Genomic DNA, 264466 nt, shown 5'->3' with positions numbered 1-264466 from the left:
ATAAAGGGCTAATGCCATATGTTGCCATATATAATTTTATTTATTCATTTATGAGAGACACAGAGATATCAGCAGAGGAAGATTGTTTAAAAACAATCCTTACCCACTACCTCCTTGCTAAGAGCCTCTGCTTTGCTGTCCTGCCCGCTGCTCCCTTGCAGGTGTATTCAGAAAGCTTATATAGGCTTTGTCCTGACCCAGGTGAATTCTTTCACAGCCTGTGCCATCAGGTCCCACCTGATCATCACCTCACATCAGGAGCTCCCATCTGATTGGGAGAGATGCCCCAATTAGACATCACACCCCACTAGAACAGAGTTTGGGAATAACAGGCCCCCAATAAACCATTGTCAACTAAATGGCTGATTACATGAGATGATCCATGTTAGTGTCCAATGCAGGGGAGCAATTCAGGAACTGTAACTACTGGGAGTCCCACCATTCCCAGGTGTTCCAGGTTTGAGGAGCATTTAGTTGGAAACCCCTGAGTGTGGGCCCCAGGCAACCAAGGTGGGGAGTCAGTTCCAATACCTCATTGCTCTTACAGGTGTAGCTTCCAGGTTTGGGGAACACTTCCCCACAGCATTTTCAGTGGCTCCTGCTCTGACAGTGATCTCTGTTACCTCTCACCCCCTCCAGGTCATCTAGATATGGGGTCTGGAGGAAAGTGTTTTCCTAATATAAATGACAATGACCACTGTTACCACACCAGTGCTTATCACTCACACTTTCCATGTGGGACCTTATTGGAAATGTCACTGAATCCTGGTGGGTAAACTCTATTATTACCTCATCTTGCAGAAGAGAATACAGGTCCGCGTGAGTAGCAAAATTAGGATTGGAGCCAACATTGTCTCTACTCCAGAACCAGAGGCTTGCGAGAAACAGAGCCTCCAGTTCCACCTCCGTAGGTATATTGCAGGGAGCAGAACCTCTGAGAACCAGAAGGCTGCAGCGAGGGGTGAATGGAGCCCGCTGAAGGTGGTCAAGGCAGGGAGAGGCCCTTGGATGAAGCCCATCAGGCGTGGGAAAGCCTCCTCACCTGCCCCAGGGAGCTTTCCTGTGCCAAAGTCCTCACCTTTGAGAGGTCCCACCAGAAGCTCGTCCTGATGCAGCCAGAATAACCTTTTATTTTATTTTAAAATATTTTATTTATTTGAGAAAGAAGGAGAGAGAGCGAGCTTGAGTGGGGGTGGGGGGAGTAGAGAGAGAAGCAGACTCTCTGCTGAGCACAGAGCCCAATGTGGGGCTCCACGCAGGGCTTGATCCCAGGACTCCAAGATCATGACCTGAGCCAAAGTCAGATGCTTAACCAACTGAGCCACTCAGAAACCCCCAGACTGACCTTTTAAAACTGTGCATGTAGAGGGGAAAAGTTACTTTCACAGAGGAAACCAGCACACAGATGTTTATTGCAGCTTTATTCATAATTTCCTTTTTTTTATAAATTTTTTTTATTTGTTTATGATAGTCATACAGAGAGAGAGAGAGAGAGAGGCAGAGACACAGGCAGAGGGAGAAGCAGGCTCCACGCACCAGGAGCCCGATGTGGGATTCGATCCCGGGTCTCCAGGATCGCGCCCTGGGCCAAAGGCAGGCGCCAAACCGCTGCGCCACCCAGGGATCCCTATTCATAATTTCCAAAACTTAGAAGCAACCGAGATAACCTCTGGTAAGTGACAGAGAAATTATAGTCCATTCAGGCACTGGAATATTTTTTCTTATTTATTTATTTTTTATTTTTTTATGAGAGACACACAGAGAGAGGCAGAGACACAGGAGAAGGAGAAGCAGGCTCCATGCAGGGAGCCTGACATGGGACTCGATCCTGAGACCCCAGGATCACGTCCTGGGCTGAAGGCAGCGCTAAACCACTGAGCCATCTGGGCTGCCCCTTCTTAGGTTTTTGTTGTTGTTGTTGTTGTTTTAAGATTTTACTCATTTATTCATGAGAGACTCAGAGAGAAAGAGGGGGGCAGAGACACAGGCAGAGGGAGAAGCAGGCTCCATGCAGGGACCTCGATATGGAACTCGATCCCAGGACTCCTGGATCACGCCCTGAGCTGAAGGCACATGCTAAACTGCTGAGTTACCCAGGCGTCCCTAGATTTTTTTTTTAAGTAATCTCTATACCCAACATGGGGCTTGAACCCATGAATGTGGGGTTCAAGAGTCACACAGTCTACCGACTGAGCCGGCCAGGTGCCCTGAGACAGTGGAAAATTATTCAGCACTAAAAATAAATGCTCTATCGAGCCATGAAAAGACATGGAGGAACCTTAAGCGCAATTTTACTAAGTGAAAGAAGCCACTCTGGAAAGGCTGCATATGGTATGATTTCAACCATGTGACATTTTGGAAAAGGCAAAACTTTGGTAACTTGAAAATAATCAGCAATCTCCAGGGGTCAGGGGAAGGGAAAGATAATAGCTGGAGCACAGAGGATTTTTAGGCAGTGAAACTCAGCTGAGGTCTTGATCTCAAGCTCGGGTCATGAGTTCAAGCCCTGAATTGAGCTCCAGCCTGGAGCCTACTTAATAAAATAAAATAATAAATAAATAAATTAATAAATAATAAATTAATAAATAAATAAATAAATAAAATAAAAAGATGCCTGGGTGGCTCGGCAGTTTAGCACCTGCCTTCCACCCAGGGTGTGATCCTGGGGTCTCAGGATCGAGTCCCTTTTCGAGCTCCCTGCATGGAGCCTGCTTCTCTGTCTGCCTGGGTCTCCGCCTCTGTGTGTGTGTGTCTCATGAATAAATAAATAATATCTTTAAAAAAATAATAAAATAACCAAAAAACACCAAACCCATACAGTGTAGGCACCAAGAGTGACCCCTAACATAAACTATGGATTCTGGGTGACAATGACGTGTTGGTATAGGTTCATCAGTGGTAACAAATGCATCACTCTGGTGGGGGATGTTGATGTTGGGGGCAGCTGTGCCCGTGTGGGGGCAGGGGATATATAGGAAATCTCTGTACTTTCAATTTTTATGTGAACCTAAAACTGCTCTAAAAAGTCAAGACTAATAAATAAATAAATAAATAAATAAATAAATAAATAAATAAATAAAAAGTCAAGACTAGGGGCACCTGGATGGCTCAGTGGTTGAGCATCTGCTTTCGGCTCAGGGCGTGATCCTGGTTCTCGGGATCAAATTCCGCATCAGACTCCCTGAAAGGAACCTGCTTCTCCCTCTGCACGTGTCTCTGCCTCTGTGTGTCTCTAATGAATAAATAAAATCTTTTTATTTTTATTTATTTATGATAGTGAGAGAGAGAGAGAGAGAGAGAGAGAGAGAGAGAGAGAGAGAGGCAGAGAGAGAAGCAGCCTCCATGCACCAGGAGCCCGACGTGGGATTCGATCCCGGGTCTTCAGGATTGTGCCCTGGGCCAAAGGCAGGCACCAAACCGCTGCGCCACCCAGGGATCCCCAAATAAAATCTTTTTTAAAAAAGTAAAGACTATTAATATTTTTGTATTGAGTATCGCTGACACAGTTACATTAGTCTCAGGTGTAAAAAATCTCTTCATTTAAAAAAAAATATTTTGAGTTCAAGAGTCACATACTCTACCCACGGAGCCAGCCAGAACAGTCCTGAATTCTTAGTTTTAATTAATTTAAATTAAATTTAAATGGTCATATATGGTCATATATGGCTAGTGGCCCCTATGGGACAGGACTATGAGCTCTATGAGGGAAGAGGTGATGTCCCCTAGCATTGTATGGCTGCTCAAATAGAAGTTGAGGGGCACCTAGGTCGATGAAGTGTCTGCCTTCAGCCCAAGTCATTATCCCTGAGTCCCAGGATCGAGCCCTACATCAGGCTCCCTGCTCAGTGGGGAGTCTGTTTCTCCCTCTCCCTCTCTCAATGCCTGTGCTTGTGCTCTCTCTCTCTCTTTAAAGATTTATTTATTTATTCATGAGAGACACAGAAAGAGAGAGAGAGAGAGACATAGGCAGAGGGAGAAGCAGTCTCCCCGCAGAGAGCCCAATGTGGGACCCGATCCCGGATTCCGATCCCGGATTCCTGGATCACGCCCTGAGCTGAAGGCAGATGCTCAACTGCTGAGCCACCCAGGCGTCTCTCTCTCTCTCTAAATAAAATCTCTTTAAAAAAAAAATTGAATAATGAATGACTGCATGAGCAAGACATGAACCACTTGGCAGGGGTCTCCGGATGGTTCCAGCCTCTATGTCCCTTGGGTGATTCCAGGCCAGAGCAGGTGTTCAAATCCTGCCACTGCCACCTCAGAGCTGTGTTACCCTCCAAGCCTGTGTCCCCACAAGGAAGGTGACTGCCCTGGGACCTGAACCTCTGTGTGTCCACACAGGATCCAGGAAGAAATGTCAGGATGAAAGGGAGGAACTGAGCCCCCATGCCTACCAGGATTCCCCAGGGGGGGACCTAGTTCTATCTGAGGAGGGCTGCTTTGCAGAAGAGGGCCATTCTTGAGAGATGGATCTGGGCGTATTAGAAAGGTGAGCCTGAGTGTCAGGGCCGCCTCATGGGGGAGCCAGCCACCTGAGAAAGCTGGGAGCTTCCCGTCCCAGGGTAGAGCAAGCCAAGAGGAAGGGGGAGGTGTCAGAGTAGAGAAGGATCAGGTGGGGGCGAGCCTTGAGGTGTCTGGCCGCTGATCCACCAGGCTTCACAGGTGTTAGGGTCCAGCTTTCTCACATGAGGCAGTGACCTGGGGCCAGCCATCACTGTCCTCTTGGCTGTGGCTTCGTATCCGGTGCACAGTAGACAAGAAGTAGTAGCATCCTCTCACTTGGCCTTTTCTGGGGTCAGGCTTCCTGGTGTTGGGCCTTTGCTCCAAGCCAGGCAGCAAATGGCCAGCTTTGAGAGAAGGGCCCAAAGGACTCTCAAGGTCAAGCATGTGTGATTCAGCTGTACTTCCAGAGCCTTACAAGCAAAGAGATTGGTGGGGCAGCTGCTCACAACCCACTCTAGGTGGATGTTCCCATTTCCCAGACAGGTACATAGATGGTGATATGACTCCTCAAGACCACTTAGATAAGACATAGGGCCCCAGCCACCGTGCTGTTCTGTTTCAGTGTTGTCTCCATTCCCCTGGCCTCTGTTCCTGATGATTCTACGCCTCTGACTGCTACATGCAAGCCAACACCTCCACCTGCCCAAAAAGCCCACACCTCCACCTGCTCAGCTGACTCTGCCTCCGGCAGCTCAGGAACCCTCTTCCCAAAAAGCCTTTTGGGGAAGCCTCTTACCCCAGAGTGACACTCCCCACTCTCCAGTCAGCTGTCTTTATGGTCCTTTGTTTTTCTTTTCTTTTTTTAAATATATTTTTTAAGATCTTTATTTATTTATTCATGAGAGACACGGAGAGAGAGAGAGGCAGAGACACAGGCAGAGGGAGAAGCAGGCTCCATGCAGGGAGCCCAATGCAGGATTTGATACCAGGACTCCAGGATCACGCCCTGAGCTAAAGGCAGTTGCTCAACCACTGAGGCACCCAGGTGCCCCTGTTTTTCTTTTCGCTCAAAAGAGACAAAATGATGAGTGCTTTTTTTCCTCCTTTTTATTTTTTTTTTAATTTTTATTTATTTATGATAGTCACACAGAGAGAGAGAGAGAGAGAGAGAGAGAGAGGCAGAGACATAGGCAGAGGGAGAAGCAGGCTCCATGCACCGGGAGCTTGACGTGGGATTCGATCCCAGGTCTCCAGGATCGCGCCCTGGGCCAAAGGCAGGTGCTAAACCACTGCGCCACCCAGGGATCCCTTTTTCCTCCTTTTTAAATCTGCATTTTTTAGTGGTTGTTGGTTTTTTTTTTTTTTTTCCAGTTTTATGGAGATGCAATTTGCTAGGTTTTGACAGGTGTGTGCACCTGTGACACCTGTCTCCTAACCCCCACCCTGGACCAGCATCGTGAGCACCTAAATCACCCTGTGGTCCTGCATCCTTACTCACATGCAGCCTCTGCTCTCCCTCCTCATCACAACTAGGCACTGTACCTTCATCTGTTGGCCTAATATTATATTTCCCCTTTACGCTGTGTGCCTCATGTGGGCAGGGAGCACATCTGGTTTCTTCTCCACTGCACCCCCAGTCCCTGGCACGATGCCTGGTACAAATAGTGGTTGGAGAGAGGAAGGAAGGAGGAAGGGTAGAAAGGAACGAGGAAGGAAAGGCAGGCCCAGCATACACTGGGCCTTTAAAAATGCTTGTCGAGTGAATATGTGGCCCCTGGTGGAAACTTGCAGCACAGAGCCCAGGGCTTTCATCACCTCTGAGTAGGATCACAAGAGCTGGAACTGGCGGGGGTGGGGTGGGGGGGCACGACACACGACTCCTGGCATCTTGGGCATGCTGCTGTATCACTTCCTCTGGGCCAGCTGTGTGCAGATCAGAGAGGTAGCCTAGGATCAAAGGAATGGGACTGCTTCTGGAGCCCACTCCACACACCCACTGTGGTGTTTTATGTACTGAACTAGGAAAACCTGCCAAGGTGAGCTCAGGGGATCAGTCACAAGTCTTGTTGGGTTTTGGAAGCCATCAGGTCTTAGATTTTGTGCCCACTGACCCAAGTCACCTTGCTGAGTAGAATTACTTGGGTCCCTCCAAACTTGCTACAACAAGAGATTCCAAGGCACGTCCTGCCCTTAGGAGGGTCTCTGCTCTTCTATAAGGTAGGAGGCAGTGGGCCACCATATTCCCAGGGTCCACAGTGCTCCAAAGGTGCAGCCCAGGGCTGGAGGGAGCCCCAGGCCCATGGAGGGAGGGGCAGGGCCCCTCAAGACCTCAAATCTAGATTGGCTTAAGGCTGGATTCTGGGCTTCCCACTCCCTCTGGAGAAAGGAGGGCAAGGGGCACCCTGCATGGAGGTCGTCCACTTTGCCACAGCTTCTAGCTGTCGTTAAGGCAGGCCAGTCTTGGAGCACTGCATTAAAAAGTCAGAAACACTTCCAGCGCCAGGCAGACCCTGCCCCCCAGGAGCGGCCTGCACTTGAAACCCAGGCTGAATGCACAATAAGGGACGCATCCCAAGGCAGAATCCAAACCACGGGGCAGGACTTGCCCAGAGCCAATTAGAGCACTCTGCAACCTGACATGCCTCCACACCGGGGCCCTGGATGCCACCAGGGAGCTGCCCTGCAGAATCCCAGCTCAAGTGCTTTCTTTGGCTACTAGGGAAGGATCATCCCAGGAGAGCTGGCAGAAAAGGTGGAAACCCACCCAGAATCTTGTGGCCAATCAGGAAGGACAACAGCTAAGACAAGGTACATGGTCTAGGAGCCCCCACCCCAAAGGACACCAAACTCAGACGCCCCAATACCAGGAGGTATGGCACCTGGAATACCGACCATCCCCCTTTAGTATAGGCTGCCCACTTTCCTGAAGCATCTGGGTCCCAGAACTTTGAGAAATAGGGGTATACGGTTGACAAGTCTAGGCCAGTACCCGTAATTCCCCTCAATCCATCTCTCACCCTAGGACTTAAAATGTCAAGGTTAGATGCCCCTGATCCCCCTTCCAAGATAGGGACAGCTCAGTCCCCCCGCTGCCCCACCCTTCTCCCCAATACCCAAGAAGCCACATCTCCTTTCTTTAAGGTGTGCACTTTATTGAACTGGTCTCAAGTCAGTGTACAGGTAAGCCCTGGATGCCTCCATGCCTCAGCCCCACTCCCAGGGAGACCAAAAGCCTTCATAAATCTTCAATTGGGGGAACAAAAAACAAGGGCCGTGATGGCAGACCATTTAAAATAAAACAAAAAGAACAAGTATTAAGGCGAAGATTAAAAAAAATTTGGACTACATAATTTACACAAAAGCAATTCTCTTTCCCTCCCCTGTGTGGACTCGGGCGAGGACAGGCCCTTCTCTGCAGGGAGAAACGGGGTGGCTTTTGGGAAGGCAAAGGACTTCCTGTAACAATGCATCTCACGATATTTGGAATGACTATTAAAAAAAAAAAAAAAAAGAACAATGTACAATCAAAGTCCTCGGCCACATTGTAGAACTTTGGGGATGCTCGCTCCAACCCACTGCTGTCACCTTCACCGTTCCAGTTTTTAAATCCTGAGTCAAGCGCCAAAAAAACAAAAAACCGAAAAAAAAAAAACAAAAAAATTAAAAAAATTAAAAATCCAAAAACAAAATTAAAAAAAAAAAAAAAAACAAATAAAGCCATGCCAATCTCATCTCGGTTTCTGCGCAAGTTAGGTTTTGTCAAGAAAGGGTGTAACGCAACTAAAGTAACAGTCCGCCTAGAAGCATTTGCGGTGGACGATGGAGGGGCCGGACTCGTCGTACTCCTGCTTGCTGATCCACATCTGCTGGAAGGTGGACAGTGAGGCCAGGATGGAGCCCCCAATCCACACAGAGTACTTGCGCTCAGGGGGTGCGATGATCTGGGGGAAGAAGATTAGAGTGAGCATGAGGTCCAGCCCTGGAAGGCAGAGGAGCAGGCCCACGGGAGCCACCCCCACGTGCCCAGGCCAGCTAAGTCCCCACCTTGATCTTCATTGTGCTGGGTGCCAGGGCAGTGATCTCCTTCTGCATCCTGTCAGCAATGCCAGGGTACATGGTGGTTCCACCAGACAGCACTGTGTTGGCATAGAGGTCCTTGCGGATGTCAACGTCACACTTCATGATGGAGTTGAAGGTAGTTTCATGGATGCCGCAGGATTCCATGCCTGGGAGGAAACAGAAGCTGGACTTAGCTTCAGGGGGTGGCCACGAGGGTGACTCTGCAGGGGTGGGGGGAGGGAGGCTGGTCACTTACCCAGGAAGGAAGGCTGGAAGAGAGCCTCTGGGCAGCGGAACCGCTCGTTGCCAATAGTGATGACCTGCCCGTCGGGCAGCTCATAGCTCTTCTCCAGGGAGGAGCTGGAGGCCGCGGTGGCCATCTCCTGCTCGAAGTCCAGGGCCACATAACACAGCTTCTCCTTGATGTCACGCACGATTTCCCGCTCGGCGGTGGTGGTGAAGCTGTAGCCACGCTCCGTGAGGATCTTCATGAGGTAGTCGGTCAGGTCCCGGCCAGCCAGGTCCAGACGCAAGATGGCATGGGGGAGGGCATACCCCTCATAGATGGGCACCGTGTGGGTGACCCCGTCACCGGAGTCCATCACGATGCCAGTGGTGCGGCCAGAGGCGTACAGGGACAGCACAGCCTGGATGGCCACGTACATGGCTGGGGTGTTGAAAGTCTCGAACATGATCTGTAGGAGGAGAGGGGCAAGTCACGCTCCGGAAACCAGAAGTGGCCAGGCCAGACCGGGGACATGCAGAGAAAAGTGCAAGGAACACAGCTACATGTGCTGGGAATCCTGGGATGGGGATTCACTTCAGACCTACTGTGCACCTACTGAATACACACTCCAAGGCCACCTGACACCAGCCTCATTGGCTTTGTCACACGAGCCAGTGTTAGTACCTACACTCACAGCATCTTATAACCTCAAACACCTAATCAGAAAGGCAAACACCAGAAAAGATGCCATCTGGGAATAACCAAATAGAACCTGCAGAGTTCCAAAGAAGACTCAGTTCAGAGAAGAAAATCCTAGGAGAATGGCAGAAGAAAGAACAAGTGAGAAAGGGCATGGCACGGAAAAGCAAGAAAGGATGGGGTGGCCGCCCACAAAAGGCCAGCGGGCCACTGACCTGGGTCATCTTCTCACGGTTGGCCTTGGGGTTCAGGGGGGCCTCGGTCAGCAGCACCGGGTGCTCCTCGGGGGCCACGCGCAGCTCGTTGTAGAAGGTGTGGTGCCAGATCTTCTCCATGTCGTCCCAGTTGGTGACGATGCCGTGCTCAATGGGGTACTTCAGGGTCAGGATGCCCCTCTTGCTCTGGGCCTCATCGCCCACGTAGGAGTCCTTCTGGCCCATGCCCACCATCACGCCCTGCGGAAGGAGGGGCGAGGCGCCCTGAGCGCGGGCCCGGGGCCCCAGAGAGCCACCCCGAAAGCCGAAGGCCAGGCCCTCCCCCTCCCCCCAGGTCACACCCCAGGCCGGCGCCCTACCTGGTGCCGGGGGCGCCCCACGATGGAAGGAAAGACGGCCCGGGGGGCGTCGTCGCCTGCGAAGCCGGCCTTGCACATGCCGGAGCCGTTGTCGACCACAAGCGCAGCGATATCGTCATCCATGGCGAACTGCGGGGACCGCGGGGCCTGAGCCGGGGGTCGGGTGGGGCCGCCCCCGCCCAGCCCACTTCCGGCGCGCCGCAGCCTCGAGCCGCCAGGGGGCGCCGGCGCGCGCCCACATTGGGGACAAAGGCGGCCGGGCCGGCAGCGTTATTACCATAAAAGGCAAACGCTGGTTAGAGGCGGCCCCGCGGCGCGCGGCAGGAAGCCAGGCCCCCGCCCCCTCCCCACCCGGGGCTGGCTCCGCCCCCGCCCCGTTCAAAAACGCGCCGGCCGGGATGGCGCGAGGCGGACACTCCTGCGGGAGCCGGCGGCGCGGGGAGGAAGTGCGCGCAGGCGCCCTCGCGCCGCGGCGACCCCACCCCTTCCGGCCGGCCGCGGCCTGGGGCCCAAGCGCGCACGCGCATGCGCAGCCGTGCGCCCAGCCCCCACCCGCCTGGCGGGGCAGCCGCCGCGCCCTCCCACCCACCCGCCCGCCCGCCCGCCCGCCGCTGCACCGGGCCGCCCGAGCGAGCGAACAAACCGGGCGGCCCGCTCGGATAGAGACCCGCGGCCGCCTAGGCCGGGGTAGCAGCACACCGGGGGCGCGCGGTGCGAGCGCAGTCCCGGCCCGAGCGAGGGGCGCGCGGCCCCTCTGTCCGCCCGGCGGCTCTGTCCGTGCGCGGGGCCGGAGGCGGAGGGGCCCGCCCGGAGGCGGCGGAGGCGGCGCGGGGCCGCAGCGCCGGGCCGGCCCGGGGCCTTACCTGGGGGTGGTGTAAACCGGCGGCGGCGGCGGAGCGGCGAGGGCGAGGGGCCTGTGCTCGCGGGGTGGACGCGGTCTCGGCGGTGGCTGCGCGTCGCGCCGCCGGGTTTTATAGGGCGCCGCTGCGGCCGCTCGAGCCATAAAAGGCAACTTTCGGAACGGCGCGCGCTGATTGGCCCCACGCCGCTCACTCACCGGCCTCGCAGCACAGTGCAGCATTTTTTTACCCCCTCTCCCCTCCTTTTGCAAAAAAAAAAAAAAAGAGAGAAAGAGAGAACGAGCCGGGCTGGGAGAGAGCGAGAGCGAGATTGAGGAAGAGGAGGAGGGAGAGAGTTTTGGCGTCGGCCGCCCTTGGGTGCTGGGCCCCTGCACCGCCGCCCTGCCGGGCAGTCACCGCTCCGGCCGCCAGTGTTCTCCACCCTGGGACCCTCCGGGTGGAGACATCACAGAAGCAGGGAGCACCCCACTGGGCAAGGGTCAGCATGGGTGCCGGGGTCCCTGGTTGCTGTGGGTGCTTAAGGAACAGTTGCAGGGGGAGGATTGTTCAACATTTACTCAACTGCCTGGAAAGCCTGGATTGGGGCGAGGGGGCTCTGCCTGGAGGTGCTCAGCTTGTTAAGTGAGGGGCACTACTACTCAGGGACCTGGCGCAGAATGGTATGGTGTGTGGGGAGTCAGGGAGCTTGTGGCCACTTAACAGGGGCCTCAGGCCCCAGAGACAGGACAGGCATCAGGAGCAAGTGGCTGGAAGTTCCCTGTGAAGAGAGCTCCAAGCTTCCCCTGCAGCAGGCCTGGAGGTGGGCTCTGTAGAGCAGAGAAACTGTTCCCATGGAGCCAGACTGCTTCCAAGAGCTGCCTGGTCACACCCAGCCAAGCCAGACCTGGGCCGTTAGCCCATGACCCAGGCAGCTGCTGGGCAAAGGCAGGCAGGGCTGCTCAGCAGCCTGGGGCCCACCATCCATCCTCTATCATGTGTAGCCACAGCGGAACTGCTGTCCTGAACCATCTGGAGCCTGCCAAGGATCCTTAATGCCCCAGAGATGGGTTAAGCTGAGGGGGGGGCAGGATGGCAGGGACAGGAGCTGAAGACCAGCTGCCCTCAGCGAAGACCCTCTCCTTGTCACCCTTTCCTGCCTGGGTTCCTCCACCAAACATTGGGCAAGATCTGGGTGCCCAGGAGTGTTCTGGGTGGCTCCCTGCTCTGAGAGCTGCCAGTCTGGCAGGCAGAGCCTGTACCCAGATGGTGGTCAACAATGATCCTTGAGTGGCAGACAGAAGCCCAGGGGCTGTGGGACCACAGAGGGCCATCAGCCTAGAGGACTGCTCTACAGAGACTTCTTGGAGGTGGTGACAGGAAGTTGAATTTTCACACAGCAGGAAGGGTGGTCTAGGTAGGGACAGTGGCCTGTAGCCACTCGTCTGTCTAGGCACCCCAAGCCTGCCCAGGGCTTTGCTGCACATAGTAGGTGCTTCTGCGTTGGGCATTGAAACCAGTGAACCATTAGTCTATATATGGATGTGCAGTCTGTGGCCAGAGAAGCAGTGGCCTGGTCCTGCCTACCACAGGTGGCTGGCGGCAGGGCACTTTGCAGTTACAGGGGCCACATCTAGTGGGAAGGGTAACCATCACCCAGCGCACAGCAGAATCCTCAGGCTCAGAGCCACATGCCAGCATCCCCAGAGAACTGCCAGGAGCCTTGCTGCAGCTCTCCAATCACTGCTCCGGGCTTGGGGGAATGTTCCCAGCCTGTCCACTCCCTGCCTCCCAGGGACTGCCCTGTCCCTGGCCTTATATCTCTCAGTCATGGGCATCAGGCCAGCCAGCTGCCCTGGGGCCTGTCAACCCTGCGATTCAGGGGTTGGGGAGCAACTCTCTTTTTTGCCTGTCTGTAAGAGCTGCTCGTGGCCTTTGGCTGATCCTGCAGGGACGCTGAGCAGGCTGGGACTAGGGCTGCAGGGCCACGGACAGACCGAAGGCTCTAGGGCAGTTCTAGGCAGCTGTGTGGGGTGGAGAGCAGGCCTGCTCCCCAAGCAGGAAGCAGGACCTGTGTAGCCACCTCGCCTGTTCTCCACCGGGGTGGGCCAAGGGTCCGCACCACCCCAACCTGACCTCAGACTGCAACACTCCTGGCACTAACTGCAGCCATGAACTCCTGCTCCTGGTGCTCTCCTGGCTTCCTTCACAGCCCATCACTAAAGGCCCCTTTGGTGGGGTGAGCCCTTTGGCATCTGCAGCCCATACTGCCCTTGCACTCAAGACACTGCACGGGGCTGGCATTTGCAGCTCGTCCTCCCCCACCAGACCTTGAGCCCTGGCTTCCACCTCTCCCACTGCACCCTCCCCAGGGCTCAGTGCTGGTGAATGAACAAGTGACTTGGTCACCAAGTGATCTTGGGTATTCTCACCCCTCCAAAAGGACTTTGGGAAGAAGGAGGGCTTGGGGGGGGAGCAGTGAGGGGGAGGGGGCTGGGCCACAAGCCTAGGGGGAGGGGAGGAGAAAAAGAGGAAGTGGAGCCTGCCAGAGGAAGGGGGAGGAGACATGCGGGAGAGGAAGTGAACAGGTTCTTTGCTTGGGAACTTTGCCCTTGCAGGGAGTTTTCAGAACTGTCACTGGGGCAGGCTCAGGCCCCAGACCCTTAGCCTGGCTCAGCCAATGGGGACTTTACCTACTCTCGGGTGCTTTTTTTTTTCTCTTGTGGTCCCCCCTAACCCGCAAGGCGTTCTAAGCAGGGGACATTTACAGCCCTCCCAAAGGACCACTCCCTGCCCCTCTCTAGAGACATAGCTGCCCAGCTACCTGGCGCTGGGTGCTTGAGCCCCACTGCTGCCCTACCAGGTGAGGAACCTGAGCTCCACTTCTTAGAGGAAGGAACGGATGGAGGAGGGATGTGTGGCTTATGGACTGTTGGCTGGGGGAGGGGGTGGAGATGCTGCACTTAGGAGGTGCTCAGTGAGGGCTAACTGACGAAAGAGGGTGTGGAACACTCTAGGTGATACACATCCTCTTTACAGATGAGGAAACTGAGGCACGACTGGGAGTCCAATGTGAAAGACACTAGGTGCAGAGCCCCGGGGAGCCTCACATTGCCCCTTCGTAATAGTGTCCCCTGGAGTCTTCCCAGGGACTGGGTCCAAAGGCCATTCCAAAGTCTAAATTCTTGGGTCCCACTTCCCTCCTCAGTGTTTATCTCCTGGGTTCCAGAGAGAAGAGCCACTAGCTTTTGGTCACATAGCAATAGGTCCTGAGGCCCCCAGCCTGCAGTCTCCAGTGACCTCTTTCCCCTGCCCTCCTTCCTTGCTCCTAGGATAGTCTCAAAAGGAGATTCTGGACCTCACAACTCCTGAGGGACTGGGCTTGCGTCTCTTATGCCCCCTGCCCAACTTTTCCTATGCCTCAGGGCCAGATCTTTGGGATGCCCCCTCCAGGAAGCCTGCCATGATTTCCTCCTTCCACTACCATAACAACAGTAGCCTTCCTGCTTAGGGGAAACAACCCAGCTAGGATCACACAGCCAGGGCAACAGCCAGGAGCCAAACCTCCAGGATCACATGGCTCTTACATTCGACATGCCAGCACCAACCAGCCAGGCATGCTTCCAGAGTGGAACAGCACCAGACACTGTTTTGAGCAACACTCTGCACAAAGCAGGTGTGATCCCAGAGACAGATGAGAGAGCAAAAGAGAACTGGCTCTGCCACCAGGTTTCCTCAGGAAGGAGAGAGCTTCTTAAAGGGCAGTCAGGGAACACCCCCCTCACCCCCCCCCCACGCCCCCCCCCACCCCCCAGAAGATGAGCAACCAGCTGAAGGGAGCCCCCTAGGGCAGGAAGGCTGGGCTGGGCCCTCTGTGCTCTCCTGGGCTGGAGCCAGGGCCTCAGTCCCCACCCAGATCTGGCCTTTAGCCATAGTCTCCAAGGGCCTCCGATGTCCCCGGGCTACCATGCTCCCTGAAAGTCATCCCCCCAAGGGGGATCCCCACCCTGGAGAAACTGGGAACTTCTGATATGTCTTGGGAGAGTTTTTAAAAATCCTTAAAAACCACCATGTCTCTTCCTGTGCCCCAGGGCACTCCGAGAAAGGCCTGGCCCTCCTGGGAAGTTCCCAGCCTTGCTTACTTGATTGAATTTTCAGAAATAGCAAACAAGCTTCCCTGGGCTCCCCACCTTCTACACGCACCAGCTGAGCCCATTGTTCGGGCCCTAGACTGGCTGCTGGGAGGGCTTGCAGTCCCCACTCCACAGACGAGAAACCTAGGCAATCCACACAGTGGACAGGGAGCCAGATCCTGGGACCTGAAGACCCTCCCAGGCAAACTAGGGGGCGTGGGGAGTCTAGGGTGTCCTGACCTCCCCCGCAGTTGTCCTGGGAGGGCCTCCAAGCCCACTCATCACAACTCGCCTGGTGCAGGTGGTGACCTGTCCAAAGCCACCTAGAGGCCAAGGTAGTTCTCGGACACCTGGCTCCTTTCATTTTCCAGACGAGGGCCTGCAAAGCCAGGCAACAGATAGGCCAACAGATGGGCGGTCAGATCAAGTGGGGTGGGGTCAGCACCAAGTTCAAGGCCAGGTGAGGTTCTGGAGGCCACTTGCCTGGACACCCTGGGGTGTGGGCAAACACACCCAGCCCAGCGGGAATCACAGGGACAAGAGGCAGCACACAGACCTTGCACCTGAGGCCTCTGTCCCTGGGCAGAGGGCATATGGCCCCCAGGGTATAGGAGCAGTCAGTGACACAGGATCTGAAGTCCCCAGATTCTGTGGCTGAGCCCCCAGAGATCCGGTCAGTGGTCAGTGTCCAGGCTCAACTGCTATCTGGCTGGATGGACTTCTTCCTGCTTCTCTCCTGCCTGGCTCAGGCGCCCTAGTGCTTGAGGAGGGGAGTGGAGGGGGAATGGAGGGAGAGAGGGAGGGAGGGAGGGGCGCCCCTCCTGGAGGGCCCGAGGAAGTGAAAGGGGAACGGAGAAGGGGGAAGGAGGTGGAAAGAGCAAGCGGGCGGGGCCCTGCTGACTCAGAGGCCAGGCTCACTCACCTCAGGGCTAAGCCTGGCCTCCCCGGTTCCTGAGAGTCCCTGAGGGCCTGCTCTGACCAGAGGGGCCTGCGTCACCGCACAGAAATCTCACCTCACCCCTGCCAGCTCAACTGGAATCTCCCCATTTCTCAGACTAACAAACTGAGACCAGTGATCGAGACTTGGTCCTGCAGTTGACAGCACACTTTGACCCCACCACCTCACCCTTTAACAGGACCACCAGTGGGCAGTGGCAGAGCCAGGCTCAGGGCTCGGCGTTGGCTCCGCCACCCTGCCTGGCCTTGGGGCACGCACACCGGGCCCCACGCGCGCCACTCCTCCACAGGCGCCGCTCCTCCAGCCGTGGGCCCTGGGGCTCGTCCAAGTGGAAACCTGATCAGTCATGGCCACGTAGCTGCGTAACCAGGGCCTGCCCGGCCAGAAATCTCAGCTGCTGCTGGGCTTGCCAGCAACCTGAGCCGGCTCTGTGGCTGGGCTTCCTGATGTCGCCCCATGCCTGGCCCTGTGCCAGCTGCTGGGGACATCAGGGGACCCGCCCCCCACCGCCCTGGCCTGCCCTGTCCACTGGGGACACAGTCCTGTCTGGATGAGATTGGCCCTGTGCTAGCCCAGAGAAGAGGCCTAAGTCGTGGGCTTGGGTTTGATGCATCAGGCAGAGAAGGGGCTTCCCAGCCCAGGCTTCTGATGGGGGCGAGTGGTAGAAGCCAGGGCCCCCCTTCCCCTCATTTCTGGGGCCACTAGGGAATCATTCTGGCTGTCTAATTAAGTCACCTGGGCTGCTGAAATCCCTAGCATTGGGGATGATGGGGGTGGGGTGGGCACACAGGTATGCTCACAGCTGTGACCCAAAACATGTAGTGACAAACTTGTGGGGTTGGTCCGGGACCAGGTGAGATTTAGCAATAAGCCCTCCATGCGCAGGGCTGGAAGGCCACACGCTGCACAGCAAAGGTGTGGGTGGGGTGAAGAGAGCCCCAGAGCAGATGGGGTAGCCCAGAAAGGAATGTAGCATCCTCCCTGCTCCATGAGACCCCTCAGAATAGTCAGGTCAGCACAATGTGTCTCAGGGACCCCAGTCTTTCCTTCTTCGAATCATGTTGGGGCTCTGCGCTGATTCTGTTCTGTCATTCACGCATTGGATGTCCTTGGAAAGTAACTCAGCATCTCTGAGCCCACCAGGGTCAGTAAGACCATGTGTGGGTGCACTGTCTGGGTGGGCTTTCTGGGCCTTTCAGCAGCTTGTCACAGACACCCTCAAAGCTGGCCACCACCCACATCCTTAACAAAAGAGAAACCAAGGCTCAGAGATGGGCAGAGGCTTGCCCAGTGTCACATAGCACATGTGGCAAGCCAGAGCTCAGGCCCGGGAGGCTGGAGGTTTGCATTTTGTGTGCCACTGGGAGGGCCAGGTGGGTCTGTCTGAAAGGATGCAGGACTGTGCTTTCCATGGCCAAAGGGGTGACAGCTCTAAGGCAACCTGAGCAGGCCCTAGCTTCATGGACAGCTCCCTTGTCCACTTGGGGCCAGTCTCTCCAGGATGGACGCTGCGTGCTTTGGCCTGGCATTCCCCACCTAGCCAAACCTAGTCCTGCCAACTTGCACAACTTCATTCCTTGTCCCTCTAGAACACATGGACTTTAGGTCTCTCAAAGGGTCAGACTAAGGACGAGGTAGGGCCCCTCCTTGCCCCCCCCCCCGAAACACTTACTCTGGGGTCCCCTCTCTGCAGGCTGGCTCATTATGGTATTCAGTAGGCAGCAGGACTCCAAGGAGCAGATGTAAAGTTATAAGCGTCCAGCTCTGTCATCTTCCCTACTGGGGACATGGCTAAGCTGGTTGTGTATTGGTGACCTTGGCCAGGCACACTGTGTCTCTGTGGCATGGTCATATACCTCTTCATCCCAGGCTTGCTGATGCGGCCAGAAGGGGAGGGGCTCACTGGCCTTGCAGCCAGCTCTTGGTGGATGCCCTCCCTCCTGGGCCAGCTCCAGGGCGTCCTAGGAGGTGGAGGAGGAAAGCGCTGGAAAAGCCCCTTCTTCCCTCCCTTCCCCCCGCTGAGTGTGTGTAACATGTGTGAGCTCACAAGACAAATTAATGCCTCTCCCTGGACCCCATGCTTGTCACACACAAAGCGGGGCCCTTGAGGGGTAGGTGTGGGGAGGAGAGAGCCAGTGACTACTGCCTTCTTCTTCATGTCCTTCTGGATTTTTTTTTTTAAGATTTTATTTATTTATTCATAGAGACAGAGAGAGGCAGAGACACAGGCAGAGGGAGAAGCAGGCATCATACAGAGAGCCTGACGTGGGACTCATCCAGGGTCTCCAGGATCACGCCCTGGGCTGCAGGCAGTGCTAAACTGCTGTGCCACCGGGGCTGCTGGATTTTTTTTTTTTTCACAAGATAAGACTGGCATGACATTTGGGCAAGGCAAGGCAAGGGGAGTGGGGGATGGTGAGCAAAAGACTTGAATGGAACAAGAGGCCACCCAAATCTCCAAATCACCAATAAAGATAAAAAGATGCTCTGGGCGCCTGGGTGGCTCAGTGGGTTAAGCATCTGACTCTTGGTTTCAGCTCAGGTCTTGATCTTGGGGTCATGAGTATGAAACTCCACACCCAGTGTGGAGCCTACGTATTTTTTTTTTGGGGGGGGGGAGCCTACTTAAAAAAAAAAAAAAGATGCTCAACATCATGGGTCAAAGTGAAATGCAAATTAAAACCACACTGAGGGCCGCCTGGGTGGCTCAGTGGTTGAGCGTCTGCCTTTGGCTGGGCTTATGATCCTCGGGTCCTTGGGTGGAGTCCGAGGAGGGAGCCTGCTTCTCCGTCTGCCTGTGTCTCTGCCTCTCTCTGTGTCTCTCATGAATAAATAAATAAAAATCTTTTAAAAAATTTTAATTTATTTATTCATGAGAGACACAGAGAGAGAGAGCGAGAGAGCGAGTGCAGAAGAGACATAGGCAGACGGAGAAGCAGGCTCCATGCAGGGAGCCCGACATGGGACTCAATCCTGGTTCTCCAGAATCAGGCCCTAGGCTGAAGGCAGCGCTAAACCGCTGAGCCACCTGGGCTGCCCAAATTTTTTAAATTTAGTAAATAAAACCACACTAAGACACAGACTTATCCCTCCAGTGGCTGAGATGAGGAGGACTGGCATACTAAGTGTTACTGGGGATGAGCAGATACTAGCAACTCTCAGGGCTGGGATTTCCACAACCACCTTGGAAACTGTTCATAATACCCTGAAAATATGACCCAGCAATTCTACTCCTAGGCATTTATCCAAGAAAAATGAGTCCACGTGTCCACCAAAAGACATGCAGAAATGGTCGTGCATATTCACATATAATATACAGCCACATAATGGATATTTATCAAAGCCCCAAATGCACATGAGCAACAGAACAGATAAATAAGGTGTAGTGCATTCGCACACTGGAATACACAACTGGTATGCTCAACCTGTGAGCCTCCAGAGCACCACGTTGAACAAAAGAAGCCAGACACAGCCTTACCCTTCGGCATTCACAGGGTTCACAGACAGGGGTGAGAATCTGTGCTGAAGTCAGGATGGTGGTTGCCCTTTGGGGAGTAGTGACTGAAGAGCGCACTGGGAGAGCTTCTGGAAGTTGAAAATGTCTCTTGTTCTGGGTGCTGGGCATAAGTATTAGGTCTGTGGCAATTCGTGCAGCTGCGCACTAAGGATATATGCACTTTCCCAAGAAGATAGCTAGTTCGGGAATGTGGCCCACCCCTGCCAGCCTCATCTCACGGGCCAGACAAAGTGGCCTCTTGTCCATAGAGCACCAAACTGCTGCCTGCCTCAGGGCCTTTGCACATGCTGTTCTCGATGTCTATATTGGACCTTTCTTCCGATACACATCCTTTTTGCTTCTTTAAATTCTGCTTATCCTTTAAGGCTCAGTGTAAATGTCACCTCTTCCAGAAAGTCCTCCTGGATGCCTAGACAAGGGCAGGGCTCTTATGCCTCCTGCGTTTCTTTGTCATGCTTATCACAGCTGATAATGAAGTGTATCTGTGTGATTACAGGTTTGCTTTTCTCCCTCCATGATCCATAGGCAAGGACCATATCTATTTTGGTCACTGCGGGATGCCCAGCTCATAGCTTATGGTTATGAAGTTTTCAGCTTCCATCTGCAGATGGAAGGAGGGAAGGAAGGAAGGAAGGAAGGAAGGAAGGAAGGAAGGAAGGAAGGAAGGAAGGAAGGAAGGAAGGAAGGAAGGAAGGAAGGAAGGAAGGAAGGAAGAGAGGGAAGGAGGGAGGGAGGAAAGGAGGGGGGAGGGGGAGGAGGAGGGAGGGGAGGGGAGGGAGGGAGGGGAGGAGGAAGAGAGGAAGAATCCAGTACTCTACAGAAGGGACAGAGTTGGCAGGAATGGATACGTTGTTGTCTCTTAAGGGTGTGAGCATCCTGTGCCAGGAGGGTGTGGTGTCCCGGGACTGCCAAAGCTGATGAGGAACAGGCCTAGGGAGGAAGGGGCTGGCCACCTGAGGGCTCACACCTTCCAGAGGGTGTTGGCAGGAGGGGAGTAGGGGTCATAGGAAGTCCTTAGGTCTCTAGGCTGTAGCTGACTCACCCAGCCTCTGAGAACAGTCACAGGTCAGACTCCAGCCTTGTTCTCCAGAGGTCCTCAGGGGAAGCCACTGTCTGATATCCTGACTGTGTGTGGGGCTGACCTGGAAAAAAGTCAAACCCCCATCCCAAAAAAAAAAAAAAAAAGTCAACCCAACCTGAGGGTTTGACAAGGCATTCCAGGGGAGGGGTCTTTTTGACTGGGCTTTGAAGTTTGGATAGGAGACAAATTAGGGAGGTCTTGACAGAAGAGTATGTTGGGAGAGCTGAAAACACCTTGTGTGGCTGGGTGCTTTGGAAAGTGAGTCTGTAGAAGCCTCATTTGAGATCAGGGCTCAGCAGCATTTCCATTCTGGCCAACACCCAGTAGAGTACATGGAGGCCTCTGACTGAGAAAGAGTCCAACTAAGTGAATCAGGTTAGGGTGGGCATGGGGTGGGGGGGAGCCCACATAGCATGGCCTGCCTCTCTATGCCCTATTCCTCCCAGGACACAGCTTGGGAGAAAGGAAGTCAGATGGGGTGTCAGCCCCTACCCCTTGTGAGGAATCTCTTGGGCTTTGAAATCAAGTCCATTGCACAGATGGAGAGACTGAGGTGGGCATGGACAGACCCCAGACTCACATACCTAGGTTACACTTGGGGTCGGGAGCCCACAAGGACAAGAGACAGGTTCCCCTGGGGGTTGGGCAATCCGCAGATACTGGGTCAGCCTCGAGGACCCAGCCCTGGGAGTACCGTGAGACTCCATGGAACCTATAAACTAGACCCTGAACCAGGCCTCCCTCACCCCCCACCCGTGACAGCTGGAGGGCCGTGCTTACTCCCCCTATAGCTGGTGAGATGACCTTTCCTCACCTCATCAGCCTCAGCATTGGCCCAGAGAAGGAAAGCCAGCTGTAGGTCCACACAGCAGGAATGTAGCCTTGGGACTCACCCAGGGGGCAGGAAAGAACTTCCTAAGTCTGGAGAGAGCTGACACCCAGAATGCCTGGGGCAGGTGTATTCTCAGAGAACTAGCCTAAACTCTGGAGCTGGGACTTTGTCCTGCAGGGGTGAATGGGAGCTATAGAGGGTGTAGGAGCAGGAGAGGGGCAGGGCCAATTCTGATGTTTCAGCAGAAAGTTCCACATTAATAAAGAGCCCAGGATGACTCCAACACAAACTCTGAAGCCTCAGATTTCAGATTTCTCTCTGCGTCCAGCTGAGTAGACGTTAGGACTAGAAATACTAGGATTGTAAGAACAATTATAATAATAGTAATGACAATGATAACCTGTGTGTCTGTGATGCTTTTTCTGCTTTCTGACGCTTCGCATTTTGCTTTTGTCCCCATTGCAACCCTAAGAGGTGGGCAGGGTAGCTTTCATTATACTGTTGGTTTGGATTTTCTTTTTTAATTTATTTGAGGTGGGGAGAGGCAGAGGGAGAGAGAGAGAGAGAGAGAGAGAATCTCGAGCAGATTCTGTGCTGAGCATGCAGCAGGACTCAGGGCTCAGGGCCACTTAGCTGACTGCACCACCCAGGCACCCCTCATTATACTGTTTTATAGTTGTTGGTAATCAAAGTCCACAGTTGAGGCTGGGAACCTGCGTGCAGTACGCACAGCTCTCTCACTTTTGCACGGAGTCTTGCTCACCTGGATGAGGTGGTCACCTGGATGGGACTGACTGTCCCTTTACCACCAGATGCTCTTCATGAGTCCTTGGGTCTCCTTGCTCAGCAAGGAGTCTGCTTCTCCTTCTCCCTGTGTCCCTCCCACCCCTCATGCTCTCTCTCTTTCTCCCTTTCTCTCTCAAATAGATGAATAAAATCTTGAAAATACAATAAAATAAAGTTGATCTGCTCTTTTTTTTTTAAGATTTTTATTTATTCATTCATGAGAGACACAGTGAGAGAGAGAGAGAGAGAGAGGCAGAGACACAGGCAGAGGGAGAAGCAGGCTCCCTGCAGGTAGCCTGACGTGGGACTCAATCCCAAGTCTTCAGGATCAGGCCCTGGGTTGAAGGCAGCGCTAAACTGCTGAGCCACCTGGGCTGTCCAAATTGATCTGCTCTTAAAGAAAAATTTAAAAATAAAATAAAATAGGGATGAAAATTTCATGGGTGTGCCAGAGGATAGAACCAGAGTGTGTTGAGGGATCAGAGTGCCACATGGGGTGGCACCATGGGTGCTACATGGGGTGCCTGGCTGGCTCAATCTGTAGGGGATGAGACTCTCAATCTCGGGGTTATGAGTTCAAGCCCCCCATTGGTTGCAAAGATTACTTTCATGACTTGAAAAAAAAAAAAAAAACTTAAAAGAGAAGAATAGGGACACCTGGGTGGCTCAGGGCATGATCCTGGATTCCTGGGATCGAGGATTCCTGGGATTCCTGGGATCAAGTCCTGCATCAGACTTCCCTCAGGGAGCCTGTTTCTTCTCCTTCTGCCTTGTCTCTGCCTCTCTCTGTGTGTCTCTCATGAATAAATAAATAAAATCTAAAAAGAGAGAGAGAGAGAGAGAGAGAGAGAGAGAGAGAATAGTGCCCACGGGGGTGCTGGGCTAGGAAATATTCATCTATTTTCCCAGGGAAGAACTGGGAGCTTGTGGCCTCTCTATGGCCTCTGCCTGCCCATGTTCGTCTTTGGGGAGGGACCAGGGCGGGTGTAGGAGGAGGACAGGGTGTTCATGGATCAGCTGATGAATTGAGCTTCTTGCCTCTTGCCCACTCCCAGGGGCTGCCTAAGCAGAGGCCAAAGAGCAAAGGGCATAGGCTGGAGTCTGGCGTCTCTCTGTCCCCCTGGGGCCACTTGTAGACATTATCTAGGCTTAATCATGACAGCCGCCTTTCCCTGAGGGTGAGCTGGGTGTGGTGCCAGCCTTCCAACTCAGCATCTGTAAGTACCCCCCCCCCCCTCTGATTGAACCATCACTGTAGGCCTAGGGGTGGGGGTGGGGGGGTGGCGGGGGGGGGGGGGTGGTGGCGGTGAGAGGGTAGGGGGTAGAGGGCAGGTATCTGTTCTAGTCAGAAAACTAAGGCCTAGGGAATTTTGGCAGCACCCCTGCCTTAGAAAGGCCAGGATGCATGGCCAGGTCTGGCAGGTCCCCTCAGAGGAGGAAGTGACTGTGTAGGTGTCACGCTTTGCACAGGAGCTGGACCAGAGTCCTTGGGCCCTGCTGCAGCCCCACTGTCTGCCGCTCACCTCCTCAGGCCTTGGCAACTCTTTGAGGCCTAAGCATTTCTGGAGGTCTCAGGAGAATCCCAGCCCACAACAAGCCACTCTTGGAGACCCCTTTGGGTATACCAGGGACAGCATTCCCAGTGTTCAGTGTCCTGTGGTCAGGGTTCACATGGCCCAGAGCTGAAAAGCAGAACCTTTGCACCACGCTGGGCCATGCCCTGCTATCTCTGGGCCTCTGTGTGCTCATTCCCATTATTGGAGCCCCCGTGGCCTCAGACCAGCATTCCAGGGCCCCAGGTGGACTTGACCACCCGGATGGAGTGGAATACTGGGTTCTCAGCATCCCGCAGCACATCAGTGCTGTCCTGCCAAGTGGCCAGGGCTGTTGGAGGTAGCAGTCGAGGGTGGAGGAGGATTTTAATCTGCTCAGAATCTGGGTCCAGACAGTGGGCTACAAGACAGACACACTCCCAGGTTGTCTAGGTCTAAGCAAATCAGAGGGGAGAGGGCCCATCTGGACACACCAGGTAGGTAGGTAACTGCCTGACCCCCACCCCCAGGTGAGCATGGTCAGACCCATCCCCCAGACAAGCCTTCCAGCTTGGTTTGGTGGAGCCCCGTCCAGGGGCTCCGGCTCAGCCTCGGGGGTCTGGGCTCGGCCTTCAGCCCAGGGCTCAGGCCCAGGGGTGGCTCAGGGTGGGGTGGGGTGCTATTATCTGGCGCTGCCAGGCCCGCGCGTTTCAGGCTCACGTGGCCGCGGCTCCGAGCCTCCCACGTCCCAGGACTGCGTACCCGGCGGGCAGATAAGCCGGGCGCTCCCAGAGCGTGTCCGGCACGGGCCGGGCCAGGCCGGGCCGGAGCTCCCCGCGGGCCCCCTCCCCGCCCGCTCCCCGGCGGCCCGGCCCACTTGGCCCCGCTTCCTCTCCATAAAAGGCGAGGTTTGGGAGCACCCGGGGAGGGGGCGTTGGGCTCACAGGCCCGGCCTCGGAGCTCGGCCTGGGCCGCCCCCCACGTCCTCCGGCCTCCCGGGAGCCGTCGGCGGCCCCGCGCGGGGGGAGGGGGGCTCCCGGGGGGGGCTCCCGGGGGGGGGGGCAGATTCCCTGAATCCCCGCCTCGCCCCCGCCCTGGCGCCCCCCACCCCCTTGCCCCGACCGCCGTCCCCACCGCGGTCCCCTCCTCCGCACCCCCCAGCGCCGCGCACTTTGTCCCCACTTTGCGTTTGCACAGCCTGAGGCCCTCAGCCCGGCGGGCGCGGGGACTTGGGGAACCACCGGCGTGCCCCGGGGTCACACCGACACTGCGCTCTGGGGAGATGCGTCCGCACCAGACCTCGAGGGGCGTGCGCAGCGCATTTTAATACCTCCAGAGGTTAGAGATTAGGTGCTCCCTCCCGGCCGCATTTGTCACTGGCTCGCCGGTGACCTCGGGCTCACGTTGCTTTGGCGCACGGCCTCAGTTTCCCGGTCTGCTACCCCGGGGAGAGGCTTTCCGCCCCGAGTCGGTGCGACTGCAAGGCAGAGCTCCCAGCCGCTGCGGCGCGGGCTTAGGCACCGCACCGCGCCGCACCCGCTCCCACCCCACCCGGGGCGCCCGCGAGGCTGCGCTGGGGCAGAGGCGGGCCGCGGCCGCCGAGACCAACAGTGGGTGCTGCGTGAAGGCGGCGCTGCCCACCGCCCGCCCCCGCCCCCGCCCCCGCCCCCGGGTGAGTCATCGGCCGGCAGCGAGGCCCTCGGTGCACGGGCTCCACCTCGCCGCGCTAGGTGACCTCGGGAGCGCTCCGCCCCGGCCCCGGCCCCGGCCCCGGCCTCGGTTTCTCGCCGCCCAAGTCCGGGGAGGCCGGGCGCCCCCCCCCAGCGCGGCCCGCGCGGTCCCCGCGGCCCGGCCACGTCCGCTGCCCAGAGGCCGCCATAAAAGGCAAAGCGGCCGCGGGTCGCGCCGCCGAACTTAGTCATCCGGCCCGCGGGCCGCCGGGCGCGCGGCGCGCAGCTTCCTCCCCGAACTTCCCGTTTTCCGAGGGGCCCGGGGAGGGGCCGAGGTGCGGCGGGGCCTTTCGAAACGCCCCGGCTCCGGGGGCGTCCCCCGCTGGCGCTCCCCTCCCGGAGCCGCCCCGGGGGAGGCCAGGCTGCTGCCCGGGAATCTCAGCCGCAGCCCGGAGCCAGCTGCGCCGCGAGAGCGCCGAGCAGGGGCGGGGCGGGGATGCGGGGCGGGGATGCGGGGCGCAGTGCACGACCCCGGCGGCACCCCTGCCCGGTGCGCTGCCTGGCTGTCCGAGGGGGGGGCAGGTCCTGGTCCTGACAGGCAGGGAGGCCCGTGCAGGGGACTTCCTGGAATGGAAGTGTACTAGGTAGGGTGGTGGCCCCATGGCTGTGCACTCAAGGTCGGTGGCCTCCACTCTATGGAAATTATACCCCAATACAGAACTGTAAAAGAAAGGAATGCACATGCGGGACACTGCCATAGTCGGAGAGGGGTGTCTGCGAAGGCACAGGGGCCATAGGAAGGTGGGAGGGAGCTGCTGTCACAGCCCCAGGTAGAGGTGGGAGGGGGCACGGGGAGAAGCAGAGAAGGGTGCGGGTCCACTGATTCTGATATCCTATAAATCTTTCAGAAAACAAAACTGAAGGAAACACGGTAAAATGATGACTAGGGCTGGGAGTACATTACCTTCCTCTCTGTCCTTTTCTGTGTATTTGAAATATTTCACTTTCACAATGAAAGGGGAAGGAAAGCATAATGGCTTGGAATTGGACAAGGTCAACCCTCAGTTTCTTCTGTACAATGGGGCAATCCATAATCCCCTTGGGGAAAGTTTATTGAGAATTACATGAGGGGATTCGTGCAAAGTGCTGAGTATGAGCCCTAGGCTCAACAAAAGGGTCTATGGGGCTCCCCTCTTCCTAAGCCACCCTGGGAGAAGGGAGGACTTGCTAGGATAGGGGGGCCAGGGTGGGAAGGTCCTCAGCCCACAGCTCCATTAGGCCAATGGCCTAGGCTGGCCTGGGTGGGAAGGCTTGTGTTTCTGACAAATGGGGCCAGCCAACCACTTGCCCTGCCTGTCCCGTCCTGTCCTGCCTGTCCTGTCCCCGGGGCCAGGGTCACTCCAGGTGAGGCTCAGGGCCAGCGTACCAGCTGGATACAGGCCGGCAAGTCACCTGGCTTCGGATTCCAGGTGGCTAGATCCTCAGGAAGCCTCTGTGGGTGACGAGGACACACAGGGATGGTGAGTGCCAGCCAATCAACACTGTTGGGGACACAGAGCCCAGAGATCCCCAGAGGGCTGTGGGCAACCCAGGCCTGCCTGCTGGAAGGAAGGGAGGAGAGTGCAGGGAGGAAGAAAGGAGGGGTTAAGAAAGGGCATCCGGGAAAGGAGAGGGAAGAGAAAAGAGAAAGCAAAAGGACAGTAGCCTGCTTTTCCTCCCACTAATTTTGAACACCCAGATGGGCGCCTGAGTGGCTCCGTGGTTGAGCGTCTGCTTTCAGCTCAGGTCCTGATCCTGGGGTCCTGCCGGAAGCCTGCTTTTCCCTCTGCCCATGTCTCTGCCTCTCTGTGTGTCTATCATGAATAAATAAATGAAATCTTAAAAAACAAACAGGGGATCCCTGGGTGGCTCAGCGGTTCAGCGCCTGCCTTCCGCCCAGGATGTGATCCTGGAGTCCCGGGATCGGGTCCCACGTCGGGCTCCCTGCGTGGAGCCTGCTTCTCCCTCTGCCTGTGCCTCTGCCTCTCTCTCTCTATGTCTATCATGAATAAATAAATAAAATCTTAAAAAATACAAACAAACAAAAAACAAACAAACCCAACCATGGCACTGTGCCCTGACTGTCTGGTGAAAGCCTTCTGCGCCCCACATGGGGAATGGAGGGAGACCCCCTAAAGCAGAAAGTTTACATGACTAGGCCAAGATGACAGCTGAGAAGGGCAGGGTCTGGGGGAGTGTGAGCAAGAGAGAGATGGACAGAGAGATTGTGTAGCCAGGGAGCCCTTGGGGGGAGGCCTGGGGGTGCTGACAGCTGGTTCGGGCAGGATTGAAGGCGGTACTGGCTGGAAGACACACCTCTCGGGTGCCCTCTAGCGGGGACACTCCCTCGCTAGGCGGCTCCGTGCATCTACATTCCATGCCTTAGGGAGTGACTGGATTCTCCCCGTGCCACCCAGCCACCTTAGGCACTCTCCTCCATAGCACCTCATTTTCTTTCTTTTCTTTTATTAAATATTGTATTTACTTATTTTACACAAGAGAGAGAGAGCACAAGTGGGGGGAATGGCAGACTCCCGCTGAGCAGGGAGCCAGATTGGATTCAGGGCTTAATCAACCAGGACCCTGAGACCACAACCTGAGCTGAAGGCAGACGCTTCACCAATTGAGCCACCCAGGTGCCCCAGCACCTCATTTTCAACCCTCCTTCACTCCTCAGGTTTTGCCTCACCTCTTGCCGGATAAGAGGAGGCTGTGGGAAAGCACCAAGCAAGAGGAGCCTCCTCAGCCACCCCAGGACCCAGTCATCACCCACCCACCAAGAGGTCTGGCTGCATCTCCCAGCAGCCCTACTGGGGGAGACATTTCTCTCCTTTTTTATTTTTTTAAAGATTTTATTGATTTATTCATGAGAGACACAGAGAGAGGAGGGGGGGCAGAGAGAGAAGCAGGCTCCATGCAGCGAGCCCCCAACGTGGGCCTCAATTCTGGATCTCCAGGATCACACCCTGGGCTGAAGGCGGCACTAAACCACTGAGCCACCTGGGGTTGCCCATCTCTCCTTTATTAGATGAGAAGTCTGAGGTCCAAAGGGTACACGGGCACCCCGTCTTTCATGCACACGATTACACCGTGGGGCTGGGCACCCTGAGTCTGGACATCTGGGTGAATGCACTTGAAGCTCAGCTTCTGGGTGCAGCAGCCTCCTGGGCGGGCAGAAGCAGCCCCTCCTCCCATACCTGAGGAATCTAACCTTTCCTGCTGAAGATTCCTAACACCCTTGCCTGAAGCGACTCTCATGTAGGCTCCCCCCCCCAGCACCACCCTGGAATGAAGGTCAGATTTCAGCATGCCCCAGGTGCTCAGAAGTCAAGGTTGACCCTGGAGAAAATAGCTTATCCTCCAAATGAAAGACAAATGTTGCTAATTTCTATCAATAAAAAACGAACCCAGGGGCTCTGGGTGGAGAAGAGGTCTGGGGTGTTAGGCTCAACGGGGTGGACTGTGATCCTGTATGGGGGCGGGGGGGGGGCTAGATTTATGGGTATGAGCAACAGAGGGATAAGAGGAAGGGTCCAAAGAGAGTGACTTATGTGTAACCTGCACGGCTTTGAGAAATATATTGGTAGGGCAGCAGCCTCATCCATGTGAGGCTACCTTCTTTGGGCTGGCATCAGGGGGTGATATTCCCCTGAGGTGGGCTCCTGATCTCAGGGGGCTGATGGCACCTCTAGTGGCAGAGGCTGAGCTGGGACTCTTAAGCATTAGAGGCCAAGTGGGCAAATTACACAGAGATGGAAGTGTTTCCACAAAGTACTGACCTGCAGGAGTTTTTGATGGAAGCTAACCAGATCGTGGTGTTCTTAGGAATGAAGAGCTGGGCGCCACTACCTTTTCACTTGAACGATATAATGGGAAAACTTGAGGTCTGCAGGACGGAAACCCGAATGGAACCCCCATAGTGTAGAATCTCTAGGCTTGAGGCGTTATTTAAGGCAGTAATAAAGTTAATGCATATATTGGTTACTGTATCAACACATTTATACTTTCACCTTGTTAACAACTGTAATCACAAAAGTTTCCTTTGTAATACATGCATTTTACTTCACGAATTTAAAAGCATCATTCAGGGACACCTGGGTGGCTCAGTGGTTGATTGTCTGCCTTCAGCTCAGGGTGTGATTCCAGGATCTGGTATCTAGTCCCACATCCCGCTACCTGTGAGGAGCCTGCTTCTCCCTCTGCCTATGTCTCTCCCTCTGTGTGTGTGTGTGTGTGTGTGTGTGTTTCTCATGATAAATAAATCTTTAAAAATAAATAAATAAAAGCATCATTCAGGGGCGCCTGGGTGGCTTAGTTGGTTAAGTGTCTGCCTTTGGCTCAGGTCATGATCCCAGAGTCCTGGGATCAAGCCCCCCATCAGGCTCGCCACTCAGCAGGAAGTCTGCTTCTCCCTCTCCTCCTCTCCCCTGCTTTGATCCAATTCTTTCTTTCTCGAATAAATAAACAAAATCTTTATTTTTTTTAAGATTTTATTTATTTATTCTTGTGAGATAGAAGGAGAGACAGAGCCAGAGACACAGGCAGAGACAGAGCCAGAGAGAGAAGCAGGCTCCATTCACCGGGAGCCTGACGTGGGATTCGATCCCGGGTCTCCAGGATTGCGCCCTGGGCCAAAGGCAGGCGCCAAACCGCTGCGCCACCCAGGGATCCCTAAACAAAATCTTTAAAAAATAAAAATAAAAGCATCATTCCAGGGATGCCTGGGTAATACAATGGGTTAAGCATCTGACTCTTGGTTTTAGCTTGGGTTGTGATTGGGTTGTCAAGACCCCAGTCAGCCTCCGAGTTCAGTGGGGAGTCTGCTTGAGACTATCTTTCCCTCTCCCTCTGCCCCTCCCGCTTGTGTTCTCACTCTCTCTAAAATAAATAAATAAATAATTTTAAAAAGCACACATCATTCTGACCAAGTGTCTGTCCATGGTGAATGGATAAATGAGTACATGCAATGAGATATAATTCCACTTTCCAAAGAAAGGGAATTTTGACACATGCCAGGACACGGATGAACCTTGAGGACATTATGCTGAGTGAATAAGCCGGACACAAAAGGACAAATACTGTGTGACTGCACTCGAATGACATACCTAACGTCATTAAACTCAGAAACAGAAAGTACAAGGGTGATTACCAGGGGGTTTGGGGGAAAGGAGAATTTAAAGGGTACAGAGTTTCAGATTTGCCGAGTGAGAGAGTTCTGGAGTGCTGTTTCACAACAGAGTGAATACTTACTAAACTCCAGAGTTTACAATGTTTACAATGGGAAATTTCATGTTGCGCTTTTTACAATTTTAAAAAGGCAGGATGCAATAAAAACGCAACTTAAAGGCTTCAACATTTTTTTAAAAAAGCATTATTCTGAGAAGTGGTCCCTGTTACCCTCGGATGCTAAAAGCGACCGCAAGGTCCCCGGCATCCGAAAGGTTAAGAGTCCCGGCGGCTCTAACTGGCCGACCGTAGCAGGAATTCCGGGGGCGACCAGGGATTGTGGGAAGCGTAGTTTGCAGCCCCCCTGCCCGAGCCTCGCGGTGAAGGGTGGGCTTGGAGCCCGGAGACAATGGCGGGCTGGCCGGGAATTCGCGGGGAGCCCGCTCGGCGCGCCTGTGCCCACGCTGCGCACGGGCAGCCTAGCACGCAGCCCCGCGATCACGCACACACCTGCCCACTTGCACCACGCAGCACGTGGCGCTCCCGGTTTGCAGTCTGCATCGTTTCCAATCTAACTGCCCATCCGAGCACCTGCGGGCGAGGCTGGCAGCTGCCCCGTGGCTCTTCTCTGACGCATCCCCGCAGGAGCAGATGCCTCGACAGTGGCCGTGGGAAGGCTGTGCAGGCTACAGGTGCCCGGGGAGGAGTGTGCCAGTCAGAGGGCACAAGCTAGTGCAAAGGCCCTGAGGCAGGAGTTTACGGGGCCACCAGGGTGGCTGGGAGAGAGCCGCAGGGGATAAGGTGGGCTTGGCCTCGTTGGCCACGATGCGACCTTTAGACAAGACCCGGGCGGGTCTTCAGGTGAGCGCTGGGCGGCTGCCTAGGGAATAAAATGATTCTCATTGTTCCCTCTGGGGCTGCCGCTGCAGCCTCGGAAGTGACTCAGCGGAATTCCCGGGAGCTGGGGGCGGGTGGGAGGATGCTCCAAAGGGGCTGGGGAGGGGCGTTGCCTGCGCGGAGGCCCCACCCCCAAGCTCTCAAGGGCCGCGGAGCACCCCCGCGCCCAAGTGCTCCACCCACCCGCCCCAGGCTGCGGGGGGCCTCAGCCCCGGCGGGGGCGGCGGTGGTAACGCAGCCTGAGGACTTAGGGAACTAGTAGGGGAGCTGGAAACCTGACCTGGGGAGGGGTCGGGGGCCGGGCTTTCCGCCCACCCTCCGGGCCCCTCCATCCCTGGCCTTGGCAGTCGGTGAGGCCGACTGGAAGGAACTGGCGGGGTGGGGGCCGGCTGTTTTTAGTTCGGGGACCCAGGCCTTTGGAAGGGGGCTGGGTGGACAGAGTTGGCCGGGTCTGGACTCCCTGCGTGACTCAGCCGGGTCAGGTTCTCTCGGGGACTAACCCCCTTCCTCTAAATAAAGGGAATTGTACAAAAAACAGGGCTTCAGTGGTGATCACAGATTCCCTGGTGGCACACGGGGCATTTCGGTGTGTGTGTGCAAAGCCCCCACACTCACCCAGGCTGGGGCAGGCTTGAGAGGACTAGGGCAGCGGCACTAATATTCTAAGAACTGAGGCTCAGTTTTCTTTTTCTTAAATTTATTATTTATTTTTTTGAGCTTCAGTTTTCCAATGGATAAAATGGTATAAAGACCCCAAGAATGAGGCATGCTGGAGTTGGCGGCCCCTGCGGGCTGTCCACCCAATGCACCTCAATCAGGGCAAGACCACACTCTGGCTCTTGCAACCCAGGAGCGGCTGGACTGAGAAGGCGAATTAACAATTGTTTTGCACGGTCCAGCTCCCACGTGCCTCTTTAGGGAAGCTGTCCACGACTACCAAGACAAAAGATACAGCGGGCTTACTCTGAGGCGCCGGAGAGGAGAGGACCCCACCCAAGACTCGGCAGCCCGCAGGGACCCTGCGCCATCTCCGGATGGGGCTGCGGGGCTCCTGGCCTCCGCCAGGTGGCGCTGGAGATGCGCCTGCGTAGCCAAGCTGGGCGGGGTTGGACGGTCCTGGACTAGGGGCCTTCTGCCTCAAACCTGTTTATTTTTATTTATTTTTTAAAATTTTTATTTATTTATGATAGTCACACAGGGAGAGAGAGAGAGAGGCAGAGACACAGGCAGAGGGAGAAGCAGGCTCCATGCACCGGGAGCCCGACGTGGGACTTGCTTGATCCCAGGTCTCCAGGATCGCGTCCTGGGCCAAAGGCAGGCGCCAAACCACTGCGCCACCCAGGGATTCCTCAAACCTGTTTAGAAGCCCTTTATACCACCCACCCCACCCCCCCAAAAAAAAAAGAAGAAGGAGAAGAAAGAAAAAAAAAGAAAAAGAAAAAATATTGCCTTTAAAAAAGGCATAATAAAAAAATGCATAATAAGAATCAATACAGGGGTGCCTGGGTAGCTCAGTCGGTAAAGCATCTGCCTTCAGCTCAGGTCCTGATCCCAGGGCCCTGGGGTGGAGCCTCAAGTCAGGCTGCTTCTCTCTCTCCCTCTGCCCCTCTCTACCTCAATTAGTAAAATCATAATAAAAAATTTAAAAAGTAGGGGCGCCTGGGTTGCTCAGCAGTTGAGTATCTGCCTTAGGCCCAGGGAGTGATCCTGTGATTCTAGAGTCCTGGGATCGAGTCCTACATCAGGCTTTCTGTAGGGAGCCTGCCTCTCCCTCTGCCTATGTCTCTGCCTCTCTCTGTGTCTCATGAATGAATAAACAAAATCTTTAAAAATTATTTTATTTTATTTATTTATTTATGATTTTTTTTTTCAAAGATTTATTTATTTATCCATGAGAGACACACAGAGAGAGAGGCAGAGACACAGGCAGAGGGAGAAGCAGGCTCCATGCAGGGAGCCTGCCCTGGGACTCCATCCCTTGTCTCCAGGATCACTCCCTGGGCTGAAGGCGGAGCTAAACCGCTGAGCCACCTGGGCTGCCCTAAAAATTACTATTATTTTTTTCTAAAAATTATTTTAAATTTAAAAGTCAATATAGGTTTAATAACTGTCAGTTATTATATATTTATGTGGTCAAATTACAACTGAACTAGCCTTATCTGTGTTAGACTGACGGCCAGGGGCTCCAGCCTCCCTCCAAATCAGGGGTCCTGGGGTGCCTGAGTAGCTCAGTTGCTTAAGCATCTGCCTTCAGCTCAGGTCATGATCTCAGGATCCTGGGATGGAGCCCAGCATGAGGCTCCCAGTTCAGTAGGGAGTCTGCTTCTCCCTCTCCCTCTCCCCTACCTCCCCTTGCTCTTGCGCTCGTTCGCTCTCTCTCTCTCTCTCTCAAATAAATAAAATAAAAAGAAAAGCAAATTGGGGGTCCAGAGCAGGAGACTGTGGACCATGTTCTGGCTGGGTTAGAGGAAAGGAGACTGGAAGTGGTGGTTCTCAGAGCAGGGAGGATTAAGCCAGGCTTTAAAAGTAGGTAGAATTTGGAGGGGAGAGGAGAGGGAATTCTAGGCTGTGAGGTGGAACTGGTCCCAACAAGCAGAGTTGGCCACTCAGATGGGTAAGAGGGTGGCATTGGGCAAGTGTGTTGGGGAGTGATGCCCTGGTATTGCCCAGCTTGGGACTGGCCACACTTGGTCTTAGAGTGGTTTCAGGGACATTGAAAGAGGTGTTCCAACAAGGTGGTGGTCTCCTGGCTCCGTGGCCATCACACACTGGCACTGACAGACACGGGGAGGGCCACTGTAGGCTGTGCTGGGCCCTGGGGATACAATAGGCATGCCTGTTTTCTCTCAACCTAACACCATCCATAGCTCCCCAGGGCCCCTGAGACAAAATTGCTGGGGGTGGGGGTTCAGCCTGAACCTGCCTCCTAATGGCAGCTGGACATCCCCTGGTAGATGTAGGTCAGGGAGCTGTCTATGGGGTACTGGACCGGGAGTGATCTCCAAGCTCCATGGATCAGAGTGGGCTGGGCAGTGACTCTGCCCTGGGAGCAGTGGTGGGGGAGTCAATATCCAGGGAGACCTAGGTCTTGACCCCTTTTAGCCCAGACCTGATGGTCAAGTTGGGGGAGGAGGCACCCTGAGCTGGGAGATAGGTGTCAAAGTGTTGTTTCCAAAATGCTAAAGCTGGGCAGCCCCAGTGGCTCAGTGGTTTAGGACTGCCTTCAGCCCAGAGCGTGATCCTGGAGACCTGGGATCGAGTTCCAGGCTCCCTGCATGGAGCCTGCTTCTCCCTCTGCCTGTCTCTCTCTCGTTCTCTCTCTCTCTCTCTCTCTCTCTGTGTGTGTGTGTCTCTCTCATGAATAAATAGACACAAATTTTTAAAACATGCTAAAGCTGTCAGGATACCTGGCTGGCTCAGTCAGTTTAACATGGGACTCCCCCCCACTTTTTTTAAAGATTTTATTAATTTATTCAGGAGAGACACAGAAGAGAAAGGCAGAGAGATAGGCAGAAGGAGAAGCAGCCTCCATCCAGGGCGCTGGATGTGGGACTCAAATCACTTGAGCCATCCAGGTGTCCCGAGCATGGGACTCTTGATCTTAGGGTTGTAAGTCTGAACCCCATGTTGCCGTGGAGATTACAGAGAAAAATAAAATCTTAAAAAAAAAAAAAAGAAAGAAAGCTAAAAACATCACTCTCATACAATTGGATAAGGAGCATTTGTCAAAGATGTAATGATGGTAAAATTACCAAGATGGTAAAATTGATGCAAAGGGCATTTGAGGAATGTATTTTCCCCCCTCCCAGACCCTCTTGAGAAACTGGCATTTATGTAATCCATTTAAAAGTGCTGGGAGGGCAGCCCTGGTGGCCCAGCGGTTTAGCTCTGCCTTCGGCTCAGGGTATGATCCTGGAGATCCAGGATCGAGTCCCATGTTGGGCTCCATGCAGGGAGCCTGCTTCTCCCTCTGCCTGTGTCTCTGCCTCTCTCTCTCTCTCTGTGACTATCATAAATAAATAAAAATAAAAAAAAAAAGATTTTTATTTACTTATTCATGAGTGACACAGAGAGAGACAGAGATAGGAGAGGCATGCAAGTAGCCCGATATGGGACTCAATCCGAGGACTCCGGGATCACGCCCTGAGCAGAAAGCAGATGCTCAACTGCTGAGCCACCCAGGCATCCCTTGTGTTATCTTTTCTATCAAACACAAATCCACAGGTTAACCTGTAACTTCATCAAGGCTGAGCCCTTAAAAGAAAGCAAATAGCAAGGCAAACAGAAATTTCCTAGAGTGTTAAATCATCTGTAGATGCACTCCTTATACAAGGCAGTCCTGCTCTGGGCCTTATTTCCAGGTTTTGGATGCCTTTTCCTGACACAGGAGATGTGGGTGCTTGGCCAGGCCCGGACACATGCTAACACCAAGAATACTTCTCACCCTTTCTGGCCTCAGCCTCCGTAGCCGAGGGGCTTGGACCACATCTTGCACCTTTGACAGTCTCCACCTGATTTTACCTCCGAGATTGACCCAAGATCCCCACTTCATTTCATCCCCACCCTACCATTGCCCTGTTCTGGTCCAACTGTCTTCGGTACCTCAGGAAGGTAGTAACACTGATTTCAGAAGGACTTGGAACAGCCGCAATCCCCAGCACTACCCTCAGGTACTGTATGATTCCATTAAAACCTGGCTCCTCTCTGGGCCTCTATGTTTCTAGTTGGGCAAAGGGTAAGGTAGAGAGGGGACTGTGGCTGCCCCTGCCTGCTGTTGTGCAGCAGCCCCCAGATTTGAGAATTTGAGAATCCTCCTTGCCCTTGATTCCACTGAATGGCATTCTATTCAAATGGACTGAGCCAATGGAAGAGATCTGATAAGCTCCTAGTGGTAGGAGGTGGCAAACAAGTTCTGGTCTCTTAAGATAATAGGAGAGTTAGAGACTTTTTTTTTTTTTTTATTCAGAAGGAAATAGCTTGGCTGTTGATTGATAATGTCTGCCACGAGTGCAAAAAGTAAATCAGACTGTATGTTGTGTATTTGCCCACCTTAATCTAGTCAACACAGCATCCAACAGAGTCAGGAAAGCTCAGATTTTGATCCCAGTTTTGCCACTGCCTTACTGAGTAACCTGAGGAAATTGGCTCCTCTAACCTTTATTTTCCCTAGTTATAAAATGAGAGTTAGGGGGGATCCCTGGGTGGCGCAGTGGTTTGGCGCCTGCCTTTGGCCCAGGGCGCAATCCTGGAGACCCGGGATTGAATCCCACATCAGGCTCCCGGTGCATGGAGCCTGCTTCTCTCTCTGCCTCTCTCTCTCTCTCTCTCTCTCGCTCTCTCTCTCTGTGTGACTATCATAAATAAATAAAAATTAAAAAAAAAATTTTTTTAATAAAATGAGAGTTAGAATCTGTCCAGGGTTGATGTGAGGATGGAATAAACATATTGTCAGCGAGGGATGCCTGGGTGGCTCAGCACTTGAATGTCTGCCTTTGGCTCAGGGCATGATCCTGGAGTCTGGGTTCCTGTCCCTCATCAGGCTCCTTGCAGGGAGCCTGCTTATCCCTCTACCTGTGTCTCTGCCTCTCTCTGTGTCTCTCGTGAATAAATAAAATAAAATAAAATAAAATAAAATAAAATAAAATAAAATAAAATAAAATAAAAGCCATATTGTCAGCGAGTATCTTCACATGGTAAGAAATGGAGAATATGGGGCACCTGGGCAGCTCAGTGTTTGAGCGTCTACCTTTGGCTGAGGTTGTGACCCCAGGGTCCTGGGATCCAGTCCCTCATCAGGCTCCCCACAGGGAGCCTTCTTCTCCCTCAACCTATATCTCTGCCTCTCTCTGTGTCTCTCATGAATAAATAAAATCTCAAAAAAAAAAAAAAAAAAAGGAAAATACCACAGAGTCTTCCCCAGAATAATGAATACTGGCTTCTATAACAGTGTAGAGATAATGAGACTTCAGGTATGGTATGATCAGGCTTCCGGCTCAATTTCTCCGTGACTCTTCTCGCGTTGTCTTTTCCATAGGTTCGCTCTGTCTACAAGGTGGCTAAATGCCTGCTAGAAGTCCAGGTGGCACACCCACAGGCCACGTGGACTGGCCGGCAGGCTAAGCAACAGCCCTGAGGTTGCTCCTGATTGGGCAATTTCGGTCACATGGCCATCCCTGGATCCCCGATCGTTGTCTGGCTTGGGGGTGGGGGGAGCGGGGAGGTGGGATAGGATTGTCCCCCAGGCTCAGGAGCTGAGAGGAAGAGTGAAGAGTGGAAAGAAAACCAGCCACAAGGAGGGAACGGATGGATGCTGGGGAGGAGCCCCTGGGGAGCACGGTGGAAGGGGAAGGGAGTGCCCGACAAGAACCTCCACGCAGTGGGAGGACGTTGCCTTGGGGCCGGCCTGCCGGGGAGGCGGGGAAGGGGCGCAGCAGCAGAGGTGTGGAGCTGGAGGGACGACTTTGGGGAAGGTGCCTCCGCTGGGAGGTTCAGAAGCCACGCCCTGCAGGAAGCCAGGCGGGATCCCAGCCAGGAGCTTCCACCGCCCCCAGCCGCGCTGCTCTCGGCGGTCTCCGCCTGCAGGAAGCGGGGGTGGGGGCGGCGGCTCGCGGCAGGGGGTCGGGAGGGCGCAGGTCCGGGACGCGGAGCCGGAGTCCAAAGGGAGGAAGGGCCCCGGAGGCGCCCCCGTCCGAGGCGAGCCCATAGTTGGGGGCGTCCCCCTAGCGGGCGGGGCCCGGGCTCACTCGGATCCCCACCCTGCTGGATCCCAGGCTCCCCCCGCCCAGTGGCCCCGTGCCCGCACGCACCCTCTCCCCGCCTACAACCCCCCCATTGGCTTCCCGGAGCTGGGGCCTCCTCCGATTGGTCCGTCTCCGAGAGGCCACGCCCCCTGCCGGACACCGAGCCTGGGGGGGCGGGAACCCACCCCGCCTCCAAGCGCTCAGGCCCGCGGAACCCGGGGGCGGGCTCCCTCCCGGGCGGGCTCCCTCCCCGCGAGCCCCCGCCCAGACCCCGCGGCACGGCTGAGTCACGGTCCGCAGCTGCGATCGTGAATTAACAAATGCAGGGACGTAGGCCTTGGGGTCTCCGCCCCCGGAGCTCTATTACCTCCCTGGGACTGACCCCCAAATCCCCCCCCCCCACTCCTCCATATCCCCTTCCTGCCCTTCGTGCTGGGGAGAGGGGGTGGGTGGGCTCATTCGATTATTACTTACTTGATGAGCAAACTGAGGCCCAGAGAGGGTAGGTGATCTGACCCAAGTCACTCAACAGTCAAGGGAAGCGGATTCCTAATAATGAGGGGTGGGATAAAGAGGAAAAGCTCGGGGGTGGTGGTGGTGTAATCATCCGTGCCCCCCCCCCACCTCCCCAAACACACCTGAAACCATCAGCTAAACCAGAGAGGGGTCTTTAGGCTGTGAAAAAGGTGTCCCCAGGCAAGCACCCAGTCTGCAGGCTGGAGGGGGGAATTTCTTTTTTTTTTTTTTTTCTTTTTTTAATTTTTATTTATTTATGATAGTCACAGAGAGAGAGAGAGAGAGAGAGGCAGAGACGCAGGCAGAGGGAGAAGCAGGCTCCATGCACCGGGAGCCTGACGTGGGATTCGATCCCAGGTCTCCAGGATCGCGCCCTGGGCCAAAGGCAAGCGCCAAACCACTGCGCCACCCAGGGATCCCTGGAGGGGGGAATTTCAATAAAACTTGGCAGTGGTATTTAGAGAGTCTGGACAGACATTTTTCCCACCTCTCCCTCCCAGGCAAGTTTATAGCCTCCTTGAACTTTATTTTCCTTGTCTGTGAAATGGGATGGTAACAGCTATGAGGATTAAGTGAGATCTGCCCAGTGCCAGGTACACAGTAGAGGCTAGACCTGGAGCATATTTGGGTACCATGAAGAACATCCTTAGAGCAGGGTGGACCTGTTCAGTGGGGGTCCTGGAGGGGATATGTACATTAGGTTTCCCAGGGGAACTGATGGGCCTGTGGTTCTTAGGTTGTGGGAAGGCCCCAAGCCAGGAGAGCAGGATAGGCTGAGTGTACAGGCTGCTCAGGCAGGGTGGGAATGGGGGTGCCCTTTAGGGCTTGCTGGACAGAGGTGGTGTGAAGGGGAGGATGGAAACAGAGCCTCTCAGTGCCCAGCAAAGATGAGGCTGGGGGTTTGTGAGCAGGTTTGAAGCCTTTAGAATTCCCAGAAGCACCCAAAACTGTTTCAAAGTGGATGGTACTTTTGTTATGTATATATGTTGTATTTTAGAGAGGGAGCGCACATGTGAGCTGGGCAAAGGGCAGAGGGAGAGGGAGCGAGAGAACCCACAAGTAGATTCCCTGCTGAAGACCAGGGGCTCCACCCCAAGATTATGACCTGAGCTGAAACCAAGAGTTGGCTGCTCAACCAACTGTGTCACCCCGGTGCCCTGTCGATGGCACTTCTGAAGCTCTGGGAGAGGGTGGGTAGGTGTGGGGACACTGGCTGGGACTCCTGGGGGCAAGCTTCATGCATGGGGTATATCTCCAGCTGTGAGTCTTGTGTCCCAAGTGGCTAGGACTTCTCTTTGCCTGTTCCCCAACCAGTCAGTGGCCTTGTCCTGGCAGAGGCCTCCTCCTCTGTCTGCACCTCCCTGACTAGTTTCTGGGGCCTTTTTATTCTCCCACCAAAACCAAACCCTCCGGCCACCTCCAGGATCAATGCTTGGCTTCATGCCCAGCCTCCTACAGCAAGGACCAGCATCCTTTCTAAGGAGCACCTGACCCCTTCACCCCACATCTCTAGCACCTGCAGGGCTCCCCCATCACCTGCTACCCACCTCCAAGGTTTCCCAAAGAGCCTCTGCAATCCAAAGTGTCTTTTAAATTTCTTTTAAAAATTTTTTAAAAAGATTTTATTTATTCATGAGAGACACAGAGAGAGGCAGAGACATAGGCAGAGGGAGAAGCTGGCTCCTTTGTGGGGAGCTCAATGCAGGACTCAATCCCAGGACCCCAGGATCACTGCCTGAGCCAAAGGCAGGCATTCAAACACTGAACCACCAAAGTGCCCCCTCTTTTTAAATTTTGAAACAAGCACATGCTCCAAGATGCAAGTACAATAGAAAATAATTTTTTCTTGAGAAAACTGGACAGTAAGTTGCCAACCTGATGCCCCCTCTCCCCTTATATTTCAAGGTTTGTTCTTTTTTTTTTTTTTTTAAGATTTTATTTATTCATGAGAGACACAGAGAGAGACAGAGGCAGAGACACAGGCAGAGGGAGAAGCAGGCTCCATGCAGGGAACCTGACGTGGGACTAGATCCCGGGACTCCAGGATCACACCATGGGCCGAAGGCAGGCGCTAAACCGCCAAGCCACCCAGGAATCCCCTAGGTTTGTTCTTCTATATAAATAGTCACATTAAGGTCACCCAAACCAGGAAGTTAAATACATTACTATGTAACAATACATGACTACCAGCTAATCCTCAGATCCCATTAAAATTTGTCCCAACATACTTTTTTTTTCCCTCCAAAATGTCCTTTATAGCAAAAAAATCTAAACCATGTGTTGCTTTTAGCTGTCAGTCTCTACTTGGCTTGCCTCTGGACCCCTTTTAGTCATCCTTGGCTTTCATGACCTTGACAATTTAAAAGGTTACAGAGAAGTTAAAGTCCAAGAGTGCTTTTTTTTTTGTTTTTTAAGATTTTATTTATTTATGACAGACACAGAGAGAGGCAGAGACACAGGCAGAGGGAGAAGCAGGCTCCATGCAGGGAGCCTGATGTGGGACTTGATCCTGGGTCTCAGGATCAGGAGGCCCTGAGCCAAAGGCAGAAGCTCAACCGCTGAGCCACCCAGGCATCCCTGTCTAGGAGTGCTTTGGGTTTATCTGACTTTCTCCACAATTTCTGTCTGATTTTGCCTCTTTGGCAGGAATATCCCAGAGGTGATGCTGTGATCTGTTTGTCCCATTTCTGATAGATACTGCTGGCTCTGATGATGCGATTAAAGGAGTATCTGCCAGGATTTCTCCATAGAAAGCTTCTCTTTTTTTCTTGGTGAATAATCAATCTTTGGGGGGGGGGGGTGTTATTTTAGAAACTATTACATTCCTTATCAAACTTTCAATTTATTTGTCTATATCTCTAGAGAACCACATTTTCCTATTTTATTCAATGGGTTGTAATCTGTTATATAATAATTTTCTTTTTGGCTGCTAAAATTGTCTCACATTTGGCCTGTGTGAGTGCCTTCTATGTGGCTCCTGTGTGTTTTAGACATGTCACACTTTTGTATTTTTTAGAGCTTTTATTGAGGTCTGATTGATAGGCAGTCAACTGCACGTATTTGAAGTGTAGGATTTGATACGTTTTGACATGTATACTCCTAGGAGCCATCAACACAATTCAGGGAAGGAACATATTCATCACTCCTAAAGTTTCTCTGTGTGCCTTTGTAATCAATCCCTCCCCACTCCACCCCACCCACGTCCTCAGGCAACTGCTGATCTCTCTGTCATCACGGATTAGGTCACATTTTCTAGAATTTTATATACATATTTTTAAAGATTTTATTTATTTATTCATGAGAGACACAGAGACAGAGGCAGAGGGAGAAGCAGGCTCCATGGAGGGAGCCCGATGCGGGACTTGATCCCGGAATCCTGGGATCATGCCTTGAGCCAAAGGCAGATGCTCAACCGCTGAGCTACCCAGGCATCTCACATTTTCTAGAATTTTATTTTATTATTATTTTTTTTCATTTTCTAGAATTTTAAAGCAATTTTATTTTATTTTTAAAATTTTAAGTGGGGGGGATCCCTGGGTGGCGCAGTGGTTTGGCGCTTGCCTTTGGCCCAGGGCGCGATCCTGGAGACCTGGGATCGAATCCCACATCAGGCTCCCGGTGCATGGAGCCTGCTTCTCCCTCTGCCTATGTCTCTGCCTCTCTCTCTCTCTGTCTCTCTGTGACTATCATAAATAAATAAAAATTTAAAAAAAAAATAAAAAAAAAAATAAAATTTTAAGTGGGCTCCATGCCCAACGTGGGGCTTGAACTCACGACCTGGAGATCAAGAGTCACATGCTCTACCAACGGAGCCAGGTAGGCGCCTCAACATTTTCTAGAATTTTATTTTATTTATTTAAAGATTTTATTTTTTCATGAGAGACACACACAGAGAGAGGCAGAGACATAGGCAGAGGGAGAAGCAGGCTCTCTGCGGGGAGCCCAGAACCTCGGGATCACGCCCTGAGCCAAAGGCAGATGCTCAACCGCTGAGACACCCAGGTGCCTAAAGAATTTTGTATGTGTGAAACCATACACACTTTTTTGGTCTGACTTCCTTCTTCATTATAATTCCATTGAGACTCTCCCCCACCCCCCATGATGTCGTGTATATTCATAGTTTGTTCCATGTTTATTGCAGTGTTCTATCCCTGCATCCTTTATTTTAATTGAGAGAAATTCACATTGCATAAAATTAACCACTCAGTACTTAGCGCATTCACAGTGTTGTGCAGACACCACTTCGGGTTCTAGAACATTCTCATCACCCCAAAAAAGAACCCCCATGCCTATTATGCAGTCACTCCCCATTCCCTACTAACCTTCTATCCTTGGAAACCACCAAGCTGTTTTCTATCTCTGTGGATTTTTTTATTCTGGAGATTTCATTCAAATGGAATCCTTACAATATATGGCCTTTGGTGGCTGGCTTCTCTCACGGAGCATCCTGTTCCCCAAGTTCCTCCCCATCGCAGCCCCCATCAGCACGTCATCCCTTCTTGTGGCTGAATGCTATTCCATTGCATGCATACAGCATGTTTTGTTTGTCCTTTTTTCCTGTGATCCACCCTTGGTTTCTTTCCACCTCTTGGTTGTTGTGGGTATCAGTGCTGCTATGACCACCTGTGGGAGAGTTTTGTTTGCACACCCATTTTCAGTTCTTCCAGGTTTTATACCTAGGAGGGTCATTGCTGGGTCATGTGGTCATCCGACCTCCAAGCTCCTCTGTGTCTGCGGTGTTGTACATTCCCACCTGCAGCCTAGGAGGGTTCCAATTTACCCGTGGCGTCCTTGGCAACACTTATTTGCCTTTTTGTTTTATTAATATGTTCACTCTAGTGGGTGTGAGGTGGTGACTCATGGTGGTTTTGATTTGCATTCTTCTCCCGACCCCATGGCTGAGGATAGAGAGCATCTTTCCATGTGCCTGCCAGTCACTTGTACATCTTTGGGGAATCTTGCATCCTTCTGACAAGTCCTCATTGTTTTACCATAAGATGTCCCAGTAGCTACCAGTTATTTCTCCCAGGGGCCTGGGTCTCTTTTTCAGAGAATAGGGGTGTAGGCACGAGGGGGGCTACGAAATGTGTGCATGTTCACACATACTGCACATTCGCACACATATAAATCAATTCCTCTGTTGATTGATATTGAAGTTCCTGAGTTTACCGTTGCATCTTGGGGTTCACTCCAGTTTCCTCCACTTCCGTATTTACAGCCCACCTTCGCTGCAGTGAGAACCTGGCTGCTATTATCCTAATGTTCCTGTTTATGTTCTCTGCCCCCAGATGCAGTCCCATCTCCATGGCCACTGTTGTGCTCCCTCCCCACTTGCAGAGGTCCCCCTCCCCTGCTCAGCCACCCTGCCTCCACTGCCTCCTCAACCCACAAGGGCTTGGACACCCCTCCCCTGCCTGGAGATGTGTTCCCCCTCCACTGAGCTCTCTGCCTCTGCTTCTGCAGGGTGCTGCACGGGCGCCCTCTCCACCTGCTGGCCTCTAGGCCCTGACACCCTGCTCAGAGCCACAGTGCCCCTGCTGTGTCTCGGGGTCCACCTTGCTCTGCCCCAGCTGATGGCCTCAGGGAATGATTGTAGGACTCAGTTGTTCCAGAAGGGAAAGGAAAGGAGCAGAAGGCAAAGAGAAGGGGAAGGGGGGGCAGCTCAGGTGGCTCAGTGGTTTAGCACCACCTTCAGCCCAGGGCCTGATCCTGGAGACCTGGGATCCAGTCCCACATTGGGCTCCCTGCATGGAGCCTGCTTCTCCCTCTGCCTTGTGTCTCTGCCTCTCTCTCTCTCTCATTAATAAATAAATAAAATCTTTAAAAGAGAGAGAGAGAGAACGGGAAGGGGTTTCCTCTGTTTCATGCTTCATCTTGAGAACTCACACCAAGTGTGCAATTTATAACCCCCCCGTACTTCCTTTCGCTTTAGCGAAATACCCTATCCCCACCCCACACACCTGCAGGTAGACTTGATGGGGGAGGAGGAGTGCAGTACTTGGGCAGAACTTAGGTCTCCATGGGGGAGGGCTGGAAAGAGCAGGGTGGGGATGGGGCACCCTGGGGGAGGGCTGGACCAGGCAAGCGGCCTCTCATCCTCTTAGCTTCCTCTCCAGACAATGGGCTGCCTTCTGCAGCAGGAGATAAGAGTCAAATCCCAGCCTCCGGTCTGCTGCCCAGGAGAGGGCTGTTTCCCCGGGGCTGCCCACGCCCCCACCAGCCTGCAGGGCTTCTGGTCCCCATCACCCTGCGCCTTGGAGACAGGGAGGTTGCTGAGCCCCTGCCCTGGCTCTGGGACTCAATCACTCAAGGAGAATGTTTTCTTTTAGTTTTAGTTTATCTATTCACTATTTATTTTTTTACCTGAGGCTTACAGTACCTGGAGTACACAGACCTTCTTTACAACTCCGTGTGTGTTGAGAGGTGTGTCTGGGCCAGGATTTCAGCCAGTGAAGCCCAGGACGGGGCTGAGAGGAGGGGGGCTGATGGTTCAGTTCAGGGGGATAATCTAAAATTTCTCAATAGTTTTCATATTGGTTATATGTTGAAATGATCATATTTGAGGCACCTTCATAGGTTAAATAAAATATATCATTAAAAATTGAGAGCACCTGGGCGGCTCAGTTGGTTAACCATCTGCTTTCTGCTCAGGTGGTGATCTCAGGGCCCTGGGATCCAGTCCCATGTCAGGCTCCCTGCTCAGCGAGGAGTCTGCTCAGCGGTTTGTTTATCCTGGAAGCACCAGGGAGCCATGGAAGGCTTGAGCAGGAGTGTGCCATGCTTCAGTTGTCACTGGCAGGAAAATGGTTGGGAGGAGCCAGCCTGGGGGTGAGGCCAGAGAGGATATGCTGCCCACAAGAAGGGACTCAGCACAGCAGGGATGGAGGCCCTCTGCCCCCCCATTCTGAGAGCTGCAAGAGCCAGCCAAGCAGAACCCAGAGGATGTACTGGAAAGCAGTTTCCGTTTTGTAGACAGAACTGGCACCACGGGGACCCCTGGGTGGCTACCTTTGGCTCAGGGCGTGATCCCAGGATCTTGGGATGGAGTCCCACATATGGCCCCCTGCAGGGAGCCTACTTCCCCCTCTGCCTGTGTCTCTGCCTCTCTCTGTGTGTCTCATGAATAAATAGATTTTAAAAATCTTAAAAAAAAAAAAAAAATTGGCACCACGAGAAGGGCTGGGAGTGGGGAGCATGAGCAGGGCCAGATACCACCCCACCCCCCACCCCTGCCCTCGAGGGCCACAAGCCTGCCCTGGTCAAGACCAATGGTGACCTTGAGGTGCTTCCCTCCTCCAGACCCAGCCTCCTGAACAGGGCTGGACCCCTCTGCCCTCAGTCCCTTCCTCTCCTGCAGCCAGGCTTCCCACCTCTCCGCCCGCCCCCCCAGGCTATGAGGGAAGAAAGTAGCTGGCTAGCTGACAGCTAGAAGACAGGACAGGCATGCAAAGTGCCTGTCTCTGTTCCAGTTGTGGGTAAAACCAGCTGAAAGAAAAAAAAAACAAAAAACAAAAAACAAAAAACAGCTCAAAGCACAATCCTGACAGAGGCGCTGCAGGGCCTGACCACACAGTCATGGGGGCCGTGGTGGAGATTCACAGCATATCTGCACCATTCAGAGCCGTGCCCCCAGGGGAGGAGGAGTACCTCTGGGGTTCAGAGGATTAGATACTCCTCCTGCCAGGCCATGCCATCCAGCCCTGGGTGGTAGGCTCTCCATCCACCCTCAGCAGCTCCTCTTTTTGGACAGTGGTGTTAAGAGAGGTACACTGACTTGCCTAGGGAGGCCCAGCAAGTCGGGGTGGGGCCGGGGCCCCCAACCTGAACTCCGTAAGGAGCTCTCATGCTCTCACTCCCAGTGCCTTGGTTTTCCCTCTGTTTCCTGGGTGAGTGAGGCTGCAGAGGATCCCCTCCTGCTCCATATATGAGTTTCCTGGCACTACCAGAACAAAGCACTCCATGCCGCTGAAAACAACAAGAATTTTCCTTCTGGTTCTGGAGGCCAGAAGCCAGAAGTTGGACAATGCTCCCTCCGGAGGCTCTAGATGAGGATCTTTCCTGTCTCTTCCAGCCTCTGGTGGCCAGGCCATCCTGGGTTTGTTGGCCTCCTGACTCCATTTCTCCCCTGTCCTCACATGGTCTTGTCCCCCATGTCCCTCTCTGCCCAAGTCCAATTCTACTTTTCCCTGCAAAGACACTGCCATCCACTGGAGTGAGGGTTGCCCACAATCCAGGATCATTCGAGATCCTTAGCTAGTGACACCTACAAAGACCTGATTTCCAAATAAGGCCACGTTCTGAGATTCCAGGTGGACACAAATTTTGGGAGCAACCACAGTCCAACACAGTACAGTCCAGATGTGGACCTTGCATGCTCTGGTTCTCCTTCCTCTTGGCAGCCTCTAGGACCTCCGGCATCAGTTCTATGATCTGTGAGCTTCCCAGGCAAGGACCAGCTGTTGTGGTGGCCGCCGCATCCCCTCGTTCCATCGAGTCTGGATTAGTAAATTCCCTATAAGTGTGCCGCGACACAGACATCACGGATGACTCTTGCAAACAGGAAAGAGCCCTCGCAGTGTGACCCCATTTACTGAAGTCCAAGAACAAAGTCTAGAGTCTGTGAACCTGTATGGGAAATCACGTGCTGATTGTCACTAACTGAATTTAGCATTCCCCTCCTTTATTTATTTATTTTAAAATATTTTATTTATTTATTCATGAGAGACAGAGAGAGAGGCAGAGACACAGGCAGAGGGAGAAGCAGGCTCCATGCAGGGAGCCGACACAGATTTCGATCCTAGGTCTCCAGGATCATTCCTTGGATTGAAGGTGGTGCTAAACTGCTGAACCACCCAGGCAAAAACCCTAGTTTAGATATTGTTAGGAAGATGATGTGATGTCAAAACCCTAGTTTAGGATCCCTGGGTGGCGCAGCGGTTTAGCGCCTGCCTTTGGCCCAGGGCGCGATCCTGGAGACCCGGGATCGAATCCCACGTCGGGCTCCCGGTGCATGGGGCCTGTTTCTCCCTCTCCCTGTGTCTCTGCCTCTCTCTCTCTCTCTCTCTCTCTCTCTCTCTCTGTGACTATCATAAATGAATAATAAAAAAAAAAAAAGAAAAAAAGAAAAAAAAAACCCTAGTTTAGATATTGTTAGGAAGATGATGTGATGTCTGGAGACTTGGCAGCCATCTTTCTACTCTGAGGGGCTCAGCCTGAGGGCAAAGCTGACTCTGTAAGAATGGGAGAGTTGAGAAGTGGGGGAAGTTCCAGGGTCCTTTCCCAGCTGTTATCAGAATTAACCAAACCTGGAAATTCCCCTCTTCAGGGCTTCCTATTTCTTGTCATTAATTAATAGCTTCCCTTTTTTTTTTCTTGCCAACTGAGTCAGAGTTTTCTTTCTTTTGCATTGATGGTACCATGACTGAAAGAGAGTGTTTCCAAAGGCATCCAGGAATGGCCTAGAGAAAGATGGGTGAGGACAGAATCCTGCTGGCCTGTTCGGAACCTTTGCATGAATCAAAGGAAGGTGCTCCTCTGGTTGGATGAAAAAGTGCCCTTGCTGGGGGCTGTGACTTTGGGCAAAAATAAAAGTCCATTTTCTTTCAGGCTGACACAGCCCCCAGGTAAAGGTGAGGAGTTTGTGTAGGGGCCTTAAGCTGGCTTCCACCTTCATGGAGCTTCTGTGTAGGGGACAACCTATGCAACTGTACATGGAAGTCCTAGAAGAAGACCCCCAGGCTGAGGAGAGGAGGTGGGCTTTCTGAAGAGGCCTGTGGCCATGTGGCAAGGGCGGGGCCTGCAAAGGTCAGTTCTCATACACAGGCACTTGGGCTGCCTTTGAGGGAGACCCACAAATGGCCTGCACCCATGGTCCCCAACTCCTGTTTCCAGCCCAGTGAGGACCTTGTTTTGTCCACCAGGGACCACCCTGCAAATGTACCTCTTGTTCATGCCCCAAAGCTGCCCTCATTCTCATCTGAATCTGAGGACCCCCACCAATGCCCAGATCCTTGTAAAGTGTCCTGGAGGGGCAGCCCCGGTGGCTCAGTGGTTTAGCGCTGCCTTCGGCTCAGGACGTGATCCTGGAGACCTGGGATCGAGTCCCACATTCGGGCTCCTTGCATGGAGCCTGCTTCTCCCTCTGCCTGTGTCTCTGCCTCTCTCTCTCTCTCTCCCTCTCTCCGTGTCTCTCATGAATAAATAAATAAAATCTTAAAAAAACAGTGTCCTGGACATGCACTGGGGGGTGGGGTGGGGGGGTGGGACATAGAGGGGCTGACTGTGCCAGCTTAGGACCCTTGAGCCAGGCAGGTAGTAAAAGATTGCCTCTCCCCCATATGATCATTTCAAATATCCAGGGCTGTTGTGCCCAGACAACTGGCATACCCTGAAATGCCATGCTTTGTGGGCAGACCTCACCCCCAGGCTTTCTCTGGGAAGCAGCCAGAGCGCCGGTCTGGGGGTCACATGCCAGATGATGAAAGTATTGGGGTCTGCAGTCCAAAGTCTGGAAGGTCTGCAGGCCAGGGAGGATTGAGCCAAGAGAGGCCTGGGCAGCAGGGAAGGCTAGGGAGGGTCTGGCCTCCTTTACTGGCCTCTCCTTTCTGCCCTTCTTTTTGTTGTCTATCTCTCCTGGAGCTGCCAGGCTTCTGGATGGGCCTAATGGATGCATAGGCAGGGCCTCTTATCAATGCTTCCAACTAGGATGACATGGGTGCCACAGTGGTGGCAGGGAACACAGACCCAGCTCTGCCCCATAGAGCGGCAAGAGGGCAGAAGTCACCAACAGTTTCCGGGGGTCCCAAAGCCTATGGGCTCATCTGTTGATCCCTGGGTTGTCCCTCCAGTTCCTGGACTGTGCTCCAGCCTCCTGGGGGCTGCCCAGGCTATGGCGGGGGCCCCAGGGATGCCCAGACCTGCCCCGCCCTCTATGGTAGGCTCAGCTCACACATGGTTTGTTTGTTTGTTTGTTTACATATAAATTAATTTCAGGGAAGTAAAATGAAGAGTTTAGTTCCTTAGTCCACATTTAAAAAAAATATTTTATTTATTTATTCATGAGAGACACGGAGAGAGGGAGAAGAGAGAGGCAGAGACACAGGCAGAGGGAGAAGCAGGCTCCATGCAGGGAGCCTGATACAGGACTCAATCCTGGGACTCTGGGATCATGCCCTGGGCCAAAGGCAGGCACTAAACCACTGAGCCACCCAGATATCCCACTTTAGTCCACATTTTGAATACTCAATAGCCACATGGGCGACTGGTGGCTTCGATAGCTGACAGAGCAGATTCTAGAACATTCCATCACCACTGAAAGTTCTATTGCTTGGTGTGGGGCCTGTCTTGACCCCTGGGACACTTAGACCTGGGAGGAATGTGCCATACCCACTCCAAGGCTGCTGAGGGAAGGAGGCAGGGGATGTTTGAACTGGGTCTCTCTCTCATTTTTCGGGGGGGGGGTATTTATTTATTTACTTATTTATTTATTAAGCATGAGTGGGGAGAGGGGCAGAGGGAGAGGGAGACAGAATCTCAAGCAGACTCCATGGCTAGATCTCACGACCCTGAGATCACTACCTGAGCTGAAGGCAAGAGGCAGATGCTTAAATGACTGAGCCACCCAGGTGCCCTATTTTTTTTATTTTTGAGCTGGGTCTTTAGGATGAGTGAGGGCTTTTGGCAGGAGGAGAGTACAGTTGGCGGCACCCACCACCATGTAGTCGAAAGTCTGCATATAACTTCTGACTCTCCAGAAACGTAACTACCAACAGCCTATAGTTGACTGGAAGCCCAACAACATAAACAGTTTATTAACATATTTTGTCCGCTCGTGCCTGGCTGGCTCGGTCGGAAGAGTCTGTGGCTCTTGATCTTGGGGAGTTGTGAGTTTGAACCCCACGTTGGGTGTAGAGATTACTTAAATAAATAAACCTTTAAAAAAACCAAAGCACATATTTTAGCTGTTATTTATACACTGTATTCTCACACTAAAGTAAATCAGAGAAAAGAAAATATTATTAAGAAAACCATTAGTTAAAATAAACTTTAAAAACATTTAAATAACTGGGGGGTGCTTGGTTGGCCCGGTTGGTAGAGTACATGCCTCTTGATCCCGGGGTCATGAGTTCAAGCCCCACTTCAGTTGTGGAGATTAGTTAAACTTTTTTTAAATTTTTTTAAATTTTTATTTATTTATGATAGTCACAGAGAGAGAGAGAGAGAGAGAGAGAGAGAGAGAGAGGCAGAGACACAGGCAGAGGGAGAAGCAGGCTCCATGCACCGGGAGCCCGATGTGGGATTCGATACCAGGTCTCCAGGATCGTGCCCTCGGCCAAAGGCAGGCGCTAAACCGCTGTGCCACCCAGGGATCCCTAGTTAAAATAAACTTAAAGAAAGAAAGTCATGAGGAAGAGAAAATGTATTTACCAAAATCCACATATAAGTGGACCCACACAGTTCAAACCCATGTTGTTCAAAGGCCAGCTGCCCAGGGCAGGCTGTGAGCACTGCCACCAGGGCTGAGTGGCCACAGCCCCATGTGGGTGTGAGTGAGTGGAGGGGGAACAGGAGGGGAGGCAGGAGAGGTGGATGGAGGCCAGACCCTGACGCTCTGGGCACTGAGCACTGGGGAGCCACGGGAGACTCTGAAAGCTGAAAGGGGCACAACGGCAGCCACCCTGGTTGCCCCAGTGGATGCACTGCGGGCAGCTGTACCAGGGAGACGTGCTTGTTACCATTCTGCACCCACCCACTCCAGCATCAGCAGTTGATCAGAACAGCACTCAGACCTCACCGAACCAGGGAAGAGCAGACCCTTTGCTCCTCGCAGCCCACTGAGGTGGCTCCGTGCGGGCTCCGGCAGAGTGGGTGGCCACTGCATTTGGTAGATGGAGCTGAGGCCAGAGACAGGCCTGTTCTGCTGAGGTTTCACAGCACGGGTGTGGGGTGGCGGGAACCCTGAAGGATGCAGGCCGTTTGGAGCAGGAGTGGGGTGGTGGCCCGTGTGGGGAGGCTGAGACTTGCCATGAGCCAGCGGCCTCTCCATGGCCAAGGAATCTGGTCCTGCTCCTGGCAAGGACATCTTGGCAGGAGCGGGGCTCTGCCCGGGGTGCTAATGCCCTCTTAATTAGCCAGGCTCTTGCCAGGCACCTGCCACCACAGCCTCACTTAGCAAAACATGCTTGGGTCTCAGAGCCGGACCAGCGTCTGCCCTGCTGCCAGGTTCGGCATCCTGGGATGGTCTCTGAGCAGCCGCTGAGGCCAATCCAGACCTCCCTCTCAGGGGATCAACATCCAGGAGGATGAGAGAAATTGAAATGATTTCTAGGGACATGTTTTCAGTAACAGAAATGGGGACAGGCCAGCCTCCAGACTTCTGCTCCTGACTCTGTGCTCCTGAACTCCTGTTCACTCAGAGTAGGCATCGCCTCCTCCTGGAGGCCCTCCTGGACCTCAGGGTTAACTCTGGAAGGCCCCTGCCCCAATAGTTCACCACTTGGGCCACGTCCTGGGCACCAACAGATTGGGTTCCTGCCTTCCAGGGGCTATAGTTATGGCCGGTGGTCACAAATCTTCTGGCAAATCTGAGAGCCACAAGACTGGGACCCTGAAGATGGTACTGCCTTCCTTAAAGCTGGACTAGAGCTTTCTGTTCTGTCCAGGCCTCAGTTGTCCTATTTGTAACCTGAAGGCACTGCAACCAGAGATCAGCAGGGGTGTTTGTAGAGGTGGGGTGATGGGGCGATGGCCTCGTTGTACTCTCCTCAGCCATGTCCTGACAGTGCTAGGGTGCAGCCTGTGGCCCTGGATGGCACAGCTGTCCTGGAGACCCGCCCTAGAATCACTCCCTCCCACTTACAGGACACCCTGGAGGGACACAGGCCGTACCAGGCTGCCTATCGAGGGGGCCCCAGTGACAGCAGAACAACAGATGCCATTCATAGGCTCCCGCTCCAGGCAGGTCCTTTATGGTGGGCTGAGCTGTGGACATCTGCGCGTCTATAGCATGGACAGCACTTCTGGCCTTTATGCATTTCTGGGTCCCATTCCCCTGCTTCTGAGGGAAGGGAAGCCCAGCCCCCACCACACAGCTCTCAGGGCTGCTGGTATGGGGCTCCCAGGACGTCTTCATGGCCCTGTCCTTTCGCAGAAGAGGAACCAAAGCTTCATAAGAGCTGTAATCAGCCCAAGAATACCCCGGTGGGTGGAGGGTGGGGTATAAAGGGGGGCAAGCCCTGGACTTTCCGTGACAGTCAAGAGAAGTAGAGCCCTGGGCAGGTAGAGTGTGAGGTCTCCAGCATCTCACTGGGAGGGTGTGAGGCTGCCAAGCTGGATGTGAAGGGGGAGCCCTGGGGTGGGGGGAGTTGTGAGGAGGCTGGAGGCTGGGAGGCTGAGGCTGTAGCTGCCTGGGAGGGAGGGGCCAGGAGGAGCCCCGTGCCAGCTGGCCTGGGCTGTGAGCTGGAAGTCAACAGTCTAGGGCTTGGGTTCACGTCCTGATACTATCACACTTAGCTGTGTGATTTGCTTGTGTTTTTTTATCTTTCCCTTAAGGTTAATGTTTTTTTTTCTTAATTGAGGTAAAATTCCTATAACATCCAGCTTACTACTTTAAAGTATAAACTTTGGGCAGCCCCGGTGGCTCAGCGATTTGGCGCCGCCTTCAGCCCAGGGCGTGATCCTGGAGACCCAGGATCGAATCCTACATCAGGCTCCCTGTGTAGGGCCTGCTTCTCCCTCTGCCTGTGTCTCTGCCTCTCTCTCTGTGTCTCTCATGAATAAATAAATAAAATAAAATAAAAGTATAAACTTCTGTAACATTTACTGCATTCGCCAGCACCTGTATTTACCTCCACAGGTACAGGTACATTTCTCTGCAGGTAGGAATTTCTCGCACCCCAAAAAGAACACTGTACCCATCAAGCAGTTCTTCCCCATTCGCCTGCAGCCACCAATCTGCCTTCTCTCCGGTGTGTTCCTTCAGTTCATCTGTGAAATGGGGAGGACATGCAGCTTGTTGGAGGGTTAAAGCAGATAAAACTCTCAGCACAACGCCTGGAGCTCCTGTGAGAATTAATGCCTGCCTTTCCCACCAGACGGACTCTGTGCCCCTTAAGGGCAGAGCCCAGTGGGAGGGTCCCCAAGGGCTGGTCAAGCTGGTGCCCAACTCTTGGGCTGGGAAGATTCCTGCCAGGAGGACTCATGGGGAGCCCGAGGTGTAGGAGGCCCTGGCTAGGGATGCCTGGGTGGCTCAGTGGTTGAGCGTCTGCCTTTGGTTCAGGGCATGATCCTGGAGTTCTGGGATCGGGCTCCCTGCAGGAAGCCTGCTTCTCCCTCTGCTTATGTCTTGCTTCTCTCATGAATAAATAAATAAAATATTAAAAAAAAAATATATATATATATAAAGAAACAATTAAAAAAAAAAAAGACGCCCTAGCTAGTGTGGCTCAGCTCAGGGAGCGGTAGAGATGAGCCTGCTGCTGGTCTAGGTCATCATTCCCCAAATTGAACTGGAAGTGTCAGCTGGGTAGGAATTTCATGACTTACTATCTGCCCTGGTGCAGGGAGCGGTACAGGCAGCCCTGGTGACTGGGAGGGCTCACTGGGAAGAGCCACCAAGGGATAGAAGCAAGATGCAGAGAAAGAAGCCAAAGTCAAGCCAAATATATAAACAAACCCCTCAGAAATAAAGCTGTGCATTCTTGTATCTAAATACCTACAATATCTATCTATCTATCTATCTATCTATCTATCTATCTATCTATCTATCTACTTATCTATCATCTATTAACTTACTATTTATCTACCTATCCATCCACCCATCATCGATCTATCCATCTATTTATCTACCTACTATCCATCTATCATCTAACAACCTATCATCTACTCCATCTTTCTATCATCTATCAATCTATCCACCCATCCACCATCCATCCATCAATCCATCCATTCACTATCATCTATCTATCCATCCACCATCTATCCACATATTTATCTACCTATCTATTCATCTACCTTTTTCAAACTCTCATCTATCATCCATTTTTCTTTCTATCATCTATCAATCTATCCATCCATCCATCCGCCCACTATCCATCCATCATTTATCAACCTATCATCTATCTATCCATCTTTCTGCCTACCTATCATCTATCCATCCACTCATTATCTATCTATCTATCTATCTATCTATCTATCTATCTATCTATCTATATCTATCATCTATCATCTCTCCACCTCTATCTACTTAATACATTTCCAAATCATCATAGAGAGAGAGGTATGGTGGGAAGAGGTTGGAACACCATGGGCAGCACACTCACACAGAACTCGGCACAGGTGAACAGAGGGCTGTACAATGTCTCCCAGGTTTTATTATTGTCATGAAAAACTTCACACATACATAAAAAAACATTCAAGTATAGTGCACCTGTCTGTGCTGTCCCCTGCTGGCACAGAAATCACATTCCATCTACACACCCCTCCCCTACCAATTTTTTGGAGGGGGGTTGGGTATTTTATATTTTATTTTTATTCTTGGTATGTTTTTCTAAAACCTTTTTCTATGGATATGTCCAAATATTTATTAAAGTAGAGATGATCATGTAGGGAACCCCGCATATCCATCACCCTGTCTGGAATATTTTAAGGCAAATCCCAGGCATTTCTGCCATTTCATGGGCAGAATTTCTGGGAGTGCTTCCGACAGGTAAAGATATTTTATTGAGGGGATCCCTGGGTGGTGCAGCGGTTTGGCGCCTGCCTTTGGCCCAGGGCGCAATCCTCGAGACCGGGGATCGAATCCCACATCGGGCTCGCGGTGCATGGAGCCTGCTTGTGTCTCTGCCTCTCTCTCTCTCTCTCTCTGTATGTGACTATCATAAATAAGTAAAAATTAAAAAAAAATATAGACACATTATGTGGACATAATTTGTCTATAAAAAAATTTATTTTTTTTATTTTTTTTTTATAAAAAAATTTAAAAAAAAGATATTTTATTGAAAAAAAAGATATTTTATTGTTGTTTTTTTTTTAAAACAGCAATCCTGCAGCATTTTATTTATTTATTTATTTATTTATTTTTAATTTTCTTTTTTTTTTAATTTATTTATGATAGTCATACAGAGAGAGAGAGAGACAGAGAGAGAGAGAGAGAGAGGCAGAGACACAGGCAGAGGGAGGAGCAGGCTCCATGCACCGGAAGCCCGACGTGGGATTCGATCCCGGGTCTCCAGGATCGCGCCCTGGGCCAAAGGCAGGCGCCAAACCACTGCGCCACCCAGGGATCCCTTTATTGTTGTTTTTACAGGACACTGTGCCAGTATTATACCTATTGTTGCATTTTCCTGAGAAATTCTGCAGATACTATTATTCCCATCTGATAGGCAAGGAAACTGAGGCATCAGAGTGAAGTAATTCACTGAAGGTTCCATGGCAAGTGTGTGTCAGAGCCAGGACCTAAGGGACTCCACCATCCACTCCTTGACTTCTCTGCTGGGTGCACGTTGGGATTTTGTCTCAGGAAGCCCCTGCTCATTGGTGGTGGGTGCTGCTTTGCTGGGAAGAGGTCTGGGTCTCTGTGGCTCAGGATCCTCACCTGGGGAACTGGGTTTGGGGTCAGCTGGGCAGCCCTTCTCAGTGGCCTCATTTCCCTTCCCAGATCAGGCACATGGCACAGGTGACCAGCCCAAGAGCAGCTCAGGTCTAGTTCCCGCCAAGCACCTCCGTTCTCCCCATGCCATGCCCTCCTTCCAGGGCAGCTCAGGTGGCGCCTGGGCTCCCGTGGGGCCTGCGGACACAGCGACCGTGTTCCTGTCCTTCCCCAGAGGGACTTGAGGCGGGGTCTGCAGACAGCACCGTGTGACCGTGCTGGACATAGAGGTGCCCAGTGTAACTGAGACATGGGGAAGGCCAGCACAGGGAACACAGCATGGATACAGAGCAGCGGGCGACTTTTGAAAATGCTCTTTTGCTAAACCTGCCTGAGATTTTGCTCCAATATGGGCTTCACAACCATAATTAGCTATAATAATATATGTATTTTAAGCCAAGAAGCTTCCAGGGCACTGGCTGGCTGAGTCAGAAAGGCATGTGACTCTTGATCTCAAGGTCATGAGTTCAAGCCCCACACTGGGTGTTGAGATTCATTATTTTATTTTATTTTATTTTATTTTATTTTATTTTATTATTTATTTTATTTTATTTTATTTTATTTTATTTTATTTTATTTTATTTTATTTTATTTATTTGACAGAGAGAAAAAGAGAGCACAACCAGGGGAAGTAGCCAGCAGAGGGAGAGGGAGAAGCAGGCTCCCTACTCTGTAGGGACAGAGTGGGACTCTGTGGGACTTGATCCCAGGACCCTGAGATCATGACCTGAGCTGATGACAGCTACTAACCTTCTTAACCAGGCACCCAGATTTCATAATTATAAATAAATAAGTTATTATTTAATTTAATTTATTTATTTATTCATGAGAGACACACAGAGAGAGGCAGAGACATAGGCAGAGAGAGAAGTAGGTTTCCTGCGAGGAGCCCAATGTGGGACTTGATCCCAGGACCCTGGGATCATGCCCCAAGCCAAAGGCAGACGCCTAACCACTGAGCCACCCAGGTGTCCCAAAACAGCCATTGTTTGTTGAGCACTGACCACATGCCAGGTATTGTTTTCTAGGTGCTTGATCTATAGTCATCAACTTTAGTTTCTGCTGTCCTCTCAGCAACTCTTCTAGGGCAGGTACTACCACCATGTCCCTTCTAGAGATGGAAAGCCGAGAGCCAGATTATGTGCATTTGAACCCAGGCCGCCACCAAACCCATCTAGACCTGCTGGTCTTTCTATCCCTCAAAAGCATCCCCTGGGAAGGTCCAGACCCACTCCCACCCCTGGCGGGATAGAGAGGCAGGAGCCCTCAACCCCAGCCCCTTTTCTGGCCTCCTGGGGCCAGAGTGGGGAGCTCCAGGCTGGAGGGAGCACGAGGCCCGGCCCTGATCCCAGTAGGCGGGTCTCAGCATGCTCCTGCCAGAGTAAGCACCCCACAGCCTTCTGGAAATGCCTACAGCTATTCATCCGCCTCTTCTCTGAGCCTTGGAAGTTGGCCGGAGGTTTGGGGTCTTTCTAATTAGTTGCAAGGCTTCCGGGGACTGGAGTGGGTCCTCAGGGTAGATAGTCAATGCCTGAGCTCCATGTCCCCAGGGACTCTCAGACTCTCCTGAGATGGGGGATTTGTAGCTCTTCTACAAAACAGAAACTGAGGCTCAGAGAGGTTAACTTGCTTAAGGTCACACAGCTGGTGAGATCCTGGGTTTCAAGCCTAATAGGTAACATCAAAATGAGAAACTCTTGATGTTCTGGCTCTTGAGGGATGGGTTTTGTGGGAGGAAAGACTATGGCCACTGCCTGCCTCAGGTTCCAGGCCCTGCCAGTAAACCCATTTGAACCACGATGGTGAGGTGACACCATCTTCCACTGGAAGATAAAGAAATCCCTGGAGGGGTTTGCCTGGAGGAAGACAAGGCCCAGACCAACCAGCTGGGGAGCTAGTTCAGTGCTCTTTGCCTCTGGCCCCAAGACCTTGTGGGCAGCTTGTGGTCATGCTGGCATTCCAGGGGCTTGCTTGGCATGTGGGGAATGTCCCAGCAAAAGTCCTGGCCTTAGGAAAAGGAAGTGTTCCTAGAAGGGGGAGGAGAAGGCAGGGGGTGGGTGTCTGCAGGGAATGCCCCCTTTGAGGGAGGAGTGTAAACAGTTGGGGTCCTGAAGGAGGGCTTCTACCTTCCAAACCTTTTCCAGTGTGCCCAGCTCAGCGACCTATGAAGTAGGAACCTGAGGGTATAAAGTAAGGGGCGCCCTAGTCCTGGAGCTGTGACCTGGACCCTGCCCTTCGGGCTGTCAGGCCGGGGCTGGTCCCACCTCTGATTAGCCCAGTAAAAGGGTATGCTAACCCTGCCCTGCCAGAGCGCCTGGGGGGCTCAGTCCTTCAGCGACTGCCTTAGCTCAAGTCATGATCTGGGGTCCTGGGATGGGTCCACTGAGTGTGGAGGCTGTTTCTCCTCTCTGCTCCCCTCTCCCTGATTGTGCGTGTTCTCTCTCTCTCAAATAAATAAAATAAATAAATAAAATCTTACAAAAACAACAACATAAAAACCCTGCACTGCCTACCCCACTGCCTGGAAGACCAGAACCTTGAGGCTTCTGCATCCCCAGAATGGGAACAGTAGTCACTCATCTCTGCCGACCTCCTAGAACTATTTTGGGCCAGCAAGGGCTGGGTACTTGGGCCACAGGGAGGTGTCTGGGTGGCCTTCAGGGAAATGTTTTGCAAGACCTGAGTTGGGTGAGTTGGGGTCTGCAGGCCCCTCCCCCAGCTCTTCTGGCCTGCCTGGACCCCTCTGGCCCACAGGCCCCTTGGGGTGCGGGTGGGGGGGTCTCCCTCCTTCAAAGCTCTGCTTTAAGGCCACCTCCTCCAAGGAGCCTCCGGACCGCCTCCACCCGGTACTGATGTGTTCTGTGGTCTTTGCGGTCTCTGTCACAACCTCAAACCCGACTCGCCCTTCTTCCCCCCTAGGCTCAGGATGAGAGGTGCCCCGAGGGGTCCCGGGCTGCGGTGGGGCCCTGGCACCCGGGGGCGCGGGCGGCGGCGCGAGCTGAGGGCGCCGCGGAAGCGGGGGGACGCCGAGGGCGGAACCGCCCCCCGCGCCCCTCGGTGCCCGCGCCGCGAGCTTCCCGCGCCCCCTCCCCCGCCGAGCCCCGGGGCGGGGCGGGGGCGGGGCCTCGCGGCGCTGACGTCACCCCGCCTAGAAAGGGGCTCGCGCGCCGCGGGCCGGCTTTGTGGAGCGCTGCGGAGGGTGCGCGCCGGGCTGCGGTCGCGAACAAAGGAGCCGGGCGCCGCCGCGGGGACCCGCCACCGACCTCCCGGGCCGCGCCGGGGCCCTCCCGCCCGCCGCCACCATGACCGCCAACGGCACCGCCGAGGCCGTGCAGATCCAGTTCGGCCTCATCAACTGCGGCAACAAGTACCTGACGGCCGAGGCGTTCGGGTTCAAGGTGAACGCGTCGGCCAGCAGCCTGAAAAAGAAGCAGATCTGGACGCTGGAGCAGCCTCCCGACGAGGCGGGCAGCGCGGCCGTGTGCCTGCGCAGCCACCTGGGCCGCTACCTGGCGGCGGACAAGGACGGCAACGTGACCTGCGAGCGCGAGGTGCCCGGCCCAGACTGCCGCTTTCTCATCGTGGCGCACGACGACGGCCGCTGGTCGCTGCAGTCCGAGGCGCACCGGCGCTACTTCGGCGGCACAGAGGACCGCCTGTCGTGCTTCGCGCAGACCGTGTCGCCGGCTGAGAAGTGGAGCGTGCACATCGCCATGCACCCGCAGGTCAACATCTACAGCCTGACCCGCAAGCGCTACGCGCACCTGAGCGCGCGGCCGGCGGACGAGATCGCCGTGGACCGCGACGTGCCCTGGGGCGTCGACTCGCTCATCACGCTGGCCTTCCAGGACCAGCGCTACAGCGTGCAGACCGCCGACCACCGCTTCCTGCGCCACGACGGGCGCCTGGTGGCGCGCCCCGAGCCCGCCACCGGCTACACCCTCGAGTTCCGCTCGGGCAAGGTGGCCTTCCGCGACTGCGAAGGCCGCTACCTGGCGCCGTCGGGGCCCAGCGGCACGCTCAAGGCGGGCAAGGCCACCAAGGTGGGCAAGGACGAGCTCTTCGCGCTGGAGCAGAGCTGCGCCCAGGTCGTGCTGCAGGCGGCCAACGAGAGGAACGTGTCCACGCGCCAGGGTGAGTGGGGACGCCGCCCCCCTCCTCTCCCGGGCCTTGCACAAAGCGCACCCCACCCCCGTACCTCCAGCCTCCCGCCCTTTCTCGCCCGCGGCGCCGCTACAATCCCTAGCGACGCCCGGTGCGCCCCCGCTGGGCGCGCCGGCCACCCCGCCTCGTCGCGGGACGTGCGCTCGGGCTGGGAGGAGGGGTCGAGGGGTGGGGCCTTGCCCATCCTTGGGCGCCGCTGCACACCCCCACCCAGCGCTGGGGTTGCGGCTCCCTGGGCCTCGCGTAGGTGCCGCCCTATGTGCTACCCCCACAGCACCCCCCCTCGGAACTCCCCAAGAGCGCTGATCCAGCTGATTCCCCGGCCCAGCCCTGGGGAAGGGGGGAACGCCCCTCCCCCCTTTCCTCGTACCCCTCCCCTAGTCAGCGGGTCTTTAGCTCACCGGCAGAGGAGACGGTCGCTACGCGCGCTGGGAGAACCCCCACCCCCAGGGTCCTCCCGGCGCCGGCGGGATGGGGGGAACCTTTGATCCCCGCGGGGTGCGCTTCCACCTTCCTGCCCTCCGGGCCTTTCTCCACCCCCACATGTAGCCCCGAGGGGTCGGCCTCTGCTAGGGGGTGCGCCCCGAGTGTCTGCCCTTCCCCCCAGCCCCTCCTCCCGCGTCTGCCCCGCGCTCGAGGCCGCGGCCTTTGTGAGCAGGGGGGCGGGCTTCTCCAGAGGGCCCTCCCTCGCCCCCTTTGTCCTGCTCGGTCTCTGCAGATGGGAAAACCAGATGCGGGCGGGCGGGGGAGGGGGATCGGTTTTCTGCGGGTGCCCCTGCTGAGGACCCCCCGCGCAGTTCCCGGACCAGTGCCCCGGTCCCGAGCTTCTCCTGGAGGCGGCCTCCCTCCTCGCGCCCCGGTCCCGGGACGGCGTGGCGCGGATGGCACCCTGCCAGGCACCCCGCCCTGCGCCTGCCGCACGGCTCGGGTCTGGTGCGCTCAGCTCTGCGGCCATCGGGAGGGCGGACTTAGGGTGAGCCCAGAGACCCCAGCCCGGGTCCTTCGGGAAGCCCCTACCCTCGGATGAACCCATCCCAAAGTGTCCCGCCTGGAACAATTGGCTGAAACTCGATTCGTCCTTTCCCGGGCCTCCCGCTGGCCTGGCCATTTCCTACCGGCCTGCGCGCCAGAAGTGAGCCCCCCCTCTTTTCCTTCTTAGATTCTCCCCCTGGGTAGTTTCCCTTCCTTCTGGCGCCCTCGTCCCTCCTTTGGCAAGGAAGACGGTTGATTCTTTGCAGCCAGAGGTCTCACTGGAGCGACCTGTGTGGGGGTCTTGCTCTGCTGAGTGGCAAGTTGGACTCCAGCCTCTGGAGATGGCTGGATGGTCGCTCGCTCAGTGCCCTCCTTCTGGTTTTGTGGACTTCTTGTCCTTATCCTGATGGCCACCCTCCTGACTCTGGGCTGGGACCAAGTAGAGGAGCTTGCAGCCTGAAGGGGGTGGAGGCTGGGTGGGGTAATGGCCATGTCTTGTGCCTGAGCTTCCTGATTGATTTGGGCAGTATTATTTCAGTTGTACAGATGAGCCGGTTTGGCCCAGAGAGGGTGAAGCCTTTGCCCAAGGTCACACAGCAAGTAAGCAACGGGCAGAACTGCGTCTGTTTGACTACAGAATAGGCTCTTTTCTGAACCATTCCCGCCATACCTCCCAACCTCCAGGGCACAGTGGGTGGGCCTCTCCTTTCTGGTCTCACACAGTGTTGGTGGGGCAGGATTCCTCACCTGTTCAGCAAACATTGAGCCCCTACCAGGTAAGACATGTTCATTGGTGAACAAATGAGTATTTGTGCCTGGACCCTTCCCTGTTGTAGCTGATGATCTTGACATGATCAGCATTCCAGAGGTGTCAAGCAGAGGCCTGGGGGGGTCTGGAAAGTACATTAGGATTCCAGATTAGACTGGGGCGGGGGAAGCAGCAGGTGTGGGGGGCGATTTCTGAAGAGGACCTGCAAGCTGACCTGGAAGATGAATGCAAGGCAGCATGTATCAGGCCTGTGGAACAGTGTTGCAGGCAAAAGGCGCAGCTTATGCAAAGGCCCTGAGGCAGGAAGGAGCAGAGAGCCCAGTATGGATAAGAAAAAGCTTGTAAGGTTGGTAGGTGGGACTGGAACAGCCAGTGGGGCCACCAGATCCGTGATGGGTACTCACCAAGGCAGGCCTGCTGGCGGCATCCAGTGCCTTCCTTGGGGAAGATGTGGAGGAGCAGGTGACCCTGGCCCTAGCCCTTGGGGCCAGGAGGAGCAGAGCGAGTCTGGGCAGATGCCCTCTCCTCTTTATTAAAGCTTGCTGGGAGAGTCATGGTGTGATTCAGGCTGATGGGGCGGGGGCAGCTGGAAATGGGTCAGAAATGTTGGCTCATCTTTGAGTTTAAAGGTGTAAAGAACAGGGGGAGGGGTCTTTGGGGGCTGAGAGGGGGGCTCTTTTGGCTTCAAATCTTGGGGTCCTCATCTTGTTTTCATCTTAGCTGACCCCAAGGCTTCCTGGTGGGATGGAAGGAAACCAGAAGACCTGGAGCCGCTTTGGGGTGGGGGGCGTGTCTCAGAGGCCATTTTGGACAGGCCTGCGTGGCAAAGGAGGCGGTGTCTGTGCTTCTGACACATGTTGGGAAAAGCCAGCCAGGAAGGAGGAGGATCCTGGGCTTAGCTGGCTGGGGGGATGTGAATCATGCCCACAGGCTTACACAGGCCTGGCCTGGTGAGGGTGGGGTGCTCCCTGCTGAAGCTGCAACCTGCTCCTTGGCCTCAGTTTCCCCATCTGTAAAGGGCTGGCCCAGGGCTGCCCTGGCTAGTTTCTTTAAGCCAGGGTTTGTTTCTGGGAGGAGGCATCTCAGCCACCAGGGAGTGGGGTCCTGGCACCTGAGGACTGATGTGACAGGCAGGTCATATACATTCATCCCAGGTCCTCAGAAATGCTGTAGCTGTGACCACTTCACAAGTGAGGACCTGGCTTGGGCAGGGATGAAGGTTGGCAGGGTTGCTGGGTGGGTAGCACTTCACACCCAGGTTGGGTGTCCTGCTATGCTCCTTGGAAGTCTCACCTGCTCGGGCTCTAGCCATGCTGGACCGCACCTCACCACATTTTCCACTTGGCTTCACAGCCTCCTTACATCTGTCCAGCTGTGTCCTAGGGCTCCAGGCTCAGGAAATGCCCTTTCCCAGCCACTCAGAGGGGGACTCAAAGGCGAGGCTGGCTGGCTGGCTGAGAAAGAGCTGGTCAGGCTGGACTTAGCAGGATGTGTAAGAGCTCTCCCGAAGAGGCAGGGCATATGAGGTAATTCAGTCCCTAATTCTTAGGCAAGGAGGAGAAGGGATCTGAAGTGGTCTGGTAGTAGAAAGAGGGGAAGGGAAGTGGGGCCACAGAAGCTTCCAGGCCCCTTCTCCTAAACTGAAGGGGTGGTGGGGAACACATCCTTTGGACAATCAAGGGGAATTTGGGAACTGCTAAGGCTGAGGGGGATGGAGTGCCCTCTTTGAGCCACCATAGGGAATGACTCAGTCTGGTGACAGGAAAAGCCATGAGGCAGAGGGACAGGCAGGGCGGTGGAGGGGGGGAGGCAGGAGATGTGCTGAGCCCCCGCATCTGCCTCCCCAGTGCTTCTACCACCAGCCCGTGACTCAGTGCTGCTGCTGCTGCTGCTGTTGATGAAAAGAAAAATCCCAAAGAAAACCCTGTTCCCATAGTAACCAAGCTCTAATTAGAGATTCCAAGGCCAAGTGGGGCCTTTCCCTGTCTGGGCAGGGCCTTGGAGCCAGGAGGGGCCCCTCTGGATGTTGGGGAAACACTCCCCCCTGCACCCCTTCCTGTTGAGAATGGAAGACCTGGTGTCAGCTTGGCACCACACCCCTGAGTCCTCCCAACCTCCTGGCAGAAAGCAGACCCTTTTGACGAGGGTGCCTGGTGTCCACTTTGGGTGGCTCCCTAGCTGGCCAAGGCCTCTCCATCAGACTTCCAGGTCTGACGGGGGCAGCTGATGGGGTCTGAGCGGCTGAGCAGATGGTGGCGGCTGTGTGGCCCTGGGCGTGGCCTCCTGTTCCTCTGGGGGAAGAGGAAGAGGAGGTCAGTACGGATTCCATGCTCCTAGCATGGGGCTGCCCCATCTCAGTCTCCCTGAGAAGGAGCCTCCCGACCGCCTGCTTTACCCCGAGCTGGGGAGGGGCTGTATTCAGACCAGCCCTTTGAACCAGCAGAGTGAGTGAGGCTGGAGATGGGACCTGTAATCCAGGTCCCTTCCCCCGCCTTTGGCCCCTCTCTCTGGCGATCCCCAACCTGTCTGCTGCTGGAGTGTACCCTGAAGGGCCCTTCCTCTTGGTCGATGCACGGGCGCACCGCACGTTGGTCAGGTGGTGCCTGCGACTGGGGTGGGCTGGCTCACGGTGTGGGTCCCTGTAGCAGTGAGGATGGGGCATGTGCACCAGCTTTTGGTGACTCCGGCCCCAAGTTGTGCTCCCCAGAGTGGCCTCAGGATGGTCCCATTCTTGGTGGCTTGGCTGCCCAGGGGCCCAGTCCCCGTTGACCCTCATGCTCGCCTAGTGCTGCGCTGTGGGTGTGTGGGTGTGTGTGGCTCACTACCCGACTCACCCCCCAGTAAGTCGGTGGACATCAGGTGGAAGGGCCCCCAGGGGGCCTGGAGGCCTGAGCCCGAGGGCTTCCAGGAGAATCTGGCTCAGGGCCCTGGGTCTGCCAGTCCATAAAGAGGGCATGGCGGGAGGCCTGGGTTTGCCCACTTCCCCTCCTGAGGCTCACCAGGGGACCTCTCTGGGTGACCTTGGACAAGGACACACCATCTCTGTGCCTCAGTCTCCCTTTTGGTGGAGGTGAAGGTCCCCATCCCCTGGTGCTGAAGGGGGTTAAGACAGGCTCGCGCCCTCAGGTCCTCCGCTGGGTGGTGGGTGGGTTCCGGGTGGGGAACTGATGATCCCCCATCCCCCATCCTCCATCTGCTCATCCAAAAGGACACCTGTCACCCCCCCCCCCCCATGGTGGTCCCATCTTCCTAAAGGTGTCCAGATCCAAACGGTGAACACACTTTTGAGCTTGGAGTCTAGGTAGCCTGCAGAGTGGGTGGATGTCCCTGCTGTCGCAGTGCTTAAAACCCAGGTGCTTGGGGCATGTGAATTTGTTCTGTGGAACCATATCCTACTTCCAGGTTTTAGCTGGAAGAGGCAACTCAGATAGCAAGACAATGGCCACGGAGATCAGCCCTGCTGGGCAGCAGCGCATGGGAGCATGGAGGACGGAGGCCCCCTCTGGTCTCATCAGATGATTTAGGGATAGGGATAGAGTGTGAGCATGTTGCCTAGATCCTCTGCAAATCGACATCTGTGGCGTGCGTCTGCGCCTGGGAGAAGGCGAGGAGGGTGTGTTCGCCACTGTTTGCAGTGTGTTCTGGGTGTGGTGGGCATGGGGGTGTGTGTGACCTTTTTTTGTTTTTTTTGAGAGAGGGAGAAGGAGAGAGGGAGAGAGAATGCCCACGGGAGGGGAGGGGCAGAGGGAGAGCGAGAGAGTGAATCTCAAGCAGGTTTTGTGGAGACCTGGGGCTTGATCTCATGACCCTGAGACCATGACCTGAGCTGAAATCAAGTCAGAGGCTTTACCGACTGAGCCACCCATGTGCCCGAGCCACCCATGCGCCCGTGTGACTTCATTTTTATGCATTTATGAGTTTTGTAAATTTCCTGAAAGGAAGGCGTGCTATTACATTTTACTCTTAACTTAGACACAGGAACAGGAAGGATATGATATGTTAGTTTCCCCCGGATGCGATATTCCTCCATCTAGCTCCATCTATCCCTTTATTCATTGTTTTTGGTTGTATTTAAAGCAAATCCCGGGCAGCCCACGTGGCTCAGTGGTTTAGCACCGCCTTCAGCCCAGGGTGTGATCCTGGAGTCCTGGGATCGAGTCCCCCGTTGGGCTCCCTGCATGGAGCCTGCTTCTCCCTCTGCCTGTGTCTCTGTCTCTCTCCGTGTCTCCCATGAATAAATAAATAAAATCTTTAAAAAAATAAGTAAAGCAAATCCCTGACATTGGGGCATTTCATCTCGAGGTATTTGTCTATATCTGAAAAATGAGGCCATTTTCTTACATAACCACGATATGATTAACAATAATTAATCCTTAATATTTAATCCTGGGCCACATTAAGATTCTTCCAATTGGTTCTAGAACATCTTTGTGCGGATGGTTTGTTGGAAGAAACATTTAGCATCGGAGAAATGATGTGAGGCAGACATAGCCGGCCTTAGTCCTTGCCTGGCCCTCTGCCTGGGTCCTGGGTCCTGCCCCCTAATGTGGAGGCTGGGGGGTCTGGGCAGCTGCTGCCCCCGCCCCCCACCTGTGGCAGCCCTGCTGTGTTGGTGTGAGGGCAGGGCCATGGGCCCACCAGGTCTGGGGCTGCAGGGGTCCCTGTGCCAATGGGAAGCTCTCCCTGCAGGTATGGACCTGTCAGCCAATCAAGACGAGGAGACCGACCAGGAGACTTTCCAGCTCGAGATTGACCGCGACACCAAAAAGTGCGCCTTCCGCACCCACACGGGGAAGTACTGGACGCTGACGGCCACAGGGGGCGTGCAGTCCACTGCCTCTACCAAGTGAGTGCCCCACCCGCCCAGGCCAGCCCTTCCTGGGGGATGGGGCCCGGGGACCCGGGGCAGCCCCACCTGACCCTGTCCTGCCACCTCCAGGAATGCCAGCTGCTATTTTGACATCGAGTGGCGTGATCGGCGGATCACACTGCGTGCGTCCAATGGCAAATTTGTGACAGCCAAGAAGAACGGGCAGCTGGCTGCCTCAGTGGAGACAGCAGGTAGCCACCTGTGGGCATAGCCCAGTCCTGGGTTCTCTGGAGGGTCTGCCCACCTCGTAGGCACTCACCAGCACCTACCCCTGCCTCCCATGGCTGACATGCCCCGTGACCCCAGGCTCCCTGCTTTCCCTCTGTGGGCCACGCCCTGATCATCTCAGTCCCATCCCGTGAGGCTCACTGCCCTTCCCCTTTCCTGGGACAGGGGATTCGGAGCTTTTCCTCATGAAGCTCATCAACCGTCCCATCATTGTGTTCCGTGGGGAGCATGGCTTCATTGGTTGCCGAAAGGTCACGGGCACCCTGGATGCCAACCGCTCCAGCTACGATGTCTTCCAGCTGGAGTTCAATGATGGTGCCTACAACATCAAAGGTGAGTTCTGAGGCGGGTGGCTTCAGTGGGGTGCAGGGGCCAGCGTGATGGCACAGGACTCAGACCCTTTGTCTCACTTTGGGGCTCAGTCTGGCTGCCTTGTGACTTGGCTCTGGGGACAGATATCCTGTGGCCACTGGTCCCCTTCCCCTCTTCTCCATGTAGGAGCGAGGACTCCCTGCTCCCCGACCCCCGAGCTAGAGAAAGGGGAGGAGAGCAGAAGGAGACAGGATTCTGGAAAGGGTCGGCAGGGAAGGTCACACACCTGAATTAAGGGACTTCAACCCTGGGTCAGGGGAAGAGGTGCAGACCCCTGTCCGGCATGGGTGGGAGGCTTGAGTGGGCTGCACAGAACTCACCCCACTCTGGAGCCATGATTGTGGGGTGGGGAACTGGCCCAGGCTGGGGCCTGATGGGTCTCGCCACCCCCAGACTCCACAGGCAAGTACTGGACAGTGGGCAGTGACTCATCGGTCACCAGCAGCAGTGACACCCCCGTGGACTTCTTCTTCGAATTCTGTGACTACAACAAAGTGGCCATCAAGGTGGGCGGGCGCTACCTGAAGGGGGACCATGCAGGGGTCCTGAAGGCCTGCGCTGAGACCATCGAGCCAGCCACGCTCTGGGAGTACTAGCCCGCTGCCCAGCGCCCCATCCCTGCCCTGCCCACACCCTTCTGCTAATAACTCTCTTCTCCAGGCGGGCTCCGGCGTGGTGACGAGCCCCTTGCCTTTCAAACTGGAAACCCAGCAAGAATGGTGCCCCTACCTGTTGCCCCGGGCCTGGCCCTCGGAGGGATCTCAGACCCTTCTGTCCTCTCTTCTCTGCTGTGGGCGAGGCTGGCACCCCTTTCTTGTGACCTCAGACGACTCTGAGCCTTATTTTCCCAAAGTGGCCAAGAAGAGTGGGGGGCTGGGAGCCTGGCGGGTGTGTAACTGGAATCTCCTGCCCCCTCCCGAGAGCCTCTGCCCCCCACTTCCCAGGAACTGGGCCATCGGGGCCCCCCTGGTACACCTTCCCTGTGTCTGGGGAAGGCCGCGGGAAGGAGGGGGTGCAACCAGCGAGCGCCTGCTGCTTGCTCCTCTGCACCAAGCAGGCTCACCCTCCGCACATCCTGCTCTGGCCTGGGGCCCTGCTCTCTCTCCTTTCATCCTGGCCTGACTGGAAGCAGAAAATGACCAAATCAGTATTTTTTTTTTTTTTTTTTTTTTAATGAAGAATAATTGCTGGAAGCACCCAGGCAAGCCTCGTGGTAGCCGCGAGCGATCTTCAAGGGGTCTTGTGGAGGAGTCTTGAAACAGCATCTCCAGGAGTTGGTGCTCTATTGTTTGCTAGTTGTGGGGGGGCAGGGTGCTCCCCTGAGTCCAGAACCTGCCCCTACCTCCCCAGGAGGCTCTCGCTGGCCCCCTCCTTCCTGCCTGCCTAGGCCTGTGTCCCCATCTGGTGGTGCTGAGCCCCCTCGCCGCCTCAGCCAGAACCCCCGGTGTGATCGGTGCTCCCCGTCCGACCGGACTCCTCGGGTCTCGGGGTGGGATGAAGCTGGGCGTCGCCCTCCACCGGGAGCCCCATGGGGAACCCCCAGGCCCCTGGCTCCCAGCCCTGCCCCTGCCAGCCCCCCCTACCAGTTCATCTCTGCCATGCATCTCACTCTGGGTGTCTTGGTCTTTTATTTTTTGTAAGTGTCATTTGTATAACTAAACGCCCATAATAGTAGCTTCAGACTGGAAAAGCAAAATAAAATAATGCGAGTGTGCAGCCCAGAGCTGGCCTGCGTGTCTTGGGGATGAAGGTGGTGGGACGGTGTGTGTGTGTGTGTCCAGGGTCCCATGGGTGCTCCGAGCAACCTGGACATCTCTAGGAGTGGAGGAGGGCCCTGCAAGGGGTGGGCTTTTACACCAGTGTCCCAAGCACATAGTGGGAGCTCCTGGGGTGGGGTTGGGGCAGGGAGGTGGCTGGATCTGGTTCCACAATTTCCCACCTGCAGTATTGGGAGTCCTGGAATAGGTGTGCACTCGGACTGGGCCCTTGCACTGCACACCTGCGTGCACAGGAGGCAGAGATCAAGGTAACATGAACCCATAGATCCAACTTCTTCCTCCTGCCTCCACGGATGCACCTTCGACCAGAACTTGGAAGTATGGGGCCCTTGGCTGCCCTCATACATTGCAAGAAGTCTTGTGTGGATCCACCCACACCCCCAAGCACTAGGCTCAGGTGCCCCAGGGGCCCTCAGGACGGACACAGATGGGTGCAGATCTTGGAAGGAGTGTGCTGGATGCTATGGTTGGGGGCCAGGATGGGCCCCTGCATCAAAGCAGGACCCCCAGGCTTAGCCCCCAGGAGCTGGGGGGCCTCTCCATCTGGCAGACAGGAACCTGAGGCCTTCCTGAGCCCATCCCGTGTCCCGGGCCCTTGGCCACCTCCACGTGGCCAGCCCTGCACCAGGTCACGGAGGTCGAGCTTCCCAAGCGGCAGCGCTGTTCCTACAGAGGAGGAGACGGGGGTTCAGAGAGCAAGACACAGCCTTGAGGGTGGAGGGGGCGCCCCACGGGTGTCCAAGAAGTAGCCGGTGGCCTGGAATGGATGGGGACGTGGCGGGGGGGGGGGGGGGGGGGTGGTTGCTGGAACGGCCTGGCTCTCACCTTGCTGCCAGAGCGGTCAGCGGGAGCGCTGATTGGCTGCCGGTGACGCAACCGGGATCCCTGCGCCGTGATTGGTGCTCCCTGGAGGCGGGAGTCTCGAGATTGACAAGGGCAGATGGTGCCACCACGAGCTGTTGGGGCCCCGGCGGGGTCCTGGCGGCCAATCCCCCACCCCTGTTAAAGCCAGGCTGGAAGCCAGAAAAGTCTCAATGACGTGGAAGGAACATATGAATCCTCCGGAGCCAAACTCTTCCAGGCCTTGGGGGGAGGTGAGCTCGCTGAACTGGGTTGGGAAGGGGGGCGCCCAGTTGGGCAGTTGTACATCCTGCGGGGGAGGTAGTCCCCTGCGCTGCCCAGGAGAGCCCCGCCCACGGAGCAGGAATGAATTGCCCTGGAATGACCCCCAGGGTCCCCTCCGGGAGTCCGAGCCTAATCTGAATCCCATTCTTTCCCAAAAATGGGCACCTGCCACATGGTTGCTTCTTTCCCAAAAATGGGCACCTGCCACATGGTTGCGCCCTCTGGGAGTCGCGGTGACCGAGGTGCACGGGGTAGTTGGGGAGATGATCACACCTAGGGAAAGAGGACTGGACAAGGGACGGGACGGACAGTCTGGGCAGAGGGAACAGCATAAGCTGTTCCCATAGGCCGAAGCCAGGCAGGCGATGAAGTGGAGCCTCCTTGGGTCCCAGCTGGGACCGGGTCTGAGCAAGTGATGCTGATGTCTCCAAACCCACCTGGAGGCAACTGGTATCCTCAGAAGCGGGTAAGACTCTCCTGTGGGCGCATGAGGAGCATCTTGGGGACCAGCCTCACTCCCACACACCCCAGCTCCCAATTCCCGGCTCCGGCCATCAGAACTGGCTCTGAGGCCTGGGCTTGGATTCCAGAGCAGGAGATGCCCTTCTCACTCCTGCCAGAAGAACCCTCCTCAGTTTCCACGTTCACAAGGGCCTGCCCAGCACATCACATGTGACCCCGCGTTCGCCGGGGTTTCTGCACATGCGTGGGCGTGTGCATCTGTGAACACAAAATCCGGGATCCACACAGAGAGACCTGTGCGGGTGCAGGCACAGACATGCAGATGGACACCCAGACAGGAGTGCACACAGTTCCCCCCCACCTCGCGGGAACTGAGTAGTGATTGCTGGCCAGCGGCTGGGCCTCTGCACCTCAGGGTGCCTACTCCCCTCCAGGCCCTGACTGGCAGGTCTTCCTCATCTCCAGCTGGGTCAACACTTAGCAGGGACTCCCCCAGTTGTGAAGGTGGGTCCCTTCCACGCCTGCCTTGGAGGGTGAGCAAGAGTCCAGGTGAGCAAGAGTCCAGCCTCCCATTGCTTTGATGGGGAAACTAAGCCCTAGCAGATGCCTAGTAGCCCTGGGCGAGCGCAGTGGTGCTCTGGGTTACTCATCACGGTTAATTAGGAGCCCTAAAGATCACAGGAAAAATATTCAATGAAATTAAAGGAAGGAAAAACAAAGAGACAAGCGTTTTTCCCTCCCATGTGTCCGGCCCTGTCAGGGCAGAGGCTGCGGGTGGGCTGGAAACAGAGCAGTATGGCCAGAGTACACAGGCCATCCCAGGGCCTAACCCCAGTCCTGGGCCTCCTCATTCCTGTCTGCCAGGGTCCCCACACGTGTGGTCCTTTAAAGGACCCATGTTGGGATGGGACCCGAAGCCCTGCGGGAGGGCCCTGGAGCCATCCTTCTGGTGGAGGAGGCCTCCACCCACCAGAGGGTAAGGGGGAGGGGTGGGGTGTGTACAGAGCATTTGGCCTGGGGCCTAAGCCCCTTAGTGTACACCCCCCCCCGAGGGGTCACCAGGAGGAGGCTGGTCCTCCAGGAGGTGTGAATAATCTAGACAAAAACTACACAGACAGGGATCCCTGGGTGGCGCAGCGGTTTGGCGCCTGCCTTTGGCCCAGGGCGCGATCCTGGAGACCCGGGATCGAATCCCACGTCGGGCTCCTGGTGCATGGAGCCTGCTTCTCCCTCTGCCTATGTCTCTGCCTCTCTCTCTCTCTCTCTGTAACTATCATAAAAAAAAAAAAAAAAAAAAAAAACTACACAGACAGTGGAGACAGTGGGGAGGGATCTGTACTCCCCTCCACCTCCCTGGGACTCAGGTCTGACCTCTAGGACAGGAGGAAGAGACCCACCTCCCAGGCACCTCCTGTTGGTGCCAGGCACTGGCAGGTGTTCTAAGAGGGTTATGACTTTATTATTATTGTTATTTTAAGAATTAAGGTAATGAAAGCATAGACGATGACATCAGATGGTGTCCAGCTCCAGTCCTCTGCCCCCAGGGGTAATGCTGTTGGTGGTGTCTTTGACTCTCCAGAAAATATTATTATTATTTTAGATTTTATTTATTTATTCATGAGAGACACACACAGAGAGGCAGAGACACAGGCAGAGGGAGAAGCAGGCTCCCTGCAGGGAGCCCGATGCGGGATTTGATCCCAGGATCCTGGGATCATGACCTGAGCCAAAGGCAGACGCTCAACCACTGAGCCACCCGGGTGCCCCAGGAAAATCTTATTTTCATGTATTCATAGATAGCCCTTGCCATGTGCCAAGTCCTAACCCCTTAATAACTCAGTCTCTGTGATGGGCTGAACTGTGTCCCCCTTAAATTCGTGTGCTGAGGCCGGAATTCCCAGTACCTTCCCACGGAATGTGATTGTGCGAGGAGACAGGGTATTTCAGGAGGTGATTAAGATTTCAAAAGGTCGCTGAGGTGAGCCCCACTCCAGTCTGACCATGTCCTTGTAAGAAGAGGCGATTAGGAGACAAATGTGCACAGAGGGAAGGCAGCGTGAGGCCGGGGAGAGAGGCCCGGATCTGGGCCGGTGGACTCCGGGTGGGAAGAAAACGTGCCCTTTGCCCTGGTGCCCTTGTCCTAGCCCCGCAGGGGAGCGAGTCTTGTGACTCCTACTTATTGGCACAGACACTGAGCCTCAGAGTGGCTCAGTCGGTGAAGGTGAAGCATCTGCCTTCGGCTCAGGTTGTGATCCCAGGGTCCTGGGTTCGAGCCCCACGTCAGGCTTCCTGATCAGCCTGGAGTCTGCTTCTTCCTCTGCTTCGGCCACTCCCCCTCCTGCTCATGATCTCTCTCTCTCTCTCTCTCTCTCATAAATAAATAAAATCTTAAAGTAAAAAAGAAATTGAGGCTCAGGGAGGTTAAGTAAGTTGCTCTGAGGTTGGGGTACAGTGGGGATTTATGTATAAAAACGCAACCCATGGGATCCCTGGGTGGCGCAGCGGTTTAGCGCCTGCCTTTGGCCCAGGGCGCGATCCTGGAGATCCGGGATCGAATCCCACGTCGGGCTCCCGGTGCATGGAGCCTGCTTCTCCCTCTGCCTGTGTCTCTGCCTCTCTCTCTCTCTCTCTGTGTGACTATCATAAATAAATAAAAATTAAAAAAAAATTCAGAGAAGTTAAAAAAAAAACAAAACGCAACCCATCTGTGCACACAGGCAGACACTCATCTGCATGTGAGGCTCCCCCAGAATCAGACAGACAAGCACATTCAAGGCCAAGTGGCTTATTTGGGAGGTGACCCCAGGAAACAGGGAGGGGGAATGTGAGCCTGTCACACAATATTGGTCCCTCTGTCACTGACTTGTCGACCCGGTGTGGTGTACACGACATTGACCTGTGTTGCTCCCCCGATGGACACTGGCTTCCGCCTTTTGGCTCTGTGAACGCTGGCGATGCGAACATGGGGGTACACATCTTTCTCTGAGTGCCTGCTTTCTGTTCTTTGGGATTTAGATCCCACAGTGGCCTTCTGTTTCATATGGCCATTCCAATTTTGCCTTTTTTTAAAAGATTTATTTATTTATTTATTTATTTATTTATTTATTTATTTATTTATGATAGACACAGAGAGAGAGAGAGAGAGAGAGAGGCAGAGACACAGGCAGAGGGAGAAGCAGGCTCCATGCAGGGAGCCCAACGTGGGACTCAATCCTGGGACTCCAGGATCACACCCTGGGCTGAAGGTGGCGCTAAACCGCTGAGCCACCCAGGGATCCCCCTCACTTGACATTTTGATAGATGTGGCCAGATCGCTTCCCCAAAGACACTCCCCACCCTGCCCCACTGTGGATGAGTGTTTCTTCATGTTCTCCCTCTCCTGGATGGAATTGTTCTGGAAGCTTCTTGACAGGCTAAGGTGAAAGCGAGGGTCCTGCATAGATCAGTGGTGTAAGGGTCACCTCATGTGGGTTAATTCGTGCTAATGGGGGCGCTAATCGAAGGGGGCACTCAGGCTGGGTGGGGCCTCTTCATCTCTTCCTCTTGCCACCTGGCTTCCTTCTTCTCTGGAGCACTGATGGCTGATTTGGGGGACGTAAATAAAAGCCTCCATATCTCCCAGGGCTGTGTCCAGATAAAGTGTCCCGCAAGAGCTGACCCCTGTCCCCCAAGAGCTGATCCCGCTGCAGGTGGGCCTGGAGGGGCTCTGTAGGGGCCCGTGCTGTAGCCCTGCTGCCCCCCACCCGGCCCCAGGTCCTCCCCACAAAGACCCCATCTGCAGACGCTGAGCAGCCTGTCCTGGCCGCCTCCTCCTCCTTGGCTTCTGTGCCCTGCGATCCTCAGCCTCCCCAAGTTCTTAGTCTGTCCCCTCCACTCAGGGAGGCCACCAGCTTCTGCCAGGCTGGGACCTGGAGGTTGCCACTCTGCTTCCCCTTCCTCTGTAGCTGTCCTCATGGACCAGGTACTGGGTCGTACTCTCGGCATCCACCCTCCTGTACTATGGAGCCAAGTCCTTGCGGGGCACAGACAGAAACCACGCAAGTCCCACGAAAGGACTCTCCAGGCTGGGACTTCACGTAGTGTGACCTGGGGGTAATGGGCGTGGGGAGGAAAACAGAGGAGGTGGTGGGAGTAGGAAGGAGCCCTGCCGGGCCCAGCTCAGCTTCTTTGGGGAGTGGAGGACGTGGGCCTCCTGGTTACGCGGCTGTTCTTCCCCAGGATAAATCCACACCCGGCAAAAAGGTCTCCGGTGTGGGCTGGATGGTGCAGCTGCCTGATGACCCTGAGAAGGGGTCCGGGAAGTCATTCGGGAAATCACGGAGTCCCCTTCTCCCAGGGACCACTGCCTGCTTTTGTTGTCCAGCATCTGAATGCTACTGTCCAAGGAGAGGTAAGGCCTGTGATCCTTGTTACTCCGTTACAGCCAGAGTGTTCTCTCTCTTTCTTTCTTTCTTTCTTTCTTTCTTTCTTTCTTTCTTTCTTTCTTTCTTTCTTCCTTCCTTCCTTTCTTCCTTTCTTTCTTTTTCTTTTTCTTTCTTTCTTCTTCTTCTTCTTTTCTTTCTTCTTTCTTTCTTTCTTTCTTTCTTTCTTTCTTTCTTCTTTCTTCTTTCTTTCTTTCTTTCTTTCTTCTTTTCTTTCTTTTTCTTTCTTTCTCTTTCTTTCTTTCTTCTTCTTCTTTCTTTCTCTCTTTCTTTCTCTTTCTTTTTCTTTCTTTCTTTCTTTCTTTCTTTCTTTCTTTCTTTCTTTCTTTCTTTCTTTCTTTCTTTCTTTCTTTCTTCTTCTTTCTTTCTTCTTCTTCTTTCTTTCTTCTTTCTTTCTTTTCTTCTTTCTTTCTTTCTTTTTCTTTCTTTCTCTTTCATTTCTTTCTTTCTTTCTTTCTTTCTCTTCTTTCTTTCTTCTTTCTTTCTTCTCTTTCTTTTCTTTCTTTCTCTTCTTTTTCTTCTTTCTAAAAAGATTTTCTTTATTTATTCATGAGAGACAGAGAGAGAGGCAGAGACACAAGCAGAAGGAGAAGCAGGTTCCCTGCAGGGAGCTTGATCCTGAGCCAAATGCAGACGCTCAACCGCTGAGCCACTCAGGTGCCGCGTTTTCTCCCCTTTCTTAAAACAGCATTATGGACAGATGATTTGCTCACCGTATCTTGGGCCCATTTGGAGGGTGCTGCTCAGTGCTTTTGTATCCTCGAGCACTGTGCAGCCATCACTGTGGCCAAACATCCAATCATCTCAGAAAGAAAGACGGTCGTCTTCAGCTACCGCCCCTACCCCTCCATGGCCCCTCCCGCCCTAAGCCACCACTACTCTACTTTTTGTATCTTTGGGTTTGCTGATTCTGGGCATCTCCTGTAAGTGGAATCCTACAATCTGTGACATCTTGTCTCTGCTGCTTTCACCAAGCATCATGTTTTCATCCATGTTGTAGCACGGGTCAGCACTTTTTTTTTTTTTTTTTTTTTAATGACCAAATAGTTTTCCATTGCATGGATAGACCACCTTGTATTTGTTCAGCAGTTGATGGACATTAGGATTATTTCCAGTTGGGGGGCGATTATGAATAATAGCTAAATTATCATTGTATTAATACACATCCCAGGGAGCATCTCTGCACCCTGGAAAGCCCAACTCTTGACATCTATGCCTTCAGGACTCCCGTAAAAATCAGCCCATCGTAGCTGGGAGGGCCACTCAGGCTACCCAGTCTGACCCTTCCATTTTACAGATGGGGAAACAGGCCCCAGCGAGCAGGTGACTTGCCCACCATGACACAGGTGCAAGAAACACTCGCTCACATTTTCTGATTCCAAAACACAACTTGGCTGATATTTCTGTGGCTCCTGTATGTCACACCGTGTCTTGGCCTACAATAGTAGCTCACTTCGTGTCCTGTGGAGCCCCTGCTGAGGTGGGTATTTGGAGCCTCATTTTGCAGATTTATTCTTCCAACAATGATTTCTGAGCATCTTGGGCCCTGAGCTGGTGCCAGAGACGCAGAGCCAAGCAGAACGGCACTCCTGGTCCTGCGGGAAGGCCGGCATGGTGGAGAATATTCCATGGCAGGGAATGGGCCCGAGATGGCCAGGGTTTCAGGAGGAGAGGCACACAGAGGACTGGGTCGTGGTTCAGAGTGGGGCAATGGCAGAGCTGGGCAGGAACCGTGTGTCCCCACATCCTTCGGTGACACCCGGCCTCCAGTACGTTCCAGGTTTCCTTTTTGGCCTTGTTCCCCATCAGAGGTGAGAAAGGAGATGTCTGTGGGGGAGGCGTCAGAGTCCCCAGGAGACTGAGGCTGAGCAGGCGAGGAGGACGGCCATGTGGGCAGGGGCACCGTGTAGGCCACGCACTCCATCCCCAGGCCCAGGCCTCCCCAGAGCCCCCAGTGGGTGGCACTGAAGCCTATTGGGGCTGGGGGACCTTGCATGGTGACTGTGCCAGGCTGGATCTGTTTGTTCCTTGGGGTGGATCTCTGGGGGCCCTGGGACGGAGGGCCACCTGGGGGTCTCCATCAGGCCGCAGAGATGCATGTCATCTGCGGAGCACCCTTCCTTTGAGCTGTGGGCAACAATGTTTACCTTATGGACAGAGTGACTCTTATAACTTATGTGCTCGTCCATGTGAGCTGCTGGGAAGGGTGAAGCTGCCTTTAGAGACTGGGCCAGGCTGCCTGGCGGAGGCGGGCTTCAAAGCCCCACTTCTGCACTGTGTTCATTTTAATACTGTAACTTTACTTTGTGTTCCAGTTTGGTTTTTCTGCTTGTTTTATGTCATGTATTTTTTTGGTAAGTGGCCTCAATCTTGACAGAAATGAGAGACTCTGAGAGAGACTGAGAAAGAGAGAACCAGACTTGGAGCAGAGAAAAGAGAGAATGAAGGCCCTCCCCCAGAAGGCTGTGGCCTTGATCTCCGTGTGGTGACATCCTGGGCACAGGGGGACAGCCCACCTTTCCCAGGCCACGAATGCTTGCCCAGGGCTTGGTTCAGGGTAAGCCTGAGTGGCGGTTTATGGTCCAGTCTCTGCTTGGGAGGCGAGGGCTTCTGGCATAGGGGTCTCATCGATGGGCTTGGCCGGGAGGAGCCAGGTGGGTGGCTTCTGCTCAGGGCTGGCCTCTTGGAGGTCAGCGTCGTGCTGGACGGAGCCTCTGGCCACGACTGACGAGCGGCCAGGGCAGAGCAGCCCTCGGGGAGGCCATCTGGAGGTTGCAGTCTCAGCCGAACCCCAGAGGAGAGCAGAGCTGCCTGGTTGAGCCCATCAACCTGCAGCACTGTCAGAATCAGCTCCTCTGGGCTTTCCAGGTTGCCACTGTGGGCTGTGTTTATTTGTTTGTTTTAAAGATATTTATTTATTAGAGAAAGAGAGAGAGAGAAAGTAGGGCAGAGGCAGAGGGAGAAGCAGACTCTCTGCTGAGCCTGGAGCCCGATGCAGGACTCCATCCCAGGGCCCTGAGATCATGACCTGAGCCGAAGGCAGACGCTTCGCCGACTGAGCCCCCCAGGCGCCCCTGTGGGCCTGTGGCCTGTGGTTTTTGCAGCAGTGGATGAGAGGCCGGAGAAGCAGGGGGCAGCTGGTTCTGGAGGCGGCAAGGCTTTGCAGGGAGGGGCGGAGGGACAGCGCCTGGACAGCATGCATGCAGGGAGTTGCTCCTGGGCACCCAGAAGAACCAGAGGGCCTGAGGGAAGTTTCCCAGGAAGGTCCGAGAAAGGCTGGCCCTTTAGTCCAGTGCCGGGTCCTCCCATGGGTGGGGGCACCAGCTCTTCTCCAGGCTGGCAGACGTGAGCCCCACGGTTTTCCCCTGCTGCCCCGCCTGCCCCTCCACCTGACCTGTAATCAGGGTGGCCCTTGGGGCCTCAGTCTGGGCTGCTGTGGCATCCTCAGGCCTCCAGGGCTGGGTCTGCAGTTGGGCACCTTGCTGACAAATGCACTGTCTGGACGGAAGACCTGGGCTCCGCACCTGGCCCTGGAGTGCCCTGGGCCCTACTCCATCGGTGCTGGGACGGGGCCTGAGTGTCAGCGTGGGCTTCCTCTCCCTGCAAGTCCCTGCTGGTGCCAGGGTCCCTGGGACTCTCCACACCCCTCCCAGATGTGTTCCCGCCTGTTGGGCTCCCACCCAGAGGCCAGGCAGCGGCCTCCTCCCAAACCTCCTCCCCCAGGACTCTGCCAAGGCTCTGTGGTGACCCCAATATGCAGGTGCTGAAAATGCAGATTCCTGGGAACCGCCAGAACCACCGGCCCTGCAGCCTGCATGTGGACGGGCCCGGGTGAGGAGGACAAGTTGTGAGGTGGCGGCCACAATCTTGACTCCAGACACCGTGATGCCTCCCCAGCGCCTGGGCCACCCCCGCCGTGTCCCCTGCTCCCAGCTGCCTGGCTTTTAGTTACGTTTCTTGTTGCCCCAGTTGAGTGACAGGCCCAACCCAGGCTCTCTCGCCCCCTCTCAGATGCGTGGGGGATGTGTGCCCGTGATTTCTGCGTGGGGCTCGGTGTAGCCCTGGAGGCATTAGGGACGTGGGTAGGCGGGTGGGCGGGGGGGCGGCGGGGACTGGCCCTGCGGAGTGGTGAGGGGCAGTAGCCTCGGGATGCGCATGGGTCTGAATCTGGGGAGGACTCTGGGAGTGGATGCCAAAGGGCAGTGGGAAGGGGACCCGATAACAGCTCTCATCATGTGAGAGCCTCCAAGCTCTTCTCGGGCCTTCTCAAATTCTCTCAGCTTGACAAAAAGGTGTTGCAATTATTCCCACTTTGCTTCAAGCAGCAGGCTTCAGTGACCTGCCCAGGGCCCCGCAGGGCTGCACCTGGAGAGCCCACAGGACAGCCTGGGGCCCAGTGCGCCACCCCCACTCAGGGAAGAGGCAGGCCCAGGTGATCCTGGTGACCCTGGTAACAGCCTGTGCTGGCTCCTCGCCCTTCTCATGAGGGTTTTAACTGGCATCATCTAGGGCAAAGCCAAGCCATGGTGGTGATCGGTTCTGGGGGGTCTTTGCCAAGATGTGCTGATGAAGGGAGAGGAAACAAGGGCAGGAGTTGTTTCTGACTTAATCCTGAGAGGGAAGAGACGAAGATGAGGTTTTAGGTGGGGCCATGTGCCCCCATGGGTCATGAGAACAAAGAGCAGGCTGGCTGGGATAGCTGTGCACCAGCCTGCAGAAATGTGATCCCAATAAAAAAAGGTTTACAAGCCTGCAGCAAAAGGTTCTAGAAGGATCTAATTAAAAATCGTATTTTGGAAGCACTTGCTCATATCTTGCAAATGCTCGTGATAGGATGCAAAGCTGCACATCTGGCTTACTGGTTTTATGATACATTATGTATATCACAGAGCAAAATGACCTGGAAGTAAATGCATCCAAATATTATCAGTTGGGGTGCCTGGTGGCTCAGTTTGTTGAGTGATGCTCGATTTTGGCTCAGGTCAGGATCTCAGGGTTGTTGAGACTGGGCCCTGCAATGGGCTCCACCTTCAGTGGAGAGTCTGCTTGCGATTCCCTCTATCTCTCTGCCCCTCCCCTGCTCGTGCTAATAAATCTTTTTTTTTTTAAGACTTTATTTATTCATGAGAGACATAGAGGCAGAGACACAGGCAGAGGGAGAAGCAGGCTCCATGCAGGGAGCCTGACGTGGGACTCGATCCCGGGTTTCCAGGATCAGGCCCTGGGCTGATCACCGTGCCAAACCACTGGGCCACCGGACCGGGACTGCCCTAATGAATCTTTTTTTTTTTTTTTTTAATATTTTATTTATTTATTCATGAGAGACACACAGAGAGAGGCAGAGACAGGCAGAGGGAGAAGCAGGCTCCCTGCAAGAAGCCAGTTGTGGGACTTGATCCTGGATCCCGGGATCACACCCTGAGAAGGCACTCAACCAGAGTCACCCAGGTGTCTCCCCCCGCCTTTTAAATTTTATTTATTCATGAGACAGAGAGAGGCAGAGGCAGAGGCAGAGAGAGGCATGAAGCAGGCTCTATGTAGGGAGTCTGATGTGGGACTCGATATTGGGAATACAGGATCACACCCTGAGCTGAAGGCAGAAGCCCCACCACTGAGCCACCCAGGCATCCCAATAAATAAATATTTAAAAAAGTATTTTCAGTACTTACTTTTGGGTAAGTTGATCCTTTTCTGTATTTTCAAATTTTTCTATTTTAAAACCTTTTTAAAAATTTTTTATTTTTTTAAAGATTTTATTTAATCATGAGAGACACAGGGAGGGAGGGGGGTGGGCAGAGATACAGGCAGAGGGAGAAGCAGACTCCATGCAGGGAGCCCGATATGGGACTTGATCCTAGGACTCTGGGATCATGACTGGAGCCAAAGGCAGACACTCAACCGCTGAGCCACTCAGGCATCCCTATTTTAAAACATTTATGTGTATACATAAATGTGTATGTAATGTGTATACATATATCTATCTCTTCAAGGAAAGTAAGTTTGGATGATACAATTACACATGCATCTGACTAAAAAGCAGTTCCCTCTACAGAGAGATGTGTCCATTCAAGTGTCTCCATGAGGTCAGATTCCAGGAGACAGGTCTTCGGGTGGCCGACAGACCATGGCAACAAAGATGTGCCCATGAAGGGTGAGGACGCAACCCAGGACTGGTGGTTTGACACTTTTTTGTCACGGAGTCTGGAGAGCAATCTGGCAAAAGACCTAGAAATACATACCCCCATTCCTTTTAGGCACAACTCTGCTCCTAGAAAATACATCCTTTGAAACATCCAAGGTGCACACTGAGGTGTGGAGTGGTGGCAGAAAGTGAGAAGCACCCAAATTTTCCATCAGGATGGCAGAAAGAGAACCAACCAATCAGACCGAGAGGGAGCTCTGTGGTTGTAAAGGGCGGGGGGGGGGGGGGGGGGGCAGGAAGGCAGGTCCCATTAAAAGGTGTGGAATCACTTTTATTTTTTTTAAGTAGGCTTCATGCCCAATGTGGGGCTTGAACTCACAACCTTGAGATTGAGAGTCACCTGCTCCACTGAGTCAGCCAGATGCCCCTGGAATCACTATAGTAACAACCAGGGCAAGAGAACCCACAAGTGGGTATGTGCACAGAGCGTGGGGAAGGCAGGAGGAATAGGACCCTGATTATTTGGGTGGAGTGGAAAATGTGGCAGTAGACAGAGAAAACAGCCACTGCCTTGTTCCTTGCTGGGAGCCTGGGACAAATTGACCAGGGCATGGCTGCAAATATGTAAAATATGGAACATGTACCAGCACAAGGACAGGATGGATGGCATGGACTAGTTTGAAACTGGGAATGCATGTAAGTTTTGTCTTGGATTTATTTCAGCGTACTTGGGACTCCGTTGGGGAGGGCTGTGCCTGAGGGAGGTGGCTCCAGTTGGCAGTAGGAACTCAACGCTGGCTTCCCTGCTCAGATGCTCTGCTCTCAGGAGCTTTGTCTCCTGGTCCTGGAGGGAGGACGACTTGCTTCCTCCCATCCTTTGCTAGGTCCAGCCTCTGCAGGTAGCTTTCCAGGCTAGTCAGTGGCTTGCGGCCCAGACCTGGAAGAGGGGCTGAGCACACTTCCTGGAAGGGGCCTCTGTGCCAAAAAACAAACCCCCTCCCTTTGTGCTCAATTGTGCCTTGGTAGCCAACCAAGCAGGGTCAGTGTGACACATTACCCAATCTTCCTTCTGGGAACAGGGGATGGGAGTCTCACTTCTCCCCACAGGGCCAGGTGTTCAGGGACAGGACCAGTAATTCTCCAGCGGCAGCCAGCATCTGCTACCAGGGAGCAGTGGCCTCACAGACCCAAGCACTCCCCTGTAATCCTGTGGGGATGGTGGGCCTGCTGGTGCCATGTGGACAGAGGAGACTGGAGGGAACGTAGTGCACAAACATTTATTTACAAAAAGTCCAAGTTACATATGATACAGGCTTTTTACACACAGTAGTTTAAACAGAATTATTTGGATGTATTTTACTACCAGAAGGTACAGAAAAAAATTTAATAAACTAATCACTTTTGCTATTTTTATACAAAGTGACAAGTCATGCATTTTTTTTTTTTTTTTAAAGTTTTAAAACCTTTGCTAAGTGCAAATACTAGATTCCTCTCTCCAGTTTAAGGCAAGTAGAACAGGACTGTCGCTGGGCAGTCTCTGGCTTGGGGAAGCAAACACGGTGGCCCAGGGGGTGTGCCAGGCTGCCTCTGGGATTCCTGCCTCTTCCCCAACACTGGTTGGTCTCTGTAGGTTTTCTCTCCTCACACCTTGCAGCCCCTTGCTGGCTTGTTTGGGGATCACCGTCCCCTCTCCCAAGTGGTCTCTAGTGCAGGCTTCTCAAGAAGCCCAGGGGTCCTCTGGGACACAGGCACCCAGAGGGTCACTTTGCAGACAGGTGGGACCTCATACTAGTGTCAGGACTCAGGGCAACGACTTCCACCCAAATAGCAACTGTGCTGCTGCAGACTTGGGAGCCGCTCTACAGTCCAACACAAGGAGGGACATTAGAAACTGGGTGCCCTCAGTTCCCTAGCAGCTGTGCATGGCTAGAAACATCCAGAATTCATCTCAAAGAAAAAGTCCTCAGTTCAGCCTTGGGGGCAAACCAATTATTCTGATCTCTTCCCTCTAGTGCTGGGGGGAATCCTGCCAAGTTCTAAGGGACTTGCTGGATAGCAGTGTCAAGAGGTATGCCACCCACCAGGGGTCTGTCCTATTAGATGCCCAAAGCACTCCGCAAAGCCTGGTGCTCTGGTTGCAGGGGCCCAGGAGATTCTGGTGTGTCTATTTGTTGGGACATCTGCTGAAAGCTCACCACTCTGAGACCCTCCCTTGGGGATGCACAGGGACCAAGCTATAAAGGGACTTCAGTCCTGTCACCATACCCTGCAGTGCACCCCCCACCAGGGCTCTCCCAGGGCATTGCTCCTCTTTGTGTGTCCCACCCCCCAAATCCAGAGAACTCTGCAAAGCCCTCCCTTGGAGGAAAAGCAGAAGGAAGAGCAGGCAACTTAGCAGGTTTCTCCCCATTTTAATCCTTGAAATCCATTAGAGTGATGGCAGCAGGTGCCCATGCACAAGAATGCACGGTCCTGGGCATGGCCCTCCGAGATGGGGGGTTTGGCCATTAGGCTCACCCTTTTGAGGTCTGTGTACACACACTAGGAACAGCCATCAGGTATAGCAAGTGAGAGAGGCTGACACTGGGCAACCAGGCAGGGTCACTCCTGTGGAGGGCTCTGCTCTGCATAGCGGGTGCTAACATGGGATGGAGCCTCGGGTGGGCTGGGGCTGCCCAGGAAAAGATGAGTGGTAAGGGGCAGGGATCCCCCCATGCCGACCCAGAGCTAGACTCACCTGACCTCGGGCAAGGGTGGCTCCATAGGTGGGTGCTGGTTATAGTCTGGGTCCTCTGTTCCTCTGTGGAAACCCGTAGCTACAACCAAACCTCAGGGGAGAAGCTGCTCATTACCTGGTTGGTGGTAAAGAAGGCTTCCCAACAATTGGGCTGCCTGGGAGAGCCACCAAGCCTGTCACTGACGCCTTGAAAGGACCTTCTGTGTGGCAAGATTCAGGACCATCCCGCTCTCATCGGCTGCCTGGCATGGGGTAACAGATTTGACTTTCCAGAGACTGAACGAGAGAAACTCTAGTAGGCCACAGAAAACCCAGAAAGTTCAAAGTGAGTAAACAGCAAATATTTCTTTAAACTACAGAACAGAACTGATAGCATGAGATGGCTCTCTGTGGTCTCATCTGAGTGGGCCAAGGACAAGAGAGACCTGAATAGTTACGGTGGCAGCAGCCTGGGGTTCTGGATTTGGGGGATAGAGTCTGCAGCTTCCCCACCCTGAGCAGTGCTCCCAGGCCTGGGGACACGGCTCTGCCACCACCTCACTGGGATCAACTGGCTTGGAGCAGCAAGGGGCATCTCACTCTGGGTGGGCAGCAGCACTGGGGCAGGGGTGGGGGGATGGGCTGCAGTGTTGGGGCAGGGGTGGGGCAAGAACCCAGCCTTCATGACCTGGTTCAGATGGCTAAGCTCTCTCCAAACTCCCAACTCCCTCCAACTGCTGCTTCAGCTTTATCACGCCTCAGACTGTGCTGTGATAAGGAAGGCCTACATGGTTAACTGAGAGATGTGTGGGTCTGCCAGGGGGAAGGGACGGACACAAGTACTTCCCCCATCTATCTGTAGGGATGGGATTGGTAGAGCAGAGAAGGGCTACCTCATGGTGAGGGTCCCTGCACTGCCACTCAGACAGAACTCTCTAGGGAGGCCCCAATGTCCCCTTTATCTCTGGCCTAGCCAGTGCCAGACTGATCCTTTTATAAGTACCTGAGGGCACCTGCCTGCTGGCCGCTCTTCAAGGGACAGTGCCCCTTCCTATGAAGGAGCAGGAAAAAAACCCAGCCTATCCTTTTGAGAGCTAAGCGCATCATCCCTACTCAGAAGGCATGGCCTTGGGGGTGAGGTGGGGATCTAGGGAACCCCTGGCCCCACACAGTCTGGGCTGCTCAGCAGTGGGGCTCCTGGGAGGCAGCGGGGAGCAAAGCTGTCAGAAGCGATGCCGTGGCTGGGGGCCAAAGTGCATAGGCAGGTTGTGCTCCAGAGGCATATGGACGGGAGCAAAGTCGTAGTTGACGCGCACATTGGGCAGAGGGGGCACGTAGGGGGCTGGGACAGGGCCCATGTTGAGAGGGAAGTTGTTGAACATGGGCCGGACGGGTGGCAGGGGGAAGGGCGGGTGCACGAAGGCATAGGGGGGGATCTGTGGTTGGTGCAGGTTCTGTGGGACAGGCCTCGGCAGGGCTTCAATCCTCTGGACTTTCTCTGGAGGCTTCTCCAAGGGGGGCCCGATGCGTTTGAAGGTGTTCTCTGAACAGGAGATGGGATTTAGTAGAGAAAACAAAACCAACTGTGCTTGCATGCAAGTTGGGAGCAGGGCTGCATATCCTGACCTCAATCCCACCTCTCCCAAGTTGAGAGCCCAGAGCATGAGCCCAGGCCAGGCATATCTGACCTATGGACACAGGAGGTGCCCAGGCCATTGTAAGGCTGATTAGTGTGTGTGTGTGCACCAACCCCCTCAGCTGGCCAAGTGCTCACTCAGGGATCACCCTGGAAGGTGGCAGATTCTGAGGGACTTTCCTTCAGAGCCAGGACCTGGGTGCCACTCCCAGAAATCCCACTTCATTCTTTTGTGACGTCAGAGAGGCCAGGGTGGGCCTATGGTCTTTTTAGTATAGTTTGGGTTCTATGTCCTTAGCTCAAACCCACCCCTGGGGACCTCCTGACCACCAAGGGGATATGGGAACTCTCCTATGCTTTCACAGCCTCTACCATATGGAGTTGGATGGATGCCTGGGCAGATCGTGTCTCAATCCACCTGAAGGCCAGCACTCCCTGGGTGAAGGGCCAGCTGTGGAGCCTATCCCCCGCCCCCTACACACAGAGCACTGGGCACTGGGCCCAAGCTGGGGAAGCGCTTGCCTCCATTCTTTCTCTTCTGCTCCTCTTCAGCCTCCTTTTGGATCTCCTCAATTAGCTTCTCATCGTCTTCCTAGAAGAAAAGCAACAAGATGGTGAGCTTGCTCCAACCAGTTCTATGCAGTGTGGAGACCCCACTGGGACCCGGGGGAGGCCAGCTTGTTCCGGTCAACACACTACTCATTCCCAGACCCCGAGGGTCTCCTTCCTTCATCAGTGGATGATGCTCCCATGAGGAAGCACACCTGAAAGGCCTGGCTCAGAAGTGGGACTGTATATGGTGGTGGCTGCCTGGGGGAGGGGCAAGAGCCTGCTTTATTCACTAGCTGTAAGGTAAACAGAGGGAGGCCTTTCTGCAGCTCAAGGTGGGCAGGTGTGGGAAGGGGGTGGCTCTGGGGCAGGCAGGGCCTGAGGAGTTTCAGATCCAGAGTCTAGGAACTCTGAGCAAGACAACCTTTTGGGCAAAGCCCAACAGTCTTCCTGATTCCCTGAACTCAGGTGGACAAATGTCTACTCAGGCCACCTGAGCCCTGAAGCTGGTCTTTAGTTTCTACACGGCTAGTGGGCTATAGAAGGAATTGTGTTCTGCCAGTGGAATGGTGGTCGGGGGCTGGGGCCTGCATGTGGGAGGAAGGGCACTGCAGTTTAAGAGCATGATGAATGGAGTGGAACATAACTGTGTGGATCTGAACTAAATGACAGGTGGGCTTGTTTCCTGGGGTGTTCCAGCTGCTTCTTCAGGAGTTAGGAACAGTCAAGCTGGGGAGAAGTGTGAGGAGGGCACTAGTGCCCAGGATGGGGGCAGGAGGCACAGAGGAAGTTCCAGTACTTGAGGAGGTGCTTCCTAGACAAGGCATTGGAGTCTCCCCACACAGACAGGTGTGTCCTGGGCTGGAACAGTTTCAGTGATAGCTTTGGATTTTTCATGCTGATCTGAGGCTCTGACCAACTGATGGCATCCAGGGAACTTCTGAGATGTGAATGGAAGACCACAGAAGAGGGCATGTGAGCCCTCTCAGCACCCTCCCTGGACCAGTAGAAAGCGTGGCAGCCCTACCTGAGCGACAGACTGTCTGGATGTTTACTCAGCACGTTATTAATGTCACCACCAAGACAGCAGTCAGTGATTTCACCATAGAGGTGTGAATCTTGGGGATTTCAAGAGTCAGGAATATCCTTCAATTAGTATGTATTGGACACCTGCTAGTGCTAGACACTATTCTAAGTTTATTGGTTAAACTTCTGATCAACAATGAGACTAAGTCACGCTGATGGAATCAATAAATAGTTATGTAATATATTCCCCTTGTTTGGTAGACAAAAGAACTTAGGATATAGTCGCTGGAGGCTGTGGGCTCAGGGGGCAATAGTTGAGAGGCCCTGTTAAATTCGCTAACATCCTCCCTCCCTCAGGTGCCAAATGACAGACCAAACTTACTGGTCTCAAGATTCTTTTCACATTCTTTCTGACATCTGGAAATTCTTAACATACAACTGAATCTTTCTCAGCCTCACCCTGCCAGGTGTTCTGAGCCAAGCAAGAGGAAGAGGAGAGAGCTGCCGAGTGCTTATACACATCAGAGAAGTGCTTGCCGGGTGGAACCCTCAAAGGTGCCATGTCTGTTTCCCAGATAACACAAGCAAATTCTCCATTAAAAATCCCAAGACATGGTCATCTAGCCTCTCTGTGAATACTCCAGATGGAACAGATTCCTCTACAAAGGAACCACTAAGCCAACTGACGGAAAGGCTCTGGAAACTCAGTGTAGTTTGACACAGTCTACAGGTCTCCATGTGGATGTAAAGATACATTCTACCAATTATCTAGAGGAGGAGCTGACGAACCTCATTTTTTTAAAAAAAGATTTTATTTATTCATGAGACACACACAGAGAGGCAGAGACACAGGCAGAGGGAGAAGCAGGCTCCATGCAGGAAGCCTGACATGGGACTTGATCCTAAGACCCTGGAATCATGACCTGAGTCGAAGGCAGATGCTCAACCACTGAGCCACCCACGCGTCCCCAAACCTCTTTGTTGCCAGTGGAAGGTCCAGGAAAAAAGGATTTTTAATCTAAGAAAAAAAAAAAAGTACTGATCCAGAAAGCTGTTCAGTAGAAGAGCAGGGGCTCTGTGGTACCTCCAACTAAGCGAATCTCGGTATCTCATCTACAAAATGGGCTGTTGTAAAGATGGAATGAGCTCAAGTATGTAAAGGACTTGTCACAGAGCACTCACTACTAAAGGCAGGAAAGTAATGAAAAACCCAGAAATAAAGATTTTAGAAAGATGCGAAGTTTCAGGAAAAGTGGTAGAGACTGGGGGATACCCCTAACACTTGTCTCTATGGCTTCTTCGTGGGGCAGGCGATGCGCTTCCTGACAATTAGGGCCACTAAGTAAACTGTCAGTTGCAGCTAGAGTAAGGGTCAGATGGTTCAGATTTCAACTTCCTCCAACTGCTTGGAGTCATAGGACACTGTTTAGAAACTAAGAATGCAAATGCTTTCAATATTTGTATTTTTAAATTCAGGTTTTGTTATAGACTCTACAGGGAAGATTTCTTACTTCATTTGGGGTGGAGGTTCCTTCCCAAACAGTTTCTCTTAAGCATTTAAAGCTCCTCAAGTCAAGGGTGAAGGCAGACTGGATAATACATACATATACTTTAAAAATGGCAAATCTTACTTTATGCGTATTTTACTGTGATTTAAAAAAAAATAAAGTGGGACACCTAGGTGGCTCAGCAGTTGACTGTCTGCCTTCAGCTCAGGGCATGATCCTGGGATCCAGGATCGAGTCCCGCATCAGGCTCCCCCTGCAGGGAACCTGCTTCTCCCTCTGCCTATGTCTCTGCCTCTCTCTCTTTGTGTCTCTTATGCACGAATAAATAAAATCTTAAAAAAAAAAAAAAACATTAACAAAAAGAGTTAATGAGACAAGCTTTAGAGTTGAATGAGATTAAAAAAAAAAAAATGAAGACTGGTCTCCTTGGTTTGGGCTGAGGGACAGATGGGTTCCCGAGGCCTTTCTGGAGGGGAATTCCCTTGGGGAACATTGTAGGTACACCAAGTGTACATCATTCACACTGAACCAGGACATTTATGAAAAAGGCTTGCCACTCTGCAAATCTAGGACACACCAAGGCTGCTGGAAGTGGGGAACAATAGAAGGAAAAGCAGATGAGAGAGCCAGGCATGGGAGCCAGGTCAGCGAAGTACCTGACCTCCAGCACCCCCGGAAGGGGCTGAGTCACCCACAGGAAATCCAGGCGTGCTGGAGCGGCTGGCCACCACAGGTCTTATCTTAAAGTAGCACTGGCTTCCTAGCGGACAGGCAGCTGGCGTGATAGGAAGAGCTCCAGTTCTAAGGCTCTACAGAGCTGGGCTGGGTGACCCTATTACCCTCCACAATCTGACATGAAACCCATTCACAGGTTTGCTGTGAGAAGCAAATGATCTTTTACAAAGGGCCAGGCACAGCGGCCACAAAGCTCACATTTATTGAGGGCTATGTCCCAGCTCCTGTTGTAAGCACTTCACAGAGATGAATCTTCATAACAATTCTACCAGTTAGGTCCTATTAATTAACCTCTATATTACAGACAGGGAAAGAGAGACACAGTGAGGTTCAAATCCAGGCCTTCCACTCTCGAGGCCTGAGCTCTTAACCACATAAACCACAGGTTTCTGAACTGGAGCTTCTGGAGCAGGGACTGCAGGGCCCCTGGAACTCTGCCTGCCCTGCCCCAAGCACTGTCAGAGGGCCTGCCTTGTTCTAGAATAAGTGCATCTTAACCTCCTTGAAATACAAGAGGGTTCCTTTCTCTGGGATGGGCAGAACTCCGAAATCTCTTTTCCACTAAATACAAGAGAATAGGGCGAAACAAACACCTCCATTCAAGACGACAAACAGCCAACACAGCAGAGAAGGGGGTCATTTCCCTGGAAATTTTTAGGGAATTCTTTTCTTGGTCAGCTCACCCACAAGTGAACATATCCCTTAAAAAAGATCCAATCGGGGTAGCCCCAGTGGCGCAGCAGTTTAGAGCCGCCTGCAGCCCAGGTTGTGGTCCTGGAGACCTGGAATCGAGTCCTACGATGGGCTCCCTGCATGGAGCCTGCTTCTCCCTCTGCCTGTGTCTCTGCCTCTCTCTCTCCCTCTGTGTCTCTCATGAATAAATAAAATCTTAAAAAAGAAAAAAAAAAAAGACCCATTTGATGGCCTCTGACTGGCTTCCCCTGGCACCTGGCCTTTGAGACAAAGCCAGCACATCTTCTCACCCAGAGCCCACAAACCTTACTTCCTGAGCCAGGAACCCAAGGTGCAGGCCAGGCTCTACTGCTGAGGCCCAAGAGGCCCTACTGGCTCATGGTGGTGGGCTCCCTGTTGCTTCTGTTGGGGCTGTTCTCAGCTCATCTCCAGAGCAGGAACACACACTTTCTTGCGAGACTACCAACTTACTTGCGTATCAGTGTCTCATGGAATTCTCTTTCTGCCACGAAAGACCAGTGTTTTGATTCTCATACACATTAAAGCAATTTTTTAGGGGAAAAAAAAGTTTAACAGAACACATAAAAAAAAAAAAAAATCCCCAGTAACTTCTCTCCAGAGAGAACTCCTGGGAATGTCTCAGCCCACTTCCCTCTGGATGTGTTTGTGTCCCCACCTCACTCAGAACTGCACCCCTCCCTGGCCCGGCTCTCTTCTGGAAGGCTGTGCTCTGCACACTCAGGTCCCACTCCTCATGAACTATGCTAGTTCACATGTACATGCTAAGTGTCTCTCCCAGGCATGAGGGGCTGACAAAGATTTTACCTAGAGGAAATAGGCTCTGAGATGCAGTTGCATGCTGAAGATCATGCAGTTGCGAGAAGTGAAAGTGAGACCAGCACAGAGCCTGCTGCTCCTTCTGGCAGCCCCCAGGGTACCTGGGCAGCTCTGCCCTCCACAGGGTTGGGTCCAAACTGGACCGTCTCAAGGCCCAAGCTCCCCCTTCACACCCTGCCCAACTGGGCCGGTCTGACTGCGGGAAGAACAAATGGTTCTGTTGGTAGTCACCACACTGGACACCCCAAGAGGCCTTAGTGAATGGCCACTGAGGCTGATACGTTCCCCAGCGCTCCTCCATCTGGCCTTTGGGATGGGCTTTAATACAGATCCAGTAAGCCTGGATAACTTCCATTCTGTTGGCATCTGGCCCCTCCTAATCTTGGTGAAAATTTTCACACAGACCCATGGAATGTATATATAAGCAAGACTAGGCTGAAACAGGAGGAAGCAGATACCAGTCAGCGGTCAAGATGTCCCAGGATGGGAGACATGGATCTCAAAAGACCAAGTATAACAGACTACCAGGCCAGGGTCCAAGAGAATCACCTACGCGATTTCTATTGCTACCCATGGCCACCCTGGGAGGGGAGCCCACAGACCACAATCAGATGCAACGAAGACTGTGAAGGAAGCAGGCACAGCACCAACAGTGGGCCAGTGCTCTCCAAACGCAGTGCCGAGGATAAAGGAATACATCAGAATGGGGTGTGGAGGCTCACTGCCCCACAGACCTGGAGAATGCCTTAAAGGAAGAAATGAGTGGATTGTGACTTAACAGGAAGGAGGTTCTATTTCCTCTCCCTGAAGTCCTTTGAGCTCAGCAGGACACAAAGTGTTGGCCTGATTTGGAGGACTTGGACACGCCTGCTTCACATGGAGGTGGTGGGGAGCACGGCAAGGGCACGAGGTTGATGGCCGGGGCCAGGCTTCTCCAAAACACAGACTCAGCATGGCAGTGGCTGGCAGGAAGGGAGGCAGAGTCCACCAGAGAGGTTTTAATTAAGAAAAAATGGCCCAAACCCTGACTCTGTAATCTGCTCCTCAACAAGGAAGCTCTGCAGCTCCCTGTGAGCAGCAGGGTCTGGATAGGATGAAGTGGAGAAGCTGCAAATGGTTCGAGGAGAGAGGTTTCTGCCAATCAGATGCTGACAATAATTGCCAGCACAGGCTGAAGGGCCTTAAAATAGACATGTGAGCACTTAGCCCCAGGCTGCTTTGCCAAAGCTTTGAAAAGTCCCTTTGAGCCCGTTTTCTTCACCATTTCTGATCACCATGGCTGGCCGCTTGCCTGCTGTCCAGCCTCCTGTGACCACGGAAGAAGGATAGGTGACTTTTCTTCTTCATTTAACTTTTCCTCCCCTTAAAAAGGTGACGGGGAATTCCAAGTCAACTGCTGCTTCCCTCCTGCAATTTTGGGGGTGGAGTTGGGGCTAGGATCCAGGTCATGTGTGGCCACAGCTGTTGTTAATAAACTTGCAATGATTTCATAAAAGGCTTCCAAAGGGCTGAGGATTTAGTTTCAAATTATTCCCAGATCGGCTGCAGATCTCTGAGGAACACCAGACACTACCCCCAGCTCCAGCTGTCCCCCTGCAACAGGAAATTGGGGGGAGGAGGGTGAAGCACAGCCCGGAGTGGCACATGCTGTGCAGCTGGGATCTGGAATGGCCCAGTGGGGGGCTGGCTGGACAACGTGCTGGGGAGGAGCAAGGACAGCCAGGCTCTTGGATGGCCTCTGCAGCTATCTCCTCAGGTCAGAGGCCTGATACCCAAAAACCTTTCCATTTAGAGTTCCCTACAGGGACCTGGAGGCAGTGTGGAATGTGGCCATGTTTTTTTTTTTTAAATTATTTTATTTTATTATTTATTTATGATAGTCATACAGAGAGAGAGAGAGAGAGAGAGAGAGAGAGAGAGAGGCAGAGACATAGGCAGAGGGAGAAGCAGGCTCCATGCACCGGGAGCCCGACGTGGGATTCGATCTCGGGTCTCCAGGATCACGCCCTGGGCCAAAGGCAGGCGCCAAACCGCTGCGCCACCCAGGGATCCCTGTGGCCATGTTTTGAGTCCTATCAGGGTCAAGTGCTCAGCCTGGTACCTGCGGGCATTCACTGAAGATGACACATATCTACATGCTGTATTTATTAGACTGAGCCATGATGCCACCCTTGGTAAAGTCCTCAGGGACACCTAAACCTGATCAAGGTTTGAAGATGCCAGTTGCCCCCCTTTTACCATCAGCAACTCACTCAATGGGGAGAGGGTCCAGCAACGGTCCTACCCCTCTGTGGAGGCCCAGCCGGATGGGCCTCAGGACCCAGCTCAGGACCTACTGGTGAACTGCCAAATTTGTGACCTGTCACTCCAGGGCGTGTATGGAGACTTCTGGAGTATAAGGAACTGACATCTGGTCCAAGACCTGGGCCTGTGTCTCACTTTTACCATGTCACCCGAATCCTGTTTTCTTCATCTGCAGACTGGAAAATTGGTCCTGCCCCCATGTTGTAACAGAAAAGGGGGTATTTAGAAGTGACAGAAATAAGATGTTGAGACAAGCTGTGGAAGCTGGGTTGATGGGGCAATAAGGGGGCTCACATTATCATCTTTCTTTTATAGAAGGTACAGGGGTGCCTGACTGGCTCAGTTGGTAGAGCACGCAGCTCCTGATCTCAGGGTCTGGAGTTCAAAGCTCCACACTGGGCACAGAGCTTACTAAAGTTAAAGTTAAAGCTTAGCAGTTTAGCACCACCTTCAGCTGGGCGTGATCCTGGAGTCCTGAGATGGAGTCCCATGTTGGGCTCCCTTGCATGGAGCCTTCTGCCTATGTCTCTGCCTCCTTCTGTCTCTCATGAATAAATAAATAAAGTCTTAAAAAAAAAAAAAAAAAAAAAAGGAAACATGCTGAAGCCAAAATCCAGTAATCCAGTTACTGACTTCACCTTTTATCTACCTTTCCCATGGGCCTTCTGTTTCTCCTGGGTCAGCTCTGAAATGCTCTTCTCCCCTCCATTCCTGCAACATTCCCTCTTCCTGGCCACTTAAACACAGATCTCAAAGTTGTGTGGTAACCTCTGCACACCAGTCCCAGCAAGGAGATGCTAGGCACGTTTTTTTTTTTTTTTTTTCCTTCTTCCTCACACACATAGAGGCAGAGGGAGAACCAGGCTCTCTGTGGGGAGCCTGATGTGGGACTCGATCCCAGGACCCCAGGATCACGACCTGAGCCAAAGGCAGATAATCACTGAGCCACCCAGCACCCTAGGCTCTGATCTTGTTGGGGCAGTGCTGGAACCACAGACTCAAGAAGGCAGGTGGGTGGGTGGGTTTAAGATGCCAAGAGAAACAGCCTGGGCTGCAGCAGTTCTGTGTTTACAGACCACAGTCTTTGTGAAAGTGGAATGACACATTTGCCTTAGAGAGTTATTACAGAATGAAATATATTAGCACAGGTCAATGTCAGGTTCAATTCAATGCAGGCTTGGGAAAAATAAATAAGTCTTTTGACCAAATGGCTGGCTGGTAATGGTAACAAATTGTAAACTGGTTGTAAAAGCCCTAGGGTTTTATTTGAATCAAACAATCTTTTCTCTTATATTCAAAAATCAAAAAAGTTGTGGAAAACAATTCTGTGCAGTTTCTGGCGACCAACACCCAAGATAAACACTGACTTTGTTTTGTATCTAAAGAAGAAAAATGCTATTAAGAATTCTGCCCCACTTCTTGGATCCAGACTGCCAGGTGACTGCTCTTCCGACCACAGCGTCTAAGGACGAGGCAGGCCATGCTGGCCTCTGCTGCTCACTCAGCTGCCCGCGGACAGGAAAGGGTCAGTGGATGTGGATCCAGTCAAGCACCAGAATACCTTCTCCTACTGCAAAACAGGAGTATGCTCACTTATGTGTCCACATGTGGCTTTGCATTCTGCCCCCCTCCCCCAATCAGAAAACTGTGGTTTGCTTGTTTCTTTTCTAAAATGACATCTTGTTTTTTAAGACCTGTGGTTGAATGTTTTTGGCTTCCTACTGGTAACACAGAAAGCAAGTTACATTCATCATTTTAGTTCTCATACAGAATTCGTTCAGGTTCCCAAGCAATCTCTAGTCATTAAGGGATAAAACTCCACTTCTTTCCAAACCACGGAGGGACGAAGAGATTCTTCCCGGCCTTGCTGGTTAATTAAGCTGGAGAACAGGCTTGGATGACAGGGCATGCTTTGTTTCCCTGAACTTCTGAATGGCTTTGTGTTCTCAGAAGCCCCAACAGATGCTGGCTTGGAATCCAATCAGTCTCCTGGTGAGAATCAAGGAAATGGGGCTGATCCCAGATTTGATGGGAATGGGACAAATGGAACCAAATCTCTGGTTGTGGCTGCCTGAGGAAATCGGAGGGATTTGTATTTGCTTGATCTTCCTTTTGAACTTTATTCTGAGCAAATACAGAACCTTTCTCAGAGTAGAAGACAATTCAACAAGAAAACAAGGGGGCAGTTCATGCTACGGCACCCAAACAAGGTAACAGGACACAAGAAACCTTTAACCAATTCCACGTGTAGAAGTAAGAGGGAGGTGGCAGGAGATGGAACAAGAACAAGTGGGAGGAGAAAGAAAAAGTGCACTGGCCAGGAAAAGGCCAGTGGCTCGACACCCTCTGATGAGTAACTCCACTCAGCTCTTTGTTTCTGGAAAGCAACGCAGAGGGGGGGAGTACTTTGTAGGAGATGCAGCAAGAGAAAGAATCCTGTTTCCTCACATAATTCCTAGAAATGCTCAGACCCCGGCATGCTGGCTGCATGGCACTGAGGAAGTGACTTAGCAGAACTGCCAGGTCCCGGGAAGGTCTGTCCCACAGAAGGCACCATGGATTACCTTGAGGAGCACTTGCAGCTATGGGCTGTCCCTCCTTCCACTGAACCAAACCAACAACAGTCTTTTGCCCATTTCATGATTGGATTGTTTCTTTGCTGTTGAGTTTATTGTTTATTTTTTTAGAAGATTTTATTTATTCATGAGAGACACACAGAGAGAGGCAGAGACACAGGCAGAGAGAGAAGCAGGCTCCTGCAGGGAGCCCAATGTGGGACTTGATCTCGGGACTCCAGGATCATGCCTTGGGTAGAAGGCAGGCACTCAACCGCTGAGCTACCCAGGCGTCCCTGCTGTTGAGTTTAGTAAGTTCTTAACAGATCTTAGATACTAGCCCTTTATCTGATATGTCATTTGCAAATATCTTCTTCCATTCTGTAGGCTGTCTTTTAGTTTTGTCGATTATTTCTTTTGCTGTACGGGAAGCTTTTTATCTTAAGTCTTAATAGTTCATTTTTGCTTTTGTTTCCCTTGCCTTCATAGATGTATCTTGCAAGAAGTTGCTGTGGCCAAGTTCAAAAAGGGTGTTGCCTGTGTTCTCTTCTAGGATTTTGATACAGATGCAGTGAAAAGCCGAGACACCTGCACTGCACCCCAATGTTTATAGCAGCAATGCCCACAATACACAATAGCCAAGCTGTGGAAGGAGCCTTGGTGTCCATTGAAAGATGAATGGATAAAGATGTGGTGTATATATACGGTTGGAATATTACTCAGCCATTAGAAATGACAAATACCCACCATTTGCTTCAACGTGGATAGAACTGGAGGGTATTATGCTGAGTGAAGTAAGTCAATCGGAGAAGGACAATCATTATATGGTTTCACTCATATGGGGAATATAAAAAATAGTGAAAGGGATTATAGGGGAAAGGAGAGAAAATGAGTGGGAAAAATCAGAGAGAGTGAGAGACTCCTAACTCAGGGAAACAAGGGGTAGTAGAAGGGGAGGTGGGCGGGGGGGATGGGGTGACTGGGTGATGGGCACTGAGGAGGGCACTTGACGGGATGAGCACTGGGTGTTAAAATGTATGTTGGCAAATCGAACTCCAATAAAAAAATATAAAAAAACCAACAAAACAAAAACAAAAATCAAAACAAAACAAAACAAAAAAAGAACAACAGAAGGATGACCTGTTTGTTTACAGTTTGCCCTTTCCTTCAGTCAGTGGGGGGAGGGCAAAGCAGGGGGTTGGGGGGCAGGAGGTAGGCCTACTTAGAGCCTCAGGAGGTAGCAGAGCTGTGGAGTAAGAGCAATTCCTAGGTCCCTCAGTCTAATTTTCTGTCCAGTGAAGAGGTGGTTCCTGACAAGCACATACCTGGTTTCCACTGAGGACTCACTGCTTTTCAAACTGGGAGTTCCAAGGATTAAGGTTAGGCCCAAAGAATGGTTTGCTGTGGTTCTCACACAAGGGCCAGCTTGTTACCCTGACACCTCCTCTTAGGCATACTGGAGATATCAGGCACCAGGGGTAAAATTTGGTGGCCAATGATCTTTGCTTTGGCTTATAGAATGCTGGCATGAAACATGTTTTAAAGATACTTGGATTAATGGCCCATCTTTAAAAATCAGGAGATATCAGAATAAAGTACAGATTTCCACCTTCTCCAGAGAATCTGAAGCCATGGTAACCATGAGTACAATTGCACTTGGTGACAATCTGTGGGAGGAAAGTAGCGCCTTGGACAGGGCCTACACCCTCTCCTATTTGCCACAGTCAGCACCATATCCTACTGCCCCAGACCCAGCCCCTTTACATTCATCAATCACTGATGTAACTATTTGCCCTGTGTAACAGACTTGGGTCTGTGACCCCAGCTACATGCTGCTGGTGTTTTATGTGTAAATCTTCTTCTTCTTTTTTCAAAGAGTTTTTCACTTATTTGAGAGCAAGTGAATGAGCACAAGCAGAATGGGCAGGGGAGGGATGCCTGGACGGCTCAGTCAGGAGGCTCTGCTTCTCTCTCTGTCTCTCATGAATAAATAAAATCTTAAAAAAAAAAAAAAAAAAAAAAAAGGGAGGGGGCACGGGCAGAGGGAGAGGGAGAAGCAGGCTCCTGGCTGAGCAGGAACCTGATGTGGTGCTCAATCCCAGGATCCTGGGATCACAACTGAAGGCAGATGTTTAACTGAGTGAGCCACTCAGGCATTCCTCATTTTTTTTTTTTTTAAATGATTGATTATGAGAGAGAGAGAGAAGGGAGGGAGGGGGAGAGAGAGAGAGAGAGAGAGAGAGAGAGAAAACACCTATAGAGGAAAGGGTAGAGGGAGGAGAGAGAATACACAAGCTGACTCCCCAGCTAAGCTTGGAGCCTGACACAGGGCTCAATCCCAGGACACTGAGATCTTGACCTGAGTCAAAATCAAGAGTGGACCGCCCTTTTTTTTTTAATATGTTTTTTTTTTTTTTAAGATTTTATTTATTTACTCATGAGCAACATACACACACACACACACACACACACACACACAGAGGCAGAGAGACACAGGCAGAGGCAGAAGGAGGCTCCATGCAGGAAGCCCAACGTGGGACTCGATCCCGGGTCTCCAGGATCATGCCCCGGGCTGCAGGCGGCGCCAAACCGGATCGCTTAACCGACTAAACACCTAGGGGCCTCTCCATATTTTTTCCTATCTATCTATCTATTTATCTATCTATCTAAAGATTTTTTAAAAAACTTATTTATTCATGAGACACACACAGAGAGAGGCAGAGACACAGGCAGAGGGAAAAGCAGGCTCCATGCAGGGAGCCTGATGTGGGACTTGATCCTGGGACTCCAGGATCATGCCCTGAGCCAAAGGTAGACACTCAACCACTGAGCCACCCAGGCGTCCCTTTTCCTACGTTTTATTTTTTCCTACGTTTTATTTCTTCCTGTTTTAAAACATAGGTATAGGGCAGCCCTGGTGGCTCTGTGGTTTGGTGCCGCCTTCAGCCCAGGGCCTGATCCTGGAGACCCGGGATCAAGTCCCATGTCGGGCTCCCTGCATGGAGCCTGTTTCTCTCTCTCTCTCTCTCTCTCTCTCATGAATAAATAAATAAAATATTAAAAAAATAAAACATAAGTATATACAGCATCAGTTAAGAAATATATTTTTTTTTTGAAAAAAAATTTTTTTTTAAGTAAACTCTTACCCCCAACTCTATGTGGGACTTGAATTCACAACCCTGAGATCAAGTCACATGCTTTACTTACTGAACCAGCCAGGCACCCTAGCATCACTTTTTATAGCTGTACACTATACTAATGTGAGTGTCCCACTCCTGGGCTGTTCACTGCTGTACTTATATGTGAGGTTAAACAAAATTCCATCTTGTCTAATCCATTGCTATTTGGGAGCTTTCCGTAATTCACAGCCAAATATAGGGATGTTTACTCATTTCTTATTGAATTGTACCACTCTTTACATATTAATATTTATCTGTATCATATATGTATTACAATTTCCCTCAGTTTTTCATATACCTTTATTTTTTTTTTTAAGATTTTATTTATTTATTCATGATAGACACACAGAGAGAGGCAGAGACACAGGCAGAGGGAGAAGCAGGCTCCATGCAGGGAGCCCGATGTGGGACTTGATCCAGGGTCCCAGGATCACATCCTGGGCCCAAGGCAGGCGCTAAACTGCTGAGCCACCCAGGGATCCTACCTTTATTTTTGTTCATGGTGTCTTTTGTAAAGATGATTTAAGTATTTCTAGTCTGGCCTTGGTATAACACTAAGAAGGCTCTTCCCTTCCTAGGGAATGATACAAGTAATTTTCTTTTGTTTTCTTCAAGTACTTCCAAAGCGTTAACCCAGTGCCCCAAAAGAACTAATGAAGCTTTCTCTCTCCACTGATAGCCAGTGTGATCTTGAAAACTTAAATTAGGCCAAGTCACCCCACTGTGTAAGCCCTGCAATAGCTCCCACTGTACCCAGTGAGCCCCATGGCCTGGTTGTGCCTGCCTCTATTACTTTCCTCCCCTAGCTCACCACCTGCAAATCACACCAGCCTTCCTTTTGGTTCCTGAACAGGCTGAATTGGTTTGGTTTCCTTGGCCTGTCTTGCTCTTCCTCCTCAGGCATGCCTCTCTGCAAATGCTGCCTCCCAGAGAACCCATCCAGGTCACGCCATCTAAAGGCAGCTTCCCTCCCTCCCCCACTCCAGCTGCACTCTCCTACATAGCACTAACTAGAGGAAGGATCCTCTAGTTTCAGAGTGTAAACTCCAGGATGATGGGGCTTTTCTGTTCAGTCCTGGCAACACCAAATAGTTAAGAATTGAATTAAATGGGAATTGCAGCAAATGTCTAGATTTTGGAGTGAAGTAACTGTAATATGTAACTGTAATACTAAGTCTTGCCTTTGAGGGAGAAGAAGCTTCTCCACTATCAGGTCATCTTCCCATCCTCAGGGAGAGCTGAGGACTGTCACCAGGCCTCCTTTGGTGTACTTCCTCAGGCCTTTTGTTCACTCCCAGTTAGCAGGATTTTCACTGTTATGCTCAATCTTTTTGGTAGAACAAATCTTGGCACATATTGCATTGCTATCCTCACAGAATTTCTTTTTCTTTTCTTTTTTTTTTTTAAGATTTTATTTATTTATTCATATATATATATAGAGAGAGAGAGGCAGAAACATAGGCAGAGGGAGAAGCAGGCTCCCCATAGGGAGCCTGATGCAGGAGTTGATCCCAGGATCCCGGGATCCCAACCCAAACCAAAGGTAGACGCTCAACCACTGAGCCACCTAGGTGCCCCTCCTTGTCGAGTTTTGAACTTAAAAAAAATTATCTTAACAAGAATTGATACAGTTTCTATTAAAACTTACTTAGGAACAAAGCCTATTTCTCAACCCTCCTGATGTCCTTCAGTATAGTTTTATAGTTTTCTTCATATTTGTTAATGGTAATTTCTAAGATACTTTACAATTTTTATTTGCTATATAATGTGAATGACATTCTGTATATTTATTTTGTATCTAGCCATCTTTCTACTACTTCTAATAGCTTTCCAGTTGATTATTTGGTCTTTTCTCAGGCTGAAAATGATAGATTTGCCTTTCACCATTGTATAGTGCTTAGAACAGTGTCTGACACAGTGGGTGCCCAATAAACACTGGCATTATGTTCTATTCTTAGTTAACTGAATTGACTAGCAGTTCCAAAACAAAATAGTGGTGATAGTCTTATATTTGATTATTTGGTAATGCATCTATGTACTTCACTATTAAAAACATGCTAAGGACTATTCTGAAATATCTGGTTTAAAAAAAAAAAAAAAAGAAATATCTGGTTTAAAAATAACCATCTCGGGTAGCCCGGGTGGCTTAGCGGTTTAGCGCTGCCTTCGGCCCAGGGCCTGATCCTGGAGACCTGGGATCGAGTCCCACATCGGGCTCCCTGCATGGAGCCTGCTTCTCCCTCTGCCTGTGTCTCTGTCTTTGTCTCTCTCTCTCTCTCTACCTCTTATGAATAAATAAATAAAATCTTTAAAAAAAAAAAATAACCATCTCATGATCCCTGGGTGGCGCAGTGGTTTAGCGCCTGCCTTTGGCCTAGGGCGCGATCCTGGAGACCCAGGATCGAGTCCCACATCGGGCTCCCAGTGCATGGAGCCTGCTTCTCCCTCTGCCTATGTCTCTGCCTCTCTCTCTCTCTCTCCATGTGACTGTCGTAAATAAATTAAAAAAAAATTAAAAAAAAAAACATCTCTCTAATACTATTATTTTTAAAATATTTTATTATTAGAGAGAGAAAGAGCACGTGCAGAGCAGAAGGAACTGCAGAGGGAAAGGGAGAAGCAGGCAACCCGCTGAGCGGGGAGCCCGATGCAGGGCTCAATCCCAGAACTCCGGGGATCATGACCTGAGCCAAAGGCAGAAGCTCAACTGACTGAACCACTCAGGCACCCCTGATACTATTCTTTAAACCTTAAACCAAGAATAGATATTTGAGGGACACCTGAGTGGCAGAGTGGTTGAGCATCTGCCTTTGGCCCAGGGTGTGATCCTGGAGTCCCGGGGTCGAGTCCCACATCGGGCTCCCTGCATGGAGCCTACGTCTCCCTTTGCCTATGTCTCTGCCTCTCTCTGTGTCTCTCTCAAGAATAAATAAATAAATAAAATCTTAAAAAAAAAGATATTTGATTTTATTACTTCTTTTCCCATTTAAAGATCTCATATGGTTATATTAATAAAGCTTTTTTAGAAAGATTTCATTTATTCATGAAAGACAGAGAGAGAGAGACAGAGAGAGAGACAGAGACAGAGAGAGACAGAGGCAGAGGGAGAAGCAGGCTCTATGCAGGGAGCCTGATGCAGGACCCGATCCTGGGACTCCAGGATCACTCCCTGGGCGGAAGGCAGGCACCAAACTGCTGAGCCACTCAGGGATCCCCTATATTAATAAAACTCTTTTTTTTTTAAAATTTTTTTTATTATTTATTTATGAGAGTCATACAGAGAGAGAGAGAGAGGCAGAGACATAGGTAGAGGGAGAAGCAGGCTCCATGCACCGGGAGCCTGACGTGGGATTCGATCCCGGGTCTCCAGGATCGCGCCCTGGGCCAAAGGCAGGCGCCAAACCGCTGCGCCACCCAGGGATCCCTAATAAAACTCTTAATACTGAACCATCCCTGCATTTCTGGAACAATCTCACTTGTTTTTTTTTTTTTTAAAGATTTTATTTATTTGAGTGAGAGAGAGGGAGAGCACATGCACACAGAGGGAGAGAAAAAGAATCCCAAGCAGCGCAGAGCCCCATGTGGGGCTCCATTTCATGATCTTGAGATCACTACCTGAGCTGGAACTAAGTCAGAGACACTCAACCAACTGAGGCATCCAGATGCCCCAATGACTTTGGTTGTAGTTTCTATCTGCTGATATTTTAGAGAATAAAAAACCTATACTAAGAAGTTAGAAGTGGGACGCGTAAGTGGCTCAGCGGTTGGGCGGCTGCCTTCAGCTCTGGTTGTGATCCTGGGATCTGGGACTGAGTCCTGTATCAAACTCCTGCGGGTAGCCTGCTTCTCCCTCTGCCTGTGTCTCTGTCTCTCATGAATAAATAAATAAATCTTTTTAAAAAAAAAAAAGGTCTGTATTTTTCTTTTTTTTGGGTTATCTCTGTCTGGTTTTGGTGTTAGCGTTATGTTGGCCTTATACAGACATATATAAAACTATCTTTTCTTGTCTATGCTCTGGGACTTATTTCAGATGGCACAGAAAAATTTTATTCTAAAGGCCTGAAAGAATTTGACCATAAACTGTTTGGATGTCTGCTTTTGAGGGTGTGTAGCTTTCTGATTATTTTCTCATTTTTATCCTGCGCTTATTGGCCCATGTAATTTTCTATCTTTTCATGAGTCATCATGTGTTATGTTTATGTACAATCCCTTTCCTTATGTTATCTGACCAGTATTTTCCCCTACAAAGCAACAGGCAGTCATGCATTCACTTACGGTAGGATCAGTCCAGAGAGAGCATCTTGAACACTCCTGGCAAGGGGCTCCTGGTGAGCGAGGATGCTGACAGAAATGGTCATATCCATTGATAGACACTCGACAGAGGTAGCACATCTGGGCACCACAGCGGCAAGACATACGGTTGCAGCCTTCGGATTTGATGAGGCCAGTCCCACACTTGTGGCATTTTCTAATGCGGGCTGCAGTCATTTTTTCTTCACTGAGGAAAGAATACATGAATGGAGACAGCAGGGAAGAGGATGGGAGAGAAAAATACAATGGCCACTAAGTATGTCTTCCCATAGATGAGCCTAGCCCTTTTGGTGACATCTGAAGAGTGAAAAGAACCTATGCTTTGGAGTTGAGAAATACATTCTGTTCATTAGTTGTATGACCCTGGGTAAAGTATTCAACTGCCTGGAGACTCAGTTCCCTTATTTTTAAATTAGGAAAACCCAACTTTCTTCATCATGTTTTGAGGATTATTACAGCTAAGACAGAAAGTACCATGGTTCAGTGCCTGACACCTACCATTTAGGAAATGATTATTGTTTGTTATAGGAGTTCCTGTAGGCTTAAAATGGGAGAGAGAGAAAAAAAAACCTCCTTAATCATGTGTTTTATATATGTGAAGCTTGCTAATAAAGAGCTAGTAAGCCTAAACCTTTGCTACATACACACTTTGGATTTTATCCATTAAATTTTTTTTATTTCTTTTAAGAGGTGGGGAGAAAGTGAGGAAGGAGTGGGCATGTCCAGCGTGGAGCCTAACTCAAGACTCAATTTCAAGACCCTGAGATAAGGACCTGAGTTGAAATCAAGAGTTGGACACTTAACCAAATGAGACACCCAGGTGCCCCCTATTACCTTGGATTTTATTACTCAGTGGGAAGTGGGGAGAGACACAGTTGGGGACAACCCAACAGCTTGTTTATACATTCTTCCTGCTGGCAGTGCCCACCTCCATGTCAAAATCCACATTTCCAGACTCCCTTTTAGCAAGGCTATCGGCATGTCCTCGAGGAGGGGTCAGCCCTGGCCAATGGGAAGCTTGTAGAAAAGCTACTTGTTTGCAGAAGTACTTTAACTGATATGAAGGGGCAGATGAGTAGAGCCAAAAGGACACGTCTTGGCTCTTTGCCAAGAGCTGGCACTGCTGAATTAGTTTCTTCTGAAGTGCACTGTTCCTAATTCTAAAATAACACTTGCTACCCTGGCCTATAACTGTTTATGTATCTATCTTCTCTACTTAGTTGAGTTCCTCGAAGTTGTCAAAAATGCATGCCTATGGAAACTAGGAAAGGCAGGAATGACCCCAATGGTGGAGAAGCCCCCAAATTGGGACTTAACCCACTGTTCTGAGCACGTCTCTTCCTTCCAAGCAGAAACCCAGAGTGGTACCCAAGGAAGTCTTTCCCTGCAAAGACTCAACAGTCTGGGGATGAGTTCTGACCTGCAGGCTCTTTCCTCACACTGGGAAAACAGGCTTCTTCCTCCCACGGCTCCCAGGGTTTCTGCTAAGTAAGGGAAGCCAGGTGAGTCTAGGGTCAGGCAAGTGTTTTTAATTACTGATATTTAGAAGACTGTCAGTTTGCTCCTTAGAAGTTAGATCACGTGCTTAAAAATAGAAATGAATTAGAAAATTGGCTGCTATTCATTTAGGTTTCATTTTTGAATGGCCCAAAATGCAGGAAGGCTCTGGCTTGAAAAGAATTAAAACCCAGTTCAAGTTACAGAAGAACAAATTAGGTCTAAGTTTTGTTGAATAGGAAACATCGTCAAGGAGACAAAGTTTAAATAAAGTGAATTTGTTATTGTCAACTTAATAATATAGCACACATGTTCATGATTTCGGGTTATTCAGCAACTGGGAAGATACTTCTCAATGCTCCCTGTTAAAACTTACAAGGTCCTGAGGCAAAAGTTTCCAGTATTTCCAATATGAAAATCTGTGGCCAAGACACAACTTCAATTTTCTATAGCACAAGTTTTCTGTTTAAGAGCATCTTCAAGATTGATGTATGACTTTAAGCCATTATGCTTTGGGGGCCTGGAGGTGGCTGACTTTTCTCTGGGTAACTGCTATGGTTATAGTGTGGGAGAGGAGTGGATGAAAACAATCAAGGTTAGGGCGCTGGTGGCTCAGTCAGTTAAGTGTCTAATTCTTGCTCTTGGCTCGGATCTTGATCTCATGGTCATGAGTTTGAGCTCTGCATTTGCTACATTAAAAAAAAAAAAAAAAAAGGAACTAAGGTTACAGAGTCCTTTCCTGAAGGCTTGGGAAAAGGGTGCATTTATTTTCTTGCCCCGTTCCACTAAGCTGTCAGTCACCCAAGTAATAATGGATACAGTAGGGGAGAAAAGGCATTCCTAGAAAAATGGAGGAATACACAAAGGGTGTCCACCACTCAACAGTGCTCTAACGTTTAAATAGCTGTTCAACACGGCATTTCCACATTCATAAGACCAGTACTAGGTAGGGCCAGAATGACTCTGTACCAAAAAAATATTGCTTTTATGGATTGTGGTGACCACCTATCCAGTAACACAAAAGTGCAAAATGGGATGAGGAGAAATCAACGGATTCTTTTGGGATAAGTGGTTTGGGAACTAATTTCTAAACTAGGCAGGAAACAAACAACCCCACAGGATGTGTTTCTGGGCAGAACAGGAAGAGAAGCCTGAACTGCAGCTGTGTCTGCTGACCTTGCGTTCAAACAGGAAGGTTCACTGCCCTCGTCCACATAACCATTCTAGATCCTATAGCTCTGTGAGTATTTGTTCTCACCACTGTTTAACTATGTTGGGAATTTCTATTTGGGAGTGGTCGTCATTTTTTGCGGCATATACTATTCAAAATGTTAGATGGCTATCCTTTGTGAATATATTTAATTGTAGTAAAATGCACATAAAATTTCCATTTTAGCCATTTCAAAGTGTATAATTTAGGGGCATTTAGTATATTTCCAGTAATGTGCAACCATTCACTGCTATCTAGTTCTAGAACATTTTCATCATCCTCAAAGAAAACTCCATACCTTTTAAGCAGTCACTCTCCACATCCCTCCGCCCCTGTAACCCCTAACCTTCTGTCTCTAATGGACTTGTCTATTCTTTTTTGTTGTTGTTGTCTATTCTTTATATAGGCAAATATCCACATGCCCACAGACCTTTCATATACATGGCACCACACAAGAGGTGGTTTTTTTTTTTTTTTTTTTTTGAGAGGTGGCCTTCTGTGCGTGGCTTCTTTCACTGAGGTCTCCGAGATTCGTCTGGGATGCAGCATGGGCTTTCATTCTCTTTTTATCACTGAGTAATATCCCACTCTGCAGTATACTGAACTTTACTGTTCATCAGTTGAAGGACATTTGGGTTGTTTCCTTCTTTGGCTATTGTGAATCGTGCTGCTAGGAACATTCATGGATAGGTTTTTGTTGGAATACTTGCCTTATCTCATACCACTTATTATGCTGTATTTTATGATTCAGCAATGGTAAATAGCTTATAATACCCTGTGTGTGTGGGATCCCTGGGTGGCGCAGCGGTTTGGCGCCTGCCTTTGGCCCGGGGCACGATCCTGGAGACCCGGGATTGAATCCCATGTCGGGCTCCCGGTGCATGGAGCCTGCTTCTCCCTCTGCCTATGTCTCTGCTTCTCTCTCTCTCACTGTGTGCCTATCATAAATAAATAAAATTAAAAAAAAAAAAATACCCTGTGTGTAGTACCCTGCTGTTCCTTATTTTTGACACTTGGCAACTGGCAGGACTCTCTGGCTCTCTGGGCCAGAGAGTAAGGGCTATATCGTGAGGAAAGGAAGTAAAGCCAGTAGAGGACCTTCTCTCTACAAAAAGTAATACCAGATTCCTCTGGACATCTTTGAGATCAGTGCTTCAAAGTTACAGGGGTGCTAATTCTCAACACATCTCATTTTACTTGTTTGGCCTATACAGATAGTGGGTCTTGAAGAACGTTACTGTAAGCCTCATCAGGTGCTGACCCCACTTGTAGCTGCTGTCCAGATGTCATTTCTTACCAGAGCAAATAAATACAGCCTTTGGCAACTGGTATGCAGCCTCTGATCTGGAACACGCTTTCTCTGTCCAAAAACATGGAGAACACCAGAAGCAGTTGACAAGGACCTTGATCATCTATTGTCCAAAAGGACAACACACTGGTCTTCTATTCAAAAGACATGCAGATAAAACCTGGGTGCATATTCATATATATATATATATACACACACACACTCTATATACAGACTAACAGGTACTCCAAGGATACATTAATATGGTGTATGCATGCCAGAAGATGGGAGATAAATCCCTTGAAAATAGAGAGATCTGTAATCTCTCTGATGCTCTGGTGGTCTGGAGATCAGATGTGTGTATTAGGCTATTCTTTCCAAAGTTAAGCACATGTTACTCTATCTTATATTCCCCACCATGAAGAAAGAAGTTAGACATTTGTGAGGCCTTTCTGGATTTTGGAATTAACATATGATCACACTTGGATGTGCCACTCTGTTCCATTTACTGCTGATACAAAAGGCTGCCAGGTTTAAGCAGGCCCCAGACTAAGACCCTGAATGGAGCGAGTGGCAGGAACTGACAGGATGATCAGGATGGACGTTCTGCTTCAAAAAGTAACCAACTCTTCTGCTAAGAAACCTCTCCTCACCCATGACCAAGTCCTGGAGTAGTCCAAACGCCTGACCATGGGGCACTGAGAAATGGTTTACAGAGTTGGACAATACTCCATCACCAACTATAAGTAGAATACATATGACTTGAGAAAATCCTAAAGGCAAGAAGTTATCTATTTAAGTGCTTGTGTCATGTTTGTAAATCAGGGCCTTCTGCTTCAACCAACCGACCGACCGACCGACCGACCGACCAACCGACCAACCAACCAACCAACCAACCGCGAATACTTATGGAAGACTTAAGTGGCAAGAATCATTCTGGGCACTTGGGCAGTTTCATCTTCATAATAAGTAGGTAAAGGAATACTCTGTACTTTACAGATGAAGAAACTGAGGCACAGAAAGACTAGGAAATTTGTTCAAGGGTCTTAAGGGTAGCTATCCATAGTGATCACTCAATAAATCTATACTGAGTTTTATCAATAAGACATCTTTCTTAGGGGCAAAACAAAGGCTCAGGCGGCAGCAAGAGAAAACCTCCACTTCCCCCAAACCAAACCAGATGTAACTTGTCCATAGTAACAAGATTAATTTTGGGGGGGGGGATGGCTCATAAACTGGCTGAAAAGACAACTCCAAATGAGAAATTTAGAGTGTTCTTGGCAATAGCATTAAGTGCTAGACTAAGTATACTGCCTGATAAGGTGACTATTTTGAAGAAAGTAATTTTGGACATGTCCATCACTTTAAGGCCATGCCACTGGTCAGGCAGGTGGCTGCTCTAAATTATAAAGGCTGGCTGATGCGGTAAGTCTAGATTTGAGGAAGCAACGCTAGAGTTTTCTAGTTGGAGTGGCATGTATAATTACTATGGATGTCATCGTCATCGTGTTAGTTTTACATTGTTGCCATAAACTTCATCATGGCTGCGAGGTCCCTTTGCCACGTGAGGTAAAGATATTCATAGGTTCTGGGGATCAGGAGCATGTTTCTGCCCACCATAGTCTGTCCTCTGGCCTCTAAATTCATATCTACCCTACACCCCTACAGTCACCTCAACCCAGGAACCCAAAGGCCTCAAAACACCATAGTGTCAGCTCCGAGTTCCAAATCTCACTGTCTAAATCAAGTACAGATGAAGACTCTGGATATGACCCCTTCTGAGACACACTTCCTCTCCAAAAAGGAAGAAAAGGAGGGAAAAAACGAGTCACCATTTATAATCAATTTAGAAATCCAGCTGGGCAAACTCTCTTGTATTTTAGACCCGAGAATCCTCCTCTGTGGTTATGGTGCTACGGAGTAAGCCCTCCTCTTCTCAAAAAAGGTAGCGTGTTTGCAGCTCAGCAGTTTTTAGTCAACTTGCTTCCTTTCTCTAGAATTCTGGGGATCCAGTGACTTCTTTCCTTTTACACTATGTCTTTCAGCGCAAGCTGGCAGTGTCTCTGGTGATATGAATATTCTCATCCACAGCTGGTTCCTAGACAAGCCCATCTCTACTTTGGACTCCTGCTGAGACGGCTGAGGGGTGATGCCTGAGTTTCCTAGAGGCTCCCTCGTTTAACTAAAGAGATCTGAAGGGTCCTCCCCTTGACCTCCTGATAGGGTTTACATGACTGAAGACTTTGACATTTGGAATACATCCTTGGTCTTCTCTCTAGGAGCATGCTTTTCCTGACAGTTAACATCTTAATTCTGGGGTCTTTTATTACCTGGATGGGATGAAGTTTCAGAAACAACTAAATCCTGTTCTTGCCCCTCAATCTCTCCTTCTGCTCAGTTTCCTCTCACCGGTGCTCAGCCTGCAAGTCTCCTCCGCTACATGTCCAGACCCATCATCTATGCCTTTTGCTTTCTGCATGACTACAGATGAGCCAGCTAAGTTTCCCACCACCGAAATAGGAAAATGTTCTGCGCCTATTCCTAAGTCCTCAACAGACCTTCACAGCCACAGCTCCACAAGGAGTCTATACATGGGCATTCAAGTATTCTCCAAGGCAATTTTGGCTTTGCCCATAATGCTCCTCACTTGCTTCTGAGCCCTCAAGGGGGAGGTTTCTAAAGTCCATATTTCTATTAGTTCAAGGCAATCTAGGCTTTTTTCTATCATGCTTTTCAAAGTTTCTCCAGCCTTTACCCATTGCCCAATTTGAAACCCACTTCCACATTTCTAGGTATTTGTTAGAGCAGCATCCCACTCCTGGCCCCCAAATCTGTGTTAGTCTTCTACTGCTGCTGTAAAAGGCCACAACTTTATTAGCTCAATGTAATATAAATGCATTCTTTTATAGATCTGTAGGTCAGAAGTCCAGCATGGATCTCCTCAAACAAAAATCAAGATGTCATTTGGCTATATCACCTACTCTGGAAGAGAATGTTTGCTACTCCTGTGTCAGCAGAATGGTCTTTAGCGTTGTGGGACCGAGATCCTCGTTTTACTGGCTGCCAAATGAATGTTGCTCATTTGTTAGAAACAGCCACATTCCTTGGCTTAAGGCCTTCTTCCTCCAAAGCCTGCAGCAGGAGGTGGAGTCCTCACCTATTTCTGAGTCTGTCTGTCACTACACCTCTATCTGACCATAGAAAAGTTCTCTGCTTTTAGAGAGTCATTTGATTATACTGGGCTTACCTGGCTAATCCAGGATCATCTCTCCATCTCAAGGTCCACCTTAATCACATCTGGAAAGTCCCTTTGGCCATCCAAAGTAACAGACTCACAGATTCCAGACATTAAATTAAGGCAGGGACATCTTAGGGGGTCATTATCCTGCCTGTCAAATTTGTGGCAAAGAACACAGTCAGAAAACCATTTGTCTAGATTTAAAACGCTGCTATGCTAGTTACTACCTGCATGACCACACACAAATTTCTTGGGCTCTGTGCCTGTTGTATCATTCTGTAAAATGAGGATAATAGTACCTACTTATGGTGGATACTGGAAGACTATGAACTGCCCCATATAGTCATTTCCCATTTCATTCTCTTAGTAACAAAACCCACTCCTCACTTTGAATTTAAGCTGGACACAAAATCACCTGGCAAGAGATTATGCATGGTATCTGCCTTGAAGCTAGGTTGTGGCCACATGACTCAGTGCAGACCAACAGGCAGAAGCAGAAGTATTTATTTATTTATTTATTTACCCACCCACTCACGAATAAGAGAGAGAGAGAGAGAGAGAGAGAGAGAGAGAGAGAGATTGAGAAGGGCAGAGACACAGGCAGAGGGAGAAGCAGGCTCCATGCAGGGAGCCCGACGTGGGACTCAATCCCGGGTCTCCAGGATCACGCCCCAGGCGGAAGGCAGGAACTAAACCGCTGAGCCACCCGGGCTGCCCTGAAGCGTAAGTCTTCTAATCATACATAGGTGTATGTACGTACACACACACACTAACAACTTAAAGGCTGCCTGCTTGGTAGCCTGTCTCTTTCTCCTTTTTTTTTTTTAAAAAAAATTTTTTTTTTTTTTTTTTTTTATTATTTATGATAGTCACACACACACAGAGAGAGGCAGAGATACAGGCAGAGGGAGAAGCAGGCTCCATGCACCGGGAGCCTGACGTGGGATTCGATCCCGGGTCTCCAGGATCGCGCCCTGGGCCAAAGGCAGGCGCCAAACCGCTGCGCCACCCAGGGATCCCCTCTTTCTCCTTTTTTATGGACTGGAGTGTAAATGTGGCTACAACCCAGTCACAGTCATGTTAGACGAGAACACCATCTTAGGGAATGGTGAAGCAATGTGAGAAAGGAACGTGATCTCTGAATGACCTCATGGGAAAGATCTGCCTGGTGAGGCTGGTCTATCATAGGAAAGAAAAATGGGCTTCTATATTATTTAAGTCATGTATTCAATGAGTTAATATTTGTAAAGTGCTCAGCCACACAGGGAGTGCTGAACAGTAATGATACTTATTATTACTGACTGCATTATTCTGCATTCTGGAGTCTGTAATTCTGCTTAATGTCTCTGGCCACCAATATCCTATACGAAACATGGATATAAGCAGCATTAGTGCAATCTAATCTACTTAAAATGTGTGACTTGGTTATTCGTTCAGATCATAAGAAGAAGAACAACTAACATTTATTGAATTCGAATGCTTTAGGCACTGACTGACTGTATTACATCAGACTTCAGGACCAGCTCTACGAGGTTGAAGAGATGAGAAAACAGAAGGGGTTAGGGTCACTTCCGAGGTCACTCTAGATTGGGGTTGGGGTGGCCTCAGAGCTTGGTCCTTCCCACAACACTCACTGCCCCCCTGGCCAAAAGTCAGGCCAATGGGGGAGCTGAGAACCAGTCACAAGCCCCTGAATGAGGTTACTCACATGGAGGTTCGGTACTTGATGTCATCTTTCTCAGCCAGCTCTTCACAGGTAAGGCCATTGTGTTCTTTCCAGAGTCCCTGACACTTCCTACAGGTTTCCTGGGGATAGAGGAGAGACACAAAGCTCCTGGTGAGGAGACACCACAGAAGTTTCTGTTCAACAACAAGAAATGTGAAACGAGTTTCATGTGGCTTGAGTTTTTTTTTCCCTGAGGATGGCTCTCTCTTTCAAGAGGGTTGTTTCTAAAGATTTCTCTCAAGAGAAAAGGTAAGAATCAGAAGAAAGCATGGGGAAATTTTCTTCTTCTCAGAGCAAAGATTGTGTTGCCCCCATCAACCTATTTGTAGAAAGCCTTCTGAAATGCCAGGAGAGCCACCTGAAAAAAAGCCCACAAAACATAGAACACAGATATATATGATCTTGGGTTTTTAAAAATGAAATACTTTGAGTTGCTTGAGGGCAGGGTCTGTTTGGCCCTCATTAATTTCTGTAATCCCCACAACCAGTAGTCCAGTGTTGGTCAGGCACAGATTACTTCTGTTGAACTGAAGAATGGTCTAGATTAGGATCACTAGGAGTCCTTAAAGGAGACACCCCCTCAGTCAGCCCTTACTCATAAAACAGTTATCAACCTCCATAGCTTAACACTGTTTATAAGCATAATTTTTAAAAAGATTTATTTGAGAGAGAGAGGGAGAGAGAGACAGAGTGCATGAGCAGGAGGAGCAGAGGGAAAGGGAGAGAGAAACTCAGGCAGACTTCCTGTTGAGCCCAATATGGGGCTTGATCTCATGACCCTGAGATCACAACCTGAGCTGAAAATCTAGAGCCAGAGGCTTAACCAACTGTGTCAGCCAGGTGCCCCTATAAACATGAATTTAAAAAAAATTACTACTTTTTATTCTAAGAACTTTCCTTGGGATGCCTGGGTGGCTCAGCAGTTGAGCATCTGTTTCTGACTCAGAGCAGGATCCCGGAGTCCTGTGATTGAGTCCCACATTGGGCTTCCTGCATGGAGCCTGCTTCTCCCTCTGCCTCTCTATCTGTGTCCCTCATGAAGAAATAAATAAAATCTTTTTTTTTAATCTTTTCTTTTTTTTAAAATTTATTATTTTTTTAATTTATGATAGTCACACACACACACACACAGAGAGAGAGAGAGAGAGAGAGAGAGAGAGGCAGGCAGAGACACAGGCAGAGGGAGAAGCAGGCTCCATGCAGGGAGCCCGACGTGGGACTCGATCCAGGGACTCCAGGATCACGCCCTGGGCTGAAGGCAGGCACTAAACCCAGGGATCCCCAGGGGTGAGACTTCTTACTTCAGGCTTTTTTCATCTTTTGAATCTTATACTATATAAAGGTACTACCTAACTAAAAAATAAATAACATTGGAAAAGAGAGAGAAATGATGCAGACTATTTGGGGAGCTGAGAACCTGAACAACCCTTTGGGTAAACAGGCTTCAATCAGTGGAATGGGATGGGTGGGGGTAGAGATGAGCCGATCAGAAATTTGATATTACAACCACTGCTTCCAAGGGATGTGATGTTCTTTGGTCTCCTACCTACATTCTCCATCAGTGAACAGAGGCTAAATCAATAGTGACTTAATTATTACATACCAAAATGTAAAGCAGCCCCAAACCTGTTTTGAAAAGACCTTGTGCCTGACTATTCTGGGAAATTGGAGGATAAACAACAGCTGGAATAGATGAACTGGATCTGGATCTTAAGCTTTTAAACAATACTAATCTAGCCACCCACCAGGAGTAACAGCTTGACAACAATGCATGGCATTTAGTGCCTTTTTTTTTTTTTAAAGCATTCCTGGTGATGCATTTATTAATTCATGGGACGTTCTTCATAAGGAAGAATCCATTTTCTAAGTGAGACATGGTCTACTGAAAGCAAGATGGCCTGGCCAAATGGAGTCAGTTGTGAGCAAGCGCTTATACAATGACACCACTCACTTCCAACATCACAGCAGTTCTCCAAGTCCCGGGGTGGATTTTCAGCCACAGTGCTTCTCAGTGAAGGGCTCAGGGGTCCCAGAGAATAAAACGGAAATGTCTTTTGAAGAGACTAACTAGCTAGACATTGAAACCCACAATTAAGATAAGGCAAGAGAATAGAAATCTGGGTAAATTTAACATTTGGAGCTTTCTGTGTTGTTTCTTTAAAACGTACCCCTTCTCTCGTAAACAGTGTGTATTTCACTCAACTGTAATTCTCTCAAGTGCAGCTAGGCTTTGTCCCTAGACTCAACAAATGCTTAAACAACATTACACAGAAGAAACGTTCTTAGACATTTTTAACACAAGGATAATTATATTCTTCAAGATGAGGTTAATGAGAAGATTCTAAGGACCATTTTGGGAGGCAGAGTACACTCTGATGTGCAAACTTCAAAACACGCAGACAAGCATATCCCGGGTATCAGATCTGACTGGCACCCGGATGCAGTCATCAAGGGCTGCTGTGGGTCTGGGTTCTTCATGGTATCACATAGGGTGTTTTGGTTAAGTTTTATGCTGCCCCTTTAGTTTTCCAGATGCAGCAAGGTGTTTGGACTATTCACTGAGGTCTCAGCTTTGCAATATAAAGAAAACACTCCATAGCCTCCCTTCACACACTTGTGGCTGCTTAAATACTATTTTATGGGTAAGGCAGAAGATTAAGCTTGGTTTCACAGATGACCCTGTCAGGGAGCTGTGAGTTCTTCATTTAAACAGCTTCCACAAAGACCAGCAAACACTGCCCTAGTCATCACCTCGTCTACACACAGCTGGGCTTACTGCTGCTGGCAAAACACTCAAGAGAAGATGAAACCAAGAGTCCAAGTCACCAGACTTTGTCCTCCTTGCTTGCCACTCCTCCAGGCCTATTCTGAAGTTACTTGTTCTCCGTGCACCCTACATCTTACTTGATGGACTTCTAGTCTTTTTTTTTTTTTATTTTTTTAAAAAATATTTTATTTATTCATAGAGACACAGAATGAGAGAGAGGCAGAGACACAGGCAGAGGGAGAAGCAGGCTCCATGCAGGGAGCCCGATGTGGGACTCGATCCTGGGTCTCCAGGATCATACCTCAGGCTACAGGCGGCGCTAAACCGCTGTGCCACGGGGGCTGCCCGATGGACTTCTAGTCTTGTCTAGGAGTGGAACACAGTAGAAACTGCTTACTTGTTTTGAAATGGTTCCTCCAGCAAAACCTCTAGATCCATGGTCCAGGGTAGAGAAGTTGCTGATCTAGATATGGGGCATGAGGCTGCAGCTGATTCAAACAGAATCTCTGAAACTCAAGCTCTCTGCTTTGCCATCTCAGGCACTCCAAAAATGGGTGGGGCTATAAACCTCAAACCCCTTAAAGCAAAAGATGAGGCCCGGGTACCTGACTATTCACAAATGCTGAGCAAACTCCAGGAGTCACAGGGCCATGTGCATTCAGACCACATATGTCTTTCTTCTTCCTCACCTCCAGGTACAAATGACACATGGACACCAACTAAGAGCAACAGACCGAGTTTAAGACAGGAACAAAGACCACAAGACTGACGCTGGAACCCTTGGGAACCAATAAAACTGGGCAAACTCAAAGGTTAGTAGAATTGGGGCCTTTCCTTCAAGGAAATCCAAGAACTTCTATTTTTCCCAGGGCAAGGATGCACACAGTCTCTTGAGTCAGAGAAGTGAGCAACCCACATGGAGCAGCACAGTGGAGTTAAGTGTAATAGTGCACACACAAGGAAGATAGCAGAGAGGGGGAGGAGCTAAGTAAGACAAAGGTTCTTTGAGGAGTTGGCATCTTCGTGGGACTGAATAAAAGTATCACAAATGATGAGAACACTCAGGCCACCAAGACAGTACTGCTCCCATCAGAATTCACATCTCTTTGGAAAGTGCCTTCCCCAGCTACAACAGCCATCAGAGCCAAGTATCTAAAATGCAGAACCAGGTCCCCAAACATTTCAACAATAAAATACATTTAATATGTTAACATTTTAATGAGTACAAAAGGATTTAACATCATTAAATAATTTTAAAGTATGATTTTATCCCACCCTCTGAAGTTTTCTATATCTAAGCATGTTTTGCAACATGTTACAACAGTAGTACATACATATACTTAATAAATAAATAAACATAAACTGGGGGGGTGTTCTCTATACAATTCTTCTGATGCAGTGAGCAATCACAATGTAGTGCACACTGCTGTAGATACTGGAAAGTCACAGAAGGCATCTAGAAAGGGCAGCAATCTGTCCAAGGGTTACTGTCTTTCTTTTATCCAAAAGATTTTATTTATTCATATGAAAGAGGGGGAGAGAAGAGAGAGAGAGAGAAGGGAGAGGGAGATCCCCAGGTGCAATCTCCCCCTCCCTGACACCACAGTGTGGGTCCCCAGACCCTGGAACCATGAGGCAAACTAAAGGCAGATGCTAAACAGAAGACCAAGCCACCCAGTCACACCTGGGGGCTTGTGTTTCCCATTGATGAATGGAAGAAGCTAGACCAGAGGTGGGAAGATGGTTGAGCAGCAATTGGAAGAGTCTACAGAAAAGATGAGGGTGAGAAAAGCCTGCAGTGATTCTGGGGTTCTGACTTAGGACACTGCTGGGCTGGTGGAACCATGAACTTGGATCAAGTGATGCAGGAGGAGCATATCTGAATGAGGGTGGGAGGCAGAGATGAGAATATAAATTTAATTTTAGAGCAGCTTATTCTTTTATTTTTTTGGAGAGCAAGAGCAAGAGATAGAGCACGCATGGGGGGTGGTGGGGAGAGGGAGACAAAGAATCCCAAGAAGGTTCCATATTCAGCACAGAACACGATTATGGGGCTCGATCTCATGACCCTGAGATTACGACTGGAGCCAAAACCAAGAGTCAGATGCCCAAATGACTGAGACACCCAGCCCCCTACCTACCTTCTTGAAGCCTGTTTTAGTGAAGAGGAGACATATGAAACAAACAGGACACATAGCTACAACAGCAATGGAAACATTTCAGAGGAATAGCACTAGGTGCTTTAAGGGCAAAATAGCAGTTACATTAACTTGAGGATCAAGAAAGCCTTTTTGAGGATGTGACACTGAAGCTGAGCCCTGAGGCTGTGCAAAGTTAGCCAGGTATAGGGGGAAGGATATTCCAGGCAAAGGGAAGGGTGTGTGTGAAGGCTTGGAAATGCAGAAGACCTGTCTCATTGGAGGAATAAATGAAGATGGTCTGGCTGGATGGAGCTCAAGGGGCAGAGAGCTTGGAATGGCCAGTGAATCCTGCTTCCTGCTGCTTTGAGGCTGGTGGGAAGAGTCTGGAAAGCCGGGGTCTGCAAGGGAAATGCAATGATTTGATTTACATTTTCAAAAGATCATGCTGGTTGCACAGGCTGGGAATGGCTCCTGATGGCAGACACAAGGTTGTAGGACCTTACAGCAAGCTCCTCACTAAAACTAGGGCTAAAAAATTTTTTTAAAAAAGATTTTATTTATTTATTCATGACAGACACACACACAGAGAGAGAGAGAGAGGCAGAGACACAGGCAAAGGGAGAAGCAGGCTACATGCAGGGAGCCTGACGTGGGATTCAGTCCCCGGTCTCCAGGATCATACCCCAGGGCTGAAGGTGGTGCCAAACCGCTGGGCCATCAGGGCTGCCCTAAGTAAATAAATTCTAGGGGTACAAGCCCCAGAGTCTGGATTTGATACTTGGCCAGACTTCCTTCATAACCCTCCACAAAAAAAAAAAAAAAAAAAACAAACCTCCACAAATAAGGCTATGACTGGGGAAATGGCAACAGGCCTATCTTTTCTTTTTAGGAATAAGAGAACTACTTTTCCAACATGGCTTCCAGAAGGGACTTTTAAATTAAATTAATTAATTTTTAAAAAGATTTTATTTAGGGGATCCCTGGGTGGTGCAGCGGTTTGGCGCCTGCCTTTGGCCCAGGGCGCGATCCTGGAGACCCGGGATCGAATCCTGCGTCGGGCTCCCGGTGCATGGGGCCTGCTTCTCCCTCTGCCTATGTCTCTGCCTCTCTCTCTCTCTCTCTCTGTGTGACTATCATAAATAAATAAAAAGTTAAAAAAAATAAAAAAATAAAAAAGATTTTATTTATTTATTCATGATAGAGAGAGAGGTGCAGAGACACAGGCAGAGGGAGAAGCAGATTCCATGCAGGGAGCCTAAATTAAATTTATTTTTAAAGATTTTATTTATTCCTTCATGAGAAACACACACACACACACAGAGAGAGAGAGAGAGAGAGAGAGAGAGAGAGAGAGGCAGAGGGAGAAGCAGGCTCCCTACAGGGAACCCAATGTGGGACCCGATCCCGGACCCCAGAGAAAGGCAGACTCAACTAACTGCTGAGCCACCCAGGCGTTCTGGGACTTTATTTTAAAAAACAGAAGAAAGAGGGGCCCCTGGATGGCTCAGTCAGTTAAGAGACCGCCTCCGGCTCAGGTCATGATCTCAGGGTCTCAGGGGATCGAGCTCTGCATTGGGTTCTCTGCTAACTGGGGAGTCTGCTTCTCCTGCCCCTCCCCCTGCTTGTTCTCTCTTGCTCTGACTCTCATTCTCAAATAAATAAATTCTTTTAAAAAAAATGAAAAATAAAGAGCCAAACTGAAAATCTATTATGTTTTTTAAAAAAAGACTTTAAGAGTGAGAGAGCACATCAGACCATACATGAGCACAGAGGGAGAGTAGGAGGCAGAAGAAGCAGGCAGCCCAATGCAGGGCTTGACCCTAGGACCCTGAGATCATGACCTGAGCTGAAGGCAGATGCTTAATTGAGCCACCCCAGTGCCCAGTTTTGGCTCTGTACATAGGTTTCCCACTGAAATGTCTATACAGAAGGGAGCATCATTTAAAAAAATATTTTATTTTTTTCCCTCAAGTTTTTATTTAAATCCAACCACTGATGCCTGGGTGGCTCAGTGGTTGAGCATCTGCCTTCGGCTCAAGTCATGGTCCCAGGGTCCGGGGATCAAGTCCCGCATGGGGCTCCCCACAGAAAGCCTGCTTCTCCCTCTGCCTGTGTCTCTGTCTCTCTTCCTCTCTCTCTCATGAATAAATAAATAAAATCCTAAAAAAAAATAAATCCAAGTTCGTTAAATGTATAGTGTACTATTGGTTTCAGGAGCAGAATTTAGTGATTCATCACATATACAATACCCAGAGCTCATCATAACAAGTGCCCCTTCTTTTTTTTTTTAAGATTTTATTTATTTATTTATTTATTTATTTATTTATTTATTTATTTATTTATTTATGAGAGAGAGAGACAGAGACAGAGACAGAGAGAGAGAGAGAGAGAGAGAGAGACAGAGAGGCAGAGACACAAGCAGAGGGAGAAGCAGGCTCCATGCAGGCAGCCCGACGTGGGACTCAATCCTGGGTCTCCAGGATCATGTCCTGGGCTGAAGGCGGTGCTAAACTGCTGAGCTACCGGGGCTGCCCACAAGTGCCCCTTCTTAAAGGCTATTTATCACCTACTTGTTCCCCCCTCCAATATATTTTTTTAAGATTTATTTATTCATGAGAGAGAGAGAGAGAGAGAGAGGGAGAGACAGAGAGGCAGAGACACAGGCAGAGGAAGAAGCAGGCCTCCATGCAGGGAACCTGATGTGGGGCTCGATCCTGGGTCTCCAGGATCATGCCCTGGGCTGAAGGTAGCACTAAACTGCTGAGCCACCCAGGCTGCCCTCCCCCCTCCAAATTTTATCTTAAGTCATCTATACACCCAACCTGGGGCTCAAACCCACAACCCTGAGATCAAGAGTCACATGCTCCACTGACTGAGTCAGACAGGGCTCATTTATCTTTATTTTATTTTTATTTTTATTTTTAATTTTTTAAATTTATCTTTTTAAAGATTTAATTATTTGAGAGCGAGTGTGCACAAGGTGGGGAGGGGTAGAGGGAGAGAGAAAGAGAAAATTCCAAGCAGACTCTGTGCTGAGAACAGAGCCCAACAGGGGGCTCGATCTCATGACCTTGTGATCATGACCTGAACTGAAACTAAGGGTCAAGATGCTTAACTGACCTTGCCACTCAGGTGCCTCAGGAAGGGAACATTTTTTTTTTAAAAGATTTTTATTTATTTATTCATGAGAGACACAGAGAAGCAGAGACATAGGCAGAGGGAGAAGCAGGCTCCCTGTGAGGAGCCCGATGTGGGACTTGACCCCAGAACACTGGGATCATGTCCTGAGCCAAAGGCAGATGCTCAACCACTGAGCCACCAGTGTCCTGGAAGGGAGCATCTTTAGCACGTATCCCAAACTCACAAATCCCTCCAGCTACCCCACAGTACTGGCTCAAGGTTCTGAACCTACAGATCTTCCAGTACGCGATGCTTTGCGCACGTACACACACACACACACACACACACACCTCATTCAATCTTCACAGCAACTCTACAAGGAAGTATTGGACCATTATCCCCATTCTTTTTTTCTTTTTTTTCTTGGGGGGGGGTGCAGAGGGAGAGGAGAGAATCTCAAACAGGCTCCACACCCAGCATAGAGCCCAACATGGGGCTCAATCTCAGGACCCTGAGATCACAACCTGAGCTGACAGGTGACTTCAGCTGCTGACGGAGTCACCCAGGTGCCTCTCCATTCTTTTTTTTTTCCTCCTTTATTATTATTATTTTTTAAATTAACCTTTTTTGGGGTTCTCCCCCCCCCCCTTTTTAAAGACTTTATTTATTCATGACAGAGAGAGTGAGAGAGACAGAAACACAGAGGGAGAAGCAGTCTCCACGCAAGGAGCCCGATGCGGAACTCTATCCCGGGGATCCGGGATCATGCCCTGAGCTGAAGGCAGATGCTAAACTGCTGAGCCACCCAGGTGTCCCCTTTTGCCTCCTTTAAAGTAAACAAGAAAAAGGTGGCTCAGAGAGGCAAATTAACTTGTTTAAGGCCACAAAGCTATGGACTCAAATCTGTCTGATTCCAAATCCACTTGCTCTTTCTACTGTGTTCTCACTGCTTGGCAGCATGGTGTTTGCTGGCAAGAACAGATCATTGTTTACTGGAAAACCCAAGGGCACGAGGGTATGAGACAAGCCCTGAGGTTATAATGGGTATCTTGTGTGAGAGCAGATGATAAGGGCAACAAGGCCGCAGAGAGCCACACAGCAGGGTTTGGAGAACACGGATGACCAGCTGCAGCTGTGCAGGATGCCTGCTTCCCTGTGCTTCCTGGAGAGCTGGGAATGACCCAATAAGAGGCAGGATGGGCTAGGATTAAACCTGAGGATACCATTTCTTAATGATAATGATAGGAACCTGCTAATCATAGCAATCTCAGACTGGACACATGTGAGGAAGTAGCTTTTCCTGATACCTCTGGCCAGCTACATGTCTGGTAGGGCACCGGAGGAAGTGTATTTTTAGATTCCCATTAGATATGCAAATAAGCTCAATGTAAGTTTTCTACACCAGAACCAAGTATCACTTACTTGGTCCTTCTGTCACCCAGCCCCTATGCCTTCATTTGTAAATACTTGCCACTCACTTCCCCAAAGGTGGCCAGGACAATGTTGTACAAACACCTGCTGATTGACAGTGCCTGAGACCAGCATACCATCATCACTGCTCTGGGTGATGTTTTGTTCCCAGGGAGACTGGTAAGGGAGAAAAGTTCTGCACTGAAAGGAATGTTAAAACATTCTTCTCCTTCCCTCCCTTGCCCTCTTCAACAAACACCTCCTGAGAGAACCTACCACTTTGACCAGGCTCTATTCTCAGTCAAGAATCAGTGAAAAACTGAGCCTATATTCCGATAGACAAATAGATAAACATCCACTCTGTAGGAAGACCACAAACACTCTTCCACCCATGAGTGTGGGTGGGGGGGCTGCCAATGCCACTGGTGTGGACAGCCTTGTGCCCGGTGACGTTCCAATATGAACCTGAAGGGGATCTGGCAGAGTGGAAGCACGGGGGCTGGGGGTGGGGTGGAGTCACCTAGGAGAGCAGGAGAAGAGCTCAGAGAAGCAGCCTTGGGGGCCTCATGGCTGATCCTGAGCTGGGATCCAGGGCCAGCATGGTTGGCCTCCAGTTAGCAACACCCACCTGACACCCTTAACCTTGCAATGCTCAGCCTAGATGTCCTTTTTCTTTTGGCAACTCCGACCCATCAGTTCTCATTTCAAATGTTACTGGCTCTGGGAGACCCAAATGACCTGGGCAAGAGTTGGCACTCTTTCCCTGGACTCCTCGAGCACTTGGCTCCCACTAGCTTACAGCACTTTTGTCTTGTAATTATCTGATTACATCACATCTCTTAGGAGCCAAGCACTGCTTGCGGGCAAAGACTGTGCTCTGCTGATCACTACAGACAGACTTGGAATGGAGGGTTCAATTAATCTATTTTAAAAAGCACTACCCTCTAAGTGCCTATTCTGTGTCACATGAGGATGCAGTGGTGAATAAACCACCAAAATTCTGGATCACAAGGTGTTTACGGCCTAGCACACTATGTCTCAGGTGTCTTTTGATTTCTAAGGCCATGCACCAGATCTGACCCACACAAGGGAGTGAATGTAAGAAAAACTTCAGAGATGAAGGCTGGCAACAGAAAGCACATTCCTCTTCATGCAGAGTTACAGATATACCTCCCACCCTTACTTCTGGGACTTCTGCATTTTATATATGAAAAAGGCATTTGAAATCTCTTAGTAAATGAGAAAATGACCTCCTTCCTCAAAGATTATTATCTCCTCCTTATCAGGTCTTCATACTTATAATCATGCCAAGTACAATGATGATTTCATGAAAAATATCAAGTTCTATATAAGACTCCAGGGGTGCTTGGCTGGCTTAGTCTGTAGAGCATATGGCTCTTGAACTTGGGGTCATGAGTTCAAGCCCCACGATGGGTACAGAGCTTACTTAAAAAAAAAAAAAAACCTTTCAAGTGAGGTCATTATAGCTTGTGCCTTAAGGACATGGGTTATGTCTTTCTTATAGTGGTTCCTTTCTTTGCTCCCTTCTAATTCCCTTCCCCAATCCAATGTACAAAACTGTGAAGACCAGTTATTACCAAGAAGCTAATGGCCAAATGCCTGCAGATAGTGCTTGAGAAAGCACCACATCTCCCTTCAGTTATGATGTTCTTTGTTGGCTTTCATCTACAGCTTCAGTCTGTAGAAATGGAAATCTCCTTGCATTGGAGGAGAGGTGCTTCACAAACAGCAGTGCCTGCTAATTTGTGTCTGGGAGAACCTCTAGTTTAGAGAAAGTCAGGACTGAAAAACCTGCCAGCTGGCTTTCTCCCTCCCCTGCCCAGGGTCAAGAAGGTCAGTTAGCACCTGAGGTCAAAACTCAGGTTCCTAGGGACCCCACCTAACAGAACAAGACAGTCCAGCTTGTCTGGGTCCATCTTTCTTAAAGGACAAACACAATGTGAACATTAATTCTTTTAATGATGTCCTATAATTATCTGACTATATCACATCTCCACAAGCAGCCATGCTCTCCTTACAGGGATTTCTCTTTCCTTAAAAGTAAATCATCCCTCTGAGGCAGAAGAACCTTTTGATTTCTGAATGCAGAAATTCAAATCTGGGCATGGCCAGGCGACACCTCTGGGCAACAGTACTGAAGAAAAGGCTTCTCTGGGAAAGATTTCACATTGTTCTTACTTTTTGATGGTTCTATATGCATACACTAAATTTTTAAAGCATGTATGCCCTCCCATTTCTAGATACGGAAACTGACTTTGAATAAAGAAATCTCTAAACCTTACTCCCACAGATTAGAAAGAAGGCAAGCATTTCTTTTCTTTAGATTCACTAGCATTAGGTAGGTGACAAAGTAGAATGGATGGCTTCAAATTTAGTTTCTGTGCTAATGCTGCCCCCTAGAGATAGAAAGTAAAAAAGGCCCAGAGTCTCCTAGAGTCACCCTGACTAGGAGAGGGCAATCAATGCTTGAAATTGATATTTGAAATTGAACCTGGGAAAACCAGGTTCATGATCACGACAGCCGGATTTTTCACTCTACTATGTGACCAGGACTTCTAAGATAAAGTGGGATGTAAATGCTTCCTGGAATAAATGTAAATTTAATTTTACCTTTACCAGCATAAAAAAAAATACCAATTCCCTTACAGAGTTAGTCAAATACCAATGACTGTCTCTCTCAAATATCAATTTAACAGAATCACTGGGGTGACATCAATGCCAGGAGGTGGACATTTATATAGAAATTTGGAGACAGGGCAGCCCGGGTGGCGCAGTGGTTTAGCGCTGCCTTTAGCCCAAGGCATGATCCTGGAGACCTGGGATTGAGTCCCGCGTCAGGCTTCCTGCATGGAGCCTGCTTCTCCCTCTGCCTGTGTCTCTGCCTTTCTGTGTCTCTCATGAATGAATGAATGAATGAATAAATAAATAAATAAATAAATAAAAAAGTCTTAAAAAAAAAAGAAATTTGGAGACAAAAATGAGAGTTCCTACTAGGTACTATGGCTACTGCTCTAGGCACCGGGGAAGAAAATGAACAAATATAACTCCTGCCTTCATGGGAATTACTGGGGGTAACTTTGTTAAACAAGTGAAATACATGTAAGACAATTTTATGTGCTAAGGAGAAAACTACTGGAAGGAAGAATATTCTGGAGTGCTGAGGTGCAGAGAGCATTAATAATTATAAAGTGGGTGTTTGGGGTCGACTTATCTGAAAAGGTGTATTTAAATAAAGATTTTGGATCCCTGGGTGGCGCAGCGGTTTGGCGCCTGCCTTTGGCCCAGGGCGCGATCCTGGAGACCCGGGATCGAGTTCCATGTCGGGCTCCCGGTGCATGGAGCCTGTTTCTCCCTCTGCCTGTGTCTCTGCCTCTCTCTCTCTCTCTCTGTGTGTGACTATCATAAATAAATAAATAAATAATTAAAAAAAATAAAATAAATAAAGATTTTGAGGGGTGCCTGGATTGCTCAGTTGGTTAAGTGTCTGCCTCCAGTTCGGATCATGACCCCAGGGTCTTAGGATGGACTCCGCGCTGGGCTCCCTGCCTTTCTCCCTTCTCCATCTGTCTCTCCCCCCCAGCTCATGTGCTCTCTTGCTCTCTCTCAAATAAATAAAATCTTAAACACATCCCCCCATCCCAAAACAAAGATTTGAGGAAAGTGAGGAAGTGAGTCTTGTGATGTGCTTGGGGAAAGCATTCCAGGCTACTGGAACAGCAAGGAATGTGGAGGGAACAGCAAGGAGTGAGGTGGTAAGGCCAGTAAGAGAAGAGTGGGGTGTCTGGGGCCTGGGAGGTGGTGACAGGGACTGTGGCTTGTACCCAGAGTAAAGAGAGATTGAGTTGAAGAGGATTCTCTCCACAAAGGCCTGAGTAGGTGAGCCCCAAAGAACGCCTATGTGCTGGCAGCACCCCTTTCATGGAAAGCTATCCTGCTCTGAGCCACCTCATCCCAGGGCCTTGTTCTTCTGCCTTGAGTTTCTGCCTCTGAGAGCGCTGAAAGGGCAGGAGGGCAGGGGTCGTGACTAAGCCCAGTCCAAAGGGGCTTGCTCACAGTAGATGCTCAGCACAATAGTATGAATTTGTGGAACCAAAGTTACTTAAAGCTATGATGTTTATACTATGAATTGCAACACGCTGGTGGGTTATGAAATCATTTTAGTAGATTCTGACAAGTGTTTATTTGTTCATTTACTTTTCAAGCTACAACAGAAAAGAATATATTAGAGTGCATTCCACATGTCAGGTAACTTGTAAAACTACTATTTTGGTTATATACAAATATATTTACATACCTATTGGTTTTAAACTATATTCTTACAGTAAGTCACATTCAAAACACTTTGAAAGTCATTAAGATTCATTGATTCATGAACCAAAAAGTTTATTTTTTAAAAAAAGATTTATTTATTTATTTTGAAAGAGTGTATATGTGTGCCCAGGGGTGGGGAGGGGGATGAGCAGGGGTAGACGGAAAGAGAATCTCAAGCAGACTCCCTGCTGGATCCCACAACCCCCAAATCATGACCTGAGCCGAAATCAAGAGCCAGATACTCAACCGACTGAACCCGCGCCCTGAACCAAAAAGTTTCTTTAAAGGATGAGAAGCTTTCTCAATAGGACTCCCATGAAGCACTGAGGAATTTAAAAATGGCCCCATCTCTGGTTTACCCTGGAGCTAATACTTTTATAGTAAGGAACGAGGCAGAATAACAGCTTTCACGAGGGCTCATAGCAAAGCAATATATATTAGGAAGTGGTGAATACATCATTTCAAACTATCAAAAATATGGGGCAGCCTGGGTGGCTCAGCGGTTTAGCACCGCCTTCAGCCCAGGGCGTGATCCTGGAGACCTGGGATCGAGTCCCACGTCGGGCTCCCTGCATGGAGCCTGCTTCTTCCTCTGCCTCTCTCTCTCTCTCTCTCTGTTTCTCATGAATAAATAAATTAAAAAAAAAAAACTATCAAAAATAAGCACTGCTAGGACCTGGACAGAAATAACCACAAGCACATCTCATCTTTGTTCACTGCAACTGCAACGGCTACTCCTGGGTTTCCTGGGGCTTCTGGCCCAGCAGGAGCAGCCAGCAAAACCAGTTCTTCCCTGCTTGGACTCCACAATCACCAAGCCCCAGAAGAGAGGCTCTGGATTTCAGGAAAAACCTTCAAGACTGTATCTTTATTTTCATGTTGTTAGGTAAGTGGGCAGGTGGTCTTGAGGGGAGGTAGACAATAAAATTAAAGGCCCTCACACCCCAGACCTCGGAGGGAAGTTACCCTTGCCCTCAGCATTAAGATAAGAAATGCCCCATCTTTTCTGGGGCAGACAAATGGCAAGAGGGCTGAAGGAGCAACACAGTAAACGACACAGGATATATGATCAAAGAGAAGAGGGCTCTAGCCTCATAAGCAGCTTCAACTAACCTGAGGAACGGGAAGATGGTACCTGAGGTTAGAAAAAAGGAAAATCAGGAATGTGCCAGTCTGACCACATCCCAAGGGAGAGGGAAGAGCACCAGCTAACTTGGGATCTCTGGCTTTGTCACAGCTACCATCCTGCAGCAGTGACAACTGGCCCTGAATGGCTGGACCCCTCCCTTGCCTTGGACTCCCTCTCAGATGTGCACATAGGGACAGACAGCATGTGCTGGGAGGCCAATTTAAGTGTCTATGTGTTAGTTATATCTGTGACTGAACTAGCATTCTGGTTTCCCTCTCAACCTCAACATGTGGATTTGGTTTGGGCCAGTGGGAGGAAATTCAGCTTCTGGACCAGTAGTGCCAGACAGATATATATAATATAATTATATATAATATATATTATATAATATATATATTATATATATAATATATATTGCCCCCCCCCCCCCAAGGGGGCCCTGGCACTTCTTTTCTGTGTACACAAGACTCATCAGGGCTACTAATAAAAGATGCAGATCCTGACACTGTGGCCCCGGGTGGGTCCAGGAACCTGTATTCAGATCAACTTCTTGGGATACTGTTATAGGAGGCTTTTGGATCCTGTTTTGAGAAGTCCGGTCCCCATTGCAGCACTGCCTCCCTGTGAGGCCTTGCCTGGTGGCTTTCCTCTGGGACAATTAGGACTACTGCTCCCTTAGTGATTTGGTTTCCCACAAGGGAAAAGCAAATAAATGCTAATTAATGTCCCTTACCCAAAAGCCTGTTCAGTTTCCCTTTATGGGTTCCCAATAAATATATATGTAGATAATACATCTACTTTTGTCACTTTTTCTTCCTTGCCAAAGTAAAAAAAAAAAAAAAAGGAAAGGTCTTCTGTATCTACTGTCTGCTTTTATCTTAGCCTAGGTCTAAGAATGTGCTGTGAGGCAGAAAAGTAGAGAAACCAGGATCTGCCACTCAAGCCCAGGAAGGAGGGTTATGAAGGCCATGTTGGCACCCCTGTGAATGCCTGGTCTGGCAATGGGCTGGGAGATTTACTCAGCTGGGCTTAAGAAATAGTAAAACAGGGGCACCTGGGTGGGCCAGTCGGTTAAGTGTCTGCCTTTTGCTCAGGTCATGATCCCAGGGTTCTGGGATGGAGCCCTGCATCAAGCTCCCTGCTCTGTGGGGAGTCTGCTTCTCCCTCTGCCTACCACTCTCCTTGCACATGTTCTTTCCCCTCTGTCAAATAAATAAAATCTTAAAACAAGAAAAATGCTTCTCCCTCTGCCTGTGTCTCTGCCTCTCTCTCTCTCTGTGACTATCATAAATAAATAAAAAATTAAAAAAAAAATTTAAAACAAGAAAAAAAGTAAAATATACTTCAAAATACAATGAAAAAAGAAACGGAGTCCTACAGCACACACCAATTGTGTAAATGAGAATCATATATGCTCAGACTCTTTCCTTGAAGCACACACACATCTGGGGGATTATACAAAATACTTAAAGTGGGTATCTAAGGGATGGGAGTAGGAGCAGGAATTGAGAGATGAAGAAGAAAAAATAAAGCAAGAGAGGGAAGTCTTGCACAGCTTATTCTGATGGCATACCCTAAGAAGGACTATTGCAGATTTGTGGACATGGGGGTTCTAGCCCTCACCTCTAGACTAAACACATCGCCTCCGATGCCCTGGGTTCAAACTGCTATTACTTTAAAAAAAAAAAAAAGACTTATTTAAAAATTTATTCATGAAACACACAGTGAAAGAGGCAGAGACCTAGGCAGAGGGAAAGGAGGCTCCCCATGGGGAGCCCGATGGGAGACTCAATCCCAGGACTCTGGGATCATGCCCTGAGCCAAGGCAGAAGATGCTCAACCACTGAGCTACCCAAGCATCCCTCAAATTGCTATTACTGCCCTCATCCTCCCTAGCTTTACTTTTTTAAATTTTTATTTTTTAAAGATTTTATTTATTCATCAGAGACAGAGACATAGGCAGAGAGAGAAGCAGGCTCCCTAAAGGAAGCCCAATGTGGGGCTTGATCCCAGGACACCAGGATCATGCCCTGAGCCAAAGGCAGACGCTCAAACACTGAACCACCCACCCAGGTGGCCCCCTCCCTATCTTTAAAAACAGGTGTAGAATAACTGGATTAACTTTCATATCTGCAAATCAAAAGGCAAAGCATTACAAACAGGGCATAAGCATTTAAGAACAGGTGTATTCTGGGGTGTATCATTCACTAATGTTTCTATTTTGGTTAGGTTTGTGGATTTATTTCACTGACTTAATCTAAAAATGACTCTGTTATAGAATTCAGAAAACTCGGAAAAAACTCTAGATAGTTAAAAATCATTTAGAATTAGCATATACTGAGAAAGATGGGTCCCGACAAGTCAGAGGACCACATGGAATCTCTGATCCTGGGGTATATACATCGTTCTGTGTTTCTTGGACAGTTTTATAAATATTAGGATTTTTTTTTTTTTACACCATTTAGAATGGAATTCTTACAGTGGAGGGAATGTTCAATCTTTTCCACAATGAACTGTGGTAGCAGGAGCTGATCTGACAAGCCTTTGAAGCATCCAAAATAGTTAGCATTACAATCTGTGATGCTCTATCTTTTCCTGATTATGCACAGTTATAGTGTTGTGGTATATCCATGACTCTGAGCTGTAACTAGGAAAGCCACTGGAGTCTACCAAGATGTGTGGGTAGTCTCTCCCTACCCTGAATATTCCTAGGCCACTGGGCCCTTGGAGTTTTCCAGTTTGGCTGGCTGGCTTTCTTCCCTGCTTTCAAATAACTCCTTTTTGCTGCTGTCTCTATGCTTATCTGACGCACTTCCTCTTTCTCTCCATCTATCTGTCAACATATAACCAAGTATTTTAGAACTGGGCCTCAAAAAAGAATAGATGGATCAAAAGGCAAATCTCTATTGTTCGCCTTGGAAGATAGAGCATCACAGATTAGTTCCTGCTACCACAGTTCAGTGTGGAAGATGAAAAAAGGCAGCCGTGGAAAATTCTTCTTAAAAATGACTGTAAAATCTGCTCTGGCTTGACCTTGATGGATCTTTCTCAACCTGAGTATCTTCATCTACTGGGCCAACACCAGGGGTAGGTGGTGGGCTGGGGATGTGGGGATGGTACTCTCCATCTTGGCAGAAATGTCTGTGGGGACTGTCCCCTCACCTTATTGTTGTTTCTGAGGGTAGATCTTCTAGCCTAGGCAGAGTGCCATTCAGACCAAAACCAGACTTTAGTTATGATGGTGGAGAAAAGTGCCTATGTCTTCTCATTTGACCAGATGACAAGCTTCTCTCTGGCCGGGACATATTCAATTGGTTCTCATCAACAGGCTTTCTCATGAAACCCAACCCACAGGGTTAGTGCAGCGGGAGACCCAAGGCATGTTACAAAGCCTTTTTAGATCTGGTGTCTAGGTGTCATTATGTTCACTCTAGTTTTTAGGGTCCATGAACTTTAATGAAGCCCTCTGTGAAAAAAATAAAGACAAATACAGCACAAAGATGCAGTATTTAGAACTGTGTTAACATATATGTGTTTACTAGTGGGGTTAATCAAATGGAGCCTTGATTTATCTGTATTTTCTCATTTGAGAAAATGGAAGAACAAGTTGGGGATATGTGACCCATCTAGAATAGCCCACAAAGTAACCCTAGATTGTTATGAAGTGCAGTGTAACACAATTCTAACTTAAATAATCTCAATTACTCACTTTTCCAAAATGGGGACATGTTTTTCCCCAGGACTCAAGGAGAATGAGTTACTCTTGAGGAAAGCATGACAGGTTTAGATATCATGTAGTGAGTTTTTGAGAACTGCTTGGGAGTTTTGGCCTGAGCCCAGATGTGGGCAGCTCTGGTAAGAGCTGTTTAAAAACACAGCTTGGATGAGTTCACCTGAGGCACATGGGGACAGATGCACAGGTCAGAGCTCCGGGGTGTTCCAAGAGTAGTGTGCAGGGCAGAAAAAGGGAGGACTACCTGGAAGCTTCTCAGCAGGGAGGTTCTTTAAGGTACTAGATTGGGTTCCTAAAAGACAAAGATGATAAAGAAGGGATGCCTCTGTGGCTCAGTTGGTTAGTCTACTCAGTCTGCCTTCAGCTCAAGCCACAAGCCTGGGGTCCTGGAATGGAGTCCTGCATTGGGCTCCTTGCTCAGCAAGGAGCCTGCTTCTCCCTCTCCTTCTGCCTGCTCTTCCCCTCGCTTGTGCTTTCTCTGTCAAATAAATGAAATCTTAAAAAAAAAAAAAATAAATAAAGGAAAGAGGAGTGAGGGAAATGGATATGCACCAGGGACTGGCAGTCTCTATCTTTGGGTACTTGGTAACTCTACATCTATCTTTCTCGGCCTGAGTAGTGAGGTACATCCTACCTACATTTCTCTCTGGTGAAGTTTTATAAAATTTGAGACAGAATTTCCACCATTTTGTAGTCCTAGATTGATAGAATCCAAAACTCTTCCAAGTGTTGAGCTTCCTGGAACCAAGAGAGATACATACAAGTAATGGGCTTAACTCTGAGCCCCATCCAACCACTAGATAACACTCAGATAATTCTTGGATCAAATTCTATTAATTATCAATGGGTTAGAACTGTAACATCCATGAAACAGAAGATCACAAGTTAGTAGTAGCAGCTTCCCAGAATCACAAACTTCAGCTCTAACTAAAAAAGGAATTCCTAAGCAGACATTCAGGGTGGAATGTATCAATATAATCTTTCTCCTATAGTTGGGCTCCTGGCGGGTAGTTGTGCCTGGAAGTGGATATAGAGGAAGAATGGAGCCTGCAGTTATTAAAAGTGGGTTACATGATGACCATTTATGATGATCGACAGTGATGTCTGGAAAACTTAGGAATAGAATAGGCTCTTTTTTTTTTTAAATTAATTAATTAATTTATTTACGATAGTCACACAGAGAAAGAGAGAGAGGCAGAGACACAGGCAGAGGGAGAAGCAGGCTCCATGCACCGGCAGCCCGACGTGGAACTCGATCCCGGGTCTCCAGAATCGAACCCTGGGCCAAAGGCAGGCGCCAAACCGCTGCGCCACCCAGGGATCCCTAGAATAGGTTCTTAAAGAAGCGGAGAGAGTCAGGGTGGGAAACAACCAAAGAGAACAGTAAGGTAGGTTGGGGAGGCAGAGTGCTCCCCATCCTTCCTCTGCAGTGGCTGTGTTCTCCCTGGCGCTCCCTGGATAGGGCCTGCACATCTGCATTTCTCTATCTTCCTGGTATTCTCCCTGCCGACCCCTCAATCCTGCTCTTTCTCTAATGTTTCATTTCCCCTTTCAGAACTGGACTTTATGAAAAGGTAGAGGCCTGTCTCCTGAATGTGGCCCCCACCCACTCTGTTGAGCAGTGCAATCCCTCTAGTTGCCTGGTGGTTCTTATGACTGGAGAAAGACATAAACATGTTCTGTTGAAAGGATTTTATGGCTCACCACTCTGAGTAGACAGAGAATGGAGGGGAAAATGATACCTAGGAAGTTAAGGTAAATGGCTTTTGGAGTGTGATTTCAGGTGCACTTCTGGCTGGTAACTGGAAAGTCCCTTTAACTTCCTTCCATTTTTATTTTTATTTTTAAAGCTCAGGGGCCTTTCCCACCTGCTGTTCCAACTCCTGAAAGAAATGAAGATAACACAATATAGCAGAAAGAATCCAAGCTTTAGACATTAAGACAATTTGTTACTATTTATGGTAGGCGCAGGCTCCCAGTCTCTTCTCAAAGACTTACTCTTCAGATCTCCCAGGAGGAGTGTCAAGATAAAATGAGAAAATACATGGCCTTGAGTATGATGCAGTCCCTTTGAATGCTAATTTCACTAGTGGGCTCCACTTTCCCAAGGTACCTCTGACTACTTTGCCACTTCTGTTTCCAACTCTTTAAGGATTACAACAACAGCAATAAACCTGATATTCCCTGGGGCTCATTTTCTATGCTTGCATGTCATGCAATCTGGGTATGTGTCTGTTTTTTCTTTTTTTCTTTGCTCAGATGGTTTGCAGGGCAGACTCACCATCCACTTACAATATTTACTAGGTGTCCGCTGAAGATGAAGCAGAGTACAGGGAGCCATCACTGGTGCTTGATGTTATTAAACTGTATCCTCTTCTTCATGCTTCAAATATTAGGAACAGCTCTACATAAGAGGGCCTAATCCCTCAGCTGTGACCCTGGCGATACTCTGCCTGGACTACATTTGACCACAAAACTCTTTTCTTCTGAGTTCAGGGCCTTCCTCACTGCTCAGGGAGTGGAAGACCATTTATAAAGCATTCATCTGCCCTCAGCCACACAGCTCCTGGAAAAGGGATAGGAATCAAGGGTACTACACACTTGTAAAGGTTTTTAGGATGACTTTCCTCCAAAGAACTCCTAGTTCTCCCCAATTCTTTACATTACGAGGAGACAGAATTCTGTCTTCCCAGAAAGAACAAAGGTAAAATAAATTTAAGGGTGTAATCACGTTTGGGGCACCTGGGTAGCTTGGTCGGTTAAGCATCTGGCTCTTGTTCTCAGCTTGGGTCTTGATCTCGGGGTGGTGAGTTCAAGCCCTGTGCTGGACTTCACACTGGGCGTGAAGCCTACTTAAAAAAAGGGGTGGGTGGGTGGATAATCCACTTTTGATCCTTTTTGCACACCTCAAAATTCACTAATTCTGTTCTGGTATCAATTGAGGTATAATAATGATGGGCTGTTTAATTCTTGTCAAGCGGGGATCCCTGGGTGGCTCAGCAGTTTAACGCCTGCCTCTGGCCCAGGGCGTGATCCTGGAATCCCGGGATCGAGTCCCACGTCAGGCTCCCAGCATGGAGCCTGCTTCTCCCTCTGCCTGTGTCTCTACCTCTCTCTCTCTCTCTGTCTCTTATGAATAAATAATAAATTCTCGTCAAGCAGGAAGGGAAAACTAACACATAGCTTGCTGATGTGTTACTGATGACAGTCCCTTTTCTGTGGTGTTGGAATGAAGGGCCTGGACTTGTCCTTAGTTGGAAGCCAAGAGATAGCACACTTCACAAGTGCTGTTTACATAGCAGGCTTGCAAAGAGAAAAGCTGCTGCCACACTGGTAGTTTTTCACTTTCTTGTAAAAAAAAAAAAAACAAAAACAACAACAACAAAAAACACCCCAACACCACCACCCCCGCCCCATAAAAAGCACACACGCACACAAATCAAAAAAACCCTCTTTAGAGTAAACAGCAAAGGTGGGCTTTCTTTCAGTCATTACCTCTCACTACTATAAAAGTATGACAAAAAGGAAAGTCTCTCTTGGGTGCAGGAGATATGAGTGGAGTATGTGGGTCAGAGAAGGGAGGGGAAAAAAATGTCAGCTTGACATTGTGGCATGATAAGCAGTGCACAGGGGAGAGTCCCAGCCTGGAAGACATAACAACAGGGGCACGAACATGGGTCTCAACAGAGAAACACTTCATGATAAACAACATGGGTGTGTGCCACTATTCCTCCAATCCCTTCTTCCTTTTATTCTTCCAATTCACGAATTTTGACAACTCCAGTTATGGTACAAGTGTCTCTCACAAATTTTTATTATGGACACAACACTGGTTAGTATATCACCTATCCAAGGTCTCCAGACACTATTGTTCTTACACTCCTACTCAGATGCCCACATGACTCTTTCTCCAGTTGAAAACTAGTCTTCTCCTTCAGAATATGAGCCATTTGTTTAATCAGTGATTTTTAGTTCTGAGAGACCAAATACTATAAAGAACATTGGAGAACGTTTAACATAGGCAGGTGGCTACAAATGGTTCCCTTAGGGGACATTTACCTAGTCCCTTGCTCCTCAAAGGATGAGCAGCACTGTCCATACCTGGGAGCTTGTTAGAAATGCAGAATGGGGGATCCCTGGGTAGTGCAGCGGTTTGGCGCCTGCCTTTGGCCCAGGGCGCGATCCTGGAGACCCGGGATCGAATCCCACGTCAGGCTCCCGGTGCATGGAGCCTGCTTCTCCCTCTGCCTATGTCTCTGCCTCTCTCTCTCTCTGTATGACTATCATAAACAAACAAACAAACAAAACAAAAACAAAGAAAAAAAAAAAGAAATGCAGAATGGCAGGCTCCACTCTAGACCTATCAATCAGAATTGCATTCTGACACAAATGCCAGTGATTCTGATACACAGTGAACTTTAAGCTCTGACCTCTTTTACACAGGTCTTGTTTTTGTTCATCCTTTTGATGCCTCTTTCAGAAAAAAAAAAAAAATCTGGGTTCTTCAGAAGATTGTTTTGCTATTGGCAATTATAGGGAAGCTGACTATATTCATTGCCTATTCTTTTACTCAATGTCCCTGGAATCATCACTCCATCTTGTTTCAAGTGGAAGATGATCAACAGATTCAATAGTAGGTCACCAAAAAGGTGACAGGAAGGGCTTGGCAGTGAAGTCTGTAACTGTTGATGTTCATAAATCAAAGCCTAAATTTAGCATCAAATTTTAGCAAACACCACTGAAAATGAGATGGCAGACAATGCAGTCTGGAAAGCATGCTCATAAATGATGCTAACAAAGCTTTAGGACTGTATATACATTGTGTGCACTGAGCACACGCTAGCCTGAGCACTGTAGCTGCTTGCCGGTGGCAAGGAGGACCCAGTTATGTGGAGAAGTAGCCTTGCCTGATGCCATGTCATGCTGGGGCAGCTGCCAAGAGGAGATATTTAGGCCCAAGGGAGAATGCTGAGCTCACTGTCTGATGAAGACAAACCATTTTTTATTGGTCTGTTTGCTTATTCTTGGGTGTACGTTTTTGGTCCTGTTAGCTAGAGTGGCTTTTTTTTTTTTAAAGATTTTATTTATTTATTCATGAGAGACACAGCGAGAGAGAGAGAGAGAGCACGTGCGCAAGAGAGCAAGAGAGCGAGAGGGCAAGAGAGAGAGAGAGAGGCAGAGACACAGGCAGAGGGAGAAGCAGGCTCCATGTAGGGAGCCCGATGTGGGACTCGATCCCGGGATTCCAGGATCACGCCCTGGACTGAAGGCAGGCACTAAACCGCTGAGCAACCCAGGGATCCCTAAAGTGGCTTTAAAACAAACCTTAGGATGCAACTATCTCAAACACTGTCAGAAAAGTTTGATGAGGGAGAAATGCATCAATAGTGTGTCCCTACCACTCTGACCCCAAAGCATGCTTAATTCCTACTCCTACTTTTTCATTAGTTTCTTCAAATTCAAAAACCTAAAGGTGACCTCTGGAAGCAGACGAGCAAATAAAGTATTGTGAGTGAGTTGCAAATTTGACTTCCCTCCCATCTTTTCCAAGCTGTCTACAAGCCTCATCCACAGCCCCAGCTCTTAGTTCCTGTTACAGGGCCTACATCCAGGGAGAATGTGCAGCTGAGGCCACATGAGCAGCTCACCTACAGCTTTCCTAAAGGGCAAGAAACCAGCCCAGGAAGGTGAAGCTGAAGGTCTCCAGTGGGAGCTGCCCCAGTTGCACCCCATCCATGTCCCCTCCCCTAGAAGACTTAGTGATTCCCATGAGCACCTGGCCCTGCAGAAGGCTGCCAGAGTGTAGACTGCTCTGGCACTGCTAGTATCTGTTTTCATTCTTCATTCTTTCCTTACAGCAAATGCTCAAAATAACAACAGATGGACAATAGGATAAAACTTTACTAGAAGCTATTAGCCTTTTGCCAGGGTCCCCAAGCTCTGCTCTACTCCGGCTCAAAAGCAACTGCTCCATGTGCCTGGATGAACGCTGGATCTGGAAATACACAAGGGATACATTTGCTAATAACTCTAATTGATTTGTCTTTGGCTTGACTGTAAGCCCAATCTTAACTGGTCCTGCCTTATATTGCTCTCCCAACTATCTGACTCAGTAAAACAAAAAAACAAAAAACCAAAAAAACCCACATCATTTATTTGTGGCTGTTATGGAATGAATTGTAGCTCCTCTCCTGAGTTCAGATTCTTAAGTCCTGGCCCCAGTACCTTAAAATATGAATCTATTTGGAAACAGGGCTTTTAAAGAGGCAATTAAGTTAACAAAAGGCACTAAGGGTAGACCCTGATCTTTCTCCATTGAACCTTTTCCATCTGGCTAAAGAGAAAATATGACTGGTGTTCCTTAGAGGAAGAGGAGATGTGGACATGTAGACAGACATCAGAGATGCATGTTCACAATGTATAGGCCATACAAGGACACAGGGAGAAGGCGGCACCTGCAAGCCAAGGAAAAAGGTCTTAGAACTTGCTTACACCTTGATCTTGGACTTATAGACTCCAAAAAACAAACAAACAAACAAACAAATAAATAAAAATTGTGAAATGTGAAAAAATAAGTTTCTGTTGTTTAAGTCACCCAGCTTGTGGCATTTAGCTATTGCAGTCCTAAAAAAATAATAAGTAGCCTCCAATGTAAATCAAACACTAGGTGGTGGTGCCTCCAGAGCAGTCGTGATCCCTTCATGCTGCCCTCCTATCTTCTTCATACATGTTGGAGACTCTAAGTCATGATTCTTGGGGAGACAGATAGAAAATACAGACTGTAGTGACTATGATTAAGTCCCAGAAAACCAAGAATGTCACCAATTTATTTCTAATCCAGGTGAATACATGGCTTCCTGGAAGTAGCTGCCTCTAAATATGTTTTCTTTGGGGGAAGATTAATCTTGTAGTTATATCTGTTAATTAATTAAAAAATTTAAACAAGTAATCTCTATACCCAATGTGGGGCTTAAACTCACAGAAGTATGAGATAAAGAGTTGGATGCTCTACTGACTAAGCCAGCAGGGATCCCTTTATCAGTTACTTTTGTCTTCACTTTTGTGAAGGTCAACATGTCAAACACTCTCACACTACAAAATGATCAAGTTGGAGAGTTATGTTTGCTAACTTAGTAGAAAGGAGCAAAGCAACCAGCCTTCTTCTTCTTTTTTAAAAAAGATTTATTTATTTATTCATGAGAGACACACAGAGAGAGGCAGAGACACAGGCAAAGCAAGAAGCAGGCTCCATGCAGGGAGCCTGATGTGGGACCTGATCCCGGAACTCCGGGATTACACCCTGAGCCAAAGGCAGACACCCAACCGCTGAGCCACCCAGGTGACCCTAGCAACCAGCCTTCGAATAATTACCCCAACAAGTGTGGAGTGCTTGCAATGTGAAGAGACAGTTTATGCTACTAACTTTGACAGGTAGGAGATTCTGAGTATGTTTTTCTGGGAATAAAGAATGGTCTCCAGAATTCACAAAATATGTACTGAATTAGATTTGCATTCATCTTACTTTATCTTCCTGCTGGTACCAACAACAAATAGTTACAATATTTAGGTGTGATTAATTACATCTCTGTCAACCAATATATACCAAGCAAGCCAGACACTGTGTTAGGAAGTAGAAAAACCATGAATAAGACTCTGTCCCTAACTTCCAGGAGATTGTAAGATTCAAGAAGGGAGTTGTCAAGTAAAAGTGAGATTCAGTTTGCCCAAAGTTCTAAATTTAAGAAAAGCCAGAGACCTGGAATTTTACACAAAACCTGATTTTATATATTGATAGCTAACTAAAAACTAGCTTATAATGTCAGTGAGGATGAAACAAGCATGGCTAGGAGCTGGATCTCATGGGTGTGTGTGTGTGTGTGTGTGTGTGTGTGTGTGTGTGTGTGTCCACTTTACAACTTCTTGGTTTGCACTTTATGGGTGAGGTATAGGATTGAGTATGGTTGGGGTGCCAAGGAAACATTCATCCACTGAACTACTATACTCACCAGCCGGTCCCCTGCTCACTTTTAAGGAGGTATCATCGTCATTTTCCTTGACTATCAAGACAATGTTCCCCCCTCTGCCTCTCTCCCTGCCATCCCCTGCCCAAAAGATAAGTACAAGAGTTCCTGGCTACTGTTGTTTGGAAAAGGCCCCTCTGAAAACGGCTGTCTTTTCACAGAGCAGACATCACTGGAGAGTAGTGGTGCCTGCTCCTCATGATTAACTCACTTGTTTATTCAATGCTTATGCCAGGTCCTGAGTTAAGTACTAGGATGAGAGAGATGGATTCCACAGTGCTTCTGTTCAGGGACTGGCTAATGCAGTGGGACACAGGGAAGAAGGTCACAGGGTGTTCTAGGTGCTCAGGAGAGGGGTGGGCAGGGCCTGGGAAGATGATCTAGCTGAGGTGTGACAGTTGAAAAGAGTCATCCAGGAGAGGGTAACAAGAATGAAGCGTGAGGATGTGAGACAGTCTGGCTTTATGGAAACTCAAGGCATATGCGAGTGGAACAAGATGCTGAGGGAAGGAACCAGTGTGGAGAGACTGACCAGAGCCAGTGCAAGGCCTCTGAAGGGGCCTCCCGAGAGCCATGGGGAGCCACTAAAGGGCTTTAATGGAGGGCAATATTGTCAATCAAGTCTTTTTTAGGAAGATCACTCCAGTGCAGGTCTAGAGGATGGAACTGGAAGGAGGCGAATTAAGTGGAAGAATGGTTAGGAAGCTGCTGTGGTAATTCAGGTGAGCAGCACAGCAGGGAGGATAGATGTGAGACAGAGCCTGGTGACAGAGGTGGGAAAGTGGGAGTGAAAGGAGTCAGAAGGAGAGGGGAGGGTGGGGGTCTGAAATAGGTGGTGAGAAGCCAAGGCCCCCCCCTTGAAACACGTGGAGCTCAGTCTTTGCTTGAGTTTACCTCTCTAGATTCCACCGTTTGACCTTTGGGTATCTCTTGGTCAGAAAATCTGAGAAGTACTACTGAGATTCCCTGGGCCTTAACCTAAGGAGCTGCAATTTATGGGTCTGTTTTGTCTTAATAAGAGGCATGGGCTGGTCTCTATTAGTCTCTCTGCCCACTCAGGGTAGGACAAGCACACATGTGTAGTATGGCCATCCCCTCCACTCCATCTGGACCTCTCAAGACCAGTTTACTAAAAAAACCTGTTGCTGAAACAGATGTGGACTCCCTTTAATACTAAGCCCCACCTGTGGGCAGGGCAGTGCTACATCAAATATTAGCACTACCCAAATGAGGGAAGTGGGTTAAGTACTCAGTGGTTCCTACGATTTTTCTATGGAGCCCCAAAGTGTCAAACTGGGCCTCTGTCTGCCTGCCGACCTGCCTCCATATGGTAATTGGGGTGGAAAGAATCAACAGGGCTATACGGGCTGGAGAGGGCTTTGTGGAGGCACAGGACAAGTGGTAAAGAGAATGGGGGAGTGTGGTCCAGGGAGAGGTACCTCTGGGAACACATGCAGTCGGGCAGCGGATTGGTCTGGTTTGTGAAAAATAGGAGGAAAGGGCCAGACTTGAAAAAGTGTCAGAAGCCTGAGCTCTGGGACACCTGGATGGCTCAGTGGTTGAGCATCTGCCTTTGGCTCAGGTCATGATCCTGGGGTCCTGGGATCGAGTCCCACATTGGACTCCCTGCGGGGACCCTGCTTCTCCCTCTGCTGATGTTTCTGCCTCTCTGTGTCTCTCATGAATAAATAATATCTTAAAAAAAAAAAAAAAAGCCTGAGCTCTAGAAGCCACTGTAGGTTCTCCTTAGGCGACATGAAGGAATAGCAAGGCTGACTTAGCATTACAGGGCAGCTGGGAGGGAGGAGAGCTGGGGACCGAGTGCAGGAGGCCAGGGCCTCAGTCCAGCATTAGACTCTGGGCCAGGTGGAATGGAAGAATGAAAGGTTCTGAAGAACCTTTTCCATCTGGCTAAAGAGAAAAAAACCCTGACAACCCTAAGAAACCACAGCCTATTAGAAAAATCTGTTGGCCCAGGACTCCTTTAAAGCAACATGGATGCAAAAATGGTTAGTGCTTTAGGTATAACACAGCAGAATTCCCATAGTTTAACTGAAAGCTTAATTTTTTATTTTAAGATAAAACCACGGAAAGAAGTAATGTCTCCAGACTACTTAGATGAGGTGCCCCTTATTGAGTGCCTGTTAGGAGCGAGTTACTGCCCAGGATGCTTCATGTCCACCCTCTCAGACCCCAGGGCAGTTGTGGGCCTGCATGTAAGGCTCTGCTGGGGAGTGACTTCGCTGGGCTGTCTCTCGGTGGATAGGGAGAGGCAGAGCTCCACAGATCCTGAAGCTCACAGCACCACCTCTACTGAGTTCTGGCTCTAAGGAAACTCCCTTTTCCCCAGCCCCTTAGCCTAGAAGTTTATGTAAACTTTATCACAAAACAAAGCTGGGAGTAAACATGTTGACAGCAGGTGCAGAAAACAAGACAAGTGCTGTCAGCACCACTGCTGGGGAAACTGCTCAGCAGAGCCAGGGAGCTGTGTCCAGCGGAACAGAAGGGTGCCATCTGCTCCAGACCCACTGCTTTTGTCCAGTGTGCCTGGCTGTGCAGCTCCCACAGCTTTAGGGGTGCTTCTAGGACACAAAAAACACCCTGGGCACCCTGAGAGGGCACAGGACGGGGTGAGGCCCACCTGGAAAGAGTAGCCCTGAGCCGGAAAAACCTGGTTCAATCTAAGACCTTATTTTTATGGAAGAATAGCACTTTAGGCCTAACAACTGGAAAACAAAATAAAGGACTCACAAACACACAGGACAACATGAGAACCACGACATGCAGAAAAACCACCAGCTTTCCTTAGGTCTCAGGCTGCAAGTGCTTCCCCTCTCACCATTGTCCCATGCTGTGATTTCAAGGCTGACCTTGGGCCTAGGACCAGGTGTGGGTCCAGCTGGGCTGCTCCCAGAGGACCAATGACTCTAAGACACAATCTCACCAAGGTCCCTATTTCCAGTGGGCAGGGGTTATTGCTTCTTAAAAAACAAACCAAATGAAACCGTGTTAAATGACTTTTCTAAGAAACCTAACTAGAGGCCCAAATTAAGTAAAATACTACTAGAGAATCTATTGTGCGCAACCTTCCCAACCCAACATTTTAAGGGCACTCTAATAGAGCTTATACAGTGTGGAAAACCAAAAAGGATTTTACTTTGCATTATTTCTGAACTGCCAGGCTGTTCATTTCAGAGCAAGCACATATTACTTCGAGACTGCTGAGCATGCATTTCTACTATATCAGTCAAGGAGCAACTGCTCATTTTCCCTTGCCTCTGAACACTATGTACTCTACTTGCTGTATGTATGTCAATGCCTCCAAATGCTCACTAAAGGTGTGCATTAGAAAAGTTGTATCCATTGGAGGATGTGATTGCTAACGACAGAATCATTCTTTTGGCTTTCTTGCTATTTCCCCAAGCTTTCTACCATTAAGGAAAATAAAATCTAAATAAAAGAAAAATAAGATGTAGAGCATGATTTAAAGGTCCATATATGTGTTAAGTAGGTAATAGTAACAACCCCTTATAAAGGCATTGTTCTAAGCATCTATAGTCAGTATCCTCTGAATGGAAAGAAATTACTAAGAACCAGTCTGGAATCTGGCCATTCAATTGCTAATATTGAGGGTTAAGAGCCAAACAGCTAATCCCATTCTGGGTGTGTCTGTCATTACCTCACTAACATTTACTGTCCACAGTCCTGGGAGAGCTGCTCAGAACATTCCAGGAAAGAATCTGCCCAGGGGGAGGATCACACATGTGGAGGCTATTACAGTTACTGAATCAGAACTCAGTAAAAATCAGGGAAAAGGAATACTAGAATGGGATGGACCTGGATGGTTTCCTGCTTCCTTTCTGGTTCCTGCATAGGTTGGTTACTCCTTTACCTACATACAACGGCACACAATCTCATTCATGCCCCACCCTCAAAGCAAAACCAAACATGACTATCAGGTCACTCGATTCTACAACTGTTCTTCTATAATTAACTATAATTTCTACCTTCTGCTTTATTCCTATCTTGATCCTGGAGGTACTGGGGTTTCCTCCCAGTTCAGAGATGAGCACTCCAGTGCAGGCTTGCCTGAATGCTTCCCTACTGAGCCAAAGGGCGCTGGCTTGGGAACTGGCGAGCATCCAGCCACAGCCAGAATCTAGGCTTTTTGTGAGGCTCTGGGGCCCTCTGCTGGCTGTCCACTGTAACTGTTAGTTCCTTACTAACAAAATCACCCTGAGAAACCTACTATCTTGTCGCCATCAACAAGACTTTCAATTAATTTAAAATATCCACATGCAGAGAAACACAACACATCTTTATATCATTCCATCTCCTGCCATGTAAATACTTTATCCAGATCTCATGAACAGGATCCATAGAATATACATACATACATACATATATTTTAAATAATGAATGTGCTTTTATTTCTCTAACTTTTAAAATGTGAACATTCTATAATTTAGTCACAGCCTTTACTTCCAGGTGACTTCTTCATTGGGTCTCAATTCCCTTCTAAACAACAAACTCTTATTCCAGAAGGCAGTTAGCTTTTCATCATTCCTTCTGTCTAGATAACCTCCAAGGACAAACCCCATAGGCACAAGTGTATGTACCCAGTGGTCACGAACAATCTGAATTACGTTCATCTTAAGTGCTGCAGCCTGGGTAGCTCCAATGACCCCGCCGGATCCATAGAATATTAAGGCTTGTGACCAGTCTCAGGAAGGAAACAGCCAATGATCTGCCTGAGATAATCCTCTGATCAGCATCATAGCCTCGCCAAGTACATACCACTAATCGTGTCACACAGACTAGTGGGATTAAGACAGATGAGTGTGACAGGGCTCCCCCATATAACCTGTGGTCAGGAAATCTGGGAAGATCTGAGCACTTTGCCTCAGCCACTTACTAAATAGTGAACACAGGTGGACGGGTGCCTCATCTTTCCCAGATTTGTTTCCAAATCTATAAAATGGGATCTAAAAGCCATAGCCCTGTTGATTGAATAAGATAACTCATTTTTAGCATGCACAGCGTGGCGGCACAAAGCAGTGACTATAAATGTTAGCTGCTGTTCTGTGTCGCTACCACTGTCATCACAAGTGCTCATGGCTTGAGCTACAGGGTCTCCTGCCCTTTTAAGCACAGTTGCAGAACACTCTGCCCTGGGGTGGGGGTGGGGTGGTGTGTCTCCAGCCATCAGGATAGTAAGGCCCCTCATACAGAAGGTGACAGAGCATATTTCTGGACAGCTACTGACCAAGTGAAAGATGGCTTCTCTAACTTAAAAAGCTGAAGGGAACTGAGAGCTGAGAGAGCACTGAGAGGCATAAAGGACTGGGAAGCAGGTCTGCAGAGACAGCTGAGGAGGCCAGATGTTGCCGTGGAGTGTGAGCACCTGGAGACATGGGTGGCACAGGTGGTTTATCAGTTGCTTTCTGATAACTTGGCCCACATAGGGATTGGAAATGGCCCTGAGCAGAGCAACAAGGAAATGTATGGGAACTGTGACTCTAGAATATTAAGAAGACCATTGAGTAAAGCTGCCAAATCTATGAAGAGGAGCTTATACAGGGAGCGGGATGAGTGACAACAACCAGCACTGGCTGAATGCTTATGGACTAAGCACTTTCTTACCTCCTCAAGGGTGCTGTTCTCCTCCTCATTCTGCCAGATGAGACTGTGGCACAGAAGGAAGCAGGTGATGGGAGGCCACACAGCTATGGAGATGGGGCTGGGGTCTCCACACAGGCAAGAGCTGCTCCAGCTAGGCCCACCAACAGTGCCCCAAGCTGACAGCCTGTTCTGCCACCGCCTAGGGACTCTGGGCCAATGTCTAAGGCCCAGGATTGCACGCCCAGGGAAGTTGGGCAAGGCCTTCTGATGGGGAGAAAGCTGAGAGGCACTCAGCAGTCCTCATTGCCTGGTACTTCTAAGGGTTGACATCTGTGCCACATGAACAGCTATTTGATAAGGCCTGAGCTCCAGGTGCTGTGGCAATGGATCACAAAATCAATCCACTGACATCAAGCAAGTGAAAGAACATTCCTGGGAGCCTGGGTGGCTCAGTGGTTGGGCATCTGCCTTTGGCTCAGGGCATGATCTTGGGTCTGGGGATTGAGCCCCACATTGGGCACCCTGTGAGGAGCCTGCTTCTCCCTCAGTCTATGTCTCTGCCTCTCTGTGTCTCTCATGAATAAAATTTTTTTTTTAAAGAATATCCCCCCCCCACCAAAAAAAAAAAAAAAAAAAAAAGAATATCCCCGCCATGGAATCTGCCAGTGGAATGTGCTGCTGCAGGATGCAACTGAAAAAGCAAGCAAGCAAAGCGAAGTGAAGCAGTGAGAAAAGGAGTGTATTTCTGTGTGTGCATTTAAAACACCTGGTCTTACAGTAATAGCTACAGTAGTGCCTTTAGAACTGACCCGGGGGGCCCCTGGGTGGCTCAGTCCATTTAGTGTCCGACTCTTGATCTCAGGGTCATAAGTTCAAGCCCTGCACTGGGCTTCATACTGGGCGGGGGAGCCTATGTAAAAAAAAAAAAAAAAAAGAACCAACCCAGGAACATCTAGAGCATCACACGGGATCCAGAGCCAGCCCCCATCACACTCTGATAAAGCCAGCAGCCGTTCCCCACCAGCTCCACAAGGCCAGCCTGCCCATGTCTGCCTTTCTGCTGGTGACAGATGGTCTTATGATGAGGGCGGCAGCGTGGCTGCATAAGGTGCACAGTCTGTCTTCAGGCTGTGAGCCGTCCTCAACAACCTGCCTCCAACCTCTTCTCACCTCCAGTCCTTCCTTCAAACTGCTGCCAGAATATCCCTCTGAGACACTGAATGTGATCATGTCGCTCCTGTTTCCACCCTGGATGGACTTCCCACAAGGACTGTCCCCCTCCTAGCCACGTCATCTCCCCACCCACCCTCGGAAACACTTTCAGTATGTTGCATCCTTTCTGGGAGCCTCTCCTACTTCTCTGCCCTAGCCCTACAGCAGCCTTCCAGGTCTGGTCTTGGAGTCACTTTTCCATGATACCTAACTCTCCAAGGCAAAATCAGTCAGCCCCTCCCTGGCCCCAATGGGCCCAGGCCCTGAAGTCCCCTAAGCAGCGGGCTTGCATCTCCACCTGGCTACACATTTCTGAAACACGTATTAGGATCCCCTTGCCTCCCTCACAAAGCTGTTCTTAGTCCCCCTCTTATCACTAAAGGACATTACCACCCAATAATGGAGTCTTCCAGCTCCACCTTAGATCCCTCCACTCCTGTGTCCAGAAACCACCACTATTTCTGGCTGACCAGAGAAGGAGCTTAGATTTTGGTCCTTATTATTTCTCCAGGACCTGCTATTGTGTCTCCAATAGCCTCTAGGCTTCTGGGAGAAAAACCACTAGCTTTGTTCCAGTGCACATTCTAGTTTATTTCAAGGGTTTTCTCAAAGCCTCAAGGTTCAGGCAGGACCCTCAGCACCAAGGACAAGTGTCCTCCTCCTTCCTTAGTCTATCAACTGACCATATCATGAACCTTTCTCTGTCCATGTTACTTGGGAAACACTGACAATGAATCTTGTGACTCAACTTGGGACAGTTTTATCTGGTGAGCTGGCCACAACTTCCATGTGCCACAGACAGCACTGGCTGGCTTGAGTGCATTATTTACCTGTCTCGGTGTCCAATCAAGGGCCACACTTCAGTCCTGATTTTACAAATGAGAAACTTCCAAAATGGGAAGGGAGAAGACCAAACTCAAAAGGAAGTTCAGAGCCAACATGTGGCCTCAAGGGCACATGCAGCATCTTCTCAAGAATGTTACAAAGATGACCGAAGGTGACAAACTCAGCCACCATGAACTTTGAGGGAACATGTTCACATATTCTCACAACACAGCTTCACAGGCATATGTGCTTTTGTTCTCCCACTGTTTCTTCACTCCAGCAACTGCTGGTCCTTCTGGTAGGGCCAGTCAAGAGATGCCCTCACTTACCAGCAAGCACACGTGTCCACTCAGAGGACAATCATGGTAGCTGCTATGCTGCCAGGACAAATGCGTGTGTGGTTTGCCTTTCTAAACTGCAAAGTTGGTGGATCTGGTACCTCAGTGCTGGCCCACACTTGCTTTTGCTCAAAGGTGGACTCTAACATTTTGTTTTGAAATCCTTTGGAAATACCTCAAAAGCTACCTCACAAAGTAGCCCTTCATAGATGTCAGTGTCCCTCTGGAAGGGCAGTCAGTCTCTGACCTGAAGAACAGACTGTGACATTCTTCCTTTTAAAATAAGCAGGATATACTGGAGGGAAGGTAACTACATGCAACCCTTCTTTTTTTTTTTTTTTCTTTTTAAGATTCTATTTATTTATTCATGAGAGACACACACAGAGAGAGGCAGAGACACAGGCAGAGGGAGAAACAGGCTCCATGCAAGCAACCCGATGAGAGACTCGATCCTGGGATTCCAGGATCATATCCTGGGCCGAAGGCAGGCGCCAAACTGCTGAGCCACCCAGGGATCCCCATGCAACCCCTTTGAAAAGAATTTTGAAGTCTCGAGAAAATGGATTTCTCTTGGACCCAGGAGTCCTACTCTTGGGATCCATCCTAAGGAATAATTCTTAAAAAAAAAAGAAAAAAAAAAGAAAAAAAAAAAAGAAAAAAAAAAAAGGCTTTATGTACAAAGCCAAGCACTGAATTATTTGCAGCAGCAACAGTGGAAAACACTTTATACCTTAGACTCAGGGCACATGTAAGTAAACCAAAGCACATCTGACCGGTTTACAAACTGTTTAAGAACACAGGTATCGGGGATCCCTGGGTGGCTCAGTGGTTAAGCATCTGCCTTCGGCCCAGGGCGTGATCCTGGAGTCCCGGGATCAAGTCCCATGTCAGGCTCCCTGCGTGAAGCCTGCTTCTCCCTCTGCCTGTGTCTCTGCCTCTCTCTCTCTCTCTCTCTCTCTCTCTCTCTCTCCCCCCACCCCGTGTCTCTCATTAATAAATAAATAAAATCTAAAAAAATAAAATAAAATAAAAATAAAGAACACAGGTATTTGTCATGCTTAGTACAAAAAAAAAAAAAAAAGATGAGTACAACATGGTACTTACAAAATGATTACAATCAAATGGCAAATAGCAAATGCCAGACCACAAGCTAAAGCTATAGCACCTCACGTTAGGAAGACGGGGACAGGGACCAGAGGGTTCTGTGCAAGGCTGAGCAAATCCTGCTCCCTCTGCTTCTTCATCAATAAAAACGGGGAAAGCAAGTACCCGGCAACATCCCCGTAAAGATAAATGAGAAACTGTGTGCGCCCAATAAAGGAGAGCTGCCGTTCTCACATAGTGACAAGAGGGACGGCTAGCACCTCCTACACTCCTTACCACACCAAGGTAGGTGCAACATTACTTCCTTGTTCTCTGTAAAGTAACATGGGCATCATTATCTTTTTTTCCCCCTTAAAGATTTACTTGAAAGAGAGAATGCTTGTATGTATGCACACAGGAAAGGGACAGAGGGAGAGAGATTGAGTTGTAAGCAGACTCCATGCTGAGTGGTTCTTTCCGTAACCCTGAAAGAAATGTCATTACCCCCATTTTACCAGATGGGGACACTGGGGCTTGTGGGGTGACCCAATCAAGTGGGGGTCGCTGGCATGTGCGGTGGAAGGAGTCACCTAAGGCAGAATAAAGGAGATAGAGGTTTATTGAACTCATTGCAAGGGAGAAGAGGGGAAGCTATCTGCCAGGAGGCAGTGGCAGAGAGGAGCTATCATTAAGAATTAAGCGGGGAATAAGGAGGTATGGGAACATATGGAATTTCCCTTTTCTGGCACCTCTGCCTGGTTACAAGTAGTGCTTTGGTCAGCTAGGTAGGGCCTATGGCTACTTCAAGGCGGGTTGCCTATTGGGTCTGTTTGTACTTGGCCTGCTGGTCACTGTGGGTCCTTGTGCCTTACTCATGTTTCCGTTGCTCAAGCCTGTTGCCCAGAAGTGGCCTCTGCCTGGCTCAGAGGTTAAGTCACACCCACAGATGGCAGAGCCAGCATATCTTTTCAGAAGGTTCTAGTGACATAGTTAAGATAATGAAGCCTGCGGGGGGCACCTGGGTGGCTCTGTCAGTTAAGCGGCTGAATCCTAATTTCAGCTCAGGTCTGCTCTTAGGTCCCTAAGATCCAGCCCCACATATGTTCCCATACCTCCTTATTCCCCGCTTAATTCTTAATGATAGCTCCTCTCTGCCACTGCCTCCAGGCAGATAGCTTCCCCTCTTCTCCCTTGCATGAGTTCAATAAACTTTTATCTCCTTTATTCTGCCTTAGGTGACTCCTTCCACCACACGTGCCAGCGGCCCCCACTTGATTGGGTCATCCCACAAGCCCGAGTGTCCCCATCTGGTAAAATGGGGGTAATGACATTTCTTTCAGGGTTACTCTGAAGACTGGAAATGGTTTTTGTTTTTTTAAAAGATTTTATTTATTTATTTGAGAAAGAGAGAGAGAGAGAGAGAGAGAAAGCAGTCTCCCTGCTAAGCAAAGAGCCTGATGTGGGGCTTGATTTTAGGACCCTAAGATCATGACCTGAGCCAAAGGTAGATGCTTTCCTGACTGAGCCAGCCAGGTGCCCCCTGGGAATAGTTTTTAAAGAGCTTAGCACAGCAGCAGTTAATCAATGAATTGTACAATTGTTGGGGGATATGGGGTGCTGGCAGTTGCATCAAAGTTTTGGGAAAAAGTCCACAAAAATCTCACAATGAGATGAGCAGATCTTATAGCCTAGTTACTCTGCCATGATCACACAGACAAATAAGAGGATTCTCTAGCTTCATTCTGAAGGGATAGGGAAAGGGCACGGCAGCTTCTGTTTAAGGAAAAATAGTAACATTATGATATGACGAGTTATAATTGTTGAGGATGGCCGTGACTGGGTTAAGGACTAGACAAAAGCAGATAGTGATGTGTGAAGAACAAGAGGGCAGAAAAGCATTCAGCCTGGCCAGGATCCGGCACTGATTTGTGATGGCTGAACATGGGGTTCCACTAGCTGGGCTTTCTACACTGAGCCTATGCATTAAAAAACAAAAACAAAGGAAACCATCCTGATTTTCAAATTACTGCCAGTTTTTGTTATTCCAGACCTGCTCAAGGAAGCACCAGCCACCACTCCTGCAGTTTCTGGAAAGCAAGCCTGGCTTATGTTAGTGGCAATGAAGATCACCCCAAGGACTTGTGTAGTAGTGTTCTCAGTTCTGCTCAAGGCCCGAGCACCCCTGCCCTGGTTGTTGAGCAGAGGTGAACAGGGCCACCTCTACTGATAATCTTAACAGCTATTCCAATGGGCTCCCAAAGGATATCTGCTCAAGACACAGAAGCTTTGCTTTTGTAGGGTCCTCTCCTGTACCAATAAGGAAATGTGAATTCCTGCTGGGGTGGTCTGTAGTTGCTCCCCCCACCCCAGGCTCAGGCTGTGCAGGGAAGGGACATCATTCAACACCTTGTCCGCCTGTCCAGGTACCCCTGGTGCTGTTGAGTGGCCAGCTTCTGCTGGCTAAACCTGCGTATCCCCCTCCTCAACCGTGCCACCTTTGTCACTGGCTGCTCATTCCACACTCTGCCTCTTATGGGGAGCCAGACCACAGCAGAAGGAGAGCAGCCTTCAGTCACTGGCCTTGGGATGCAAGAACCAGAGGAGCTCCCTGCAATTGTCATCTGCCACAGATGTAGACACAAGACACAAGGGTGGCTCTGCTGGCAGTGGCAGTCTGAGGTGGAAAGAACTCAATCACCTTGAACAAAGACACCTCCTTCTCTTTGCCCCACATGCTCTCGGACCTCCTCTGCCTTTACAACAAGATGGATAATCACGATCAATGTTAGACCCCTGTCTGGGGACTGAACTCTTTTGGGGCCTGTGCCTGGTCCTCCTCTTCACACAGGCCAGCAGGGTTGAAGGACCCAGAGTACAACAGAGGATTTTTAAATCTTTGGAAGAACAGGGCTGTAAAAATTATTCTGTTATTTTGTTGTCTTGGATGCTAAGGGATGCATACTAAACACCGTTACTTTAAGAATACAGCAAGTTATATGATGAACTTATAGAGGTAACTTCTACTACCTTTCCCTTTCTTTTCCAAACCAAAAAGACAAAGTGATAAGCTGAAAATGAATAGGGAGGGGCTTGGCCGGCAGAGAAGCATGTCTGAACCCCACTCCTCTCACAGAGGCATCCAAACAGCAAGTCAAAAGGCTGCAAACGCTGAGCTCAGGGGTAATTAAATCAAATTAATCTTGGGAAAAGAACTTTAAATATTCAAAGCCCCATTAATCCTCGTGCCTTGTAATTAAATATGTATGTTAAGAAGGCTTGAAAAGCAAAACACTTTCAAAATGTGAATTCTTTACATTCATAGCATTATAATGTGTTCTAAGTACTGATCTTTTAGAAAACTATGTAAAAAATTCAGTCAAGTGCATATCGTAAAAACATGGCAGAAAAAACGTAGCTACAATCTCTGGCCATCCTGAGCTTTAGAAAAACGAGCCTTGAGAAACATCTTGACTGTTCTCAAGCTCCACATCATTTGCTGACTGATAACCCTTAGTTTTAACTCTCCCTGGTCCTCAACTCCTTCGGGTCTTGAGGTGGCAGCCCCCGCACAGGTCTTGGAAAACTTCTTTGCTTCTGTTATCCCCGGATCCTCTCTTCTATTTTATTTTCTTGTTAAAAACACATTGATTTGTGTCATCTTGCAGGGATAATCTTCTCCTCGATAACCCCTGAAGAGACTGTGGTCACCCTAACCTATTGTGTATCTTGGAGGGAAGACACCCAATTTCTGAAGATTAAAGGTGCAGCCTAAGTCTTACAAACATCCCTTTCTTCAATCCTCAGACAACCCAGTGAGACAGGCAGGTATTATCACGCCCATCCTACAGATGAGGAAACCAAGTTACTAAGAGATTGAAGAACTTGCCTAGATTACATACGTTATGCCCAGAATTTTTTCTTTTTATTAAAGATTTTATTCACTCATGAAAGACAGGCAGAAACACAGGCAGAGGGAGCCTGACGTGGGATTCAATCCTGGGACTCCAGGATCATACCCTGGGCTGAAGGCAGGCACCAAACCGCTGAGCCACCCAGGGATTCCCTATGCCCAGAATTCTGTCATTCCATAATTAGCATCCTATCATCCTGTTGTTTCTTCTGTTTTCTTTTTTTTTTTTTTCTCTTTTCTGTTTTCTAGCAGGAAAAAAGCAGCTGTTCTGATGAGTTTACTTATGTTTGATGGAAGGTAGTGGCTTTTGAAAATGAAACTAGAGAGGTGACTGGAACAGCAAATAAAGACCAGAAGAATCAGTATGTCCAATCAGCAAAGTCTCCATTTTCTGTGTATTGATTCTGTTCCCTAATTGAGAAAACATACAACACAGATTTTGGCATCAAAAGTTTCTGCTCCGCCAATCTCACTTCTGCACGAATATACAGGTATGGCCCCTGACAAACGTCTAACAGGTGGAAGGAACAGTGCAGTTCAAATGAGTAAGATGGAACTTTACCATCGAAATTGCACGAATCTTTGCAATTTGTGCAAACACGAAAGAACAGTCACTATTCTTCTTTTTTTAAACGATTTTATTTATTTATTCATGAGAGACACAGAGAGAGAGGGGCAGAGATATAGGCAGAGAGAGAAGAAGTCTCCATGCAAGGAGCCCAATATGGGACTCAATCTTGGATCCTGGGATCATGCCCTGAGCTGAAGCAGGTGCTCAACTGCTGAGCCACCCAGGTATCCCATGAGCGTATTCTATTTATTTATTTATTTATTTATTTATTTATTTATTTATTTATTTATTTATTTATTTTTAAAGATTTCATTTATTAATGACAGAGAGAGATAGAGAGAGAGGCAGAAACACAGGTAGAGGGAGAAACAGGCTCCATGCAGGGAGCCCGAAGTGGGACTCGATCCCGGGTCTCCAGGATCAGGCCCTGGATGGAAGGCGGCACTAAACTGCTGAGCCACCTGGGCTGCCCCCCCCCCCCCCCCCCCCCCCGAGAGTATTCTTAACAGAAGACATTCCTGCTTCAAGTCCTGGATTCCTACCTCTGGCCAGTGAGGGCACCAGGCCTCATTCTGTCATAAGCACAGAACTGTGTAAAATTGAAAGGCCTTTCCAGCAATGGTTATTCTTTCAATTATTTTACACTGAGAGAAGAGAGTAAAAACTATAAAAGGCAGACAGTAAATGAAATAGGGTGAGGACTGTATATAATACCAGACACTCACATATCCAAAAGCTACAAACAAATGGAAGCAGGAGCTACTGACTGGTTCATTCCAGACGACTGAAGGTCAGGGGGAGGAAGGGTTCAGCTAAAACCCGTTATCTGTCTTAGTGTTGTTGGGTATTTTGTTTTAGTCTCTGTTGATACAGAGATTACTGGTGAGAGCAAGCACACCTAGGTACATGCTACTAAGAAACACAAAAAAAAGGCATAAATGAAGACAAAATGCATTCCTCTTATTTCAAGCCTTCCTTCAGCAGTTTGTTTCATTCCAGAAAAAACAACAGATAAATCCTTTACATTTATACAAAAGAATCTAAACACTCACAATGCACACATTTTACCTTTTCACTTAACAGCGAATTTCTTGGAGAGGTCTCCTGACCAGTACCTCCCAAGGTCAATCTTATTTTTTTGGAATGGGTTATGTTGGTGACTCTAGCACTGGGTAATTTTCAATTTATCTATTTCGTATGCTTTTTATTTTTTATCTTTTAATTTTTTAACATTTTATTTATTTATTCATGAGAGACACAGAGAAAAAGAGAAAGAGAGGCAGAGACACAGGCAGAGGGATAAGCAGGCTCCATGCAGGGAGCTCGACACGGGACTGGATCCCAGGTCTCCAGGATCACACCTCAGGCTGCAGGCGGTGCTAACCTGCTGCACCACCGGGGCCGCCCTTCATATGCTTTTTAAAAAAATTATTTATTTGTGTATGTGTGAGAAAGAGCACGCATGCACAAGCTGGGGGGAGAGGCAGAGGGAGAAGCAGACTCCCTGCCGAGCAGGGAGCCCCATGTGTGGCTCGATCCCAATTCCCCCAGAGATCATGACCTGAGCCAAAGGCAGACGCTTCATTGACTAAGCCACCCAGGTGCCCCTATTTCACATCCTTATCAAAAAAGTTGCTTTTGATGAAGTATGACACAGGTCCCTAAATGACAAGTTAACATTACTATGCAGATCACTATGCTTTTTAAAGTAAAATTTAATAGACTCTGACCTCAAATGTTGATTAAATGAGGAGAGAAAAAAAAGTTCAAAGAAACTAGAGAGCTCTTTTTCATCAAGTGGATCTGAAAAGCTCAGGGTATATGGAATTCTGCTGTGGCTCCATCCTTCCTGGAGGAACAGGAAAGCAAGGTGAAAAAATGAATTCCTGGTGCGAGGCTTGGACATCAGTGTGCATGCTCACGTTCACCTGAGAGCACACTAGAGAGCCCTGCCACCTCGGGACTCCTGCCATTCCACACAGCCTGCTTCCAGCATCTGGTTGGTATAACACATGGGAAAAGCAACAGGATTTACTTTCAGTTCTGAGAACCATGACTCACACCAATACTCTGTCAACTATGGCTACATTTGTAGTATAAAAAAAAAAAAAAAAAAAAAAAAAAAAAGAACGGGAAGAAGAAAAAAAGAAAGGCAAAACAAAAACATCTCAAGACCAGGAGGCAGGGCACCTAGAAACCTACCACCTCTCAGTTCTGTCAAGTGATCAATAATTCCTCTTTCATAAAGCTGTCTTCAAGAAAAATCTAAGTTTTGTGTCCTCTCAAAATGGTCTTTCCTGCTTTTAAACAAAATTAGAAGATATTATTACAAAGTAATTTTCCTTTCTTCCTGGACTTTCTACAAGCAATGTTTCCATGGCATAAGAAATCTAGTTTCAGGACTGTAATTTCATGATAGTACATGAGTAAAATAATTTAAATATGCACAGACCTAGAAAGTGGTATGTGAAGGGGCAGGTAACCTATGACTGCAGAGTTTGATTATATTTTATTTTACTCACATCTTTAAAATCCCTTTTTACCTCCTATTCCTCTAGAAGACACGGTCAGTGTTTCTCAGAAGCTGGGCAGGTTTTGGCCAAGTTTCCGAGGTGACATTAAAGGCCTGAAATTTATCAATGTCTGCGGCACAGTGAAATGTTCCCTGAAACAAACACCACTCAGGCTGTAGGAGGAGGTGCTGCCCTCACCTAAAAGAAACTGCCACTGCAGTTCACATCGGGCATGTCAACCCACATGTCTTCCACATACATCTGCAACCAAACTCCTCCCAAATAAGTAGCTCTGGTGTTATCCTCATTCCACAGAGGAAAGGTGTTGGGAAGGGCCTTGGCTAGCTGAGTGCAGAGTTACATTCAGGACCCTTCTCCTCTGACGATGCTCTACCACCCGGTATTTTGTGAGTCAGGTAAGTGCATGTGCTTGGTCCACCAAGCTCACATCTTCTAACAGCACAGACGAATGCACCTAAGTGTGCAGACCTGCCAACGAGTCAGGAAGGAGGGGACTTAACAGATGGGTAGGCTCACACCTGGAGGTGAAGGGTGGATCCAGGCACAGAGCATGTGGCCCTGAGGGGACAAAGCCAGCCCTCTGCGCTCTCCCTGCCTCTCTGCTGTATTTCCTTCTGGCTCGTACCATCACAGCAAAGAGCCTGTTTTCAAAAGGCTGTTCGGCTAGAGTAAGAATTCCGGATGTTTTTTGTACTGATGGAAACAATACAAATCTCCTTCTCCAACCCTATGCACAGACAGCGAGAGCCTCGGGTGAAGAGCATTTATTCCCCTCCCGCCAGCAGGGTCTTTACCAGGTCAGCCCGTGGTGAAAGCCCATCTCCACCCTGAACAACGGAGCACAGACACTAAGCAATTTTGCCCGACAGCAGTGTTTTATTGTTATGACACTATCTTGTGACCCACTTTACTCCCTGCTCCTTACTTCTCGGTTATAAGCAGTAATTAGTAATGTCAGCGTTCTGGCTGGATTGCTCCAGGCCCATTAATAATGCAAGAGTAGGAACAGGATGGATGCGTAAGTGTACAACAGAGGTTTCAAGGTTAAAAGCAGTAATGGAGAGAGCTATGGTGGAGGGCAGGGGTGTGGTGGTGGTGGTGGTGGTGTGCAGGTGTTGTTGTTAGGGGAGGAATAGAGTATGTGTGTAGGATAGAGGGAGAAGGATGAGGGATAAAGAGAGATATGGAGAGAAAAAGAGATTTAAATCTATTTTTTGAAATGTGCAGCTTCCCTTTAGGGCAATATGTATGGCAAAGCACAACTTCCCAGTGTCCTCAATCAAGCTTGCACTCTCTTCTGGGTGGACACACATTTCTGGCCACCTGGCAGGGAGCATGTCTGTGCTAAGTCTCTGGGACTGGAGAGTTACTAGTGTATGAAATTGAGGTCAGAGGAAAGTATACTAGTATCTTTCAAACATATTTTCGATGTTTTAAATGACTTCTCTTGTAAGAGGCAATGCCTAATGCCTGCTTGTTCAGCAGAACTGGTACCTTCCCACTAATGCTTTTAAAGGAAAGTCAAGACAAGTGATGCAGAACAGGCCCTGGGTTTGGCAGCCAGGCCCTCCCTCATGGAAGACAAGATTGCGTTGTTACGACTGCTTCTGCATCTCTGCAAATCCCCCAAAGCACCAGGGTTCCAAGGGGGATTTCAAAAGGTACAATATTCCGACATTCCTGCAAAGAGCTTCATAGAACTGAATGACCACACACAAGCCTGCAAATCATACATGGAAAAGGATTAGAACAGCTATTTGAGAAATAGTCGTTTGGTAGGTGGGGGAGGGGCCACACAGCAAGGCTGACCACCACTCTTGACTCCTGAGCTGCTATCTTCACTGTGGTCTTTTAAAGCAGAGAAGGATTTGCTACTAAACCTTTTATTTGTACCTCGCATACCAAAAGTGAGCTGTTTTACATACTAGGAAAATAACAACTGTATCTGTTAGTTTCACAACCAAGGGCAGACATTTTAAAAACTGGTCATCGTAATGCTTAGGTGAATCAGAACCCATTCTTACTTGTGAGTCGGAAACAGTCTCTGTGGGAAAAGGAAGCAGCTGGAAGCAGTCTTGAATGGTAACTAATGAAAGCTGTATTTATCCCTATGGGGCTCACTTTGGGGCCATGGTTTTCTCACTGGTTGCATATACTGTCCAGCAGCTCCTGAGCACGTGCTGTAGATGGGGCTCCTGCAGAAAGGCCACTGAGAAGAAAGGCAGAGCTGCCGAGTTCCAGCTTTTTTCATTTGCCCTGAAACCCCACCACCTCACATATAATCTGAGGCCATGCACTTTTTTTGAGGGAGGTGAAGTCGGCCCCCACGACGATCCAGGAAAAATGGCTATAGGCTTGAAAATACATAAGCACAGCTTAAAAATCACATTTCTACTCTTCAAGTTCCCTTAAAACCAAAACAAAATCCCTTTGCTTTAAAATTTCAGCGTTGACTGGGTTGATAAAAATGGGTGCATTATTTTTTGAAATGAAAGAGTAATGGATGCACAACCCTCTCCCGCCCCCAGTGGGCCTCCACTAAGGCAACTCCTGGGGATCAGTGCAAGAAACTGCCTTTCCACATGGATTTCCTGTACATGTCAGCACACCTCTCCTGTGCTCATCTGAGACCCACCTGCTGCTCTATATCTGGCTTTTTGCACCTAACAACATCTTGGGTGCAGTTCCCTGTTGGCACTACTGGACCCATATCATCCTTTTAGATCTTATGGTACACACCATGGGCTGGCTGACTGGAGTTCATGGGCCATATCTGACCCGCTGCCTGTTTTTATGAACATGATCTTCCTGGATCACAGTCATGTTCATTTGTTCATACATTGTCCAGGGTTAGTTGTGAGCTACAAAGGCAGGATGGAGTTGCTGTGACAGACTATATGGTTAGAAAAGCCTCAACTGCCTGCTATTGTGCCCTTCATAGAACAAGCCTGCCATCCCCTGGTGTGTGCCACTGTATGCCTGCACCAAAATATATTTAACTTGTTTCCTGTTGATGAACATTCAAGTGGAAAATTCCTTATTCCTTAAAATTCCTTGTATTCCTTAAGAATAAAATTAAACTCTGCAAATGAGAGGCATTAAGATAGCTGAGGAAGAGACGAGCAGCAATGAGCTGGGAAGAGGTCAGCATGGAGGAGGCGGCTTAAAGAGGGAACTTCAGGGTGAGCTATAACCTCCCAAAGTGTCACTTCCTCTTTTCAGAGGAAGCAAGAGGCGAACTGTAGGTCTTCTGATAAGAGGAAATCCCCCTTTGCTATATCAAAGCTACTCCCTGTGTTTGTGTTTTTCTAAGTTTGGCAAGGCTGCCTGAAGCATACTGTGACCAAATTAGGAAGTGAGCAGGCTGCTGTCTCTAAGCTGGTCACCACATGGCCAGGACGCCCAGGCATGCGTAGACAGTGATGGATGGGAGGGAAAGGCTACATCCAAGAAGGAAATGCTATTTGCTTGAGAAATTAGCCTTATAAAAATTGCACTTAATAAGAATAAGTGTTCTGTAAGATGAAATTCTCTTGCTGCTGCTGACAACAAAGGCTTCAAAGTTTCTACAAAGACTGTGTATGACGGGCAGTGGAGACAAATTCTTTTGGATGTTATTTTGTTTATTCCCACGGCAGTGAGGATATTGAGAAGTAACAGGGAAAAATATACCAATTAGTTCTTTAATAGATTAGTAAGATATTTACTTATACACTGCTGACAAAAAAAGAATTTAGACAAGTCATGCTAAAAAAGAATTGTGTAAATACTCCATTTTACCACTGCCTACCTAACTGCTTTATTTGCTTAAACATTAAGGTTTAAACTAATCATATATATATATATATGTAATTTTTTAAAGATTTTTATTTATTCATGAGGGACACAAAGAGAGAGGCAGAGACACAAGCGAAGGGAGAAGCAGGCTCCCTGTGGGGAACCAGACATGGGACTCGATCCCAGGACCCTAGGATCACATCCTGAACCAAAGGCAGACACTCAACCAATGAACCATTCAGGCGTCCTTAAACTAATCCTATAGTTTCCAACAAGGTCTAGGAATGTGATACTGAATCATTATACTGAACTTCTTTCTGCCATCTCTGCTCAGTGATACTCTCTTCCAGGAATGACTTCTGAGTTAACTTTTGATTCTGAGCCAATGAGCTGAGAATCTATCCTGACCACCAGTTCTATTTGGGTAATAAAGTTTAAACTTGAAAATCCTTGCTTTCCTCCCAAATTTTCAGATCAGCAAGATTTTTGGACATGGTTTTTATTCCCTGAAGAATGTGCCTGGTTCAGTTCCAGCATCCACTATGAAATCAGATGTACAGTTAAGACTTAAGGTAAGTGTAGGGGCGCCTGGGGGGCTTAGTCAGTTAAGCATCTGGCTCAGGTCATGATCTCAGGGTCCTGGGATTGAGCCCTGAGTAGCGTTCTAACCTCAGCAGGGAATCTGCTTGTCCCTCTCCTTTCTGTTCTTCCCCTGCTCATGCATGCTCCCTCTCACTCTAATCAATGAAAATTTAAAAAAAAAAAAAAAAAGGGTTAAGGTAAGTATAAATGACAAAACTTAGTCCTTAGTCCTTCTTTACAGGAAAACTTTCATGGGAGCCAGGCAAAAAGATGTGGGCACAGTTCCTGGCTCAATCTGAGAACATGCTCTTTTTAGGGCAGTGGGCACTCTGAGAGAAGGCAGAGGCCCAGGGCAGAGGTCTGCGCAGGCGGCCATATTGTGGCATGGGGCTCCTGCTCAATGTATGCTGAGATGGTATTCTGGTTTCTTCACCAGGCTGTTATGGGGTGGGAATTTTGTAGCCACTTTAATGTTGTCAAAATAGCTAAAAGTTTGCTTTCTACCTACTCCTATGATTCTGAACATTTATTTACAATCACCTAGAGTCCATGAATCTTACAGCTAACAACATTACAAAGGATAGATACTTTTTGGAAGGCTCTGGCTGACTGACACATAAACCCACCAATTAAGAACTGTATTTCGGGATGCTCAGGGCATGATCCTGGGGTTTCAGGATCAAGTTCTGCATTGGGCTCCCCTGCTGGAAGCCTGCTTCTCCCTCTGCCTAGGTCTCTGCCTCTCTGTCTCTCTCATGAATGAATAAATAAAATCTTAAAACAGAACAAAACTGTATTTCTATTAGTCTGGGTCTCTATGGCCCACCATTAACAGAGGCAAACTGTATACGGATGGACAACTGAGAACATATACAGTTAGAGAGCTATCCCTGAATCCAGAGTCCATGTATAACTGAAAGACAGAAGTTGGATAATTTCCTCAAGCTATATTAACCTCTTCCTTTTATCTCCACAATGAAGGTGTCGGGGCTATACGGTCTCCCAGGTATCCTTTATAAATCTAGCACCTGAAATTACAAATTGAGAAAACCAGATGCCAGTATTACAGAACTACCTGTAGGCAGGCTCAGCGTAGCTTCTCCGAACAGGGTTTGAACTACGCATTCATATGTCCCACCATATGAGCATAAGATGCCAAGGATACCCACGCCTGTTCTGACCTCACCCTGCCCAATCAGATGGCATGCCTCCCACTCTCAGCTCTGACTACTGCCGCCACCCTGCAGCCTGGCCTAAGTAGGAGGTGTGCCCAGCAAAAGCACCGCTGTGCTCTCTCTCTGGCTGTCTTCTGCTTTCTCACTGCAGTGCAGAAGAACCACGGCTCTACACAAGCTTCATTGCCCTTTTATGGTAGAAAAATGAATTGCTTGCCTAGCAGTGGAGCCGAGAGAGATGACAGAACGGAAAGTTGTCATTTGTTGTGGTTTTGGCAGCAACAGAATAGAGTGTTCTCCTCTCAGCCACCCTTGGATGGACAGTGCACGCCAGGCATTCAGCAGGGGAAAAGCAAACCCCAGCCAAACTGCTCCCAGATGCATTCCTTCCTTGCTCTGCCTGCAAAGGGATGTGTTTATTTATGAAGAGTGTCAAGTCTTATTTTGGTGGAGATGCACTTTTTACAAAACAAGGTTTAAAAAGGCCGTTTGTGTTCTGCTGGAAGATCTAAGCAGAGGTGCCCCAGAAAACATGGTTCCAATCAGACTGCATCCAAGGAACAGCTTCATTTCCTCGCACAATGAGGTTGTGGGACTGGAGCTGGGCAGGGAGGTGACCCTGCTTGAAGGAGGGGCTGCAGCTGTTGCTGAAGCCCAGCCCAGGCCATTCCCTGTCTCCTGCATGGCTCAGAGGGATGGAGGAGTAGCCACTGACTCCAGATAAATACATTCCTGGGAAAACACACCAATATCCAAGTCCCTGGGGTAACAAACAGCAGTTGGTACCAGAGGGCCTTAAATTGTTTGCATTTCTGTCAGGAGGCCCACAGGCAAAAAAAAAAAAAACCAAAAACAACAACAACAAAAAAAAACAGGCCTCACAGCAGCTGGGAAAACATGTTGCAAAAGGAGAATTAGGCAATTCTCTGTATGCACATCGGAGTTAGGGAAATTAAGCTTATCTGAGCGAGAGAAATTAAGCTTATCCAACATGCTTTCAGCTGGAAAACAAGCCTTTTTTAAATAGGTGGGGAAAAACTTGTGATGGTTACATGGTTTCTTCCATATTTAAAGCATCCAAGGACTAAAAAAACAGCTGGAAATGTAGCAAAGCAGCAGTCACTAAAGGAGGAGCCATGTATCTGGTTTTGCCGTAGCCAGCACTGTGGACCCCTCTACCACAGCACCCCCAATCCCACCTCCACTACCAAGAGGGGGGTGTACTCCAGGGACTGCCGGCCTCCTGCACATGTGTGCCTGGGATGTGTCCACTGCCAGCCTTGGACTGTCTGCCTCTACCACCACTCTTAACTGCTGCTGCCTCTCCCTTCTGGCCTGGCACCCCAGTCAGCCACAGAAGACTGGTGTTTTCCTAGGCCAATTCACTCACACTGAGGCCTTCTGGAGAAGACTAAAAGAATGCTAGCACATGTCCACAGCACTGTACAAATGGGCTTTGGGACTGGAGGGTTTGTTAACCAAGGACCATGAGCACTGTGCATTCCCAGGTCTCAGGTTGCTAGGTCACCAGAAGTGACCAGATGTTCCAGCCTCTCCCCATCCCCATGCCCTCTTTCATGGCTCTACAAGGCCCATCCTCCCACCAGCACTTTGATCATACCATTCCTACATCATCCCTACATCAGGGTCACAAGAGCCGTGCGGGGGCTGATCGAGAGTCAGGCCCCTGTTTTGCAAAGCCCTTTTCTATCTGAAATCTACTTCTCTCCTGCTCTGTTACACACATCTACTGGCTGACCTCTGAATAGTTCTGAGTCACTCCCTGGCCAGGAATACTGGTCTACCTGTTAGAACTGTCAGGCCAAGATCTAGTTCTCCCACAAAGTATTTCCAGACTGTCCCCTCCCCTGGCTCCCTCCAGTAGTCCCCATCACCATCTACTACTTAGCTGTCTGCACAAGGAGCTGGCCTTCCCGACCTAGATCTCAGTGTAGGGCTGTCACTGATTCTTGTATTTCTTCAGACATAGTAATGCTAAAAAAAAAAAAAATCTGCTAAACAAATGACCAAATTCCAATCAAAGTCCATCAGCCTGTATGCTGAGCAAGCCTATGCTGAGTGAGCAGCTAAGGAACATGTTTAGAGAAGACGGAAGAAATGTAGGGAGAATGGGGCGCAAGAGCCTCATTGGCTTCCACGCAACTATAGCAAGGCAAAAGTTTTAGGAAGGAGTGAGTTCAAAAGAAGAATTGCACAGCAGACAGGGCCATGGTGACAGAGGCTAGGGGGTGGGGGTAACCCCTGCCTGGAGAGCTGAGGGGAGGTCAGAGTGGGCACCAGCCCTGGGAGAGAAGAGGCGGCAGCTTTTATGGGAGGTGAGAGGGCTGGGAGCTTAAGATTGTGGCAACTGGAGATGTTTGGAGCAGCAAAATCTCATTGAAGAGGAGAGAGGAAGGGAAAAGGAAAACTGTAGTCAAAGATAAGAGAAGAAAAAGTTGTGATCTACATCACTCTCTGGGCTAAAATCTCAATCAGCTTCTTGGGTGTAGGGAACTTTTGAAACTTCAAATGCTTTTCATAGGAATTTCTGATGGAAAATAAAACTGAAAAGTGCTTTTATGAGGCTATAGGGATTTGATATGAGAAACTCAGCCTGTCTCTCTTTGAAAAGCAAATACCAACACCAGTTTGAAAACCCTCAGTATTGGAAACCAGGGACTTTGGACTGGAAGGACACTTGAAAGGTCATCTGGTCTCTTCTCTGGCCTTGAAGCTGCACCACATGCTGGAAGTCATTCCAGAGAAAGGAGTCTATCCAAAGTTGTCCAAAAGCCTCCAGCAGGGCCTTGGCACAGGGCCCCAGGTTCCCAGAACCCGTTTCACTGGTTACATTATAGTCTAGTGATCTTGGAATTCCTGGGAGTGATTCTTGAATTCCTGGGTAGCTGAAGTCTTTTTATTCAAGGAAGCTGGAAAACAGTAGGTCCCTACCACTCCTACGGAAGAATCTTACAAGAACAGAGAAACCACACACACACACACACACACACACACACACACACACACACACTAAGCCTTCCCTCCTCCAAGATGATCAGCCCTTTCATCTTCCCACAAAGAGCTGCTGACATTTTTCCTATTATGTAACAAATTTTACTCCTCTCTTAAAAAAAAAAGTGACTATGCTACAGAATTGGACACCTGAGTAAGGGTCTTTCCAGTTCCCAAGAGTAAGATGCCTTCAAAGCAATGAAGTAGGTAAGAACACAGATACAGAAAAGCTAAGCGAAACTAGTTTTTAATATGGTATTTTTAAAATTAACTTTTTATTAAGAAAAAATTTAAATATATAAAAAATAGGCAATAAACATGAGTGATGGGTCTCCACATACCCATCTGTCAGGCTTAATAAGGATCATCTCAGGGCCAATCAACTTTTTGTACTCCATCTACTCTCCCATCCTCTTGCCCAGTGTAATTTTATTTTATTTTTTTAAAAGATTTTATTTATTTATTCATGAGAGACACACAGAGAGAGAAGCAGAGACACAGGCAGAGGGAGAAGCAGGCTCCCCAAGAGGAGCCCGATGTGGGACTCGATCCTGGATCTTGGGATCACACCCTGAGCCAAAGGCAGACGCTTAACCGCTGAGCCACCCAGGGGTCCCGCCCAGTGTAATTTTAAAGCAAATCTCAGATGGCACATCATTTCATTAGTATCTCCAAAAGATAAGGACTCCTAAAACCAAACATACCCAAATCACACCTAAAGCTGCACAATACCAAGTAAGGCATCCCTGGATTTGACTCCTGATATTGTTATCTGCTAGCTGTGACTGACCAGAGAAGGAGCAGAAGTCCCTAAGAGAGACTACTGGTAAGAGCTCTACTGGCATGCCCCTCAACATCTGCCTGTTTAACAAGGTACCAAACCCCCACCTCACAGGACCCCGACGACCACCTTTGCTCTTTCTGATAGAACGACACAAGAATTGTGGTTGTGCTTCTTACCCTGACCTCGGCAGACTGGACTTAGTTTGTCAGCACTGATCCTAGTCACCAAGGTCATTCTGAGCCTGTTTACTCATGGAGCATTAATACGTGGTGCAGATACAGAGCACATAGCTGCCATTCAGTTTCGAGAGATGGCAGGTCTGGCTCCTGTGACAGTGGAGATGAAGGGCAATGGGTGCCGGGTCTGGGCGGTTAATCCCACTTAAAACAGTAAACTGGCAGACAGATACGACACGCATTTCTAATCGTGGTCCTGGAGGCGGCCATGCAGCCTCTGGGGACTAGAGAGGTGACAGAGGTTCTTCTCATTCTCTGTATGTTTGTTTCAAAGTCAGGGAGGACACTGAATGATAAAACACCATTTACATTGCTCAGGCACTACACAGCAATAGGAAAATGACCTTGAATCCAACAGCACACACGAGAAATTCCACCCTGCAACAGCTCTGCTCTATGCTTTAAGCATTCCTCTTTGCTCCTGTTTCCCTTGCCCACATTCCTCCTCCCTGACACAGACACCCACAGGGAGATGGGGTGTTTTCATGCCTCTGTTATTACCATAGCAACAATTTCTCTTCTACCTGCAAGGGTGGAAGCCCTGCAGTGTTCTGTGCAGAGAACGCAAAGAGGGGACATGAAGGCGTTATGCTCCAACATATAGATGCACACACATGCATTACATGCACGTGTGATGCACACACATACTCCTCCCAAGGACACTGCAATGAGAACTGGTAAAACAAAAATTTTTTTTCTTTTTGGTAAAAAATTAAATCAAAATGCTGACACCTGGTCACACAATTAGTGAATAGATTAAAAAAAATGGCAAATGACTATAAAGAGATATTTTGTAGATATCAATTCCTGAGGGATTTTTTAACATGAGGTTTCTAAATACTGTGAATCAAAATGCATCTCTCCTTTGATGAGGCCACAGGCACACACACAAAAGCCATTAAGTTATTTTAACAAAACATATGAAGGCACTAAACAAATAATGTGTGGTTTCCAGAAAGAGGCACTTAAAGCTTATGATCCCTATATGGTTTGTGAACAGGGCTAGGCTGAAGTGCCCATACAAGTCTGTTAATTCAGGGTCTCTTTCTTTACATACCACAGACAATGTATCTTAGTAGAAACTCAAACAAAAGAGAGACAAGGAAGTATGTCCTTTTAGTACAAGGACAGTGAAAGGTGAGCAACCCTGACCTCCAGGCCTGCCTGCTACAATAGAGGTTGGTGGAATGGTCAAGATTCAAAGATGAGCACCTTCCCAAGAAGACAAAAAACATAACCTGTGAGTCATGGAGACTAACCATGGACTTTTCATCTTCACTTTGTGACTAATTCTGAGTTCTCTAGCAAAAAGTACTATCGTTTTTCTAGGTCCTTCCTACATTCATCTCTTTAAATATTATTCCCTGAGATGCCAATCCTTTCAGACAGGGATAAATAAAAAAAGGTATAAATGAGAAACCCAAAAAGAGGTCGTCACACAGCAGTGCTGTGGACCAAGCAACTGAGACTCACAGGGCAGACCCATGGGTAGCCTTCATTAGGACACAGTTCTCCCCAAGGTAGCATAGGTCCTTCTCTGAACCTGAATGATGTGGGCTGAAGTGACAGCTACCATTTCTTACAGAAAGTATTAGCACAAATTTTTTATTTTATTTTATTTTATTTCTTTATTTATGATAGTCAGAGAGAGAGAGAGAGAGAGAGAGAGAGAGAGAGAGAGACAGGCAGAGACACAGGCAGAGGGAGAAGCAGGCTCCATGCACCGGAAGCCCGACGTGGGATTCGATCCCGGGTCTCCAGGATCGCGCCCTGGGCCAAAGGCAGGCGCCAAACCGCTGCGCCACCCAGGGATCCCTAGCACAAAATTTAGCTTAAAAAACCTATCCCTTTCCACTGTGGCATGCTAGTAATAAATGAGTTTTCGGGGCACCTGGGTGGCTCAGTGGTTGAGCGTGTCTGCCTTTGGCTCTCAGGTCATGGTCCTGGGGTCCTGGCACTGAGTCCCGCATCGGACTTCCTGCAGATAGCCTGCTTCTCTATGTATTTGCCTCTCTCTGTCTCTCTCATGAATAGATAAATAGAATCTTTAAAAAAAATTTTTTTTTCTGAGTACATGATCTGAAAGGCTAAGTAAGGCACGTGAGGAGTCATTTTTTGGTTCCTCATGGGACCTTACATCTGCCCATGTTAGGGGAATCCCACACTCATGCAGATTTTACAAATCTGGGAGAGGATCCTCCTTTCTAGGTATTCCTCACCTGCACGTACTGTTGGCATCAGTCTCCACCTTTCCTGTGCGGCAGCCGTTTCCTGACCTCAGATGTGCAGGCACTGGAGCACATGCTTCTCCTATCTTAGGCTGTTGACTACTCTGCCCTCACTTTATGAGACCCAGTGGACGCATCACTGACTTTCCCCAGTAGTCTGCAAGGTAGGTGCAAACATTCTCACTGTACAGATGAAAAAACTGTGGCTCAGGGAGGAGATGTATTTACCCTAAGTCTCAAAGCCAAGAAATGGAAGAGCTGGAAGGAAAGCATGAGCCAGTTTAATATCAAAATCTCCTGTGTTCCCCATGACGCCAGACTGTCTCCTGAGCTGTAGCAAAGGTAATGGCCATAGGCACCTTGCCACTTGCAGCTTTGCAGCGCCCAGCCCAGTGCTGGGTCCAGAACAGCACGTCAGTGAATACTTCTCACACAGTGCTCCTCAATAGAAATCTCAACACTCACAACTCACAACCAGCATAAGTGGTTGAGCACTGCTGACAGAGGAGGGACACAAAGCCTCTTCATTTTCAACAAGAAGTTCTGTGATTTGTCTCCTGGAAGGGGGTAACATTTTAACTATCTAGAGTAGCTTCCCTGGGTGAGAAAAGAAGCACCAGAATGTTCTCTGGGGACAAGGCAAAGTAATGCCCACCTCCTGGGGGGGGGGAGGGGGAGACGAGAAAAGAAGTGAACACCCAAGTCCACACCAACAGCTCAGCCTGTCTTGGACCACTTCGGCTCTGAAATGCACTCTTCTGCCTGCTGGAGAGGCAGTGCTAACCTGAGTTTCCAGGGGAGAAGTGTTAAGGGTTGCGCCAGCCCCCTGGAGGGGCAGCTCTGGAGGCACTGCTGGTGCCCCCTTACCAGCCTCCTAGCCTCCTCTAAGGCAGGCCAGGAAGGAGAGGAGGTTGTTTTCACCACTCAGTGCCCAATATCAACTGACAGAAAACATGAAATATAAGAATAAAAACTACTCCTGTAGGGCTAAAGGGAAGCAAAAATAAATGTTTTATTCATATTAGCTTTTGTGTTTTACTTGTAGGTATATATTTGTGTATATGTGTGTTATACGTATATTTTTAAAGATTTTTTTATTTTTGAACAACCTCTACGCCCAACGAGGGGTTTAAACTTATGACCCCAAGATGAAAACTTGCAAGCTCTACTGACTGAGCTAACCAGGTGCCTCCTATGTACTTATGTATATATTTTACCCTTCCTCCCCTTAGGTAGATGTCTATCTCCCTTTTGAATAAGTGTGCAAACAACAGATACGGTATTTATAGGACTTTTATTGGGATGGTTGGGAAGGAAAAGAGGTAAGCAATATTTTGCCTTTTGTTGTTTTTATTCTTGGGAACACACAAACATACACACACACACACTGAGAGAATCAGGTTCTCTACTCCTAGTGTTAGATGTGTTAAGATGTCAAGTTATGAATTATCAGCCAGAATCTCCTAAGGATCAAAAAGCCAATGATGAACACGTTCACTATGCTGTTTGCTATGAGGAATTTTAAAAACTGAAAAGTGACAAAAACATTAAGTCAAAAATAGAGTTAGATCTTGAAAGCTCATTGCCACGATGCCAGCTCTCCTCTGTGCCTGACTGGAGGATGGCTCACAGGGATGCTGCTTAGGATCTACTCTAGCATTATGTCTGAGCCGGGGAAGCCTCCCTCTGGGTTCTCACCACTGGGTAGATACTATCACTCCACACCTCCATGGCCATTTTTTTCGGGTGGCTGTGGGGAACACAGAGAGCTGAGAGCCCTGTGAGGTACTTATCCAACATGGGTGCATACCACGCAGCCTGCGGTCTTAAGCTATTTTGCCAAAACCCTCCAGCTCTGAAGGAAGTGATTCACCTTGAGAGTAGGGGCAGGCCAAATCCCTGAGAGGGAATTCCCACCCCACCCCACCCCACTTCTTTTGTGGACTTGCATTATGAAGCATGGACTTCCATGCCAGTGAATAAGCCCTCATTCTGGGACTTAAAAATCCTTTTGTTACCCATTTGGTTCTTGTCAACATAACTTCCTGAATAAAGATCCTCCCTGATAGTGGGGACAAGAGGATCAAGCTTCATTCATATCTAGATAAATGTAAATGCCTGTGCTCAGCACAGGAGTCAGCTGACTGGCTGGGCCTCAAATTATAGTGCTGCTAATAAGTGCCAACCGTCCACTGTCACAGCTGGAGCCGCCCTGGCACTGACAGCTGGTCTAGGCTCATTTACATTCTCTGCACGCAGCCATTCAGCTACTGTAGGCGGCTGCAGATGCCTGTTTTTTAGCAACAAACTGGTTCACTGCAGATGTGAATTTTGGTTATATTTCACTGCTGTAGAGTCGGTAACACTGAATGCTACAAAGGATAAGATAGGGCCTGGAAACAGTAGAAAAAGAGTAAGGAAGAGAAATGAGAAACACAGGGAAAAATGGTGAGAAAGACAAAGGAAAACAAGTACAAGTGACACCGGGAAGAGACAAGTGGTTGTACAGCCACACTCACTCTCTTGGCTTCACTAAGGAACACCAAGCCAGGTGTCCTTCACAGTTCTTTTTGCCTGAAGTCTTACACCCAATGGGTTTCCCTCCTTTAGCGCTTACTTCATGAATAGACTTAAACCTCCACCTTGTAGCTCTGGCCACCTTTCTGGAAAGCTCCATGTACAAACCTCTGAATTTATGGAGCAAAGCTATGGTTTTGGAAAGGTAGAAAAAGACTCAGCAGGGAAATTCTGACCCTCAGAATAAATATTCCAGAAGCACTGCTTTCAAATCTCCTTTTATCTAACACTCTGCAGTCCCACACCAAACATTTTCAATTCGTTCCTAAAAACAGCATGCTGAAAACAAACTGGATGAACCCTTTATCTGTGAACACACAGGGCGCAGAGGGCCTTGACAAAAGCATTCCATCATATCAATGAAACAAAGACTCTCTCCCCATTTCATCAAAGATACAGTATCTTATTCTCTTAAGGGATTTTAGAGGAATGATTCCAGGCATTCAAGCCTGCCTCTAGATAATGCATTAATATAAACGCCTCATCTGGAGTGACAAGTTCCTGGAAATCTAACCGGAGTTTAGATTACTGGCAAAGACACTGCAATGAAGAAGCAGATGCCCTTAGTCTCACATGGGCCAAAATCAGTTTGTGGCTTCTTTCTTAAAACATTAGCAATCCTCAAGGATTAACAATTGGTTTAGCTACCTAGTTGAAAAGAAACGACGTCATAAGGAGAATTTGTGTAATTGAAAAGGTAAATGCATAGGTTCTAAAAACACGACATCTCTGCTATTAAATTCTGAATGCACATAGTGGTTTGCTTTGGTACTAAGCCTAAAAGAATTCTGTTTATGAGAGTGTCTTGCTGACTGACATACTTCTGAAATGCTCCAGAGAACTGTTCGTGGAGTACCAGTGCCACCTCGTGGTGACTCCTCTCCATAGCACCTAATAAGGAGGGACCAGCTTCGTTCTAATGAGGTGAGTGAGCTCTCCCCTCCTGGTGAAGGACCCTCTCTGTCCCTGCCTCAGGTTCCCAAGACAGTTTTACTTTATTTTTCATGGTGGGCTAAATAAACTCTGCAAACCTTACCCTAATGGTGAAAAGTGTCCAGAATGTGGATGCTCTCATCTGCAGGGATGGTCAAGTTCTGAAGCACAATTCATTGAGAACATCTTATGATGCATTCTTTTTACTGGAAAATGTTACTAAGGGACATAAATGGAAATATATGGAAATATAAAATTTGAACTTATTAGGACTAACTTTAATGATAAGAATTTCCCCAAACTCATCTAATGAATTTGAGTTGATTCTAAATCAAAATGCTATAAGCACTCTAACTCCTGTGATCTACTTCCTGGATGCCCTGCCATAGGCTTTCTGCGCTCCCAGCTCATTCCCTGTCCCTGAACCCTGCAGGTTCCCTCCTTCCAATGCTTCTTACTCCTGACTACAAAGTTTTCCTCTAGGCTACGTCTTGCCTCATGTTCCTGACCCCAGTCACTTTCTAAGTAATTACTGAGCACCTACTATGTGTTAGGCATAAGCAAGACATACACATAGAGTACCTCCATCCTCAAAACTCTACATGTCTAAAACAGAATTAACCGAATTTCTTTTCTCCTGGAATCTTTTTCTATTTGTCTTTTTTTTTTTTTTTTTTTGAGAGAGGAGAGGGGAGAAGTAAGAGAGGGAGAGAATCCTAAGCAGGCTCCATGCCCAGTGTGGAGCCCAATGTGGGACTTGATCCCATGACCCTGAGATCACAACCTGAACCAATCAAGTGTTGGATGCTTAACTAAGCCACCCAGACACCCCTCTTTTTCTATTCTATTTGCAATTCTATATGAATAGCATCATTACCTACTTAGTGGACCAAACCAGAGAAGTCAGTCATCTGGACTTCTCCCCACCTCTAGTCAGAATTTCTCCGTCTAATCCTATCTTCCCATTACTTTTCAAATCTGCTCCTTTTCTCCACCCCCATCATCCATTTTGGTTCTCATGATCTGTATCAGTCAGGACATGCTAGGGTTATGTTGTTGGAATAGACTCAAACTTCAGGAGCTCAAAACAGACTTATTTCTACATGTTCATCTTGGCAGAAGAAAAAGACACAACGAACCATCAGCTCTCTTTTTTGTTGTGTTAAAAGAACACTTTAGGGCAGCCTGGGTGGCTCAGCGGTTTAGTGCCACCTTCGGCCTAGGGTGTGATCCTGGAGACCTAGGATCAAGTCCTGTGTCAGGCTCCCTGAATGCAGCCTGCTTCTTCCTGTGTCTGTGCGCCTCTCTCTCTCTCATGAATAAATAAAATCTTAAAAAAAAAAAAAGAACACTTTACATGAAATCTGCCCTATGAACAGATCTTCAAGTGTAGAGTACAGTATTGCTAACTATGCATACAATAGCTTTTGTATCTCAGGTGACTGAAATTCCACATCTATTGCAAGGCAGCTCCCTCTTTCTGCCTCCCCTAGTCTCTGGCAACCACCATTCTATTTTCTGCTTCTGTGAGTGACTACATACCTCCAGTATACGGAATCATATGGTATTTCTTTTTGTGAAGGGCTTATCTCACTAACATAACGTTCTAAAGGTTCACCCATGTTGTAGCATGACAGGATTTCTTTCTTTTAAAATCTTGACTAATGCTCCATCGTATAGAAAGACATTTTCTTTACCCATTAATCCACGGATAGATATTTATGTTGCTTCCATATCTTGGCTATTCTGAACAATAATGCAATGAACATGAATACAAATAGCTCTTCAAGAACCTGTTTTCAATTGACAAATACTCATAAGTATGATTGCTGGATCGTATAGCAGTTTTATTCCTTGATTTTTTTTTTTTGGATTTTATTTATTTATTTATTTTTTATTTTATTTTTTTTTAAATATAGATTTTTTTTTTAATTATTTATGATAGTCACACACAGAGAGAGAGAGAGGGAGGGGCAAAGACATAGGCAGAGGGAGAAACAGGCTCCATGCACCGGGAGCCCGACATGGGATTCGATCCCGGGTCTCCAGGATCGTGCCCTGGACCAAAGGCAGGCGCCAAACCGCTGTGCCACCCAGGGATCCGATTTTATTTATTTATTCATGAGAGAGAGAGAGAGAGAGAGAGAGAGAGAGAGAGAAAGACACAGGCAGAGGGAGAGGGAGAGAAGCAGGCTCCATGCAGGGAGCCCAACGTGGGACTCGATCCCGGGTCTCCAGGATCAGGCCCTGGGCTGAAGGCGGCGCTAAACCGCTGAGCCACCCGGGCTGCCCTATTCCTTGATTTTTAAAACAAATTTTATCAATCTATCTATCCATCCCCCACCTCCACATCCAGTGTGGAGCCCAATGTGGGGCTTGAACTTACAACCCTGAGATTGAGACCTGAACTGATATCAAGAGGCAGATACTTAACCAACCAAGCCACCCTGGCACCCCAAGATTTTACTTTTCCCCCCAAAAATGTTCTCAGAATTTTATTTTTAAGTGATCTCTACACCTAATGTGGGGCTAGAACTTACAACCTTGAGATCAAGAGTCACACGTTCCACCAACTGAGCCAGTCAGGCGCCCCTAATTTTAATTTTTGGAGGACACTTGATACTGCTTTCCATAGGGGATGCACCATTTTACATTCCCATCAACAATGCACAACAGTTTCAATTTCTCCACATCCTTATCAACACTATTTTCTTTTTTCCTTTTCTGTGATAGTGAGCATCCTAGTAAGTGTAAAATGACCTCACTGTGGTTTTGATTTGCATTTCCCTGATGATGAGTGATGCTGAGTGCCTTTTCATATATCTGTTGGCCATGTGTATGTCTTCTTTGAAGAAATGTCTATTCAACTCTTTTGCCCATTTTTTAATTGGCTTAATTCTGGTTGTTATTGAATTATAGGAGTTGCTGTGTATTAGATATTAACTCTTTATCAGAGTATTACAGATATTAACCCTTAAGTATTAATTTAGTATTAATTAAGTAGTATTAATTAATTACTTTCTCCCATTCCATAGGCTACCTCTCCATTGTTGATGGTTTCCTTGCTGTGCAAAGGATTTTCAATCTGATGCAGTCCCATTTGTCTGTTTTTGTTGTCTGTGCTTTTAGTGTTATATCCACAAAATCACTGCAGAGACCAAAGGTTAGGAAGTTTCCTATGTTTTAGTTTTTAATCCATTTTGAGTTGATTTTTGTTTGTGGTATATGATAACATCCAATTTTCATTCCTCTGCAGGCACCATTTGTCAAGCAGAATGACCTTTCCCCATGGTGTAATCTTGGTGCCCTTGACTGCATAGGTGTGGGCTTCCTTCTGGGCTCTCTGTTCAGTTCCATGGGTCTGTAGGTCTGTCTTTATGCCAGTACTATACTATTTTGATTACTGTAGCTGTGTAATATGCTTTGAAGCCAGGAAGTAAGGGGCCTTCAGCCTTGTTCTTCTTTCTCAAAATTGTTTTGGCTATTTGGGATTCTTGACAGTTCTCTACGAATTTCAGGATTTTTTTTTTTTTCCCTGTTTCTGCAAAAAAAAAAGCAGTTGGGATTTTCATAGACTGTGATTAAATCTATAAGTGGCATGGGCAGGTAGGTATGACATTTTAACAATATCAACTCTCCAATACACTGTGTTAGTTGATTCTAATTGGGACCTATCTGGCTTCTTGAATTAAGATATCCATTTTCTTTTTCCAGATTTTGGAAGTTTTTGGCCATTATTTTTTCAAATAAGCTTTCTGTCTCTTTCTCTCTTCTCCCGAAATTCTTGCAGTGTATACACTGGTTCACTTGATGATGTCCTTCCCATTTGTGCCTCAAGCTTTCCTTATTTTTCATAATACTTCTTTTTTCTTTCTGTTCTTCTGACTAGATAATTTCAATGACCTGTCTTTGAGTTCACTGGTTCTTTCTTCTGCTTGGTCACATCCGATGTTGAATCCCTCTAGATCCCTCTATCAGTAATTGTATTCTTCAGCTCCAATTTTGATTTTTCACAGTATTTTCTTTTTGTTGATATTCTCATTTTGTTCACATATCATTTTCCTGAACTTGTTGAGCATCTTTAGGACAATTATTTTTTTTTTTTGTTTTTTTTTTTTGTTTTTTAGGACAATTATTTTGAATTCTTTGTCGGGTAATTCACATACTTCTTTTTCTTCCGGGTCCTTTCTGGAGATCTACTTTGTTCCTTTGGTTGGCCATTTTTCTTCTGTGTGTCTTGTTGCTTTGTGGTAGGGTCCATGAATTTGAAGAAAGTCACCTGTTCCAGTCTTTACATACTGGCTTTGTATAGGGAAAGATCTTTACCAATCAGCCTAACTACAGATTCCAGGGGCCTTTATTTTGGATGTGTCTTTTCTGGACCTAATGTGTGTAAATTCCCAATTAGAGAAGTTTTGCCCCCCCCCCCCCCCCTTTTTTTCAGGAGCTATTTATAATCTTTTCCCCTCTGGTGTCTATATATAGTACTGCAGGTACTCTGGAGCTGTTTTAAGCTGTTCCAACTCCTTTTTGTTCTCAGGAGCCCCCAGGCATCTAGAGAATGGGTGGTCTCATCAGTGCTGAGGTGGGCAAGAGAGAAACCAGTTCCTTCAAAAACCTATCCCCAGAAGCTAGAACACTGGATGCATGCTCCACTCTTCCTTTCTCTGAGGGAGAAGCTGCCAAGTTGTATCAATCGCTGCCTCTGTCTGAACTGTGGGTCCTTTGGGGGGCAGCAGCAAGCCTCCCAGCTCTCTTGTGTTCTCAGACGCATCCGGGCATCTAGAGTACACAGGGTCCTGTCAGTGCATTGAGTCAGGTGAGACAATAATCAGCCCTTTAGGCAGTACTCCCCAAAGCCAGAACACCAGACACCTGGTCCAACTTTTTCCCTCCTCAGGGAGAAGCCAGGAGTTGGGGTTTTCCCCAGTTCTTTCCACAATAAACAGAGAAAGGGCAATGGTGGGCAAGTGTATGTTAGTTTAAAATGTTGTCTTTGGGGGTACCTGGCAGCTCAGTTGGTAGAGCATGTGACTCTTGAATCTTGGGGTTGGGAGTTCAAGCCCCATGTTGGGCACAGAGCATACTTAAAAAAAAATAAAAACAAGTAAATAAATGTTGCCTTTGTTCTTGGCAATCTCCTGAGTCCTGGTGTTCCTTCCTGTCAGTGCTTTAGGGTCAAGAAAGATCAAAGCCGGCCCCTTAGGTAGCTGCCCAAGATGTCTGAAAGCTAGATTATACTTGAGTCTTCCCTTTCCCTCCCCTGGGGAGGAGCTAGGATTTAGGGGTTTCTTGCACGTGCAGATGGGAGGGGCTCTGGCAAGTGAGTTCCATGAATTTTCCTACAGGCTTCAATGCAGCTGGCTATTGAACTATTTGGAATGCGGGAACCTCTTAACTGGTTTCTAAATTTTTCACAAAGGAAACTGGTCTATGTACCGTTGATCAGTGTTTCCATAGGGGGCTGGGAAAGGAGGGTCTGAGACTACCTACTGTTGTTGTTGACAACCATCCTTGTTGACACCATCCCAAATCATGTTTTTACCACTTTTTCTGCAAGAGACTGACCTCATCCACACTAACATTTCATTGACCAAAAGAAGCTACACGGCCACCTCCAAGTTCAACAAGGCATGTATATCCCTTCCACAGAGAGGAAGCTGACAGTTTAATGTCTTTGCTTCAGATCTTAAAAGTCATTGGAACACTTTCACTGACATTCCATTTTGATGTTCTGAAGACACTCACAGGACATTGTTTCAGACGCATTTGTGCCCTTATCACTGCCTGTTAACTGTCTCTGGAGAATAATGGCCTCACCTTCTCTTTGACATTTCAAATTGTCTATGAGTACTTTTCCTGGTAGGGACTAATTTGGAATCCTCAGAGGAAATGTAGTTCCCAGCTCCATCTTAGCAATTCATGGAGACTCCACAGGAGGTGGCAGTGATGTGCACCTCTCACGTGGACTACACAACAGCCAGAGATCTCGTTACATCAGTTCCCTTGCTGTTCTCCCCTCCACCACCTTAGACTGGTATTAAAGGCCTATATAACCTAGCCCCATCCAGCATGTGAGCCTTCAGAACGCTACTGCTCCTCAGATCTAGAATATTCCAATATCTTCACTCTTCTCCCACCCTTGCCTTTCCTTCCTTGGCTACTGCTTCTCTAGGCATTCCAGTGCTCAGGGTGGTTAGGTATTTCACTTAGTTCCAAAAGTCAGAGACAATTGGGACAGCTGTTTTAGCCAACAGCCTGTGGTAGGGACAAATTATTAAACGGACACGTCAGTTCTAAGAGTATGCCCAGACTTTAAAAGAAATGTGAATGCTGAAAACGAAAGAATAAAATTTAGTACATTAGTTTATAGTTTCTTACTCCTTTCCCAAAGATTACTTTTGTTTCTTCACTCCCTCGTAAGGCAGAGATATTACAATGTTCAACTCTGGTCATGCTATTTTATTATTATTAATTTTTAAATTTTTTAAAAATTTATTTACTCGAGAGAGAATATGTGCACAAGCAGGTGGAGGGGCAGGAGGAGAGAGAATCAGGCTCCTCGCTCAGCAGGGAGCCTGATGTAGGGCTCTATCCCAGGATCCTGGGATTGTGATCTGAGCTGAAGGCAGATGCTTAACCGCATGAGACACCCAGATGCCTCGGTCATGCTATTTTAGAAAAATGACTTAAAACATACTTATCTAGGTTGATGCTAATATTTAGTAAAAACTGTCAACTATTTACAGTGGTCTGTAATTAGCTGACACATTTTAAGACATTCTTAGCTCACAGAAGAATCTAGTTAAAGAAGATTTTCAGCAGGAAGGTGACTGGATGGCTTTGGTACCCAACACAATCAGTTCTTTTAAGAATAGTTAGTGAATAATCTACCCAATGCAACAGATGCGACCATGATGCCCAGGCCTTCAACCAAAGGAGTGTTGCCTGGACTTTGAAAACAGCAGGAAGAGAGTGTATGTGTGTGTCTGTGCACACGGGGAAGGTTATTTGAACACAACACGGTAGTGAAAAAAACAACCAAGAAAAATGCTGGCACACTGAGAGAAACAAAAAAACCCTTCACATTTTACCTTACAACATCTGCCCTTATAGAAAGAAGGCATACAAGAGGAATCTAGAGCTTTGTGACTGGAATTCCACAGGTGGCCCCCATTTCTGTAACCATGTCAACCATGATTCACAAAGTATTGATCTTCATTTACTTTCATGAAAAGGAACGCACACAAATCCTTCTCATGGGTCAGCACGGAGATAACCAGCAGGTATCTGGCCAATAGTATAGTCCACAACACCAAAATTCAAATGAATCTAGAAAATAATTTGCTTCCTTACCTTTCGGCAGCGAGGATTGGGACAACTGAACCTCTTCACATCACTGTCCAACAGAGCAGGAAAGCTGCAAGAGGGGCATCTACAATCAAAACAGTAGAAGGAATATTACTCAGAATATTAAATTGGTTCCATGTGACTGCTCATACTAACGGAGTTTTAAGATGGACAGCCATATCTCCTTACTTTTAACTAAAACACGCACTGAGGCTCTCCTTTGTACTGGCTCTTATCCACAAATGCAGCTGCCAATTTGGGTCCTATCTCAGCGCAAACCACTCAATAAACATAGACCCCCTATCTTTGTAAGAACAACTTGCACATCATTTTTCCTTCATCCTCCAACCCATGCGAAATGATTGTATCTGTAAGCCAAGTGATGAAGAGGTACCAAGGAATGTAGTAAAATGTAAATATTTCCAATAATAATAATATTTCCTTATTGCTCCGAAGACAATGCCAGAAGACCTAGAAGATCCAGCTTTGTCACAGAATGTTTATCTCTGATGAAAGTGTTCAGACAGTCTTTCTAATGGGCAATGAGGTGACAGATGACACTTTCTAATTCTGAGAACTGACCTGACGAGCTCATCAGCGTAAGCTGCAGTGACTTCTTCTTCAGCTTTCCGTTCATAGTATTTATACAGGATGGTCTGAGGAAGCACCTTCTCCAGCTCACTGGTTGGGAACGAACACGTGCAACTGCCTTCCATGCAGCTGAGTTCTGACTAAATTATAACGTCAGGAGGCCAAAACAAAACAAAACCAAACCAAAAAAAAAAAAGAAGGAAAGAAAATTCAACTAGATTTTTAGAAAAACAAAACCTCAGCGGTTCAATGCATCCCTCAACAGAAAGCCAATAAACAGTGGTTAAGAAAGAGACCACAAAGTCCATCTCTGATATAGGACCAGAGGGCCTCTCTCAGTGCAAACCACAATAAGATGGAGAGCAACAAGGAAGATCACGGGATAGTATCTCTCAAGGAGGTATATGTCAGAAGAGAGTTGATTTCCTCCAGAGACCCTAAAAAGATAGGAGGTACAGGTATCAGGGAAGGCAGAGATGAATGGTTTAAGAGGGGACAAGAATATGGACGAAAAATAAGAAGGTTGTCTGACAAACCTCTATCCAGATCCTGTCCCCTTCAGATGGTCAGGGGACTAAAACTCTTCCAAGAGAAAGGAAGAAAGCCTCTGGGACAGCTGCCCAAGCAGGCCCTAGACATCGCCTTCAAAGCCATCAGTAGCAAGCACACTGAGTCCTCCTCACAACACATCACTCCAACTTCCTCTTTTACTTCTCTCATCCATTTTTAAGGACCCTTGTGATTACACTGGGCCCATCTGGATAATTCAGGATGCTCTCCCCATTTCAAGGCCACCTGACCAGCAACCTTAAGTCCCCTCCACCATGTAAGGTAACATTCACACCTCTGGGGGGCCATTAGTCTGCCTACTACAACATCCTGCTAGTAATAGTTACTCTGTTCTTGACTCAACTACAATTGACTTTAGAATAACTGATGTTGAATGATTTGATTATTATTTTAAAAAATTCTGGTTTTTAATCATTTGTTAAGACAAAATAAAATAAAATTCCTTTTCATATTTTGTTATGCTGGTATCAAGAGACACTAATTTTGGACAGAGAAATATGACCTTGGACAGTTACTTCTTTCTTAAAAAGGCTTCTAGTTATCATTATTTTTTGCCTTTTAAAAAGTGTACTTATTTTTAAGTAACCTCTACACTCAACATGGGGCTCCAACTCATGATCCCAAGATCAAGAGTCACATGCTCTTCTGACTGAACCAGCCAAGTGTCCCCATAGTTATTCATTTTTTTAAAAGATTTATATATATATATACATATTTATTTATTTATTCATTCATTCATTCATTCATGAGACACACAGAGGCAAAGACACAGGCAGAGGGAAAAGCAGGCTCCCTTCAGGGAGCCCAATGTGGGACTTGATCCCTGCACTGGGGATCATGCCCTGAGCCGAAGGTAGACGCTTAACCACTGAGCCGCCCAGGCGTCCTTAGTTATTCATTTTATTTTTTTATTTTTTTTTTATAGTTATTCATTTTAATACAAAGTCCTTAAAAAATTTTATTGGAAAAAAAACCAACAATGCACTCTCATTTAATAGCTGCAAGGGTCTCTTTGTTTGTATTACGAAAAGGATCAATGAGTGAAGAAGCTACTGCTCTTGGAGCAGGCACGGGGGCACAGAAGAATGCTGTCACTTCCTGAGAAGAAATCCACCTGGCTTACAATCAACACAATCACACCAGCCAGGGGCTATCTGGCAATCACACACACCCCAGCTTGTCCTAACAGCTCCACCTCATCCCAGAAAGGGCAATTTCATCAGGCATTTACAGCTACCTATAAATGCAGTCTCATACTCTGTGAGCATTTCCTGTGTGTGGACCTATTACATGATTCTTACCTTTCCAGATCCAAAGACAGCCTCTTGGGCATATCTGATGAGACATTCTTTGCAGAACAAGTGAGCATCTGCACACTGTGTCAGCTCCTCGAATGGAAACTCTCCATAGCAGCAGCGGCACTCAATAAGCTGGCCATCCTGTGGGCCATCAGAGACACATGAGACACTATACACGGAGGCAGAGGGGTAATAGATATTATATTCCTCTACCCCCAAATACACGCTGAAATCAAAAGCCACCTCTAGAAGGCATAAAACGATGAGCTGTTTGCTGCTCTATACATAGCTTGAGATGCTAGTACAAATATACAAATATGTAACTAAAGATAGAATTTTCATAGGTTTTTATTCTTTGAAGTCATCCTTTGTATAAAGTGATCATATCACGAGTCCCATGGTGCCAGAACTCTTAACATTTGTATTCATATGCTAATATGATTACGAGAGGGAGAGGGACAAGTGGCACAAGGGATGTTACCCCAAAAAGCTCCCAAAGTTGGATTTTGCTCTTCTTTTAGAGGGCAGGAGTGTGAGGAGGTTGTTTCAGCCTACACTGTATATTAACGGACCACTGAAGCTAGCTGGGGCAGCAACCTCCAATACTGTGAGCACCATGAAACTTGTTCTTCTAATGGAAGACAGACCCAGCCCCCAGTCCATTCCCACCATGTCAAAAAAAGACCTCTAGGAGAGGACAGCAGACAGTGTACAAAAGCCACCTGGTCCTGAGGTTAGACATATCTCTTCCTTCTAACTTTTTGACACCAGAATTTTAAATTTTCCTCTAAGAAAATATTCAGTGGATTGCAGGGAATGTTCTTAAAAAGAGAAACAATTCTTGTCATTATCTGTGCTTCAATTCTGAACCAGTCTGGATTAGGAGTGCCTATTATGATTCGAGCATCCAACTGTAATTTGGTTGAACCACAAACCCAGCAGACCAACAGGAGATTATACAAGAACCAATATGCCACCAGGAAATGTGATAAAGAAAACAGGTTACGTAAATACCTAGAATAAATGAATTAGATTTCAAATTACCTTTTGATACTGTTCTTCATTCATCTGCAGAGCAAGCAAAAAGTCTTCATGCTGAAGAACAATACATGCAGATACAAATTTAGTAAAGATGCCACAAACACTTAGCATTCATTTCCATAAACACAAAAGAACTCTACTAGGAATAATCATCTCTTCAGTTACACAGTTTAGTAGTTTAAAGAGATACCTCAGAGTAAATTTAAAATGCACCAGAAAGCTAAATATAAGAAAGGAAACCAAACAAATATATTCCTGCATGTTGCTGCTGGGAATGCAAAACAACACAACCACTGTGACACTTGGCACTAGATAATAATGTCACCTAAGTATTTACTCTTTTGATTCATCCACTGCACTTCTAGGAATGTACCCAAAGATACTCTGGGACAGAAATAGAAATATTGTATGTTTAAGGTTATTTACCATGGCACTATTTATAATAGCAAGAAACAATGGAAACAACCTTGAATGTCCATCGAGGAGAATAACTGAATCAACACTACTACTGCAGACAATGTCACTCTGGGCAGTTTTATTTTTTTTTAAAGATTTTATTTATTTGAGAAAGAGAGAGGAGAAACAGAAGCAGGGGGAGTAGCAGAAGCGGAGGGAGAAGTAGGCTCCCAGGTGAACAGGCCCGATCCCAGGACCCTGAGATCACCACCTGAGCCCAAGGCAGATGCTTAACCAACTGAGCCATCCAGGTGCCCCCACACTAGGCAGTTTTTTTTTTCTTTTTAAAGATTTTATTTATTTATTCATGAGAGACACAGAGATTGAGAGAGAGAGAGAGAGAGAGAGAGAGGCAGAGACATAGGCAGAGGGAGATGCAGGCTCCATGCAGGGAGCCTGACGTGGGACTCGATCCTGGTTCTCCAGGATTAGGCCCTGGGCTGAAGGCGGCGCTAAACTGCTGGGCCACCACCCGGGCTGCCCACACTAGGCAGTTTTAAAAAGGAAAGAAAAGGGATGCCTGCCTGGCTCAGTGGTTGAGTGTCTGCCTTTGGATTCCAGGATCAAGTCTCTCGCATCGGGCTCCTTGCAGGGAGCCTGCTTCTCCCTCTGCCTCTCTCTCTTTCTCTCTCTGTGTCTCTCATGAATAAATAAATAAAATCTTAAAAAAAAAAAAAAAAAAAAAAGGAAAAATCTCTGGCTTAAGAGTGATCATCATGATACACTGCTAAGTTTAAAAGCAAAGGACAGAAAAGTGTGCTTTCAGGTAAAAAAGATAGGTAAAAACAAACCAAACCGCCCCCCCAATCCCACCCCTCCTAATATATTTGCTTTTACATAAAATAAGGAAAGACAATAAAAAACTACTAACAATGGTTATACAGAGGGGCATCTAGCTGCCTCAGTCAGAAGACCTTGTCGCTCTTGATCTTGGGATTGTGAATTTGAGCCCCATGCTGGGTGTAGAGATTACTTACATAAACTTAAAACAAAAATTAAAAACTCAAACCCAAAACAAACAAACAAAAAACAATGGTTATGTATAGAGGGAGCTAGGAAACATAGGAGGAAAGGAGAGGGCAGAGGGTAGATCTTTCTGTTCCTTGTTTTATAGTTTTAACTTTCAGAACTAAAAATATTTTACATAATTAGGGCAGCCCCAGTAGCCCAGTGGTTTAGTGTCACCTTTGGCCTGGGATGTGATCCTGGAGACCCGGGATAGAGTCCCACATTGGGCTCCCTGGGTGGAGCCTGCTTCTCCCTCTGCCTGTGTCTCTGCCTGCCCACCCCCTCCCCCCGCCCGCCCCTCGTGTCTGTCATGAATAAATAAATAAAATATTTAAAAAATATATTTTACATAATTAAAGAACAAAATTAGATAAAAACAAAAAAAACAATTCCTGGGGTGCCTGGGTGGCTCAGTTGGTTAAGTGTCCAACTCTTTGATTTCTGCTTAGGTGGTGATCTCGGGGTCATGGGATCAAGCGGAGAGTCAGGCTCTCTGCTCAGCTCAGAGTCTGCTTGAATTCTCTCTTCCTCTCCCTTGGTCCCTTTACCTGCTTGCATATATGCGTGTGTACACTCTGTCTCTCAAATAATAAATATTAAAACTGAAAAACCAATACCTTAAAACTTGAAAACTTGTTTGTCATCTATCATATCAAAATATCAAAACTTAATTGTTTATCAGGTTAATGGTATAACCACACACTTATTCCAAGTGATTTTATAATATTTTGATTTCATATTCCTCATCTGATATAACCTGACAAGAAAATTATAAATAGGGCAGCCCAGGTGGCTCAGCGGTTTAGTGCTGCCTTCGGCCCAGGATGTGATCCTGGAGACCTGGGATCAAGTCCTGTGTTGGGCTCCCTGTATGGAACCTGCTTCTCCCTCTGCCTGTGTGTGTCTCTCTCTCTGTATCTCATGAATAAATAAATAAAATCTTAAAAAAATTATAAATAAATCTTAGGCTATATTCAATAGCCTTTAGTAATAATATTGGGCTGTTTCAGAAATATAAAGTATATAACAAAGAACAACAAAGAATAAGGAAAATAAGTCACTGTTAATATAAAGAATCAAGATTTTCAGCATAAGAGGAAAGTAGTACAAACATAAAAAAGAAAAACCCCTGCAAACCAAATTTGAGACCACAATCTCAGTATGAATTCCCACTAAAAGAAAATAAGGTACATCGCAGAGGTTGTTGAGTCCAGGTCCAGGTCAGGAAACGCAGAGTCTGAACTTGGGTCACCTCATGCGCCAGAAAGGAGGGGTGCTGTCAGGAACGACTGAGGCACTGACCCAAAGGGGATACTCCTGGGCAGATGTGGAATAATGTGGACAAGGATATGGACTCCAAAGAGTCAACCCAACACTTTAAGCACTTTAAAAAAAAAAAAAGATTTATTTTTTTGTTCATGAGAGACAGAGAGAGAGAGAGAGAGAGGCAGAGACATAGGCAGAGGAAGAAGTAGGCTCCCCACAGGGAATCTGATGTGGGACTCGATCCTGGGACTCCAGGATCACACCCTGGGCTGAAGGCGGTGCTAAACTGCTGAGCCACCCAGGTGTCCCTAGCACTTTTCTGATGAGAAATTAATGACTGCGATGTTCTGATACCATACCATGGAATGTGCCAACATCTGGAAGACCTATATAACTCATGAATCAGTGTTTTACATGATAAAATCACACCAAGTGTGGAAGATCCATTATAGTGCAAGCTACGCTAACAGATTTTAATGTAACAGATGAGAGGTAATGGTGATAGATGGATCAAAAATTCTAATTTCTGCTCAAGATCTAGAATTTTATCATTGGTTATAAATAATCACTTTATTTTTGAGATTAGGCCCGATGCCTACTCCTGAAAAATCTATTTTTCTGTTAGCATTTTTTTTCAAGTAAAAATAGTGAAATTTTTTTTTTTTTTTTTGGGGGGGTGTCTGATTTGGCAGCTTGCAACTCAAAGGCACAAGCACTTGTCAGGCCACCATCACAGTCAGGATGCAGTAGAGGTGTTGTGTGGAGATTTCCCATTCTGTCACACAGAGCATCAAAAGGTAATGTTCAAAGGTCAAAATTTGATCAAATAAATAAATTTTACTGTTTCGTTGAAGGCATTATTTTTTAATTAAATTAATTCATTATTTATTATTAAAATTTTTTTAAAAGAGTGCATGCATGTGTGTGCATGAGGGGGGTGGAGAACGGAGGGAGAGGGAGAGAATCTTAAGCAGGCTCCACATCCAGCACAGCACGCTTCCAAACCCAGTTTTGTTTTTTCAAAAGCTTCATAGTTTATTCAAACCAACCACTTCAAAGAAAATACAAATCTTAAAAGACAGTTTTATCCTAAACCCTAAAAGCAAACCAGAACACTTGAAACACACCCCAAATCCATCCTCCTACCTCTGCCATTTCTTTGATTTTCTGCTCATAGAACTCCTGCTCTTGCTGCACAGCTGGAAGAAGGGCACGCCGGTCATAGGACCTACAATGTCGCCGCTTATTTTCCAGAAAGAACATCCTCTTTTCTATTTTTATGTCACCTAGAAGACATGTGACAACACAAAATCATGCATACAACTGTTGCTAGGAATCCAGGGCAGCCATTTCAGTCTTCTGCAGCCTACTCCTCCTCATACCCTCCAGCAGTACAGTATGTTTTTGACTTTCTGATCATGTTGCCTGCATTTGGGAAAATTTGGCTCCTTACCATTCCCTAACTTACCATAAACATATTTTGATTTTCATGTTTTCTTTTCCCTTGTTATGCTGTAAATGGAAGGTTCCTCCCATCCTGGCAGTATTACACTGTGTGAATATACTATACTTTATTATCTATTCTACTGAGGACAGCTGGGTTTATAGTTCTGGGTTACTATGAACAGGTTGAATGTGTCTGCAGTTCAGCAGAGCATACACGAAGGAGTGGAAGTGCTGGATCATAGATAAGCATTTTTGCAGCTTTAGAAAACAGTGCCAGTTTTTCAAAGCAGTTGTGCCAATTTACACTCTCTCCCCACTGGCAATGCATCACACCACACATCCTTATTACCTGCACTGTTAGCCTCTAATTTTAGCCATTCTGGTAGGTGCACATGTGTCTGATGAATATTTTTTAAACTTTTTATTTTGAAAACCTTCATAAAGAAAAGGTGAAATAGTACCTAAATCCATTAATATGAAACATTTAGAATAAAAGATAGAATGACAAATATCAGACCATGTTATTGGCCCGTTCAGTTTTATTTCTGTGGATTTGGTAATTTATATTTTCTAGAAAACTGTCAATCCCACCCAGATCTTCTATTCACTCTCTAAAGTCTCTTCTTCATAGTATCTTTTGGCTTTATCAATATTTACTCTATTATTAGGTTCCTGATACTTCTCCCACTTTATTCTCTTCAACAATTATTTTAGCTATTCCAGTGCCTTGCCTTTACATATAAATTCTAGGATAAACTTGCCTTTAGCTACCAAAAAGTCTTGCTAGGATTTTGATAGGAATTAAAGTAAAGTAAGTCTGTTTTACCAATTTGGGGAAGATTTACATCCTTATGATGTTGAGGCTTCCTGCCCAATATCACTAGCTTTGGTTTCTTCAGTTTCCTAGTTTTTATTACAAGTCTTATACATGTTTTGTTAGACTTAAAGCAAGAATTTAATGGGAGGGGGAAAAATTATAAATAGTACTGTACTTTTAACTTTGATTTCCATATGCTCACTGCCAGTATACAGAAATACAATTGGTTTTTGGAGATTGACTTATACCTTGCAATGATACTAAACTTATTTAATGAGTCTAGAAGTATTCTCAGTAGATTCCTTGGTGTTTCCTCATTGGTTATAACTTCTAGCACGTGTTGAACTGCAGTAAACAGAAGATATCCTTCTCCTGTTCCCGATTTAAGGGGAAAGGATTAGCCATTAAACAATATTAGCTTTAGGTTTTCTTGTAGAAGTTATCAAACTGAAGAAGTTCCTCTCAAATTCCTAATTTTCTGAGTTTTAGTCAATAGGTGTTAAACATGGTTAAATACCTTTTCTGAATTAATTAATATGGTCATATAATTTTCCTTCTTTAACCTGTAAATATGGTGGATTATACTGTTTTTCAAAATACTAAACCAGCCTTGCACCCCTGGAATACACATGACTTGGTCATGGCACATAATTTTTTTATATATTGCTAACTTCTATTTGTTGAAATTTTGTTAATAATGACTTCTGCATGTTTATTCATAAGGGATATTGGTCTATAGTTTTTTGAGCTGTCCTTGTCTGCTTTTGTTACCTGGGTTAATACTGACTTCATAAAAGGAATTGGAAAGTGTTTCCTACTCTTCTATTTTCTAGAAGATATTATACAGAATTAGTGTTAATTCTTTTCCAGTATAACCAAATGAGGCTGGAGATTTCTTTTTTAGGAGACTTAAAATTATGAATTCAATTTCCTGGAGAGCTATGGGGTGCTATTCAAATTACCTATTTCAATATGGGTAAGTCTCGGTATTTTGTGTTTTTTGAGGAATTGGTCCATTTCACTTAAATTGTCAAATTTATGTGTGTAATGTTGTTCATGGTATTCTGCATTGGCTGTCTGTGGAGTCTACTGTAAGATCCCTTATAAAGAGTGAGAATTCTTGATACTGGTAATTTGTCTTTTTTCTTGGTTGGCTTTGTGAGATGGTATATTTTTTACTGATGTTCAGTTTACATCCAGATTCTACCCAGACTCTCCATGAGAAGATCATCTACTGGTTAGTTCATAAAATGATAAAAAGAACAGTGGAGGGAGAATCCTGACTCCCTCTTAGAGCCAAGCAATGTATAAACCCAAATAGCGGTGCCTGGATGGAAAAATGGCCGAAAATGTGAAAAATGAGATTCTTGAAGCAGGATTTTCAGACTATCGGTACTTGTCAATTGCTGTCAAGGAAGGTTAAGTGTATCTGTAAGTTGTACATATTAATGCTGTATGTTGTCTCTAACATAGCAGACTTGTCAGGAGTACTCTGTCTATCCAGACTTGCACAGATATTCTGACAAGCTAGAGGAAGCACACAGAGAAGGACAGTCACAAAGACAAAGCAGCAAAAGATTCCAAGTCTTTGCACAGACAAGAACTACACCCATGGCAAGAAATTTCAGGAATGTACATTTAACCTGATGTAGAGCTGACCAACAAGAGAGTGGACCATCTTGCAAAGTGGTACTTTCTTTTCTCCACCATGGACAGAAACAAATACGGAATGACTATATATTTGGGATGCCGAGTCTAAACTGGATAAATTTAGCTGAATGAAGAACCACCTACACACTTCCCCCACTTTCTCATTCTTTGGCAGACCTGTGAGAACGTCATGGGAGGAGAGCACTGAATCAGACTAACTTGGTGGGGGGGGGGGCGGCTCAGGAGTCAGAGCCTAGGGGCTTCCTTTTAGATGCTGAGGATCTCAGAACCCCAAATACTTTCCAACTGTATGATTATCTCAGATTTTCCACTTAGATCTGAAATCAAGTTACATAAATAAGTACAAATTTAAGAGAAAGACAAATAAGAGAAAACAAAAGGAAAATACTCCTGTTTACAACATCATCCATAGGAAAAGTTACAGTGGGCTCTTTCCTCGGACATAAGCAACTCAGATTTGATGTAAAGTTTAACACATTTAACCCTGGGGGCAGAGATTAGACCCAAAATAATGTCTGGAAGAGTTCCAGCAGTTATGTCATCAAGAACAGAATGTTCAGCACACAAGCGGCTGTTAAGGATCTGCTGGTTTTTTCCATGCAGAAGCCACTCTCAGGTGCACAAGCGATCCCTCTGCAGTGAGCAATCAATCTCTGGTCTAGATAATTTTATTAGAGATAAAGCTAATTTTTGTCAGATCTTCAAGACCAGCCCTCCAACCCCCAGCCTGAGTGTGTCCCCAAACACTTTTCCACACATGAATTCTCTGCCACTGCACACAATGTTCCAGTCACAGTGGGTAGAGAGAAAGAAGGAGGGCGACAACCACAGCCACTTCTTAAACATACAGATCTCCAAAGCAGGCCACGCAGCCAGTTCATGGGCTAGCCTGGCAGGTGGGCCATGCCACAGCGGCCTTTTTGGGCTGCATGGGAAGGAGAGGGTTCTGCACAGCTGCTTCACATATTTGTCAGAAAAACTCAAAGTTGTCCATTACCTTGTTCAAACTTGAAATCTATATAAGAATACTGATTCATTTCTTTTCTCTTTTTTCTTTTACCACTGGTTTCTGGTGATAGCTCCTGCCATTTTTTAATGGCATCAGAAAAGGCCTAAAAAATTGAGAAATGGAAAAGTTAGTGCTGTAAATGGGACACAAAAATACAAGCAACCCCAAATCTCATTCTGACTCACAGTTTTAGCTAGGTCCCCTGCATAGCTTACCAGAAATAGGCTGTAGTAAAATGAACAGGGAGCATTTCATTATTTTCGCTTTGACTTTCATCAACAGCTACAAGGGCAGAACCAAATGCTTATTGACAAAGGGCAACATAAGAAAACAGCAAGTGTGCAAGCTATCCTTGGCTATGTACAGGGTGGGTCACCTAAGAGATGGCTGGCAAGTCAGACTCTACAGGTATACCCTAAATGGTATACCTCTGGCCAATGGTTCCCTATCTACTTCCCACCAAAACCTTTAAATTCCTTGCAGCTTCATCTGCATCCCCATAGCACAGTGGAGGGCAAAAGTCTTATGCCAGTGATGATTCCTTTTGTTCCATATCCTCAGCGCAGCGGTTTAGCGCCGCCTGCAGCCCAGGGCGTGATCCTGGAGACCCAGGATTGAGTCCCACATCAGGCTCTCTGTGTGGTGCCTGCTTCTCCCTCTGCCTGTGTCTCTGCCTCTCTCTCTCTCTCTCTATGAATAAATAAAACCTTAAAAAAAAAAAAAATCTTTTCAATTGACATTTCAATATACTCAAGTCTTTGTCATCTTTAAAAAAAAAAAAATCCCTGTCCTCCTTCTCCTTTCGGGTTCCAGCCAAAACACCCCAGCCCGAACTTGTCAAAGGGACCATCTGTCCATGTTTGCTCATCTCACCTTTGTGTATTTCACAACTTCCTTCAATCCAGGACCGAAGACCCTCTTTCTGCTAGCTTATCTCCTTGTAACAGGAGGCAAACTCCAGCCCCTATGTTTTAGTCATCTCACCTGGCCTCTCTTGGCAGTACTGAGAACACTGATTTCTACCTGCACCTGGTGTTCCACCTCCTCTCTGCTGACTCCTTCTCACCACCCTTGGCTCTCTCTCCCCCTGTGCCTACCTCATCCAGGCTGGGGAAGTTGCCCTGCATGTGCTGATGACCCTCATAATCCCACCTCTTTTGGCCATTCAAGGACCCAAATGAATTCTTTGTACTTGGATGTCTCACAGGCCTCACTCAAAAGGCTGGAAACTAAATGCTTGAGGCTGAATTCATGATCCTTTCCTTCCAAATTAGCTCTTCTACAGCATTCCTCACTCCAGGAAAGGACACACTCCCCAAGCCCCCTTACTGAACTCCTGCTTACAGAACATTCAGGTTTGTGGTTAAATTTTTCTTGCTCAGGGAGGCCCTCATGGAGCCTCTCAAGTCCACCCTACGTCCTCCTGTTACAGTTTTTCCAAGCACTTTATGTTTTTCTTTTGAAAGATAATAGTAATGATACATTTATTTGTTGGATTCTGTTTCATGTCATCCCCTCCACTGGATGATGGGCTTCTGGAGGACAGATAAGGTGACCGTAGCCCAGGGTGTATCCTTGGCAACCTGTATGGTTTGCATTTCATACTCCTTTGGTGAATAATAAAAGGTTACAGGGATATCTGTGTGTTATAGGAATGCTGCTATAGTTAAGTCACATTCTGAATGTTTATCTTAAAGAAACAGCTGTGAGCCCTTCTGGTAAAATGAAAGAAAGAGAAAATGAGTATTTTAGCTACAGAAGAGGGATGGATCATACCTCCACCTTCATCTACCTTTTATCTCTTTTCCAAAGCTCTCAAGTCTGGGAACAGGAAGTGAATCACCATGTGCTGATACACCTCTGCAAGGGAAGCACTCTGTGTGGGCCTCAAGACCCCTCATAACATGTAATTCTCATGGCAACTCTCTGAGGGAGGGGTTCTTTTGCAACAGAGGTAAGTGAGGCTTATAGATAAAGAACCTGCCCCCAGTCAAATTAATTAAAGCTAGCATATGAAATCAGGCCAGTTGCAGAACGAAGGCTCCTTCCTCTCTTTAACATCACCCTATTTTCACAGAGTGGTTCAGAGAAACCCGCCAAGAGCTGGCCAACAGCAGAAGTCATCCTACTACCTCTCCATCTCCCTGATCAACGTCCTCCCTTGCTTTGTTTCTTCTCTTTGGAGTTCTGACTATCCGAGGTGTTCCCCCACAAACCCTTAGGTATCAGTCTTAAAGTCACATGTTTGTATTCCACAGCAAGACCACTAATTTTTAGCAAGTTTTACCTAGAGGTAACAATTCCCATCCTTGAACCAGGGCTATTTGCAAAAACCCAGGAAAAAAGGCAAGACAGGTTATGATGATCTGAATTTTATAAATGAAGTGACTGAAGGACAGATGTCATTTATTAGCAACTAATGAAATGGGAATGTGAACTCAGAGCTTGTAACTGGTAGCCCAATGGATCTTCAACCATGCCACACTCTTGTCTGAAAGTGAAATGGGGTCATTACCTCCCATTTAAATACTCTTTCTAGTTAAAAGGAAAAAAATCCATAGTGGCCCATGTCAGGAAACCGTATCTTAAAATAAATATTGCCCACAAATTAAAGGAGCCTCCAAAATCTTACTTTAGTAGTTACAACAACCATCACTTATCTTAATATTAACTAAAGTTCTACTTAAATAGACCAAACACAATTATGCATCAGAGTTCTTTCCTTTTGAGAACTGCTAGTTATAATTGACACCTATATATTCAAAGGTACCATGGTTCTTTTTTTTTTTTTTTTGCTTCTGCTTAGATTTCTTCTAGTGAAAACATCCTTCCCTTAAGATTCTGTTCAAATGACACTCTCCTTTCTTTCCTCATGCTCTCATGTACCTTTAGTCGCTCTTTTTTAACACTCATCACACTGTTTTAATTTTTTTTCCCTTTTAATCTTCTCAAATAGACTGAAAGCTCTTTGGAAGGAAGCTAATTTGTGTTCCACAGATGCTACTACTGTCCTCAGGGCCTAACTGATAACTATCACAAAGTACTCAAAAACTCTATCAGGAGGAACACAGGAACAACAAATACTGAAGATGATTTTTCCTTTTATATGTATCTTGCATTTCTTCCTCCAGCTTGCTCACTCTCTCGCAAATCTAATCTCCATGCAGACTCCTGGTTCTGAGAATCAAGGATACAGGTTGCTAGGATTCTTAGGATATTGTGATGGTCAAATTTCCTTTAAGGATCACCTAAAAATACTACAATGGGCATCTGATGAAATAAAAGCTGAGGAGTGGCCGGAGACTCCTTGAAATCTGGTGGAAGTCTGGTCCAAAAATAGAAATGTGTCACGTATATGGAGACAGAATCATTAAAGTACTCCAGGGGAGAAATCTAAGAAGGCTGGAACGATGGGTAGCCCGGGTGGCTCAGCAGTTTAGTGCCACCTTCAGCCCGGGGCCTGATCCTAGAAACCCGGGATCAAGTCCCATGTCGGGCTCCCTGCATAGAGCCTGCTTCTCCCTCTGCCTGTGTCTCTGCCTCTCTTTCTTTTTGTCTCTCATGACTAAATAAAATCTTAAAAAAAAAAAAAAGGCTGGAACGAGCACCTGGAGAACAGAAGGGATGATTATAGAAGACAACACTGTTCACTACTATAAAGCTCCACAAGGGAAGGGGCCTGTGACACTCCCAGTACATGACCACAGCAGGCACTCAACACACTGAATGTAAGAAACAGTTCTATCTGTGGCAGGATTATTGAAAAATTTGACAGAGAAATAATTTTCAATCTAGGAGAACTATCAGCCAAGAGTGAGTGTGTAAAACAAGACAAACTTATCAGGATCTAGAGCACAGAAGATCAAGCAAGATCCAAAGGCAAAGGGAACTCCCAAGTGGACTACTATACAGAAGCATGGAGGAGAAAGGGAAAAAAATGAATCGAGGATTGATGGACAGGTCTGACAACAGGCAAGCTGATGAAAACAATGTTTTAGAGTTGTCGGGCGTGAAAAGACAGTCACAGCATCAAAAACCAAAGCAACGACAACAAAAAAGCAGATGAAAAAAAGAGACACAACCATTTTAACTCCAAGAATAATAGAAAATTCAAGAAAGGATATATTATCCTAGTACATTACTTCCCCTAGCAATGAACATTTCCACAGTCATAATATAAAAAGTTTAAAACCAGATTTAACAAAAACTATGTATCAAAAAGGGGAGTATGTATGGGTGTGTAAGATCTAGAGCCCCATCCACCATAAGAAAAAACTAAAATAATTTCTCAAACTAATCAATCAAACATAAGCATGTGTTCATAAATGTGGAGGTAAATACTAGGAAAAAAATAAACCAGGTAAGAGTTGAGTTGTCTCTGGAGAACAGAGGAAGAACGTGAAGAAAGAGGCTTCAGCCTATGGTTTAAAAAATTACAGATAAGCGGGGAATCCCTGGGTGGCTCAGCAGTTTAGCGCCTGCCTTTGGCCCAGGGTGCGATCCTGGAGTCCTGGGATCGAGTCCCACGTTGGGCTCCCGGCATGGAGCCTGCTTCTCCCTCCTCCTGTGTCTCTGACTCTCTTTCTCTATGTCTATCATAAATAAATACATACATAAATCTTAAAAAAAAATTACAGATAAGCATTTTGGCACCAACTGATTTTTAAAGTTATGGCCACAAATCACTTTGATAAATATTCACTTCAACAAGTGGCTCCCGCCATGAATTTTAAGGATGACCTGTTCCCTCCAGTCTACAAGTTACTCATTTTTGAGAGCACTTTGTCCCTACAGAGCTAACAACCAGAAGAAATATTACTGCAGCTGCAATGTGGTCTCCATGAAAGCTACCTACAGGATGTGTCCATAAAGAGAGTTGAGCTGAAAAATCTTCAACCACACATGCACTAGAGGGAGAGTTTTTCTGCACCCTGGGCCTCCATATCATAGGCTAGGAGCAAACCAGAGCAAGCCCTCGGGTAACAGGTCCCTCCAGTGTGAATTCAGTGCTATGAACCTAAGGATGCTGAATCACAGAAGGCTCTTGTGCACTTATAGTATTATTCTAAGGACTGACTTTTTTAAGATTTTATTTATTTATTCATGAGAGACCCAGAGAGAGAGGCAGAGACACAGGCAGAGGGAGAAGCAGACTCCTTGCGAGGAGCCTAATGTGGAGCTTGATCCCGGGGTCTGGGATCTGGGATCATGCCCTGAGCCGAAGGCAGACGCTTAGCCACTGAGCCACCCAGGAGTCTGTAAGGACTGACTCTTAAGATCACACTGTAAGGCAGCTACTGTGTAATTTCTATATACAGAAGCTTGACAACATTCCACAGTACACAGAAGGAAGTGCAAAGGAAGGGAACTTATTCCTGAAATCTGATACATACAAAGTGCTGTCATTGATCACTCTACACTATATCCCACCTAATTCTCCTATTAGCCACATAAAACACCCACTATTCACTGAGAGAACTAAAGCAATGCACATTTAAGACATGTGCTTGGGGCCCCTGGGTGGCTCAATGGGTTGAGGGGCTGCCTTCAGCTCACATCATGATCCTGGGGTCTGGGATGGAGCCCTGTATTGGGCTCCCTGCTCAGTGAGGAGTCTGCTTCTCTCTCTCCTTCCGCCCGTCATGCTGGCACTATCTCCAATAAATAAAATCTAAAATAAAATTAAAATAAAATTAAAATAAAATAAATAAAATAAAATTAAAAAAATAAAAAAAATAAAAAAATAAAAAAATAAAAATAATAAAATATAAAATAAAATAATAAAATAAAATAAATAAAATAAATAAAATAAAATAAAATAAAGGCTCATCCTCAAAATTAGAGACCCAAGTGATAAAAACAGAATTAAAATAAAAAAAAAATCAATCAATCAATCAAACAAAGAATTAAAATTCAAGGAAGGGGGAAATCAAACCTGAGTTTGATCAAGACTCTAGACCTATCAATTTATAGTTAATATAGGGCACAGAAGGACTAGTTAATGATGCTACAGAATACAATGGCAAAATCCAGATCGTCAAAACCTTTAAGATAAACAACCCTTTTTTCAACAAATGAATAGCAAGAAAAAGTAAAGGGATAGGGAAAGAGGACTTACAGGTTAAGAGATTTAAGTAACCTATCAACCAACTGCAAGAAATACCTTTTACTTGGAGCTCAGTATGACCAAAGGTTTTTGACACATCTAGAGAAATTTGAACAAAATGACTGGATAGCTAATAATATCACTTTTTAAGGTGTGATAATGGTATTTTGATTATTTTTTTTAAATCTACCTTTTAGGGCAGCCCTGGTAGCCCAGCGGTTTAGTGCCGCCTTCAGCCCAGGGCCTGATCCTGGAGACCGGGGATCAAATCCCACGTCAGTTCCCTGCATGGAGCCTGTTTCTCCCTCTGCCTATGCCTCTGCCTCTCTCTCTCTGTCTCATGAATAAATAAATAAAATCTTAAAAAAACAAACAAACAAATCTTTTAAAGCTAAACATTGAAATAGTACATTAAAGATTAAAGAAAATGAGGGATCCCTGGGTGGCGCAGTGGTTTGGCGCCTGCCTTTGGCCCAGGGCGCGATCCTGGAGACCCGGGATCGAATCCCACATCGGGCTCCCAGTGCATGGAGCCTGCTTCTCCCTCTGCCTATGTCTCTGCCTCTCTCTCTCTCTGTGACTATCATAAATAAATAAAAATTAAAAAAAAAAAAAAGAAAGAAAATGAAACAATTCTTGAAATTTGCTTCAAAATAGAGGAAGTGGGATACATGGGATGAAACAAGACTGGGCAGGAGCTAACAGTTACTGAAGCTGAGTGATTAGGATAAGCAAGGGCTCATTATAGTTCAATCTCTAATTTTATTATGTGTTTGATGTTTATAACAAAAAGGGGGAAAATCCAGGGAAATGTGACTGTTTTCAGTGAACACACACATGATCAGGAGACTAAGCTATCATCATGTCTGGGGAGTGGCACTGGGAAGATGTGCTATGACCATAATTAGAAAACATCTCTGGGTATGTATGCTTCTTACACCAAGTCCACATGAGCATCACTGTCCAGAGGGCAGGACCCCCATGCACCATTTGCATACAACAGGGAGAGAACGCAACAGGTTTTAGCTTCTGCCAAATAGTATGTATTCTTGGGGCACCTAGATTGCTCAGTGGTTTGAGCATCTGCCTTTCTCTAAGGGCGTGATCCTGGGGTCCTGGGATGGAGTCCCCAGCATCAGGCTCTCCGCAGGGAACCTGCTTCTCCTCTGCCTAGGTCTCCACCTCTCTCTGTCTTTCATGAATAAATAAATACAATCTTAAAAAAAAAAAAATAGCATGGCCCTTTAAATATCCCATATTCATTCAAACAGTCCAACACACCCCATTTCCAGCTACTCATCAAGCAGACACCATAAAAAAAAAAGTATGACAGGCCAGAAAGACCAGGAAAGGGATAAGGGAGATATAAATAAGAGGTGAACCACAAAACCCTACAACCTCCCAGCCAAATGATAAGAGGGATGTGAGATGACCAGGGAGAAAGAAGCATCTGATAGCCAAATTCCTTTTACTGGTCCCAGGACAATAGTAGGGACATTGCTAACAGGACCAACCCTGCCCAGGCCACAGGAGCCGCCTTCAGCTGCTGCCCTTTCACTTTTCATCTGGGTTCCCTGGGAGCTCGGCAAAGATGTCCGGAACCCTTGGAGCAATGAAGATGCTAGGAGGTCCTGAATATGAAAGAGCCCTTTCTTTCTTGCAAGTCACTGTTTTTTTGGGAGGGGGAGAGGGGAAAACTCATTCATTTTCAATGACAACACAGCATTCCTTATTTGGCACAAGGAATGAGATTCAGAAATAGAAAGCACTAACTATACTCCCCTCAGAGTAATTTTACCTAAGATTAACCTACAATTAGAGGAGTTTACTGACACCTGCCTGGATCTTCTGGCTATCTATGGGGGAAGGGGCCTAGACTCAGGGTGAGGCCACATTCACCATGGAGACTTGCCTCCAGCTGGAGAGGGAAACAAGGAGAGGTGCTGGAACAAACCTTTCATACCTAGTCATCTTGCCCACCACAGGAACATTCATTATCCTTTGTATCTTCATGGCTAAACCAGAACTTCCCTGCTGCTTTTTTTTAAACTTTTTTTTTTGAAGTAGGCTCCATGCCCAATGTGGTGCTTGAACTCACGACTCTGAGATCAAGAGTCATATGCTTTACTGACTGAGCCAGCCAGGTACCCCCAGAACTTCCCTGCTTCTAATTTATTATTTCTTTCCATCTGAAACCTCCTGATCAGCAAATACCTTTGTCTATTTATCTTCACCCTAACAAACTCCTGGCTCTTTGCCATCACAAACCATCCCAATTTCCACAAGCTGAACTCTTCATTCTGTCATCACAGGAAGAAGCAGCCAAGAAGTGTGTGGCCCCACCAGGAAGACTAAGTAGAGCACCTTTCGGGTGATTGCATAGTGTCCTTTGAGCTCATGCAGGGCCCACTTGATGTCCTGACTACTGAGCATTTTGAAGTCGGCCATCAGGAGGTCAGCAGCTTGGATGAAACAACGCTGGTCAAGAGGAGCCAATTTAGAGTAGTCAAAAAAGTCTATTTTAGGCAACTGAAACGAGAGAGAGAGAGAGAGAGAGAGAGAGTGAGAGGCACAACATTAGGAGGCCAGACAGGGCCTTTCCCATGAGGGGGTATCACTTCAAGAACTGCTTATTACAAAATAGAATCATCTCCCTTGTATTCATAATTACTTTATAGAGGTTACCAGCCCTGCATAGAGATGAAGAAACTGGTGGTTCAGAGATGTTAACAAGCTGTCTGGAATCTGGAGACTAGTTGTGCCAGTCAAAACTAGTAAAAAAGTAAAGCTACAGATTTGAGACCCGTCTTTTAGCCACATTCTTTCCATAAAAAAATGTTTAGGAAAAACTAGCCTTTCTCTTGCTACAGAAGACATAAAGATAATTTAATGAATGTATGGGGAATAGAAGGACTGAGTAGTCATGAAGCAGTTCTGTTCTAGACTCTCCATCACCTGACACACTAAATGCTAGTTAGGATTACAAATAAAAATGAGTAAGGTTTTAAAAACTCAAACTGAAAAAAATAAATAAATAAAAAATAAAAAAAATAAAAATAAAAACTCAAACTGTTCACATCTTGATACAGGATTTGGTTATATAGGTGTATGTATGTACTGGATATAAATCTTACATCAAAAGAAAAGCTATAAACATACTGAACTCTAGGTGATGAAATAAACGCTGAAGTATGTATGGGGCAGCATATTGATGTTTTTGTGATTTACTCTAAAATGCATCAAAATAAAATGAAATATGAGAGATGTACTGATGGGCAGAGGAGAGGGATGGATATGTGACAAAGTAGATATAATAAAATGTTAACTTTTAATAGTACTGCTAGTAGATATATAGGTGATCAGTGTAAAATTCTTTTGGCTTTACTGTAATGTTTGAAAATTTTTAATAAAATATTGAAAAAAAAAAAAAAACCCAACCTAAATGATACAAAGAATCCTGGCCAATTCTTGTTTCATTTAAAAAATTTGCTTGAGGGACGCCTGGGTGGCTCAGCAGTTTAGAGTCTGCCTTTGGCTTAGGGCGTGATTCCTGGTCCTAAGATTGAGTCCCACATGGGGCTCCCTGTAGGGAGTCTGCTTCTCCCTCTGCCTGTGTCTCTGTCTCTCTCTGTGTGTCTCTCACGAATAAATAAATAAAATCTTTAAAAATAAAAAACTTGCTTTGTAAGACCAAAGGTACTGAGTGGAGCGAGCATTTAACTTTTTGTGGGAGAGAAAAGAGGAAGTTACAACAAAAGAAGTTAAATACAGAATCCAAAGTGGCTGAGGTTGGGAAATCCCACCAAAGAATAAGTATATACTGAAATCCTACTTTCCTAGCTAGTCTTTAAAAAACTGTGTCCAAACAAAGCACTTTCTTCCCACAAAGATGAAAAAAGCAGAGCATGTCCAGGTAGAGACTGTAAAACAAAGAGCACAACACTTGCCTTTGTCTCATCCTGGCTGGCAAGCAGGCTGCTACTAGGGTTGATAATGACTCGGTCTTCTCTCTTTGGATAGTCTGGATTTTCCAGAAGAAAATTACAAAGTCTGCAAAAATAAATGATGTTATTTTCATAGTGCTTCCAAATCCTACACCTGCCGTGATTCAAATACAATGTTCAAAAAATAATGTAACTCATCATACACTCTGACTGGCCTATTAAATTGTTTGCAGATCAGAAATATGAGACAAAAGACAGATATACGCAATTTCTATTTTTGCTTCTGGTTTTAAAAAGCAATAAACATACTAATGAATGCACATTTCTATGAGGTTTCCTATTAGATGTCACTGTCATGTATTCACTGAAATTCTTACTGGTTGAACTATATGGAGCTAGAGAATTTAGATGAAGAGTATCTATTGTTGTCAGAAAACTATGACCAATAAGGGGTGGGAAAACGTATTCATATTCACTATAAAAAACAGCTGGCTAAAAGTAAATAGATGGAACATATAAGGCCTCTGTTAATTCATTAATACTTTTTGTAACCCTATGGTAATATAAGCCCCCATGCAGAATTTGAGTGATACTCAGTTTGCCCAGCTAACTGCAAGGCTGAAGGAACAGACATGTCCGCTTAAGAACGGATTCTCCTCGTGCCAAAGCCACAGCCTTATCCCTTTATCACTATCATGAACTACATTTAAGGATAAGGATATAGAGGTAAGATAACACACACTGATGTATCATTGCCCAGATTTAACAAATATTAAGCAGCAAGGTTCTTCACCTTGTAACAACCAAACACAGCAACATTCTGAGCTCTTGGGATGATTCCACAGAGAAAAGAATAGCCCAGGTAGTATACGGCACTTGCCACTTCAGTAGCAGGAAAGCTCTTGGCTTAAAGAGCTCTGAGGCTTCCCCTCTCTCCTTTCCTTGCTTCTGCAGGAATGAACTTGCTTCTGCAGAATGAACACTCCCTGATCCCTGACTCCCATCTTCCCAGGTCTCTCCTGTCCAGTATCAACAGTGGAACCTTTCATAGCAGGACAGGTCCAGCAGGGAGAGGAGAGAAAAAGCACTGCCCTCCAGCTTCTCTTCTCACCCATGGGCTGGCGTCTGGGAAGAGAGTAGTGGAGGGGCATGCTTCTGCAATCCCTTCTGCAGGGATTGAGAATTAGCCACCACCAAGAATTGAGCATCCACGGGGCAAGGCCTCAAGTTCTAAACATCTCTGTTCGCATGCACATCTGGACATACTACAATCCAAACATGGAGCGTCTCCTCCATTTCAAACATGCCTGTTTGTAATATTTTGGTGAGTGTGGCTACCACAACCCAACAAACTCCAGATATCAGGAACCTGGGGAAAGATAAAAAGGTCATGCAGTGAAGAATCCTCTTTGACAGAATGGCTACCCATGAGTGAAGCCAGTGATCTCCACATGGGGACATGGGGTACATGAAAGACAATCTATTAGGGTACTGGAAGAAAGTAATACAATTCCTATTTTTAAAATCTCATTCTTTAAAATTTTCTACTTTTATGTATTTTTTTAAAAATTTATTTGTATTTATTTATGATAGACATAGAGAGAGAGAGCGGCAGAGGGAGAAGCAGGCTCCATGCAGGGAGCCCGACACGGGACTCAATCCCGGGACTCCAGGATCGCGCCCTGGGCCAAAGGCAGGCGCGAAACTGCTGAGCCACCCAGGGATCCCCTATGTATTTTCTAAAGTACATGATACAGTATATGACACAGAGGTAGAATAGGTATAATTTCTAGAAAACAAAACAAAATACCAACCATATTTTAGGGGTTCTCTTCTAATTTTTATATTTTTAATATTAAGATCACCTACTGAAAAGCTGCAAGATAAGGAATTCCACATGGTGAAATCAGAGGCTGTCATTTTGTCACATATTTATTTATATTTCAATCTTATGTCAAACCTGTTTATGATGCAATCTTTTTTTTTTTAAGTCATCTGTGTATCTAACATGGGGCTTAAGCTTATTTTTTTTTTAAGGTTTTTTTTTTTTTTTAATTTTTATTTATTTATGTATGATAGTCACAGAGAGAGAGAGAGAGGCAGAGACACACAGGCAGAGGGAGAAGCAGGCTCCATGCACCGGGAGCCCCATGTGGGATTCAATCCCGGGTCTCCAGGATCGCGCCCTGGGCCAAAGGCAGGCGCTAAACCGCTGTGCCACCCAGGGATCCCGGGGCTCAAGCTTATGATCCCAAGATCAGGACTTGGGAAACTTTCTACTGACTGAGACAAACCCAGTGCCTCAGAGGCTCTCACTTTTAACTGTCATGGTCATTTCTAGTTTAGTATCTTTATCCTCACCACCACAACTTTCCTGGAGGTTAAATGACATTCAAGTGGCACAGGTAATTAAATAGTGTTTCTCTTCTATAGAAATAAACTATAACCAAAGATCAATATTCACAGCCTAGGGGAACTCAGATCTGCCCGCCTGTGTATATTATTTCACACCTGATCTGTCCTGATAAGCTGAAAGGCCTCAAGAAAGCTCTCCTACTCAACGAGCTGGGCTGGGACTCCTAGCCTCTACTCCTTAGACAATCGTTGCTGCCTCAATCTAATGATTCATCACATGTGAGTGAAAAGTCTCGGTAACCAGCTCAAAGAGTAGATTACCATCACAGGAGTTTCTCTGGTGAATACACCTCTCCTGCTAAAATGGCCAGCTGGTTACGTATAAAGGTGATTTAAAGACTGCATACAGGGTAGCCCCAAGGGCCCAGCGGTTTGGCACCACCTTCAGCCTGGGGTATGATCCTAGAGACCCTGCATGGAGCCTGCTTCTCCCTCTGCCTGTGTCTCTGCCTCTCTCTTTCTCTGTGCTGTGTCTCTCATGAATAAAATCTTTTTTAAAAAAAGACTGCATACAGTATGACCAAGAAAGCCACACACACTGCCAGCTTACTCAACATTGCTTTGGGCCTCCTTTTGGGTCTACATGAACAAGCTTAGCTGTGGAAATTAATGCCTAGTCCCAAGAGCCCAGGGACAAAAGTCATGTCAGGAAATTCAGAAGATGGGAGCCTTGGGGGCTCAGTTGGTGAAGCGTCTGTCTTCGGCTCAGGTCATGATCTCAGGGTTCTGGGATTAAGCCCCACAACGGGCTCCCTGCTCAGCAGGGAGTGTGCTTCTCCCTCTGCATGGCTCTCTTTCTCAAATAAATTTTTTTTTTAAATTTTTATTTATTTATGATAGTCACACAGAGAGAGAGAGAGAGGCAGAGACATAGGCAGAGGGAGAAGCAGGCTCCATGCACCGGGAGCCCGACGTGGGATTCGATCCGGGGTCTCCAGGATCGCGCCCTGGGCCAAAGGCAGGCGCCGAACCGCTGCGCCACCCAGGGATCCCAAATTTTTTTTTTTTTAATGGAAACTCAGAAGGCTACAGGTTTGAAAAGATTTAATATAATTACTGCATAGTCCCCTTTCTTTGGGTTTCATAAGAATTTTTATTTTTAAATTATTTTTTTCATAAGAATTTTTATATGTTTAAGAATGAATATTTGCATCTCAGTGATGTGAAAGGCACAGAATATATAAGTCCCTAGAAAAAAAGGATATGTAGGAGACTTAGGAGGTTAAGAGAACAAATTGTCACAGAATCTGTCCATTGATCCCATTTTACTGATATTTCATAGAAATTAATCTTGCAGATACTTGAAAAATAATACATTCATTTGTAGAATGAAACATTAAAGTATATTGTAAATTTCTAAAGGGTTACTTTAATATTTACTATAAATTATTAAAAAACACTTAAACTTGGCATTTCCTATTCATATCAGTATTCTATAGCTACCTGTGTTCAGTTTATACTTAATGATTTATATTTTCCAAACTGAACAAACAAGTACTGTGTTTCATCATCAGGAAACCATGAACAACAAAATAATTCAATGAGACAAGGTGCAAACAATTCAGGCAGGAGAGAAATACAATTAGTAACAAATATATGAAGAATGCCATGCAGCCCATTATCAAAGAAAATATAAAACTAAAACAGCAGCCTACTTTATGCCTAGTTAACACCACCATTATGCATCATCACTGAGAAATTATTAAAGCAACTCACATCTCCAACAGCAACATACACTGATACAACTTCACTGGAAACCTATTTGAAAATGTTTCTCAGACCATGAATTTGTTTATAATGTTTGACCCTGAATTTTAACTTCTAGGGTTTCAGCATACAGAAAGAAAGAAAAGGGAAACTGCCATATGACAGTATATGACACAGAGGTAGAATAGGTATAATTTCTAGAAAACAAAACAAAATACCAGCCATATTTTAGGGGTTCTCTTCTAATTTTTATATTTTTAATATTAATGAAAAGCTGCAAGATAAGGAATTCCACATGGTGAAATCAGAGGCTGTCATTCTGTCACATATTTATATTTCAATCTTACGTCAAACCTGTTTATGATGCAATCTTAAATAATAATGTTCATTAGAACATCGGTGAAAACTATAAACAAAGCATTTAACAAAGAGGAAAACTCAATAAAACCGTTACTAAAGGTGATCGTTAACATCATAAAGAAAAAAAACAGAGTATTTTTTTTTACTTAACATAATTTTATAAACAAGATACCCAAAATTACATTTATCCTCTGAAAAAACCGTGTTTGCATTCCAAGAAGAACTAAAAGGTTGCATAAAAATAAAATTAGTTTTTGCTTTGTTTTAAAGATTTTTAATTCATTTATTCATAGAGAGAGAGAGAGGCAGAGGCAGAGGCAGAGGCAGACGGAGAGGCAGGCTCCATGCAGGGAGCCTGATGTGGGACTCAATCCCGGGTCTCCAGGATCACACCCCAGGCTGCAGGCGGCGCTAAACCGCTGCACCACTGGGGCTGCCCAAAATTAGTTTTTTAATTGAGGGGAAGTCTAGGAGATACTTTTTATTGTAAAAATGTACTAGTTATTTCTGTTCAATTTTGCTATGAATCTAAAAATGCTCTACAAAGTTTATTAATTTAAAATAATGTAATTATCAAGTTATTTACATATTAAAATATTTTAAAAGCTTAGAATAACTAGTACTTTCATTTTTAGTAACAGCAGAAACAATCCTCCCAAAGATGAGAAACAAGACCAAAAATTCAGAAATAAAAAATTTCTGCTTGAAAATAACAGCAGCCAACAGGAGGGCAAAGGTGGCCAAATCTGGTCAAGACTGGAGGCTCAGAAAGCATGAACTATGCTTAAAAGGTACATTATTTGCAAAACCCAAAAAGCAGAAACAATTCAAATGCCTATCAAAAGTAGAGGGAAAAATTACAGTATTTTGATACAAATGGGATACCACATAGGAATGAAAATGAATGAACTATAGTTATACAAAGCATGGATGAATCCCAGAACCAACATGCTGAGTGAAAGTTGTCAATCACAAAGTACAGAGACAACGTGAAATCTTCACAAAATCTTCAGTGTTCAAAGATGGTGGCTAATGTTCTATTTTTTGAGGATTTCTGGGTGGTAGTTACATGAATGTTTGATTTGTGATAAATGATTAGACTGGCTATCTTTATATTGTGCATTCTTCTATTGTGGATTGTAGTCCACAATAAAAAAGATGAAAAAAAATGCTGAATATTAAAACAGAAGTCTAAGTGAAAGTGAAACTCCATAGAAGTAAGCTAAACAGCAGCAAGATTTTCCTGAGTGCACTCATCAAGTCATTTATAAATTCAAAAGGAAAATAATAATGATAATAATCATCTTGAGCCCTTAGTTCACAGGGCACACAGGGTAAGAAACAAAAAGCTCACAGACCACAAGAAGCATGCCTTAATACTGACAACAAGTGCATGGAGAGGAAAACAAAATGTCCTCTGAGAATTGGTGAAGACTATAGCCCAGGCCCCATCCAGAACTAAATTCTTCCTATCTCCGTGACCCAAAAACTTGCAGACAACATTCTAAAGTATAAAGCAGTGTTAGACCAACCCTGCCCCTAGGTACATGATGAAAGACAAAGCAAATCCTCCCAAAAGGAATTATTTCTTATCAAGACCCCAAGAAATGAGCTCACAGTCAAACCTTACAAATAGCACAGGACACAGTACACCAAGAACACCAGCAGTAACAATGAGATTCATAAGAATTTCATGTGTTAGAATGCTCACAATCAGAACACAAAGAAGCTATGTTTGTAATGTTATAAAACGAAATAGATTGAAAATACAGGGGAAAAAATGACACTAGACAAGTGATCATGACAATTATAAAATAAGGATGCCAGGATGAGAATACAGGAAATGGAACTAAAAACACCATGGATGAGTTTAATGGCAGATTACACTCCACTAAAAAGACAAGTAGCGGGAGGACAGCTTTGAAGAAATCATCCAAAGTGTATGGCAGAGACAAAGAGATGGGGTTAAGAGTCATAGAGGATAGGGAGATGTGTGACAGCAGATGGAAGAAAGCAGGATTATGGAGGAGATACTGGCTACCAGTTTTCCAGAACTGAGGAATATCATTAAGCTACCACCTAGGATAGTCTATCTAACTGTATGGCCTTAGCGAGATATGCTTTAAGCACGAAGTAACTATATTTTTTACTTCACTCAGTAATAATCATCAGTAGGAACAGTGGTACTGTTATTAGTATAATTTTATTGTATACATATTGTAGTATAAAAATGTATTAATGTTATTAGAAATTAAGTTTTTAGTGGAAAAACACATAAATGTATAATTTAGAAAGAATGAGGGGGAAAAAAAACCTTAATGTTAAACTTGAATGGGAAATTATGAACATATGATTTTTAAAACCCGCATTTCCTTGGTCTGTCTGCTTTAAGGGCCAAGAAGTGATAACATGCTAGTAGCAATGATGAGCATGTCTAGCTCTTAGATATCAACCCTCACTCTCAGAAACCTAGGTTTCTTGGAAAAAAGACCACATTCTAGGTTTAGGGGAGAAATGTTCAAGGTAGGCCAGGGCACCTCAGTACTTTACAAAGCAAGGATACGCTCAGACTGATAGGGTCATGTCAAAATGACACAGATGCATCTTAAGAGGCCCCTACTGGTCAAATTCAGGATAATTCAGTACCAAAAACAAGGCTGAAACTGATTGTAAAATACCACTTATTTAAAACCTTTAAGTTCCCAGGAACTCAGAAAAAGAATAAGAAGTAAAAGGGCAAAATCTTAGAGTAGAATGCCAGATCATAATCCAAGTGGTAGATATATGGGTGTTCAATTGTATAGTCTTTCAACCTATGTTAAAAAATACTTGGGGGGGGGGGATCAATGACATTAAAAAAAAGTAAGGGAGGGACTGTTCTAGACTAAAAAGCTAAAAAATAAACACAATAGAAAACCATGACTCAATCCTGGTTTAAAAACTGGTTACAATGGCTGTCCTGGACAGAGGATGATAGACAGGGTGGCCACTGGCACCAATAGTGTCTTTGTATGAATCAGAAAAGAGCATTTCCTCTGGCTGCTGACCAGGATAATGGGGCTCCTCTTGTTTGGCCGTGGCCGGGAACAGCTCTCACTTGCACCTCTGGCTGAGTGCTACAGTATTGGGCATAATCTTTTGAGGACAGAGGTTTAGGTATACTACCCCTTCTGTTCAACTAACCTAATCTGTATTAATTAACTGAAAATTTTATTAGTTTCAATATTCTGTTCTTTATAAACTTCCAACTTTTTCAGCTCTGTAGACTAGAAGGAAAGAATATAAAAGGGACTTATTTTGTTCTCCTTGGCACATTGCCATTTTTTGAAAATCATAGTTACCATTCTTATGATAAACACTAAAGAAACACTTCCATACATTTCTCCAAACAGGCAAAGCAGTTGCAGAACATTTTCTGTTACAAATACAGGGAAGAAAATGTCTTCTAACAATCTGATCAAAACACAGGTAGTATCAATGCTCAGAATTAACAAAATACCATAACTATGCAGGATTACTTTACTAAAAAGTCCAGAAAAGTCTGTACATGACTAAAATTAGAATTCTTCTAATTCTTCTTCTTCTAATTAGAAGAATTCTAATTTTAGGATTAAAGCAAATATAATTCCAAGTGAAATAAGTCACTCACAAAAGGACAAATACTGTGTTACTCTACTATTATGAAGTCCCTGGAGTAGTTATATTCAGAAAGACAGAAAGTAGAAGTGTTGGTCCCAGGGGCTGAGAGTGGAGAGGGCAAGGAATAAAGAGTTAATGTTTAATGCACACAGTTCAGTTTGGGAAGATGAAAATATTCTGGAGACAGTGGCAGTGATTTGTGCAAAAAATGTGGAGATACTCAATGCCATTGACCTGTATACTTAAAGATGGTAAAAATGGTAGATTTTTAAAAAAAAAATTTTTTTATTGGAGTTCAATTTGCCAACATATAGCATAACACTCAGTGCTCATCCCGCCCAGTGCTCATCCCGCCAAATGCCCCCCTCAGTGCCCATCACCCAGTCACCCCAACCCCCTGTCCACCTCCCCTTTCACTACCCCTTGTTCATTTCCCAGAGTTAGGTGTCTCTCATGTTTTGTCACCCTCACTGATATTTTCACTCATTTTCTCTCCTTTCCCTTTATTCCCTTTCACTAATTTTTATATTCCCCAAATGAATGAGGCCATATGTTTGTCCTTTTCCGATTGACTTATTTCACTCAGCGTAATACCCTCCAGGTCCATCCACGCCGAAGCAAATGGTGGGTATTTGTCATTTCTAATGGCTGAGTAATATTCCACTGTAAAAACGGTAGATTTTTACATTAAATGTATTCCACCACAATAAAAACAAAAAAGCATGATGGTTTACTTACACATTCAAATCGTAATAATTCTTCAAATGAATTATCTCCTCGATATACCCATTTGCAACATCTGGAAATCTTGCTTCCTGAAAAGGAATAAAAACATTTTTTTCATCCATTAGAATGATTTCAAATACCAATAAAAACCAGATGGCAAAAAGTAAATGACCAAAGATGAGAAAAGGGCTGTAAAGTAAGTCTGTGCCCAGGTTTATGTGTCTATATACACTGTGGATTCTAGAGAAAGGATCCTAGAGATTATCTGGTCTTCTGGTACTTTGCTTATCCATTCTTCACTCTTTCAATTAATGATGAACATCTCTGCCCAGGCAAAAGGAGTCTGAAGAGGAGTAAAGTACTACTTCTTAAGATGCACAAGAGCTAGTGTGCCAGATGAAAACACCCAGGGGAAGAAGGGTTAAGAGGGAAGAAGGGTTAAGAGTCTGTTCAAAGGCAAACAGCAAATGAGCCAGAACCCACAGCCCTCCATCACACTCTACGTCAGGGATATCCAACAGAACTTCATACAACGATGGAAATGTTCTATTCTGTGCTTTCCAGTATGGTAGCTCTTCAGCCCCATATGACTATCAGGTACTTTAAATCTGACTAGTACCACTGGAAATGGAATTTTAAATTTAATTGTAAGACATTTAAATTGAAACAGGCACCAGAAACTACCACATTGGACAGTGCAGCTCTAGGTAATCTTATAAACCTGCTTTATGGGTTTGAATTGGGAGTTAACTCAAAACCTTTTTAAAACCAGGGGATTGCTTTGTATGACAGCACTAGGGTATCCATGATCTGCAGCTAGGATCCCAGAGTACTTGCTGGGGGGTTAAGGATAGATTAGGAATTCTGATTTAACTTTCCTATTTTCAGAGTCTTTCTTCTTCTGTTCTATGTATCCAGCTACAGATCCCTTAGGAAGATTTAGGGCTTCCCCCCCACCCCCCACCCCCGCCCCGCATGGCCATGATTTTGCACTAAAAGAAAACTAAGTACATTTAGTGTCTGTATGTAATTATTCACTTAAATAAAATAAAACTTACTGTTTCTTTCACTAAAAGTGCAACGAGTTCTTGATCTACCTCAGTAGCTTCTTGCCCCCAAAGGTTTTCCAAATTGTGCTCCTGAGATCCTTGTAGTGGAAAGGCTGGCCCTGGCTCTTCATCATCTATTGCTAATTGTTGATCTTCAAGCTCTCCCAGAGGATGGGCAGGCTGAGGAGAAGAGGGGCCTGGAATCCCATCTTGCTGGGGTTCTGGCCTTGGAAAAGCTGGCCTTGGAAAAGCCAGCCCTGGGGGTTCATGCTGATACAACAATGGGCCCAGTTCTGCTTCAGGCTGCCGCTCCTGAGGAACAACCTGATTTGTTATCTCACGGGACTGTTGGTTTAGGGATTGGAAGTAAGGATGGTCTAACCAGCAGTCTTCTTCAATGGCCTGGTCATCTAGGATAGCAGTCGATTCTTCAAGATTTGATAAAAGCTCTGTCTCTGAATCTTCAGATGACTGGTTCTGAGTGTCCAAAGGATCGCCTTCTGGTAAAAGCAGGCTACTTTCTTCCAAGATCACGATTTTCTGCTCTGATCTCGGGTTGACAATGTCATTTGCAGCTTGGTTATGACTTGGTCCAGGTTTGGGTTCTCTTTCTGTTTGGCTTGGCTTAATGAATTCAGAAACTCCAGGAGGCCCAAGATCCAGAAATTCACCGTAGTCTTCCTCAGAATCATCCTGTGCCCCAGAATCAAACAATGAGCTGTTACACACTGAAAAATAGCCGTTCTTATCTGATTCAAAGGCTGCTCTAGACTTTTTAGGCCTTTCTTCTCCCAATCTTTTGAGATCTTGCCACTGGGCAGCTGGTTTGATGAGATTGGGTCGTGATGTCTGAGGTTTATTTGTCTAAGAAAAAATGAAATTTTAATAATAACTCAATTTCTTTCCTAGGTCTATGTCTCCTTGTGTACTTATGTTGAGCTCTGGAGACAGGACAGGAAAGAAAGAAAACTCAAAACACTCTACCCCACAAAACCTATTTTTCTCTCAACATTTCTCTTAGCACTGAAATCTGATTACAACTGTTAAGAATCAAAGTAACCATTCATAGACTGGAACCTGAGTTATAGGTGAATTATAATTTCACCTGAGACCACTAAAAAACAACTGTATAGCAAAGGAAGTAATGAAAGAATGACAACACAGCAGAGGGATGAAGAGTGTTCAATAAACATGAAAAGAATCTAAACTTCACTAGTAAATTAGCAAAATGCAAATTACAAAAAGATCCCCCAGCCCCCCAATAAGACTGGTAGAGGTTTTAGTTAGATATTATCAAGCACTGATAAGGATGTGGGAAAACTCTCAGGCTATTATTCAGGGCTGAATTCAAGAGGGCAATTTGTCCTTATTGATTAAATTAAAATGTATATCCTTAGGATATGTCAGTATAATCTTATCTATTCTACACTTATGTATCTAAAAGGGACATATACAAAGATATTCACTGCTACATTGCTTATAACATAAAAAGAAAAAAATCGGAGACATTCTAGTTTATGCCCAAGAGAGTAGGTGAATTGCAATGGATGTCCAATTTTAAGATAGCAGAATTATAGATGCCTCTGACTCTTCTCTGAAATCACCCTGATCCTGGGAGAAGAATGAGAGACACAGAACTTAAAATCTTTGATGAAAACCAGAAGACATCTGCAATCCCAAAACACAGCATATATGAGGAGGAGCTGACAAATGCAGTGAGTAAAGTACCACCCCAAATTTCAAGGAAGGCAGAGAAAGCTTCAGAAAGGCAGAGAGTTTTCCAAAGATGGTGGTGTGCCCTGAGGGCAAATCCAATCCCCTGTTTGGAACAAGAGGAACCACCACTCCACTTGACAGGAGTTTCTGAGGAGTTCAGACTGTACAGGAACAGATACTTCTGTGGGGGGTAGCCTGTTAGTGACACAGATGGAGAGAACTTTGAAATGGGTTTCTCTGGAACCAGCAACCTCTGCCAGGTTGTAAGAATAGAAAGCTAAATAAACTTAAGTCCATGTGCACAAACACCCTCTGCCTACACACACACACGCACACACACCCCCGTCTGTTGTAAGAGAGAACTCCTGCTAGCCAACAACAGTACCTGAGCCTTTCCCCAACATAACTGCCTACAAAGAGCCGGTCCAGGAAAACTTCAATTGCATTCACAGTTGAGTAAAAACCAACTAGAAATTATATAAGATACCCAACTTAAAAAAAAAAGAAATGGCAGATGAATAACACAGAAAATTAGTACTACACAGGAGGTAAAATAATGACAAAACAGAAACAAGAACGCAAAGAAGTAATAAAATAATTAATCTTTAATATAAATGCTTTAAATCATTTCTGAGTAGAAACAAGATAATCATCAAAAGCTGGGAGGTGAAGTGAAGAAGCCAGGGGTCAAAAAATACACTTAAAGCTGATAAATCAACTGATATATGTAAGGACAGCATTTGAAAATATAAAAGTAATACCAGAAGAACTAAAAAGAATAAAACTAAGGATAAAAAGCTTTCCAAAAAGGGGCATCTGGGTGGCTCAGTGGATAAGCATCTGCCTTTAGCTCAGGGTATGATCCTGGGATCAAGTCCTGAGTCAGCAGGGAGCCTGCTTCTCCCTCTGCCTATGTCTCTGCCTCTGTCTCTCATGAATAAATAAATAAAATCTTTAAAAATTTTAAATAAAAAAAAGTTCAAAAATTATCAGCTAGAACACAGTCCCAAAATAAACAAAAACAAAACCTTCAAAATGCAGGGAACATATAGTGAAAGATTACTATTAAAAAAAAAAAGACTTATTTATTTTTGAGAGAGAGAGAGAGAGAGAGAGAGAGAGAGAACATGCACACGTGTGCATGAGCTGGAGAGAGAAGCAGAGGAACCTCAAGCAGAATCCTGGCTGAGTACAGAGCCCAATGAGGGCTCCACCCCACGACCATAAAATCACAACCGGAGCTGAAGTCCAGAGCTGAATGTTTAACCAACTAAGTAAGCTACCTGGTGTCCCTCAAACATTATTTTTAAAAGCAGTAAAAATGTAAAGCAAAATAAATACTATGAAGAACTAAAAACAAATTATAAAAGCCACCATTAATAAATACCTTGCTGATGCAGTCAGGGGAGTATGTGACTCCTGATCTTGGGGTTAGGAGTTTGAGCCCCACCGTGGATGCAGCAAATAAATACTTTAATATAAACAAGACCAATTCACCTATTAAATTTAAAAGTCCCTTTAAAAAGAACCCCTAAAGCAAGACCCAACTATATAATCAGCCACATAACCAAGTGATTGGCACACAGTGATTCAGAAAGCACACAGATAAGGACACAAAAGTGGACTTCTGTTTCTAGTTAACAACATGCCAAATCATTCATAATAACCCTTCTGCTGTAAAAGCAGAAAACTTGGTCAAAATATCAAAGCAACATCAAACATCTACTTGAAGGATTCCGAGATACAGGAAGCAGGAGGAAGTCCAGCAAAATGAACCTCACATTGGGATGGTTTTCTCCTATAGCTGCATTTGCCAATTCCAGATCCAGCTCAAGATGAGACGACAAACATTTCGGACATCCTTACTGAGGAGCTATGGTCACCAAAGGTGGAATTCAGAACTCACTATGGGAAAGAGTTCTGAGAAATCCCAAGCTCAAGAGTAAACTGGAAATATGCTGGACCTCCCTGGAAATGAATCCTAGAGTTTGGATAGTTTAAATTCCTCTATTTGAAACTGCTAGACCCTCAACCTAGTTTGAGAAACAAATGTTGGACCTCTTTGAAGAAACAGATCATCCAGAACCTCAAATTTTTCATATACGATGATCACCACTCAATAAAAGTAAGTAGGTATATGAGAAGTCAATGCAACATGATAGAAAACCAAACCAAGAGAAGTTAACAGATAAGAGAAACAAACTGACAGAGGCTTCAGAGAGGGAAGGTACCAGACATGGATTCTAAAAAAAAAACATACACTGCATGTTTAAGGAAATAAAAGACCAGATTGAGAACTTTAGCAGAGAACTAAAAAAATATCAGAAAAAAAGAAAGCAAGAAAGAAACAACCAACCAACCAACCAACAGAAATTTTGTCCGATGGAAAAATTCGGCTAAGACTAGGACAAATGGATGGGTATAGAGCATTCTAAATGAACAGAGTTGAAGAGAAAATAGTACAATGAATGAGAGGTCAGAAGAAAGCAGCCTGGGGGGTCTGGGTGGCTCAGGAAGTTAAATGTCTTCCTTTGGCTCAGGTCATGATCTTGGGGTCCTGGGATGGAGTCCTGCCTGTATCTGGCTCCCTGCTCAGTGGGGTGGCTGCTTCTTTCTCTGCCCCTCCCTACCACTTGTGTGCTTGTTCTCTCTCAAATAAATAAAATCTTAAAAAAAAAAAAAAAAAAAAAAAGAGAAGAAGAAAGCAGCCCAAATAAAGCATAGATACAAAATGATTGAAAATTAGGTAAGAAAATGGTAGAGGTAAAGACTACAGCAAAAAGGTTTTACCAACTACGTGAGTTCTGAATGAGATAAAAAGCAGTTTTTTTTTTTTAGATTTTATTTATTTACTCATGAGAGACATAGAGAAAGAGGCAGAGACATAGGCAGAGGGAGAAGCAGGCTCCCTGTGGGAGCCTGATGCAGGACTCGATCCCAGGACCCTGGGATCATGACCTGAGTCAAAGGCAGACAACCACAGAGCCACCCAGGTGTCCCAAGAAACAACATTTGAAAACAAAATACAAATAATCAGGAAGGACAGGGGCTTGATTTACTTTGAAAATCTAAGTAGGATGAATTAAACCGACAGAAACCTAAGAACAGCATAGGAAGACTTTAGAAATCAAATATAAGTTCTTAAAAACACATACTGCCTTCAAAAGGAAAAATAAGACTGGCTTTTCAACACAAAAATGAGAGACAGAAAACACTGGAATACCACATCCTTAGTGGTAAAAGAAAATAACTACCACATAGAATTTTATGTTTGATGAAAAGATCAGATTTACTGTAAAGGAAATCCTATGGAGCGTTCCTTATGTAGAAGAAAAATAATCTGCAAAATGCAGAAAGGAATGAAGAGCAACAAAAATATTTGGAGGAGGTAAAGTGAATGCTGATCATATAAAAGAAAGATTGTGTAGATTTAAAAAATGTATACAGAATAAAAATATATTTAAAATAGTATTTAATTTGGGAAATAAATAAAGTGTTCTACACTCTTTACCCAGGAAGAGTTTAAATTTAAAACACTAATTTTTATAATGCTGAAGCCTCTGTGATGTGAGGAAGCCTGAACAAGCTCTTAAAATACATCATATGCATTAGACATGACACCAATGACAACTGACAAAAGAACAAACTGAATTTCATCAATGTTTAAAACTTTTTTTTTTTTTTTAAAGATTTTATTTATTCATGAGAGACACAGAGAGAGAGAGAGAGACAGAGACACAGGCAGAAGGAGAAGCAGGCTCCATGCAGGAATTCGATGCGGGACTCGATGTGGGACTCGATCCTGGGACTTCAGGATCATGCCCTGGGCCGAAGGCAGGTGCTAAACTGCTGAGCCACCCAGGGATCCAAAAAGTTTAAAACTTCTTTGCTTCTAGGACATCACCAAATAATGAAAAGACAGAAAATGAGAGAAAATATCCAAAAATCAGGTATAAGGGTACACTACCCAGAATATACAAAGATTCAATAATACAAAGACAATCCTGTTTAAAAATGGGTACATGATTTGCATAGGCATCTTTCCAAAGAAGATATGCAAGTGGCTAATAAGCACATCAAAGAGGCTTAATATGGGATCCCTGGGTGGCGCAGCGGTTTGGCGCCTGCCTTTGGCCCAGGGCGCGATCCTGGAGACCCGGGATCGAATCCCACGTCGGGCTCCCGGTGCATGGAGCCTGCTTCTCCCTCTGCCTGTGTCTCTGCCTCTCTCTCTCTCTCTATCATAAATAAATAAAAAATAAAAATAAAAAAAAAAAACAAAAAAAAAAAAACAAAGAGGCTTAATATGACTAGCCACTGGGAAATGCAAATCAAAACCATGAGATACCACTTCATACCTACAAGGATGGTTGTAATAAAAAAGATACAACTAACAATTGTTTGAGAGAATATGGAGAAACTGAAACCCTTGTACACTGCTGGTGGGAATGTAGGACAGAGCAGCTGCTATGGAAAACAGTCTGGTAGAGTAGACCAGAGTTATCACAGGATTCCTAGGTATAGAAACGCTATGGTCTGAGTCTGAATGTCTGTGTCTCCCTTCCTGACCCTCATGAATGGGATTAGTGCCTTTGTAGAACAGGTTCCAGAGAGATCCTTAGCCTCTTCCACCAAGTGAGGACACAGTGAGAGGTGTTGGCTATGAACCAGAAAGAGGGCCTTCACCAAAACACAACCACACTGGAGCCTTGATCTTGGACTTACCAGCCTCCAGAACCGTGAGCAATAAATTTCTGTTGTTTATAAGTTACCCAGTCAGTGTATTTTGTTATAGTAGCTGGAACAGACTAAGACAATAATGAAGGAAGAAAAAAAAACATGTCCACACAAAAACTGCTACATGAATGTTCATAGCAGCATTAGTCATAACAGGAAAAAGGGGAAGTATCCCAAATGTCTTTCAATTTTGATGAATAGATAAACATGTGGTACATCCATACAATGGAATATTGTTTGGCAATAAAAAGGAATGAAGCACTGATTTATGCTACATCACAGATGAATCTTAAATACATTAAGCTAAATGAAAGAAGGCTGTCACAAATAAAACCACATATTATATGATCCCATTCATATGAGATCTCCATAAAAGGCACATGTATACAGACAGGAAGTAAATCAGTGGTTGCCTAGGGTGGGGTGCAGAGGATGGTGGGGGGGGGATTAGCAATCATGGTTAACGGGCACAGGGTTTCCTTTTGGGATAATGAAAATGTCCTAAAATTGACTGTATTAATGGCTGAAAAACTGTAAATACATGAAAAACTATCGAACTGTATCCTTTTTTTAAAGTAGGCTCCATGCTCAGCGTGCAGCCCAAGCGGGGCTTGAACTCATGACCCTGAGTGAGATCAAGACCTGAGCTGAGATCAAGAGTTGGGAAGTTTAACCAACTGATCCAGCCAGGTGCCCCTGAACTGTACACTTTAAATGGATGAACTGTATGGTACGTGAATTCTATCTCAAAGAAGTTGTTTTAAAAAGGGAGAGATCCTATGAAGAAGCCCTAGTGAGAGCAATGCCTGCCAGCTTCCAGCTGCTCCAGTCCCCTGCGGCCCCAGCTTCAGCACTGTGACGACAGCCACACAAGACATCCTAAGCCAGAACCATCCAGCTGAGCCCTTCTCAAATTCCTGATCCACAGAAACAAATGACTGTAGCTGTTTCAAGCCATTAAGTTTTGAGGTAATATATAATGGCAGTAAGTAACCAGAATAATAATATAAAATAATAATGAGTAACCCAAGAAGTCAGTAAAAGGATAAAATAAATGTTAAAGAAGCATGTTAAATATGCTAAAGCAGAAGAAAAGCATTCAAAACAAAAGCAGAAACTAATAAGAGAACAAATGGAAGCACTAGAACATCAATCTCAAAGCAGTTTCTTTGGTAAAGGAGAAAAGGGAAGGAAGGAAGGTAATGTTAGTTCATCAAATTAGGGAAAGGGGACAAAAACACAAGTATACAAAACAAAACAGATGGAAGAACCACAGAGGACAGAGAGAATCAGGTTATTTAATTTTATTAAATACACTAAAAAAAAAACTCTAAAGAAATGATTTTGTAGGAAAATATCAGTGAACAAAACTGGTACTAAAAGCAACAGAACGGCAGCCCTGGTGCCCAGCAGTTTAGCACTGCCTTGCGTCCAGGGCGTGATCGTGGAGACCCGGGATTGAGTCCCACGTCGGGTTCCCTGCATGGAGCCTGCTTCTCCCTCTGCCTGTGTCTCTGCCTCATTCTCTCTGTGTCTCTCGTGAATAAATAAATAAAATCTTAAAAAAAAATAAAAGTGACAGAAGGGGCGCCTGGAGTGGCTTGGTAGGTCAAGCATCCGACTCTTAGTTTCAGCTCAGTTTATAATCTCAGGGTCGTGAGACTGAGCCCAGCGTTGGGCTCCAATACTTAGCTTGGAGTTGGCTTGAGGGTCTCTCGCTCTGCTCCTCCCATACTCTCTAAAATAAAAAAATAAATCTTTAAAAAAAGAAGTGGCAGAAGGTGGCACCTGGGTGGCTCTCTCAGTTCAGTGTCTGACTACTGATTTTGGCTCAGGTCCTGATAGCATTGATTGTTGAGTTTGAGCCCTACATTGGGCTCCATTTTGGGTGTGCAGCCTACTTTAAAAAAAAGGTGACAGAAAAATCTAGAAATGTTAATTACCAGAGAGAAACCCAAAATAGTTTCAAAGAACTGGCCTCCAAGATAAACAACAGCCCAAATGCCTGTTGGGTAGTGTAAATCCTACCAAATTTGTAAGGAATAGGTAATGCCAATGTTATTTAAAATAGTATCAAAGCACAGGAGAAAAAAGAAAACTTCTAAATTCTTTTCCTGAAATCTGACTCAATCACATTTATAATAACCCTATCAAAGATAGCATAGGTACACACATATACCTATGGGCCAATATCACTCATGAGGTCTATGGAGAAAACCCCCCAAAAAATCTTAACAGATGGACTCTACAGGCTTATTACCATTACATTATAATACTATTACCAAGCAGAGTCTATGGAGGGACAGCAAAACAATTTACATTAATGGAACGAAGAAAAATTTTATGATAATCTCTACAAATGCTGAAAGGGAATTTGATAGAATTCTATATTTACTAATAAAAACTTAAAGTAGATAGCTACTTCCTTAACATACTTTGAAAAATTGTACCTCAAGCAAAAAGCCACCATCTCATTTAGTGAAGAAACATTGAAATTGTTTCCATTTATGTCAGTGGGTATTTTTCTCATTCCTATTACAATCATTAAAATTTTTGAGAAGGTATTAATTTAACATAATTAGATAAGATAAAGACAAATATAAAAACTGGAAAAGAAGAAACCGCAAGATCATTATTTGTAGACAGGTCAGATACCATCCCAAGACAGGTTCATAGGGTCAACTGAAAAACAACTATAGATAATAAAAATAAGATGAAGTTAATATAAAATTAATACTAAGACCAATATACTCCTAAATTTATTTTTTTTATTTTTTTATTTTTTTAAATTTTTTATTTATTTATGATAGTCACACACAGAGAGAGAGAGAGAGAGGCAGAGACACAGGCAGAAGGAGAAGCAGGCTCCATGCACCGGGAGCCTGACGTGGGATTCGATCCCGGGTCTCCAGGATCGCACCCTGGGCCAAAGGCAAGCGCTAAACCGCTGTGCCACCCAGGGATCCCTAGACTCCTAAATTAAAAAAAAAAAAAAAAAAAAGTTGGGATACCTGGGTGGCTCTAGTGGTTGAGAGTCTGCCTGTGGCCTAGGGTGTGATCCTGAGAGTCCTGGGATCACAGGGATCAAGTCCCATACTAGGTTCCCTGCATGGAGCCTGTTTCGCCCTCTGCATCTGTCTCTGCCTCCTTCTATGTCTCTCATGAATAAATAAGTAAAATTTATTTAAAAAAAAAAAAAAAAGTTAAAAGGTACAGGAGAAGAGGAAAGATGCCATTTATAAAAGTGATAGAAAAGATAAGATAACCAGGAAGAAAATTAACAAAAAATGTTTAAGATTTAGGGACAACTGGGTGGCTCAGTGTTTAAGTGTCCGCCTTTGGCTCTGATCATGATCCCAGGGTCCTGGGATCGAATCCAACATCGGCTCCCTGTAGGGAGCCTACTTCTCCCTCTACCTATGTCTCTGCCCCTCTGTGTCTTTCATGAATAGATCTTTAAAGAAAAAACTGTTTAAGATTTATAGTAAGAAAAATTCAAAATGCTCTAGCTGAGGGATACAAAGAAAGGTTAGACCAAATGGAATGAGAAAGTTAGAATATATTGAAAATATTATAATATTAATATTATAAAATATTGTTCTAAGTTTAACAGTAAGATTTGTTTTGAATTCATTGATCTGCCTATTGGAGTTAGAAAAGCTGAGGCCAAAATTTATGTAAAAATATAAGCACAGGGGTGCCTGGGTGACTCAATGGTTGAGCATCTGCCTTTGGCTCAGGTCATGATTCCAGGGTCCTGGGATTGAGTGCCGCATCTGCTCTCCACAGGGAGTCTGCCTCTCTGTCTCTCATGAATAAATACATAAAATCTTAGAAACAAACAAACAAACAAACAAAAAAGGTTGTAGTAATTATAAGAGTGCAGAGTAGTGCACGAATAGTCACAGCAATACTGGAGAAATCGAGAAACAGACCAAACACAGGGCTTCTAAAGCATGGGGCATTAGGCAGTGTAGAAAGAGGCTGTTCTCAAAGATACAGGACAACATATACACAGAGCCACAGTACAGCAGAAGTGGTGCTCTCAGCTGTCCTACAACAAAGCCCCAACACCCACTGCTACGGGGACAAAGAATCAGATCACTAACTTACAAAAATGCCTCCTCATGGTAAGTTTAAGAAAACTCACTTCTGTCAGGATGACATCATCATCCAGGTCCTCTTCATCATGTTGCTGAGGAGCTGGGGTGACCAGCATAGGAATCCCTTCCTCATCAGAGGAGTCAGATATGGTGATGGGTCCATCTCTGAGATTGATCCAGTCTAAAAGGAGGCAGAGAACAAGGTTACCAGATGGATATGATCATATTCAGTCTTTTAATTAAATTTTGGGATGAAAAGGGTCAAGCCTAAAGCCAAATTCATGGCTACTAATGTGTTAGCTTATCTATTCAAGCAGCACACCCACCCAAGTATTAATAGCCAGGTTTCTGTGGTAAGCTTTGCCAATAATACATTTTGGGAACCAACAGAGAAAATCTGACAAGATCATTAACTTTTTCTTATACTAGGTTTGAAAAGTCTTTGTGAAATCTTGACCGCCAATCTTTAAAAATGAAATTATGGTCTCTGACCTCATCTCTATTCCTCCCAGAGAATAAAACATTGTTTTGGAGCACCTAGGTAGCTCGGTCGGTTAAGTGTCTGCCTTTGGCTTGGGTCATGATCCTGGGATCCTGGGTTCGGGCCCCACATCGGGCTCCCTGCTCTGTGGGGAGTCGGCTTCTCCCTCTGTCCCTCCCCCTGCTCATGCATGATCGCGCTCTCTCTCACTCTCTCATAAATAAATAAAATCTTAAAAAAACAAAACATTGTTTTATTCAACTATCTGAAGAAACTTTCACTCAAAAATAGTAAAATTTTCATTTAATATTTAAAATCCCAAAGTTTGCTTACCTTAGCCATAGACCTTAAATATAATTTACACAGTTCATTGTTTCAAACAGCCATTAACATCTATGACAGTAAACAGAACCTTTCTAATTTCCTTTTTTAAATTTTATTATTTTTTAAAGATGAGAGAGCACATGAATATTTGAGCAGGGGGAGCAGCAGAGAGAGAGGGAGGAGAAAAGCAGATTCCTTGCTGTGTGTGGAACCCAACATGGGGCTCAATCTCAGGACCCTGAGATCATGACCTAAGCTGAAATGAAGAGTTAGATGCTAAACTGACTGAGCCACCCCGGGGTCCCATCCTTTTAAGTACAAGTAGAGTTAAGGTAACTAACTACCTGGATACAGTAATTATGTTCAAGGTTTCTAACTCTTTTTATTTGAAAAAATAGAGTATGTCTAATATGAATTACTGGATAACACAAACATAATTTCTTCCCGCCTGGCCCATGGGAATGTTAAAGGTTAAAACAGGCAATGAGGAGAAAATGCATTAAGAGTCCTAGAGGGCAGCCTGGAGTGGCTTAGTGGTTTAGCACTGCCTTCAGCTCAGGGTGTGATCCTGGAGACCCAGGATCAAGTCCCAGGTCGGGCTCCCTGCATGGAGCCTGCTTTTCCCTCTGTCTGTGTCTCTGCCTCTCTCTCTCTGTGTCTCTCGTGAATAAATGAATAAAATCTTAAAAAAAAAAAAAAAAGAGTCCTAGAGAAAAGGTTGGGGGGGGGGGGCCTGTGACCACAAGAAGAAAAGATGCGTTATCATTACAAATGTTGAAATTTCTCTATTAAAGGTTTATATCTTTCTCAAGGTTAATATCTCATTTATTTTTATGGCATCCAACAATTTGAAAAGCAATCTAAAGTCAATTATCTCACTTCATCCCAGTAACGCAGCTGTGTTGAGCCAGGGACAGCAGTTTGCTGCATCTAAGGTCAGATCGCCTAGGTTCAAGTCTCTGTTCTACCACATGCCAGCCACATGATACTATTACCTAACTTCATCAAGCATCCACTTCTTCAACATTAAAAAGGGTTAACAGTGATAGTTTGAGGGGAGAAGGCTCAAACCCACAGCCTGCAATGAGGACAGGCAACCAGAAGTAGCTTAATTCATGAGACAGAATTCTAGATTTTCCTGAGTGTTCTCAATCATTGTATGTCTTTGGTCATTTCTAGTTATTAAATGGTTGTTTATGACAATTTCTTTTTTTGAAGATCCAATTGGCTTTACTAAACATTCATGAATTAGGCAGCACCCCATCTAGCAAGCAGAATGGAGCTCTGGACAATTTTGTCTAATTTTACCACTGGTTTTGGAGAGAGAATTTGCCAACCTCAGTCAGTCATTCCAAAAAACCCACCCTGTGGAGGTCCATTATGAAAAGACGCTGAGGCAGAGGCACTAGACAGCAGGCACAAGGTCAAGAGAGGAAAGGGGTACCAGTTAAACAGCATAATGAACAAGATCCTGGTTGCCTTCTGCTATTTAACTCCCAGAATGCTGGCTGAGAGTCTCAGATTCCATACACAGAAAACTGTAGATTCCAGTCTAGAAGTACCAGCCCAAGAAAAGAACACTTTATCAACAACCTTGGAAGACCCAATGAAAAAGCTGGCTTGAAATCTATCACCTCACAGTGAAGCCTAATGGTTGACAAGATACTCCCCAACACCCCATGTATAACACATTACCCTTTAAAAAATTAACGTACAAAAAAAAATATTAAAAAAAAATAAAAAAATAAAAAATTAACGTACAACAAAGCCTATGAACCAAATGTCTAACTCCATGAATTAATCAAAATGCCCAAACCTGAGTGACCATCACGAAGGTCAGTAAATACAACACTTCCAGCATACTATTAGCCTCCTAACTCCACAGACTAGTTTTGCTTGTTTGAATATACATTCATTTATTTCTGGCTTTCTTGCAAATAACAGGTCCATGTATCCAATGCTGGGGCATGTGCTGTAGCTATCTGCTGTACATAATCCACTATAAGACCATATAGTGGATAAGTTGTAAGTGGATAAGTTATTTATTTTTCTGTCAATGGACATTTGGATTGGTTCCAGTCTTGGCTATTTTGGATAATACTTTTTTTTTTTAAAAAAAGAAAGAAAAACGGGAGGCAGGGGGAAGGGCAGAAAGAAGGAAAGACTTTTTTTTTTTCTTTTTAAAGATTTTTATTTATTTATTCATGAGACACACAGAGAGAGGCAGAGACACAGGGAGTAGGAGAGGCAGGCTCCCTGTGGGGAGCCCAATGTGAGACTCGATCCTGGGCCCCAAGATCAGGCCTCGAGCCAGGCAGATACTTAACTGCTAAGCCACCCAGGCATCCCAAAAGATAGACTCTTAAGCAGGCTCCACACCCAATGCAAAGCCTGACTTGGGGCTTGATCCCATGGCCCTGAGATTATGACCTGAGCCACCTAGGTGCCCCTAATGCTGTCTTAAACACTCTTACACATGTCTCTTGGTATACTCATTTCAGTTGGGTACATTCTAGGAGTGGAAGTGCTGAATCAGGGAAAGCATATGTTCAATTTTTGTGGATGATGCAAACTATTTTCCAAATTGTGCTAATTTAAACTCCCACTAGTAGTGTGGAGTGGGATGGTTCCTGATACTTTGTGTCCTTATTGGAACACAGCCATGCACATTCACCTATATATCATCTATAGTTGCCTTCTCGTTACAACTTACAATGGTATAGTCGAGTAAATTGCCAACAGAGACCATCAGACTTGCAAGGCAAAAATAGTGACTATCTGGACTTTTAAAAGTTTGCCGAGTCCCAGAGATCCCTGGGTGGCTCAGTGGTTTGGCGCCTGCCTTTGGCCCAGGGCGTGATCCTGGAGCCCCGGGATTGAGTCCCACGTCGGGCTCCCGGCATGGAGCCTGCTTCTCTCTCCCTCTGCCTCTCTCTCTCTCTCTCTATGTCTATCATAAATAAATAAATCTTAAAAAAAATAAAAATAAAAATAAAATAAAATAAAAGTTTGCCGAGTCTTCATTTATTCAGTTTTCTTCAAACAAGACATTAGATGCACCTCATAAGCTTCAACAGACTGTATTTTCATTATCATGCAATTCAAATTATTTTCTGATTTCCACTGTGATTTTTTTTTAAAGATTTTATTTATTTATTCATGAGACACAAAGAGAGTGTGCGCGCGCGAGAGTGCAGCAGAGACATAGGCAGAGGGAGAAGCAGGCTCCATGCAGGGAGCCCGACATGGGATTCCATCCCGTGGTTTCCAGGATCATGCATGCCCTGGGCTGAAGGTGGCGCTAATCCACTGAGCCACCTGGGCTGCCCTCTTGAACCGTAAGTCGCACTGAAATGTACTCCCATTTTCCACACATACTGGAATTTTCTAATTATATTTCTGTAATTGATTTACAACTTAATTCCAACATGGTTAGAAAATATAATCTATAGGATTTTAATCCTCTCAAACCTGAAACTTGTTTTGTGGCTCAAAATATGGCCAATTTTGTTAAATACATTAGACTCAGTTTTCCATTTATGTCTATTATGTCAAATTTGTTGATCATGTTCTTCCATGTTCTATATTCATACAAATGTTTGTGTATGCTTGCTGTCTGTCAGTGAAAGAAACCTGTTAAAACCTTCCATTATGACTGTGGATTTATCCATTTCTTTTAGTTTTGTTAATTTTTGCTTTGTATATTTTGACATCATGTTACTGAGTGTCTAGAGATTTGAACTGTTTTGTCTTTCCAGTGTACTAACCCCTGTACCATTATAAACTCTTTATCTTTATTAATACTTCTGGCTAGGGGCGCCTGGGAGGCTCAGTGGTTGAGTGTCTGCCTTTGGCTTAGGTCGTGATCCTGGGGTTCTGGGATCAAGTCTCACATCGGGCTCTTTGCAGGGAGCCTGCTTCTCCCTTTGCCTATGCCTCTGCCTCTCTCTCTGTGGCTTTCAAGAATAAATAAAATCTAAAAACAAAACAAAACAAAACTTCTGGTTAAAATGTTCACTTTATCTGATAACATATAGACATACCAGCTCTTTTTTTGTGCTATTTGCATAATCTTTTTTCATTCCTGTACTTTTCACCTTTATTTTACCTTCATTTTTAAGCCTATTTTCACTGGGTATAAAATTCTTACAATTAAATACTACTCAGCAATTAAAAAGGATTTAATTACTGATACATGCAATGTGGATGAATCTCAAAACATTATATTGGGCAGAAATGTTCAAGTATAAGGAATATATACTGTATGGTTCCATTTATATGAAACTGTAAAGTGACAAAAAGTAGGTCAGTGGTTTCCTTGGTCCAGGAGTAGGGTGAGGACTGATCGTAGATGGGGCATAAAGGAACATTTCTGGGATGACAGAAATGATGTTCCTTATCATGAGTAAAGGGGGTGGTTGTATGGCTATATTTATTTTTCAAAGCTCACTGAACTATATGCTTAAAATGTGTGCATTTAAATAAATTATACCTCAATAAAGATGATTTAAAAATAAACCTACAGGGGCTGGCACAATAAGAATTATTAATACAGCACACAAAAACAAAACAACTCTGCATGCCTGAAAAAAATCCTCATGCTGGGTGCTAAATACACAAAACTCATCTAACAGAAAAATATACCTTCAAAGTGAATAATCTGGGATCCCTGGGTGGCGCAGTGGTTTGGCGCTTGCCTTTGGCCCAGGGCGCGATCCTGGAGACCCGGGATCGAATCCCACATCAGGCTCCCGGTGCATGGAGCCTGCTTCTCCCTCTGCCTATGTCTCTGCCTCTCTCTCTCTCTCTCTCTGTGACTATCATAAATAAATAAAAATAATAAAAAAAAAAAAAAATTAAAAAAAAAAAAAAAACAAAGTGAATAATCTCCCCCAAAGAATTAGTTGTTTGGACACTCTGTTCAGGTAGATTTAAAATCCAGTTTAAAAAGAGCTACAACATTAATTTGATATACATGTTCAAAAAAATTGGAAATGATCACAAATTACGGCTAAGATTTAAAAATTTGTGCATCCACAAAAAATTATGGTTCTCTCACTACCAAGTTAGAATAAACTATTAATAAAATCCTAAAAGAATTAGTACTTCTTTTGCACTCATAATTTACATAGTTTAACCATTTTATTTTTCTCAATTTATCTGCCTAATAAAATCTGCTCAACTTTAAATGCTCTCTGAAAGCCAAGTGTATATAATTTACCCTCTCCTGAGAAAAAAAAAATCATCCTCGTAAGCACAAAATATTATCAATGGGAAAAGACAAAAAAAAAAGTGTAAAATTTCTTCCATGGAATTTTTTTAAAAAGATTTTATTGGAGAGAGAGGGAGAGAGAGAGACAAAGAGAGAGAGAGAGAGTGTATGCGTGCACAGGTAAGGAGAGGAGGGAAGGGGAGGGGACGTGGGGGTGGGTGGGGAGAAGCCAACTACTTGCTGAGCAGGGAGCCCAATGTGGGACTCAATCCCAGGATCATGATCTGAGCCTAAGGCAGACACTTAATTAAATGACTGAGCCACCCAGGTGCCCCCTTCCATGGAATTTATACTTGGAAAAATACTTTTCCTACTCAGCAACATCCATTTTTTCCTTTCAGCCTAGGTGTAAATGTGAATTAGGATTTGACTGGAAACTCCATATGCATTTAGGAATGTTACAGAAATGCAAGCTCCCTTCCCTTTATGAATCAATGAACTTCCCCAAATTTTAAACACTGTAAAATCAAAGAATACATGTTCTAAAATTCCCTATAAGGCAACCAGAATCTTCTGGCAAAAAATAAATCAAGCATCATACTAGGGGGCAAAAATGCTATAGTAGCACTTTCAGATCATACAGATCTGAAGGAGCACTTCTTTGAAGATCTTATTCCTTCAAAAACAGAACTGCCACAGTTTCCATACTCCCACCCCTTAAGAGCCAATGACTGCACATTCACAGCTCATTTTGGCTTGTTCATTAATAGCTTATTAATTTTTTAAAGATTTTATTTATTTATTCATTAGAGACACAGAGAGAGAGAAAGAGGCAGAGACACAGGCAGAGGGAGAAGCAGGCTCCATGCAAGGAGCCTGATGTGGGACTCGATCCCGGGACTCCAGGATCACACCCTGGGCTGAAGGCAGGCGCTAGACCACTAAGCCACCCAGGGATCCCAGCTTATTAATTTTTTATTTAATTTTTAAACTTCATTCATACCAGTATATATCACCATTTGACACAAAATTCTAGTCTCATGAGTCCAATACACCAGATGTTCTAAGGTCCAAAAAATGAAGTATCTCTAGGTTCCTCATAGTGCAAAACAGATTCATTTCAAAAGAACTATGACGAGAAAAAGCAATGATGAAAGGGAAAAAGTGAGAACACTTACCTCGTCCCCTGTGGCAGTGAAAGTTGTTCAAATGAATGACCTCTTCATTATTGTTTCCCTCTGCCATTTTCAAATGCAGACATACACATATGTGTTTACTAATATTTAAACATGGTAAGTATCTGTTCAAAAGGATCTGAAAAAGAAAAAAAAGAACATTAAGAATGCGGGACTGTCAAAACTCTTCCCATGTATTTGGTGAAGGGCATTCTAAGTGATGAAAACACCACTTAAGGAAAAAATAAAAGAATGTGTAACTAAAAGCTAATAGAGGGAGGAAAAATAATAAAAAAATAACTATTCCAAAAGAACATATAGAAGAGAAATAAAAGATCAAAGAACAGATGGAATGTATAAAGAATAAAAAATATTACTTAAAAAATCAATTACAGGAACCTATGGAATGGGAAAAAATATTTGCAGTTCTTAATATCTAGTAAGGGGTTAAAACCCAAAATATACAAAGAACTCCTACAACTAAATAGCCAAAAAGCAAATAATCCAATTTTAAAACAGGGATCTAAATAGACATTTTTCCAATAAAATATTCAAATAACCAACAGGTACATGAAAAGGTACTCAATATCAATCACCAGGGAAATGCCAATCAAAACCAAGAGCTATAGCCTCTCACTTATTAGAATGACTATTACCAAAAGAACAGAGATAACAAATGCTGGTGAGGACACACAGAAAAGGCAGCCCTTGTACTCTACTGGAGAGAATGTAAATTGGTACAGCCACTATGGAAGCTAGTATGGGGGTGTCTCAAAAAATTAAAAATAAGACTACCGTATGATCCAGCAATTTCATTTCTGGGTATATATCTGAAAAAAAAGAAATCACTAATGTTGTCAAGATGTCTGCATCTCCATGTTCACTGCAGCATTATTTACAATAGCCAAGACGCATACACAGCCTAAGTGTTCACTCAATGAGTGGTTCAGTTAAGTGTCTACTCTTGGCTTCTGCTCAGGTTATGCTCTCAGGGTCCTGAGACTGAGCCCCATGTTGGGCTCTGTGCTGAGCTTGTCCCTCCCCCTCTGCTCCTTCCCCTGCTCCCTCTCTCATAAATTTAAAAAAAAAAAAAGAAGAAAAAAAGAAAAAGATGCTAGAAAGTGACTACTATTCAGCTGTAAAAAAGAGGAAAATCCTGCCATATGGCAACATGGATGAACTCTGAAGGCATTATACACACTAAGTGAAATGAGGCAGAGAAAGACAAATAGGATCTCACATATTAGAACCCAATAAAACATCCCAAATGTCCCCAAACACCCAAACTCATAAAAAGTGAGATCACATGTGGTTACCTAGATAGGAGAATTGGATGAAGGAGGTCAAAAGGTACAAACTTCCAGTTACAAAATAAATAGGTAATGGGGCCATAAGGTGCAACATAAGGGCTATAGTTAACACTGCTGCAGGGCACATTTGAAAGCTGCTATGAAAGTAAATCCCGAAAGATCTCATCAAAAGGAAAAAAAACATTTTTCTCTTTTTCTTGGGGGTCCATATGAGATGATGGACATTAAAACTTACTGAGGTGATCACTTTCCAATTTATTTAAGTCAATATTTCATATAACTTAAATAACACTGGAAAATATATTTATGTAACAGACAACATAAGCACTGTTAAGTATAAGAAAAAGCTTTAAAAGGATGGAAAGCAATATCCTGAACATCAAAAACTGTTAAATTCTTAATTTTTTAAAAGATTTTATTTATTTATTCATGAGAGAGAGAGAGAGGGAGAGAGAGAGAGAGGCAGAGACACAGGCAGAGGGAGAAGCAGGCTCCATGCAGGGAGCCCAACATGGGACTCGATCCCAAGACTCCAGGATCACACCCTGGGCCAAAGGCAGGTGCTTAAACCACTGAGCCACCCGGGCTGCCCTGTTAAGTTCTTAATTTAAGATACTTTATTTTTCAGTCATATAATGTCCATCTGATTTTTAAAATAAATTCCAATTCTATGTTGAAGCTCTCCTTTCAACTATTTAATCTTTTCCCTTTTCCCATGAAAACCTCTATGAGACTAATAAAATTGACATAAGAAGTGTTAGAGATGAGTAGGGAGATTTCATCCAGTTCAGAGGGTCAACTCACAGAAGATACAATACTAAATGTGGAAGAATCTGATAACATATAGCTTCAAAATACGTATAACTGAAGTCGACAGACCTAAGGAAGTAAGACAAATCCACACTTAGAGCTGCACAGAAGACTTGAAGAGCACTATCAAACTTGGCCTCATTGACATTTACAGACCACTCCACCCAACAACTGCAGAGCACATACTCTTTCCAAGTATATAGGGAACATTATAAAATGGATTATATCCTGAGTCATAAGGCTAGTCTCAACAAATTTCACAGGCTCGAAATCATACAGTATATTGGTACCTGACAACAGTCAGTAAAAGAAGGGTAACTAGTAAATTTCTAAATGCTGGAAATTAAGCAAACTCAACTCATGGGTTAAAGGAGAAATTACCATGAAAATTAGAAACTACTGTATTTCGACTGGATGAACTAAATGATAATGAAAACAAAATACATCAAAATTCATAGGCTAGAGTTAAAGCAGTGTTTAGAGGGTAATTTCTACATCCAAATACTATTTTAAAGAAGAAAAAAGACCAAGAAATCAATGATCAAAGCCCTGATCTTAAGACGCTAGAAAAAGTGTAATCAAACAGAAAAATAGAAGGCAATTGTTAACAGCAGAAATCAACAAAACAGATATAAACATACAGAGAAAAATCCAAACAAAAAGTTGTTTCTCTAAAAAGATAAACTTCTATTATAATTGATCAAGGAAAAGTGGGAGAAAATACAAATAACTATTATCAGGAATGTAAAAGAAGATACCACTACAGATTCTACAATATTAAAGGAATATTATGAATATTTTTATACCAATTAATCTAAATTTTTTTATTAAAGATTTTATTTATTTACTCATGATGGACAGAAAGAGAGAGAGAGGCAGAGACACAGGCAGAGGGAGAAGCAGGCTCCGTGCAGGGAGCCCGATGTGGGACTCGATCCCGGGTCTCCAGAATCAGGCCCTGGGCTGAAGGTGGCGTTAAACCGCTGAGCCACTGGGGCTGCCCTGAAATTTTGAATGGACAAATTCCTTGAGATACAACTTACCAAAGAAAACTTATTTATAAATTATTTATTTACTCAAGTAATCTCTACACCTACCATGGGGCTCAAACTCACCATCCCAAGATCAAAAGTCACATGCTTTGTGGACTGAGCCAGCTAGGTGTCCCTGAACAAAGAAAATTTTAGGTCTGAACAGAGCTCTACTAAATAAGGAAACTATAGCAGTAATTAATAACTTTCCCACAAAGAATACTAAGTGGAATGAACAACAAAGTCTTTGGATACAAGGCCAATATGTAAAAATGAACACTGTACTAGTAAGAAACAATTAGAAAATAGTATTTTCAAAAGATACTCCTTAGAGTAGCATCAAAAACTATCAAACACCAAGGAATAAATGCAACGAAAGATGCGCCAGATCTTTATACAGAAAACTATAAAATATCACTGAGAGAAACCAAAGAACACTAAGTGAGAGACATACCACATTCGTGGGTTGGAAAGTTCAATTTTATAAAGAGGCCAATTCCCCCTTAATTGATCTACAGATTTAATAGAGCCTTAGTCAGATTTTATTTTTTAAAAGATTTTATTTATTTATTCATGAGAGACATGGGGGGGGGGGCAGAGACACAGGCAGAGGGAGAAGCAGGCTCCATGCAGGGAGCCCGATGTGAGACTCGATCCTGGGACTCCAGGATCACACCCTGAGCCGAAGGCAGGCGCTCAACCGCTGAGCCACCCAGGCGCCCCCTTAGTCAGATTTTTAAAAGTGGGTGTATACTACATGATTCTAAAATCTACAGGAAAATCCAAGGCATTCATAAAGAAAAACGAAAGGTGCAAGATTTACACTATCAGACAGCAAGTCTTATTAATACAAAACTACAGGAATTAAGACCATGTGGTATTGGCAAAAGAAGAGAAAAACAGACCTCTGGAACAGAATCCAGAAACAGATTCATTCATATGTGGATGTTTGACTTACGACAAAAGTAGCATTGCAGAGCAGTGGAAAATATGTTTTTACTGTATGATGCTGTACTAGAAAGCTATGGGGGGGGAGGTGGAGAATGAGGAACTAGGTCTCTTCCTCATGCCTCAGACAAAAATGACTTTAGGTGAACTCTTGATTTAAATGAACAGGTAAAAAAGTTTCAAGAAGATATCATAAAAAAATACTTTCACAAACTTGGGGTTGAGAAGATAACTTAAACAGGATATAAAAAGTACTATCCATGTAAGATTGAAATACTGTACATTAAAAACAAATTTCTAGGGATCCCTGGGTGGCGCAGCGGTTTGGCGCCTGCCTTTGGCCCAGGGCGCAATCCTGGAGACTCGGGATCGAATCCCACATCAGGCTCCCAGTGCATGGAGCCTGCTTCTCCCTCCGCCTGTGTCTCTGCCTCTCTCTCTCTCTCTCTCTCTCTCTGTGACTATCATAAATAAATTAAAAAAAAAAACAACAACAAAAAAACCAAACTTCTATTCACAAAAAAATTATTAAGAATGAAAAAGGCAAGCCACTGGGAGAAGATACTTGCAATACATAAAACAAAAGGCTCCTATCCAACAAATATAAAGAACACTTAGATGGTAACTGAAAAACACACAAACCAGACAACTTAAAGGAAAAATGGGCTAAAAGATTTGAACTCCCAATGGTGAGTTTACTGAGGAAACCCAAAAGGCCAATAAACAAATGAAAAAGTGCCCAACGTTGTGAGACATCAGAACATAAATTGAAACCATAAGGGAATTCTGGGAAGATGGTAGCACCACAGTTTTTGAACCTACCCAAATTCTCATCTAAAACCAAAAAATTCCAAGTTAGGAAAAAACTAAGAAAGAATCACTACAAACTCCCAAATATGAGCCCATGAGAACAAATCATCAAGAGCCACAAGATCTCTGAAGTACCATTTGTGCCTCAGATATCATAGGAAATCATTTGGACCTGAGAAGAGGACAACCCCCAAACAACCAACAGGTATTCACTGAAAAGCACATAGGCAAAAAAAAAAAAAAAAAAAAAAAAAAAAAGGCATATAGGCCAATCTGAGAAAGCTGTGAACAACAGGAAGGAGTCTGAGAAGTTCAAAAAGCGAGTGCAGGGAATGCCATCAAGAACTGAGAGTGAAGCAGTCTAGAACCCATAAAGTTTCAAGCCTGATCTAGCAGGGCTCCTTTGCAGGATGTGGCCCTACAAATGAGACAAAAAGCCGGGAAGAATGAAACTGAGTCAAGACAGAGACAATAAAGAGAAAGGAAAGAGAGGGCAGGTCTAATAATAGAGGACAAAGCTAGGAAGTCTCTAAAAGCAAGCTGTCATATTTTGAACACTGTATGAAAAGGGAGTTCTATGAAAAAAGCTATCCTAAACTACCCTCTTTCTAAAAGTCCAAGAAAACCAATTTCATTAAAAATGAGCAGATTCTGGCTTATAAAATTTCTGCTGAAAAACAAAAATGAGCAAAGAACTGACGTCAAAACTCCTATAAAGTTATAAGAAAAAAAAAAAAAGCAGCAGCAAAACATCTTTATAAACAATGAAAACATGCCAGAAAGATGTAACAACCTAAAGGACACTAAGAAAATAATAGATAAAACAACAGTATAAATCAGAACTAGAAAACTCAGAAATGGAATAACCGATCTCAGGAAAGAAACAAATTTTAAACAGTTTCAGGAAAGAAGAATAAATTAGAAGGAACACAAGCATGAATAAACACAACACATGCTGTTTGGTGAAAGAAAAATTTTAAATAGAAAAAGAGATAAAGGAACAAATATTCAGGACAAAGACTGTCCACCATCAAAAACAGCAGCTCTCCAATAAATTGAAAGGGAATACTAAAAATTGTAATGGAAAAAAATTTTCCTAAAGTATAAATGTACAGACATTTCAAAAGAATGCAGTAAATACCTAAAAAACAAAACAAAACAAAACACACACACACAGAAAAACCCACCCAAAATGACAACTACCAAGACGTACTTAAAAAAAATCCTTTTATGGCTTGGGTGTGAGACATTGAAAAGACAGAAAATTATTAACAGACTTTGACAGTGATGCTTTCTGCCATTAGAAAATGGAATGCTTTTTTAAAAAATGTGAGCCAGACATTTTGTCCAGCAAAAGTAATTTCAAAGAAAAGGTTCACAAATTTACCAACATAGAAGAACTTATGTAATATTATTTTTACAGGACCTCCCTGAGGAATTTGACAGAAATATAAACTTTAGGCAACCAAAATGACTAAAGCACCAACACAAAGACTAACAGTAGACATTAAAATATGTAATTACTTGCATATTACATAAAGCATAACATATGCTATGCTAGCATAGCATAGCTTTATGCTATTGGCATAAAGATTAAACAGGAACTAAAATTAAGCGACATAGTACAATTATAAAAATTATGGGGAGGGAAAAAAAAATTATGGGGAGGGAAAGCATATACAAAACTTTATTTTTTTTTAAAGATTTATTTATTTATTTATGATAGAGAGAGAGAGAGAGAGAGAGAGAGGCAGAGACACAGGAGGAGGGAGAAGCAGCCTTCATGCCGGGCGTGGCACTCGATCCCGGGACTCCAGGACCGCACCCTGGGCCAAAGGCAGACGTCAAACCACTGAGCCACCCAGGGATCCCCCATATGCAAAACTTTAAAGTCATATAATAATGGCTATGACATTAAGACTTTCACTCTTTTGTGTATAAAAAAGTTAAAAAGAGGGATCCCTGGGTGGCGCAGCGGTTTAGCGCCTGCCTTTGGCCCAGGGCGCGATCCTGGAGACCCGGGATTGAATCTCACGTCGGGCTCCCGGTGCATGGAGCCTGCTTCTCCCTCTGCCTATGTCTCTGCCTCTCATTCTCTCTCTTTCTGACTATCATAAATAAATTTAAAAAAATTAAAATAAAATAAAATAAATAAAAAAGTTAAAAAGATCAGCAGTTATGGAATATTCTATTAACCCCTGTGCCCTTGGGAATCAAGAATCTCAGTATAAAAAATTTTATTTTGGGGGGATCCCTGGGTGGCGCAGCGGTTTGGCGCCTGCCTTTGGCCCAGGGCGCGATCCTGGAGACCCGGGATCGAATCCCATGTCGGGCTCCCGGTGCTTGGAGCCTGCTTCTCCCTCTGCCTGTGTCTCTGTCTCTCTCTCTCTCTCTGTGACTATCATAAATAAATAAAAAAATTAAAAAAAAAATTTTATTTTTAAGTAAAATCCCAACAGTCCTAAAATTGAATTATAAATATTTGTGTGAACTCATAAAATATTTTAATTCTATACAGCCCCCCCCCCCACCAAAGAAAGGACCGAAGACAACAAATTACTTGTAGCAATGAACATCTGTAGTGCCCAAATTACGGTCTTGAAATACTATTTCCCACCAAAAGAAACTAGGGCTTTTTTGTAGAAATTACTAATTCTAATTTTGGAGCAGGAATCTTAACAAAATGAGCCTACAACACCTTGTATCAAATATCAAGGAAGCTATCAAAAACTATTTCTCAAAGACTGGGACCTGTAAGAATAACAACAACAACAACAAAATCCTGAAGAGGCTACCCAGACTGGCCTATCATGGGTCATTTTGAGCTCCAATAAAAATAAGATGGCATGAATCTCTTAAGAAAACATATAAATGAAAATGTTCAAAATTATTTTTAAGGTGGTCATTTTCAAAGGATGATATCAAAAGTAATACAATATCTTTAAAACTGGTAAAAAATAGAGGCATCTGGGTAGCTCAGTCAGTTAAGCATCCCACTCAATTTCAGCTGGTCTCAGGGCTGTAAAATCAAGCCCCACCTTGGGCTCTGCACTGGGCGTGAAGCCTGCTTAATATTCTCTCCCCCTCTCCCTCTCTAAAAATAAATACACAAAACACATGAGATAAAGGCAAAGTATTTGGTACTTTCTTGCTTTTCCTATATGAACTGTATATCACTGGATAACCAAATAGACAAGATAATGGTTTCTTATGAAAGTATTCCAGTATTAATTTTAAAAATTCAAATATCATTTTGCAATCTTCAATGAATTACTGGATCTAGACCTTAAATATCACCGCCTGCTATCACAGAGACAACACCTAAGTGCCTTCTGAGGAAAGAACACTATCTACAGTCTTGTGAAAGAGATGGAACTGAGTTTGGACAAGCATCTGGACCCAGACACATTTTTAGAATAGAGGCTAGAGGAAAACTGAAACTTTGAATTGGACCATAAATATGCAATCCAAACCATGTATTCTCAATGAGAGTGCTTTTACAAAGGTGTGAAAAGATCTTAAGATATGACAGTGATTTGTGAACTCCAAAATTCAGTCCCACCCAGCAAAATCTTACTCCTTAGTACTTAATGAGGGAGTACCATGAAAAAAAGGCTCTATAGGGGAATCATAAGTTTTTAGAAGTCTAATGCACATCTAATTAGGCTCTGGGAAACTACAGGTCAACTGATTCAGGGCTCAACAGATAAATTACAAGGAAAAAAGAAAAGGAATGGAAATCCTAGGAACCTTAGATTTAAAAAATACATCAAATTTAAAACAGGATTATAGTACCTAGGGATGTACTCTTGAGTGATAAAACCATAAAGAAATACAAGAAAATGATTATGAAAGTTAGACTAATAGCTAATTTTAGGGGGAAGGAATGAGTTATGATCAGGACAGGATACACAGACGGGGTCTGTGGATGATCTACGTTTTAAACTGGGTGGTGGATACTAGCATCTTATAATACTTATTAAACCATACACATTTTTTTTTTAAGGGTAAGAAAACCCTCATGACGTATTATATACTCAAAGAATTCTTAAAAGTCTGAAAAATTAATGACTTGGAGCAATGGGGAATTTCATATACCACTGGTGGGATAATAAATTGGTACAACCATACATACATACATACATACATACATACATACATAAATAAACAAATAAGCAAGCCTGATACTTTATCAGAAGTAAAACTTTTATCAGAAGATAAAATGCTCTGACCCAATAATCTACCACTAGAAATCTGTAAAACTGTATGCTTAAGTGTACCAGATCTATGCGTAAGTTCACAGCAACATTTTTCTAAAAGTCAAAAACTAAAAAGGCCTCACATCAATGAAGCAATGAACACCCAATAGTTTGTTCACACAATTAAAAACTATATAACAAAAATGAAGTCACACACAACATGGATGGACTTTTTGAAGTCACACACAACATGGATGGACTCAGACACATAATAGTTGGAGTGAAGGAATCCGGACATAAGAAAATATACCTTGAATGACTTCATTTAGATGAAGTATAGGCACAGGCCTAAACTGTTTGGGGTCAAACTTCTTGTGTGTACTCTATTTCACAATGTTAAAGTTGGGGGGGTGGGGGGAGGAACCATTATAAGAGAAAAAAATGTGGTTGCCTCTGGGAAACAGTAGTACTTGACATTGAAATCATTTTCTAGGGATCCCTGGGTGGCGCAGCGGTTTGGCGCCTGCCTTTGGCCCAGGGCGCAATCCTGGAGACTCGGGATCGAATCCCACATCAGGCTCCCAGTGCATGGAGCCTGCTTCTCCCTCCGCCTGTGTCTCTGCCTCTCTCTCTCTCTCTCTCTCTCTCTGTGACTATCATAAATAAATTAAAAAAAAAAACAACAACAAAAAAACCAAACTTCTATTCACAAAAAAATTATTAAGAATGAAAAAGGCAAGCCACTGGGAGAAGATACTTGCAATACATAAAACAAAAGGCTCCTATCCAACAAATATAAAGAACACTTAGATGGTAACTGAAAAACACACAAACCAGACAACTTAAAGGAAAAATGGGCTAAAAGATTTGAACTCCCAATGGTGAGTTTACTGAGGAAACCCAAAAGGCCAATAAACAAATGAAAAAGTGCCCAACGTTGTGAGACATCAGAACATAAATTGAAACCATAAGGGAATTCTGGGAAGATGGTAGCACCACAGTTTTTGAACCTACCCAAATTCTCATCTAAAACCAAAAAATTCCAAGTTAGGAAAAAACTAAGAAAGAATCACTACAAACTCCCAAATATGAGCCCATGAGAACAAATCATCAAGAGCCACAAGATCTCTGAAGTACCATTTGTGCCTCAGATATCATAGGAAATCATTTGGACCTGAGAAGAGGACAACCCCCAAACAACCAACAGGTATTCACTGAAAAGCACATAGGCAAAAAAAAAAAAAAAAAAAAAAAAAAAAAGGCATATAGGCCAATCTGAGAAAGCTGTGAACAACAGGAAGGAGTCTGAGAAGTTCAAAAAGCGAGTGCAGGGAATGCCATCAAGAACTGAGAGTGAAGCAGTCTAGAACCCATAAAGTTTCAAGCCTGATCTAGCAGGGCTCCTTTGCAGGATGTGGCCCTACAAATGAGACAAAAAGCCGGGAAGAATGAAACTGAGTCAAGACAGAGACAATAAAGAGAAAGGAAAGAGAGGGCAGGTCTAATAATAGAGGACAAAGCTAGGAAGTCTCTAAAAGCAAGCTGTCATATTTTGAACACTGTATGAAAAGGGAGTTCTATGAAAAAAGCTATCCTAAACTACCCTCTTTCTAAAAGTCCAAGAAAACCAATTTCATTAAAAATGAGCAGATTCTGGCTTATAAAATTTCTGCTGAAAAACAAAAATGAGCAAAGAACTGACGTCAAAACTCCTATAAAGTTATAAGAAAAAAAAAAAAAGCAGCAGCAAAACATCTTTATAAACAATGAAAACATGCCAGAAAGATGTAACAACCTAAAGGACACTAAGAAAATAATAGATAAAACAACAGTATAAATCAGAACTAGAAAACTCAGAAATGGAATAACCGATCTCAGGAAAGAAACAAATTTTAAACAGTTTCAGGAAAGAAGAATAAATTAGAAGGAACACAAGCATGAATAAACACAACACATGCTGTTTGGTGAAAGAAAAATTTTAAATAGAAAAAGAGATAAAGGAACAAATATTCAGGACAAAGACTGTCCACCATCAAAAACAGCAGCTCTCCAATAAATTGAAAGGGAATACTAAAAATTGTAATGGAAAAAAATTTTCCTAAAGTATAAATGTACAGACATTTCAAAAGAATGCAGTAAATACCTAAAAAACAAAACAAAACAAAACACACACACACAGAAAAACCCACCCAAAATGACAACTACCAAGACGTACTTAAAAAAAATCCTTTTATGGCTTGGGTGTGAGACATTGAAAAGACAGAAAATTATTAACAGACTTTGACAGTGATGCTTTCTGCCATTAGAAAATGGAATGCTTTTTTAAAAAATGTGAGCCAGACATTTTGTCCAGCAAAAGTAATTTCAAAGAAAAGGTTCACAAATTTACCAACATAGAAGAACTTATGTAATATTATTTTTACAGGACCTCCCTGAGGAATTTGACAGAAATATAAACTTTAGGCAACCAAAATGACTAAAGCACCAACACAAAGACTAACAGTAGACATTAAAATATGTAATTACTTGCATATTACATAAAGCATAACATATGCTATGCTAGCATAGCATAGCTTTATGCTATTGGCATAAAGATTAAACAGGAACTAAAATTAAGCGACATAGTACAATTATAAAAATTATGGGGAGGGAAAAAAAAATTATGGGGAGGGAAAGCATATACAAAACTTTATTTTTTTTTAAAGATTTATTTATTTATTTATGATAGAGAGAGAGAGAGAGAGAGAGAGAGAGGCAGAGACACAGGAGGAGGGAGAAGCAGCCTTCATGCCGGGCGTGGCACTCGATCCCGGGACTCCAGGACCGCACCCTGGGCCAAAGGCAGACGTCAAACCACTGAGCCACCCAGGGATCCCCCATATGCAAAACTTTAAAGTCATATAATAATGGCTATGACATTAAGACTTTCACTCTTTTGTGTATAAAAAAGTTAAAAAGAGGGATCCCTGGGTGGCGCAGCGGTTTAGCGCCTGCCTTTGGCCCAGGGCGCGATCCTGGAGACCCGGGATTGAATCTCACGTCGGGCTCCCGGTGCATGGAGCCTGCTTCTCCCTCTGCCTATGTCTCTGCCTCTCATTCTCTCTCTTTCTGACTATCATAAATAAATTAAAAAAAATTAAAATAAAATAAATAAAAAAGTTAAAAAGATCAGCAGTTATGGAATATTCTATTAACCCCTGTGCCCTTGGGAATCAAGAATCTCAGTATAAAAAATTTTATTTTGGGGGGATCCCTGGGTGGCGCAGCGGTTTGGCGCCTGCCTTTGGCCCAGGGCGCGATCCTGGAGACCCGGGATCGAATCCCATGTCGGGCTCCCGGTGCTTGGAGCCTGCTTCTCCCTCTGCCTGTGTCTCTGTCTCTCTCTCTCTCTCTGTGACTATCATAAATAAATAAAAAAATTAAAAAAAAAATTTTATTTTTAAGTAAAATCCCAACAGTCCTAAAATTGAATTATAAATATTTGTGTGAACTCATAAAATATTTTAATTCTATACAGCCCCCCCCCCCACCAAAGAAAGGACCGAAGACAACAAATTACTTGTAGCAATGAACATCTGTAGTGCCCAAATTACGGTCTTGAAATACTATTTCCCACCAAAAGAAACTAGGGCTTTTTTGTAGAAATTACTAATTCTAATTTTGGAGCAGGAATCTTAACAAAATGAGCCTACAACACCTTGTATCAAATATCAAGGAAGCTATCAAAAACTATTTCTCAAAGACTGGGACCTGTAAGAATAACAACAACAACAACAAAATCCTGAAGAGGCTACCCAGACTGGCCTATCATGGGTCATTTTGAGCTCCAATAAAAATAAGATGGCATGAATCTCTTAAGAAAACATATAAATGAAAATGTTCAAAATTATTTTTAAGGTGGTCATTTTCAAAGGATGATATCAAAAGTAATACAATATCTTTAAAACTGGTAAAAAATAGAGGCATCTGGGTAGCTCAGTCAGTTAAGCATCCCACTCAATTTCAGCTGGTCTCAGGGCTGTAAAATCAAGCCCCACCTTGGGCTCTGCACTGGGCGTGAAGCCTGCTTAATATTCTCTCCCCCTCTCCCTCTCTAAAAATAAATACACAAAACACATGAGATAAAGGCAAAGTATTTGGTACTTTCTTGCTTTTCCTATATGAACTGTATATCACTGGATAACCAAATAGACAAGATAATGGTTTCTTATGAAAGTATTCCAGTATTAATTTTAAAAATTCAAATATCATTTTGCAATCTTCAATGAATTACTGGATCTAGACCTTAAATATCACCGCCTGCTATCACAGAGACAACACCTAAGTGCCTTCTGAGGAAAGAACACTATCTACAGTCTTGTGAAAGAGATGGAACTGAGTTTGGACAAGCATCTGGACCCAGACACATTTTTAGAATAGAGGCTAGAGGAAAACTGAAACTTTGAATTGGACCATAAATATGCAATCCAAACCATGTATTCTCAATGAGAGTGCTTTTACAAAGGTGTGAAAAGATCTTAAGATATGACAGTGATTTGTGAACTCCAAAATTCAGTCCCACCCAGCAAAATCTTACTCCTTAGTACTTAATGAGGGAGTACCATGAAAAAAAGGCTCTATAGGGGAATCATAAGTTTTTAGAAGTCTAATGCACATCTAATTAGGCTCTGGGAAACTACAGGTCAACTGATTCAGGCTCAACAGATAAATTACAAGGAAAAAAGAAAAGGAATGGAAATCCTAGGAACCTTAGATTTAAAAAATACATCAAATTTAAAACAGGATTATAGTACCTAGGGATGTACTCTTGAGTGATAAAACCATAAAGAAATACAAGAAAATGATTATGAAAGTTAGACTAATAGCTAATTTTAGGGGGAAGGAATGAGTTATGATCAGGACAGGATACACAGACGGGGTCTGTGGATGATCTACGTTTTAAACTGGGTGGTGGATACTAGCATCTTATAATACTTATTAAACCATACACATTTTTTTTTTAAGGGTAAGAAAACCCTCATGACGTATTATATACTCAAAGAATTCTTAAAAGTCTGAAAAATTAATGACTTGGAGCAATGGGGAATTTCATATACCACTGGTGGGATAATAAATTGGTACAACCATACATACATACATACATACATACATACATAAATAAACAAATAAGCAAGCCTGATACTTTATCAGAAGTAAAACTTTTATCAGAAGATAAAATGCTCTGACCCAATAATCTACCACTAGAAATCTGTAAAACTGTATGCTTAAGTGTACCAGATCTATGCGTAAGTTCACAGCAACATTTTTCTAAAAGTCAAAAACTAAAAAGGCCTCACATCAATGAAGCAATGAACACCCAATAGTTTGTTCACACAATTAAAAACTATATAACAAAAATGAAGTCACACACAACATGGATGGACTTTTGAAGTCACACACAACATGGATGGACTCAGACACATAATAGTTGAGTGAAGGAATCCGGACATAAGAAAATATACCTTGAATGACTTCATTTAGATGAAGTATAGGCACAGGCCTAAACTGTTTGGGGTCAAACTTCTTTGTGTGTACTCTATTTCACAATGTTAAAGTTGGGGGGTGGGGGAGGAACCATTATAAGAGAAAAAAATGTGGTTGCCTCTGGGAAACAGTAGTACTTTGACATTTGAATCATTTTCTTGGGATCCCTGGGTGGCGCAGCGGTTTGGCGCCTGCCTTTGGCCCAGGGCGCGATCCTGGAGACCCGGGATCGAATCCCACATCAGGCTCCCAGTGCATGGAGCCTGCTTCTCCCTCTGCCTGTGTCTCTGCCTCTCTCTCTCTCTCTGTGACTATCATAAATAAATAAAAAATTAAAAAAAAAATCATTTTCTTGCTTTACTTTGATGAAAATGAGAAAAATGAAAATAATTAAGAACCAATGTCTCTGGTTCTAAGAAAATCTCAACTTACTTAGTCTTCCTGGGAAAAACCATATGCTTTAGAGAAAGCAGACTCCAGGCCCTGGCTTCTCATGTCTACCAAGAGTTAACAGTCAAGTAACATCGGTATTTTTCCAACTTAGAGAATACTAAGTTGTGTATCCAGACTTACTTAAAATTTTTACATAACTTTCTGGTATCTTTAAGTGGACAAAAGTATATTTTTAAAAATTACAAATCTCACTTCAAAGAACAATGACATCTATAAATAGCATGGTAGAAAAAAGAGCTCTAATGTCAAATTTGAACTGTATCTATTCAAAACTTTACTTTTCAAACACAATTTTTAAAAAGTATCTTGAACACAATTACACTAACTAGTTTTTTTTTTTTTAACCACAACAAGGTTCTTTCAATTTTATACTAGAAATCAAAGGGAAATGTGATTCATTTTATATATACTTAATTTAGTTAGGAATATCAAGCTTGTAGTTAAAATAGATTACTAGTGGTACTTTAGAAGCAAGATTCCTCATGAATGAGTGGTACATACAATGGCCCCAAGCTGAGAAAAGGAGCCTGATGAGGGAATATCTACTCCTGACTAGCTTCTCTGCAAAGGTCTTTCAAGTTCCTCACATTTAGTTCTCTCATCTGGGCTTCAGATTAAACTACATAAGCATGAATCCTGGTTTCACCATTTAGTCAATGACTGCGTAAATTGCTTAATCTCTTAGACTCAAGTTAATTTGTAAAATGAGTATAGTTGTTCTAAAATTAATTGAATTAAATATATATATTTACCTTAGTGCCCAGTACCAAGTGTCACATTATGACTTTTGCTATTCCCTAAGAAATGGAAAGAGCTATTCTTACCTTGTAAGGCTGTGTAGGAAACATGAAGCCACTTTGTAAATGGTAAATGCCACCAGAACAGGAGCTTGTTACCACAAATACACAGTGGATGTACAGTGTTTATTAGCAAGTTGACAACACAGAAAATGTGGGGGGAGGGCTTTACTTTCCTCTTCCAGGTTACTTTTGCTAGTTTTATTAGAACTATTCACTATTACTTCCTCCTATAAGAAATTGCGATTTTTCCTCTGGAAGTAGCTTCTTCATCAGGCAGCTGAAGAAAATAGCTAAACAAATGTCGAATCCAGAAATGGGAAATGCTAAATAACAAAATAGTTTAGGTCTTGCCTCTTTTATTGTAAAAATTATCATATGTACATCTGCAACCATACTCTACAGTCAGTATCAGATAATGCTTCCAAATTAGAAACAAAAGTTAGCGTGCTTTTCATCACTTCATTTCCCCTTGGAAAATCTTATGTAGTACTACTGTATTGTAAAAAGAAAAGAGATGACAATTCCATATTCTCTCCCACCTCCTACAACTGTCCTCATTATCTTTTTTCTTCCTTGGAAGATGTATCAACACATGAGAAAGTTCACATTTGAATTGTGTTCTCCATAGACCCTTGACTAGATCTTTCTTATTCATAGCTGTATTTTCTGTGTCCCACACAGTTGCTGAATGAATGAGTGGCTCCAAAAACACATCTTCCTCTGTCAGAGACTGAAGCTGTTCATCAGAGCCATATATAGCAAGACTCAGGTAACATGGCTTAAGTGACAAGAGTTTATCAGGATTTTCTTCAGTTATAAGTCATTTTCTTCTCATCCTTCTATTCGTGTTACATCTCCATTTTTCCTTCCACATGTTCTTAATATAACACTGCATTGTCCTGGAGTTTTGTAGTGTTCCTGCTTTCCAGAGTAAACTCCAAAAATATGTCTGTCACTTCTGCAGCACTGATTTTAGTGTAATACAAGATGTTTCCAATTTAATGAATTAATCTGTTTCAGTATTTCAGGGAAAGGTAGGCAAAGCAGAGCCAGGCACAGGCTGCCCACGTCATACCACTCCACGATACCTCTTCCCAGCATGGTTTTTCAAGTGATTATAAGTGAGTATTGCTCTTCATTTAAATTCTACCTTCTCATTTTAACCATTATTTGATTATTCATGCTTACAATGCATGACATTGTAACATTTAATCAACATTAAATCAACACAACAAAAAGTTAATGGTTATTCTAAGTAATAACCTTAATATATATTTTTCCTTTCTTATATTTTCTGACTTTTCCATATTAAAGTGGAATTATTATTATTTTTTAAAGTAGACTCCATGCCCAATGTGGAGCCCAACATAGAGCTTGAACTCAGGACCCTGAGATTAAGACAGAAGTGAGATCAGAGTCAGACCCTTAACTAAGCCACTCAAGCACCTCTACATTACTATTTAAAATTAAAATACACTAAAGAGTTCAGCAAATATTTATTGTGGTCTTGCCACATGGGATAAAACAGTTGTGGGGCACCTGGGTGGCTCAGTCGGTGGAGCATCTGACTTTGGTTCAGGTTATGATCTCAGTAGGGATACTGGGATCAAGCCCTCCATCAGGCTCTGTGCTCAATGAGGAGTCGGCTGGTCCCTCTGCCCACCCTCCCTCCACTCATGTTCTTTCTCTCAAATAAATAAAATCTTAAAAAAAAATTGTTATGCATCGTTGGGAATACCTACAAAGAAAATCCAACATGGATCTTGCCTCAAAAACCTTGGGAGTACAACCAGTGAATACAAAGTAAGTACACCACAAAATATAAAGAATTAGTGCAAGAAAGACACTATTCCAGTTAGACGATGGCAGGAAGTCAGAGAAGCTTAGTCCATATTTAAGCTAAACTGAATACTGTGCTAGTTACAAGCTTTGCCTTTAAGCAGCTTCCACCCAGGACTCCTGGAGCCCCGAATCACCTTTAAGAAGTCTGACTACTGGGATCCCTGGGTGGCGCAGCGGTTTAGCGCCTGCCTTTGGCCCAGGGCGCGATCCTGGAGACCCGGGATCGAATCCCACATCGGGCTCTCGGTCCATGGAGCCTGCTTCTCCCTCTGCCTGTGTCTCTGCCTCTCTCTCTCTCTCTCTGTGACTATCATACATAAATAAAAAAATAAAAAAAATTAAAAAAAATCCTTAAAAAAAAAAAAGAAGTCTGACTACTGATGGAGAGATTATATGGAAAGCCCTGACACTACCTGGAGAAAGAAAATGTGGCTGAGCCCAGCTTTCCACCAGTCCCTGACAACGCATGGGAATGAAAAAGCATTTTGGAAGTGGAAGCTTTAGCCCTACTACTATGCTAGCAACACGTGGATCAGGAAAAAACAGCCCAGATTAGTCCTTCCCAATATCCTAACACAAAATTGTTGACAAAATTGTCATATTAAGTTACTATGTTTGGGAGTGACTTGCTTTTATGCATCCATAGATAACAGAAACCAATTCAAATTTTATTTTCTACCCAGTAAGAAGCAATAAAAAGATTTGCACTTTAGGAAAATCAAACTAACTGCAATGTGGAAGACTGTAAAAGACATGTGGTATCAAGAAACCCAGGAAACAAGAGGCAGCGTAGTATGAACTAGAGAGAACCAGCAAGCAGAGAGGGGAAAATGATACAAGATACCAACTAAAATTAGATTCAACAGGGATCCCTGGGTGGCGCAGCGGTTTGGCGCCTGCCTTTGGCCCAGGGCGCGATCCTGGAGACCCGGGATCGAATCCCACATCAGGCTCCCAGTGCATGGAGCCTGCTTCTCCCTCTGCCTGTGTCTCTGCCTCTCTCTCTCTCTCTCTCTGTGATATAAAATTTAAAAAAAATAAAATAAAATTAGGTTCAACAGAATTTTTGTAGGTTAAGAGCCATGAGGCAAGAAGAAAGGAGTCGAAGTTGACCCACATGTTAAGGATACCTAGATGTTGGGTGACTGGAGGATGGCAATACTATTAAAAAAGAACAAAGCAGGTGATGAGTTCAGAGTAAGAAAACGTAATGTGTGTATATTTTAACATGTAGACAAAATGAAAGGTAAAATAGCATCCATAATTACAGATATAATTATGTGGACAATTAGTCTGGAGTTTTATCAGAGTTTACAAGAATCCTAAAAATCCTCTTATCGGAGTCTTTTTACAATGGGAAAGTTTTTTTGTTTTTTTGTTTTTTAAAGATTGTATTTATTTATGAGAGAGAGAGAGATAGGCACAGGTCTCCAGGATCACACCCTGGGCTGAAGGCGGCGCTAAACTGCTGAGCCACCGGGGCTGCCCACAATGGGAAGGGTTTTAACCCAAAAATTAAACTCAGAATCTTCACTAGGTAGGTTAAAGAGTTTAACATATAACCTTATGATTTTCCTCAAATGTCAACCGAAAATTGGTTCAGAAACTGAAATAAGCAAGCACATCCTTATTCACAAGGGGGGGATCATGGTTTTCAATGATCTTTTTAGAGGTGAATCCTCTGTGAATTCATAAGCTGCCCCTGCCATCCCAAAAGTGCCTATAGGTCCTACTCTCCCATTTATTTTCATTTGGCACTGAGGTGCTGTTTTTTTTAAATCCTAAGATTTCGTCACAGAACCAAAATTTCATGGCCTGTGAAACGCTGCCTCGTAGGACCATTGCTGACATAGCTAGCCTCACCATACACCTCTCCTCCTCCATTCACCATTCTTTCAGGGCTTGAACGGGCCATGCTCCTTCCTCTTACCTCTGGCTGGCTGATTATTTTTCACTGCCTCTCTCTGACCAAATTAACTCCTTTCATCTTTGAGTTTCTTATCTTAAATATCACTTCCTCAGAAATACCTAACCAGGAGGATCCCTGGGTGGCTCAGCGGTTTAGCACCTGCCTTTGGCCCAGGGCGCAATCCTGGAGTCCCAGGATCGAGTCCTGCACTTCAGGCTCCCAGCATGGAGCCTGCTTCTCCCTCCTCCTGTGTCTCTGCCTCTCTATGTCTATCATAAATAAATAAATCTTTAAAAAAAAAAAAAAAAGAAATACCTAACCATCCCCATTGTTCACTCACACAACATACCTCAATCTTTCAAAGTACTTGGCACAATAATAATCTACAAATACTTAGAAAGCTATATTAAATAGCTATCTGCTAAAACAATTTCCAAGGATGGAGGACCCAACATCTTATTCATTCCATTAGCCGCAGGACATACTGCTTGGCACAAAGTAAATACTCCAGAAGAACTTTTCGAATAACTATCTACAGGGATAGCAAAGTAATTAGTAGGAGCATGAGCTATGGAACCAAACTGAATTCAAGTTCCAGCTCTGTGGGAGTTTTTTGACTACTTATTTTTCAGTACCTCGTTTTCTTCCTTTTAAAATAATAACGGAACCCCCATTACTGAAGATTAAAGAAGTCATTACATTAAAAAATGCTTAGAACAATGCCTAGCATAGTTACTAGCATTATGTTTGTCTTACTGACAAGAAAAATAAAATATTGCCAGCTATGAGAATTAGTTATGAGGTCTGAAAAGACCTTAACACAGCCTAGACTATAGCAACTACTCATTAAATAGAAGCCATCAGGGTCAGCAAACTCAGGCGCTCTCATCGACCCTATTTCATAAACTTTCAGTCTTCCTGACTCATATTTCAACTTCCTTTATTGGATTTCTCCATTCGGGCTGGAAGGCAGGCTTTTTCTTAAAAAACAAAAACAAAAAACAAAAAACAAAAAACTTGCTGCCCGCCAGCCTCTATTTAGGTTTAAGGGGGGAGATCCCAAATCTGGCTTCAGTTCTCCAGCGATTTCCTCAGTTTCACACCAGTACGTACCCCGAGCCCCAATAAATTACCTATACAACAAATAGAACAAAGCAAGGCTGTTTCTTGGCAGTCATTTTTCAGGCAAGCGTGCTAAAATTGAGGTCGGTCCTAAAATCTTCCCTGTCTTCTCCCAGTTCCCTGCAGGGTAAAAAAAATCTTCTCTTTGCAGTAGCAAAGTGACTTGGATGGACAAGCCATACCCGGGCACTTATCACAACGTATTCGAGTTATTTACAGGGCCCCGGGCTGGTTTACGTGGGACCCGCAGGCACTTGGGGGGGGGGGCGCCGGTGGGCGAGACGGGGGGGGGGGGTCTCGCACAGGACTGAAGTGGCCCAAAGTTTTGAGACCGTAGTTCCACGCAGTCTCCAGCCACGTCCCACGCGGGAACGCCGGTCTCGTTCACTGCGCGGCGCTCCAGGCACATTTGTCGGGTTCGCCTTCCCCGCGCTGCAGAGGGTTTTGACGCACTTGCATGTCTTCACGAGGGCTGGTTGGGAGCCGCCGGCTTTCCCGACAAGACGGCGCTCCTGAACCGAGTCGGGAGGGTTGGGGACTGAGGCCCGACGCCCCTGGGCCCCGGGGGGGCGGGGGGGTGAAGGGGGACGCCGGAGTTCAGAGTCCCAGTGCATCACCGCCCGCGCGCTCCAGGCCGCGCTCGGCTCCACCGACGCCGCCTCCCGCGAGGTGCCGCCGGGAAACTCGGGTCTTTCGGCGCGTTCGCCCTCGCGCAGCAGGCCGAGGGACCGGCCCGCGAAACTTCCCGAAGTGGCGGGCGCGGGGGAGCGTCCGCCAGCCGCCGCCGCCTTTGTGGCTCCCGCCTCGCCGCCAGCCCCGCTGCTCGCACCGCCCGGCCCTCGGCGGGGCCCCGCGCGGCTCCGGGCCCGCTCGCCTGCGGGAGGCCGCCGGGCCAGGCCCGCGCCCCCGACTCCGCGGCCCCGCCGCCCCTCACAGCCGAGGCCCCCGCCCCCGCCCCCGCCCCCACCCTGGGGCTTAATGGAGGCGCTGGGCTGAGACGCCACTCGCCTCACGCGGCCTGCCGAGGAGCTGGGCGCGCCCCGCGGCCGACACTTACTCGCCACTCAGCTCGCCGGCTCGCCAAGCGGGCTCGGCGGCTTCTGTCGCCACAGCTTTTAGTCACCAGAAGCAGCCGCCGACAGCTTCGTTGCCGCCGCCGCCGAGGCCGCAGCTGCACTCCTTCCGGCCCCGCCGCGACTTCACCCCGCGCCTGCGCACAGCGCCCCCTCCCGACTAATGACAGGAAGAACCATAGAGGCACGCCGGGTGCTAGGGAGGAGGGGCCTGGGGAGTAAGACCATAGAGAGGGACGTCTGGCCGCTCACCGCCCACTGAGTCTTGACTCCCCCACGAGGTGGGAGGACGAAGGAAACTGAGGGGCCCTTCCCCCAACCTCAGGAAGTGTCGCCTGTCTCCCTAGGGATGAAAAGAGTGGGGGCGGGGGAATGTGGAGTAGGGGGGAGCAGATGCCCATGGAAAGCTATTGGATATGCATTTATTTGCACCTGCCTTTGGCAGGTCATTCGTTCAACACCTATTTTTCGAAGAGCTTCCTGTGTGCCAGGCACTGTTGTAGGAATTGGGCATACAACGATATAGAGGGTCCCTGTTCTCCCCAAGTTAATGTTTTAGTGGGTAGATATATAACAAACGCACTAAAATACTGGCTCAAGCAGGAAGGGTTCAGGGGGAAAAAAACAACACAAGAAAAATAGAGCAGAGGAAGGGGTAGAGAGTGATGGGGATGCCAATGCGGTCATGAAGTCTTCTAAAGAGGGACGTTTGAGCAGAAAACGAAATGACATAAGGAGGTCTTAATCAGAGGAATGCTAGTTAGGAAGAGATTATAGGAGTCTAAATACCCAATGGTGACCTTAACTAGTATGGTCAGGAAGGAGGGGCGGGGAATGATCAGAGTAGGGATTTTTTTTTTTTTTTTCAAGTAGAACAGAGAGATTTGCAGATGGATTGGATGTGAGGTGAGAGGGAAAGGGTAACCGCAAGGTTTTTGGAACGTGCAACTGGGTGAATGGGGTTTCAGTCATAAATATGGGGGGAGATTGGGAAGAACAGATTTTGGTCAGAGTAGGGAGAAGTAAATGTGTTTTGGACGTGTGAAATTGCCAACGAGACCTTCAAATTAGAGACGTCAGTCAGCATTTGGATATATGAGTCTGCAGCTTCAGAAAGACAGGATCACTCAGGCTAGGGATTTAAACTAGGAGTCACTGAGATAGAGATAACGTATGAAGCCATCGGACTGGCTACACTCACACCTAGGGAATGAGTGTAGATAGAGGGGAGAGGACAGCTGAGGACGGACTTCAGGGTCACTTCAACATTTGGAATCTAGAGGATGCTGCGGAGGAAAACCAGGAGAGTATGGTATCTCAGAGGCCAAAGAGACAAAGTGTTTCAACAAGAAGGCAATGATCAGTGTTGCCCAATGCTACTCAGAGACACAAGATGATGCAACTGAACCTCAGGGAAATGATAAGGAGGGACCTTAGCTGAGGGCGAGGTCAGGGAAAAGATCTGGGAGAAGATTTGTGAAGGAAAGAGTAGAGAACGATCAGCCGAATGCAGTAGCCTTGCAGGCACTAGAGTTCCGTGATCAGAAATTTAAAGTGAGGCCAGGCAGCAAGGATGTGGGTACTTCTCCAGCCACCTACTTAGATGCAGGGGGATAAAAGAAGCTGGAGAAATAGGAAGAGGTCAAAGAGGGGGTATGGGGATCCCTGGGTGGCCCAGCGGTTCGGCGCCTGCCTTTGGCCCAGGGCGCGATCCTGGAGCCTCGGGATCGAATCCCACATCGGGCTCCCGGTGCATGGAGCCTGCTTCTCCCTCTGCCTGTGTCTCTGCCTCTCTCTCTCTCTCTCTCTGTGACTATCATAAAAAAAAAAAAAAAAAAAAAAAAAAAAAAAAAACCAAAGAGGGGGTATGCTTGACACTGAGATTTTGGAGATGATACACTTCATAATTGTGAAGCCCAGGGTGCAACTTTGAGTGTGACTGAGGTAGAAGGGAGGTGCCGATCATCCAAGGGGAGGGATCAAGAAACTAAGGCCTGAGTGTAGATAGATTACTTAAATCCTCAAGAAATTAAAAAAAAAAAAATTCTCAAGAAATACGTCTGAAACGGGGGGGGGGGGGGTGTGTGCACAGAATAAGACAGGTCTTAAAAGCTTTGATGAATAAGGAAAGACCAATTATACAGGGGAGAGGCGGGTAGGGTCTGATGGTGCATGCCTCTGAAGATTCAGTTAATTGTTGTTGAGTTGCTGGCCCTGCTCCATCTTATCAAGATGCCACAGGTGAGCCCACACCTGCCCTCTCATTGAACCACAAAACAGCAGAGCAGAAAATGCAACAGTCTTTAACAGACCTCAGACATATGAGCAGTATGGCAATACTGCAGTACTTTTGCCTAGGCTGCCTATTACCCATAAGTAAATCAAGGTGTGAAGCGTAGAACTGAAAATCTGCTTCCTCAAACAAGGACAGGAATCTGGAACTAATAGAACAGTGTAGTTAACTAACTGGAATTAAAATAAAAACTTAAAAAGAGGGATCCCTGGGTGGCGCAGCGGTTTGGCGCCTGCCTTTGGCCCAGGGCGCGATCCTGGAGACCCAGGATCGAATCCCACGTCGGGTTCCCGGTGCATGGAGCCTGCTTCTCCCTCTGCCTGTGTCTCCGCCTCTCTCCCTCTCTCTCTGTGTGACTATCATAAATAAAGAAAAATTAAAAAAAAAAAAACTTAAAAAGGGGGGTTCCTGGGTGGCTCAGCAGTTTAGTGCCTGCCTTTGGCCCAGGGTGTGATCCTAGAGTCCCGGGATTGAGTCCTGAGTTGGGCTCCCGGTAGGGAGCCTGCTTCTCCCTCTGCCTGTGTCTCTGCCTCTCTCTCTCATGAATAAATAAATCAAATCTTAAAAAAAAAAAACTTAAAAAAAATTAGGGGTACCTGGCTGGGTCAATCAGTAAAGCATGTGACTCTTATCCTCAGGGTCGTGAGTTCTTTTTTTTTTTTTTTAATTTTACCCATTTATTCATGGGATACACACAGAGAGAGGTGGAGAGAGAGGCAGAGACACAGGCAGAGGGAGAACCAGGCTCCATGCAGGGAGTCCGACATGGGACTCGATCCCAGGTCTCCAGGATCACGCCCTGGGCTGAAGGCAGCGCTAAACCGCTGAGCCAACCGGGCTGCCCAGGGTCGTGAGTTCAAATTCATGTTGGGTATAGAGTGTACTTAAAAAAATAAATTTAGGGATCCCTGGGTGGCGCAGCGGTTTGGCGCCTGCCTTTGGCCCAGGGCGCGATCCTGGAGACCCGGGATCGAATCCCACATCAGGCTCCCAGTGCATGGAGCCTGCTTCTCCCTCTGCCTGTGTCTCTGCCTCTCTCTCTATCTCTCTGTGACTATCATAAAAAAAAAAATAAATTTAACTTAATTTTATTTTTTTTAAAGCTGATTTTCTTTTTTCTTTTAAATCTTTTTTTTTTTTTTTAATTTTTGGGCCAAAGGCAGGCACCGAACTGCTGCGCCACCCAGGGATCCCTTAACTTAATTTTAAAAAGAGAGAGAAGGATGGAATAGTTTGTGATTAGTCAGAAGTAAGGGGAATTTTGCTCCATGTTTTTAGTTTATGGAAAAATGAAGTTCGATGTCTATAAGAGGAATCTTTTTTTTTTTTTTGCTTTTAATGTTAACCAGCACCAACTATCAGAAAGGGCAAAAGACATTAGAAACAACAAATACCCACCATTTGCTTCGACGTGGATGGAACTGGAGGGTATTATGCTGAGTGAAATAAGTCAATCAGAGAAGGACAAACATAAATAGTGAAAGGGAATAAAGGGGAGAGGAGAAAAAATGAGTGGGAAATATCAGAAAGGGAGATAGAACATGAAAGACTCCTAACTCTGGGAAATGAACTAGGGGTGGTGGAAGGGGAGGTGGGCAGGGGGTGGGGGGTGACTGGGTGACGGGCACTGAGGTGGGCACTTGATGGGATGAGCACTGGGTGTTATTCTATATGTTGGCAAATTGAACACCAAAAAAAAAAAAAATTTATAAAAATTAAAAAAAAAAGGTAGAACCTCAAAAAAAAAAAGGGGGCAAAAGATATATGCCTGCAGACAAAACTATTGTCAAGAAGAGATGCTTTGCTGTTATCCTGGGAAGAAGCATGTGGATTCTATCTATGGAAATTCATATCATGTGTACTGGTTGTATTTCCATGCAGTCATGGAGGAAGGTATGACACCTAGAAGCCCTCTGAGCATTCCAGAAAGTTGGGGTATAACGCATACCCCTTTGTGAGTCACCGCAAGACCGCTTCCTTTATTTCATTTTCTGGTTGCAATTAGTTGAATGTGTCTGCCACCTGTAGAATCATTCATAATCATAGAGGACTGCCATTTCCACAATTTGTATATCATCATCACTTTGTTCCCAAGAGCTGCTAAGTATTGCCAGCAGTTTTATCAAGATGAAGCTGTGCTCGTCTGGCCATGGAGGAAATTATTCCTGAACTCTATCTGCTTTCAGAAGCAGTAATTTCCTGCTATTCTAGCACATTGCTTTTTTTTTTTTTTAATCGCCGTTATTGCAGGATGATTTATATGCAATACAATGCACCCAGTTTAAGTGTACATTTCTGAGTTTTGACAGATTTTTATATGCCCACGCATATAACCACTACCACCACAAGATAGAGATCATTCCTATCACCCCAAAATATTCTCTTGTGCTCCTTTCTTGACCTGCGGTAGTCCATCTACCACCTTCATCCCGGGTGCTAGGCAACCACTTATCTGCTTTCTATCATTTTAGATTAGAATTGCTTTTTGTGTAGTTTCAGATAAATGAGATCATAAAGCATGTACACTAGTGTCTGGTTTCTTTTGCTCAATGTATCTTTATTTTCTCAATTATTTTTATTATGGTAAAGTACACATAACAAAATCTTAAATCTTAACCATTTTTAAGTATACATCTCAGTGGTATTAAATATATTCATAATGTATGTCAGTCAACCATCATCATACTTCCCTCTTCATAACTTTTTTCATTTTACAAAGCTGAAATTCTACATCCATTGAGCAGTATTCCCTGGCAACCACTGTTCTATTTCTGTCACTATGACTATGATTGCTCTAAGTACCTCACATAAGTGGAATCATACAGTATTTGTCTGTGATTGGCTCATGTCACTCAGTATAATTCTCAAGGTTGATCCATGTTGTAGCATATGTCAGAATTTCCTCCTTTTTAAAGGCTGAATAATATTCTATTGTCTGCATTAACACATTCTGCTTATCCATTCATCTGTCAATGGACACTTGGGTTGCTTTCATGTTTTAGGTATTGTGAATAATGCTGCTGTGGACATGGGTATACAACGCGATCTCTTGAAAACTCTGCTTTCAATTCTACTGGGTTTATACACAGAGTGGAATTGCTGGATCATACGGTAATTCTATTTTTGGTTTTTGAGGAAACATAGTGTTGTTTTCTACCATCTGACTGTATACAAGGGTTCCACTTTCTCCACACTCTTGCTCATACTCATTATTTTCTGGTTTTTGATAGTAGCCATCTTAATGACTGTGAGGGGATACCTTTTTGTAGTTTTGATTTACATTTTCCTAATGGTTAACGATCTTTAGCATTTTTTCATGGGCTTATTGGCCAGTTGTATATTTTCTTTGGAGAAATGTCCATTTAATCTTTTTAGTCATTTGTGTGTGGATTTCTTTGTTTCTTGGGTGTTGGGTTTCAGAAGTTCTCTATATATTCTGAATATTCATCCTTTTTCAGATATGTGATTTCCAAATATTTTCTCTCATTCTGTGGGTTGCCCTTTTTTTCAAACTGTTGATATTGTCTTTGATGTACACAATTTTTAAATTTTCACAAAGTCCTATTTCTCTATTTTTTCTTTTATTGCCTGTACATTTGGTGTCATAGACAAGAAATCACTACCAAATTCATGTCATAAAGCTTTTATTCTGTATTCTCCTAATTATATAGTTTTAGATCTTACATTTGGGTTGATACATTCTAAGTTCATTTCTGTGTATTTATGTAAATGAATTAGGAAGTCCATTTTTTTTTTTTTGGTATGTAGATATGTGTTTTTCCCAGAAACATTTGTTGAAAAGACTCTTCTTTCCCCCATAGAATGGTTTTGAAATCCTTGTAAAAAATCATTTGACCATGGGCAGCTCTGGTGGCTCAGCAGTTTAGCGCCGCTTTTGGCCCAGGCCATGATCCTGTAGACCCGGGATCAAGTCCCACATCAGGCTCCCTGCATGGAGCCTGCTTCTTCCTCTGCCTGTGTCTCTGCCTCTCTCTCTGTGTCTCTCATGAATAAATAAATAAAATCTTTAAAAAAAATCATTTGACCATGTATTTGAGAATTTATTTCTAGACTCTATTCCATTGGTCTATATATCTTTCTTTGTTTTAATATTTTATTTATTTATTCATGAGATACAGAGAGAGAGAGAGAGAGAGAGAGAGAGACAGGCAGAGGGAGATTCAGGCTCCATGCCTGGAGCCCGACATGGGACTCGATCCCGGGTCTCCAGGATCATGCCCCGGGCTGAAGGCAGGGCTAAACCGCTGAGCCACCCGGGCTGCCCTATATGTCTTTATGCCAAGACCACACAGTTTTGAATACTGTAGCTTTGCAGTGAATTTTGAAATTAGAAAGTGTGATGCCTCCAGGCTTTGTTTTTCTTTCTCAAAATTGCTTTGGCTCTTTAGGGTCCCTTGAAATTCCATATGAATTTTAGGATAGGTTTTTCTGTTTCTATAAAAAAAAATGTCCCTGGGATTTTGATTGAGATTGTATTGAATCTATAAATTTCAGGACACCTGGGTGGCTCAGCGGTTGAGCACCTGCCTTTGGCCCAGGGTGTGATTCTGGAGTCCCAGGATTGAGTCCTACATCGGGCTCCCTGTGTGGAGCCTGCTTCTCTCTCTGCTTCTCTCTCTCCCTACATCTCTGCCTCTCTCTCTCAGTGTGTCTCACATGAGTAAATCAATAAAATCTTTTTTAAAAAAGCTATAAATTTATTGTGTAGTATCAATATCTTCACAATATTGTGCTTCCAGTTCATGAACATGAAATGTGCTTTCATTTGGTTACATCATCTTTCATCAGTGTTTTTTAGTTTTCATCAGATGAGACTGTGTTGGCTTTTTTTTTTTTAGGTTCCTCTATGTTGTTTATATGTGTCAATAGTTTATTTCTTTTGTTGCTGAGTAGAATTCCATCGCATGGATACAGCGCAATTTGTTTATTCACTCACCTGTTGATGGGCATTGAGTTGTTTCCAGTTTGGGACTATTTTGAATAAAGCTTTTAGGAAGACTAATGTACATGATTTTGGGTGGCTATGTGTTTTCATTTCTCTGGGTGTGGAATTGCTGAATTGTGTATTCAGCGTCCAAGTATTTTCCAAAGTGGTTGTACCATTTTACTTTTCCACTGGCAAGGAATGAGAGTTCCAGGTGCTCCTTATTCTCATCAACAGTCTTCTTTTTAAAGATTGTATTTATTTATTTGAGAGAGAGAGGGAGAGAGAGCATTAACACAAGGGGGGAGGAACACAAGGGAGAAGCAGACTTCCCACTGAGCAGGGAGCCCATTGCAGGGCTCTATCCCCCGACCCTGAGATCATGACCTGGACCACTGAGATCATGACCTGAGCTGAAGGCAGACGCTTAACTGACTGAGCCACCCAGGTGCCCCTTATCAATAGTCTTTAATTCTAGCCATTGTAATAGATATATGGTGATGTATTGGGTGGTTTTATTTTTTTTTAATTTTTTAAAAGATTTCATTTATTCATGAGAGACAGAGAAAGGCAGAGACATAGGCAGAGGGAGAAGCAGGCTCCCCACAGGGTGCTCAATGTAGGACTCGATCCCAGGACCCTGGGACCATGACCTAAGTCAAAGGCAGATGCTCAGCCAGTAAGCCACCGAGGTGCCCCTTGGTGTTGTTTTAATTTGCACTTCCCTGATGGTTAATTGTGTGGTGCATCTTTTCTTGTGCTTACTAGCCTTTTTACATCTTCCTTTGTGAAGTTTTTGGGCTTTTTCCCCTTTTTTGGGCCTATTATTTCCAAAGGTTTAATTTTTTAAATATTTATTTATTTATTTTGGAGAGGGAGAGGGAGAGGGAGAAAGAGTGCATGGGGAGGGACAAAAGAAGAGGGAGAGAGAATCTCAAGCAGACTCCCCACTGAGCATGGAGGCTGACTAGGGGCTTGATCTCAAGGTCCTGAGATTATTACTTGAGGTGAAATCAAGAGTTGGCTGCTTGACTGAGCCACCCAGGCACCCTGTAAAAAGATTTTATTTTTAAGTAATTTCTACACCCAACGTGGGGCTCAAATGCACAGCCCTGAGATCAAGAGTCACATGCTCCACTGACTGAGCCAGCCAGGTTACCCCTTGATCCATTATTTAAATTGAGTTGTTTGTCTCCTTATAATTGAGATGTAAGAGTTCTTTGTATATTTTGGATATGAGTCCTTAGTATTGTGTATATTTTTGCTCACTCTCCAGCCTTTTCATTTTCTTTCTTTTTTTGACAACATGAATAAGAAGCTTGATCTAATGAACATATATAGAATATTGCACACAGCAGGGGAAGAGATGTTCTTTTCAAATATATATTTATGAAAACTGATTGTATACTAGATCATAAGGCAAGCACCAAAAACTCTGATAAAAAGTATTTATAAGCATCATTAGTGGTAAAATAAACAGAATATACTATGTTCCAGAAAAGGATTACCCAATATTCTAAACATCAATTTCCCCCCAAAACGACCTTTAGATACAATGTAATCCCAAACTAAATCCCTACAAGGATTTTGGAGGAATTGGTTAAACCCATTACAAAATTTATACAATAATGCAAAGAGAAAAAAAAAGGCAAGACACTTCTGATGATGAATAAGGTAAGAGGACTTAACTCCACTGGATTTCAAGATTTACACACATATAGTAAGTAAGACAGCCTGGCAATAATAGAGACTAGGTCAGTGGAATAGATCAGAAAGCCCAAAAACAAATCCACAGCTGGAAACCTGACATAGGACAGCTGGTATTGCAGGGAAAAAAAGGTTACCCTTATCAATATATGCTCTTGAAGAGTGCCCAAGTGGCTCAGTCGGTTAAGTGTCTGTCTTCAGTTCAGGTCAAGATCCCAGGGTCCTGGGATCGAGCCCTGCATTGGGCTCCCTGATCCGTGGGGAGCCTGCTTCTCGCTTTTCTTCTGCTTGCCACTCTGCCTACTTATGCTCTCTCTCTCTCTCTCTGTCCAATAAATAAATAAATCTTAAATATATATATACTTATACACTCTTGAAACAACTGATTATCCGTATGGGAAAAAAAAGAAAACAGATCCCTCTCCCTCTTTCATGCACACACAAAATTCAAACGCAGATGGATAGAGGGCCTAAATGAGAAAGGCAAAGCTTCTAGAAGAAAATATACTAAAAGAAACAATTCTTCAGGCACCCAGATGATAAAAGGAAAGCTACCATTAGCCAAACTGCATAAACACGAAAACCACCTCTGTTCCCCATGACCTGACCTCTCTTGTTCCTGCTGACATGGTGAGCCTGATACATGACATTAATTGCTCTCTGCAAATCCCTGTTCTGCACATTGCTACTCAAATGGACTTTCTTGGCCTGGCTCAAGAGGACCACAATTGCTGTGGAGTGCATAGGGGTACCTGGATTCTCAGTGCCCGGAGGGTGGGAGGAGGTGCCAGCAGGGGCGGGCAGGACTACCTTTTCATTTTTTTAATAGTGTCTTATGAAGAGCAGAAGTTTTTAGGGGCACCTGGGTGACTCAGCCAGCAAAGTTCAGCTCAGGTCATGATCCCAGGGGTCCTGGGGCCGACTCCCTGCTCAGCAAGGAGTCTGCTTCTCACTCTCCCTCTGCCATTCCCCCTGCTTGTGCTTGCTTGCTCGCTCTCTCTCTTTCTCAAATAAATAAATAAAATCTTAAAAAAAAAAAAAAACAGAAAAAAAAGCAGAAGTTTTTAGTTTGGGGGCACTTGTGTGGGTCAGTTGGTTAAGCGTCAGACTCTTGATTTCAGCTCAGCTCTTAAATTCAAAGTTGTAAGTTTTAGTCCCTAATCATGCTCCACACTGGACATGGAGCCAACTTAAAAAAAAAAAAAAGAGTTTTTAGTTTTGATATATATATTTTTAAATTTCCATTTAATTTAAACATTTTCTTATTTCCCTTGTGATTTCTTTGTTGACTCGTGGGTTATTTAGAATTGTGTTTTAAGGGATCCCTGGGTGGCGCAGCGGTTTGGCGCCTGCCTTTGACCCAGGGCGTGATCCTGGAGACCCGGGATCGAATCCCACGTTGGGCTCCCGGTGCATGGAGCCTGCTTCTCCCTCTGCCTCTGTCTCTGCCTCTCTCTCTCTCTCTGTGACTATCATAAGTAAATAAAAATTAAAAAAAAAAAAAAGAATTGTGTTTTAAAGTTTTCTATTAGTTGAGGAGTTTTCTAGTTACCTTTCTCTAATTGATTTTTTTAAAAAATATTTTATTTATTTGAGAGAGAGAGAGAGAGAGCGAGCCCAAGCAGGGGAAATAGCAGAAGGAGAGGAAGAAGCAGGCTCCCTATGGAGCAGGGAGCCTGGTATGGGGCTCGATCCCAGGACCCTGAGATCATGACCTGAGCCAAAGGCAGACACTTAACTGACTGAGCCATCCAGGTGCCCTGATTTTTTTTTTTTTTTTTAAGCATGGGGCTTGAACTCACGACCCTGAAATCAAGACCTGAGTTGAGATCAAGAGTCGGACACTTACCTGACTGAGCTACCCAGGTGCCCCTCTAACTGACATTTAATTTCTTTGTGGCTAGAGAACATACTCTGTATACTGTCCTGTCCAACTTTTAAAAATCCATTAAGATTTGTCACATGGCTGGGATATTTGGTACATTTTCCATGTACATGTGGAAAGACTGTGTATTCTGCTGCTCTTCAATGGAGTATTCTATGCATGTCAGTTAGGTCAATGTTAAAATCTACACCCTATTGATTTTCCATCCCCTTTTCCTGCAGTTAGTGAGGGTCGAGTTTTGAAACCTCTAAGTATAACTGTAGGTTTGTTGATAGCATATAGTTAGGTCTACATTTTTATCCAATCTCACAATCTCTGTCACTTAATTGAAGTGTTCAGACCATTTTAATTTAATATAATTCTTTTTTTTTTAATTTAATATAATTCTTGATGTGATTAGATCTATATCTAGATTGTCTTGCATTTGTTCTCTGTTTGACTCTCAGATTCTTTTTCCTATCTTCTTTTGGATTTAATTGACCAATTTTGAGATTTCCATTTTCTCCCTCTTGTTGGCTTATTAGCTCTTCTACCTGGTATACTATTTAATGATTTCACTAAGGTTTGTAATATGCAGGCTGACCTTATCACAACCCCTCTTCAAATCATTTTATACGACTCTATGTTTAATCTGAGACCCTTACAAGAATATACTTCCATCACTCCCTCCATTTTTTTGTGCTTCTATTTCCACATATAAGATGAACTCCACAGTTCTGCCCTTTCAAAAATCATGCCTTGTGATTTCTAGCTGCCTGAGTCTGAGTTCTGATCCCTATCTCTTCCACTCAATAAGGCTCCAGGATTCTGATTAGATTTCCCCTCCTCCTGCCTCTCTGGTCCGGAAATTGCTTCCAGGCAGAAGCTGGGGTGGTTATAGGGCTCAGCCCATTTGTTATCCCACTCTTGCGCATCCAGTACTGTGCTGCATACTGTCCAATGTCTGAAAACTGCTGTTTCCTATATATACGTCCAGTTTTCCTTCTCCTGAGCAATAATGTTTTTTTAAATCATGGGTTTTATATTGTACTTGTATTGCTTGTATTCATATCAAAATAAATAACCATTAACATGCAAACATGTATCAATTAAAATGATTTGCCTAGCACTAGTGGTATATGCTTCTGTTTTGGAAAATGTTGAGCTAGTCTAATCTCAAAGTATTATAAATAGGTGGAAATCAGAGAGTGAGGGACATGCCCATGGTCACACAGACTGTTAATGTCTGATTCTGACCTGAAACCCGGGAAGTTTACCAATTTCCAGATGATTTCTACTGCAACCCCCACTCTACGCCCCATTGCTCTTTCTTCTCCTTTTTCCACCTCTTTTCACATCCACATTTTAAAAGGAAGCTTCTAGGGGAAGAATCAGATTCTGCAAATATGTCTGGAGTGCCTACACTTTGCCTGTTCATCATTCAGTTACCAGGTCAAATGCTACTTTTCTCATGGAAACCATCTCTGACAATTCGGGGAAGATCAGTTTTCCCTTTCAAACTTTGTAGCCCATTTACCATTTGTAATTATATACAGATTAATGATGAATTATTATTCTATGAACACTTCCTCCTGAGGACAGGGGCTGGGGGTGAATTTGTTTTTTTCTTTTTTTTGTATTCCTTACTCTTCTTCTAGTGCACAGTACCCAGCATGTAGAAGCCACTCAATATATATTTGTTGAATAAATTTGATAAAAATAGCATCCATAGAGAAGCTGTAAACCACTCAAGATTCCAAAGAGATGCCTGAGTAAGATCTAATCAGGACTTGCTGATGAACTCCAAAAAAACAAAAAATCTGCAGAGCCTGTCCCCAAATAGATCAAAGTGACCCCAGTATGTGAGGTCTGGTCCTGTATCCCCCTCTGGGGCAGATGATGCCGGCTTATCTTTCAGTCACCAGCTTGGAAAAGTGCCAGGGCACTCTCAAGTCCCCTGAATTAGCCAACGTCATTAGGGGATGTGAGCCTCAGTATTGCCCTGAAATCCAGCCACCGCCCACTGGAAATCCAACCCCATGACTATCATGGGACTCAAGACCTGGGGGGAAGAAGAGGATTGAGAACCAAAGAAGCAACCTTTACACACACCACCCAATGAGAGGACTATCTTGTCAAAGAAAGGCTGTGGAGATGGGCATCCTGACAGTGATCCTGGGAATCTTCCTGCTCATTGGCCATTGGCATGCAAAAGAGGAAGTGGATACAGAACTTTGAAAGACAAAAGCCTTCTTGCTGGCACTCAGAATATCTTGACAGGAGGATGCCCACATAAGAGGCTTGCCCATCAGGACACCAAACTGCTTTTTCCATAGAATGAGATTGTACATCTGTGATTCCCAGTGCTCTACCTGCCCAGGAAAAACTCTGCAGAGCTATTACCATTACCTTGTTCACCTTGAGAGCCAACAAGGCACCTGAGAGGTGCTGAAATGATTTCCTTTACACTCTGGCTTGAATTTAATATACGTGACAGATGTCCTGTGTTCAACTTCAGGAGGTAAGAACACCATACATCATCTCTGATAAGGAGCTTAGTATCAAGTTCTTAGTAGGGTGGTGTTGTGGGCAGAGTTGGGTCCCCCACATATTCTTATGTTGACATCCTAATTTCTAGAACCTCAGAATGTGACTCTATTTGGAGATAAGGTCTTTAGAGAGGTAACTAAGTGAAAATGAAGTCATTAGGGTGAGCCTTAATCCACCATGACTGAAGAGATCAGGACATAGACATGTAGAGAGGGAAGGTGGCCATCTTGTGCCAAGGACAGAGCAGTCAGAAGAAACTAACCCTGCCAACATCTTGATCTTGGCCTTCTTAGCTTCCCGAACTGTGAGAAAATAAATTTCTGTTGTCTCAGTTGCCCAGTCTGTGGCAACCAACGGTACTAATCAAGTAAAGAAATGATGAGAAATACTCCCATGGGAAAAACTTTGTTAATAAAGATCATAATGTATATACTAAAAAAAAAAAACTGCATCAATATATAATGTAGCAGGGAACTATAGAGACCCACAGGTGATGACTGATCTGGGGGTGATCATTCCTGGAGGAGGGGTAGAGAGGAAGATTCCGTCTACAGAGGGCAAGGCAAATTCAGGAAGGATGAGCAGTCATTTATTTGGGGGAAGAATTTGGGCTGGGGGAGGAGAGAAGAGGATGAAAGAATATGAAGGATGCTCCTGAGAGCAAAAGTCCTAATGGTGAGAAAGAACACAGGGAGGAGAGGAGCTAGGAGCTGGCAAAGAGAAGCAGGGAGTGGAGAAGGCAGTCGGAGGCAAGCAAAGAGAAAGGCTGGAACCAAATCTCTGAAGACTTTGAATGCCAGGCTGAGGAATCTGAATGTCCTTCTTCGGGCAGACAGAGCACCATGGAAGGGTTGGAAGCCAGTGGAAGTATGCAGATTTCCTTTTAAAAACCTACTTGGAGGGATCCCTGGGTGGCACAGCGGTTTAGCGCCTGCCTTTGGCCCAGGGCGCCATCCTGGAGACCCGGGATTGAATCCCACGTCGGGCTCCCTGCATGGAACCTGCTTCTCCCTCTGCCTATGTCTCTGCCTCTCTCTCTCTCTCTCTCTCTCTCTCTCTGTGTAACTATCATGAATAAATAAATAAAATCTTAAAAAAATAAAAATAAAAACCTACTTGGAGGGGTGTCTGGATGACTCAGTTGGTCAAGTGTCCAACTCTTGATTTTGGCTCAGTCACGATCACAGGGTTCCAAGATCAAGCCCCACGTCAGGCTCTACACCTAGTGCGAAGTCTGCTTAAGATTCTCTCTCTGCCTCTGACCCTCCACCTCTGCTCTCATGTGCATGTATTCTGTCTCTAAAAAAACAATAAATAAAAAAACCCACTTAGAGGATGGCTATGTCGGCTCAGTAACAGTGAAATCATTGAGTCAACCCTTCCACTGGGGACAACATAAACAATGTGGATGTCACATAAATAAAATAGCTTCTTAAAATAATCAAAGACCTAACAAGATCTTGAGCCATTAGTGGGCTGAGATCTGAAGAGGGCAGCAATCCAGAGGGGTCAATCAGGTATTCAGGGCTGCCTGGGCCTGGGGTCACTCACTGGCCATTTCCCAGGGGAGACTCTGAGGGCTTCATGTGACTAGATAGGGGATGGATGTGCTGACTTGGGAAACTCGACAGATGAGGTACAGAAGAGTTCCATACTGTGGGGCAAAGCCATGAGTTTCAGCCGGGGCTTTCTCAGTTGAGATGCCTGCCCCTGTGAACCCCGGCTGTCCCTCACTGCAAGCAAGCTATACCCTTGTAGTAGAGGGTGCACAAAGGAAGGTGCTTTGGAAAAGCCTGGCAATCAACCTTCCCCTGGGCCCACTTTTGCCTTCTTGTGTCCATACTCTTTACCCTGAACTTGGGGTACCCATGGTGTTTCAACTCTGTTCGTCTCCTTGGTTTGGCACCCCGGCCCTTTTTGGAAAGCAGGCCCCCAGCACGAAACCCTCTTCTACCAGAATTGCACCTTCTCTGCTCTCATGTGAGTCACTTTTAGCATCAGCTTGTCTCTTTTTCGGGGGACTTTTTGGTGCACAAAAGCAGCTGACATATTCCAACGTCCTGAGTTTTTCTTTTTTTCTGAGTTTTTCTTACTAAAGCTCTAATGCTAATTTAAGAAGATGTCCCTGCTTAGGTTATGTAAACATTCCAGATCCAGTCCAAAACAGTCATTCCTCTCTAGAAGGCATTTCTCTCATGCCTGTTTGGCATGTAGGAAGTGCTACATAAGTAGTGAAAGAACTGCCGCTGAGATAGCTGCGCGAACACATATTTTGCATGTATTTTGTCATTATTACTGCTGGGAACAATGTAAATGTTTTGTTTGCAGTTAAGGAGAACTTTCAGG

At 46.3% G+C, this 264466-nt stretch overlaps 4 protein-coding genes across 6 annotated transcripts; 1 reads left to right on the top strand and 3 right to left on the bottom strand.

Moving 5' to 3' along the window:
• Positions 1 to 7574: 7574 nt before the first annotated feature.
• ACTB (actin beta) lies at positions 7575 to 10983 on the bottom strand. The gene is made up of 6 exons (XM_041749381.1): positions 10865 to 10983; positions 10002 to 10130; positions 9643 to 9882; positions 8759 to 9197; positions 8488 to 8669; positions 7575 to 8384 (listed from the first exon to the last, which is right to left on the bottom strand). The coding sequence occupies exons 2-6, from the start codon at positions 10122 to 10124 to the stop codon at positions 8241 to 8243; spliced, it is 1128 nt and encodes a 375-aa protein (XP_041605315.1). The 5' UTR covers positions 10125 to 10130; positions 10865 to 10983; the 3' UTR covers positions 7575 to 8240.
• Positions 10984 to 59525: 48542 nt separating this feature from the next.
• On the top strand, positions 59526 to 69447 carry FSCN1 (fascin actin-bundling protein 1). Its single transcript, XM_041750503.1, has 5 exons — positions 59526 to 60485; positions 66946 to 67102; positions 67196 to 67317; positions 67520 to 67687; positions 68120 to 69447. The coding sequence occupies exons 1-5, from the start codon at positions 59654 to 59656 to the stop codon at positions 68320 to 68322; spliced, it is 1482 nt and encodes a 493-aa protein (XP_041606437.1). The 5' UTR covers positions 59526 to 59653; the 3' UTR covers positions 68323 to 69447.
• A 13465-nt stretch (positions 69448 to 82912) lies between these two features.
• On the bottom strand, positions 82913 to 248886 carry RNF216 (ring finger protein 216). 3 transcript variants are annotated; one of them, XM_041747971.1, is made up of 17 exons: positions 248746 to 248886; positions 226935 to 227070; positions 219787 to 219920; positions 209193 to 210047; positions 208147 to 208223; positions 199291 to 199393; positions 197708 to 197872; positions 189226 to 189340; positions 185441 to 185580; positions 181568 to 181618; positions 180527 to 180664; positions 178647 to 178795; positions 178071 to 178149; positions 112645 to 112742; positions 103668 to 103890; positions 86529 to 86598; positions 82913 to 85913 (listed from the first exon to the last, which is right to left on the bottom strand). In XM_041747971.1, the coding sequence occupies exons 2-17, from the start codon at positions 226999 to 227001 to the stop codon at positions 85594 to 85596; spliced, it is 2784 nt and encodes a 927-aa protein (XP_041603905.1). In that variant the 5' UTR covers positions 227002 to 227070; positions 248746 to 248886; the 3' UTR covers positions 82913 to 85593. The 3 variants fall into 3 exon arrangements, with proteins under 3 accessions (XP_041603905.1, XP_041603906.1, XP_041603907.1); XM_041747972.1 differs by having other exon boundaries at positions 209193 to 209876; XM_041747973.1 differs by lacking the exon at positions 197708 to 197872 and having other exon boundaries at positions 209193 to 209876.
• Positions 143639 to 143977, bottom strand: LOC121486758 (NADH dehydrogenase [ubiquinone] 1 beta subcomplex subunit 1-like). The gene has a single exon (XM_041747975.1). The coding sequence runs from the start codon at positions 143965 to 143967 to the stop codon at positions 143794 to 143796; it is 174 nt and encodes a 57-aa protein (XP_041603909.1). The 5' UTR covers positions 143968 to 143977; the 3' UTR covers positions 143639 to 143793.
• Positions 248887 to 264466: the final 15580 nt, after the last annotated feature.

The sequence above is a fragment of the Vulpes lagopus genome, chromosome 3, assembly GCF_018345385.1.
Source record: "Vulpes lagopus strain Blue_001 chromosome 3, ASM1834538v1, whole genome shotgun sequence".
NCBI lineage: Eukaryota > Metazoa > Chordata > Mammalia > Carnivora > Canidae > Vulpes > Vulpes lagopus.
The sequence above is the reverse complement of the archived record's forward strand: the minus strand, read 5'-3'. Positions and strand labels throughout refer to the sequence as shown.

Bases quoted from the DNA above. Each gene is read 5' to 3' on its own strand.
- ACTB (XM_041749381.1), bottom strand. From the start codon at position 10,124: ATGGATGACGATATCGCTGCGCTTGTGGTCGACAACGGCTCCGGCATG. The intron at 9,883-10,001 runs GTAGGGCGCCGG...CTCCTTCCGCAG, and splicing joins TGGGGCGCCCCCGGCACCAG to GGCGTGATGGTGGGCATGGG. The intron at 9,198-9,642 runs GTCAGTGGCCCG...CTCCTCCTACAG, and splicing joins ACCGTGAGAAGATGACCCAG to ATCATGTTCGAGACTTTCAA.
- FSCN1 (XM_041750503.1), top strand. From the start codon at position 59,654: ATGACCGCCAACGGCACCGCCGAGGCCGTGCAGATCCAGTTCGGCCTC. The intron at 60,486-66,945 runs GTGAGTGGGGAC...CTCTCCCTGCAG, and splicing joins GAACGTGTCCACGCGCCAGG to GTATGGACCTGTCAGCCAAT. The intron at 67,688-68,119 runs GTGAGTTCTGAG...CGCCACCCCCAG, and splicing joins TGGTGCCTACAACATCAAAG to ACTCCACAGGCAAGTACTGG.
- LOC121486758 (XM_041747975.1), bottom strand. From the start codon at position 143,967: ATGAACGTAATTCAGATTGTTCGTGACCACTGGGTACATACACTTGTG.
- RNF216 (XM_041747971.1), bottom strand. From the start codon at position 227,001: ATGGCAGAGGGAAACAATAATGAAGAGGTCATTCATTTGAACAACTTT. The intron at 208,224-209,192 runs GTAAGTTTTATT...ATTCCTTTTCAG, and splicing joins CACTTTTAGTGAAAGAAACA to GAAGCAAGATTTCCAGATGT. The intron at 178,150-178,646 runs GTCAGTTCTCAG...TTTTGATTGTAG, and splicing joins TACGCTGATGAGCTCGTCAG to ATGCCCCTCTTGCAGCTTTC.